This window comes from Martes martes, assembly GCF_963455335.1.
Source record: "Martes martes genome assembly, chromosome: 1".
NCBI lineage: Eukaryota > Metazoa > Chordata > Mammalia > Carnivora > Mustelidae > Martes > Martes martes.
The window spans coordinates 216,489,019-216,755,000 of NC_137888.1; the positions used below are offsets into that span (position 1 = coordinate 216,489,019).

The 265,982-nt window shown below is 64.8% G+C and overlaps 17 protein-coding genes and 1 long non-coding RNA gene across 52 annotated transcripts; 8 read left to right on the top strand and 10 right to left on the bottom strand.

Moving 5' to 3' along the window:
• Positions 1-5,606: 5,606 nt before the first annotated feature.
• On the top strand, positions 5,607-8,080 carry UQCR11 (ubiquinol-cytochrome c reductase, complex III subunit XI). 2 transcript variants are annotated; one of them, XM_080804990.1, is made up of 3 exons: positions 5,607-5,827; positions 7,150-7,294; positions 7,866-8,080. In XM_080804990.1, the coding sequence occupies exons 1-2, from the start codon at positions 5,778-5,780 to the stop codon at positions 7,268-7,270; spliced, it is 171 nt and encodes a 56-aa protein (XP_080661116.1). In that variant the 5' UTR covers positions 5,607-5,777; the 3' UTR covers positions 7,271-7,294; positions 7,866-8,080. The 2 variants fall into 2 exon arrangements, with proteins under 2 accessions (XP_080661116.1, XP_080661117.1); XM_080804991.1 differs by having other exon boundaries at positions 5,654-5,827; positions 7,914-8,080.
• Positions 8,081-13,743: 5,663 nt separating this feature from the next.
• Positions 13,744-24,225, top strand: MBD3 (methyl-CpG binding domain protein 3). Of its 5 annotated transcripts, none has more exons than XM_080797005.1 (7): positions 13,744-13,879; positions 18,288-18,447; positions 19,547-19,684; positions 20,317-20,407; positions 20,803-20,980; positions 22,452-22,655; positions 22,760-24,225. In XM_080797005.1, exons 1-6 carry the CDS (start codon positions 13,866-13,868, stop codon positions 22,648-22,650), a joined length of 780 nt encoding a protein of 259 aa, XP_080653131.1. In that variant the 5' UTR covers positions 13,744-13,865; the 3' UTR covers positions 22,651-22,655; positions 22,760-24,225. The 5 variants fall into 5 exon arrangements, with proteins under 5 accessions (XP_080653131.1, XP_080653130.1, XP_080653129.1 ...); XM_080797004.1 differs by having other exon boundaries at positions 13,755-13,975; positions 22,970-24,225; XM_080797003.1 differs by having other exon boundaries at positions 13,759-13,975.
• An 8,383-nt stretch (positions 24,226-32,608) lies between these two features.
• MEX3D (mex-3 RNA binding family member D) lies at positions 32,609-41,174 on the top strand (the record flags this gene model as incomplete). Its single annotated transcript, XM_080822061.1, has 2 exons — positions 32,609-33,179; positions 38,966-41,174. The coding sequence occupies 2 exons, from the start codon at positions 32,609-32,611 to the stop codon at positions 40,366-40,368; spliced, it is 1,974 nt and encodes a 657-aa protein (XP_080678187.1). The 3' UTR covers positions 40,369-41,174.
• A 9,851-nt stretch (positions 41,175-51,025) lies between these two features.
• Positions 51,026-58,146, bottom strand: PLK5 (polo like kinase 5 (inactive); the record flags this gene model as incomplete). The annotated part of the gene is made up of 15 exons (XM_080826008.1): positions 51,026-51,372; positions 52,054-52,164; positions 52,262-52,391; positions 53,251-53,407; positions 54,510-54,587; positions 54,862-54,946; positions 55,086-55,162; positions 55,349-55,475; positions 55,585-55,783; positions 56,066-56,161; positions 56,262-56,349; positions 56,484-56,613; positions 57,044-57,160; positions 57,297-57,410; positions 58,039-58,146. 15 exons carry the CDS (start codon positions 58,144-58,146, stop codon positions 51,187-51,189), a joined length of 1,803 nt encoding a protein of 600 aa, XP_080682134.1. The 3' UTR covers positions 51,026-51,186.
• A 9,189-nt stretch (positions 58,147-67,335) lies between these two features.
• On the top strand, positions 67,336-73,934 carry ADAMTSL5 (ADAMTS like 5; the record flags this gene model as incomplete). The annotated part of the gene is given in 14 exon segments (XM_080803418.1): positions 67,336-67,401; positions 67,405-67,627; positions 68,504-68,570; positions 69,069-69,264; positions 69,371-69,462; positions 69,695-69,755; positions 69,903-70,011; positions 71,134-71,261; positions 71,514-71,625; positions 71,974-72,060; positions 72,206-72,369; positions 72,519-72,717; positions 72,803-72,874; positions 73,174-73,934. Coding segments are annotated over 14 exon segments (1,878 nt in total). The 3' UTR covers positions 73,476-73,934.
• A 5,810-nt stretch (positions 73,935-79,744) lies between these two features.
• On the bottom strand, positions 79,745-84,813 carry REEP6 (receptor accessory protein 6). Of its 3 annotated transcripts, none has more exons than XM_080802845.1 (6): positions 84,594-84,813; positions 81,618-81,711; positions 81,394-81,532; positions 80,926-81,004; positions 80,685-80,747; positions 79,745-80,486 (listed from the first exon to the last, which is right to left on the bottom strand). In XM_080802845.1, the coding sequence occupies exons 1-6, from the start codon at positions 84,706-84,708 to the stop codon at positions 80,449-80,451; spliced, it is 528 nt and encodes a 175-aa protein (XP_080658971.1). In that variant the 5' UTR covers positions 84,709-84,813; the 3' UTR covers positions 79,745-80,448. The 3 variants fall into 3 exon arrangements, with proteins under 3 accessions (XP_080658971.1, XP_080658969.1, XP_080658970.1); XM_080802843.1 differs by having other exon boundaries at positions 80,926-81,094; positions 84,594-84,810; XM_080802844.1 differs by lacking the exon at positions 80,685-80,747 and having other exon boundaries at positions 80,926-81,094.
• On the top strand, positions 82,977-91,799 carry PCSK4 (proprotein convertase subtilisin/kexin type 4; the record flags this gene model as incomplete). 14 transcript variants are annotated; one of them, XM_080802737.1, is made up of 16 exons in its annotated part: positions 82,977-83,609; positions 84,164-84,277; positions 86,065-86,169; positions 87,565-87,657; positions 87,735-87,863; positions 87,954-88,030; positions 88,132-88,220; positions 88,344-88,516; positions 88,619-88,831; positions 89,262-89,362; positions 89,441-89,544; positions 89,616-89,733; positions 89,915-90,133; positions 90,242-90,424; positions 90,692-90,814; positions 90,952-91,799. In XM_080802737.1, the coding sequence occupies 16 exons, from the start codon at positions 83,520-83,522 to the stop codon at positions 91,412-91,414; spliced, it is 2,394 nt and encodes a 797-aa protein (XP_080658863.1). The 14 variants fall into 14 exon arrangements, with proteins under 14 accessions (XP_080658863.1, XP_080658856.1, XP_080658854.1 ...); XM_080802730.1 differs by having other exon boundaries at positions 89,954-90,133; positions 90,300-90,424; XM_080802728.1 differs by having other exon boundaries at positions 87,735-88,030.
• Positions 91,800-93,344: 1,545 nt separating this feature from the next.
• On the top strand, positions 93,345-96,827 carry LOC308351645 (UPF0449 protein C19orf25). 4 transcript variants are annotated; one of them, XM_080817486.1, is made up of 4 exons: positions 93,345-93,430; positions 93,706-93,837; positions 95,106-95,979; positions 96,056-96,827. In XM_080817486.1, exons 2-3 carry the CDS (start codon positions 93,708-93,710, stop codon positions 95,321-95,323), a joined length of 348 nt encoding a protein of 115 aa, XP_080673612.1. In that variant the 5' UTR covers positions 93,345-93,430; positions 93,706-93,707; the 3' UTR covers positions 95,324-95,979; positions 96,056-96,827. The 4 variants fall into 4 exon arrangements, with proteins under 4 accessions (XP_080673612.1, XP_080673613.1, XP_080673610.1 ...); XM_080817487.1 differs by having other exon boundaries at positions 93,417-93,444; XM_080817484.1 differs by having other exon boundaries at positions 93,419-93,444; positions 95,106-96,827.
• A 2,516-nt stretch (positions 96,828-99,343) lies between these two features.
• Positions 99,344-120,344, bottom strand: APC2 (APC regulator of WNT signaling pathway 2; the record flags this gene model as incomplete). 4 transcript variants are annotated; one of them, XM_080810220.1, is made up of 15 exons in its annotated part: positions 99,344-104,324; positions 105,499-105,713; positions 106,081-106,197; positions 106,387-106,464; positions 106,930-107,069; positions 109,654-109,749; positions 110,169-110,544; positions 111,120-111,218; positions 111,376-111,453; positions 111,973-112,089; positions 112,203-112,311; positions 113,644-113,824; positions 113,955-114,045; positions 114,204-114,353; positions 120,291-120,344. In XM_080810220.1, the coding sequence occupies 15 exons, from the start codon at positions 120,342-120,344 to the stop codon at positions 99,344-99,346; spliced, it is 6,882 nt and encodes a 2,293-aa protein (XP_080666346.1). The 4 variants fall into 4 exon arrangements, with proteins under 4 accessions (XP_080666346.1, XP_080666345.1, XP_080666344.1 ...); XM_080810219.1 differs by having other exon boundaries at positions 111,973-112,086; positions 114,204-114,362; XM_080810218.1 differs by having other exon boundaries at positions 114,204-114,362.
• A 4,129-nt stretch (positions 120,345-124,473) lies between these two features.
• On the bottom strand, positions 124,474-125,586 carry RPS15 (ribosomal protein S15). Its single transcript, XM_080822431.1, has 4 exons — positions 125,499-125,586; positions 125,171-125,256; positions 124,714-124,948; positions 124,474-124,625 (listed from the first exon to the last, which is right to left on the bottom strand). The coding sequence occupies exons 1-4, from the start codon at positions 125,499-125,501 to the stop codon at positions 124,512-124,514; spliced, it is 438 nt and encodes a 145-aa protein (XP_080678557.1). The 5' UTR covers positions 125,502-125,586; the 3' UTR covers positions 124,474-124,511.
• Positions 125,587-128,620: 3,034 nt separating this feature from the next.
• DAZAP1 (DAZ associated protein 1) lies at positions 128,621-153,059 on the bottom strand. 2 transcript variants are annotated; one of them, XM_080801019.1, is made up of 12 exons: positions 152,867-153,059; positions 145,093-145,133; positions 144,276-144,442; positions 143,946-144,011; positions 142,066-142,176; positions 140,819-140,867; positions 137,548-137,630; positions 134,490-134,643; positions 132,772-132,801; positions 132,492-132,632; positions 131,510-131,686; positions 128,621-129,579 (listed from the first exon to the last, which is right to left on the bottom strand). In XM_080801019.1, exons 1-12 carry the CDS (start codon positions 152,893-152,895, stop codon positions 129,407-129,409), a joined length of 1,221 nt encoding a protein of 406 aa, XP_080657145.1. In that variant the 5' UTR covers positions 152,896-153,059; the 3' UTR covers positions 128,621-129,406. The 2 variants fall into 2 exon arrangements, with proteins under 2 accessions (XP_080657145.1, XP_080657146.1); XM_080801020.1 differs by having other exon boundaries at positions 142,066-142,173; positions 152,867-153,038.
• A 4,837-nt stretch (positions 153,060-157,896) lies between these two features.
• Positions 157,897-160,931, top strand: GAMT (guanidinoacetate N-methyltransferase). Its single transcript, XM_080817174.1, has 6 exons — positions 157,897-158,150; positions 159,112-159,257; positions 159,398-159,461; positions 159,709-159,776; positions 159,936-160,046; positions 160,576-160,931. The coding sequence occupies exons 1-6, from the start codon at positions 157,970-157,972 to the stop codon at positions 160,714-160,716; spliced, it is 711 nt and encodes a 236-aa protein (XP_080673300.1). The 5' UTR covers positions 157,897-157,969; the 3' UTR covers positions 160,717-160,931.
• Positions 160,932-161,439: 508 nt separating this feature from the next.
• NDUFS7 (NADH:ubiquinone oxidoreductase core subunit S7) lies at positions 161,440-167,979 on the bottom strand. Its single transcript, XM_080827725.1, has 8 exons — positions 167,722-167,979; positions 166,967-167,000; positions 166,041-166,109; positions 165,435-165,552; positions 164,179-164,358; positions 164,046-164,092; positions 163,283-163,371; positions 161,440-161,603 (listed from the first exon to the last, which is right to left on the bottom strand). Exons 1-8 carry the CDS (start codon positions 167,735-167,737, stop codon positions 161,506-161,508), a joined length of 651 nt encoding a protein of 216 aa, XP_080683851.1. The 5' UTR covers positions 167,738-167,979; the 3' UTR covers positions 161,440-161,505.
• A 3,827-nt stretch (positions 167,980-171,806) lies between these two features.
• Positions 171,807-188,863, bottom strand: PWWP3A (PWWP domain containing 3A, DNA repair factor; the record flags this gene model as incomplete). Of its 4 annotated transcripts, none has more annotated exons than XM_080820342.1 (14): positions 188,699-188,834; positions 188,172-188,277; positions 187,773-187,858; positions 186,445-186,515; positions 184,313-185,119; positions 183,090-183,191; positions 180,998-181,068; positions 179,489-179,565; positions 178,809-178,869; positions 176,913-176,988; positions 176,441-176,491; positions 175,531-175,967; positions 173,961-174,049; positions 171,807-172,130 (listed from the first exon to the last, which is right to left on the bottom strand). In XM_080820342.1, the coding sequence occupies exons 2-14, from the start codon at positions 188,226-188,228 to the stop codon at positions 172,076-172,078; spliced, it is 2,040 nt and encodes a 679-aa protein (XP_080676468.1). In that variant the 5' UTR covers positions 188,229-188,277; positions 188,699-188,834. The 4 variants fall into 4 exon arrangements, with proteins under 4 accessions (XP_080676468.1, XP_080676466.1, XP_080676467.1 ...); XM_080820340.1 differs by having other exon boundaries at positions 171,808-172,130; positions 186,382-186,515; positions 188,819-188,863; XM_080820341.1 differs by lacking the exon at positions 188,699-188,834 and having other exon boundaries at positions 171,808-172,130; positions 186,382-186,515; positions 188,172-188,284.
• A 162-nt stretch (positions 188,864-189,025) lies between these two features.
• Positions 189,026-197,223, top strand: LOC308345231. Its single transcript, XR_013967044.1, has 3 exons — positions 189,026-189,282; positions 196,168-196,623; positions 196,887-197,223. It is a non-coding gene; the product is annotated as an uncharacterized lncRNA (long non-coding RNA).
• Positions 197,224-233,508: 36,285 nt separating this feature from the next.
• Positions 233,509-247,252, bottom strand: EFNA2 (ephrin A2). Its single transcript, XM_080801495.1, has 4 exons — positions 247,050-247,252; positions 237,882-238,195; positions 235,352-235,417; positions 233,509-234,791 (listed from the first exon to the last, which is right to left on the bottom strand). Exons 1-4 carry the CDS (start codon positions 247,190-247,192, stop codon positions 234,670-234,672), a joined length of 645 nt encoding a protein of 214 aa, XP_080657621.1. The 5' UTR covers positions 247,193-247,252; the 3' UTR covers positions 233,509-234,669.
• Positions 247,253-252,298: 5,046 nt separating this feature from the next.
• Positions 252,299-254,525, bottom strand: FAM174C (family with sequence similarity 174 member C). 2 transcript variants are annotated; one of them, XM_080798377.1, is made up of 3 exons: positions 254,115-254,525; positions 253,382-253,498; positions 252,299-252,678 (listed from the first exon to the last, which is right to left on the bottom strand). In XM_080798377.1, coding segments are annotated over exons 1-3 (405 nt in total). In that variant the 5' UTR covers positions 254,402-254,525; the 3' UTR covers positions 252,299-252,677. The 2 variants fall into 2 exon arrangements, with proteins under 2 accessions (XP_080654503.1, XP_080654502.1); XM_080798376.1 differs by having other exon boundaries at positions 252,305-252,727.
• A 722-nt stretch (positions 254,526-255,247) lies between these two features.
• Positions 255,248-259,962, bottom strand: CIRBP (cold inducible RNA binding protein). 4 transcript variants are annotated; one of them, XM_080798398.1, is made up of 8 exons: positions 259,885-259,962; positions 258,774-258,882; positions 258,593-258,699; positions 258,366-258,504; positions 258,189-258,270; positions 258,009-258,079; positions 255,573-255,705; positions 255,248-255,313 (listed from the first exon to the last, which is right to left on the bottom strand). In XM_080798398.1, exons 2-7 carry the CDS (start codon positions 258,874-258,876, stop codon positions 255,701-255,703), a joined length of 507 nt encoding a protein of 168 aa, XP_080654524.1. In that variant the 5' UTR covers positions 258,877-258,882; positions 259,885-259,962; the 3' UTR covers positions 255,248-255,313; positions 255,573-255,700. The 4 variants fall into 4 exon arrangements, with proteins under 4 accessions (XP_080654524.1, XP_080654522.1, XP_080654523.1 ...); XM_080798396.1 differs by having other exon boundaries at positions 255,262-255,411; XM_080798397.1 differs by having other exon boundaries at positions 255,263-255,408.
• Between the last annotated feature and the right edge of the window lie 6,020 nt (positions 259,963-265,982).

Genomic DNA, 265,982 nt, shown 5'->3' on the forward strand with positions numbered 1-265,982 from the left:
GGGCACAAGGACCATATGACGGGAGCTTAATGGGGGATGGGGGGCGTCCCCAGGCTTCACATCCTTCCTTCCTTTGACCTGGGGCCCCGGGCTGTTCTCTGATCTCTGGCAGAGGGCCTGCAGATGACTCTGGGCCAGCACACCAACCCCCACCCCAAGTGACTGACCCCAAACTCCGAAATGCTCCAGGCTTTGGCCCTGATCACCTGCAAGACCAGAAGGGTGTGGGCCACATCCAGGCCCGGCTCCCAGGCCTCCCCACGTCCCCCGCCTGCAGGGGGAACCAGCTCCACGCAGGCTCCTTCAGGCCGAAACCAAAGGTCCCTGCAGTTGCTGGGACACCCGGACAGCTGCTCCTCTGTGTATCCCCCAGGTGCAGGGTCAGGCCTACGGGGCTCCGGGCTCCTTCCTGTAACCGCCTGGCCCCCACCACCACAAATGCATGCATGCACGTGTGTGCGTGTGCACACGCACACGCTTTCTGAACCCCAGGTGGCCGCGTTCACTCCCCCCCACCCTCCCCCACCGCGCTCCCAGAACAGTGGGGCTATCTGATGCCCTCACACCCTGTGACTGGCACTCCCTGAGGCCAGGAGTGGACACCCCAAGGGAAGCTCCAGGCAGGATGTGGGCTGCCTCCCAAGCCCTGAGGTCACCTGGGTCCTCCCACGGATGCTGCCCCCCCCCCCAGACGGTTCTGGGGGCAGCGAGGAGTCATTGGCAAGGGGCCCTCCTTGGTGCCTCCCCTGGTCTGTGGGTCTGGTGGTTCTTGCTTCAGTGTTCCTTGGTCTGCACGGAGCCACTGCCCCCCCCAACTGCTGCCGGATTGTTCTGTACCCATAAGTGGCCCTTGGGAATGGGAAGAGACACAAGTAAGGGAAAACCGTGCTGAGTGCCTTAAGATAACCGGTTTCCAAACAAAACTTTAAGAAAAATAATTGTATACAAGTGTCAACACGGCTGGCTGGATTCTTTGGGATGTGTCCAGGGCTCCTCTCTCGGGGGGTTCTGGAGACCTGTCCTGTGTAGCACAGCGCCGCGGCAGTAAGTGGGGCGTCGTGTGTCCCCACGGCTGTCCCCTGGTTCTTCGAGCTGCTGTGTGGTTCCAGCCGGGGGGGGGGGGCAGGCGGACAGGGCCGCCACGCCAGGTAGGGGGCACGGCGCTCTGCAGCACAGGCGGGCGCTGAGGCCTCTGCCCTGCGTGTGATCCCCTGGGGGCAGCTGTAGCCGTCACAGAGCCCCACACGGGGACAGGGCCTGAAACCACCGGGACTGATTCTCCTGTGCTGGGGCCAGGCCCCCCAGATCCTGGTGTGGCGGGGCCGTGCTCCTTGGGATCCAGAGGAGGGTCCCTCCTGCCTCTCCCAGGTCCAGGGGCTCCAGGCATCCCTGTGCGTGCGGCCACATCACTTGGTGCCTGTCCCGGGCACACATGGCTACCTCCCTGTGCATCTATCACGAGGACACACCAGTCACTGACTGCCTCGAGGCCTCCCCCTTCCTGTACGACCTCACCTGAACTGACTGTACGTGCAGAGATCCTGTATCCAAATAAGGTCCCGTTCCCAGGACCCAGGGGACAGGCACCACGAGGGTCTGATTGGGGCCAGGGTGACCAAAGCCAGCAAAGCCAGAGTGACGGGAGGGGCCCATGACAATTCCACGTTTTAGAACCAAAGCACCTTGGGTCAGGCGGGGAATCTGTACTTGTAATAAGAGGTTCTGGGATCTGGACGTGGGACCGGCTCCTGGGGAAAGCCACTCCCTGAGAGGCTGCCTGTTAATTTTTATAATTAATGTAATATGCCAAAGCCCACTGAATTATGCACATTAAGTCTGTAAATGGGATGGTGTGTGAACACCATCAAAAAAGTTGTTTATGGGCCCCTGGGTGGCTCAGGCAGTTGAGCTGCTGTCCTCTGCTCAAGTCATGATCCCAGCGTCCTGCTCAGTGGGAAGCCTGCTTGTCCCTCTGCCCCTCCCCTGCTTGTGCAAATAAATAAAATCTTTAAAGGTGTTTGGTTTTTTTTTTATGATTTTAGTTTTACGTCTTCTCCACACCCAGCATGGGGCTCCAACTCATAACCCTGAGGTCGAGTCACATGTTCTTCCCACTGTGCCAGCTCAGCAAGGCTGGGGAGCGAGCACGAAGGTGCTAACACCCTTCAGTGAGGCATCCCGCCCCCGTCCCAGCAAGGATTTGCTCCATGGAAATTTCTGGAAGGAGCATCTTGGCCCGGCTCAGGGAGCTGCAGGGAGCAAGGGATGGAGAAAAACTCGGTGCAAGGGACGCACCCGTGTCTCAGCAGCAGCAGTGGCGTCTTGGACGTGTCCGAAGGTGCAGGTCACTGTGCTTGTCCCAGACCTTCAGCCGGCCCCCGCCAGCCCTCTGAGCCCCCCTGCTCTCGGGAAGACGACACAGCTTAGGCCCGACATGAACGCCAGGCACCCTCCACCCCGGCCAGCCCCTCGGACACCACGCTGCGCTGCGGCTTCTGAACACAGACCCCCATGCCTGACCCTGGAACTGGGGATGCGCGGGAAAGGGCCTTTACCAGTGGAACTCCGATCCTGAGATGAGCTCGTCCTGGTGTAGGACGGGCCCCAAGTCAGTGACAAGTACCCTGATGAGAGAAGCCGCATGACATAGATGGCAATCACGGAGGCAGAGGTGGGAGGGACAGTGGGTGTGCGGCCCTGTGACACCTGCATGGGGGGCTTATGGCCTCCAAGGCGGGCAGAGCGTGAAACCCTGTGGTTCCCAGTTGCCCAGTGCACAGCTGTCACCATGACCATGGGGAACATGGAGCCTGTGTGTCCTTTCTGAAGTGTTGCAATGCCCCAATACAGTGGGAGCCCCATGTCTCACTGGCGGGGACAGCAACAGGCGCGACTACTCCAGAACGGTTTGCAGGCGGACACAGGGGGCCTGGACACTGACCCGACCGTCCACAGCAGTGACACCTCAGTGTGAAAAAACGGGAAGCTTGGCAGTTTCGTCCGCGGCTCAACACAGGGGCCCTGCTGCAAGCCGGCCGGCCCCCAGCATCCTCTCCAGGGGGATAAAGACACATCCACTCAAAGACCTGGACAGGACCACTCATGGGCCACAGCTGTGATGGCGAAACCCGGAAACAGGCAGAATGCCCTCCAGCAGGTGAGCGGTCTGCACACACGTTCGCCCTCCGCAGCTCTGGACTCAGCAGCAGAGAAGAGGCACCAGACACCAAGGGGGACACACCGCGTGCCCCTGGTCGAAGAGTCTGGAAAGTGCAGGTGAACCGACAGGAGACAGATGAGTGCTTGCGGGGGCCGGGAGGGGGGCGGCAAGGGGCCAGAGGGGCAGGAGGGAGGCCAGCAGGCGCCCGCAGTCCTGGTGGTGGGCACACACACGCGTCCAAACACCAAGTTGTACGTGTTCAGTCCATGAGTTTTTGCGTGTCCAATATTCCTCGGTAAGTTGTAAAGATTAAAAAAAAAAAAAAAGACTCCATCAACGGGTGAACGGATAAACACAACACCCCCCCCACCCACGCAGGGGAGCCTCCTTTGGCCGCAAGCAGGAGCGAGGCCCCCACGTGCTGCCCCAGGGATGGGCCCCGAGCCTACAACGCTCAGGGAGGGAACCAGACACAGAAGGCCACAAGGGGCGGGAGTCCACATGTGTGACGTGCCCAGACCAGACTCCTCCATGGACGGGAGGGGGGCTCGTGGGGGCCAGGGATGGGGAGAGGCTGAGGGAGGAGGAGGAGGAGGGACTTATGGGGCTTCTTTTGGAAGTGATGAAAATTTTCTGCAACTAGACAGGGTGGTGGTTGCAACAACTTTTGTGAACGCACTCAACTCCACTAAAATATTCACTTTACAATGGTTAAGGATATGAATTTCACAGCATAAAGAAAGAAAAGGAGCTGAGTTTCCCATAAGGGCTGGAGAGGAGTATCACGGGGAATCCGAGGTCCTGCTTATCCACCACCACTTTGGATATCAGGATCCTGACTACTCCCTTTTGGGGATCCTCCCCTCCCCTAGTTTCAGTCCATGTCCTCTTATGAGCATAGCGACCTCTGCCCCGTTTCCACAGCAGGCCCAGGAGAACCAGCCTCGGGGCATTTTCCACAACGGCAAAGAGGTGCCATCTTCCTTCAAGGGCTGCTGGAATGTTGACCTAGAGTTTCCACATGCCACTGCTCAGAGAGAGCTCACAAGAGGGCAAGGACAACAGAGGGAAGAAGAGCTGAGAAATGCAGAGAGAGATTCGTAATAATATTACTATGCTCCTGGATCCAGCCGTGCCTGAAGCCATCCAACATGCCATAAAACTCCTTTTCTCTTAGACTGGTTTTCGTATATTATGGCTTCGAAGAAAACATTCTGCCTTATGAGCTTAAGTACATTAAGCAGAAGGAGCAATGAGGCAGGGCATCAGGAACTGCTGGATCCAGGACCTGCAGCCCTCAGGCCTCTATGCCCATCTCTACTTTTTTTTTTTTTTAGATTTTATCCATTTGACAGACAGAGATCACAAGTAGGCAGAGAGGCAGACAGAGAGAGGAGGAAGCAGGCTCCATGCTGAGCAGAGAGCCCGATGCGGCGCTCGATCCCAGGACCCTGAGATGATGACCCGAGCCGAAGGCGGAGGCTTTAACCCACTGAGCCACCCAGGCGCCCCTCTACTTATTTTTTAAAAGATTTTTATTTATTTCTTCGAGGCACGGGGTTGGTGCGGGGGCGGGGAGCATGAGCGGAGGGAGGGGCAGAGGGAGAAAGCATCTCAAGCCAACTCTGCGCGGAGCCACGAGCCCAGCCTGGGTCTCGATCTCGCGACCCTGGGATCAGGACCGGAGCTGCAACCACGAGTCCTGCGCTTGACTGACGGGGCCAGCCAGGCGCCCCCTCCCACTCCTCAGAGGGCGTCACTCCGCCTCCCTCCTCTCGGCCGCCTCCTCGACGGCTCCGCAGCCCATTTCAGGCTTCCGCCCAGACTCCCTCCGACCGCAGGCTCACGCCCCCGGGCCGCCCGCGAAGGCCGAGAAACAACGTCCCGTCCAGCCACAAGCCGCTCCGGGGCTCCGGGCGCGGGCTCTCGCCGTCGGGGCCAGCACCCCCGGCAGCTCCACACCCCCGCCGCGGGGTCAGCCGCCCCGCGGGAGGCGCAGGGGCCCCGACAGCGCGGCGGGAGCGGAGCCCGCGCCGGCCGCCCTTCCCCCGGGCCTGCTCCCGATGCTGCGGCCCCAGACGCGGTGACCGCGGCCGGCCAGGCCCCGCCCGCGCCGGGGGTCGGTCCGCTGGCCGAGCCGGGCTGCGAGCGACCGCTCCAGGGGAGCCCAGGGAGGCGGGGGGGGGGCGCGGCCAGTCGCCCCGACGCGGCTCCCTCCGTGCGGCTCCGGCCAAGGTGCTGCCCCGCGGGGCCTCAGTTTCCCCGACGGCAAATAAAGCCTCGGCTCGCGGTAAGGACCCAAAACCACCAGCCACGTGCGGCGGCTGTGACCGCCGGCGAGGGGACGCCACCGGCGCCGCGCGATCCCGCGCTGCGCGGGACACTCCCCGCCCCAGGCCCGCCCCCTCGCGGCCGCGTTCATCGACTTCCGACCCTGCCCGGAAATGACTGCAAGGTCTTCCGGGTCTGCGCGCGCAGCAACCGCCGACGCCTGTCGCCCAGCGGGCTGCTCGCCTCGGGCGGAGCCTCCCCAGGCGCCTGCGCGCTGCGGCCGCCGCGCCTGCGTAGTGCAGCGGGGCGGCAGTCGGGGTCACCCTGAGCTGCGGACGGTGCGGCGATGCTGAGCAGGTTCCTGGGCCCGCGCTACCGCGAGCTGGCCAGATACTGGTGAGCACGTGCCCCCGGCCCCCGCTGTCCCGGTCGGCACCCGTTATGCTGCCGCGTCCCAGATGGGACGGGAGAGCGGCGGGGCGGACGTCCGAGGCCGCTCCTCACCCCTACCTGGACCGGCGCCGCCCGCTGTCTGTCCAGCGCTCTCGGCTCGGACTCCCCGGGGGCCGACCAGGACGGCGGGAAGGCTCCTGGGATGTTACCGACCTTCGGAGCTGCGGCGCGGTGGCTGGGGAGGTCCCTCCGGAAGCGTGGCGTCCGCCCAGGCGTCAGGTCGGGGGGCGGCGGCCGCGGCTGCCCCTGGGGAGGCAGGTGGGAGGCGTGCTGGTGGTTCGTGCCCTCTGGAAGTGGCGCTGGCCACCCTCCCGCTGCAGCGTGCCAGGCACGTGGCTGACCGGGATCCGGCCGCACTCCGCCGGCCGCGGCCCCTGTAGTGGTCAGCCGTGGCTGCGGGACGGGCGGCCCCGCACAGCTTCAGACCGCAGACACGTATTCCCTCGCGGTGTGGGTGGTCAGGACCGCGGGCACGCCCGAGCTGGGCCCGCCACACCGACTCAGGAGGCCGCAGTCTCCTCCAAAGGCTCTGCCTGGGGTGGGGGGTCTTTCCAAGCGCGAGCCCGCGATTGCTGGCAGACCCCCTGTGGGGCCGCTCAGGGGGCAGCCGGCTTCCCGCAGGGGAGAGGCTAGCCCGGGCACGCGCCCTGGAAGCCGAGGCTCCTGAGCTCGCCTCTGCGAGCTTCGCTTATTAGGGACCAGAGACTGGGTCCCGCTGGCACTGCGAGGGAGGGGTGCACGGGGCTGGGAGCGTCGGAAGGGGCTGTTGGAGCCGCTGTGAACGCCGACCAGTCACAGGGCGTAAGTGAGGGGTAGCGGTCCTGGGTGAGAGGGAGACTCAGCCCCTACGCTGCGCCGTAGCCCCGTGTCCTTGGGGAGGTGGCCTGTTCCTCTGTGTCGTGTGCTCCCTACGAGACCCAGACCCTGCCACCTCCCTCAAGCCAGTAGCTGTCCTGGGTCAGCAGTGAACTGCACAGCTGGTGTTGTGAATGGGTTATAATGAGCTTGGGTTGTTTAAAAAAATTTTCTTGAGCAAATCCCACCAAAAATTCTCCGGAAGATCCCAGTGTGAAAGCAGGTGGAGGTGAAGTCGCCTCCGGGGCCCCGGCTTTGTGCCCACCCTGTGGTGTCATCAGGGGGTGTGTCCACACACTGGGCAGGAGGGTCGGGTGTGCGGTGGAAGCTGGGCATGGGGCGGAGAGACCCAGAGATGTATCTGGAAGGGTGACCTCCAGTGGGATCTGACCGCAGCTGTTCTCTGGCAGGATGCCCACGGCAGGCATGTGGGGTGCTGTGGGCACCGTGGGGCTTGTGTGGGCCACGGACTGGCGGCTGATTCTGGACTGGGTGCCCTACATCAACGGCAAGTTTAAGAAGGACGATTAAACCGGCCCCCCTCGGACCCCTCGGGTAAGTTTAGGCTCCTCTTAGCAGGTGAATCCTGGGATTCCCGCGTGGCTGAGGACTGGGGCTTCCATGAGGCTAGTTCTCTTCACCCCCAGGGCTGGAGAGGCAGGTCTGGGAGGCTCACCTGGCCTGTTCCCTGGGAGAATCCTGCCTGTCGACACAGAGCGGCCAGCCAGCATCCCTGGTTTGTGGGCCTGGGGAAGGGGCAGTGCCCCGGGGTGCTCCATCCTGGAGGCTGACTATAGCCCCACTCGGCGCCTGTCATCCCAGTCTGCCCAGCCCTGGGTGTGGTTGGAGGGGTGCCCCATTTTACAGATGGGGACAGTGGAGGATGGACTGCAGCTGCCAGCATCCCTGGGAACGCAGCTTGAGCCTCGCAGCCCCTTGGATTCTTCCATTCTTCTCCCACGGGGCTGTCCACTGGGCCAACCACATGATAGGCCGGGGTGCACGTGCCTCCTGCCTCCATTCTGCAGCTGAACCCCAGGCCATGCGGCCATGAGCGGCCTAGCTAGACTTGATTTTGGAGCCTGGCTGCAGCTGTACAGGTCCTCATCAGCACCTCCCTTCCCAGGAGAGCAGGAGCCGGGAGTGGTGCTCACCCTGCCTTGTCCCCCTCCAGCCGTCTGCTACCGCTGCCTCCTTCCCTGGGAGCCCCTGCCGTGCCCGGACCAGCCCACGCCCTCAGCACGGGCCTTGAGGAAAGTGACAGCATGACTGAGGGCTGTGTTTCTGACGGTAGCTTTCGTGTTTGAATGCACACAGCATTAAACTTGCTCTGAAACCTGGCCCACCTGGACGTGGTCGTGTAGGGACTTGGCAATCCTGACTGCCGCCGCGGTGGCGTGAGTGACTCGGGGCCCGTGGCTGGGCAGAATCCCGTCACTTACGGTGTTTGATGCGTAATACCTGTGCAGTGTGTAATCACCACCTCGAGAAGTTACCGCACACCCGGGGGGTGTAAAACAGCAAACACCTCTCGATTTCTGTGGGTAAGAATTCGGGAGAGACTCGGCTGTGCGGTCCTGGCCCCGGCTCCCTCAGGAGGACACGGGCAGGGTGTCAGCCGGGGCTGTCCCATCAGAACGCTAGCCCGGGGCCACGCTGGCTGGGAGGGGCCGGTCATGCTCCTGCCAGCGCAACCCCCACACTGCGGGGGCCTCTCCGGGGCGCTCCTGGAGCCGCCTTGCGTCTTGTGTCTTGCGACCTTCCCCAGAAGCCACCCTGTTACATCCCCACGTGTAGCCCACCCTTGGGGATGAGAACGCGGCTCTGGTTTGAAAGGAGGACTATCAGAACTCGTAGAAAAGTGAAGCCATCCCATGAGTGGCACAACAGTGAGCAGGTACACGGGGGGGGGGGAGGGTGTCTGTGGCTCCCAGTTCCCTGTCCCCTGTCCCCAGCCCCTGTCCCCAGCCCCTGCCCGGGGGGAGTGTGTGTGTGTGTGTGTGTGTGTGTGTGCGCGCGCACGCGCGCACGTGCAGATTTGTGAAAGCAGCTGCCGTGTTGGTTCTGCCGTCGGGAGACCCCACGGACCGGGCGGCTCGCGCAGCAGGACTGGATCTCCTCAGTTGTGCTGGCTGGGAGTCGGGATCGGGGTTCTCACGGGGTTTGCTTCTGGTGAGTTCCCATATCCCGCCTCCTGGCCGCGTCTTCACCTGGCTGCCCTCCCCAGCACACGGCACAGGGAGGAGGCGGCAGTGTGTGCTCAGTGTCCCCGGACCCTGATCCTGTGGGGACAGGGCCTCCCCTCCCATGCTTCGGTCCCGAGGCCCGGGCTCCTGCAGCCACGCTAGGGATTAGGGCGTCAGTACAGAACGGAGGCACAGGCAGGGGAAGACAGGCTGGGAACAGTCTCCGTCTTTAACATCAGCAGTGGCTTCCGTGACTCCCCTTCCTGCGCGTCATTCTCTTACTGAAGGCGTCTTTCCTGGGGGCCGCACCACCTGGGAAGGGCCCTCCGCTTTGACATGGCTTAAGAATTCCCATCCTGGTGCAGGGCTGGGCAGCCCCGCAGCCCCGCAGCCCCCGGGGCCGTGTGGGGCCATGTGGCCCTCCTCCCACGGTTTTATGTGATTTTATAACGTTTAACGGTTTCAGTGAAAATACAACTGAGCCTGCATCCATAAAAGTCAGAAAAGTAAAATTCTAAATCAGATGCTGTTACAAATAAAATATTGAGGCTTAAACCATTGTGAGTTTTAACACAGCTTTTCAGTATTTTAGTACTTTTCCAACCACTTTAAGTTCTGGCGGTGGGGGGGGGGAGTTAACCATTAAAAACCACATAAAAACACGTAAAAGAATCATGTCTCTTTTGTCTTGGGGTTCCAAATGGCTCGGCACCACACCAAGAAACCCTTTGTTTAAAAACTTGATACTTCAGAGTCACCTGGCTGACTCCTCCAGGAGAGCATGAGACTGTAGACCTCAGGGTTCAAGCCCACGTGGGGTGTAAGATTACAGAAAAAGTAAACCTTAAAATAAGGGACGTCTGGGTGACTCAGTCTTGGGTCGTGATCTCCGGGTTTTGGAACAAAAACCCGCATCAGACGCCCTGCTCAGCGGGGAGCCTGTTTCTCCCCCTCCCTGCCACTCACCCTGCTCGTGCTCTCCCTGTCAATGAATAGAATCTTAAAAAAATAAATAGAAAAATATACAAGCTTGGGAGCACCTGGATAGCTTAGTCGGTTAAGCATTTGACTTTTTTAGAGGATTTTATTTATTTATTTGACAGAGAATGACACAGCGAGAGAGGGGGAGCACAGCAGAGGAGTGGGAGAGGGAGAAGCAGGGAGGAAGCCCAGTGCGGGGCTTGGTCCCAGGACCCTGGGATCATGATCTGAGCCGAAGGCAGATGCTCAACGACGGAGCCACCCAGGCGCCCTGCATTTGACTCCCAATTTCAGCTGAGGTCATGATCTCAGGGTTGTGGAATCAAGCCCCACGTTGGCTTGGAGTCTGCTTAAGATTCTCTCTCCGGGGCGCCGGGGTGGCTCAGTTGGTTACGTGCCTGCCTTCGGCTTGGGTGGTGGTCTCGCGGTGCTGCGGTCAAGCCCCGTATTGGGCTCCGCTCAGCACGGAGCCTGCTTCTCCCTCTGCCCGTTCCGCTGCTTGTGTTCTCTCTCTCTCTCTCACACACACACACACACACAAATAAATTTTTTTTTAATTTCTTTTTAAGGATTTTATTTATTTATTTGACAGAGATCACAAGTAGGTAAAGAGGCAGGCAGAGAGAATGAGAGGGAAGCAGGCTCCCTGCCGAGCAGAGAGCCCCATGCGGGGCTCGATCCCAGGACCCCAAGATCATGACCTGAGCCGAAGGCAGTGGCTTAACCCACTGAGCCACCCAGGCGCCCCCACAAATAAATTTTTAAAAATCTAAAAGAAGATTCTCTCTCTCTCTCCCTTTGCACACCCCCCACCAGCTCACCCTGCCTCTAAATAAAATCTTTTTTTTATAACAAATTTAAAACATTTTTTATTTTAAAAGATTTATTTATTGGACAGAGAACAAGCAGAGGGAGAAGCAGACTCCTGCTGAGCAGGGAGCCCGATGCAGGACTTGAACCCAGGACCCTGAGCCACCCAGGTGCCACCAAGAACACAAATTTGACATTCTGTCATGGATCTTTTACATTAATCTTAAATTGTTACACCGTTGTGTTAAATGCCGTTCACTTTGATGACTGAGGTCTTTGTCTGCGGTGCCCCGCATATTTGTGCCCCAGTGGAGTGCTGTGCTTGCCTCGTATTAACTCGGACTGCTGTCTGGGGATGTCTGTGGTCAAGACTGGGGGAGTCCTGGGAGGGAGTGAGCAGGGTCGGAGTTGATCCTCAGTCCCCCGTAGTGCCCAGGATGCCCTCAGAGGATGCCCTCAGATGGTCACGCAGCCACTCACAGTGGCTCCTCTCATCACCTGATTTCATTTCTATTTCTTTTTTTTTTTAATAAATTTTTTTTTAAGATTATCCATTTATTTGACAGAGATCACAAGTCGGCAGAGAGGCAGGCAGAGAGAGAGGGGGAAGCAGGCTCCCTCCTGAGCAGAGAGCCTGATCGGGATCATGACCTGAGCCGAAGGCAGAGGCTTTAACCCACTGAGCCCCCCAGGCGCCCCTCATTTCTATTTCTTAACCTTATGCAGATGGCAGGAGAGGGTGTCTTCTGGGCTCCAAGACAGCCAGTCCAGGAAAGGGAGCTTCTAAGTGTCAGCAAACCAGCGGGGGTGGGGTGGGGTGGGCAACGACTGCCCCACCCCTCCCAGGGCTCCCAGCCTCTCATCTCCGCTGGCGTCCTCATCACGTCCACCTGGACCAGCCCCCAGGGGACCAGCCCCCGGGGTTACCCCAGGTGGTGCTCAAAGGCTGGCTGGCTGCGCACCGGAGGCAGCCGGGGCCCAAGAGGGTCCAACGCCCCCAGGAGCAAGTGAGGGCCAGCAGGCTGGATGCCCGAGAATGGTGAGGGGCCCCTAGGGTGCGTTTTTGCTGGTGGTTCCTAAGGTCAGCTCTTGGGGCCCAGCACCACGCACCCACCGGTGTGGAGCTAGTGGGAACCAGGAGAGGCAAATGTTGGCCAAGAAGTGGCGAAACTGCAGCCTTCCCCCAGCCCCGTCCTCTTCCCCCCCCCAGAGACCAGCTGGCTTCCGTGGTCCCTCCCCTCGCTGGCCCAGGGCAGGTGCTCCAGAGAAGATGCCGGAAGGAGGGATGGAGCTGTGGCCGGCGCCAGGAGGAGGCCGGCGGACCTCTTCACCACCGGCAGGAACGTGAAATGGGGCAGGTGTCACGCGGGAAAACCGTCTGGCAGTTCTAAGAACTGAACAGAGCGCGCGCCTGGGTGGCTCAGTGCGTGAAGCGCCTGCCTTCGGCTAAGGTCACAATCCTGCCGTCCTAGGATCAGGTCCCGAGTCAGGCTCCCTGCTCAGCGGGAGGTCCGTTTCTCCCTCTGCCCCTCCCCCTGCTCGCACTCAATAGATAAATAAGATCTTTTAAAAATTTGAACATAAAAGAAATAGATTAAAAAAATAAAAATTTGAACATAGAATTCCCACGTGACCCAGTAATTCCACTTCGGGGTATACCCAGACTTGAAAGCAGGAGCCGAGAGTGGTCCTTGGGGATCTGAGCTGAGGCGGTTAACACCTTCTTCCTGTAGGTCTTCGCGTGGCTTCGCTGACTGCAATAAACATATCTTTGTAACTATGGTTTTTTAATTTCTAATTTTTCGTTAACATAATGTGTTACTAGCCCCAGGGATACAGCTCTGTGAATCGCCAGGTTTACACACGTCATAGCACATACCTTCCCCAATGTCCATATGTAACTAAGCTTTTAAATTAAATAAAATCATACAAGCTGGGAAAAGACAAGCCCGGTAGTGACCAGGATCGCCTTGCGTAAAGGTCAGGGTCCTGAAGTCGTGGGCTCTGGCCTGAGCCGCCCAGAGAGGAATCTAGTGCCCCAGCCCCGCTTTGTGTGGTTGGGGTCAGGGGCCCGCCTGCCCGCTGTCCCCTTGATCCGTGAGACTGCGGGAGCGGCGCCCTGGGCCTGCAGCCATTGCAACGAGTTACACCCGCGCTCCCGGCGGCGGCTTTGGGGGGCCCGGCTAGCGCCCGCCTCCGAGGACCCGCCTCCCACCGCCGCTGGGGAGACCCCTGCAGGGGGCCGTCTCCGCCTCCCGCGGAGCCTGCCCCCGCCACCGCGTGCTCCCCGGCCGCCCGGGACCCGACGCCAGGACAGGCCGCTCAGGGGGTCCGGCCGACTTCCGGCACCGGCCGCAGCCCCCTCAGCTCGCCCCGCCGTCGTCTCCCGAGCACCCCGCCTGCGCCGGCGAGGGCAGGGGCCGACGGGGGTGTGGCCGTGTCCGGCTGGGAGCGGCGTGTCTGGGGAAGGTCCTGGAGCCCAGGGCCGGAAGGCGGCCGGACTGCGGCGGCGCGGAGGGGTCGCCCCTCATTCCCGGGCTTCGGGGGGGATCTGGGGCGCGCACGGCGGCGGGTGACCACGCCCGAAGGCTGGGAGACGGGGCCCGGAGCTGGCCGGGTGGGTGAAGGCCCGGCACTGGGCGGGCAACCCGAGATCCGAACGGGGACCCGGGGCCAACGGGACGGGAGGCCGGACCCCGGCAGCACCACGCGGCAGCGAGCCCTGCGCCAGACCGGCAGCTCGCGACCCGCCGGGCCCCGGGCCCAGGGCGCAGGCGCGAGGCGGGCCGGCAGGCGGGCCGCGCGCTGCCACCAGCCCCGCCCCTAGCCGCACGCTGATTGGGGCCGCCGCCGCGGGGCGGGGCCGCCGCCCACGGGGAGGGGCCCGCGCGGCGCCTGCGCAGCACGGGGCCCCGCGCGCGGGCGGGTGGGCGGAGCGGGCCCCCCGAGCGGGGGCTGGCGAGCGCGGGGAGGGGGCCGAAAGGGCGGCAAAGCCGGCGCGTGCCCGGCTGGGGGCGGAGGGCGGGGGCCCGCGGGCCGGAACAGCCGCGGCAAGTGGCGGCGGCGGCGGAGGCAGCTGAGGCGGCGGCGGCGGCGAGCGGGGGTCCGGGCGGCGGCGGCGGCGGCGGCGGGCCGAGGAGCCGGGCGCGATGGAGCGGAAGAGGTGGGAGTGCCCGGCGCTCCCGCAGGGCTGGGAGAGGGAAGAAGTGCCCAGAAGGTCGGGGCTGTCGGCCGGCCACAGGGATGTCTTTTACTATAGGTGAATGAACGTGCCGGCCGGGCAGGGCCCCAACGGGCGCCTCCCAGCGGCCTCTGCGGCGGCCCGGGCGCCTCGACCCGGGCTGCGGCCTGGGCCCCGCGCGTGCGTCGTGCGTGCGTGCGTGCGTGCCGGCGCGCGGCGGCCCCGGGCCAGTGCGCGTGCGTGCCGCGGCCCCGGGCCAGTGCGCGTGCGTGCCCTCCCCTCCCCCGCGGCCGCGTGGAGTGCGGGGCGGCGCGGGCCGGGCGGCGGCCTTTGTTCGGCGGCCGCGGCACACCGGCCGGCGGGGCGAGGGGCGCTCGGCGCGGGCCAGACGCCGCTGGGAGGCGGGGGTGGGGGCTGGGCTGTCCCTTGGATCACGCGGGGCGCGCGCGCAGCCCGCGGCGGGGGCGCCGGGAGCGGGGCGGGGGGACCGCGGGACCGTGAGCGCCCCTCCCGCGGGCTCGTCGGTGGGACGAAGAGCTGGTGGGCGGCGGCGGGCCGGCCCCGGACAGTCGGCCACCTGCTGTCTGCCCTCCCCCTCCTCTTCCCTTCCTGAGCGCGGCCGGACGCTTTGTGTCCGAGCCCCTGCTGCAGCGGCCTGGGGCGCGCTCAGGTCGCGGACACCCGCCACGTGTTGAAGGGCCCAGAAACCGCCCGGGCGAGGCCGAGGCGGGGCGGGACTACTGTCCCGCCCACTTCGCGCTCGGGTCCCTCCGGGGCCTTTGCTGGTCCCCTGGGGGAAGGAGCGAGGCCGGCGCCTCGGCCACGACCCTGGTGCGGGTTCTGGTCCCCGGAAGATCGGGGACCCCGTAACGTCAGGCACTGCAGCAGCGGCTCTCGCGGACGCCGTCCTTCGCTGCTGGCCGTCGTGTCCCAGCCGTGCTGGCCGCTGTGGTTCTGTGCTGCTGGGTCCGTGAGGAGCCCCCTCTGATCCCGCGCGTGCCCGCGCGTCTGTGTCCCTGTCAGAGCGCAGGGCTGAGGCAGGTCTCTCTGGCTGCAGCCTTTAGCTGCGCCTGCTTGGGGGTCTGGCCCAGGTCCTGGCTGTGCCGCTGGGAGTCAGACCCGCGCCTTCCTCTCCTGGGCGGCGGCAGCAGCTGCCCATGGCTCCCATGGTTGCGGGCGATGACATCCGCTGAGAAGTGCAGGGCTCTGCGAGGGCCAGCCATGGGGTGCTGGGTGAGGCTGGGGCCGGTCAGGGAGGGCTTCTCGGCGGAGGTGGCCGTGGAGCTGGGAGGGGCTGTCCTGGCAGCAGGCGTGCTGTGCAGAGGCCCCGGGAGGCTGAGCCAAGGGCAGCGGAGTGGAAGCACCTTGAGAACGTTGCTCTGCCTCCCGTCCCCTCCTGTGTGCCGTCTCTTAGGGCCTCAGCCCAGTGGGGTCTTCCTCTGATGCCCTGGACCTGAGCATGGCGGTCTGGCAAGGGGGGAAAGCCCCAGACGGGGGGACAGATACACTGCTAGGTTTCCCATGACACTGAGCGGGAGGAAGTGTCGGGAGGGTCCCCTCCCATTCCCAAGTCTTTGAGCTGGATGACCCACCAGGCAGGTGGGTGTCACCTTCACTCCCGCTGGGTGAGAGGTTTCAGGGTGCGATCTGGAACCCGTGGTGTTTTCTGGATCGTGGGTCTCGGGCCTCTCCGCCTACCGGAGCTCCGGCTGAGTGAGGCCGCTGGGGAGGTGCATGGATGGATTCTCCTCGTTCTCTCAGTGCAGAGGGGAGGGAGGGCACGAGGCCTTGAGTCCAGCAGCCCTGGCGTGGGGTCCAAGCCTTGTCCCTAGGAACACGTGGGCCTCGATTTCCTTGTTCATAGAGCGAGTGGGAGAAGGGAGTGTGTTCTTGGCAAGACTGTCATGCAGGAGAGGTGGAACGACCCCACACATTGTTTCCGGGGGGCTGGAACATCGGTCTGCAGCCGTGTATTTTCTTTGTGAAAGTCGTGTCTGATGTCTTCTGTCCAGCAGGAGGTTGAGGGGCTGTGGCAGGTCAGTACCCTGACCTCGGGGATAGCTCTTTGGACGGGTACGGAGTAGGGCCGGCTTCTCCAGGGGACCTCACGTTAGAAGTGGAACCATACTCAGGAAAAGCAGGAGGGACTGAGCATAGTGGCCCCCTTCCTTGGGGCAGCAGGCTGGGGTTGTACCTTGCTGCTGGGGTGTCGTGGGTGCCCGCGCACTGCTCCTGGTGACACTCGCAGCAGCCCTTCCTGCGATGGGAGGCCAGGCTGCGTGTCAGTCCTGCGGCCATCTCCAGGGCTGGGGCTCACGGCTGGGGCGCGGCTCCTCTCGCCTCAACCGGCCACCTGACGGGCCAGCTGCAGCCCTGCGTCCCCCCGCGTCTGGCTGCTGGTGTGTACCCGCCAGCTTCGGCCCCGCGCCCGGAGAGGCCACGGTGCTCTTATTTCCACACGTGCGCTTTCAGAGCAGCGCGCAGTGGTGGTTCTCGATGAACCAGCAGCGACGTTTTCCCGGCGTCAGAGCTGGTCCACGGAACCGCTTTCGCAAGTTGAGTTACTTAGAGTACTGTTTTTAGTACACCCACAAAATTGTGCAGCCATGACATCTGTCTAGCTCCAGAACATTCCATCACCCTTAAATGAGCCCTTTGTCCATTAGCATCACTGCCCCAGCCCCCGGGAGCTAATCTCTCTCTCTTGAACAGCTTCATTGAGATAACGATTCATGTGTGGACAGTTCTCCCGTTTGAAGTGCACAACTGAGCGATTTCTAGCACGTTCACAGATGGGTGTGGCCACCTCCACATTTCCCTCACCCCGAAAACCCCAGAACCTTAACCGCCAGTGCCCTGTACCCACGGTCTCTTACCTGTGCTCTGTGTCCATTTGCTGTTCTCATGTGGCATTGTAGAGGGGAGTGACTGGAGGCAGAGAAAGGCTGGCGCATTCTGGGGGGTCCTCTCCTTCCTCTGTGGCCATATCTGACCCCGGTGCCTTCCTGCTCTCCTGGGCGCACATAGGCTTGGTGTACCCGCGAGCCAGCCCGGGGTGATGGAGCGGTCAGTCCCGAAGCCAGGAGTCTGAGGCCCTGTGTGCTGGGCTCCTGGTCCTCGCAGAGGTGCCTGGGCCCCAGGGAATTGCCCAGCCTGCAGCCTCGGCCCTGCTTGTCCAGAGGCCCTGGCTGGGGTGCCAGAGCCGAGTGCAGCCGGCCACCACGTGGGTCCTGATGCTGGAGGGGAGGGGGTTTCTTTCTGCTGCGCATCCACGCTGCTGTCCATGGTCCCTGGGAGGCTCGGGGGTGGGGGGCAGACGTGCTATTGCCTGGATTAGAGGCACCGGGCCTGCCGGGCCCCGCACGAGTGCTTTCTCCGACAGCTCGGCGGAGATGCACCCCGCGTGCTGCGGTTTACCCGCTGGAAGTGTGCAAGTCGGCCGAGCCTTGTGTCACAGTCGTGCAGTCATCACCAGGGCTAACCTTAAGACATTCCCTCTCCCCAGGTGGGGCCCCGTCCCCATTAGCGGTGACCACCCGCCTCCCCAGCCCCTGGCCCCCACGAGCCCCCTTCCTGTCCGTGGATATGTCACGCACGTGGACTCACACCCTGCGTGGCCTGTGTCTGGTTCCCTCCCTGTGCGTTGTGGGCCCGGGGTCCATCCTCGCTCCCGCACGCGGCCAGGGACGCTCCTGTGCGTGGGGGACCGTGTGTGTACCTGTTTCCCCCTCCCAGTGCACGTTTCGGCCGTTATCGCCTCACGCCCTCACTGAGTCCCGCTGCTCTAAACACCGGGTGTCTGTTCCGTCAGGTCGCTGGGCGAGTGGGGCTGCCGTGCCGTCCGTGTCCCGAGCGGCAGGTGGCGCGCCCAGCGGTTACTGACGCCCGCCGCTGCTGTTGGTGCGTTGGGCAGGGCACCGGAGGGGGTCGGCGCTCGTCTCCCTAGAGACGGGCCCACGCCGTCGGTGAGCTGAGCGGGGTCGCGAGTGTCCGCGCTTCAGAACACCTGGTGTTGGACTTCCCAGCAGGTCCCGGCTGAGCAGCTCTTGGGGTCCTGGCCCAGAAGCCTAACCTGGGACTTGACCGCACCCCCAGGATGCCCTAGTTTCTCCGTGGTACTCACGGGGAGGAGACTGTGGTTAGGGGTTGTCCCTCAGCCACCTGCGATCCTGGGGTCTTTCACAAGAACATGGCCTAGCTGTGTTTCTGGCATGTTCTGAACTGTGAGCCAGGCTCCTGGGACTGGGCCCCACCCTTCTGCACCAGGGTGTGGAGCCCCGCTCTCGGTGTTGAGGTCTGCTGGAGGCTCCGGCTGGGAGGCAGCCCTGGGGACAGGGCAGGGGTCGGCCCAGCGCGCCCTGCCCGCCGCTGACCGCCTGTCCATCCGCAGCCCCAGTGGGAAGAAGTTCCGGAGCAAACCCCAGCTGGCGCGGTACCTGGGGGGCTCCATGGACCTGAGCACCTTCGACTTCCGGACGGGCAAGATGCTGATGAGCAAGATGAACCGGAGCCGGCAGAGGGTCCGCTACGACTCGGCCAGCCAGGCCAAGGTGAGCTGCGGGGGCGCAGGGCGGCTGGCTGGCTCGGCCAGGGCGCGGCCCTCCTCACGGGCTCACGCGCTCAGGCCCGCGTTGGGGCGCACGGGTCGCTTTAACAAACAATCCGCGAATGAAGGCGCCTGGGGGGCTCCGTCGGTGGAGAGTCCGACTCTTGGTTTCGGCTCAGGTCGTGATCCTGGGGTTCTGGGATCGGGTACTGACACAGGCTCTGTGCTTAGTGTGGGAATCTGCTTCTCCCTCTCCCCCTGCCCAGGCTCTCCCTCGTAAATCAGTAGATGTTTGGGGCACCTGGGTGGCTTAGTGGTTGGTTGTCTGCCTCCGGCTCAGGTGGTGACCCCAGGGTCCTGGGATGGAGTCCCGCATCGGGCTCCCTGCTCGGTGGGGAGCCTGCTTCCCCCTCTCCCTCTGCTTCTCCCTCCTGCTCTCACTTGCATGAGCTTTCAAGTGAATAAATTTAAAATCTTTTAGAAAAAAGTCTTTAAAAAAAAAAAAGCCACTCTACTCTTGGGTGGAGAGAGAGGTTTCCACAATTCAGTTTGTTGTGGTACTAAAGTCCTCTTTGTCTGCTGAGAGGAATTTGGAAGCTACAGAAAAGTAGAAGGAAGGAGAGAATCCATCTTCACTCTGTCCTTGGGAGAGGCCACAGGTCCGCAGCCCCTGGCCATCCCCGGTGTGCCTGTCCCTCTGTTCCCCCAACCTGGCCGTGCTGGCGTCCCTGCAGGGACTGGAGGGCAGCCTGTCTTCAGTGGCTGGTGGGCCGCACACAGGTGGCCGGGGATCCTGGGTCTCTGATGGGCGTGTATGCTGCAGGACAGTCGCGCCAGGGCCGCCTCTCCTCTGTGCTCCGGGGAGAACATGGTATAGGAGGCCGGGTGGGTCCACCTGGAGCCCCAGCACACCCTCACTGCGGGCAGCGAGGAGACTGGGCTGGGGTTGCTGTCACCCCTGGCTCTGGGGACGCTGCGGCGTATGCTGGTGACTGAGGGGCACGGGGTCTGTTCACCAAAGCCCACAGGGAGGGGTCTCCCCACTGCCTGGGAGAGCCTGCTGAGGCCCCGGGGCCGCCGTGCCAGCGTCCGTGTCTCCATAGGGCAAGCCGGACCTGAACACAGCCCTCCCCGTCAGACAGACGGCGTCCATCTTCAAGCAGCCAGTGACCAAGATCACCAACCACCCCAGCAACAAGGTGAAGAGTGACCCGCAGAAGGCCGTGGAGCAGCCTCGGCAGGTGAACCCCCAGGCCCCACGCATGGCCCCAGGCCGGGTCCTCGTGGGCAGCGGGGTGGCGAGGTCCCGTGTCATTCGTGTCCCCCCCCCCGGGGGATATCGCCACCTAAGTGACCAGTCAGAGCCATGTGTCTGCCCCCACGCTTTGGACCGTGCCTCTCCGCACGCTGTCCCCAGAGTCCCGCGGTGCCGTCTGTGGGTGTGAGCTCCTCGCTCTGTGGGGCCGCGGGGTTCTCTGCCTCACAGGCGGTGCCGGGCCACGGTGAGGTCTCTGGGGGGCCTCGCAGCTCAGCCCTGGGTGGACAGTGGACTGAGAAGTGAGGTTTTAGGCTGAAGGGGTTTCTGCCTCCCTGGGGTTGCCCTGTGGTTTGGGAACTGTAGATGGTCGGCATCGACGGCAGGGCTGACACCCCGGGTCGCAGTTTCTCTGGCCTCGGAGGACGGGCCTGGCGGGAAATCCTGCGGGTCCCACCGCACCCTCGCTCCCAGGCAGGTGGCTCTGGCATGTGGGGGTCGAAGGTCGTGCTGAGACCGCTGTCCCGCCTGTGGAGGGCCTCCGCTCTCTTCGGGACTGGCCAGGGCTGCCACTTGTGGGGACACGCCCCTCAGCTTTGTGTCTATGTCTGGTGACAGCTTTTCTGGGAGAAGAAGCTGAGTGGTCTCAATGCCTTCGACATCGCCGAGGAGCTTGTCAAGACCATGGACCTCCCCAAGGGCCTGCAGGGTAACCATAGGGGGCGAGGGTGCCAGGCGCAAGTGCTCCTGTGGGAGGGGGGTGGGGGGCCCGGTGTCTAGCCCCGCAGGGGTGAGGCTCCCCTCCGTCCAGGACGGGGCCGGTTCGGGCCCTGGGCCCCTGATCCTGGCAGCCAGCTGGTGGGCCTGCCGCAGCACAGGTGGGAGGCGGCTCACGGGCTTTGGGAGGGGCAGCCAGCAAAGACACAGCGCATGTGGTTTTGCTTCTGCACCGTGGAAACACTGCCGCACCGTCACGGGCGGGCGCGACTCTGCTTCAGTCGCGGGGGGCCTGAGCGTCTGTAAGTGCAGATTGGGGTCAAGACCCGAGGCTCTGGGAGGGGGGCCTCAGGTGCCTGGTGGTGACCACCCCACTGCGCCCGGCAGGCGTGGGGCCAGGCTGCACGGACGAGACCCTGCTGTCGGCCATCGCCAGCGCCCTGCACACCAGCACCATGCCCATCACCGGGCAGCTCTCCGCCGCCGTGGAGAAGAACCCTGGGGTGTGGCTGAATACGGCCCAGCCCCTCTGCAAGGCCTTCATGGTGACCGACGAGGACATCAGGTACCGTTGTGCACACGCCCCCCGGCCAGTGTGCGCGCCCCCGTCTCCCGCAGTCACGTGTCTGTGCTGGCGCGCTCCAGGGCTCGGGCGGACGTGGCCACGGCGAGGGCACGTTTGAAAAGCACCAGCAGGAGCTTTCCCGCGAGTCTTGAATTCGGGGCAGGCCAGAGGCAAGGTGGCCTGCAGAGGGGAATGGGAAGCGTGTGTGTTCTCTCGGGACGTTCTTGGGAAGAGGAAGTGGTTGTTGAGCTGTGCGGACAGGCTCACGGCGTGACCTAACCATCCTTGGGCTCGTGAGGCCTTGCACGTGCCTGCTGGGCGGGCTCCGGGCAGCAGTGGGGAGAGGGGTGCCACCAGACACGCCACAGGCCCCGAATGCCAGCCCGGGTTTAGGCTGGACCCTGCAGCTGCTGGGCCTCGGAGGGGCTTCCCAGCCAAGCCTGGTGCAGGTGGGCTCTGGGCAGGAGGCCCCCATGTGCCGGAGCCATCTGGGAAGGCGTCCTGGGGAGGAGATAGTTTAAGTTGGTAGCGGGGCCAGAAACCTCTAGAAACTCCAGGCGAGAGGGACTTGTGTTCTTGCAACTAAAGTGTCAACACGCCGCTGAGTTCAGAACAAGTTCATGGCTCTCTGGAGCCCACGCACAGATGGGCTGTGCGCGCCGGCGCCGTGGCCAGGAGTGGCTCACAGCTGGGGTCGTAGGTGAATGTGCCTCCCGTGTCCGTGTGGGAGGACACGGAGTCACCCACCAGCCCGTAGAGGAGCTCGTCTCCAGGGAATGGAAAGTGTAAGAAAAGAACACGACCGTCTGCAAAGACGAGCGGGTTTTTAAAGCGAAGCAGAATGTCTGGAAATAGGAAAAGGCACAGGAAGGGGAACGTGGCGTCGTGGGTTAGGTGGGGGGTCTGGGCCCATCTGGAGAGGAGGTGGGGGGCAGCCAGAGGACGGAGCCCGCGTCGGCCTGGCCTGGCGCGACAGCGTGCTGGCTCCTATTCTGCTGAGGGTCTCGGCCACAGGGAGGGAACGCGGAGGGTCTCTTGGCCTAGGCTGGCGGCCTTCTAGACAGCCGTAACAAGGCAAAAGACCCAAGAAAGTCGTTCTCCATCTAGAATTCTCCAGCAAAATTCTGCCACTCACTGGACGAGTGGCCCTGGCTAGCCGCGGTGATCGAGCACCGGTGTCCCTTTTCTCTTTGCAAACCGCGCTCGAGCGACAGTGAGGGGAGTCACGCGCGCCCGTGCGCTGGGCCCCGGGTGGGAGGCAGACGGGCGTGCCCGGGCAGCCGCTGCCTGCGGGGCGTGCCGGTGGGGGGCAGCCACGGAAGGGAGCCGGGTGGGGGGACCCCTGCCCCGGTGTAAGCCAGAGGGCTGCGGGCCGTGCGCAGGCCGTTGTGCAGCCAGAATGAGGGAGCGAGGGCGGAGGACGCTCCCGGGGTGGCGCGTGTCCTGGCCAGCGCAGCCCGTGTGTCCCCAGGAAGCAGGAGGAGCTGGTGCAGCAGGTGCGCAAGCGGCTCGAGGAGGCGCTGATGGCCGACATGCTGGCCCACGTGGAGGAGCTGGCCCGGGACGGCGAGGCGCCGCTGGACAAGGCCGGCGCCGACGAGGACGACGACGAGGACGACGACGAGGACGAGGACGAGCCCGACCAGGACCAGGAGATGGAGCGCGTGTGAAGCAGGTGCCGGCTGCCGCTCGGACGGGGCCACGGGGAGGAAGGACGTGCCCGCGCGGGGGGCGGCTCCCAGCTAGGGTGCTGACGGCGCCCCCTCCCCGTCTTTCCAGAGGCCCTGTGGAGCTCTGCGTGTGGGGAGCCCCCTGCAGACTCCGCTGTCTCTACACTCGGACCAGGCTCTGGGGCCCGGCCCTGCGGGCCAGTGATGATGGCAGCCCCTCCTAGGCCTTCCCAGGCGTGTCCCCTCCCTGGGTCCACGGGGGCACGGCTGGAGGACAGTTCCTGCCTGACGGGCCCCCCACGTTTGCTCTCCTCTGAAGGGTCTGGGTCCAGAAGCGCCCGTCGCCCCTGGGCCTGGCTGCAGGGGGCCCTCCTTGGAGCCCTCCCTCCGCCCTGGACTTGGGGCCGGCCGCGTCCCCACGGCCACATCACACAGGACAGCTGCCGCGGGGCGGCCTGCGAGGGTCCCCAAGGGGCTGGAGAAATATTTTTTGGAACAGTCTTGCTCCTCGCTCCCGGCGTGTGAGGGTCGCTGCTTCAGGGTCTGCGCGTCAGCCCTCCAGGAAGGGGGTGCGGGACGGCTGCCCTGCGCGCCCGCAGGTGGGCGAGGCCGTGACTGCTCCAAGCCCGTCTGGAGGAGACGCACAGCCCAGACGTTTTCCCTCAAGAGACGCGTGTACAGACGAGGCTGCACGTCCGCCCGCCTGCTCAGCCCGTGTGTCTGGTGCACGTGGAGGCGAACTTCGCCTTTGCGTCGGGGGAGCTCACCGTCGACAGCGCGGCCGACCCTGCCCGCGGTCAGCCAGCCACCGGCGCCAGCCAACTCCCGGCCGACGTCCCTGGCCAGGGCTCCGAGGCAGCTGTGCCACCACCGGCCAGGGTTCCGCGTCCCCCTCCCCCTGTGGCAGGGACGGTGACGCCCGGCGCTCGGGGCCAGAGCTGGTGCTGGGGCCACGGCCTCTCCGGGGTCCTGTCCTGGGCTGGGCTCTGCGGGCCCAGCGTTTCCAGCACCCGGTGCCCAGAGCAGTGGTCTCGGAGGAGCTCGGGGTGCGGAGGCCGTTGGAACCGTGTCTCTCCGCACGCCGCCTCCTAGCCGGAGTGCCTTGGGTGAGGGGAGCCCTCCTGTCCCCGCTCAGCCCTGGCCCACAGCCCGAGACTGTTGGGCGGGACCTGGGCTGTTGCGTGGGTGGCTGTCACCCTGGCTGATGCGGAGGGCCGGGGAGGTGGTGGGAGGCACCTGGCGGTCCGAGGACGCTGGCCCAGCTCGGCACGCAGAAGCATTGTGCCCGGCCCATCAAAGCACAAATCCTCCGGGACCAGCACGGGAGCGCGTGCAGGCCCGCAGGGGAGCCCGGGCCACCACCGGCCCCCAGGAGGGCCCCTCCCCTGCGGCCACGTGGCCTCCTGCCCTCCAGAGGCCACAGCTGCTGAGGGAGCTCTGTCTGGGGCTGGCCCCTGCGTGGGCCTGAGGTCCAGGTGCTCGGGGCCGCTGCCCAGCGGGGGGGACTGCGGGGCCGGGAGGCGCCGTGTCCTGTGGGCGACTGTTGAATAAAGCCGTCTCGGTGAGTGTGGTTCGGAGCTTTCACTGTGCAGACCTGCAGCGCTGTGTCCGGGGAGATGGACCCCAGGCCAGGCTTCCGGCGCCCGGTTTCATGTCGGTCACCTTATCGTAAGCTGGACCACACAAGGGGACCCGGGGGATCGCTTGGCCCTTTCCAGGGAGGACGGGGTTCAGCTCCCAGCACCGGGCTCAGAGCCCCCAGGGCGCGCGTGCGCTCCATCCCGAGTCTGCAGTGGGGGTCCCCGGGGCTGGTACTGGCAGGATGACCGGGAAGGGCGCCCGTAGGGCAGTGACCCTACCGGCCCCAGTGCCTGGCCGCCGCCTGCCCCTGCACAGGCAGCAGGGGGCCTTCCTGCAGGTCTTCTGTCCCCGTCTCACAGCCAGTCAGCGTCTGGGCCTGCAGCCCCTGCCACCCCAAAGTCCGCCCAGGCTTGGGCTCTGCCCTGCCGTCGGCCCCACCCTCCTGGAGGGGGCCCAGCTCCCAGAAGGGAAACAGGCTCAGGGTACCAGGCTTGCCCAGGGGCCCCAGCTGGAGGGACCATCCTGGCTGAGAACTTAGGTCTTCCTGAGTCCCCAAGTCCAGACCCAGAGAGGCCTTGAGGGGCCACGAGTCCCGGGAACCTCAGAAGCTAGCACGGGCCCGGGGTCCCAGCCCAAGGGTCCAGCCACACAGCGGACAGGACAGTGGTCTGGCGTCCCTACCCCCACAACAGGGCCCTCCTCACCCCGGAGCCCATGCTGACCCTGAGCTGAGGCCCCCACACAAACTCTCTTCCCAGAGAGACCTCCGGCAGCAAGGGCCCAGGAGGGGACTCCCAGGCAGCCTGGTCCCCTGCTGCGTCCAGCTTCAGCGTCTGCCAGTGCCGCATGCTGGGGGCCGGGACCACAGACCGGAACCACCCCTGGTCTCCACCCGGTCCGCCCAGCCTCCCCCACTCCCAGGGCAGGCACAGAGCTCTCGAGGCCACGTTTCCCCCGGCCCGATGCCGCTCGAGGGTCCCAGGACACCTCACCTGTGCGAGCCTCCCATGGCTGCGGCGACAGGTTTCCAGCAACTTGGCCACTTGAAACCACACGGGTGGATTCTCACAGTTCCGGGCTCAGAAGTCCTAGTGGCGCAGGCAGGGCTGGTCGCCCCCACCCTGGCCCCTGGGAGACCCGGCTCCTGCCCTTCCCTAGCCCGCAGCCCCCTCCATTCTCCCCGCCGGCAGCGCGGGGTCTGCTGGTCTCTGGGACCCCCGCCCTCTGCCTCCCTCTCATGAGGACCTGGTGAGGACGCCGGGTGCCCCTGGAACCCAGGGTCGCCCCCACAGTGACAAGGTTCCCTCTACCACAGGAGGGGACATGTCCTGGGTCCTGGGTCCCGGGTCCCGGGTCCTGGGACCAGGACAGGGACGTGTCTGGGGGACAACTATAGTTGTCCAACCACATTACCCTGAAGATGAAATTCCTTATCTCTTGAGGCAGCCTGTGGCCTGGCATGGTCCCCGCAGCCCCAGCCTTGACCATCTCTCCCTCCCTTCCCAGCTCCCTCTAGCTCCAGCCTCTGTCCGCGCTGGCCCCTCGAGGGCGTGAGCACTTGCTTCAGAAGCCCAGGAACCGTCAGCTCAGGATCCACCAAGTTTGAGGAGGAAGGGACCCTAGAGGTGACAGGAGGCAGTGACATGAACAGAGCAGGCTGGGAGTTTACTGGTCCAGACCTGGCCAGACGGGCTGGAGCAGAGGGACCAGCTTGCTCCGATTTCTAGAATAGTCCAACAGGATGGCCACCAGCCACCGAGGACTCAGTTTCAATTGGTTACAACCAAAACACCCCACTCCTCCCACCCAGCGCTGGCAGCTCCGAGACTGGACACAGCATCTGGAGAACATTCCATCATCTGGAAAGTTCTATTGCCCAGTACTGTTCTAGACCAGGGACTCTCAGCCTTGGCTGGGGCTGGGAGGTGGGGGTGTTGCTCAGACGCTGCCTGAAAGATCCCGTAGGGCTTGGTCCAGATTCAGGCCCTCAGAACACGGAAACAACCCCAGGGTCTATCAACAAACAAACGGAAACTCGCTGCCCCGGGGGTGGACCCCAAGCCCACGACGCCTGCGGAGGGAACCAGACACAGAAGCCCACCGTGATTTCTTTTTTCCAGTGTGGTGTTAATTTTATGTCACTTGCCGAGACTGAGGGACACCCAGACAGCTGGTGAACGTGAGTTCTGTGGGTACCCGCAGCTGTTTCTGGAAAGGATGAGCATTTCTTTTTTTTTCTGTTTCTTTATTTTTTTTAAAGATTTTATTTATTTGACAGAGATCACAAGCAGGCAGAGAGGCAGGCAGAGAGAGAGGGGGAAGCAGGCTCCCCGCTGAGCAGAGAGCCCGACGCGGGGCTTGATCCCAGGACCCTGAGATCAGGACCTGAGCCGAAGGCAGAGCCTTTAACCCACTGAGCCACGCAGCGCCCAAGAGATGAGCGTTTCTTCAGCAGACGGAGAGCAGACCTCCCCGGTCCGCGCGGGCACCCATTCCAGCCACCCGGAGCCTGAACGCAACCCGAGGCGGAGGGAGGGCGGACTGCTTCCCGCTCCCCGAGCCGAGCCGGACGCCTGCTCCTGCCCCGGACGGCCCCGGCCATGGACGAGGACTGATCACGCCTCAGACCCTCTCCGGTCTCCAGCGTGACTCCATAACCGGGGGAGCCAGTGTCCTCGTCTCCCCTTGGAGATCTCGCCTTCGAGTCTACTGCTGTTTCCCCGGGGTCGCCCCGACCCCGTGCGTGAGAGGTCCGGACGGGTCAATCCACCGAGCCAGAAAGCCGGTTCGCGGGCACCGGGGCTCAGGGGTTAGGAGGGGGGCGCTGCCCATGGGGACGGGGTTTCTTGTTTGCATAACGATAATGTTCTAAAGTCAACAGTCTGATGATCACACGAGTTCTCCAATTTACTAAAAAGTGAATTCAACTGTCTACTTAAATAAAGGCCAACCTGTGATGCACACGAATTCTCTCTCAATTCTAGCGACAGGAAGACGTCAGGGTCTCGGGAGCCTGAAGCGTGTGCAGAGACCCCAGCCGCTTAGGAAGGAGACGGAGGGTCCCCCGCCACGGCGGCAGGGGAGCTAGCGGCCCGCAGCGCGGATACACGGCTGCCTGGCCAGGGATCTTTAAAAAAGGACAAAAATTAACTTAGGCTGAGTTCAAGAAACGTCCCGACCGTGCCCCAGGAGGCCCCGCAGAGCCAGCCCGTCACCGCGAAGCCCCAGGAGGAGGCCAACCTGGTCCCCAGGGGGCCGACAGAACCGTCCAGGCTGTCGAGCGGGGAGAGGAGCTGGTCACTCAGTAAAAACAGGTGTGTTTTCTGGAACGAATACAACACTGTTGACGAACTGGAATTCAGACACACACTTGGAACGAGAAGACAGAGCGGCTTCTTTGCGTGCGGACCGTCTCAGCAGCACCTGGTCCGCCAGGCTGAGCTCGCGTCCGCCCCACACGGCCCCCAGCACGCGCTCCGGTCAGCGGCGAGGCTCAAAATAGACACCGTCCAGGGAAGACAGCTCTGTGGTTTTATATTCTTCGGTGATTTTTTCTCCCCTTGACTGTTTCTTATTCTTTCAGAATGTGCCCACGGAGGAGGAGGGCGCTGCTGACCCCCTGCCCCCCCCAGCTCGGGCAGCATGGGCACAAGCCTGGGCTCCCCCTGCGGGCATCCTGGAGCTGGGGGCCCAACCACGGCATTTCCCCAACAACGTTTGAAGACTGTTTGAAAAAAAAAGTTGGGGCGCCTGGGTGGCTCAGTGGGTTAAAGCCTCTGCCTTCAGCTCAGGTCATGATCCCAGGGTCCTGGGATCGAGCCCCGCATCGGGCTCTCTGCTCGGTGGGGAGCCTGCTTCCTCCTCTCTCTCTGCCTGCCTCTCTGCCTCCTTGTGATCTCTGTCTGTCAAATAAATAAATAGAATCTTTAAAAAAGAAAAAAAGTTAAAAACGAAGAGGCCAACTCTGACTAAAACCCTCCTGGGGAAAACAACCATGCCCAGCCCCAGGCCCCCCAAAGCAGACCCCCTGTTGCTGTTTGGGTGGTATGTTTCGGCATTCTCCTTCACGCTGCTTTTTATCCTTGTTCCCCACCCCTGGCCCCCGCGAGCCCCCTTCCCGTCCATGGAGGGGCCTGGTCTGGGCATGTCACACGTGTGGATTCACACCCTGCGTGGCCGTCTGTGTCTGGTCCCCTCCCTACACGCCGTGGGCTCGGGGTGCATCCCTGGGGCAGTGCGTGGGGGCCTCACTCCTGCTGGTGGCTGGGGACGCTCCCACGCGTGGGGGACGCGTGTGTGTCTGGGGACCCGCGGACGGATGCCTGGGTCGTCTACACCTTCCAGCCGCGGTGAACACAGGGGTGTGCCAGCTTCAGTCCGTTCTCCGTTCTGTGGGCTCGTGGCGGGCAGAGCGGCTCTGACATCCTGCCCCCGCCAGGGTCTGTCACCAGCCCCAGGGCAGCCCCAGCGGGGGTCCTGTCGCCCAGTTCCCACACGTTCACCAGCGCCTCCCTCGTGCAGGACAAGGTAGAGAGAAGGGGTGCCCACCCCACCTCACTCGGCTTTCTCGCTGTTCTCATTTACAGACACTTGCAAACGCATCTCTCAAAGGACACTTTTTAAAACTTAAAAATATGTATCTTCTTCTTTTTTCTTTTTTTTTGGTCATGGAAGGTTCTGAAATACAGCAAACAGACAGGTGCAGCCCAGGGGCCGACACCCGGGCTGGTGGAGGCCGCCCAGGGCCCGCGCCACCTCCCAGTTCCACCCCTGCTCCCACATTGTCCCAGTCCTCTGCCAGAGGGGTCTCGGATGCAGAGCAGCGTTAGCAGGATCTGACCGTGACCTTCATCTGCACCACCTGCCCTGGCCGCACACGGGCTGGCACAGAAGGGTAAGTGGTCCTCAGCCGCAGCGACTGTGTGCCCAGGGACTCTGTCCCAGGACGGTTTGGGTCGTCCTGCCCTGGAGGTGCTGTGGGCTGCACTGTGTCTCCCCAGTGAACACTGTTCCTGTCCCAACCCCTCAACCTGCAAATGGGAGCTTCCATGGAAACAGGGTCTTGGCAGATGTCATTGGGTAAACAGGTCCCGCTGGGGCAGAGCAGTCCCGAATCCTCATGAGACAGAGACGGGGACACAAACGCACCGGGAGAAGCCACATGACCACGGAGGCAAACCGGGGCGATGTGTCCACAGCCAGGGGACGCTAAGGAGGGCCGGCCACGCAGGAGCCGGGAGAGGCAGGAAGGACCCTCCTAGAGCCTTCAGACACCGGATGGTCCTGCCACACCTTGACCTGGGACTTCTTGGCCCCAGGACTTGGAGAGAATACACGGGTGTTTAAAGCCATCCTGTTTGGGGTAATTTGCTAAGACCACAGGAAAGTCACGTGCAGGAGGTGGCGCTGGTGGCTCCGGGAATCACGGAGGGGGTCTGGGGATGCTGGTGGACACACACGGTGCCCAGCACAGCCCCCCACCCGAGAATGACCCACGGCAGTGTCGGCAGTGCCGGGCAGAGCGCCTGTCCCCGCTGACCGCCCACTTCGCTGTGGCGTCGCCTCAGCCCATCCCCCACCCCACCGTTTCTGCTGTTTCAAACCATACCACAGACACCACCCTCTGCCTCCCAAGTACCTCAGCCTGCAAACTGCTCACCGGTCAACGGTTTACAGATTGTTTTTTATGATTTTATTTATTTGACAGAGAGAGAGCAAGCGAGTGCACACAAGGAGAAGCAGGCTCCCCACCGAGCAGAGAGCCCGGTACGGGACTCGATCCCAGGACCCTGAGATCACGACCTGAGCCAAAGGCAGACCCTGAACCGACTGAGCCCCCCAGGCGTCCCTAACACGTGCCACCACTGGGCCATTCCTGCCCAATCCCTACGGACACCGAACTGGCCAGCACTTGCCCTTCCTGACCATGTGGAGCGCCGTTTCCCCTCTCCTCCTCTGACTCCTAATCTCCTTGTCCAACGGCCTCCTTTGGAATTGGCCAAAATCTCTGCTCCTGATGGCTGGCGGTCCACAGCTGAGCACGTGACGGCACCCCAACCCCATGTGCCAGTGCCCCTCTGCACACCGCCTGGCACCATTCCCTTCCACTCGCCTTCCCGAGGCACCATTCACTTCCTCCCTCGTTTTGCCGGAGTGCATCCTGTAGGATGCTGAGCGGACTGGTGAAGCCCTCGCCGGCCCGAAGCAGCTCGCTTCAGCCGTCCCTTTCCCCTGTCGTTCGGAATAGGGCCTGGGAGCACTCGGGAGTCCCAGTTCCACTAACTCGCCTCCGCAGGACAAGCTGCAGGGTCCTGGCTATCCCCTTCTATGATTTCCAACTTCCCTCCATTTCCCCCCTGCTCTCTCTGGGATTCTTGGACTGAATCTCTCCCTCCCTCCTCCTCCAGTTCCCACTTGTCTTTTTGCCTTTCTAGATTTCTCCAACTGAAATCTTCCAACTTCCAGTTGAACGACCTACTGTGCTAACTGCCAAGCTCTCTTGTTCTGTCCTCCTCCGTCACCTTCCCGTTGGCTGGATGCCCGCAGTGTGAGCTGAGCCCGCCCACCTGCCCCCCAAGGACACTGGTGTCTCCAGGGAGGGGGGGCTGGGAGCTTGGGGCAGGGTCCCTCAGGCCACTGTTCTTGTTTCTCCCCCATCAGTAGATGCTGCCTCCCCTCTCAAGACCCCCAGAGGCAGGCACATGTGTATGGGGCCCAGGAGCAGAAACGGGAAAGCAGAAAGGCACCCAGCTCGTCTGAAGACCTCCCCACGGGGACTGCTGGGGTCAGGGGGTGCTCTAAGGAACATGTATGTGGGTGCGTGACCTCCAGAGTGCATCCTGGAGCAGACCATGCTGTCACCACCCCATTCTCCCTTCACGTCTGACTTCTCCCCACCCCACCCCACCCCTGCTCCCTCCTGAGCCCCCTTCTCAGCACTTACCCCCTTGCTTCCTTCTGTTTCTCCCTCTCTGTCCAGCTCACCAAAAGGGCAGCCCACCAGCTTCCGCCCTGGCTGGGACCCCAGGAAGGGCCAAGGCCTGGCCCTGAGAAAAGGCACTGATAGCGAGTGCTGGGGGTAGCGGGGAAGAGGGAGCTGAGGCTGGCTGGCTGGGCCCGAGCCAGCTGGGCCCTGTTTCTCAGAGACAGGGACAAGGTCTGTGGCTGGGAAATGAGCAGGAGCCCAGGTGCCAACCGATCACAGGAGCACGCAGACCTTCAGGTCCCTCCGGGTCCTCCTGGAACTCGGTCCCATGGGGAGGGACGGGACATGTTATTATGAAATAATTAAGATTCATGAGTGTTTAAGTGCCCAAAAGAGAAGTCTGGGACCCCAAGAGAGGAACTTGGGTTGGGTATGACTTGGGGGTCCAGGATAGGGCGGGGAAGGGTTCCAGGCACAGGCAAGGAAGGAGGCAGGAAGGCGCGAGGGCCAGTCTGAGCGGGTGGGGAAAATTCGCACCGTGGCTCAGGCGTGACTGCCACGGGGCAGGGGATGGGGACCCCCGGCCAGGGGGAGAGCCGCCGGCAGGCAGAAGGGGCAGGCCGCTCCCGCTCCCACCTGGGGAGCTGGTGTCCTCCGCCCCGGGCTCCCCAGACAGGCCCGGGGTCCGCCGGGAGGCTGCGCCCAGCCCGGCGACCGGGAGAGCACGCCCAGGGAGAAGCCGGGGCGCTCCTTCCCCCACCGCGGGCCGCTGGAGGGAGGGCCGCCGGGCAGGCTGGCGCCGGCGCCGGGCACGCAGGGCAGGGGGCGTCCCGGGAGCGGGAGGGTCCTCCGGCCGCCGGAAACCAGCCCCCGCCGGGGAGCACCGCCGCCCACGTGGCGGAGGCTCCGGCTCGGGCCGCCTCCTCCCCGGGGCGCCCACCGGGAGCCGGGCGCGCGCGCGCTGGGGGGCGCTCGGGCCGCCGGAGGGGTCGCGCGCCGAGGTTGGGGCGGGGGGCGCGCCGGGGGCCCCGCGGGCACCTACCTGCGGCCGCGCCCGCGCCCCGCGCCCCGCCACGTGACCGCGCCCCGCCCCGCGCGCGCGTGCGCCCTGCCGGCGCCCCATTGTTGGCCGCGCGCGCGTCACGGGGCGGGGCGGGGCGGCCGGAGGAGGGCGGCGGGCGGGCGGGCGGGAGGGAAGGAGCGTCCGCGCCGCCGCCGCCGCCGCCGCCGCCGAGCCCCCGCCGCCGAGGAGCAAGCAGAGTCGCGCCGCCGCCCCGCCGCCCGCGGCCCGAGCAGCCCCGCGCCGCCGCCCCGCCCCGCCGCGCCCGCCCCGCCGCTGGATGCCGGCGGCCGGCGGCCCAGCTCTCAGAGGCGGAGCGCGGCGGCGCGGGCGGCGGCGCGGGCGGCCGGCGGCCGAGAGGCGGGGGCGCGGGCCCGAGCGCTAGCGCCGCCATGCCCGGCTCCACCGGCCAGCCCGACGGCGGCGGCGGCGACCCCAGCCCGCGCCCCCCGCCCCCGCCGCCGCCGCCGCCGCCGCCCCTGCCCGAGGGCGCAGAGGAGGAGGCCGCGCCCGACGACGCGGCCGCCGCCGCCGCGCTGCGCCTGGCGCTGGACCAGCTCTCGGGGCTGGGGCTGGGGGGCGCGGGCGGCCCGGACGAGGAGGGGGCGGCCGCGGGCGGCGGGGACGGCGCGGTGGCGGCGGCGGCGGGCGGCGCGGACGGCGGGGCGGCGGCGGAGTCCGCGCCCCCCGACGGGCCGGAGGCGGGCGCGCCCGCGGTGGCCGAGGCCGTGGCGCCGGGCTCGCTGGCGCTGCTGGAGCCCGACGTGAGCCCGCCGCCACCGCCCCGGCAGTCGCCGCCCGACGTGTTCGCCGGCTTCGCCCCCCACCCCGCGGCCCTGGGCCCCCCGACGCTGCTGGCCGAGCAGATGAGCGTGATCGGCAGCCGCAAGAAGAGCGTGAACATGACCGAGTGCGTGCCCGTGCCCAGCTCCGAGCACGTCGCCGAGATCGTGGGTCGCCAGGGTGAGTGGCCGCCGTCTGGGGCGCCGCCCCCGGGGTCCCCGCGCCGCGCGCCCTGGGGAGGGGGACGCCGCAGCCCAGCCCTGTCCAGCCCTGTCCGCGGCCGGACGCCAGACCCTGGCCACGCCCCGCGTGGGCCCGGGCCTCAGTGGCCGCCTGTGCGCCTTTGTCCTGCCGCGGGCCGCGCGAGAAAGTTAGGCGCAGCCCGCGCTCCTCCCCTGCACGCTCCGGCCCCCCGCTGCCTTTGTCTGGGCGCCTCCGGCCGGGCCAGGCCCTTCTGTGCGGCGCCTCTGCCCAGGCCCTGGGCCGCCTGCGGTGGGATCCCAAGAACCAGGGGGCCCGGCTGGGCGGTGGGCGCTCCACACCCCAAGCAGGCACGGGGCGGGGCTCGCTAGGGCTTGGGGGTGGCTCCGGGGCGGGGCAGGGGGGGTGCTCAGGCAGGTCAAGAGGGAAGTTTGGCGTACAGTGAGGGTGCTCATCTCCACTTGCCAGCCTGGGGGCCCTGCCGGGGGGTGGGGGGAGCACAGGATGAGGGAGGATCCCCACCCCGTTCGAGGATTTGGGGACATGCTTTGCTTAAGCACCAGCTGGGACAGCCGTCCGGAGGTCCAGACTCCTAGCCGTCCCCCTGGCAGGCCCAGGGCGGCAGCCCCGGGGTGTGAGGGTCCCGGCAGCAGCATTGTCAAGAGTCCCTGTGGCCGCCCCATTGTTCTCTTTGTTAGAGAGCCAGTCTGAGATTTGCAGGGTGACATCAGGCCGGCCGCTGCTCATTGGCCCTGGAGCTGGAGCGGCGGGGCGGGCTGGCTAAGGGTGGTGGGCAGTGCTCCTCGGGACACACGCCCACCCACCCTTTTAGTCACCGGCCCCCAGCCCCAACTTTCTCCTGCCTTCTGCCTGTAGCTCCCCGTGCCCCACTCCCTGCTAGTAGGCTAGGTTCTAGAACTTGGGGTGGGGTCTGGGCGGGGTTTGAGGTGGAGCTCCAGGACACTGGGGCTGGCCTTTGGGGGTTGGCCTTTGGGGGCTCGGTAACAGTAGCTGGAGACGGGTGGGGGGGATTGAATTGCAAGGTGGCTTGTCTCCCTTGCCACCGGGGTCAGAGGACCGCTGGGAGGCTCTGGACACTGTCCTCTCCGAGTTCCGAATGGGAGGGGGTGGTTTGGCCAGTGAGTTCTCTGGCTTTGGGTGCAGGTGCAGCCGATCACGTGTCATCCCCCCTATCTGGACACCAAGAGGGCCAGGTGTGGTGCTGGGCTAAGGAACTAGGGCTTGGGACCGGGGGAGGGGGACAGGTGGTCCTGGGAGCCCTGTCAGCTGCCTCCCTCGAGCCAGCACAGCAGGACTGCAGGCCTGACCGCTCCCCTCCACCGCCCCGCCTCGGGCCCCTTCCCTGCCCTGGTCACCCGCACCTGCGCCGGGCTGTGTGCGGACCGTCCAGGCACCGGCGAGGACAGGGGGACGGCCGTGGAACCCAGCCTGGGAGCTGTTGTCCGGAGTCTCTAGGCCGATTTGCCAGCCGGGGGAGCATGGGGTGGGGGGGGGCATGTTCCCTGTGAACTCGAGTGTTCTGGTGCGCCCCAGGGTCCTCCAGGGAGGCTGAGTCTGCCCCAGCGGAGGCAGGAGCCACGCAGGGGCCTCCGCACCTCTGCCTGGGGCTGGGGAATTGCGCCCCCCCCCGCAACCTCCCAGGTGTGCACTTCGGTGCTCGATTACTGGGTGCTGGCCTGGGGTCTTGCTGAGAGAGGAAGCAGGCCCCGGGGGGGCGCAGACAGGGCTGGCTCTGTGTCCCTGGGCAGATGAGCTCTCCTCTCCGTGATAGGGGGACAGCATCTCCCTCCGTGGTTTTTGTGAGGATCCTCCAGTAAGAGGGTCCTAATCCCAGCCCCGGGCTGCTGTATAGTGGCCCCCGCTGAGCAGGGTGCAGGGTCCGGGGGAGGGAGCACCAGTGCCAGGACGCGGTGGCCCCTTTGCCAGCCCTTGACTCTCCCCGCTCTAGGACCATCTGTGGCTTCCATCTTCTCCCACCCAGGTGTCAAGCACAGCCTCGAAGAGTCTTTGTGACCCAATCCTGACCCCTCCCTTCCTCCAGTCACCCGTCCAGACTCCCCCTTGGGGGTCCCTGGGCACGAAGCCCATCCAGTCTCCCCGTCCTGGCTCTCACTGGGCCAGAAGGTCGTCCTCCTCTCTCAAACCCCGGGTCCGCGGCCACTCCATCCCCTAGGGGGGAGGCCTGAGTCACCCAGACCTGGGGTCTTCCCTTTCTGGGACGCTCAGTTGCTCTTCTCCGAGCTGGTTTTTCCATCCTGGAAGGGTCCCTTCGGCCCCTGGGAACAGGATAGGTGATCACAGCCCCTGAGAGTTCTCTCCTCCCTGAGGCTGAGCGGCCCAGAAGGTGCCCCGCATGGGAACCTCAACCCGCCCCTCCTCACGGAGCCTCAAGAGACCCCCCCAGAGAAGACCCTCCGTAGCTCGCGGTCACAGGAGGCAGCGATGCGGGCCGCGCCGGGCCCGCCGGGCCGGCCGGGCTGGGATTTGAGCCTCAATGGCTCTGGCCCTGTGCGCCCTCCAGGGAACAGAGGAGGCGGGGAGAGGATCTTCTCCCTCCCAAGACTCTGGGCCGGTGGGGGGGCTGCGGCGGGGAACGGCCCCATTTTATAGACAGGGAAAACGGAGACTGAAAAGAGTCCGCAGCGGCCACCTGGGAGGCTGGCGCCCACCTGCCCCCGGTGGGGCTTTGGGCCGGTCTTCCCGAGAGCGTCCACTCGGGCTCGGTGCGCCCAGCGGGCGTGTGTGCGAGCGGGGCAGGGCCGGGTCGGGAGCACCCTGTCTCTTGCCCGGAGGGCTGGGTCAGGAGTGAGTGAGGGAGAGATGCCCGTGGGGGGCCCGTGCCGGCAGTCCCCAGGGTGCTCCCGTGTCTGCTGCTGTCAGGTGGGGGCCGCGCACTTGGACTGGCCCCACTCGGCTGGAGAAAGCCGGCGGCACTCGGGGCTTTCCCTCGCTGACCCCCGTGCCTGGCCCCCCTCCCGCGGGTCTGGGGTGCTCTTTCTGGAGGCTGGGGACGGCACAGGGCTGTCAGCGGGCCGCCGTGCGTCTGGCTTGGGGGCCCCTTGTGTTGGCAGGCGTAGACCTTCCTTGCGTCTGGGGGGCCCCCTGGGCTCCGGCTCCCCCCACGGACCCACCCTGCCGTGATTGGGGCCGGCGGCCCGCGGGGTTTGGGGCGCCGGTCATTGTGAGGTTTTGTCTCCACCCTGTCCTTCCAGACCTCTGCCTTGGCTGGTAGCCCTCCGCTGGTGCGCATCCTTCCAGGGGGGAGCCCTTCTGCTCCCCCTCACGGCCTTGAGGTTTCATTGATAAGTGTAGCCTGTGGTTACCGCGCGGGGTCCCCCAGGCAGCGCCTGGAGCACTGAGTTCCTCAACACCCAGCATGCGGCGGGTCGGGACCCCAGAATGAGGTCACATGAGTGATGGGACCAGGCTCCACGTGCGGACCCGAGGCGCCCTGTTTGAAGGCAGGGGCCCCACTGCAGTGAGGAGGGAGTTGACTGAATGGGGCAGTCACCCCCATTCCCAGGCACACCTGCTTGTGTTGGTGGCCAGGCCCAGGGGTCTGGCTTTCAGCCTGTCGAAGCGATCCGTGGTAGCCGCAGGGTCCCTGTGGGGCTTGGCCGCTGAGCTCGCCTGCTGTCGCTCGCCTGCTGTCGCCCGTCCGGCTCGTCCCTGCCAGGGCAGGTGTGGGTCCGGTCCGCTCTCGCTGCCCCAATTTCTCGGACCTGGCAGTCCCCCCTGCCCCCCAAACTCTGCCACTTCTTAGGGTCATGGCGTGGCTGGGGCTTGGGTCGGTGGGCGTCACAGCCGAAATGCAGCCAGTGAACTGGTGTCCTCTGGGCCCCCGAAGGCTCCAGTCGGGGCCACCCTCTGGGAGGGGCAGGACGGGGCCAGTTCGTGCGCCCGGGGACAAAGCCTGCTTCTCTGCGCGGAGGCCGTCCCGCACACGCCTGGCTTCACCCCCCGCCCTCTCTCCTGGCCTTGCCTCCCTGTCGCCCACATGGACCGGGGAGTGGACGCTTGGCCTGAGGCTAGGGTCCCCCTCCAGCCACCTTTAAGGCTCATGAAGGCCAGGTATCTGCCTGGGGTGCTGGGTCTGGGCCCTTCTCTTCCTGGGGAGGGAGGAAATGGAGGCACAGGATAGCCCTTCGAGGGGCCGGTGTCATCCCAGTGCCAAGGCCCTGCCTTACGGCCCTCCAGCCTGGGGGAGTTCGGAAAGCCACACAGGAAGAAGCGAGAAGCGTGTGCTGGGGCCCCGGTGTGGGCCGCGTGGGCTTCTTGGAGGAAGGGGCGCTGGGCTGTGACTTGGTGCAGAGAAGGGGCGCAGGCACTGTTGCGGGTGGGAAAGGTCATGGGGGGCACCCAGGGCTGGGGAGCGGCAGGAGAGGGAAGGACTGCGGTGTGGGGTTTGAAAGCCTTCCCCGCTCCCCGCCGCCAGCTACCAAGTGGGGAGGAAACCGCCCGGACACGAAGTGGAGGCAGCTCCGGGTCAGGGGGGGTTTGGGGGTTGCCGGTGAGGAGACGCTGCCCATGAGAGGGAGGAGCCCGGACGGCGGGGGCGGGCAGTGGCTCGGGACCCCGGAGACCGGACGGAAGCCGGCGCGCCCCACGGCTCACCCTCCCTGGGGGATTTCTCACCCGCTCACTTGGCTCTGCTTTGGCTCAAAGCCCTGGATGGGGCTGCTGTCTGTGGGCTCAGGGTGAGGCCGCCCCCCACCCCCAGATGCCCGCTCTCGTCTCCCAGTGCTCCCTGAGGCCCATCGGCCGGGCTGGGCCCACTAACTTTGTATCTTCTGCTCTGGGAAAAGTTAGCAACACTGTTCTCTCTGTGCGGCCTCTGTGTTGAAACAATGTCCCTGTGTCCCTCCAGCCGCCCCAGAGCCCGGAGGGGGTCTTCCAGACTCGTAGGCCGGGACTCGAGATGTCTCAAAGGCCCGGGTGGTGGGAGTATCAGACGCCCCAGCCTGCACGCAGACACCCCTGCACCCCCTCGGGTCAGGCCCCCAGCCTGAGCAGTGACAAAGCACAGTGCTGTGTCCGCGAGCGTCCCCTCAGAAGCTGGGTCCGTTGGTCAGGAGAAAATCCTGGGTGGTTTCCATAGTCTGACCCTGGGCTGTCCCATCCGTCGGCCTGGGAGCTGGTGTCCCGGGCGTGCATTTGTGTCCTCGGACTGAGCGGCCACAGCGGACGGCTGCGAGCGACAGGAACGAGTGTTCAGTGCGTTCTGGGGGCAGCAGTACAAAATCTGGGTGTCGGCGGGCCACCTCCCTCCAGCGGCTCCAGACACCACCTGGGCCGTCTCGCTCTCCCAGCTTCTGGTGGCCGCTGGCAGACCTGGTGTCCCTAGGCTTGTGGCTGCCTCGTGCCGACCTCTGTCCCCGTCCTCCCAGTGTTCCCCATCTTCTCTGTGTCTTTGTGTCCCCCCCATAAGGACACCTGTCGCTGGGTTCAGGGTGACCCTATTGCAGTACAACCTTGCGTTAACCTATTACACCTGCGAGACATTTCCGAGTGAGGTCCTGTCCACAAGTGCCAGGGGCCGTGAGCTCGGGGGAGACACCCTTCAGTCCTCAGTGGGGTCCTCATTGTCTCTTGCCTTTCTGCCAAGCCCACCACCACCTTCAGGTCTGGGACCGGAAGGGAAACGGGGAGCTGAGTGTGTGCGGAGGCCGAGTGGGGCGGGCCCTGGGGAGGGGCTGCGCGTCCTCACTGTGTCCCCCGTGTCCCCCCCCCCGCCCCTGCCCCAGGGTGCAAAATCAAGGCCCTGCGCGCCAAGACGAACACCTACATCAAGACGCCGGTGCGCGGCGAGGAGCCGGTGTTTATCGTGACCGGCCGCAAGGAGGACGTGGAGATGGCCAAGCGGGAGATCCTGTCCGCCGCCGAGCACTTCTCCGTGATCCGCGCCACGCGCAGCAAGGCCGGCGGGCTGCCGGGCGCCGCGCAGGGGCCGCCCAACCTGCCGGGACAGACCACCATCCAGGTGCGCGTGCCCTACCGCGTGGTGGGGCTGGTGGTGGGGCCCAAGGGCGCCACGATCAAGCGCATCCAGCAGCGGACGCACACGTATATCGTGACGCCCGGGCGCGACAAGGAGCCGGTGTTCGCCGTGACGGGCATGCCCGAGAACGTGGACCGCGCGCGCGAGGAGATCGAGGCGCACATCACGCTGCGCACCGGCGCCTTCACAGACGCGGGCCCCGACAGTGACTTCCACGCCAACGGCACCGACGTCTGTCTGGACCTGCTCGGAACGGCCGCCGGCCTCTGGGCCAAGGCCCCCAACCCCGGGCGGCGGCCCCCTGCGCCCGCAGCCGGCCTGCGCGGGGACGGGGCCCTGGGTGCCTCCGGCGGCCCCGAGGCCTTCTACGCGGGCGGCCGCGGGGGGCCGCCGGTGCCCGATGCGGGCCCCGCCAGCCCCTACGGAGGCTCGGGCAACGGGGGCTTCACCTTCGGCGGGGACGGCCCGGGGGCCCCTTCGGGGCCCCCCGCCCCCGAGGACTGTGACTTTGGCTTCGACTTCCTGGCGCTGGACCTGACCGTGCCCGCCGCCACCACCATCTGGGCGCCCTTCGAGCGGGCCGCGCCGCTGCCCGCCTTCAGCAGCTGCTCGGCCGTCAACGGGGCCCACGGGGCCCCCGCGCCCCCCGTCCCCGGCGCCCGGCGCAGCAGCGGGGCCGGTACGCCGCGCCACTCGCCCACGCTGCCCGAGCCCGGGGGCCTGGCCCTGGAGCTCCCGCTGGCCCGCCGCGGCGCGCCCGACCCGGTGGGCACCCTGGCCTGGCGGCCGGCGCAGGGCGCGCTGTCGTCCTTCTCCGGCGGCGGCGCCGGCTTCCCCGCGGCCACCTCGCTGCCCAGCGGCTCCGCGGCCTCTGCGTGCCCCGCCCTGGACTCCGGCGCCCCCGAGGGCGGCCGCAAGCCCCCCGCGGCCGCGCCGTCGGCCGCCCCAACACCGACCCCGGCCGCGCCCGCCCCGGCCTTGGCGCGGGAGTGCGTGGTTTGCGCCGAGGGCGAGGTGATGGCCGCGCTGGTCCCCTGCGGCCACAACCTCTTCTGCATGGACTGCGCCGTCCGCATCTGCGGCAAGAGCGAGCCCGAGTGCCCGGCCTGCCGCACGCCCGCCACCCAGGCCATTCATATCTTTTCGTAGCGGTCCTGCTGGCCGCCGCGGGTCCGGGGGGCGGCGCGGAGGGGGCGGCGGGGGCGGCGGGCGCGGGGGGCCAGCGATCACAGACCAGCTTTAACTCAGTCCCAGGCGTGGAGACGGCTGCCCGGCGGCATCTCAGTTCCTAACAAATAAACAGTATTGAATCGACAGGTTAAAATAAAACAGAGAGAAAAGGTCTGTTTGCACTTTTTATTTAAGACTCCCCGCCCGCCAGGGTGATCTTTTTAAGGGGTAAAAAATATATATAGATAGATAGGATTTTTACAACTCTGGTTGTCCGTCTTTGGGACCTGGGTTTCTGACTCGACGGCGCTGGCTTCGGAGGCCGCCGCAGCCTCTGCGAATCCCCTCGAGGAGAAGGGCCACGTTTTTACTCCCTCTGCGGGCTGACCGGCTGCCCTTGCGAGTGTCGGCAGGGGACAGGCTGGAGGGGGCGGGGTGGGGGGCGGGGGCCCGACCAGAAATTTCTAACTTTGTGTTTTTAATTATTAATCTCCTCCTTCTGTGGTTTCTGTTGTCAGTTTTTAAATTTTTTTAAATTGTGTTTTTTTTAAGCTTTTACTTTTTACCTCTGTGTATATGTAGGGAATTTATAGGGAAATATGTACTTTATGGAATAAATTTTAAGAACTAAAAATATATTTTATTTTAAATAAAGTAACGGACCTTTAATCTTACACAGCTAAATTACTGATTATATATTTGCTGAGCTGACTTAAGGGTTCAGAAAATTGTATCAAGAGTTTTATTTTTTGACTTCAAAGCCTTCTTAATAAAGTCTTTTTACTACACGTGAGCCCTTGGCATGGTGTGGGGTGGGTGGGCTCGGGAAAGGGAGGATCGGGGGTGCTCAGAGCCAGCCCCCTCGTCCCCTAGTCTCGCAGATAAGGGAATCTGGACTCAGGATATGCCGCATGTCCAAACCCAGGCGCTTCTGAAAGCCCAGCACTGTGCCTGGTTCCAGATGAGGGCGCTGGGTCTGGAGGGGAAGGCGCTACAGCCTGGCCCCTCTCTTCCTGAGAGCCAGCCATGGGGCCGGTAGTGGCCACCGTGGAGAGAGGGGTGCCGGGCTCCGTGGTGTGTGTGTGGCGGGGGGGGGGGGCGCGACTCTCAGTCCTGTTGTGCAGAATGGGAAACTGAGGTCTGGAAATCCCACTCCCAGAATGAGTTCTAACACCTCCCGGTTCCCAAAGGACATCTGAGTGATGACCACACGTGCCATCCCTCGCTCACCAGGTCTAGTTGGGAGCAGAAGACCATGCCCGTGGGGCTACTGGACAACTCGGGGTGGGGCTGACCCCAGACTCAAGGCTATGGGATTTGTGGGTCGAACCGCTGCAGCCCGTGGCTGCCACCAGAGTGAGCGGAGGGTGGCTCTGAGGCACAGAACTGCTCCAGGGACAACCTGGGGGCCTGGGGGCTGCTGGCGTGAGTGGGCATGGGGGAGGGGTGTGCAGAACAGCCTGCTGGGGAAGCTGGGAAGGCGTGGTGGCGCGACCTGGAGGGCCTCCAAGAGGAGGCGAGGGGCTCAGGAAGACAGGTCAGGTGGGGCAACAGGAGGGCGCCCCACGGGCCTCGTCTCCAGTGAATGGGGGCCACAGCAGCCCCCCCAGCTGAGGGTCAGCCCCTGGAGGCTGCAGGACCTGGGGTCGGTCTTTAAGAGCCACGCGCACCCGGGGGTTCCAACCCGCTCTGACTGGAGTGTCCCCATCTGTGAAGTGGGGACGCTCCACGCTCCCAACACTGGTGGGGATTGCGGGTGACGCATGGGCTCGGGACCCGTGAACGGACCTTATTCACAAAAAGGGTCTTTGCAGATAGAATGAAGGACCTTGAGGTGAGCTCCCCCAAATGAGGGCGGGCCCGAAGTCTAATGATGAGTGTTGTTAGAAAGGACATACAGAGGGGGAGTCAAGGCTCAGACACAGAAGCCATGCGAAGACGGAGGCGAGCCCAGGGGCGCCTGGAGCCCCCAGAAGCTGGAAGGCGCAGGGAGGACCTTCTCCCAGAGCCCCCAGAGGAAGCCAACAGTGAGGGGACAGATGCCTATTGTTGGAAGCCGCCAACTTCGCAGCGATGCGTTACAGCCGCCACGGGAACCGGGACGGGAGAGTGGGCAACCCGGAGCCTGGGGTCTGGCCCACACTTCAGCGGGGTGGTTGGCCACGGCTAGTGTGGCACCTGGTGAGCCGGGGTGAAGTCAGACCACAGCCACCACCCTGCAGGAGGCCAGGGAGGCCAAGGGAGGCGAGAGTGCGGAGACCACTCCCCCTGACGTTTTGGACACAAAGAGAAAACAAGCAGCCCTTCAAGGGGCTGAGGGGTGGAGGGAAAGACAGGACATCAGGGGGCTTGAGAGTCAGTCCTTGGAAAGGAGGTGGGGGCTGGAGCCCAAGCAAGGGGTTTTTGAAAGATGCAATGGGGGAGGGCCTGATCTGAGGACATTCTGTCCTAAAACTGTCCAGAGATGTCGGAGGGCTGTGCTCGCTCCCTACTGAGGGGTTGTGAAGCTGATCACTGGGAGGCCAGAGTCACTGCGGCCCTTAGGGAAAGCTGAGAGATGGCCAGAGGTGGATGCTTGAGCTCGCGGTTTGAGGCCCTGGATCCAGCTGTGCCTGAAGGCAGCCCATCCTGACCTCTCAGTTAGGAGTGCCAGTAAAGTCTCCTGCTTTGCTCAAGCCATGTAAGCTGGAGTAACTCAAACTCAAAACCACCTACAGGGGCCATATTCCTGCCCGGAAAGCTGGGGAGCATTTCCTGGGGTGAGGGGTACTCGGCCAAAGCAAAGCAAACACACTGTGCATTCAGCTTCTGCACCAACGGACACACTCAGGGAAGCCAAAGTGTGAGTTAAGCTTCCATTGCCCTTGTCACTCATCTCTCTTGGTTCAAGGGCTCTGCATATCGAGGTGACCCTTGTCCAGTGTCTTCTGAGAAGGCCTCTCTTCTGGGTCTTACCAGATTTCAGGGAGACGATGAAGGATAAGCCTGTGGGTCTCCCCATCTGTGAGACTGAGCCATCTACAAAGTGGGCTCAGTGTGGAAATGATATGTCACCTGCATAACCATCTGTGTCCCTGGCACGTCCCTGGGACAGGAATCATGTCACCCCGTGCCCACCACATGTAGGGAAAAACAGAAGCTCTAGAGACGGACATCTGAGTCCCACCCTGGCCTACCACTGTCCTGCTTCCTGCCCCTGGGCACATTATCTCTCTGCCCTCGGTTTTCTTATCTGTAAAATGGGGGCTTAATCCCCTGCAGCTGAGTACAAAGCCTGGCAGACGTTAAATGTGGGTCTGCAGCAGTCCCCAGCTGACATCTCTGCCCTCACGTGAACACATTGTGGGGGGATCAGTTCAGACATAACCCCCCGAGGCCGGGAGCCGCTGCACAAACGCAACGGGAGAAGAGCAGGCAGTGCCTGAAACTGGGAGGCGCTCGGTACTCGCTGGGCGGTTGGATGAGTAGATGGGTGGTGGGTGACTGGAGGGAGGGAACGGATGGTTGGTGGACAGACGGACAGACGGACAGACGGACAGATGGAAGGGTGGGTGGTGGGCGGATTGGATGTTTGATGTGTGGATACGTCGGCACCTCCGAGGAGGACAGAAGAGTACTGCTTGGGAATCCGGGGGAGGCTAGATAGAGCGGTTTGCTGGTCGGGGGGAGACGTGCGGCAGAGGCTTGGAAGTGGTACGGGGTCGCTGGTCACCTTCAGGGAACAGAGTCGTCCGGGACAAGGTGGAAATGTTTACCTGGAACATGGCCTTGGGGCTCCTTCCGTCTCATCCACCCCAGCCAGGCCTTCCCGGGCGGCCCCCACTTTTCCCGCAGCCCCCCTCACCCCTGGAGCCTCCCTGTTACAAGGACAGCGCTGCACCAGCCCACGCTGGGCGTCAGCGTGAACGGCTCCAGTGCGGCTGATGCCTCGCACACCGGGCAGCGCCGGTCCAGAATGTTCCAGTCCAGCATCGTCTAATGATGGGACCACGATGAGAATGTTCTAGATCTGTGCTCTCCCTCACGAGAGACACCGGCCGCACCGAGTGACTGAACATCGGAAATGTGGCCCCGGCAATTCAGAAAACAAACCTTTGCTTTTGTTTTAATTCAATTTATTTTTTTATTATTATTTTAAAAAGATTTTATTTATTTGACAGACAGAAATCACAAGTAGGCAGAGAGGGAGGAAAGGAAGCAGCCTCCCCGCTGAGCAGAGCGCCCCACGCAGGGCTGGATCCCAGGCCCCTGAGACCATGACCTGAGCCGAAGGCAGAGGCTTTAACCCACGGAGCCACCCAGGCGCCGCGTTTTAATTCAATTTAAATAGCCACAGACGAAACAGGGAAAGCATCTGGGGAAAGCACTTTGCTGTGCAGATTTTGAAATACTTTTAATCCGGGGAAGCAGGAAGGCGGGAAGGCCTGGAGGCCACCGGCCGGCCCGCGACGCAGAGGTCCTGATCAGAGTGTCTCTAACACAACCAAGGCCACAGTGGTGGGGTGACCCTGCGTTCCCAGGGGCCGGCGTCCTCACCAGGTCCTCACGAGAGGGCAGCAGAGGGCGGGGGTCCCGGAGACGGGCGGACCCCGCGCTGCCGCGGGGAGGACCGAGCGGGGCTGCGGGCCAGGAAGAGTCAGGAGCCGGGTCTCCTTGGGGCGCCGGGGACCAGCCCTGCCCGCGCCAGGGTTTTGGGACTTGGAGCCCCGAACTGCCTGAGGGTCGGTGTGAGCCGAGCTCGCCGTGAGTCGGGAGGTGGCCCCAGGAGCCTCGCGCAGCCGGGGCAGAGTCACCCCGAAGCACTCCGGACCCGGCTGAGCCCGCGGCCTGCGCAGGGCAAGCACACAAGGCGCCCCACCCCTCGGGAGCTCAGGAAGCAAGGACACGCGCAAGAAGCCCCCAGGCCAGGGGCGCCCCGGGGCGGCGGCTGAGCGCCGCGCGGAAGGGAAGGGACGCTCAGGGGCCGCGGCTGCAGCAAGTGCCCCGAAGGCGCAGGGCCCCGGCGAGCGCGGGCCTCGGGCGCGCAGCGCGGTCGGACGCGCCGCCGCACCTTCGCGGGACACGCTTCCCGCGGACACGGGCGGCGGCTGTCGCGACGGCTGGTCCTGGGCTGGAATCAGCTCGAACCGGACGAACGTGCGTTTGCTGAATTCGGCGCGGGGCGCGGCGGCCGGAGGGCCCGATCCCCGGACTCGCAGGGACGCCCCGCGCCGCGGAGCGCCCGCCGGTGCCTCGGGAGCTCCGCCCGGTGAGGCGAGGCCGCCGGGCCGCGGGCCGCGCAGCCTGACCCAGAACCAGAGGCGCGCTTCCCGGATACGCGCCGAGGCCCGTCTCTCGCCGTAACCAGCAGCGGGTGGGCGCGAAGCCGACCCCCGGCGCGCTCGCCCCCGGGCCCCTGCACCTGCCCCGCAGACCCCGCCCACGAGCCGGCGGGAGCGCGGCCGCCCGTCCTCTGTCGCCGCCGCGCGGCCGGGGCCGCACATGACGCCCGGCCCTCGCGCGGAGCGGGGCGCGCGGCGGTCGGCGAGTGGACACTCCGGCCCGCCCGCCCCGGGCTGCGGGCCCCCGCGGGGCTCAGACAGGCCCACCTCGCTCACCCTTCGCCACTGACCGGCCCCGGCCCAGCAGCTCAGCCCTGCCACACGGCAGGCGGGCCCTGCGTGTTTGTTGATCGACTCAACGACAGGGCGCCGCCGAGCGCCGTTTTCCCTTTGCTCACACCAGATCTGGCCGCGTTCAGGGCTGGAGGGGTGACTCAGGGCAACCCCAACACCCCTGTCCGCGGAGAACTTTAACATCGTTCCCAGCAGCAGAAAGGATTCCAGGTCGTTGGCTTCCCCCCCCCCCGCATTAAATGGCATTTTTCTTCTCAGTGGTGGGGAGCGTCCTGAATATCGTGGAGGCTGGGCGGGGGGAGGCAGGCGATCAGGTGAGGAGGCAGAACGAGGTCCCATGCTGAAGGACGCAGGGGGCCAGGTCCCCGAAGTTCTGGACGCCAGGCGATACAGTGCATGTCTGATCCTAAAAGTGCATCTCATTGGGGCGCCTGGGGGCTCAGGCGTGAAGCGTCTGCCTTTGGTTCTGGTCATGACCTCGGGGTCCTGGGATGGAGCCCCGAGCTGGGCTCCCTGCGCAGTGGGGACTCAGCTTCTCCTCTTGCTCCTCCCTCTTGTTCATATTCTGTCTCTCCGTCAAATAAACAAATAAAATATTTAGAAAAATACATCTCATGATTCTCCAATCTGGAAAGAGAACTTGAGATTTGTCAGTGGAGAAAATCGCACCTATTTACGTGGATGGAGAGCTGGAAAACCATTTTCTACCGCCTCAAGCAGCAGATGAAGGTCAACCCGTTTGTTTTGTTTCTTAAATTCCACATATGAGTGAAATCACATAATTCTGATTGACTTACTTCACTCAGCAGAGTACCCCCTAGTTCCGTCCGTGCTGTTATAAATGGCAAGTTTTCATTCTTTTTGATGGCCGAGTAATATTCCACTGTATATATGACCCACATCTTTTTTTTTTTAAGAGTTTATTTATTTAACAGAGAGAGAGAGAGAGAGAGATCACAAGCAGGCAGAGACGCAGGCAGAGAGGAAGGGAAGCAGGCTCCCCGCTGAGCAGAGAGCCCGACGTGGGGCTCGATCCCAGACCCTGAGTGAGACCTTGACCCGAGCCGAAGGCAGAGGCCCAACCCACTGAGCCACCCAGGCATCCCTCTCCGGCGATTTTTAAGTTTAAACTTTAGTGTCGCTGACGTAACCGAGCAGCTCCGGCGCGCAGGCGCACTAGGAAGCGCCCTCCACGGCGAGCGCGGCGCGCGTTATGGCCCCGTCGCGGCCCTTCCCGCGCGGGCCTCGCCCTCCTGTCACCGGTGCCCCCGGACGTTTGCGCCGCGACCCCGCGCTCCAAGTCGCGCGGAGCACCGGTTCCCACTCCCGCCCGGCGCGGGGCTCGAACCCACCGCCCCGAACCCCGGAGCCGCCGGCCCGCCCGACCCGGGCTCACGTGGGTCGGTTCGCTCGCGCCGCGGTGCGTGCTGCATCGCCGGGGCCGCCGCGGCGTGGAAACGCGCGCCCCCCGCTCCCGCGCGCGCGCCCCCGCTCCCCCGCCCGCTCCCCCGCGCGCCCCCCCGCTCCCGCTCCCGCGCGCGCGCCCCCGCTCCCCCGCCCGCCCCCCCCGCTCCCGCGCGCGCGCCCCCCGCTCCCCCGCGCGCCCCCCCGCTCCCGCTCCCCCGCGCGCGCCCCCCCCGCTCCGCGCGCGCGCCCCCCGCTCCCCCGCCTGCCCCCCCGCTCCCGCGCGCGCGCCCCCCGCTCCCCCGCCTGCCCCCCCGCTCCCGCCCGCGCGCCCCCCGCTCCCGCCCGCGCGTCTCGGGGTGCGCGTGGCCGCGGCGCCCGCCCGTGTCGGCGTCCGCTCGGGCGTGCCCGGGACTCGCGGGGGGCCGCGTGCCCCTGCCGAGGGCCGCGCTTTCCTTCCCGCAGCTACACGTGCCGCGGGGTCCTCGTCGGTCACGCGCGGAGACCGGACGGCGAGCGGACGGGACCCGGACCCCGCCCCTCTTTGTGACGTCACACTCGGTTGCCGCGGCCGCAGCCAACCAGGCCCGCGCGGCTGGGCCGCCTGGCCCCGCCCTGCTTGCTGGTGATTGGAGGAGGCGTTGCACCACGCGCCCACACACACCAATGGGGACGTGGCCGCGACGCGGGGCGCGGACGCTGCCGAGTGCCCCGAGTGCCCGAGTGCCCCGCATCCCGCCGCCCGCTCCGGTGGGCCGGGCTCTCCGCGGCTCGCTCTGAGAAAGCAGGCGGCTCCGGCCTGCTGCGCGTCGGCTGCCGTTTCCTGAAGCTCCGTCCTTTGCAAACACGCACAAGTGGGCGGTTAATGATTTTATTTCTTGAGGTGCACAGTTGCCCTGAAGAAGATTCCAGAAACTCGCAGCCGGGCAGTGTGAGCACCTCGCCCCCTCCTGAAGTTCTCACCCTCAAATAAGAGCTGGCCTGGGAGGTCACCCAGTTACTACATTCTGTGGGCGGGTTATTGCTCCGGCGCCGCTGGCTGCTCGGTGCCTGCAGGCAGGCGGGTACGGGTGCTGCGGGTGGGCACTGCGCAAGCGGGCAGGTACACATGCTGAGGGCGCTCGGTCGTTTCCCCCGGAAACAACCGTCTGGGTAGAAATGGGGCGGGTCCTCTGCCTGTCTGGCAAGTGTACTAGCTAGCCCTTGCTGGGTGGTCACGAAGCAGCCCGAACCAACAGACTCAAAGCAGCAGTTCACACTTGTCTTTTTTGTTCATCGTTTCTGCAGGTTAGGAGTTCAGAAGCGGTTGGGCTGCCTGGTTCTGGCTCAGGGTCTCTCATGGGGTTCCGGTCCACACATGGGCCAGCTGGGGTGGCCTGCTCTGAAGGCTCAGGGGGGCTGGAGGACCCACTCGTAGGCGCCCACAGAGGCTGTTGGCTGGAGGCTCAGGCCCTCGCCCCATGGACCCCTGCCCGGTACTACCTGAGCACCAGCAGGAGACAGCAATGCGAACCGACCCCCCCAGCCTGCAACCCCGAAGACCGCCAGGCAGAAACCTACAGCTTTTATGACGGAGTTTCTGAAGCCACAGACTGTCACTGTTGAAATCCTACTGGTTACACCAGCCAGCCCTAGTCCCTGTAGAGGGTCTACACAGGGGTTTGACTACCAGGACAGGGGGACTGCTGGGGGCCCTCTCGGAGGCTGCCCACAGAAGACCATCTGTTGAGAGGAAGCACAGCAGGGCAAAGCAACGTGACCACGGGACATCAGCTTCCCCGCCCTCTTCCGGGACCCACTCTCTCCTTCGAGGTGACTCAGCTGCCAGGTGGAGGTCATGGAGCCCAGGCCAGGCCAATAGGGACTTTTGGCAGCACTAACGGAGAGTTTGGCCGTTCCTTTCACCCTAGTTTGCTGAGCTGGTACTCCAGCCTATGCCAGGGGTCACCTTGTCACCAAGCCACAAGAGCCCGCTAATGAGTGAAGCCCTAACCACAGATGGTAGCACAAAAGATGGAGAGAGTGGAAGAGAGGGGCCGAGGGAGACCCTAGCCTTCACCTGAGCCCCACATCCAGCCTCGCCTGCAAGCGGCTCTCCTCACCACTTCAGGATTAGAGACCCGACCTTCACGTCGCGCCTGACAGTTAGGAGGGGTTTCTGTCCTTTGTCACACGATGTCATCAACGGATGAAGGGCACATTCACAACATGTCCACCCGCACACGGGAGCATCCCCAGCCCCAGCAGGAGTGAGGTGCCCCCACCCGCTGCCTGGGGGATGGACCCGAGCCCACGACGTTCAGGGAGGGAACCAGACACAGGAGGCCACACAGGGTGTGAGTCCACGCGTGTGACACGCCCAGACCAGGCTCCTCCCCGGACGGGAAGGGGCTCGTGGGGGCCAGGGGTGGGGGAGGGGATGGCTGCGAGGGACAGGGTTGTCTGGGGGCGATGGAATGTTCTGGAACTAGAGTGATGGTTGCACAACATCGTGAATACACTCAGTGCCCCAAGTCGTGCAGTTTAAAGACGGCCAACTGCATAGTATGTGAATCGCACATCAACAGTGATGACAACAAACAACAGTAGAAGGATGGGAAGACCAGGGCACGCGCGCCAGTGTTTGCTCCTCCCTCTGCCGGCCTGTCTCCCACCCACACCCCTTCCTCTCACATTCTCCAAGGGCTCCAAGGGTTCCTGCCTCTTCTACACAAAACAATCTCTCGTCCCGTCAGGCCACACCAAAGCGTGCGACCTCCCTGGCCCATCCCGGGCTCCCTCTGCTGCCCGGCCCCGACCTTCACGCCGTCCTTGCACCAGAAGCCCCGAGGCCGACCTTTACACACCAGCGGAAACACACCCAGGCTGAGGGGAAAAGCAAGGTCACCGGGCGGCGCCCTCGCTCTCCAGGGAAGCACAAGCGTAAACAGAAAAGAGCCGGGTGACCCTGTGACCTTCCCACGCGGGTCGTGGCTCTGTCCACGTGTGGTTTGTCGCCAACAGAGCTCGTCCACACTTTACTTTTGGAATTGGTAGTAAGTCGGCGAAGAGGAAAAGCCCTGTTTGGAGGGCCTCCAGGGCCCGAGTTCCGGTTCCGGCCCGAGGTGGTCACATCCCACTGCCAGCTTCCCCCTCCCCGCCGGCCGCAGGTGCGCCCACGGGACGTGCGGTCCTCAGGGGGCGGCGCGTCGCCGCGTGGTACTGCGGCTCTGTCCGAGCGCCTCCCCTCCCCCCACCGTGCGGGGCCTGTCTCCTGACGGACACGGCGTGGGCCCCAGCACAGGGACAACGACACGGTCAGTTATGGTCACACTGTGTGTGAGGCCCTGCGCGGGCACCGGATACCCCGCTTCTCCCCAAACTGTCCGTTTGCATCTTTGTCGCCTTTTTCCCGGATTATAAAGGAAACGTGCTTTGAGAAACGTAGCCTCAGGCCTGTAAATTCTTCGGTTTCTCTCTCTGAAGCAGGGCCTCTCTCCAGCCCTGCAGACATCGGGGTACCCCGGGCACTGGCCGAGATCTGGCTCACGAGGGGCGGCGGGCTCAGAGCCTGCCGGTCCGAAGGGTCACCTCTCCGAAGCGTGTCAGACCCCGCCACAGAGGCAGACAGCAGGAGAGACAGTCCACTTCTCTTTAATGATAAAAGAACAAAGCCAAACAGAAGTCTGGGTTGCATAGTCACCACCCGAGGCAAGGACCCTCACCTCCCACGGTCCCGGGCCGGCCGCCAGGGGCTCCGGGGTTGGAGCCAAGGGGCCGGTCCCCTTGCTGGGGGATCCTAGACGCTCTGCAGCATGTGCAGGGCGTGCACAAGGAGCGGCCGGGCAGACAGGGTGGGGCTGGGGCTCTGCAGGGCGCCCGGGGGGTCAGGGGCGCCGGGCCGGATGCCTTCCCAGACCGTGAGCCGCAGCTCGTCGCCGCAGCCACCGAGCACCAGGTGAGTCCGGTCGCCACTGCCACTTATCTGCCAGGGGTGAGGCAGCGGGGTCAGGGAGAGGGGCCCCCACACCCACCCCCAGCCCTGGCGCTCCAGGGAGGACAGGCAGACCCCCTGACCTGGGTCTCAGCGCTGCCCCAACCCCAGGAGCTCAGGGAGCCGGGGCTGAGGGCTCTCCTGTACCCACGGAGAAAGGGGGCTCAGACGGGGCCTCCCCTGCCCAGGGCCACCCCAAATCCTGCGGCCTGGGTAACCCAGCTTCCCCGGCGGACGTCCTCTCCAGCTGAGACCCAGTCCGGCTCAGGGCAAGGATGCTAGCCACTAGCTCTGCTCTAATCTGGAGCCAGAGGGAGGTTTTACTGTAACAGAGTAATAGTGTTTTGGGGTAACAAAGAACGCTTCGTACACCACTGCTTCTGAAGTCTGGATCAGGCCTGGCTGTGCTCGGTCAGCGATCTCCAGCACCGCCCGGGCAAACCTCAGTCTAGACACGACTGTCCTCCGAAATGACGTTTGGGCGGCTGCGAAGGGCCGCCCCGTGAGGACGGCCCGGGGGACGTTCTGCCGGGACCGAAACCTTTCCGATTCTGCATATTTTGTACTTAGAGGTCCCTACCCCCAGCGCCACCGAAGCCGGCTGTTTGTGGCCCCCCACGCCGCCGCAGAGGGGCCGGCACAGGCCCGAGGACGCAGGCGCCCCGCGCTCACCTGCAGCGTCCCGTCGCTGAACAGCAGCAGCAAAGCCCGCTCCGAGGCCAGGAAGCGCAGCAGGCAGAGGCCGGGGGCCGCGGGCGGGGCGGGCGTGGGCCGGCCCCCCTCCTGCGGACAGACCCAGCCCCGCGGCAGCTCTGGCGCTCCCGGCCGGCCGGGGCCGTCCCCACTTGCCCGGCCCCGCCCGGCCCCGCCCGGCCCTTACCTCTCCCAGCCGCTGCTGCATACAGCGGGCAAACAGCCGGAGGACAGCCAGCTTGGCGCCCAGCGGGCTGGGCACGTCCCTGGGGGCGAACGTTTCCAGCTTCCCCCGGCCAGGCACATGGCACACTCGGCTGGGGGGTGGGATACAGGGCGGTGCCGCTGTCGCAGCCTCTACCCGGGGCACTTGGGGCCCCAGGACGCCTTCCCGCCAGCCATGCCCCTGGGATGGGGGTTTGGGGACCAGCTCCGCACGGACCCACCTCTGTCCTTACCTCTAGCCCCGGCCCCTCCCCAGAACTCCAGCCCCTTGGAGCCATGTCCGACCTGAGATCCCGGCCTGCCCCAAACCCATCCCCTTGCCACCTTCCCATCTGGCCCGGTGGCTGCTCCGACCTTCCTGCCGGCAACGGAAGTCCAGATTCCGACCCCGTGGCGTTCCTCCGAGGCCACCACCCCCGGCCACGGCCACTCCCTGCCTGACTAGTGCAACCACCCACCTGCTGGCTCCCTGGGTCTCTCCTGCCCACCAGGTCACGCGGAAAGTGTGGCCTGGACCCGTCCTTCCTGTTCCGACCGCCACAGCAGCTTTCCAGGCCGCTGACTTCACATCCTCCCTGTGTCCCCTCGTCACTCGGTTCCTCACACCCACCAGGCTGGGTCCCATGTCCGAAGCTTTGCACATGCTGTTCCCTGTGCCTCCCGTGCTGTTCCTGATGGCTCCTTCTCACCCTTCGCGTCTCGCCCGAATGTCACCTCCTCGGAAAGGCCCTCCACAGCCCTTACCCTGCAGCCCCCGAGTCCGTCACCTCACCCAGTCCATCTGCTCCAGAAAACTGCCTCCTGGAATCACCTGAGTCACTGGCGTAGCATTGTTTCTGCCTCTAGCAGGCAGCGAGTGCCCACGGGCGTGTACGACAGGCGCTACTTTAATAAATACCCGAGGAATGATTGAAGAAAGATGGGGCGGTGGGCAGGAGGCCCGTGACTTACTCCCCTGGGGGGCGCAGGGCCATGTGTGTGCCGTCCCGAAGCAGGACACCGCTGCCCCCGTCCGACAGGTGGTAGCCGAAGCCGTACTTGCTGAAATGATCCACCCACTTGGGGGCCCAGAGGGTGGGCCGCTGCTCCCCTGGGGGGTCCTGCGTGGCTGGGCATAAAAATGAAGCGAACTGAGCAAGGGGTCCGGGAGGCCTGGGGAAGGAACAGTGGAGACGCGGAAGATGGAGCGCCAAGCCCAGGGGCAGGGAGCCCAGCCTTGCCTTACAGGGGGAGGGACAAGGGGCTGGGGAGCCCCAGTCGCCTCTGGAGAGGAGCCCTTCAGAACCACGTGGAACGCTCCCACCCCGCAGGCTTTGCTAGATTGCGTTTAAAAAAAAGTGTGTTAAAAGCGAGTCGATCAGACTCGGGTCATGATCCCAGGGTCCTGGGATCCAGCCCCACATCGGGCTCTCTGCTCCGCAGGGAGCCTGCTTCCTCCTCTCTCTCTGCCTACTTGTGATCTCTGTCTGCCAAATAAATAAATAAAATCTTTAAAAAAAATAGGTATTTGAAAAGCAAATCGATCAGTGGCCTCTGGAATCCTGGGTCGGATCCTGGGAGAGCAAAGGGGCACTGGCGGAAGAAACGGGCAACCCAGCGGCCAGGGAAGCTGTGGGAGCGGCAGGCAGAACTCTCGGGCGGCCTTCGCTGTAAATCTCAAGTGTCCTTCACTGTTTCTTTAACATTTCTGAGTAATTCAGCGTTGGCTCCAGCTGAGGAATGAGCCTCAGTGTCCAGGGTCTTTCTGGGCCACAGGAACAGAAGAGTAAGAAGAACCTGCGCCCTACCAGAAAGGAGAGGCTCAGGGCGCCCGGGGGGCTCGGGGGGTTAAGCCTCTGCCTTCGGCTCAGGCATCCCAGGGTCCTGGGATCGAGGCCCGCATGCGGCTCTCCGGTCAGCGGGGAGCCTGCTTCCCCCTCTCTCTCTGCCTGCCTCTCTGTCTGCTTGTGATCATTCTCTCTGTCAAATAAGTAAATAAATAAATCTTTAAAAAAAAAAAAAAAAAGGAAAGGCTCCTGGGACAGTGACCCAGGAGGGGCAGGACATGGGGGGCTGGGATGCAGGATGGGTGTCCCTGTGCCCTGGAGCCTCCCTCAGCTCTACCCCCCAGGGGAGCCCCAGAAATACCCAGGGACCCCTGGGCAGAGTCGGGCACTTTTCTTGGGATGTTAAGGGACAGGTGGTCCCTATGGGCCAGGCTGGGTTCCTACCTGGGAGGCCGTGGTCCAGGCAGAGTAACAGGTTTCTGATGGCCACCTCGACCTCCTGCCTCTGCCTCCTCTTGGGCCCTGAGGAGACAGATCTCTGCAGGGGCAGACCTGTCTGTCGCCCACCGCGAGGAGCCCCTCCCACCAGCTCTGGCCCAAACTACAGAATCTGGGAACATCTTATTTAAAACCCAGAAGCATTCTGGCCATCGTCCCCATTTCACAGGTGGGAAAGTTGAAGCCAGGAGAGGGGTCCCCACCCGGGCAAGGCCCAGCGGTTGCCCCGACCTCCATACTCTCACTCCCCCCCGGCACGCGGGGTCTGGGAAGGGCCTGGGATGGAGTGTCCGCTCACCCGCTGGGTCACTCCTGAGGGTCCCTTGGGTGAGTAGGCGGACGGGGACCTCGGGGCGGAGAGCCCCTCTGTCCAACAGGGAGGCCTGGGGAAGAAGCAGCCGGGGTGAGGGGAGGCCTAAGGCGGGTGAGGGTCTCCGCGCTCCTCACCCGAGGACCGTGCCCCCCGCTCTTCCCTCTGCCCAGTCTGCCTGCCTCCCCACGTCTCCTGCCCGGAGCCCTCACCTCGCTGCCGCCCCCCACGGAGTCCGGATCTGAAGCACCTCCTTCCGGACCCGACGCCTCGCTGGGAGTGAATGGGCCTGAGGGAAGCATAAGGAGTTTCGGGGGGCAGAGCCTGGGCCCACGCAGCAGAAGGCATCTGCCTCCCACGTCCACCCCGCCGCAGGTGCGGAGGAGCAGAGCAGGTGGGCAGCAGGACAGGTGTGTGAGATACGAGCCAGCCCAGCAGGCGGGGGCGGGGAGGGCTGGGCAGGGGCGCTACTCACGGGGCGGCCGGCACCGGGTCGGCAGCAGCCGGCCCACCTTCCGGAAGAGCCTGCCCAGAGGCTGGGGCACGGTGAAGATGGGTGGACTGTGGCAGGAGTGGGCCGGCAGCCGGTCTGGAGTGAAGCCCTTCAGAGCGGGGCGCCGCGGGTCAGTGCGGGCCACCCGGCTCCCGGGCCTCGCCGCCCGCCCCCCCACCCCCGACCCCAGGCGGGCCCCGCTGGGGAACAGCACACACCTGTGTGAAGAAGTCGTCCTGCAGCAGGTGGTCCAGACTGGGCCGCTCTGCCGGGTTGGGCGCCAGCAGGCGGGTGATGAGGCGGCGGGCGTTGGGTGACAGGTGGGCCGGCTCGGGGTAGTGGCCGTCCCGGATGTTCTGGTACATCTCCGACAGGGGAGCCCCCGTGAAGGGAGGGGTACCGGTCAGCGCTGTGTACCTGACCCGGGGGGTGGGGGAGGCAGGAAGCTGAGTGCCCGCGTGGATCTGATCTGTGGGTCCGAGGTTGGCGCACCCCGACCTGTGCACACCTGGCCATCCCTGCCCAAACTCCCCGCCTCTGGACAGGCTCTGCGTCCACCTTCCCATATGCGCCCTACAGCTGACACACCTGTCCACACCTGTCCACGGCTCACACCTGCCCGTCCCCCATCCGGCCTCCTGTCTCTATGCGCCCTCCTGCCCCTCTCCCCAGGCCCAGGGGCTCCCCACACCCACTCACATGACGCAGCCAAGAGCCCAGATGTCTGACTGGCAGGAGTGCCCATTCCTGGCGATGACCTCTGGAGCCAGAAAGTTTGGGGTCCCACAGAGCACTCTGCAAGGGGATAATGGCCGGCTCAGGAAGGCTGGGGCCCCGTGCCAAGCGGGTCCCACTTGTGCCTCCGCAGAGGGGCCGTTCAGAGCCTCTCACTTACCGGTGGCAGTGGCCCCCTGGCCCCACCCTGGCAGCCAGCCCCAGGTCTCCAATCTTTACCACCATGTTCTTGTTGAGGAAGAAGTTACCTGCCAGAGGGGGCCGGGCCCGCAGTCTGTGAGGGCGGACGCCCCGCCCCCAGCTCCCCGGCCCCGCCCCCGGCCTCCCCCCGGCCTCCCCCCGGCCTCCCCCCGGCCTCCCCGCTACGCCCGTCCCGGCTCACTGGGCTTCAGGTCGCGGTGCACGATCCGCCGCTGGTGCAGGTAGCGCAGGCCGCTGACCAGGCCCCGCAGGTAGTAGCGCACCTCCGGCTCCGTCAGAGTCCGCCGCGCCTCCAGGACGTGCGCCAGCGACTGCGGGTGCCCGCGGGCGGCCGCGGCAGCGCCAGGGACACAGGTAATACAGGTGAGCTCGGATGAGCCCCGCAGAAGTACAGGAGGTGGGCCCAGGCGGCCGCGGGGAAGTCTGAGCGGGCCCGGAGGCTCCGAGGGGAACCCACAGTGGATACATGCTGGGCACAGGTGACCCCCGGTGTGCTCAGGAGGGCTAAGGTGGGCCCGATGGGGGCAAGGCGGTCCCCGTGGCCACAGATGAAGAGGAGATGGGCACGGGTGTGTATGGATGAGCACAGAAGGGCCTGGTGCGGACCCGCGCGGGGACAGGTAAGTACGGAGAGACAGGGGCGGCCACAGATGAGCACAGCAGAGGGGGGGGCGCTCCCTGTCCCGTGAGCACAGCAGACCCGGGGAGGGGGGGCTCCCTCTCGCCCAGCCCCTGGGGCACCTGGCGGCCACAGTACTCCAGCACCAGGTACACGTGCTCTCGGTCAGCGAAGTGTCCGTGGAGGGCTACGATGTTCCGGTGTCTCAGGCGGCTGTGCAGGGCGATCTCCCGTTCCACCTGCGGCCGTGGGCCCACGTGTCCACGCCCCGTCGAGCTCCGGCCCGGGGCATAACCCCATCCCCCCAGGGCAGGGACCTCTCTGGGGACCCCCTGCGAAGTGTGGAGCCCCGGGGCATGGAAGCACCGGGCCTACCTTGCCGTGGGGGCGCAGTCGCCCGGCCGTGCCCCCGGCACGAGGCACCACCTTGAGGGCAAACACGGCGCCGGTGGACATGTCCACCAGCTTGTAGCAGCGGCTGAAGGCACCCTGCGCGGAGGGGGATGCGCCCGCTCAGCTGCCGCGTGGGCACAGGGGCGCAGACGGGTAGCCCGGCCTCGTCATACACACACACACGAGATGCACGGACACACAGCTCACACCCTCACACCCGCAGACGTAACCACATGAACATAGGGAAAACGCAGGCGCGCGCACACAGACGTATCCGTCTCCCGGCACATCCAGCCGCCGCACCACAACACAGCAAGTGCGTGGACACACGACGCAGTTCCACTCCCAGACCCGGCAAGCGCGGAGGTGGAGAGCACGTTCCGACACGGACCTGGAGACAGCCCGACAGAGTTTCTACGAAGGTCGGATACCTGTAACACGCGAGTGCGCGTCCACGCCCCTGGACGCACAACCCACGGGCACAGCACAGGGCGCCAAAGACCGGCTCCCGCCGCACAAGGTACACTGTGCGACGGGCACTACACAGACCCGGGCGCCCGACCGCGCCAGCAGACGCCAGACCCCAAAGTCGCGCCGACACACACGGGCACGCAGAAGTCCAGCCTGGGGGCGCACACTGCTCGCCGGGGCTCGAGATCGCGCGCGCACGCCCCTCCCCGCCGCCGGAGACCCTCCCGCGGACTCGCGGAGCCGGGGTCCGCACCTCGCCGATCAGCTTCCCGCGCCTGTAGACGCGCCCCGAGCTCGGGTCGCGCAGGAAGGCGGAGACCGGCGGGCGGCAAGTGCGCCGCCGCCGCGGCCCGGGCTCCATGCCGCCGGGGACCCCGCGGGCGCTCTGCGCCGGGACTGGCGCAGCCTCCAGCCGACCCCCGCGCCGCGGCTCTGGGGGTTGCGCGCCGCTGGGGCGCGTCTTATTGGCTGAGGGGGCGGGGCGGGGCGGGGCCTGGCGCTGGGGGCGGGGCCAGACGCTGGAGGGGGCAGGTGTGAGGGGAGGGCGGGTGGCGGGCGTGGGCGTGCAGGGACACCCGGCTGGCAGGTGTTCCAGTGACAGCGGAGCTCGCCCCCCCCGCGCGCCGGCCCTGCGCCAACGCAGCGCGCCGGGCCTGCTCTTCCGATCCTGCGCCTCCTGCCCTGAAGTGTCAACGTGCCCATTTCCCCGAGAGGGAAACTGAGGTCAGAGAGCTTGTCTCCTTCTCTCAGAGGCCTCCGAGGGAGGGGTGAGTAGGAGCGGGGGCCTGACAGGGCTCTCGTGGCACTGGGGAGTCGTGGCCGGATCCAGGGGACAGACAAAGAAGACCGGTACCTCTAGCGCCGGGGCTGCTTGGGAAAGGAGTGAGGCCCGGCACAGGGAGGGAGGAGGGGCACGGCTGGGGTTTGGGGGTATCATATATGCAGGCGCTGGGCCGCGAGAAGTAGCAGAATGTGGGGACCGCAGGGCAGAGGTGGGTGTGTGATCTCTGGCCTGCACGCCAAGGAGAGGCGGTGGGCTGTCCTGGACCCTCCTGGGAGCCAAGGCCCAGACTCAGTTCCAGGCTCCTGGTGTTCTCTCAGGCCACCCTGACATCAGTTCTGGGACACAGGGACTGGCCTCGTCCCCATTTTACAGGTGAGCACACTGAGGCCTAGGGAGACCGTGGCTTCCGCAGCCAGGAAGGGTCCGTGCTGGATTTGAATCCCGGCAGCGGCTTCTGGGTGTCACAGTATTAATCCCTGAATGTTACATAACATGAGGAGTGGGGAGGGATTAGCCGGGCTCCCTGGGGCTGGAATCAGGCCTTGGAATTTTCCAGAGACCAGATTTCGGAATCTGGCCCGGTCATGCTGCCAGGGACGGGAAACACCTTCTGAGTGGTCACATGTCCAGCTGGTGTGTCAAGCAGGGGCACCCAGGGCATGGGGGCCTCTCGGGGCCCCCAGTGCAGGGCAGAGAACAAGACTCTGGTACCTTTGTGGGGGACTGGCCTCAGCAACAGGGTCACGGATTCCGGGGCACCCGTGGGGGCAGCTGGCTGCAGCCGGGAGCCCAAGTTCCCTGCTAATGGGGACCAGGAGCTCTGTGGTCGGAGGTGGGGGGGGTCATGGGCCTGGGCCATCATATCACTGTCACCCCGCCATCTTCTGGCTCTCAGTCACACCCCTCCCTCTGTGCGTTAACTTAAGCATCACTATCAGCGTGTGGGACCTGCACTGGGCCCTGCACGCCCAAGACAGACGCTTCCGGCCCCCCTGGAATGACCACCAGGAGATCACCGGACTGAACCACAGCCGTGCGTCTGGGCAGCCTCCAGCAGCCTATCCCTGGGTGGGCGCTGTTCTCAGCCCCATTTTACAGATGGGAAAACTGAGACTCAGGAAGGCATATTGAAGCCGGGGGTCGCTGGACTGCAAGTGGCTGAGTCCCACCCGGAGTCCAGAGCCGCTGTCCACACCCCCTTATCACCCCCCTGGGCTTCTGGACCCTTCTTCCCAGGAGCCCTGGGAGCTCTGACAGGGGCAGGTGGGGGGGCCCAGGGGACCCCTATAAGGTCCTGGCCGGGGGCCTCACAGCTGGCCTGTCAGCGGCACAGACCCCTGCTCTGCCCACTCTCCCGGCCGCCCGTTGTGTTTTCCTGGCTGAGCCTCTACCACAGGGCCAGGGAGACCTCCCGTTCTCAGCCTGCCCCTCAGTGAGGACCCTCTCCCTAACCACTCTAGAATGAAAAAAACCTTCCAATAGAACAAAAAACACAATGTCCACAGCAGCATAGTTCACAACAGCCAAAAAGTGGACGGACACCCCGTGTGCACTGACATACAATGGGCACATCACACGGCGTGGTCCGTCCCCACGCGGAAACACGGTCCAGCCTCAGGAACGGGGGGACCCTGAGCTCTGCCATGACGCAGAGGGACCCGGAGGCCACCGGGCTCAGGGAGAGGAGCCAGACCCAGAAGGCCCCATCCCGCAGGACCCCACTCCCAGGAGGGCCCCAGAGGGGTCCCATCCGCACGGACAGAGAGGGTGGGAGCGGGGGCCGGGGCAGGGGACGGGGAGTCCGAGCTTCGTGGGGACAGAGTCTCTGTGTGGGGAGATGGAAGGTTCTGGAGACGGAGGGTGGGGGTGGCGGCGGGACGGGGCAGCGTGCTTCCCGCCGCGGAGCCGTGCGCTCAGAGACGGCTGAGGTCGTGAATTTGTGCTCCGCTTACTAGAACAACAACAGATGAAGGACGTGTCAGCTTCCCCGCCCTCCCCCAAAAGAAATCACAGCGTTAGGAGCTTAACAATTCCTCCAGCTTTCCAGATGGGCAAACTGAGGCCGTTTGCCTGGCAAGCCAAGGGCGGCGGTATCGCAAAGGGGCTCGGCGAGCTGCCTGACGCTCCCGCACCGACCCGTGCCCGGGTTCCAGAGCCGGGGGTGGTCTCTCGGGCTGGCACCTGGCCTGGCCGCCCACCGCATGCCGCCCGGAGCCCCGCCCGGAGCCCCAGGCTCCAGGCCACGGGCTCGCGTTCCCTCCGCCTCGTCCTTCACTGACCTGAGATAACTCCCCAGACTCAGCACATTTCCTGGGAGAAATGCCGGGAAGCTTCTCTCAAAATACCTGTGCAGGTGGAGGGGTGGCGGCTGAGCCTGGCCCCAGCGGGGACACTCCAGGAGGCCTCCCTGGGTAGGCCCGAGGGGCCGCGCGTGGGGCTCGCCTGTGGGCATGCAGATGGCACAATCGCCCCTTCGGGAAGGACCTGGAGCGGGAGCGGGAGGCTCTGGGCCCCTTCCCGGCCTCCCGGCCTCTGGAACGCCGCGGACTCCTTCATACCTGTGTTGGTGACCCGTCACCCCACCTGGCAGCTCCCTGGGGACAGCTGGGAACGGAGCAGCCACCATACTCCGGAAACCCCGTGACTGCGGCCACACGCTGCCTCCAGACCAGCTCAGCATTGTCGGGGAGGCTAGACTTGTCTCCCCGTCACCCCAGGACCAAACTTGGCCCTTGCCTCTCCCAGCCCTGTGTCCTCCGCTGTCCTTCCAGACGCCGCTCTGCAGGCTCCTCCCCGCCCTTCCTTCAACCTCTTCAGCACCCTTTGTGGCTGTTCTTCCTTCTCCCACTGCTCCCAGGGCCAGCAGCGTGGGGCTCAGACCCATGTCCCTTATCTTCACTCCCTCTTGGTGACATGGTGCAGACCAGCAGGACACTGAAGTGGGAGGCTTCTCTCTCCACCCATATCTCTATCTGAGCTCTGCCAAAAACAGAGCCTGAAGCAAGGGTTTGGTGCAGAGCAGGAGTGAGGGCTGCGAAGGAAGGGGCATGGGGCAGGGTGGGCCCAGGGAACCCCTGTGGGTCCAAGAGGAACTGTGCACAACATTCCTCAGGACTATCTACCCAAGAGGAGGATAAAGGGAGCGTCAACCCCCTGGCTAGGTCAGGGGACATAGAGTGCTTGGGCCCTTGGAGACTCATACAACCAGGGGGTGGCTGGGAGCTGGGGACCCAGGGGCAGGAAGTTCAAGAAGACTTCCAGAACCAAATCACACTCAAACAAAGGTATGCTGATTCGCTCCCGTGGCCACCCACCCCGACCTGCTCACTCACCCCAGTCCAGCCACCCTGGCCTCTCTGCTGGTCCAAGATCCCATACCAACCTCAGGGCCTTTGCACATGCCCTTCTCGCTGCTCATGATGCTCCCCATCCCCGAGTCTCCTCCCAGCCTTCCTTTCTCCTCTTCAAGGACCTAGGCAAGGGCCATCCTTGTCCAGGAGGCCACCTCCACTCTGCGATCGCCTCTGCTGTCCCTCACAACCTGAAATTATGTCGTTCCCTTGCAGGTCTGCTGGTTTCCATCCCACCAGACTGGGCACGCCACATGCAGACACAGGTCTGTGCTTGTCCCTGCTATGTTTCCCATAGGTGCTGACTTGCTGGGTGGCCTCACATAACCCTGCCTGCAGAGGGGACCTCCTCAGCGTCCCGAGTGGGTGCCGCCACTCCAGGCTGGGCCCCTACTCTGACTCCTCTGCAGGGACACCGACTGATGCTGGCTGTGTGCACAGGGCAGCGTGAGCATCAACCCGGCCAAATTTCCATATGACTAATCTGCATTTCATCTGCTTGGGTCTTTTTAACCAATTGTGAGAAAAATAGCTCAATGTCATGGGAGATCCTGAAACAGAAACAAGGAAATTAGCTAAAAACACACGGTAAAATCCATATAAAACTCGGAGTTCAGGGGCACCTTGGGGGCTCAGTGGGTTAAGCCTCTGCCTTCGGCTCAGGTTATGGTCTCAGGGTCCTGGGATCGAGCCCCGCATTGGGCTCTCTGCTCAGCGGGGAGCCTGCTTCTCCCCCTCTCTCTGCCTGCCTCTCCGCCTACTTGTGATCTCTCTCTCTCTCTGTCAAATTTAAAAAACAAAACAAAACAAAACTTGGAGTTTGGTTGCTATTACTATAGTAATTGCTAATATTATTAATTAGTAATAGTAATATGCCACTATCAATTCCTGAATTGTGAAAAAAGTATTTGTTTCCGGGGTGCCTGGGTGGCTCAGTGGGTTAAAGCCTCTGCTTTCGGCTCGGGTCATGATCCCGGGGTCCTGGGATCGAGCCCCACATCGGGCTCTCTGCTCAGCGGGGAGCCTGCTTCTCCCTCGCTCTGTCTCTGCCTGCCTCTCTGCCTACTTGTGATCTCTCTCTCTGTGTCAAATAAATAAATAAAAATATTTAAAAAAAAAAGTATTTGTTTCCTAGGGCTATTGTAACAAATCACCACAAATTTTGGTATATTAAAAAAAAAAAATCACCCATTTATCAACCTAATGTTGTGAAGTCAGGAGTCCTAAAACCCCGGTGTGGGCAGGGCTGGTCACCCCGGGAGCCCCAGAGAGACCCGGCTCCCGCCCTTTCCTGGCCCGCAGCCCCCCCATCCTCCCCGCCGGCAGCGTGGGGTCTGCCCGTCTCCGGGACCCCCGCCCTCTGCCTCCCTCTCGTGAGGACTGGTGAGGACGCCAGGCGCCCCGGGAACCCAGGGTCACCCCCAGCTCGGGGCCCTGACAAGGCCCCCTCCGCCGCGGGAGGGGACACGTCCCAGCTCCCAGGACAAGGATCTGGACGTCTTGGTGGGGCGCAGATTATACCACTAATGACAAAGGGTAGACAGAAACTCTCTAAGATCTTTGCAACTTTTTGTAAATCTAAAATTATTCCACAATAAACATTTTCTTTAAAAAATCAGAATTAGAAGGTCATTACAAGAAATTCACATAGAGGGGCGCCTGGGTGGCTCAGTGGGTTAAAGCCTCTGCCTTCGGCTCAGGTCATGGTCTCAGGGTCCTGGGATCAAGCCCCACATCGGGCTCTCTGCTCAGCAGGGATCCTGCTTCCCTCTCTCTCTCTGCCTGCCTCTCTGCCTGCTTGTGATCTCTGTCTGTCAGATAAATAAATAAAATCTTTAAAAAAAGAGAGAAAAAAAATTCACATAGAACCTCTAAGGCAGTCAGTCAGTCACCCCAGGACCCTCGTGGGCAACACGAGGGGTGTCCCCTCCACTTCCCGTCTGACTTTACAGAACACACATCCGTCTCTCTATAAATGGCACCGTGTCACACGGAACTTTCTTGACGTTTCCACCTAACCGTGTATCGGAGATGACTGCCGTGTGCAGGGAGCCCCCCAGCTCCCGCCCCGTCCGCCTCCCAGCCGCCCCCCTTTCTCCCTCCGCCCCTGCCCCGTCCCGTCCTCACCTGGGCCTCCAGCCACCTGGCCTTTGCCCGTGCTGTGCCCCCTGCCCCCCTTCTGAGAAGGCCCTCTCCCTCGCACCCCCTCCTCGCCGCTCCCCTCCTCCTCCAGGTCCTGCCTGGAGCGTCCCCAGGCGCCCCCCCCCACCTCCCACCACAAAGGTACTCAGGACGGCCATTCAGATGTGGGGGAGAAGCCTTCCCAGGCCCTCTGGGTCCTGGGGGTCCTCAGTGTCCCTATGAATTGGGAGTGAGGATTCCTCTCTGGGCAGCTCCGGAGACCCCGGGTTCTGGGGCTGGGGGTCGAAGCGTCAGAGCCCCCCACCCCAATCCGGTCTCCTCAGGAGGCTGAAGTATCCCGGGGACCACCCCGGTGTGGGCAGGGCTGGTCACCCCGGGAGCCCCAGAGAGACCCGGGCCTGAGGCCAGGGTCTGAGGCCTGAGGCCAGGCCTGAGGCATCACAGGAGCCCGCAGGGAGTTGGGGGTTGGGGGGACACGCGGAGGCCACGGGATCTCCTCGTGGGTGTTCCCTGAGCCCCAAGGCCGCGAGACGACAGAGGCCGCAGGAACCCAGCTGACAGCGCATCCGCAGGGACCGCGTGGACGGATGCCCCCTCAGGGACGGTCCGGGCCAGAGCTCTAAGCCACGGCCCGGGAGGGTGGGGGACGGGCCGAGATGCTGCCACACTTGCAGAGGGACCCTCCTGCGCGCACCCTCCACCTGCGCGAGGTCTCCGAGCTGAGCGCTCGGCCTCCTTCTCCGCGAGTCCGCTGAGTCCAGCTCGGCTGCGGCCAGAGGACAGGGGACAGGGCAGGAGACGGGGGCCCGAGGGAAAAGGGGTGGGGGGGCAGGGCCCAGGACACCAGACCTTCCCCCCAGTCCCATCTGTCACGACAAGCTCTGTCCCCACAGGCGCTAGGACCCCATGCAGACCCCAGCACCTGCTGTCCCCTCCCTGCAGGCCACAGTGCCTGCTGGATGCACTTTCTACAGCACTCGTGCCTGCTCTAGTTTACTCACTGCACTGTACAGTGCCTGCTGTATGCACTCCCTGCAGGCCACAGCACCTGCTGCATACCCTCCTGGCAGCGTGCAGTGACTCTGTATACGCTGCAGACCACAGTGCCTGCTGGATGCTCTCCTTGGAAGGCTCAGACGACTACATGCGGTCCCTGCAGGGTGCGGTGCCTGTGTACACTCCCTGCAGAGGCAGGCGTCTGCTGAATGCATCTGTATAGGACGCAGCGCCGGCTGTGTGCACACCCTGCAGAGCTCTTTGGACTGGGACTCGGGAGTGAGCCCCAGCTGAGAGAAGGACACTGTCCACTTGGTGGCACCCCTGAGCCGAGCCTGATTTCTTTCTGATGCCCCCCCCCCCCAGACCCCAGGGCCCCCGCCAGTACGCAGTTGGTGCTCCGCAGCGGGTGCCTGCCCTTGCTGCCCCCCCCCCTCCTGCTGCCCTTTCTCAGCCCCTGTCCGGCCAGGCTGAACCTCATCAAGGTCCCAGACCGCCTCTGGCAATGCTGCCCCACTGGTCCGCTCTCCCTCCTCCACGAAGCCCAACCTCCCTAGGCCTCTGGAACCCCACCCCCGCCACTGGTGCTGGGTCTCCACTCCCTCCACACTCACACCACACTCTGAACACCCCCGTGTGTCAGGACACCCACCCGCCTCTCTCCACCAGACACGGGCCCTGCTCTCCCCGCCTCTCCCTGCCGGCCCACAGACGTCTCACCGCAGACCCCCCCAGCAGCGGCCCGTGGACGTGCCCTCCCATGCCAGGGCCCCTGCCTCCCTCCCAGCAGCTCGGGCCGCACAGCTGCCTCCTACCACACAGGCCCAAGGCCACACCCTCCACGGAGGTCCTATGTGCTCTGCTCCCCAACAGCGGGGAGCCGCCCGGGGCTCCTCACCCCCCACCCTCGACGCCAGCAGCTCTCGCCCCAGGATGCTGCCGCCTCTTTGCTGCGGCTTTCCCAAGACGAGAACCACCTCCCATGGCTTCCGTTCCTCGGCCTGTCCCCGCTCTGACCCCAACTCTGCCCCCGACCCTGACCCCCTGACTGTCTCTTACCCTCGCCTCTGGGGCTTTGCCCTCCTCCTGGTGGCGATCGCCTCTTCGGCGAGGGCCTTGCTGACCCCCAGCCCCATCTGCGGTGGGCCCGGGCTACTGCCTTTGAGTGTCCCCGTCGAAAGGGCCTCTACCCTCCCAGGGCCGCCTCCCCCAGCCTGGTGAGCTTCTTCGCCGCTGTCCTTGCACACAGTAGGTGCTCAGTGAAGTCTGCACGCCTCAGTGGCATTGAGGGGCCTTCCCAGAGCCGCTCCGGGCGGGAAGGCAGACAGAGCTGGACTGGTAACCCTCTCCCCGTGGTCGGGGCTGGACACCCCTCAGCGGGCTTCCAGGAGGATCGGGCCATCCGCTGACCTAGTGACCAGAGGAGCAGTCCACTCCTCGTCCCCTTGTGTCCCCATCCCTTCAGCCCGACCGTCAGGGAGCCATCACAGTGGGCAGCAAGGCGCCGGGCGCGGGGTGGGGAGAGCAGAAGGTGCCTCCTGCTTGCCTGCGTGGGCTGGGGCGGGCGGCTCAGGAGCCAAGCTGGGAAAGGCGGGTTGGTGGGGAGCCCTGGGGAACTCCCTCTTTGCCGGCCCTCAGAAGAGCTGAGGTCCACTTGGGGGCGTCTCGGTGAAGAACCCTGCCCACCCCACTGCCTGGGCGGGAAAACTGACATCCCGGGGAGAGGGCGACTGCCGCGGAGAGAGGGACCCTCTGGGCCCCCGTCTGGCTGCAAAGCCGCTGCTCGCAGCCCGCGGCCAGGCAGGGAGGGTGGAAGGCAGGGCGGGGCGCGGCCTCTGGTGACAGCAGCGCCCCGGAATGCTCCTGGCAGGGGTGGAAGGGGGGGTCTCTGCCCCCCACGCCGGGCCTGCGGAGCTGAGCCTCTCCCAGTGCGCTGGGGCCCTGCTCCGGGGGTGGCGGGGACCTGGAGGGGGAGCCCCAGGGCTACGACCCAGGCGAGAGGGGTTCCTCAGTAGGATGACCTTGAGGGAGGGCTGGGGGGAGGACCAGGGGAGAGGGGTACTGGCCGGGAAAGGGGACCGTCGCGGGGAGGCTATCTGGGCGTCGGTGGAAAGGAGGCAGCGGCCCGGACTCCCGGAACCATGGCAGGGCCACCTCGGTTCTCGCACATTCCCTGGCCCTGAGCGCGGAGCCCGGAATAGCAGCCCCGGGGTGGGGGGTAGGGGCGGCCAGTTCCCGCACGGCTCCCCCGCCCTGGGCTTTCCAAGGTCACCGGGATATGGACGCTGGAACACCAGGCCGCGGCTCCGGGGGACCGGGCCCCGCGCGGGGCAGTCCCCTGCCGTAGACCCGCGCCGAGGCGCGCAACGGCCGCGCGAGGGCGCGCGGGGCTACGGTCCCCGCGGACCCCGGCCTGGGCGCGCCCTGGGAGGCCGGGTGGGAGGGGCTGCCCCTGGCTCCCCCCCCCCCGCCCCTGGCTCCCCCCGCCCCTCCCCGCGGGCCCCGCCGCTTCCGCTCTTCCTGGGGCCGCCCGGGGAACCAGGACGTGCCGCCTGGGCTCTACGTAGCCGGTAAGTCCCTCTGCCTATCCTCCCACTATCCCGGCCCGAGTCTCCTCCCCGTCCCAGGGCCCGGTCCGGCTAGGGGCCGGCCTGGCAGCAGCCCCCAGGGTGGGAGAAAGCTCCTCACCACTTCCTCCTGGGGAAACTGAGGCCTAAGAGGCGTGGCTCGCCCTGGGATCACACTTGCCGTCAGGAGTGCCGCCAGAACGAGGTGCGATTGCCCGTCCGGAGGGTCTCTGGGGAGTGGAAGGATGGTGCTTCTAGCCCCTCAGTTCCCCCCGCCCAGACCCCCACCCCTCAAGCCAGCGCAGAGTGTGTGGGGGGAAGAGGGGGTGTCGGAAGGCAAAGCCCTCTCGCCCTCCAGCCAGCTTCTTCCCAGCCAGCTAGGGCTCTGGGTTCAGAGAGGGGCAGAGACGCAGCTGGCTGCACAGCTCTGGGCAGAGAAGGGGACCCGCCCAGTGGTCCCCAAGGTTCTCAGCTCCTGGAGCCACCGTGGACCCCAGTCCCTGATGTCCCAGGCAGGACTGTCAGAGCCAGGGCCCGAGAACCAGGGAAACTGGGGCTCCAGGGGGCCCAAAGGCTCTGCTGGTACAGGACCCATGCCCAGGACCTCGGGGCTGGAGACCTCCAGCTTGTCCTTCGCGTCCTCTGGGCTCTGCTGACCACCAGGCAGCCTGGCTGTGGCCTGAGAAAGGACTCACAAGGTGGCCACTTCCCTCCCCCTTTGTCCGGCAATGTCACGGTCATGAGGGTACAGACGGCAAGTGATTTCATCCTTCCCCGGACAGATGGGGAAACTGAGGCCCGGGGGGGCAAAGTCTGCCCCCCCAGACGCCTCCCTCTTTTCCTGCGCCATCCTCATCAGCGGCCCCTTTCCCTCTGCAGGCCGCCCTTGGTGGGGCCCACAGCGTCTGCACATGAGGTCACGAGTCGGCGACTGGACTGGGGCCAGGTCACCCCCCTTGTTATCCCTCAATCCAGGGGCTCCCTGCTGCTGTGGGTCTGGGAGCTGAGGTGGCCCTGGAGGCCCAGGTCCAGCTTCTGCCAGGGGCTCAGGCCCTGACCCGGTCCCCACCAGCCGCACCTCTGCAAAGTCCCTCCTAGAGCCCTGGACTAAGTCCAGCTGGTCCCCCTGGCACAGATGGGGACACTGAGGCCCAGGGAAGTGGAGTGGCTGGCCCTTGGCCACACAGGGAGGTAGAAACAATGATGGTGGGGTGAGCAGTGATGGGGCCCTGACCCTGGAGACACCCATGCACTGTCCTGGAATGATCGGACACAGATTGAGCACCTACTGTGTACATTAAGAGACGACACAGTCAGTAAGAATGAAAGATGATATTCTCTGAGCTCGGCCTCTCCGCTACCAGGCTCTGTGCCTCCCGTCTTTCTTCCCCGGTTCCCTGAAACTTTTCTGTAACGGGGGCTCTGTTATTACCCTACTTTTCAGAGACGAGAACAGAGGCCCAGAGAGGCTAAATTATTGCCCCAAATCACACAGCCAGTTGGGGCAGAGCTGGGGTTCAGACCCCGGCCTGCTGGCGCCCCCACGGCAGCGCCCCCGGTGCCCCCTCGCGCCCCGCCCCCTCCAGAACCTCCTTCTGCTGTGGACCTTCCTGAACTGTGGTCTGGGCGGCGGCGCTCAGGTAAGCGGGGGCGCTCCCGGCAGCCAGTGGACTTAGAGACCTGGCCGTGGTCTGGGGGCCGCCAGGCTCCTCTCCAGGCTGATGGTGCCTCTCCCTCCCCAAGTAGGGTCCAGGTGAGTGGACCCCGTGGGCTTCCTGGAGTCGCTGTTCCAGCTCCTGTGGGCGGGGTCTCTCCGTGCGCAGCAGGCGCTGCGTCTGGTGAGCGCCCAGCTGGGGTTTGGCCGGTGGGGTGGGGTGAGAGGGGGGTGTCCCGCCCCACTCCTGGCCGCACCCTCAGCCTGCCCACACATGCTGTGCCTTTTAATCCCACTGATCCAACTGGAATGTGGGTGGGGTTGGCCAGGCCAAAGTGGGGGGGGGGGTCAGGCCAGCTCTGGAGAGAAGGTTACTGGGGGTCCTGAGCACACTCTGGCCATCTTGCTCCTTGTAGGTTCCCTGGGGAAGAGCCGTGCTGGGGAGACTCCCACGAGTACCGACTCTGCCGTTTGCCAGTGAGTGGTGTCCGCCTCCCAGACCCTTAGCTGGGCCTCGAAGACCCTCCGTCTCCCGGGTTGGGCCCCCAGATACACTTGCCACCCTGCCAGGTTCTCTAGGCTCCCCTGGGGCTCTCCCAGCCTCGGACCACTGTTTGTCCTCAGGACTGTCCCCTAGGGGCCATTCCCTTCCGAGACCTCCAGTGTGCCGTCTACAATGGCCACCCTGTCCTTGGCAGCCAGAAGACTTACCAGTGGGTGCCCTTCTATGGTGGTGAGTCGCCTTCCCTCCTGTTGGCCCAGAAGAGGCAGGGAGAGGGGCAGGGAGAAGGGGCTGCTAAGAAAGCAAGAGGCCTGGAGGACTGCAGGAAGAGAACATGAGCGCTGGGGCTTTGAAGGGCGTGTAGGAGTTCAAGCGGTGCGGGGGTGCGGGGACCAACGTGACCTGTGAAACAGGAGGGGGGGAGGCAAGGCCTGTCCTGCTCGGGGTTGAGCGCCAGGCTGAGGATTCACTTGGAGCTGTATCCAGAGGCCAGGAGTTCTCAAACTTATCCCGGTAGCAGGAAATGTTACTGCATTTAGCTGAAGGCAGCAAGTTACATAACTGTGTGCCCGGGGCAGCGTGCCTCCAGATTTAAGGGAAACAGGCAGCTTTAGACATAGTGGAAGCAGACACAGATATGGAGAACATTCCATCTGTCGAACTCTGGGTTGTTTTTTTTTTTTGAGGGGGGTGGGTTTTTCCCCCCTAAGAATTAGAGGAAATTTGCCGTGATCCCACCGCCACAGAGGCCTGCCAAGGCCAGTTCGGGCTCTGTCCTAGGCAGGGTCTGCCAGCCAGGCTCAGGGCGGGGCAGGAGGCCAGGAGGAGCAGGGGTCAGGGCGGCCCATTCGGCCCCACTGCCAGGCAGAGGGGGAAACTGAGTCCTGGGGAGGCCAGCGACACACCCAGGCTACACAGAAATCGGTCCGCACTGAATGCTTTCTGTTGGGCACATGCTGGGTGCAGGACCCAGTGCTGAGTGGCCTCTGCCCACGGCTGTACGCCAGAGCCTGGAACAGTGCTGGGAAGGTCGTAGGTGCTCTGTGAGTGTTTGTGGAACTAAAGAATGAATGAAGAATGGGTAAGGGTGTTAGCAGTGGACAACGTGTAGGGACCCCCTAACCCGAGGGCTTCACCTGAATGAATGAGCGTGCGCGGGACGTCAGAATGCTTGTCCGGGACGGCCCGCGGGGGCTGGGGGCGGAATGCCTAGATTCGCGCCCTGGCTCTGCCTCAGCCTCCGTGTGCGGCTTTGGCTGAGTCTCTGGGCCTCATCCGCCTGAGGAGGAGGAGGCCGGGACTCCGACCGCGGTCCGCGGTGCTCCACGGCCCCCGCATTCCTCCCGCCCCCAGCGCCCAACCAGTGCGACCTCAACTGCCTGGCGGAGGGCCACGCCTTCTACCACAGCTTCGGCCGCGTCCTGGACGGCACGCCCTGCAGCCCGGGGACGCAGGGGCTCTGCGTGGCTGGCCGCTGCCTCGTAAGGCCTCGCGGGACCCCGCAAAGCCCCGGCCTCTCACACCCCAGCCCTGACCTCGACCCCATCACGTTCAGCCCCAGGTCCCTCCCTCTTCCCTAATCCCCGCCCCCTCCCCAGGTCCCGCCCACCCTAGGCTCCAGACCCCGCCCCTTTACCCACGGACCCCGCCCCCAGGGCGGACTCCGCGCCCCCAGGGCGGACGGGGTCAGGGGGCTCTGGATGAAGCCGCGCTCGTCGTCTCCGTCCCTGTAGAGCGCCGGCTGTGACGGTTTGCTGGGCTCGGACGCCCGCGAAGACCACTGCGGCCGCTGCGGCGGCGCCAACGAGTCGTGCCTTCTGGTGCAGCGCGTGTTCCGAGACTCCGGTGACCGCCCGCTCCGTCCTCCCCGCTAACCAGAGCGGTCCCTTTAACGAGCCTCGGGCCGGAAGCGAAGTCCCGAGCTGATTGGGCAGTCTGTGGCCCAGCCCCCTCTCGCTCTTCATTCTGATTGGCTATTCCCAGATGGCCCCGCCCTTCCCGGAGCAGATGGCGTTCTAACTCTTTCCCTTCTGTACTTAAGCGAGAATAACCCTAACTCCAAAAGTTAACCCATCGTTTGGGATTATCAGGACCCCCTGGTACCTTCTTACCGCAGTATCTCATTTAATCCTCAAATCGTCCCTCAAATACGCTCCCACCTGCGCCCCAACCCCCTCCTTTCCTCCCACCCAGGTGCCTTCGCAGGGTACTGGAACGTGACCCTGATCCCCGAGGGTGCCAGACACATCCGTGTAGCCCACCGGAGCCGCAACCACCTGGGTATCGCGGGGTCCAAGGGGGGAAGCCCCCTGCTGGCCGCCTGGGAGCAGCGGGGATAGCCTGAGGCCGGGGGGCGGAGGACGCCGGGGTCGGGAGGCGGCCGGCCGGGCAGGTCCGGGAGCCCGGGCTGACCTTTCCCTTGCAGCGCTGATGGGGGGCGACGGGCGCTACGTGCTCAACGGGAACTGGGCGGTCAGCCCGCCCGGGACCTACGAGGCGGCGGGCACCCGTGTGGTCTACACCCGCGAGGCAGGGCCAGAGGAGATGCTGAGCGCGGCTGGGCCCACCTCCCAAGACCTTCTCCTGCAGGTGCGGGCCAACTTCCGCGGGGCGGGGGGCGGGGGGGGGGAGATGTAGGGGATGGTTGGGTTACAGGAGTGGGGCGCGGGGCGGGGGGCGGAGAGGGGAAGCCCAGCCGCCAAGTCTGAGCTCGGCTCCCTAGTGTGACACCCCTCCAGGTCCTCCTGCAGGAGCCCAACCCCGGCATCGAGTTCGAGTTCTGGCTCCCTCGGGAGCGCTACAGCCCCTTCCAGGCCCAGGCGCAGGCCTTGGGTTGGTCTCTGCGGCAGCAGCAGCCTCGGGAGGTGGACGGGCAGCCCTCCGAGCTCCCAGCAGCCCCAGCTACCATTGTCCCACGGATCCCCACCCCCACCCCAGGTAAGGCAGCACGGGGGGGGGTGGGGGAGTGGGGGGGACAAGCAGGGAGGGGAGGCCTGTGCCCCTTACTGTACCACCCCCGCAGACCCCTGCGCACCCTGCCCTGACACCCGAGGTCGCGCCCACCGGCTGCTACACTATTGTGGGAGTGACTTTGGTGAGAGACTCCTAACCCCAACCCTCACCTGCCTCCTAATTGACCCGAACTTGACCCGTCCTGCTGACCCTTGACTGCTATCTGACTTTACCCTTGACTCCCTGACCTGACTCCAACCTGACTCCTTCTGACCCTTTGCCCTAATCTGCCCTTTGACTTCTCATTGATCCCTGACCTCACCTGACCCCAGCCCCCCAGTGCCCCATCCGACCCCAGCTCCTTTCTCTGGCAGTGGGGTGTGGGTGGATGGGCGCCCAGGGTAGAGCGTCCTGCCAGCCTCCGCATGGCCCTGCCCGCAGTGTTCAGGGCCCGAGTGCTGAGCCGCCGGCATCAGGCCCAGGAGACCCGCTATGAGGTTCAAGTGCAGCTCATCTACAAGAACCGCTCGCCGCTGCGAGCCCTCGAGTACGTGTGGGCCCTGGGTCGCTGCCCCTGCCCCCGGCTGGACCTCCACCGCGAGTACCTGCTGGCTGCCCAGCGCCTCATCAGCCCAGACGGCACTCAGGACCGACTACTGCTGCCCCACACGGGCTATGCCCGGGCCTGGAGCCCCGCGGAGGACAGCCGTGTGCGCCTGGCCGCGCGCCACTGCCCCAGCTGAGCCCCTCGAAAGGCCCCTGCCACGTGCGGCAAGAAAGACACGCCGGACCAGGAAGCCAGGAGATAGCTTACACCTCGAAACTGTGTGTCTGCTTTGATTCCTTTTGCCTCACACTCACGTTCTTAGAGACACTGTCACAAACAAACAAGGCCCAAAGGAAGATGTTGTAATACGTGTTTCCCCTCCTGCCCTTGCTACCAGGAAGCTCGCTGCTGGTTAGCGACCTGACGCCCTGTGCTTTCTCTTCTCACGGACACACATAGGCTGCGTGTAGTCAAAGACGCTCTAACAAACAGGCCCACTCCCCAGAAGACATGCCTGACGAAACTAGAACGTCCCTGCTTCCCACTTTCCTGGCTACCAGCAAGTCCAGAGATAATCTTAAGGGCCTTAGTAGTTCTGGCTGGGCTGCTCTCTCTCCTTCCCTCTTTCTCTCTTAAAGCTTTAATTTTATTTTTTAAGCTTTATTTATTTATTTTTAAAAATGATTTTATTTGATAGAGAGAAAGCACAAGCAGGCAGAGAGGCAGGCAGAGGTAGAGGGGGAAGCAGGCTCCCCGCCGAGCAGAGAGCCCGATGCGGGGCTCGATCCCAGGACCCTGAGACCATGACCTGAGCCGAAGGCAGAGGCTCAACCCACGGAGCCCCCCCAGGCGCCCCAAGCTTTTTTTTTTTTCAGTAGCCTCTACACCCAGCGTGGGGTTCGAACCCACAGCCGGGAGATCAAGAGCTGCACGCTCCACAGACTGAGCCGGCCGGGGACCCCTGGCTGGGTTCCTTTCAGGCAACACCGCTATCCGTCCCGCTTGTTTGTATTTAATTTTTCAAGGCACCCTGGTTAAGCATACCGGGCTGCAGACACCCCAGGATGTCCTAGTACCCAGACCCCCAGTCGCACTGTCCCTGTGTGTACCCCAGCCCCGTCCTTCTCCCGGTCCAGTGCACCCTCCCACGCCCCCTTGGGGGCCATGCTCTCCTCACGCGCCATCCAGGGCCGCTCCCCAGGAGAGGAGGCAGGTCACAGCTCTCAGCCTGTCCCCTACCCTCACGTGTCCTCCTGGAGATCTGCTACTCCGATATTCTTCTAGGGCCAGGAGGGCGGACCTTGGTCATGTGTGCATTGGGGGTACCTGAGGGGTGTCACTCAGCAAACCTTCTCCTTGGGGCTCCCTGGAAGGGCCCCCCTTTTACCTTCCCTCCCTGCTGGGACGGCTCCCACGCTGCCATTTGGGGCAGTCTAACTCCTGTACCGTCCATGGTTGTGTTTTCCTCTGGGACAAGGGCTGCTTAAGTGGGAGGTCTCAGGTTCAGCACCCCCGACCTTGCAGGTGACCTGCGGCCAACCCTGGCCCCTCTCTGGGCCTCAGTTTCCCCATCTGAGCGTACCTTTCCAGCCCCTCGCGGCTCTGAGCATGGGCACCATGCTCTTCGGGCTCCGCCCGGGTCCCTGCACCCCCGACCTCTCCGTCCAGGCCTGGCCCCGGTGCTGAAGGTGGGGCGCCCCTCCAGTCCCTCCACAGAAAAGTGGGGCGCAGTTCTGGAGGCGGCGCGGTGCCCGGGCGCCCCCTGGTGTCAAGATGGGACAGGACGGGATCCAAGGCTCCCGGAACTACCTGCAGCCCCCAAGGGCCCCACACCTGCCGTCCACCGGCGCCCACGTCTCTCCTGGGTGCTTGCCTTCCTCAGAACACCTCCTCCCACACGCCAGCCTCCCACACGGCGCCCACGCCCAGGGTGCCTCTGTGCCTGTCGCGCCAGCCAGCACCTCCGCCCTTAGCCCGCGGCTGCCCCCGTGCCGCACTGCTGTGCCGCGGGTGTGCTGGGGAGTGGGGTCCGCGGGGCAGCCCTGCCACGAGCTCCCAAACCAGCCGGCCTGGCCGGTGAGGAAAGGCCAGTGTGGGGCGCAGGCGGGATGGCCTGTGGGCCCCCTCCTCACCGCCCCCTCCTCGGCCCGGCAGCATTGTTTCCAGGGACGGTCAGGGACACCCGCAGCAGACACCCCCCCTGCTTCCTGGATGCTCCAGCTTTAAAACCGACACTACAACAAGGAGAAGAGAGAAGACGTTGCAATGCTGAAGGCGGTCAAGTCCACACCCGGAGCAGTCACGTCCCGCACAGGCATTAAAGCCACAGGTGGGTCAGGCAGAGCCACGGAAGCGGCCGCCCGAGCTCTGCGTCTTCCTCTACCATCGCCGGCTCTTGGCTCTCACTAGTTACCGTGTCCCCCGGGAATACGCAGTGCCCGTCCGGGTAAGGCTGAAACGGCGCCCGAGGGGGCCCAGGGGGGCACAGTCCGGAAGGTCTGCCTGCAGCCAGCTCCCTTGGCCGAGGCCTGGTGGCTCACAGCTGCGAATTCTCTGAACCCACTTCCCACAGGAGGCCATGCTTCGTCAAGGAGAAAGAACAAAATCAGGCATGTTTGGGGGCGCGGGGGTGGCTCAGTTGGTTAAGCGACTGCCTTCGGCTCAGGTCGTGATCCTGGAGTCCTGGGATCGAGTCCCACATCGGACTCCTTGCTCGGCGGGGAGCCTGCTTCTCCCTCTGCCTCTGCCTGCCTGTGCTCGCTCTCTCAATCTCTCTCTTTCTGACAAGTAAATAAATAAAATATTTAAAAAAATCAGGCACGTTTGGAACACATCCTATTAATAAAAGGATGAAAACAGCAACAATGATCAGTGCCCCCCGGAAGGGTTCTCCCCGCAGCCCCGCAGGAGGCTGGCTCTGGGGTTCCCGTGCGTTTCTTACTATTTTTTAACTCTCTGCAGCCAGCATCCCCACCTACCCGGGCCTGTTCTCCCTTCCTTCTGACCCGGAACTAGAACTCGGCCCCAACGGCTGCTGAGAGTCCCCAGGGGCCCCACAGCCCCCCGGGGTTCCATGCGGCCCATGCCAGGAACTAGTATAGCCACCGGGGGGCACAGCTTGGCCGCGTCTGCTCCAGGTGAAGGGGTCCTCCCGTGACAGGCTGAACCCCCACCCAAGTCCTAGTCTCCAGACCTGTGAATGGGAGCTTGTTTGGAAAAAAAAGTCTTTGCCGAAGCAGTTAAGAGTCTCAAGATGAGATCACCCTGGATTGTCCAAGCGGGCCCTAAACCCAGTGACAGGTATCCTCGTCAGACAGAGGAGACAGCTGCGAGGCCACGGAGGCGGCACCGGAGGGACACGGCCACAAGCGCAAGGATGCCTGGAACCACCCAGCGCCGAACAGGTGGAAAGGACCTTTCCCTGGAGCCTCCCGAGGGAGCTTGGTCCTGCCACGACCTGACCTCCGCTCCGGCTCGGGCCTCCGGAACACGGGAGAACGAATCTCTAGCTGGAAGTCTCCCGGTGTGTGGTTATTTGCGTCTGGCTCCCCAGGACACTGGAGCGCTCACCCTGCAATCTCCGACAGGTGTGTGCCCCAGGAAACAAGAGCTCCGGTCACCAAAGGCCGGTTCTAGAATGTTCCTAGCAGCTTTCATCGCAATAACCACACACGGGAAACCAGTCCAACAACAGAGGAATGGTGTAGCTACACCGAATGAAATACTGTCCTCACCACTCAGGACGAAAGTGTGGCTCACTCCTGCCGCGGGGGGCGAATCTGACAGCCGCGGCTCCGAGTCACACCGGCGAGGCCCGGACACCGCGACGTAAGTGACACGCAGGGACAAAGTAAACACAGGATGGGGGCCTCCCCTGGGGGTGGCAAGTGACTGGGAGGGACTGGCCGTGTTGCCCCGCTAGCTCTGAGTTTCTGGTTACACTCCTCTGTATGTTTAAATTAAAAACAAAACCGGGGCACCTCGGTGGCCCAGTCGGTTGAGCCTTTGGCTCAGGTCATGATCTCAGGGTCCTGGGATCGAGTCCCTGCTCCGCGGGGGAGCCTGCTTCCCCCACACTCGTGCTCTCTCTTGCTCTGCCATCTCTTTCTCTCAAATAAATAAATAAAATCTTAAAAAAAAAAAAAAAAACCAGGTCTGAGGGGCTAGAGGTCATTGTTTCCACCTGGTAAGACAGGTGTGTCCTCCCACCTGTGCTCCCTGGCAAGCTGATCCCTGGGGGTCCAGCGATCTTTGAGGGGACACAGCTAGAGGCTATTTTGCTGCCCCTTGGCTGGGTCAGTGCCAGGTGCAGAGCGAGCCTGGTGCCTCCTTCTCCCACCCTGGACGATGGCCCCACCATGTTCTTCAAATAGCTGGGCCAGTGATAAGCAGATTCCGAGATCCCTGTCCCCCACACTCGTGTGGGCTTCTCAGCATGCGGCGGGAGGCAGGGGAGGCTCAGCCCCTCCCTCACTCCCAGCAAAGCCCGCATCCCCAAGCAAAGGCAAAGTCCTCACCACACCTTCCAGGTATCTGCGAGGTCAGCCTCACCCACTCACCTCCTCTCTCCCCTTCACTCATTCAGCTCCAGCCCACGGCACTCTTCCTCTAACCTGCCAGGCATAGTCCTGCCCCAGGACCTTTGCATGTGCTTTTCTCTCTGCCCAACCATGTCTGCCCTGGCTTTCATGAGACCCATGCCCCCCGACCTGACTTTCCTGTCTCCTTCATGCCTCTACTCAAATGCCACTTCTGCAGACGGGTCTTTCTCGGACTGCTTATGCCATGGCCGCCACCACCTCCCAACTCTGCACCGTATTCCCCACCCCCAACACTCACCTTCCTCTGACATATATATGTTTTATGCTGTTGTCGCCTACCCGAGTCCTCGGGAGCAGGGATTTTTCTCTCTCTGGGCCATTACTGTACCGTTGACTGTTGCAGCAGGGCCTGGCATACAGCGGGCGCTCAATATTTGTTGAATGAGCTACTGAATGCATTGGACCACTGGCAGCTCTCAGTGCTCCCTCCTCCTTCACTGGCATCCTCAAGGGTGAGGACACAGGCAAGGGGACAGGTGGCCACCACCAGCCGCAGACAAGCCGGGCCTGTCCTGGCAGGAACAGGGAGGACGTGTCCGTGGACCTCGGGAGGGAGCACGGACACCGACAGTGTCTTCGAATGCCGTCCAGCGTCCCTGGGACGAGGTTATTCCCGGTTGAGAACCACGGAGTTACAGCCTTGCCAGCGCCCTGCTAACGCTCCCCCGTGTGTTTCCACCAGAAGCTGTGATGGGGTCGCCCGCGGGCTCCATCGGTTAAGTGTCCGAATCCTGATTTGGGCTCAGGCCATGATCTCAGGGTGGCGCTCAGCAGGGAGTCTGCCTGAGACTCTCTCCCTCTCCCTCTGCCCCTCCCCCTGCTCATGCGCAACCTCTCTCTCTAGGAAAGAAATGGATCTTTAAAACGAAGAAGTGACGATCACGCGGAGTCTTGGAGAAGCAGCCCTTGTGTGGGAGGGGCAGACTGTGGCGGACACTTCGGGGCCCCTGGTCCTTCCTCGCTGTGACTGCAGATGTCCGGCTAGGGACTTGTCTCTGGGCGATGGGAGGTGCCCCAGGGTTACAGACCCTCTTGGGGGGTGCTGAGACTCGGGACTGGCAGAGGCAGGGGACCAGCCACAGGGCCCCCTGCGGGTCCCGCGCTCCAGGTCCTGCCCCCCAGCTGAGACCACCTCCCTGCTCAGCTCCTCCCACACCCCCGCCAGCCGCTTCCTGGCTCTGCCTCCAGGAACCTGACCCCAAATAGGGGGTGTTCTATCAGGCCACTGGGCTGAGTTTGCTCTTTTCGCATCTGTATCCTTGCAGCGGGGCTTGGCACCGTCCTTGGGTGTTGGCCTGGTTTTATGACTAGGACCATGCTGGTGTCAAAGCAGAGACCAACTGTGGGCCATCAGTGACACCCGTCCCCCTCCTCCCCACCACCCTGATGGCAACCGCCAGCAGCCCCCTCTACCGAAGGCTTCCTCCACCCCGGGCCCCACACCGCTTGCAGGGGGCACAGGCTGGAACGAATGGCCACGGCCACCCCCGGAACCAGCCGGGAAGGTGGGCGGGAGAGGTCTCCGGTGCGCAGAGGACACTGGCTCCCAGAGGTCCCTTGGGATGGGGCGCCAGGCGCCCGCGGCGGCTACGGGCTTGGCGAGTCCCTTCCTTCGTCTCCCCCTGGTGCACCCCCAGCCCTGACTGGAGTTCTCCCAGATCCGCGCCCCAAGCAAGGGCTTGTCCGCCCATCCTCTCACCGGTTGTCCTCTGGGAGGCTCCTGGGCCACACGCAGGTGGGCGTGGCTGTCCCACCTCCGGTTCCTCAAGCGGAGCAGGGCCGGGCCACCCGCATCCGCTCCGCCCCGGCCCTGGGCTCCACCCGCCCCAACGGCGCCCGCGGCGGGACCAATGGCCAGACCGGCTCGGTCCCGGGGAGCTTTATTGAGTCCTCGCTAGCAGGCTAGGTGTCTCAGCCGCCAGCAATGTTGCAGGCACCGCAGCGGGTGCCCGGGGTGGGTCCAGTGGCAGGGGACCTCCGTGCTGGACTCGGAGGTGGGCTCCAGAGAGGACTCAGATGGGCCGGAGACGGGCAGCTCAGTGTCCGAGCTGCTGCTGTTGGACTGCGCCGAGGGCCCCTTCTCCTGCTGTCCGCCGGACTGGGAGGCCTCGGGGGCCGGGTCCCCGGGCCCATCCGAGGTTTTGTTGGGGGGCTGCGTGGGGACAGTGGCGCCGCTGGGGGACTGCACGACGGCGGGGGCCTGGCTGGAGGAGGCGCTGGGGCGCAGCACGGTGGAGCCTGAGGCCTCGGGGGCCGGCTGGGGGTGGCCCGAGGAGGTGACAGGTGGCCGGGGCTGCTGCTGGCCGGCAGCCTGGGGTTGCTGGCTGGAGGAGCTGGCCCGTGACCGAGGCTGGCCCCGGGACTTGCCAGGCGGCCGGGAGGCGCTGGCCCGGGAGCGCCGCGGGGACGGGCCGAAGGTGGCGCGTGAGGGGGCCGGCTTGCTCTCGGACGAGGGGCTGGCGGAGGACCCCACCGGGGAGTGCGCCGAGGAATCCGCGGACGACTTGGGCTGCCGCGCGCCCCCCAGCTCGCCAGCCGGCAGCCGTGTGGACGCGCCGGGCGAGGCCCTCACTCGTCCTTCCGGAGCAGACTCACGCTTGCTTTGGCTGCGGAGAGACCGGCCCGGGGGTGAGGCGGGCCCGGCTGCACCGGCAGGCCCGGGGCGGGGGCGGGGGCGGGGCGGCAGGCACGGGGGGCCGCAGGGACGGAGGCTGTCCCCCCATCTTCCACAGGGCCGGCTGGCTACACTGCAGGCCACGTGGCACAAGCACAGGCCCAACCTCCCGGGGGTGGCGGCTACGTACGGTCAGCTCCCAGGGCAGCTGTGGGGGTGACGAGAGCCCGGCCGCGGGCCAGGGTCTGCAGGACTGGTTCCCGAAAGCGAAGGAGAGAGAGGCTGACAGTGAGGGGCCGGAGCCGGAGGGAGGCCGGTCAGGGCGAGGACAGAGGGGGGGCAGGAGTGAGAACGAGCAGGGGCCGGCAGGCTGGGACACAGGCAGACGGGGCTGGGAGAGACGGACGGCCCTGCGCCCAGCGAGTACACACCGTCCCGGGTTACTCCCGCTGCCACGTCCAGAGCTCGCCCGCTGAAGTCTCTCACGATGCTGTCCACGGCCTCGTGATGCTTTAGAAAGAGTGGACGAATGGCGCGATGATACAGCATGTGCGCCCCGTTCCAAGGCCCGGGGATCATGCAGAACAACAGGAAGGCGCACTGTGGGCGCAGGGCGAGAGTTACACTCTGTGACCCTCAGGCACAGGCCCGGGCCTCCCCCATCAGACACCCCTCAGGGACGGCCTGGGCCTCCCCCATCAGACACCCCTTGGGGACGGCCCGGGCCTCCCCCATCAGACACCCCTCGGGGACGGCCCGGACCTCCCCCATCAGACACCCCTTGGGCAGGGGCCTGGACCTCTCCCATCAGACGGGCCTACTTCCTCAGACAGGGGGCTGAGTCTCCCCCTCGCATCCCAGGAGGCGGCACAGTCCTGTGTGTGTCCGGGGCCCCCCACCTTGCCCGCGTAGTAGAAAGGGAACCAGGACAGGAGTAGATCGCTGAAGAACTCGGCCAGCCCGAACAGGCCGTACACCACCCAGTAGGTGAGCCACACAGTGTCGTCTTCTTTGCTTGGGCTCTCGATTGCTTTGATTCTGGGGGAGGCGGGCAGAGTCAGGGGCCGCCCACAGCCCCCAGATGCGCCCCCTCCCCTGCACCGGACAGCCAGCAGGCACTCACGAAGCATATGCTGGGTACACAAAGCCGATTACATTGCACAGTAGAGATGCCCCGAAGCCGAAGAGAAGATACAGGCTTAGGAGAGTGGCGGCTCCTGCGGAAGAGAGGGTGTGGGCGGACGGCACCTCTGAGCTGGGCCGTGGTGCCCCTAGCCACCTCCTGGCCCCACAGACCCAGTCTGCAACGACGCCGCCCCCGGAAGCCTCAGGGGCCCCTCCAGGATGTGTCTGCTGCCCCTGCAGCCCCCGGACAACCCCCACCACGCCCTGAGCCCCATGTTCTGTGTCTGTAACCAGTTATCCGGTCAGTCTGTCCCCAACCTCTGGACTGTGAGCTCCCCAAGGGCAGGCAGGGACCTTGGCCCTGACAGGTAGAATGGCCGCCCAGTAAGCGTTTGTTGAATGAATGAGTGACCATCTGCAAGTGTAGCTGCTTCCTCCAGGTCCTGGGACGGGTGGGCATAAGGGCCAAGCATGCGAATGTAGGGATGGGAGGAAGACCTAAAAGAAAGGCCGCTCTGCTGGTAAGGCTTGATTCCCAGGGAGCAGAGATAGGCAACATTCGTGACTCTGCTCTCAACGGAGCTTCTCACCCTCACCCCTGCAGACAATCCGGGCGGGATCAACTTCTGTGGGGGCATCCTGGGCGTTGGGGGGCTGAGCAACATCCCTGGCCCCACCCCATCGGTGCCAGGAGCACCCCAGTCGTGACAACCACCCATGTCATGTCCCCAGACAGCGCCCAGTGTCCTGAGGGGGACAGCTCGGCCCTGTGTGAGGACCCTTTTCTGAGTACAAGACAGCTAAGCACAGCAGAGTGCCCCAGACCCTGGAGAGCCCTCTGCTTTTCCACCTACCACGTGACACCAAGCAAGTCTCATGAGGCCTGGAGCCTCAGTTTCTCCATCTGTCAAAGGGGCAGTAATGGCCCTGCCTCCCAAGGTTGCCATGGGGATAGCTAAATACCATTCCACAGAGGGGAGGCACCTGTCTACACGTTTACTGAGCGCCTCTAGGCACACAAGCACGTTCCCAGCAATGAGGGCTTCAAGAAAACACTGTTAGGGGAGCGGGGGGCCAGGAGTGCGACCTACTCTGAAAGCAGTAATGGCACATACTGCGCTTATTAAGTGATTCGTGGGGCGGGTCCCGGCAGTTCCCAGCTGTGGCTCATGGGCCAGAACAACATGGGAAGCTGGGAAGTGAGGCCCAAGGTCACTCACAGAGCCTGCCCACCCCCCGGCTGTTATCTGCAGAGACAGAGGTCACTTGGGTACCAAAGGCCAGAGTCCCCCCCACCCCCCCGCCTTCCCTCCACCTGCATTAGTCTTTATCCCCAGGGCCTGGGGTCAGGAGCGGGAGGGGAGCCTCCCCAATTGAGTCACTGGTCACTGCCTCCTCTGGGTTTCCTCCTTTGTGATCTGGGCTGGGGATTTGATCCTTTGGGGCGGCTGGGGTTCAAGAGTTCCCACAACTGGGTGAGGGGAAATGGCCAGGTGGGGAGGAGCGGCTCTCCTAGGGCACCTCTCCCCGCGATCCCTATTCCTGCAGCCTCAGCAACGGGCAGGTGACCTTGGACACGGGGGAGGGCACAGCCCCAGAGTTCAGCAACAGATGGGGCTTGGGGGTGGGGCGGTTAGGGAGGGCTGGATGCTCCAGATGGGGCAGGTGGCAGAGGCAGCCTCCGGCAAAGCCTCGGCAAAGCCTCGAATCCTCTCGGCCTCAGTTTCCTCCCTGTGACTCCCAGCCTCCCCACGGGCCCCTCCCTGGTGCTCTATGACCTAAATTTCCTGCCCACGGGTACCAAGGGTGTGCAAAGTCGGCACAGAAGTCAGGGCCTGCTCCCAGGGTCAGGTTCCTGGCTGCGCCAACAAGGTTGGGAACAGGAGGCCTGGGGCGGTAAATGTGGACCCTTCCCCGGCTGCCGGGCACAGGAATACCCCCGCTGAGGGAAACGGAAGGAAAGAGGCCTCCGCGGATCTGCGCACATAAGGTGCCCAAAATATATACCCCTGTCCCGTGCTCAAAATATATGCCCCCTGCCAGGTCTGGACAAAGGGTCCCTGTGGCCCATTCCAGGGGGCTTCCTGGAAGAGGTGGCAGCACTGATGGGCCTGGAACACGGAAAAAGAGGGGAGGAAGGCCCTTAAGGAGTGCTTGCTAGACAGTCTGGGAGCCTGCCAGGGGCCACCCAAGGTCACTGAGGAAGAAAGGAAGACGTTTTACTGGGCTGGAGAAGCTGGACCATCAGCTAGGCTACTCCATCCCAGGATGGTCCCTTGCAGGCCGGAGCAGCCGGACCTCGTCTCTAGGGTCCCCCCTCCAGTATTTCTCCACCCCCGCAAACAGCCCAGCTCAGCTATTCACGCACAGTGGGCCAAAGCCGTTGGGGAGGAGAGGCAGAGGGCAGGCAAGGGAGGGTACTGGCCGGAAAAGGATGGAGGGGGGAGAGATGGGAGTGACCCCTCCCCTCCCGGCCTGGAGCAGCAGCCTTCTCGAAAAAACGAAAAAGCGAAAAAGCGGTAAGATCTCTACTCGTGCTTCCAGGCGGGGCTCCACAGGGACCGGGTGTGGCAAGGCTCCCGAGCACCGGCCGCCCCGGGGCATACAGAGCGACTGGAAGAACCGGACTCTGGCCTGGCGGTCACCCAGGGCCACCAGGTAAGGGGCAGCGACGGCCTCCAGACCTGAGGACGGGCGTGGAGGTAATTCAGGGGCCGAGAGAGGGGGTGACACTCTCCCGAGGTCGCACCGCGGGGCAGGGGAGAGGCCGCAGGCAGACGCGAAGGGGTCCACGACCCCTCCCCAGGATCTCCGTCTCCCTGCGGGGACAGTGGGGAGCGCCCCGCCGTCGGAGCCCGGACCCCGCGGAAGGCGCCGGCCGGAAAGGGTCAGGTCCGGGACCCAGGTGCCCCAGGACCTCGATGTGCCCGATGGCGAAACGGGGCAACGGCCCCCAGCGCCCCGGACGGCTCACCCGCGGCCAAGTACCGCTTGTCGACACCTGTCTTGGCTTCGAGAGCCCCTAGCGCTTCGGTGGCCAAGTTCCTCTGTTCCAGAAGGCGCTCGAAGCGCTGGCGCAGGCCGTCCATGGCACCGGCGGGCCCGGGGCTGGCAGCCCGAGCTCGACCGCTGCCCCGCGCACCCGCCCCGCAGCGCGCGTGCCGCCTTCCCCAGGCGCGAGCAGCTCGGCTCCGCCCCCGGGCTGGTCTCCGCCCCCGAGGTGGTCTCCGCCCCCTGCCCCCCGCTCTGGCCAATGGGAGGGCAGGGCGGACAAAGGAGGTGGGGCCTGCCCCGTCTCCCCTGCCGCATTGCCCTCTGGCGGGCCGCGGCCGCGGCAGCCGCGACTCGGGGAGAAGGGGGCGGGGCGCGGAGGCAGAGGGTGCCGATTGGCGGAGCGGGGGCGGGACGTAGAGGATTGGAGGGGCGGGGTCATGGCCGGGGATTATTGGCTGAGCCGGTGTGGGGGCGGAGCCGGTGGGAGGGCCCAGAGAAAGACCAGAGCTGATTGGCGAGAACAGAGGAGGGGCGGGGCTGATCATAAAGGAGGAGGAACAGAATCTCAGGGCAGGGGGATGGGACGGAGCTAAATTCAGGAGGCGGGACTTACTGGGAAGAACAAGTCCGGTTGGACGGGGCAGGAGGCAGGGCTGATTCAAGAGGGAGGGGTTTGCAAGAAAGTGGGCGGGGCCAAGGAAAGGGGCGGGGCCAAGGCTAGCAACGGGGAAGCAGTTCCTCTTGGTCGGAAGATTTGGTCGCTGTCCAAATCGGGGAGACTGAGGCTCCAGAGGATTTGGGTCTGCGGGAGACCGGGGCGGGCGTAGGTCCCCCCCGACCTCGGCCGGACCTTCGCGCTCCTCAAGGGAGAGCCGCAAGGCCCTCTGGGAGTTGAAGCCTTCCAGGGGTTGCTATGGCCTCGGGGGCGGGGCGGGCGCCTGGGCCGACTCGGCGGTTTGGCCAGGGGGAGGGGCTTTTGGAGGCCCCGGCCCGGCCCCGCCCCCGCCGCCATGCGGCCCGCCCGGACTGCGCTCTGGCTGCGCCTCGCAGTGGCCCTGGGCCTGGCCCTCGTTGGCCCCCTGCCTGTGAGGTGGTCCTCGGCCCGGGCCCCCATCTATGTCAGCAGCTGGGCCGTGCGGGTGTCCCAGGGTTACCGGGAGGCCGAGCGCCTGGCGCGCAAATTCGGCTTCGTCAACCTGGGGCAGGTGGGTAGGACCCCACAGGAGAGGAGGGCCGGGGGCTGGACCACCCTGGAGCCCGGAGACGGGAGGGCTACCCAAGAGGTCAAGAACCCGCCCAGCCCACCCTCGCCTGGACCAGCTTTAGATCCTGGGACCTCCGGAGGGCACCTGGCCGGGGGAGGGCGCAAGCAAGAGGTGTGGGCCACTGTCCTGGGGGGCTCCCTCTCGGAGCCAGGTGCCATGGTTGCGGATGCTTCCCCACGTTCCCAGATCTTTCCTGACGGGCAGTACTACCACCTGCGGCACCGGGGCGTGGTCCAGCAGTCCCTGACCCCACACTGGGGCCATCGCCTGCGCCTAAAGAAAGACCCCAAGGTGAGCCTGGCCTGGGGGCCTTGGCCACCTCCTGTTATTCAAGTCACCTGCTCTCTCTGAGTCTGGGTTTCCACTTGGTGTCCCCTTCCCCCCGTCTGTGGAGAGCAACAGTTCCCCAGGGGTGCTGCGCTCACCTCAGGGCCTGGCCTGCTGTCCACATTCCTTGTTGCCCCCCCCCCACTCCCCTCCTCTATGTCACCCCGAAAGATCAAGATTCCTCTGTACTCCATAAAGACGGCGGGTACCATGGGAAGGGAAGTGGCCCTTTTTAGGGCAGAAGCAACGGCTCCAGAATAGGAATCCCGCCTGAAGTCACCCAGCGAGACTGTGAGAGGCTCAGAGGGGTGCCAGGCTGGGGAGTTGGGGGTTGAGGCTGAGTCTTCAAGGCCTCAGGAGGCTTGCTGGGGTGCGGGCTAGGCCCCGGGGCTGATCGGCAGGGAGGCAAGAGGCTCCGTACTTGAAACCACTGGGAGCACCGGGGACAGAAGTTGCTGTTTCAGATGGAGTTTGCCAAGGCACTGGATTTGGGGGACAGAGAGAAATCAGGGTTAGCTTCCAAGTCTGAAGCTGGGCAGACGGGGAGACGATTGCCCCCTTCCTGAGATGGGGGTGAGGGCACGTGAACTGGTTTTCGGGGGTGGGAGAGCAACAAGGTGGAAGGAAAGACAGAGGTCTGAGGAAGAACAATCTGGGTCAGGCAGAACAGCATGTGCAAAGGTCCCGGGGTGAGGGAGCCACTGTGGCTGTAGCAGAGGGAAGCTGGTGAGGGCCAGATAAAGCAGAGCTTTGTGGCCCCTGGAGAGGGGGGCAGCATGGGAGGGTCTCAGCAGGGGGTGATGCTACAGTGTTGTAGAGAGGGATGAGGGCAGAGGGGGAACCAGGGAGGAGGCAGGTATGGTCATCCAGGGATGTCTTGCAAGGGGTGGGGAGGAGTAGTAGAAATGGCCACTACAGGGGTGGGGGGAGATGGGCTGGTCTTGGTCAGAAGGATCTAGAACAGGGACTAGGAAAGGGGCAGGCTTGGACTTAAAGAGCAGTAGCCACATGTCAGTGGGCCCAGGGGACTGGTGATCTGAGGACCTTGGTCCCCTCTGCAGGCAGAGCCCCAGGCACACGGGGACCCCAGAGAGTAGCCTCAGCAGACACAAGGTCCCAGGTCCTGTCCCACACCACGAGGGACCAGGACAGGCGGTGGACAACTGGGACACATCCCCCCAAGCTGTGGCCCCACCAGCGATCTCCCCTTGGAGGACCTGGGGGCGAGGGCCGTGCACCGTAGAAGCAGCCCCAGGCCCTCTGGCCGGGAATCGGTGGGACAGACGGGGAGGGGCAGGGCCCTGGAGGGTGGCTGGCTTTTGGGGTCCAGCAGCCCCTGCAGTGTGCATCCGCCTCCAGGTGCAGTGGTTCGAGCAGCAGACGCTGCGGCGGCGGGTGAAGCGCTCGGTGGTGGTACCCACGGACCCCTGGTTCCCCAAGCAGTGGTACATGGTGAGGCGGCTGGGCTGGGGGGACTGGGCGGGGTGGGGCCAGAGCGCCCCTGACCCCAGCGCACCCGCCTCGCACAGAACAACAAGGTGCAGCCGGACCTGAACGTCCTGCAGGCCTGGAGCCAGGGGCTGTCGGGCCAGGGCGTTGTGGTCTCTGTCCTGGATGATGGCATCGAGAAGGACCACCCGGACCTCTGGGCCAACTACGTGAGGCTGTGGGGTCCGGTGTGCAGGGGTGGAGGCTGCCCCAGGTCCCACAGCCGGCCCCCATCCCTCACGTCCCCACTGCGCCCCCAGGACCCCCTGGCCAGCTACGACTTCAACGACTATGACCCAGACCCCCAGCCGCGATACACGCCCAGTGATGAGAACCGGTGAGCCTGGCACCTTCCGGGGTGTGAGGGCAGGCAGCCCCCAGTGCCTGGCGGGAGCCGGAGGGGAGCTGTAACGGGCTCCCGTCTCGCCTTGGCACCAGGCACGGGACCCGCTGTGCTGGGGAGGTGGCAGCCATAGCAAACAACGGGTTCTGCGGCGCGGGCGTCGCCTACAATGCCCGCATCGGAGGTACGCGGGGTCTGGCTCGTGCACCCTGGGGAGGCACCTCTGGGGGATACAGGCCCGCAGGGGTGGGGGTGCGGTGGGACCGTCCCCGAGGCCTGACGCCCCCTCCCACCGCCTCCCGCGCAGGCGTGCGCATGCTGGACGGCACCATCACGGATGTTATTGAGGCCCAGTCGCTGAGCCTGCAGCCGCAGCACATCCACATCTACAGTGCCAGCTGGGGCCCTGAGGATGACGGCCGCACCGTGGACGGCCCGGGCATCCTCACCAGGGAGGCCTTCAGGCGCGGCGTGACCAAGGTGAGCGCACCCCGGGGCCTCGGGGCCTCGGCGGGCCTGGGCGGGCCTGGGCCTGCTCTCCAGGCCGACGCCCCCAGCCCGGTCCCCCGTCCCTGTGTGCAGGGCCGTGGTGGGCTGGGCACGCTCTTCGTCTGGGCGTCGGGCAACGGCGGCCTGCACTATGACAACTGCAACTGTGACGGCTACACCAACAGCATCCACACGCTCTCGGTGGGCAGCACCACCCGGCACGGCCGCGTGCCCTGGTACAGTGAGGCCTGCGCCTCCACGCTTACCACCACCTACAGCAGTGGTGTGGCCGCCGACCCACAGATCGTGAGTGCCCTGCTGGGTCTCCTCCCTCCCTGCCTGTCCCCTGCCCCTTCCCGACTGTCCCCTGCCCTCTTCCCGCCTGTCCCCTGCCCCTTCCCACCTGTCCCCTGTCCCCTCCCCACCTGTCCCCTGCCTATCCCCTGCCCCCTCCCCAACTATGCTCTCCTCCTCCCTGCATGTTTTTCTCTCCTCCCATTTTACCCGTGCCCTCTCCCCACCTTCCCTCCTGCCCCCCACTTCCCCTCCTCCCAGGGCTGCCCCGTGACAGTGCCTCACACGCTCTCCTGTCTTCCAGGCAGGGCCAGCTCCCCCGGTGTGTGACCTGGGGGGCCCTCAGGGCCCTATTCTTGGCGGGATCTCCGTGGTACCTTCTCGAACCCAGCCTGGGTTTTCATGTGTACCAGGCCCCCCAAGTGCCCCTGTCTGCCCCTAGGTCACCACAGACCTGCACCACCAGTGCACGGACAAACACACGGGCACCTCGGCCTCGGCCCCGCTGGCTGCGGGCATGATCGCCCTGGCTCTGGAGGCCAAGTAGGTGACGGAGGGGCGCCCGCTTCCCGCGCGCTCCCCCCACGCGGCCCCAGCTCACCTGCCCTCGCCTGCCCCCAGCCCGTTCTTGACCTGGAGGGACATGCAGCACCTGGTGGTCCGGGCGTCCAGGCCAGCACAGCTCCAGGCTGAGGACTGGAGGACCAACGGCGTAGGGCGCCAAGGTGAGGCGGGGCCGGCTGGAGGGGACGGGACGCCATGCCGTGGAGAGAGTGATGACCGCCCCTCCGCGCAGTGAGCCACCACTACGGCTACGGGCTGCTGGACGCCAGGCTGCTGGTGGACATGGCTCGGACGTGGCTGCCCACGCGGCCCCAGCAGAAGTGCGCCATCCGGATCGTACACACCCCCACGTGAGCGCCCTCCTCAGCTGCCCCCGCGCCCCAGGCTCGCCCGTCACCTCCCCGCACCTGTCATTGCCGTGGGGGGGGAGGGCTGGTCCCGAGGCCTCCGCTTCCCCATCTATCAGAGGAGAGGGTGGGCCCCTCGAACTGAGCCCAGACCCCGCCTGCTGGCTGCCCATCCCCCCAGCAGACCCACAGGAGGGGCCCTCACCCCCCACGCCGCCCCTAGCCCCATCCTGCCGCTCATGCGAGTGAGGAAGAATGTGTCAGCCTGCGCGGGCCGTGCCAACTACATCCGCTCCCTGGAGCACGTGCAGGTGCAGCTGTCGCTGTCCTATAGCCGCCGGGGGGACCTGGAGATCTCGCTCACCAGCCCCATGGGCACCCGCTCCACGCTCGTGGCCATCAGGTACCGGGCCGGGCGAGTGGCGAGTGTGCACCGCGGGGTCAGGCCGGGTCTGGGTGGGTCTGCACTGGCTGGACGCGGGGCTCACCACCGCTCCCCTCACGGTGGGAGCCCTCTCAGCCACCAGCACGTGGCCCGCCTCCACCCCACACCCTGCCGTCTGTCCCAGACCCTTGGATGTCAGCGGCCAAGGCTACAACAACTGGATCTTCATGTCCACCCACTTCTGGGACGAGGACCCGCAGGGCTTGTGGACTCTGGGCCTGGAAAACAAGGGCTACTATTTCAACACAGGTGAGAGCTACAGGCAGGCTGGGGCCTCGGGCTCTGGGGCCTCCCGGGCACCCCGCTGCCGAGGGGCTCCTGGCAGTCTCCCTGGGAGACCGGGCGGGTGCATCTAGCGCCGAGTGCACCCAGTCAGTGGTACTCAGCCCGGGCGCCGTCGGGGTCGGGGACTCCAGCTCGGGGTCGGGGGGCCGGGGAGAGGGGCCCAAAAGGACAGGACCAGGTGGCCAATAGCCTCTCCCCCTCTTCCCCGTGCCCACCGCAACCCCTGCCCAGGGACGCTGTACCGCTACACGCTGCTGCTCTACGGGACGGCCGAGGACATGACCGCGCGGCCCTCCGGCCCCCAGGTGACCAGCAGCGCGTGTGTGCAGCGGGACACGGAGGGGCTGTGCCAGGGTGAGTGCCTGGCGGGGCCCGGCCTGCCTGCTGGGAGGCGGCAGCAGCGGGCAGTGTGCGTGTGCAGCCTGGGGCGGGACGGCAGCCGGGGCGATGGGCCTCGGCCTCACGCCCCCGTGTATGTGTCCCCCGTACAGAATGCCACAGCCCCGCCTACATCCTGGGCCACCTCTGCCTGGCCTACTGCCCTCCAAGGTACTTCAGCCACACCCAGCAGGCAGTGACCCCAGGGCCTGGGCACGCGGCGACGCCCACCCTGCGCATCTGCTCCAGCTGCCACGCTTCCTGCTACACCTGCCGCGGGGGGTCCCCGCGCAACTGCACCACCTGCCCCCCGTCGTACACGCTGGACGAGCTTCGGGGCTCCTGCTCAGGACCTGTCCCTCCCAACAGCACCCCCCAGCCCACCGCAGTGGCCCAGCCCAGCTGCCACGGTGGCCAAGCCCGGGCTGCGGTGCTGGCCTTGTTGGCCATGGCCTGGGGGAGCCCCTTCCTCTGCAGCGTCCTGTCTGGAGGCTGCCTGCCGCCATGTGGGGGCCTCCTCCGTGCCGGGCCCCCCTCCCATCGCCACCCCAGGGCCGGCTGCTGGCGGGAACCTAGAGCCATCTGACTAGGGGCAGACGCAGGCCTGGGCAGGCACCGCTGTCCCGCTCCTTTGCTTCGGACTGGAACCCGGGCTGGGGATGCGAGCGCCTACCCCGAGAAGGCCCTGGGTGACCACCGAGGCCTCGGGCCAGGGGCGGCCTGCACAGAATCCGGGACCCGAAATAAGCAGGTCCAGGCGAAAGAGAGAGAAAAGTCTAGTTACACAGTTTGGGGGGTGGGGTGGGGTGGGGTGGGGCCGAGGTCGGGCTGTGACCACCCTCCCTTCCCAGCCCCAGCAGTGGGTGGGAGGGGCGAGGGGATCCAGTGACGCCATCCGGAGTCTCAGGCACCACATCCGGCGACGTCAGAGTTTGCAAATAAAGGTTGAATAGGAGGTACCAAGTCTGCCGTCTCCTTTGGGGCAGGGGCAGGGCCCCTGTCCCCATGGCAGGGCCCGGGTTTCCTCTGTGCCCGCGGGGAAACTGTCTTCTCCCAGACGTCAGGCCCCGGAGGACCCTGCGGTCCGCAGAGGCAAGGGGGTGAGCCCCGCTCGCGGACGGCCAGCTGTGGCGGACCCCACGGGCGGCCCCCGCCTCCCTAGCTCCGCCGGGCGCCCTCCGTCCTGCGGGTCGGGCTGCTCTTTAACGCCGAGAACTCGCCGAAGCGGGCTCTTCAGGGACCGTCCCACCGAAGATATTATCCTCCTCTTCCGCTCCCCGAGGGTCGTGCGGAGGCTGGGGGAGTTGGCGGCTGGAGGTATGTTGCTTTCGCTCACCCCAAGCTGGACTTCCCTGCTCCCTGTCCGTGCAGGAGCCTGGTCTGGCCGTGTCACACGCGTGGACTCCCACGGCGTGGTGCCTTCTGGGTCCACTTCCCTCCCTGAGCGTCGTGGACTCGGGGTCCATCCCCGGGACGGTGCGTGGCGCCTCGCTCGTGTTCTGGGCCGAGTGGACGGAGGTATTGGGCTGATCCGTCCATCCGTGGAGGCGTGTCGGGGCTGTGTCGTGACGCCCGCCACTCTGAGCGCATGTCCGGGAGTGCTGGGCTCGTCCTCGGAGCCCTGGTGGCGTCACCTACACAGCAGCCCTAAGCCTAGCACCTGCTTCACCGAACGTGAGAGCAAGAGAGGGAGTTTTCCCCCGGGGCACACGGTAAGTGCCCAAAATGTGCCCGCCTGGGGCAGCCGCCCTGGGAATGAAGCAGTTCTGTAAGCCACGGCAGTTGCCACATGACCCAGCAATTCTGCTTCCAGCCTGCGCCCCACCGAGCCACACGAGCTTCACGAGGCCCTTCTCGGCGGCAGGATTCAGGTGGGGACGACCCGAGTGCTCATTAGCTTGTGGGTGGCCCGACAGGACATGGTCCACGCTCACGCACAAGCACTACTCGGCCATGAGCGAGGGGGCGAGGCCCCCACGCGTGGCCCCGGGGACGGACCTGAGCCCATGACGCACAGGGAGGGGACCAGACACAGAAGGGCACGCGGGGTGTGAGTCCACGCGTGTGACACGCCCAGACCAGGCTCCTCTGTGGACGGGAAGGGGGCTCGCGGGGGCCGGCGGGAGGCAGGGCATGACCACTGATGGGGATGTGGCTTCTTTTTGGGGTGACGGAATGTTCTGGAACTAGACTGTGGTGATGGTTGTACGTCTCTCTCTCTCAAAACCACGACTGTACACTTCAAACGGTGGACTGTATGGTACGTAGATGACCACGTCCAATAAAGCTGTCAACAGGCACAGACCCCCCTCTGATCTGAGCTTGTCTTCCCGGGACAGGACCCCACGCCCACCCCATGTTCTCCCAGGACCCGCGAGCCGGTGAGCCGGGGAGGCTGAGGTCACGAACTCCTCGGTCCGGTAGGACAGGACGAAGGCCCTCTCGTGCGCTCTCCCTTTAAGAGGGGGCGTGGCCTCGCGGCGAGGGGCGGCCAGGAGCCGGAGGAGGCAGGAAGTGCGCGGCGGGAGCCCGGAGGCGGGGCCGCGCTGCGACCGGAAGCGGAAGTGTCTTTTCCGCGGCGCGGGCCGCTCGGTGGGTGCGCCGGGGTGAGGCGGTAGCGGCGCTCGAAGCTTTCGCAGGGAAACTGAGGCAGCGAGGGAGCCGGGAGCTGAGAGCCCTGGCCCCATGTTGTCGGTCGTTGAGAGGGCCAGAGGCGAAGGGAGTCCGAAGGGGCGGGGCGGGGCGGGGCGGGTCCCCCGGGAACGGGGCTCCGGCGGGTGTGTAGGAGTTCGCTGGGCGGGAGGAAGGGCCCGGGAGAAGGCGGAGAGGCGGACGTCCCCGTCATCGCCCTCTTCTCTCGCCTCCAGGGATGGGTTCCAAGGCCAAGAAGCGAGTGGTGCTGCCCACGCGCCCGGCGCCCCCCACGGTGGAGCAGATCCTGGAGGACGTGCAGGGGGCGCCCTCCGACGACCCGGTTTTCACCGCGCTGGCCCCGGAAGGTACGGGGAGGGGAGGGACGCCCCCGAGACCCCGGCGCAGGGGCAGGGGCGGCGCGGCCCAGCTGCGGCCCAGCTGCAGCCCGAGCCGCAGCTCCACCCCCGCGCCCCCGGCCAGATCAGGCTCGCCACGTCGTACCGCCCGGCAGCCCACCCCGGCGGGCTCGGGGGTGGGGGGCTGGGGGGGGCGGCGCCGGCTCTGGATCCCGCGCGTCGCGTGGCCGTTCGAGGGAAAAGAGAGGATTTTCCTTTTTCACCTGCGGGGCCGAGAATGCGTGGTGACAAGGGACAAGGCAGGACGTTGGGGTCTCAGGGCCACGAGGGCGAGTGGGCACAGAGCCGGCGGCCACCGCGGAGGCGTGCGGGAGGGGCATGGGGCGGCCAGCCCGGCAGCCCAGATGTCTCCCCCGGCTTCACGCGGCCCTGTCTCGGGGCGACCCTGGCTCGGACCGCAGTGAGCTTTGTGTTCTGCCCCGTGGCATTCCTTGGTGAAACCGTCCCGGAGCCCGTGTTCTGCTCGCCCGGGGCTAAGCCAGCCGTGGCCGGGGTGCCCTCGCCTTCCTCTGCCGGAGACTGTCCTCACGGGTTTGGGAAACCACAGACGGGGAGAAATGCTTCGGGAGCTGAAACAGGACAACAGTGTGATAGGAAAGACGGGCTGCTTTGCTCCGCGCGGTGGTGCTTCGTGTGCACGAGGCACCCACCGCCGGGGCTGGCTCTGGCTCGGACCATCTGAGTGTTCTGTCGAGGCAGGCAGCCCGGGGCTGCGCGAGGGCCCTCGGAGGGGCAGCTTGCTTGCAGCCGTGTGTGTGGTGTGGCCCTAGTCCCGACGCAGGTGGTGAAGTGACTTGGTCAAATCCCGGTGTCCGTGTCTGTCCCCAGACCCGGGCGCCAGGCTGGTGGAGGGCATCTCGGCGTGTCTCTGGGGGGCCTGCAGCCCTCGCCACGTGTGCGCTGCCCACCGGGCCTGTGCTCCTCTTGGAAGCAGTGGGGTGGGAAATGCGCCGCCTCCCCGACTGTGGGGTTTCACAAGGTTGCTGGCTGGGGAGGAGGTTTGGGGGGCGCGACATGGCGTCTGGCTTCCAGACCAGGTTGGGAGCCAGCCTGCTCTTTGGTTCTCTTGTGCAGGAGTGGAGGATGATACCCGGGCAGGGCCTCCGCGCACGCACCAGGCTTGTTCTGTGATCGGTTCCCTCCAGTGGCTTCGCTGAGGGGATGAGCTGTGCCCTCTTCCTGCCCCTCCCTGATCTGTGCGCATGTCCCATCCCCAGACGCCGCAGGGAGGGTGGAGGACCCGGAGGCCCGGCAGGAGCAGCTCTACCAGCAGAGCCAGGCCTACGTGGCCATGAATCAGCGGCTGCAGCAGGCGGGCGACGGGCTGAAGCGGAAGTGCGAGGAGCTGCGGCGAGCGGGGGAGGAGCTGGAGCGCGAGGTCGGCCAGGTGAAGCAGGTGGCGCTGCCCGGAGCCGTGGCTGCCTCCTTGGGCTGAGTGGTCCACCCGCTTGCCCAAGCACCTGCACCCTGGGCAGGGCGCCCCCCGGCTCCCCGTGACTCCTGACCTGCCACAGCTTAGACCCCCGGCTCCCGTGGTCTGGGCGTGCCCCGGTACCCAGAGAGCCCCGGGGACACAGCTGGGCATGGGCCCCTCCCCGGGGGTCAGGCCTGGGACCGTGAGGATGCCGCTCACCTGGGGCCACGGAGCCCAGACTGGACTTCGCATGGGGTCCCCCGCACCCAAGGCCAGGCCGTCCACCCTCCTCTCCTTCCGTCTGGGGTCCCAGCTCCCTGTAGACTGAGCCGGTGGGACCCGCTCTGCTGCCTCTGCCATCTCCACCTGAGCCGCAGGGCCCCCCGGATTCTGGAAGAGGCCGGGGTTCGGGTTCTGTCCCGTCCAGCACAGTGGCCGCGGCTGTGCGCGGAGCCCTTGCCCGGCAGGGCCCAGATGTGAGGTGGAGCCTCTGCTGGGCGCCGGCCCCGAGGACCCTGAGCTAAGGGGTGGGCGCTCCCACGGGGCAGGGTCCCGGTCAGGGTGCGGGACCGGCCTGGGAGCTGCGGGACTGCATCACACGGGGCTTCTGGCCTGGGCCCCGTGAGGACAAGCTGGCCCGTCTCCCATGCGAGCCCTCGATGTCTGCTTCCGTCCTGGTAAGCTTTGCCTGTGGGTGGGTGCGGGGGCCGTGGAGCAGAAGCAGATCTTGAAAAGGGCTTTTCACCCCAAAAGATAGACTTTCGGGAGACCAGAGCAGCAGTGGCTGTACGAGGCATCACAGAAGCCATCCGCTTGTGGGTGTCTCCCCAGAGCCCCCTGGTGCGGTCCGCTCTGCCTGGCCCCCTGCACAGGTCCTCCGGGAGCAGCCACGCTCCTGGGGTCTACGGGAGCTCGGGAGCAGCACAGCGGGCCCTGAGACCGTGACCCTGAGTGTCCCAGAGGGGTTTCTCTTTCCCTGAAGAAGGGGAGCCTGCTTAAGCCCAAGAGTCCCCCAAAACTGGAAACCAGAACGTACGTCTGGGGGCACAGGTGTACAGAGAACCCGGGCATGGCTCCAGCGTCGGCAGTGGACATCGTGACCGCCCAGCCCAGGGCCCCTTGCCCTTCGACACCCTTCTGCAGCTGCTAACAGCCCACCTGCTCGGCCCTGGTCTCCAGCCGCTGCCTGACTCCGGGATCCTGTCTGCTCTGCGGAGCCCCCTCTGGGGTCAGGCCGGGGCATGTGCACTGACCTCCCTGTGCTGCCGTCCTGGGGCCCGGGCCACACTCCAGCTCTGCCTCCAGGGACCTGTCCAGGGAGGACTTCTGAAAGCTTGTCGTCGTCTGCTGGCTCCTGATGGAGTCCGTTGGGCAGTCCCTACACTGACCCCGGGTGGAGGCCCCCCCCACCCCCCCATCCGCTTGCCTTTGGGAAGGGAGCCGGAGGCCATGGGTGCGGTTCAACAGCTTTGTTTTATTAAAGGTGCGTGTGAGCCGCCTGGTTCCACGGCTTCCTCCTGCCAGACGACGGCTGTGTGGTTAGTGGATTCGTGGGGGCAGACAGGGCTGTATTTACACGGGTCCTGTACGCTGCGCAGACCGGGCAGAGACGCAAGGGGCAGACCCAGACAGCCAGGCTTGGGCTGGAGTGGGTGGCCGCCAGCTGGGTGATGAGAGGGGGCAGCAGGGGTGAGGTAATGCCGCGCCAGCAGGTGTCCCCGAATTCAGCACCCAGCTAGCAGTGGTGTCCATCTGGCCCCGGGGCCTGAGGTCACAGGCTGGGGGTCTCAGGTGTTCCCCTCGGGCTCGCCCCAGGAGTGCTGAAGAGGCACACGGGTCCTTCGCGGTCCCCCCGGCCGGTGGCTGGGTTGGTCCTTCGGGTCCTGAGACCTTAGGCCTTCAGCTCCCGACTCAGGTTGATTGTCGGTGACTGCCACCTGCTGCCACCTCCAGGAAGCATGTACCAGGTCGCCCGCTACCTGCCCAGGCCGGATGCTGAGGTGTGGCTGTGTCCCCGTGCAGGGGTGGGGTGGGTGGGGGGAAGGCAAAACGGCTGCCAGGCATGGGCGACCGCAGGCTCCCCAGGTGCCGGCCGAGAGGCAGGCAGAGGGCGGCAGCGAGGGGGGTCCCGAAGCACGGGTCTCCCCCAGGCATGGTGGGCTCTCCACTCGCCCAAGAGGTAGCTCCGGGAGTTCTCCCCACGGCCCACGTGGGGAAACAGGCACAGAGCGGCGGAAGCGCTGCCCTGGGTCTCACAGTGCACAGGCGCTCAAAGCTGTGGGCCCTTGTGGCCGGACGAGCTGGTGGCGGGTCCACTGCCGCGTCTTCCCACCAGGCCGTCGCAGGGAGCACCTGTCTTACGGAGACGCAAGCGTGATGTCTGGCAGTACCCGGGTCCAGAAGGGAACGCGGAAGACCGTCAGTCCCAGCCCTTCAGGGTACAGTGGGGACAGGGACTGGCAGTTTCTGAAAAGAGTCCTAGACACACCGTGTGTCCCCAGGGGCAGGCTGTGGCTGTTTGCAGCTGGCTCAGCCACCATCGCCATCTCCACTGCGTGCCGTCCTGACTCCTGTCGCACAGGACTGGGTGCTTGGCGGGGCGTGATGCGGTATGACGGCAGCAGGACACCCGTGGGGTCTGGAATCAGCACGGCTCACAGGGTTCCCTTCGAGGACGGTGACCCACAGGAAACTTCCGGGTGATGGGGAGGGACCGTGGTGTCTGCGGGCGGGGCCTCGCCGGTGTGCTCCCCCTTCGGAGAAGGGACTGATGCGCGCAGAGGCTCACAGCATCTGCTCCGGGCGGGCAGTGGCGCCCTGGTGAGGCGGCTGCCACAGCAGATCTGCGAGCCGGGAGCAGCTTCTCCCCAGAGCCTCCGTGTGCAGGAAGGAGGTCGCTGGCTCTTTGGGCAAGGAGGCGCCCTTGGAGCGGACACCAAGCCCAGGCGCACATGGTCCCTGGGCGGGCTGGCAGGGGAGGGGGAAGAAGTGAGGCCCCAGGCTCGCTGTCCCTCGGTCTGTCTGCCTCCAGGGCACCGACACTCTAGCGCCCAGCGGCTGGCGTCCTCCAGTGGCCGAGCCCGGCTCCCGCCGCCGCTGTGCTGTCCCGAGGAGAAGACAGTGCACCTGGCGCGGAGCCGGAGGACGCCAGAGCTTCGTGTGTCGTAAAGGATGGAATTGAAAAGCGGGGCTGCCGCAGGGACGTCCCTCCACGCGCCCAGCTCCCCCACGCCCTCCCGGACGGTCGCCTGGGTCTCCTTTCCACTGCTCCGAGCCCACCTCCAGGGGCCCCCCTCCCCCCAACCAGGGTCCTGTCTAAGCCCGAGACAGCTCCCGCCTTTGCTGTCCGCGCAGCGGCCTCTCCCGGTCCTTCCAGGCTGCTCCATGCACCACCCCTGGGGCGCTCCTGACTCCCTAGGCGGCAATGTCCGGGGCGGGGCGGGGGCTTTGAGTTGGGCTCAGCCGCTCCCTGCCCCCACACTCCCCAGCTGGGGCTGAGAAGGCAAACAAACCCACAGAGCCGTCATTAACCAATTACCGGGCCTCCCAAAATTATAGGCTTCATCCCAGTGTAGGCTGGGACGGATGCCGAGGCCCCCAGCTGGCAGGCGCTGGCTTGATGGGGCCACCCTCCCCAGCCCTGCCCCCCACCTCGGGCGGACTCCGTCACCTCCCTGCGGCTCCTGACATGGGGACGGTCTTGCTGAGGCTTGGCCCGGCAGAGCAGGGGGCCCTGGAGCGTTGCTGCTGAGGGCAGCCCGGGCTGGGAGGGTGGTCCCCGCGTGGAGGCCAGCCTGGGGCCAGACCGCCTCACTGTGCTCGCTCCAGGCTGGGAGGAGAGATGGCGCCGGCGGCCTGTTCCCTCCAGAGCCCCCGCAGCACGAAGCAAGCGTCTGTGCGTGAGATGTGAGGCCAGTTCAGGCTGCAGTGGGGCTCCAAGGGCAGAGGCTCTGATGGGTAGATGGACCTTAGGACCACCCTCCAGGCAGCCAGACCGGCCCTTGGCCAGGAGAGGATGTTCTAGAAGGCCAGCGCTGGCCACTATTCCAGGAGGCTGGTGGGGGCAGCGGTGGGGGCTTTCTCTGTGGCCAAGTCAGTGGTGGCTGCCACCATGGGGCTGGGCACATAGTTGAAGGGGGGGACACGGGCCGAGCGGCTGGGGGAGCCATGCCGGCTGGCGGGAAAGCCGCCTGCAGCCACCCCCAGGCCCTCATGGACAAAGGGAGCAGAGGTGGGCGCTTTGGTGGGGCCAAGCCCGTCCACGTCGCTGCCAGTGAGTGTGGTGGGGCCGCTGACTGGGGCCTGGGGGGGCCCCCTGCTTTCCAGACTCGGAGACGTGCTGGAGTTGGTCTTAGTGGCAGCAAAGTCCTCCGTCTGGACCACGGCGTCGCTGGTCTTGCGCTGTGGGGGGCCGCTGGGGCCCTCCTCGGACGGGGCGCCCATCAGTGGCAGGGCAGTGGCAGGCAGCGTGCTCCGTAGGATGTGTGGAACGTCCTCGTCCCGGATGCGACGCCACGTGGTGCCTGGTGCCGCCACCCTCGGCAGCGGCCGGGCCTCTCCATCGCTGCTGCGGCGGGCAGCGTCGGCGCTGGGCCCCGGGGCGGCCCCGTCGGGCCTGCGGGCCACGCTAATGTGCGGCAGGGAGGCGTACCGCTTGACCGCCTCGGGTGGGGCGGTGGGGGTGCGGACAGGCAGGCGGGACGGGCTCTCGGAGCTGGGGCGCCGGGCGGGCCGCTCGCTGGGACTGGGCCTGGCCGCCGGGGCTCGCTGGGGGACTGGAACCTGCCTGGGGCCTGCCCGGAGCTCGTCGCAGCGCGAGGAGCAGAGGAAGACGGCGGGCAGCGCAGGTCGACTGCGGCGGGGTGAGCCGCCCTGGGAGGCGGGGGGCGCAGCCTCTGGAGTGGACAGTTCTGAACGGCGGCGACGCAGGAGGCCCGGGGACTCCTTGATAAAGGTCAGCTGCCGCCGGAAACCGGAGCGGTCGGACGACTCGCTGCCGCTGGAGCGGGCAGAGGCCACGCGCACGAGGCCCAGGCGGCCCCCTCGGGCGCCAGGGCTTCCCTCCGCTGCCGCCCGACCCCGGGGACCCGGCTCCGGGGCTGCCCTGGCCAGGGCTGGCGGCCCCCGCCTGGCTGGCCTCTGCATGAAGGGGATCCGCACAGGTGACTTCTGCGTCTTGTGCTGCTTAGACAGCAGGGCCCGCGTGGGTGTTTGGGGCACCAGAGATGCCCCGGGGCCGGGGAGGGTCCCCGCGGCCTGGGCGCCTGGGGGCGGCCTCCTTGTAGGGGGCTGGGAGGCCGGAGAGGCGGGGGAGGACCCCGAGGAGGGGGCCTTGGCCAGGCGGGCGGGCGGTGTGGCGCTCCTCTGGGGAGGGCTCAGCGCCGCCAGCTCCGAGATCTTGCCGGGCCGGTGCAGGCTTCGAGACCGCTGCTGCCCGGGGCTGGGGGTCTTGGCGGGGGCTCCTGGCTGCGCAGGGCTCGGGGGTCCCATCTTCCTCGGTGCCACGCGGGTGCCGGAGTGGCCTTTGGGTTGGGCCCGGGGGGCCGGGCTGGGCACGTAGATCACGGTCCTTCCCCGGAGCACGGCCGGCACCCTGCACGTGGTCTTCGGAGCCCCGCGTGGTTTCTCGGGGCCACTGGTGCTGTGCTGGGCCAGGGCCGAGTCCCGTTTCTCCGGCCTCGCGGTGCTACCCACCTGGCCCCCCACCTGCAGCCGCCGCCCCTTCCTGTGTAGTGTGGATTGCAGGGTGGAGCTCCCCGACAGCCCTGACCCGGACAGGATGGAGTCAGACCCAGACGAGGCCTCGTGGGTGGCCGCCGCCGCCGCCTGGTGCAGCCACGTGACAATGGAGTTGGCGCCCTCCTGGATAGCACGCCACTCGACGCTGTCGAGGTCTGAGGCGTGGTCGGAGCTGGCCGCCTCGTCCCCACGCTCCCGGGGCCCCTCTGCGGGCCGCTTGTCTGGCTGGGCGGCTTGGGGCTTGCGGCGCCGAGGGCCCGACGCTTGGAACCGGCGCCTGGGCACCGTGGAGTTGACACCGCGCCGGAGCAGCCCTGTCTCCACCCGCGGGCTCGGGGGGCCATGACGACCCCCTGCAGCACCTGGTCCCTTGTTGACAGCTGGCTCGAGAGCCTGGGGCCGGCCTGCCGGGTGCTCAGGGGGGTCAGGCTCACTAAGGGAGCTGGCGGAGGAGCTCAGGGAGTAGCACGGAGGCGTCTCATCGGCGATGAGGCTGGGCTGGGCACGGGCAGCTTGCGTGGCCTTGGGCGTGGCCTTGGGCGTAGCCTTGGGTGCGGCGTGCACCTCCTTCCTGCCAGTCGGGCGCTCTCTCTTTACCGCCCGGGGGATGGCAGATGCCCGCCGCGGGGGCACCACCACCTCGGAGGGCTCCTCGTCTGAGTCGTTGTCGTAGAAGCAGTACACGGCTTCCTCGGTGGGCGTCGTGAGGCACAGGGACTGCAGCGCCCCGTCCCCGCGGCCCGGGCTGGGGCGGGAGACGTCCTGGTTCTTGCAGGCGCTCGAGGGCCGGCGGAGGGGAAGCTCCAGCCCCTCCCTGCTCCTGCCCACGCCCCGGGCCTGCTCTGTGCTCCGGCCCGCACCCCACGCCCTGTGCCTGTGCCCTGTGGCCTGCCTGGCCGGGGCCTCGCGACCCGCAGGCTTCTGCCTGTCCGAGTGCCCGCTGGGCGGGTCCCTGGGAGGTCCCTGCAGTGTCTCGTCACTGAGCGAGGTGGCACTAGAGAAGGTGACGGGCGTGCCGTCAGTGGAGTTGGCGCAGGAGTCGTCCCCCCGGGCGGGGGCCGGCACCAGCATGTAGACGGGCACGGGCAGTGCGCGGCGACCAGGCACCAGCGCTGAGGCCACCTTGCGGAGCCGGGCGGGGACCGCCGCCCCCAGGCACTCGCGCAGCAGCTCCAGCTCCTGGTCAGCGGCTGCCGGGCCCTCGAGGCAGCCACCAGCCTCATCCCGCCGGCGGTGCCCTGCAAAGTGCAGGCCAGGGCCGCCGCCGCCGCTGCTGCCGCCGCCGCCGCCGCCACGCTCAGGGCAGGCTGGGGGCAGCAGCCGCAGCTCCACGTCCTTCTGCACATAGTGCTCGTGCAGGGCCAGCGCGCTGAGGCTGGAAGCGCAGGAGAAGTTCTCGTCCGGCTTCTCCACAGTGAAGCGCACGCTGCCCGCGTCCAGCTCCGACGGAAGCCGGCAGCGCTCGCGGCGGTCGGCGATGTCCAGGAAGCGCTTCACGTAGCTCTCCCACTGCAGGCTGAACTGGGTGCTCTCCCTCTCGCCGGGAGGTGCGGGGGCCGGCGGGGGCGTCTTGCTGCGGCTGGGTGGCATGGTCTGCCCAGGGCTGTCGGGCAGCTCGCTGGGGCTGACCGTGCCGCTGCCCAGCCCACTGCACGGGTCACTGGGGACGGAGCTGGCGATGGACGGGCTCTCGAAGCTGCTCAGGGAGCTCACCGAACTGCAGCGGCTGAGCACCAGCGGTGTCTCCTGCACGCAGTTCTCCGAGGAGCTGGACGGGGTGGTGTCCTCCACCCCCAGACCCCGGCCCCGCTGGGGAGCCGGGATGGCCACGGGCAGGGAGGCGGCCCCAGGCCCGAGCCAGGCCCCGTCCAGGTCAGCCTTGCTGGGTCCTGCCTCCTCCAGCCCTTCCAGGGATGAGTCACTGTCCAGGTCCCCGGCCTCACTAGGGCCTGGGCGGCCAGCCGAGGACAGCGAGGACAGGGAGCTGCAGCGCGACAGGCACAGTGGCACGGTCTCTGCCACCAGCTTCTCCGGCACCTTGCTCAGGCCGTCCATGGGCAGCCAGGCCTGCTTCCGGGCTCCGGAGGCCAGGGACCCCATGCCCGCCCTGGGGTTGCCCTCAAAGAGTGGTACGTGCTGGTAGGTGGGCGACAGCTTGATGGTGCGTACACAGGCGTCGGCGGCAGAGCCGTCCCGGGACGCCGGCTCCTGGCTGCCCGGCAGGTGGAGGTCAAGCCGGCTGGGCCGCACCTGGCTGCTTGGGGACCCCTCGAGGTGCTCGGCCAGCACGGCCAGTGGGCAGGACCGTGTGTGCTCGCGGGGACAGCGCCCATCACCAGTGCTGCCGCTGTTGAGACTGTCATTGGAGAGGCTGGCGTGGGCAGCCTTGAGCCGCAGCAGTGGGTGGGCCCGACTGCCAGCCTCTGGCCGCCTGCCCTCCGGCCGCCGGCAAGGAGAGCAGGACTGGGCCCGGCCTTCACGCGGCGCTTCCTGCCCAGGGTCCCCAGAGCTGAGGCTGAAGCTGTCGTCCGACGAGGTGTGCAGGGCGGAGATGTCCTCCACCAGCCTGTCAATTCGCGCCACCGCCAGTGCCAGCTTGGCCTTGGCCCTGGCCGCCACGGCCACCTCCCCGCCAGCCTCCTTCTCTGCCTCTGGGCCACTGCGGCGGGCCGGGGGGGCCCGGGCCAGCGCCTGCCCCTGCAGGAAGGGGCTCCCCAGGAAGAGCGACAGCACCGCGGGGCTGGCAGGCTCTGCGGTGGCGGCTGCGGCAGCCAGGGAGGGCGCCTCATCGTCGTCGAAGCAGCCCGAGTCCGAGGCGTAGTCCCGGGCCAGCCCGTCCAGGTGCCGCAGGGGCGGCAGGGGCTTCTTGGAGGCTGCGTCGGCCTCCGCCTCCGGCAGGCCCTGCTTCTCCAGGTGGTCGAGCGCCTGCGCCAGGTGCCGCGTGTCCAGCTCGGCCTCCAGCGCCCGCTGCTTCCGCACGTACAGGCTGGGAGCACATGCGCCGGGGGAGACGGCCGTGGCCGTGGTCTGGTACTTGGCAGGGCGGTGGGCCAGCAGGTTGCGCAGGGCGGCGGCGCTGCCCATGGCGATCATCTTGTGCTTGGAGTGCACCAGGTTGCGCAGCATGCCCACGGCCCCCAGGTCCCACAGGAGCTCTTGGTCACGCGGACTGCGGGCGGACAGGTTCCAGAGCGTGCCGCAGGCGTTGCTCACGATGGTCAGGCTGTGCGACGTCAGGTGCTGGAGCAGCGTCTGCAGGCAGTTGTGGTCCCGCAGCACCTGCCTGCGGGCGGGGCGGGGGCGGGGCGGGGGCGGGGCGAGGGAAGCGTCAGGCCCGCGCGGCCCCGCCCCCCGGCTGCGCCCCGCCCATCGCCGCGCTCCACCCACGGCTCGCCCCGCCCCTCCCCGTGAAGGGCGTACCCCCCGCCCCGCCCCTTCCCCCCAGACCCCGCCCCTCCCCTCGCCCCACTGCGCCCCACTCTGCCCTGCCCTGCCGGGATGGGAGGGCAGCGGGGGAGCCAGTTTTAGCAAACGCTGAGTAAGGTAACTGAATTTCAGAAAACGGACTAAATGTTTACTAAAATGTATATATTAGAGGTGCCTGGGTGGCTCAGAGGGTTAAAGCCTCTGCCTTCGGCTCGGGTCATGATCCCAGGGTCCTGGGATGGAGCCCCCCCGTTGGGCTCTCTGCTCAGCGGGGAGCCTGCTTCCCCCCCATCTCTGCCTGCCTCTCTGCCTGCTTGTGATCTCTGTCAAATAAATAAATAAGATCTTTAAAAAAAAATAAAATAAAATCTTTAGCACAAGTATAGCCTATGCCATATTTGGGATATTCTTATACTAAACATAACTATTACTTATTTTCCTACGTCAGAAACATTAGTGATTATTGCCTCATAAATAATACTTTATTTTGATAAGGGATGAATATTTCTTTTTTTTTTTAATTTACCATTTTTTAAAAGACTTTATTTATTTGACAGAGATCACAAGTAGGCAGAGAAGCAGGCAGAAATGGAGGGGAAGCAGGCTCCCCGCTGAGCAGAAAGCCCGATGCGGGGCTCGATCCCAGGACCCTGAGACCATGACCTGAGCCGAAGGCAGAGGCTTCACCCACTGAGCCACCCAGGCACCCCAGGGATGAATATTTCTTCATAGTATTTATAAAATTTTCAGTAAAGAACAAGTATTTGTTAATATTTATAAAGTAATACATATTTTTATTTTAATAAATTAGTTTAAAATTTAGTATAAGTATACCACACACAAGATTTGAGATATACTTACACTAAAAAATGTAGTCCCTGGGGACCAGTTGGGACCGTCCATTCTCAGTACAGAACAAAGCTTGTCCTTGGTTCCCAGCCAAGCCCAAACTGCGCGGGGACGACCCCCTTCCCCCAGCGCACCGGCCCCACGCCCTCCCCCCCGGTGGCCGCGGGCTGGGGGGGGCCGACCTGTAGTCCTCCCGGGTGGCGATGAGGCTGGACACGTTGCGCAGGATGCCGCCGCCGCTCTCGATGACGGCCAGGGAGTTGCTCTGGCACTTGTGGGTCAGTGTGCTCACCAGGAAGCCCAGGGCACCGTCCACCTGGCAGATGGCCGCCTTGTTCTCCGTGCTGTGTGCCGACAGGTTCCACAGGGCACTGAGCACACTCTTCAGGGTGGACTCCTGGACGCAGATCGGGTAAGGAGGGGGTCAGCGCGGGGGCGGGGAGCAGGGACCAGGCCAGCCCCGCCCACTCGGCTGTTTCCGTCAAGGTGTGGACAAAAGGCTGGGAGGAAAGGCACCCAAATACGTTTTCCCATATAAGTCACAGTGAAAGGATCTTGAGATACAGGGTTGGAAGCCCCAGGTGTGGACCAGCTGCTCTCCAGTGCACTATTTGTCTTGATTTCCCCCAGAGATGGGGAACTCACCCCCTCTCGCAGGTCTCCCTGCGCCGTGGCTGGCATTAAACAGCCCTGGCTGGTCCCTCTTCCTGAGGCTTGGGGTGAGGTCTCCCTGTCCCCAGCCCCCCTCTCCAGCTGGTGCCCACCTTGGAGGCTCGCAGAACACACTGCATCAGGGCAGTCATGCTGCCGACCTCCCTCAGCACCTTCTTGCTGTTGATGTCAGCCCGCCAGGACAGGTTGCGCAGGATGCTGGACACCACCTGGGCCGGGGCAGAGAAGGGGCAATGTGGACCTAAGGCCACCCAAGCCTCCACCCTTGTGCCAGGCGGGGCTGAGCAGAGACTGGAGGGGATGCCCCATACCCAGGGGAGAGGGAGCCCGGCCAGCAGAAAGGCCTCAGGCAGTGGGACACCCCGCACGGCGCGCCTGGGGCCACACTGCCCAGGTACCTGGTGGAGCTCCTCGCTCTCAGAAGCCAGCTGGGCCACGATGGCCTCCATGCAGCCCCGGCGGGCACACAGCGTGGCCTGTTGGTGTGAAGAGGGAAGTCGCGCCATGCCGGGCAGGGCAGGGGGCATGAAGTAGACCCACCCCCACCTTCAGGTTCCCTCCTCTGCTCACTGAGCACCTACTGTGTGCTAGAGCTTGAGCCCAGCCCCCATCCTCACTGCTGCGGGGGAGGGACGGCCCTTACCCTGTTGCTCCAATGAGGAAACTGAGGCCCAGACCAGCACGGACACCCAGCCCCCTAGTCCAGAGGCCCCATTCTCGGCAGAGCTGGCCCCAGAGCAGCCAGCAGGATGGTGGCCTGGTTGATCGCATGCAGACACCAGCCTTCTTGGCCCACCAGCCCTCTCTGGGCCTCAGTCTACCCGCCTGCAAATTGGGGACAACTGTCTCCACCTCTCAGGGCTGTTTCGAAGCTGTGGTGAGGTTGAGGGCTCTGATCTGGAGAGCGCTGACCCCGCCCAGCCTCCGGCTGCCCCACGCACCTTGTTGGCGACGTCCCCAAAGGTGAGGTTGGTGAGGGTCATGCCGGCATAGCGGCGAAGGGCAAGGTTGAGTGGGTCCCGCGTCATCTTGTGCATCTCGTAGTCAACCTGCAGCAAATCCGCGACGGCCTGCAGCCCACCTGCAGGGGCGCAAGGAAGGGCATGGTGCACCTGCGGGGTGCCCGCCCACGGCCGGACACCCCACACCACCCACCTGCCTTCTTCTCGGCCTCAGATGCCCTCTGCTCCCTCCCACCCCACACCTGCCCCGCTCAGGTCCCCCTCCCCAGCCCCCAGGGCTACTCCCCAGCCTCTGGGTCTTTGCACAGCTGTTCCCTCTGCCTGCAGTGCTCTTCCCTGCTGTTTGCCCAGGTTACGGGCTCTGCTCCCAGCTCCAGTCACTTTCTCAGGGAAGCCCCCCAACATCCCCCACGAGAATTCTCTCCACACGTTAGACCACGAGCCACGGAGGGCAGGCTATGGATGGCCCGTGCTCAGGAGCTACTATGGGGAAAACGAATCAGGGGATGTGGTCGGTATGGAGCAAGGGAAAGCAGCAGCGCGAGCATGAGAAGCCCCATGTCCGTCTCCCCGGGGCAGAGATGATGGGGGCAACTGCCAGTGTCCCTGGGGCAGGAAGTGACCAGGGCGCATCTAAAAACCTCCAACGTGGGGCGTCTGGGTGGCTCGGTGGGTTGCGCCTCTACCTTCGGCTCAGGTCATGATCTCGGGGTCCTGGGATGGAGCCCCGCGTCGGGCTCTCTGCCCAGCAGGGAGTCTGCTTCCCCCTCTCTCTCTGCCTGCCTCTCTGCCTGCTTGTGATCGCTCTCTCTTGTGTATCAAATAAATAAAATCTTAAAAAAAAAAAAAGCATAGTGCCGGCCGTGTAGTAAGTGGTTAAGTCACTGTTATAAAAACCTCCAGTGCAAGCCTGCGACGTGTTCACAGCAGCCGAGGGGGACACAACCCAAATGTCCATCAGCGGACGTGGACGGATGGGTGGACACAGCGTGTCTGTCCACAACGCAGCATTCCTCAGCCACAGAAAGGCGGGACGCTGACACCTGCTACTGCATGGGCAGACCCCAAAGACGTTCTGCTCGAGGGTATTTATATCAAAAAAGCCAGACCCAGAAGGACCTGCAGGACGCCACTCCCAGGAGGGCCCCAGCGGAGTCCCGTCCACACAGAGAGGAGAGGGTGGGAGCTGGGGCTGGGGCAGGGGTGGGGAGTCCGTGCTTCACGGGGACAGAGTCTCTGTGTGGAGAGATGGAAAGTTCTGGAGATGGAGGGCAGGGGTGTGAGTGCTTCCCGCCGCGGAGCTGTGTGCTCAGAGACGGTTACGATAGCAGATCTTACGTGTATTCTACCAAAAGTTGATTTTTTTAAGTAGGCTCCAGGCCCGACGTGGGACCGGAACTCACAACACTCAAACAACTGTCACCCGACGTGGGACCGGAACTCACAACACTCAAACAACTGTCACCAGGAGCCTCCAGCAACTTTAATGCGTGATTATAAGTTATTTCGGGGGACGCTTCCAAGGCTCTTCACCCTCCTGAATGTGGAAACCCACAGGAAGGATGCGGACAGAACAGGCAGCAAGTGCTGTGAACTCAGCTGCGGGTGGGCTGCCCGGCTAGGGGCTCCTGGCAGACACCGGTGGCATGCAAGTGTTTTGCCCTCAGGACCCCTGTATCCTCCGAACGTTTGTGAGGTGTGTGACCCCAAAGAGATTCTGTGCCTGTGGGCGACAGCTGTGCATACGCACTGCTGAAAACGAAAATGAAGCCTCTTAGCCCTTGGAATGTGCAGCCCAGCGGTCCTCAGAGGGAAACGCCGGGAGAAGACAGGGTGGGAGAGGCAGATCACATCTTCGTGTCCTTATCAAAACAACTGTGACCTTGGGGACCTCATAGGAGGGCGTCCTGGGCCACACTCAGAACCAGTTCCATATGACAGTCTACATGTTCCTAGTCCAAGTGTTCAAGGGCAGAGGGGATGCGGTGCCAATGGAAGTTCTTTGTTCTGGCCTCGCGCCAGTGGGTGGGAAGCGCGGCCGGGGCCCTCTGGCCTCCTGTGTTTAGACTACGTTCTGGGGCACACCCGTGCAGGTGTCTTGTGCACGGAGCGGACTGGACCACCTCCTCTGCCCCCTATGACAGGGGACTGCAGAGGAAGGGTAGGACACCTGCCTGCGGCCGACGCCTACCTGGAGGGCACACAAGGCTTCCAGGTTTGGGGTTTTCTCTGGGTTCCCTGCTTCCTTGTTTTCCTGTGTCTTCCTTTGTAAATCCAGCGCATCGGGGTGGGGGGGAGCCCTCCCCCAGGGCTGGGCGCGTGCCTCCCACGCAGCCAACCCGCTCGGGGTCTACCCTTTGCGCGCTTTGACCCCCTCCTAGGCGGGAAGCGGCATCTCCGGACAGTGAAATTGAGCATATATGGGTGTGATGTTTGAGCTTTGCTATTTGTTTTTCCCGGGTTTCGAGGACTTGTATATGGAAAGAGACATAACACTTGTAATGCTCGCAAACCTAGGATTTCACAAGGTCGACCCCCACCGCCCCCGCCACGCTCCCTGAGCAGAGACGCTTCCCTGCTCTCTGAGCCGCAGCGTCCTGGTGGCTACCAAGCCGGCCCTGGCCAGAACAGGCCCAGCAGCCCCCCCCCCCCAGCCAGTCAGGAGATGGCCGTGGAGTCCTGGAGGAAGCCAGGGGCACTCACCCAGCTCGTTCATGGCGCGGCGGTACTCCTCATCAAAGGACAGCTTCATCACGGCACAGGTGGCCTGGCAGATCTGAGGCTCTATGGGGACGGGGGCTGCGGGCGAGGGGCGGGGTCAGGGCCGTCCTGCCGCCGGTGCGTCCCGTCCCTGCCCTTCCCTGCCTTCTCCACCCCACAGGCCTGCAGGGACCCCAGAGCTCTTCAAACCGCTGTTCGCGGGCGCATGGCGGGGGGGGGGGTGCTCCAGAGCAGGGCGGCCTTACGACGCCTGTCTAAAGGCAAGACGCAGGGTGCTGCCCACGCCCCTGCATCGCAAAGGCCGATGAGGTAGTGCCTGGTGCTAAGGACCTTTTGGCAGTGTTTTTGCCATATATTAACTTTGCAAAGACCTGCAAACACTAGGGGTCCCAGACTGCACCCTGCTTGCAAAGGTCACGGGCTCTAGCCAGAGACCGCGGGAGGCCTGGACGGCTCTCCCGGCTCACCCCACCACACCGAAGCTCCCAAGTGCTCACCGCCGCCGTTGCCGCCTCCGTCGGCGCCGTCCCTGCCCTGCAGCCAGTCCCAGCAGGTCTCGCAGTAGGCTCGGATCTGCTCCAACACATGCAGGACGCGCATCTCCTTGCGCGCCAGGCCCTGGTCCGGCTGCGAGAAGACTATGTTGTGCAGCGCCGCGTTGGCGCGCATGCGTGCATCCTTGGCTCCGGGCGCCCCGGCGCTCCCGCCGCCCGCCTCGGCGCCGTGCAGGATCTGCAGCAGCAGCGGCAGACACCCCGAGCGGCGCATCGCCACGCAGCTCTCCGGGGAGCTGGACATCGCCAGCAGGGTGCGGGCTGTGTCTTCCTGGTCCCGTGTCGCCAGCATGGACAGCAACCAGAAGACCACCTCCACCTGGAAGGGCAGGGGATGGAGTCAAGGTGGGGAACCCCGCCCAGCTCACCCGGCCCCAGCCAGGGCTAGCCGCGGCCCTCCAGGGCGCCACCCAAACACAGCGAGAGTCCTGTGACTCCAGCCCCGGAGAATCGCTGGCTCACCCTGACCCCTCCTGCCCTGCATCCTCCTGGGGGCCGGCGTACACACCTGGGGAGGGGATGGGAGGCATCAGCCAGCACCGAGTACCCCCAGTTCTGGGGGGCCAAAAGTCCACCCTGCAGTCCCTCACTGGGTACTCCAGTGGGTGACCTCCTACGTCTGAGACTAGGTTGAACGCCCCCAGGACAGCTATCCCCCACCCACCTTCCCAACCCCAGAGCACATGCTGGCCCTGCCAGCATCACCGCACCCCCCCACCCCAGGTGGCCCTTCCACACCTGAGGACACTTTATGGAGACAGAGGAGAGAGGGTCCCCCACGTCTGACAGCGACGCGGGACCTACCTCACCATGCACCTCAACCCAGCCGGCCGCCCTCACCCCTTGCAGCTCAGGCCAGCTGCCGGGCCCCCCACGAACCTGGATACCCCTCACCTTGCTGTTGCCCGGCTGAGGGACACCGTCGTCAGGGTGCGTGGGGACCTCAGTCTCCGGGTCCTCCTCTACCGGCACTGACTTCACCGCCAGCAGGGCCTGTGCGGAGAACGCCGGGCCTGGGGGTTCGGTTGGGGAGCACCCCACAAAGCGCCCAGACTGCGAATGCCGGCCGCAGCCCCATGACGATGGGGGTGGGGGCTGCGGGCCCGTTCCTGCGCCCCGGGCAGGGCCCTGGCTCCACCCCTCCCGGTACCTGGGGCTCGGTCTGCGGCACGCGGTCCTGCGCGGACAGCAGCTCCTGATCGATCTGCTCCAGGCGCGAAGCGCGGATCTGAGCGCAGAGAAAGGCGCTCGCCAGGGCTGACCCCGCCCCGGACCTGGCCCCGCCCCCGCGCTGCCCCCGCCCCGCGCTGGCCCCGCCCCGCGCTGGCCCCGCCCGCTCCCGGCTAGGACCCCACCCGCGGCCCGAACCGCTCTTCGACGTCCCACTCGCCCACTCCCTGGCCCCGCCCCTGGCTCGGATCCCACCTGCTCCTCTACCCGGCCCCACCCGCTCTGAGCCCCGCCCCGCTGCCTGACTCTGCCCACAGCCCGGCCCCACCCACGGCCCAACCCCAACCCGGACGGACTCCACCCACTCCCTGATCGGGTCCCGCCCAAGCACCCGGGCCCCGGGCCTGCCACGCTCGGCTCCGCCCACCGCCCGCCCCCTGCCCCCCGCCGTTCTCGGGCTCCGCCCCCCCGGGCCCGGCTCGGCCCTCAGCCCCCTCCGGCCCCACCCACAAAGGGCCCCGGCCCCGCCCCCCGAGCCAGACCCCGCCCCCCGCGGTCCCGGCCAGGCCCGCCTCACCTGCGCGCGCTGCACCATCTCGTCCGAGGTGCCGAAGCGCTCCTCCATCAGCGAGCGGATGTGCTGGGCCTCGAACTCCAGCTGCTGCCGGATCAGGTCCATCTGCATCGAGAACTGCTGGGAGGGGCGGGCGGCGGCGGTGAGGGCGCGCCCCGGCCCGAGCCCCCGGCCCGAGCCCCCGGCCCGAGCCCCCCGCCCGCCCCCGCGCGCCCCGCGCCGCGGCCGCTCACCGTCTCCACGTGCGGGAGCTCGTCCAGGCGCTTGGACAGGCCCTGCAGCTGCGAGTAGTACCAGAGCTTCTCCTTCTCCTCCTTCTCGATCTCGTTCAACAGGAAGCACCTGAGGGGGGAGTCGGTGGGCGCGGGCTGCGGACGGGGGGCCGTCGAGGCCCCGGCGCGGGCCCGGCTCCCTGCAAGCCTCGCTTCCCAGCAGGGCACCAGCCTCGGTGCTCGCGGGGCTGCGTGGGGCGGAGCGTTCACGCAAAGGAGAGAGGCGACTCCTTGTAAGGTCTGGTCCCCGGAGACAGGCTCCGAGGGGGCTGCTGTGCCCCCGACGCCTCTCCGCCCCGGCTAGACTCCCTCTAGCCTGCGAAGACCACGTCAGGCTCGGGTTGATCCAGGCCCAACAGCCTTCCTCGGAACAACGCTGTGGGGACGCCCTGCTGTTCCCATTGTACAGAGCTCCGTGTTTAGGCTCTTTTCTTTAAACAAAAACTTATTGCCTGGGGCACCTGGGGGGCTCAGTGGGTTAAAGCCTCTGCCTTCGGCTCAGGTCATGATCTCGGGGACCGGGGATCGAGCCCCGCATCGGGCTCTCTGCTCGGCGGGGAGCCTGCTTCCCCCACTCTCTCTGCCTGCCTCTCTGCCTGCTTGTGATCTCTGTCAAACAAATAAATCAAAAATCTTTAAAAAAAAATGCTTACTAAATAAATAAATAAAATCTTTTAAAAAATGCTTACTAACTTTATTTTATTTTATTATTTTTTAGAAGATTTTATTTATTTATTTGACAGGGATCACAAGTAGGCAGAGAGGCAGGCAGAGAGAGAGGAGGAAGCAGGCTCCCTGCTGAGCAGAGAGCCCAATGCGGGGTTCGATCCCAGGGCCCTGAGATCATGACCTGAGCCCCCCAGGGGCCTCAAAAATTTATTGACTTCGAATAATTTGGCCTATGTTCCATATAATTACAGGGCAGAAGTCTGAAGCTGGGCGGAGTTAGGAGACTAGCTTGAGGTCCCAGAGCAGGGCACGGACATGACTCCAAACCGCTCCTGAACTGCCCCGTCGGACCCCACACAACCCAGCTGAGCCGAGCTGGGCGTCCGGACGCTGCTTTCCTCTGCTGGCCATGGGCCCGGGTTTCCTGGGCCACAGGCCCTCTCTCCACAAAGGCTGCCTTGAGCCCTTCTGGCTCCAGTCCTGACCCTGGCAGTGGACACAGCCCTGTCCTTGGGGAGGCCTGCATGCAGGGGACCCCTGAGGAATCTCCCAGGAGCCCTCCTCTTTGTGCTCCAGAGGTCCTCGGGACCGAGAAAGGGGGAAGACGAGCCACTGCGAGCCGGGTCCACTCAGGAGGTGGGTGGGGCACTTGCCCGTGGGCCAATCAGGGGTCAGGGATAGCTGGGGCGGAGCTGGCTGGGGGTGGGGCTTCCCGCCACGTGCTGTCTCTCACCGTTCCCGGTCCAGCTCCTCCAGCAGCCGGACGGTAGCCCTGCTCATCTCCCCAAAACTGTCCTTAGAGGCCCCAGAGCCGTGGACGGGACTTTCTTCGGGGGTGCGCACCGCGGGCTCGGGGCTTAGGGCTGGGGGTTGGAACTTGAGGTTGTACAGGCTGGTGATGTCCATCTGCAGGGCTGCATGGACACGGAAGAGAGGGAGAGGTCAGTGCCCCTTCCTGCCCCTCCTCCTCCTCCTCCCAGCTCCCTCTGGAGGAAGGCTGGAGATTGCCCCAGTGTGCAGAGGGACCCCCCGCAGGGCCCTCACCTTTCAGCTGCTCCAGCACTTCTGTCTGCCCCAAGGACACTAGCACTCCGGCCTCCTGCTCCAGCTTGCCCTGTAAGTGCTTCAGGACCTCCTACGGTGGGGGCCGGAGAGAGCGCCAGCAGCATAAGCCGGCTGTCCTGGGCTCCCCTGAGCCATCCCCTCCACAAGATGCCCCAGCCTGGCCTGCCAGCCTCTTGGTCCAGCACCCCGGTGTTTGAGCCTCCGACCTCCGCCCAGCCCCACCCGCACCTTCATGCCGGACGTCTCCGTCTCTAGCTTGGACAGGTGGCTGGAATTGTCTCGCAGCTCCTGCCTCAGATGACTGTTCTCGGCCTTCAAGGCCTCCACCTGCCGCACCAGCTGCTCGTAGGGTGCCACGGAGCTCGCCATCTTCAGCTCCTGGAGCGCCTGGGGCCACAGGTCAGAAGGTTCACCCAAGGGTCTCGGGAGGGGTGGCCCCTGACCGAAGTCCCAGCCCTCCCATCCAGTCCTTGGGGTGAGTCCCCACAGGAGTGCCTGGTGTGGACCGCTGCAGGGCTGGCCCCGAGGACACACAGCATGGCCAGCAGAGCGACAGACATTGACAGATGTGGACAGAGTCATGGGATGGACGTCGAGACACACAACCCAAACGAGCACCTGACCAGCAGACACCAGTGCCTGTCTGTCCTCACTGCTGGGTTCCCAGACACACCTGCTGATGGCCACGGGCCTCCCCCAGAGAGAGCAGCCGCCCAGAGGTGAGGGGAAGAGACCACCGACTGGCCCAGCCAAGGGGTGAGAACAAGGCCCTGCCCGCCAACAAAAAGCAGCGCGGAGAGCGACGGCCAGGCCGATGTGGCGACCCCCTCAACTGGACAGACCCAAGCCCATCGCAGTCACCCTGGGGGTCTAAAATCTGGATGCCCCGCCACCCAGCCCCCTTCACCAACAGCTGGAGCCCCAGCAGCTGCCTGCCCAGCCTGACTCCCCTCTGGTCAGCCCCCCGTCGGCCCCGGCAGCCCCATGCCCCATCTCCTGGGCTCTGCCACTGCCACCCACTTCTTTGTGTGTGGCGGCCCTTTCTCACTGTGGCCCAGCCTCCGTCCTCTGTCCAGCTGGCCGGCGGCCCCTCCTCTCTGGCTAGGCCCTCCCCGGAGCTGTCCCACCTCCTCCCCACCCCTCCCCTTCCCTCTTTGTTCCCTTCCCATCAGCACTCGCCCCCTCCCTCCGCCTTTGTCTGAGGCGCACCAATGGCAGCCCAGCCTCTTCTCCACCTCCTTCCTGGGAGCCCCCTCCCCAGACCAGCCCGCCTTCCCCTTGCCCACAGGGAGGTGTTTACCACCACCACCACCACCACCACCACCCCCCCCCCCCGCCACTGCCCCGACCGGGCCACCTGCACTCATTCGCTTATCCACCCTTGTCCCTCTGCTCCTACCCACAGAACCCTCCCCACCCCACCCACCCCGGGGGTCACCAAGGGCATGCTGCGCCTGTTGTAAAGGTGCAGAGATGAGATCAGGCCATCCGAACCCACCGGGAAGACCTACTGTATGCCTGACCCTGTCTTCTGAGTTCCCGGTCACAGTCCTGAGCCTCAGGGACCACCAACAGGCTAGGCTCAGAGGAAGAAAGTGAGGCCAGGGGGGCAGACAAAGCATGACGGGAACCCGGTCCTGGAAGGACTCAGGAGTCCAGGTGGTGCGCTCTGGCCTCGGTTTGCCCATCTGAGCCATGGGAAGGCGGTATGCCTGGCCCATCCTGCAGGCTGGTGAGAGGGTCAGGCACGGCAGTGGTCATGGAGCAAACCAGAGACCGCAGGGCAGCCGGGGGAGTTGGAATGGGAGACAGTGTGCCAAGCAGGGAAGGCCAGCCGCCTGGGGACCACAGCCTTCGCCTCCCACCCCAAGAGTGGTCCCAACCAGGCTCAGTCAGGGGTCGCAGAGCTGGGACCTAGGCCTGGGCTTGCGGCAAATTCCCTGGGCTGGAGTTGTGTCCTGGCTGAGGCTCCCAGGCCCTGCCCCACCAGGAGGAAGCACTAGGCCAGGCGCGACACCGCCTGCACACCCCTCCACTCCCTCGACCAACCTAGGCCCCCTCCCTGAGCCCCACCCAGGGCAGCCCCCCAGCTCCCGTTTCCCTCATGGGTGTCTGCGTGGATGTTCCAGGCCGAGCCTGGGACACCTTTGCTCCCCCGGCATCCTCGTCAGCCTGAACTTGGCAGTAGGGCCCCCACCAGACCCCCCCTTTTCCAGCCTGAGTCCCCAGCTCCACATTCCCACCAGTCCCTCAAGCTTTGCCCAGCTGGACCCTCTCTCACCCAACTCCCCACAGCCCTCCCACCAGGGCAGCCTCGCTGGCCTCCCACAGTCCACTCCTCATGCACAGCCAGAAGGAAGCCCTGAGAGTCACTGGTTGGACTCCTTCCCTTGCTCCAGTACTTCCCATGGCTGCCCAGTGCCCTTGAGATGAGACCCGACTCCTCCACATCCCCTGGTGCCGCACAGCTGTGCTCTTCCGCCACGCCTCTGCGTGTGCGGTTTTCCACCTGGAGCACCTTTCCCAAACCCTGCCATCCCTCAAGGTGCAACTTCCTCTAGGAAGCCCTCCTGCCTGCCGCTCCAGGTTGCGCCAGGGGACTCGCAGGAACCTCCCTGGGAGATCTCCATTGCAGAAGGGAAAGCACCAGCGGCAGGGGCTGGTCTGGTTGAGCAGGGAGGGGGGCACGACGTGGCCCAAAGACGCCCCTCTCGTCCCTTCAATCCAGGCCCCACTTCACAGAGAGGGAGACTGATGTCCAGAGAGGTGAGGCCCTACCCCAAGCACACACAGGCCTGCAGACTGTGGGAGGTCCGAGCGGTGAGCCCCGTGAGTGGGTGTGTGCGTGGGGATAGCAGCAGCGGCGCGGGCGCCCACCTTCCCGGGGCTCAGTTTCCCTTCTGGCTCCAGCCTGGAGAAGCGGAGGCTCCGGAGAGTGTGCCCAGAGCTGAAGCAGAGACAAGGGGACGGAGACCCCCAGCAGAGGCGGAGGACGCGCCCCCTGCCCTCCACCCAGGGAAGCGCGCCGCTTACTTTATCTCACTCGGGCTGGGCTGGCGGGGGCGCCGCGGGGCGAGGGCTCCGGGTCTCCGGGGTCTCGGCGGCGCAGGCAGAGGGTTCCGGGGCGGACAAAGCCCGGTCCCGGCCCGGCCAGGCGGCGCCGCCGCTCCTGGGGCTGGGCGAGACCACCGCGAGCGGGGGAGGATGCGGGATGCGGGATGCAGCCGCCGCGGCCAATCGGGGCGCGGGAAGAAGGCCTGGTTCCATGGCAACAGCCAATGGCGGCCCCAGGGCGGGGACCAGCGGCGGCAGCGGGACGTCGCGCCTCCGGGCGGGTTCAGGGACTGCGTGTGCAGAGAAGGGGGGTGAACCCCCTCCACGGGGCCGCCCCGCCCCGCCCCATGGTCTGGGGCTCCGTGTCCCCCGCACGTTCCGGAGTAAAGCGGCCTTAAGAACCTCCGGCGGCTGGATCCGGAGAATTGGGGAATGAAACATCCAGTCCTGGATGTTACATCAGAATTTGGGGGGCGGGGGGCAGGAGCCAGGTCAGCCCCTCCCCACGGATCCAGCCAGGCCTTGTGCAGATGGGTGAGAGCGGGGCAGGGCCGAGGACCCAGGCTGGACCCCCCAGCCCCTGCCAGCAGGGAGGGCCGTGGCTGGCACGAGGGACTGAGCATGGGGGATGGGCGGGCATGGTGAGAAGCACTTGCGACCCTGGCATTTCTGTCTCCCTGGCAGAGCTCCTCCGTGGGCATCTGCCGTGACTCCTGTCCTCCCGCATGTCGCTCGGTCTCTTTCATCTCTGTCTCCCTGTGTCTCTGTCTCTCGTCACACTTCTATTTCACCCCCACAGAAGGGGAGGCCGAAGAGGGAGGGGCCTGGGGTCCCAGCTTTCTCAGTTCCTCCCTGGGTCCCCAGAGCCACTTGAGGGTTTAAAACCCAGAGCCAGGATCTCGCAGCTGCGGCCAGTGCTTCCCGCCTCAGACACACGCATGCACGAGGACAAAGGGGGCTCTGGGCCAGGAGACGGGGTTTAGGGGGGCTGCCTCTGTCTTTCCTGGCTGGGACGCCGGGGCAAATCGTTTGCCCTGAGAACCTGATTCCCCCTGGGTAAAATGGGGGAGGCGGCTGCAGCCTCAGTTAGGGCTGGTGCAGGGAACGACGGGACAACAGGGAGCCAAGGGCACGGGGGCCACACTGTTTTCTGTTGGGTTTGCTGCAGGAGACCCCCGTGCCCGTCCTGCGCTGGCAACGCCGGGGGCCCTGAGAGGACCCTCGAGAGCCAGACACAGCAGTCCCCAGCCCGTGGGGCTTGAGGACAGGGTGCAGTGGGCAAGGGGGCTCTTTCTGGAAGCTGGGAAGGGTGCTCAGAGAAAGGGACACGGTGCTTGGCCTCTTCAGGATGAAGAAGAGCTGGTCATGGAAGCAAGGAGGGGAACAGCATTCCAGGCTACAAGAACAGCGTGTGCAGTTTCTGGAGCTGGAATCAGTGCCCTCTCGGGGGAAGTGGGTTTGGGCCTGGGTCAGGTCCTTATGACGGGTTTGGAGCAGGGGCAGTCCCCTGGAGGGGTCATGGGCTGAACTGGCCACAGAGCAGGGCAGAGGGGGTGGGGAAGGGACAGGGCTCAGGGCTCCAGCATTAGCTCTACCTTGATTCCCCGGCATGACCTTGGGCCTCTCTCTCTCTGACCTCGGGTTTCTTGTTTTGTTGACTAGGAGGTGGGTTGGAGAATCCTTGCCCGCACAGAACTGTCTTACCTCCCCCACCCAGTCTCAGAGGTCACTGGCCCCCAGGTCCCTCTCAGCCAAAAATCTTAGAGCGGCCTAAAGGCCAGCCATGTCCTCATACGTATGGGGACACTGAGGCTTAAGCCGGGGAGTGCCCTGCTGGAGTTCACTCATGAGCTTCAGCAGCCCTGGGTCCTGGAAGGCTGAGGGCACCTGGGACTGAGACCCCCAGGTGCTCTTGTCCCCAAGCCTCTGGAACATTGTATCTCTGAAGCCTCTGCTCCTCCACCTCCTCGAGAATCCCTGACCCTGTAAATTCTTGAGCCACAGACTCAGGCATCACTGGAAATTCGAGAACCACAGAACCTTGGGAAATACAGCACCCCGGGACCCCAGTCCCAGTCTTGGGGGAATGAAAGAGACCTCCCCCCAATGTACAGCACCCAGGCCTAGCGTGGGGACCCTTCCCAGGGAGCCTCCTGGGATCCTCTGCGCTCCCTACCGCTGCGGTGGAACCATGGGGTTTGCTCAGCCGCACCCTCACCCGGAGACCGGTCCCTCCCCCTCCACCGCCATCCCGGCATCTGGCCCCCACGCAACAGGGTCACTCAGAGTGTCTGAGTCTTCCGATCCTGACCTCAGTGCCAATTCCCACTTGATGCCCCGCCCTTTTTCGCTGACCCTCCGCAGTGCCAGGGGCGGGGGGTAGGACCCGGGTGCCCCTCCCCCCGCCCGCCACTCAGCTGGGGTGGGGCTGAAGGAAGCAGGAAGGCACCAGGTTGGTCATGCGACCAGAGATGGGACCCCGGCCCGGTGATGGAGCAGGGCCCCGACGGGTGAGGAAGGACGGGCCCCGGAGATGGGGGACTGGTGAGGCCGCGCCCCTGAAACCCGATCGGGGTGGGTCGCCTGACAGGGCTCTGGGCCTCAGTTTCCCCCGGCGGGGAGGGGGCAAGCGAGCATCCCGTCAGCACCGCGGACAGCTCCCCCGTCGGCCTCCGAGCCGGGTCCTCCGCCGACGCCTCCGCCCGACGCTCTGGCCCCAGCCCTGCCGAGGCCGTGACCTTGGGCTCCCCGCTGCGCCCCCAGCCTCAGATTCCTCTTCAGTTGGGGATGTTAGAGCCGCAGGGTTCCGGACGATTAGAGGCCCGCAAAGCGCTCGGGCCTCAGTGGGATACATTTTAGGAACCTCAGCCTCGGCGAAACGCGGAGTAGGCCCTCCGCCGGGAGCCCAGAGGGGAAACCGAGGCTGGAAAAGGTGCAGGGCGTGGCCCGGCCTCTACGCTCCTGTATGGGACGGACCCTTCGCAGGGCGGTCCCCCGTCGCGGTCCCGCCGCCCCAGGTGCTCTCTGTGCCGGCGCAGAGGGGAGGGGTCGGGGGGGGTCTCCCTCGGAGACCGGGAGCTGGGCCCGGCGAGGCCGCGCTTGCGCAGACCCGGGGTGGGGGGGTTCGCTGCGACGCGGGGGGAGGGGCTCCCAGCCAGGCGAGCAGCCTGAGGCAGTTTCCCTGGCAACGGTCTCCGCGGCGACGGCGCGAGACCCCAGACCCGTCAAGCCTCGTGCGCGTGGAGCGCCCCCACGCCCTACCTGGTCCCCGAAGAAGGCCGAGTGTAGCAGGCTCAGCAGCCCCCAGAGCCCCATGGAGTCGCGGCCGCCCCGGACCAGCCCGCGCCCCGCCCTCGGCCGCTCGGGTGCGGGGGGGCGGGGGGGAGGCACCGCCGAGACTCCCTGCGCCTGCGCGGAGGGACTGCGGGGAGGGCTCGCTTGGCGGGGCGGGGGCGGGGACTCCTGGGGAGGGGGGCGACCCACGAGCGGGTCTGAGGGACTTCGCAGGAGCGGGGGGAGGGAACCTCGCGGGACTGAGGACTCGGAAGCAGAAGGTGGGAGCCTGGAGAGGGGTAGGTCGGAGGAAGAGCGGGCTGGGAACCCGGGGCGCGACGGGTCCGGAGGAGAGTGGCGCTGCCCGGCGGCCGCCGCCGGCTGCCCGCTGGGACCGGGGGCCCGCAGCGGCCGGGCTCGAGCCGCGCGCTCAGTCCACTAGTCATTCGGCAAACGTGCGCCGCGCGCCTCCTGTTTGCGGGACTCCGAGCTGGGCGCTGCGTACGGACGGGGCTTGCTGGCCCACACCACACGGAAACACGTCCGGCCACGTAACCAACATCCACGCTGTGTGCAGCCAACAGTCAAGCCCCTGCTCGTGGGAAACGGGCACCCTGGGAGGGGGGGGAAGGACAGTAAGTCGGCTCGCCGTGAGCGCGGGCAACAGCCCGGAGGTGGGGGCGTGCGAGGCCGCGGGAAGGGCACTCAGTACACCCCACGAAGAGCGTCCCGGCACAAGGGGCAGCCAGCGCCAAGGGAGGAGGCACACGGGGACGAAGTGTGTGGGGGTAGGTGTCGGCAGGGTCCCGTGGACGCGGGAGGACTGGGTCCCTTACCCCGTGGGGAGCCCGGAGGGCCGCGGGCAGACTCTGTGCTCGCCGGCCCCCTCTGGCCGCAGCGGAGAGAACAGGGCGGAGGGCACCGTACCGGGCTGCCAGGTGGGAGGTGGAGGGGAGTCACGGAGGGGTTGTCATTAGGAACTGTGCTAAGTCCTGGAAAAGCAAGGAACAAGCAGCAAGAAGAGAAGGGCGCTTCGTGGGCCTCCGCAAGCAGGTGCCGTGAACCCGTGGCAGGGTCCTCGCGCAGAGGGCACAGCCCCGGCAAAGGCTGGGAAGTGAGAACTAGCGGCGAGAGCAGAGGGCTGCAGGCCGGCGCCGACCCGGAGCCCGCGGAAGTGAGGGGGTGAACACCTGCTTATTTAGGTTGACGAGCAGGTGAGAAATGGCAGAGAAGGAGCCAGATCTAGAACAGGCTCTGACGCAGCTGGCCAAGGGGCCTGGGACACCAGGTGGAGCCGCGGGGTGGGGGCTGCCTCCGGAGGGGATGGTGGCGATGGCGGGCACGGAGTGAGCGCTGGGTCCGGATGTGGGGTTGCGGCCCGGTGGAGCTGGACCAGAGGCAGGAACGGAGCCGCAGGCCAACGGAGGGGCCGGGGAGTGAGAAAGCCCCGATGCCGCCCGGTCCCGCTCCAGAGCTGAGCTCAGTTGGGTACTTCCTGGCCCAGAGTACCACAGGCTGGCCGGGCCGGGGGCCGGGCTGTCTCCGTAGGACACAATTCCTTTCGCTTGTAACGCTAGCAGGCACTGTCACACCGTGCCCCGCGGGGGCCCCCCCCCCCCGTGTCATACCTAATTAGCTGATAGAAATTCAAACTGCGGAAGATTAACCATGTGACCGCTGACCCCTCTCACCCTGAGCCCACTCAGGTGGCCTATGGTGGCCATTCAGGAAGCTTCCAGTGAGGGTTAAAGGCCCTAAAGGGGGCACAGGTGACCCCAACGCTGCTGTCACGAGGAGGGTCGTCCTTATTTTTATAGAACACACGAGACGGAGAAACAAGGTCCAGCGGTGTGAAAAGCGCAGGCGGCAGGCCCTGCAGTCTCAGGGCTGGCCTGCCCACCCCCTCGAGCTGAGCGGGCACACCCCTGGGCTAGTGTTCACTGCCATTCCCACGCCTCTCAGGCTGAGGCCTCAGGCATCAGTCTGCACGTGCCTTTTCTCGTGCAACACGGACTTGATGGCCTAAGAACTGTCCATTTGTACGTTTTCATGCTCAGAGTCAAGAATCACTTCCCAGTGAAGGCACATGTTCGCCCTGAGCAGTCCCCCCCCAACACCCCCGCCAATCTTCCTCTGAGAACACTACTTCTACTCAAGTTCATTTAATTATGAAAATCCCAAAAAGGCAGGGCACCTGGGTAGCTCAGCGGGTTAAGTCTCTGCCTTTGGCTCAGGTCATGGTTCCAGGGCCCTGGGATTGAGTCCTGCACTGGGCTCTCTTCTCAGTGGGGAGCCTGCTTCTCCCCTCTCTCCCTACTTGTGATCTGTGAAATAAAATCTTTAAAAGAAAAAAAAAAATCCAAAAAGGGACACCTGGGGGGCTCAGTGGGTTGAGTATCTGCCTTCAGCTCAGGTCACGATCTCGGGGTCCTGGGATCGAACCCCACATCAGGATCTCTGCTCCGCGGGGAACCTGCTTCCCCCCTCTCTCTGCCTGCTTGTGATCTCTGTCAAATAAATAAAATCTTAAAAAAAAAATCCAAGAATAAGGAAAAATAAGCTAAGATGGAAACAGGGAAGCAGAAACACTTAGCTCTAGGAACAGGGTTGGGGGGGATGGGCACATGATGGAAGGAACACTGGGTGTCACATATAATGGCGGGTCACGAAATTCTACCCCTGGAACTAGTACCCCCCAGTGAGCCCTCATCTTCCTCTTGGTGTGGCACGTGAGTCTGAGACCACACAAGGCTTCTGCGGTTCCCAGTGGCGGGAGTACAGATGGCAGGGACCTGTCCCCACAGCCGGCAGCTCAGACCATGGCTTTGCAGCCCCGTGTTCCGGGGCACGTCCCATCTCACACGGCCAGAATCCGGGGCACAGACTCCCAGTTGCCAGCCAGCCTCTCCGCAATCGGACCAAGATCAGGGGACCGTCCCCAAGGCCCCCAGCGCCTCACCTTTGCCATTCCGAAGTCCCCCTGGGAGCTCCAGGCCTCTCCTACCGGCCGGCACAGTCTTCCCTGGCCTCCCTTCCCACCCGGCCCGGAACCAAGCACTTCTGCATGGCACCTCCGGGGGCTTTAGAAAGGGAAGTTGAGCCCGAGTGTCGTGAGCTTGCCTGTTCCCACACGCGGCCCCATTCTGCCTGGGCTGTCAGAGTGCGGGTCGCAGGGAAAGTGCTGGACGGGCTGCAGGTCCACTTGGAGGCTGTCTGGTCTCCACACTGCCTCCGGTTCAGCAGAGGGCCCTGTGCCATCCTGCCACACCCCTGGCTGGCTGCTTTCCCCGCCTTCTACAAGTGACACACGGTTCGGCCAACCGCAACGGGAGAGTTAAGAGCACGGGCCCATCATGCTGCCATCCGGAGCCGCAGCAGCCCGAGGGGGCAGGAGGCTCCTCCTCGTTCCACGGCCTCCGCTCACTTCCCCTCCTCGCTCTGGATGCCAGCTCTGCGCCCCGCCAGCCTCCCCTCAGCAGACGGACCCCTTACCACTGCTGGACACCCAGTAAGCACCCATCCCTGCTGTCCCCAAGGCTGCTTCCTCAGGCCAAAGCCAGGATACTGCCTCGCCTCCCCCCACATAGGGTCCCTGTCAGTGAGTCAACAGAAACCGCTGCCCAAGGACACCCGGTCTCCTGGGGCACCCGCCAACGGGGTCCGTGTCTCTTTCCTGTGGTGAAGGAGACCAACTGGTGCAGAACCACGTGAGGGAGCAGGGCTGAGACCCTTCAGATCCTGAGGGGGTGCCGGGTGAGCCTAGCCACGGGGCGTCCCGGGAGACCCAGGGGACTGGAGAGACGCAGGCAGCGGTGTGAGGGACCCGGGGCAGGTGTGTGCAGCCGCAGGGACGGGAGAGGCCCGAGGTGTGCAAAGCCTCCTGTGATGGCGGCGCCCAGCTGTGGAGCCCACCCCCAGGACGAAGACTGCGGGAGGAGCAGCCCCGCAAGGGCAGGGCAGCTCCGCCCTGAGTGGAGCCCGGGGCTGGAGGGTCCACAGGCAGCGGAGACCCCGCCGGAGCCCCGAGTTGGCTCGGGGTGCTAACCATCTGAGCCACGCGCGGCCACGGCCATGCCCACAGCAGGAAACCGGGGCCACAACGGGCACACGCTGGAGGACGCGAGGCCGCGGGTCCCGGACGCCAGCGGGGAAGGAAGGAAGGACACTCGACTGCAGAGGAGGCGGGTCCGCGCCTTTATTGTGCGGCGGCTACTTGAGAGGGATGAAGCGGGACGAGTGCGTGGCCCCGATGCCCGGCCGGCCGTGCTTCACCGGCTTGTAGGTGATGGAGAACTCGCCCAGGTAGTGGCCGATCATCTCGGGCTGCGGGGGGCGGCGGGGCAGGGCGTCAGCGACCGCGCGGACGGCACCCGGCCCCGGACGGCACCCCGCGCGCCCAGCCCGCACGAACCTTGATTTCCACCTGGTTGAAGGTCTTGCCGTTGTAGACGCCCACCATGCTGCCCACCATCTCGGGCAGGATGATCATGTCGCGCAGGTGCGTCTTCACCACCTCCGGCTTCTCCATCGGCGGCGCCTCCTTCTTGGCCTTGCGCAGCCGCTTGAGCAGCGAGTGCTGCTTCCTCCGCAGGCCGCGGTTCAGCCGGCGCCGCTGCCGCGCGCTGTACAGCTGCATCAGCTGCTCGCTGCGGGGCGGGCGCGGGGCTGAGCGCGGAGGGACCCCCCGCCCCCGGCCCCGGCTCAGACGCGCCCCGGCCCCGCCGCCCCGGCCGCCCTCCCCGGGCTCAGACCCCCCACCCGGCCCCGCCGCCCGCCTTCCCCGGCCCCCGGGCTCAGACCTCCCCCTCCGGCCCCGGCCGCCCTCCCCCGGCTCAGACTCCCCCTCCCCGCCCCCGGCCGCCCCTTACTAGGACATGTCCAGCAGCTGGTCCAGGTCCACGCCGCGGTAAGTGAACTTGCGGAACGTGCGCTTCTTCTTCTGCTCCACTTCCGCCTGCGCGGGCCGGGGCGCGGGTCAGCTGGGCCCGAGGGCCGGTCTCCCAGCCGCCGCGGAGCTCACCCGGCCCGGCCGTCCCGCGCCATCCCGACACCCACCGGGCCCACCCCGCGCCCCCATATCCGCCGGCCCCGGAGGCTGCCGCAGCCGAGCCGCCTAACCCCGGCCGTCACGGCGCGGTCAAACCGCGGATGGCGTCGGATGGGCCGGGAACAGTCGCGCCAACCCACGGCACTCACCATCTTGTCAGCTCTTCGGAAAAGACCGCCCTTTCGGCGCCTGCGCAGTTATCACGAGGGCGCCCGCGCGCCCCGCCCCCCGGCCGTCGGCGCGCAAGCACTTCCGCTTTCTGTTTAGAGGAGTGCGCCCTCTGCTGGCCGGAGGGCCGAACGCGGGCTGCGCAGACCGAAGGGACTGCCGTTCTTCTTTGGTGCCCTGACCCCGGGGGCCAGGGCTGGGCCGGCCGCCTCGTGTTTGGGGGACGTGGAGCACATCGTTGCCCCTTTCGAAACCTCATATTCCTGCAACGCTATTGCAGCCTAGGTGTGGGGTTCAGCCCCAGCACCGCGCGGGAGCTAGCGCTCCAGTGGGGCGGCGGTCAGTCGGGGGCGAGGAAAGCCCGGGGAGGCTGGGGAATGGGATGCGGGCTCTGCAGGGTGCCCCAGAAGGCGCCCTTGACGGGGACCAGCTAGCCTTCAGCCCGAGAAGTCACGTAACCGCTGTGCCCGCCTAGGTTTCTGTGCGGGTCTAACAGGGACAGCACCCAGGGGACAAGGGGGTGGAGCTGTCACCCCAAGGACCTCAGACGCACTGTGCACAGCGGCCAGAAGGGGAGGCGCCCCAGTGTCTATCCATGGATGAAGGACACACGCGGTGCGGTCCTTCCCCACACGGGAACAAGGTCCAGCCTCAGGAAGGGAGGGACCCTCACCCTGCCACCAAGCGGAGGGACCCTGAGGACACGCAGCTCGGTGAGAGCGGCCGTCCCGCAGGACCCCACTCCCAGGAAGGCCCCAGAGGAGTCCCGTCGAGGAGAGGGTGGGGGCCGGGACTGGGGTGGGGATGGGGACAGAGACTCCCTCTGTGTGGGGGGGATGGAAGGTTCTGGAGTCGGAGGGTGGGGGTGTGAGTGTGCTTCATGCCGCCGAGCTGTGTGCTTAGAGACGGTTATGATGGCAAATCTTAATGTTTTGTCGGAATAAAAAACAACACAACCAAAGATACGGTTGTCGCTAGAGCAACCTCTAAGAAAATAACTCAAAAAATGTGAAAAAAAATCATTAAAAGAATTACAATGGTACACTAGGAAATACTCATTTAATCCAAAAACATGCACAGAAGCGTACAGAACCAGGAAGCAGACACACAGCGGACAGAAAACAGGTGGGAGGGCAGTGGCAAGCCCAAGCTCGGGCACCGACTGAGCAGCTGGGATGAAGAGGAGCCCGGCTGGGCGAGACCCATCAGGAGCCGCCGGCGGGGACCCCGCGCGAGACGGGCCAGGTGCCTCAGCCCCGCCCAGCGGCCCCCCGGGGCCCGTTTCCCTGCGGGAGCAGCAGCCACGGAGCCTGGGACCCTTCCTAGCCTCAGGCCAGGGTCTGGCTGAGACGGGTGGCTTTGGGGGGGGGGGGGCTGGCCTGGCGGGAACCGGAAGCCGCCTCAGCCACTGCCACAACCCCGTGGGTAGAGCCCCTTCAGCTACCAAATTAGGAGACGTCCCTTCTTGTCCCCCGTGGAGCACAAGCACAAGCACAGGTTTGGGGACCTGAGGGTGTGCCCTTCGGGACAGGAGGGGTATGCCCCTGCTCACCAGAGCGAGGTGGGTTCCCTGGAGCTGGAAATCCCTGCACGGTTTGCATGATGCCCTTTTGCCAGGGAAACTTAACCTTTGCAGAGGATTAATTTCACAAAAGAAAGGAGCTAAGGGGGGCACCTGAGAGGCTCACGTCTTTTAGCATCTGCCTTCAGCTCAGGTCATGATCCCAGGACCCTGGGATCAAGCCCCACGTTGGGATCCCTACTCAGCAGGGAGCCTGAGCCTGGTTCTCCCTCTCCCTCTCCCCCTGCTTGTGCTCTGTTGCTATTTCGGTCACAGTCTCTCTCTAGCAAATAAATAAAATTAAAAAAAAAATTTAAAAAAACTCTTGATAGTGGTCTTTAGAATAATAATGGCCTCTAAAGACCGGGATTTGGGACGTGTCCCCTCCCTCGGCAGAGGGGACCATGTTAGGGCCCCGAGCTGGGGGTGACCCTGGTTCCCGGGGGGGACCCAGCATCCTCACCAGGTCCTCACGAGAGGGAGGCAGAGGGCGGGGGTCCCAGAAACAGGCCGACCCCACGCTGCCGGCAGGGAGGATGGAGGGGGCCTCGGGCCAGGAAAGGGCGGGAGCCGGGTCTCCCTGGGGCCCGGGGGACCAGCCCTGCCCGCGCCGGGGTTTTAGGACTTGGAGCCCTGAACCATCAGAGAATCAGTAAGTGGTTTAAACCCTAAGCTGGTGGCGGGCTGTGACAGTGGCCCTCAGGCCCCCACACACTAGGAAGGGAAGCTTCACCCATTTTGTTCCTCGCTGATTGCCAGAGCAGCCTCCCCCGAACGCCTGAGTCCCTCCCACTCTCACAGAGAGGCCAGCCCAAAGCCGAAGTCCTGTGTGCAGTGAACTCTGACTCCCCTCCCTTGTCGCTGGCAGTCACAGCCCCTTCTGTCTGGGGAGAGGGGCAGTCGGGAGGTTGGACGGGGACAGAACGTCCCGAGCATGGCTGGAAAGGCAAAGCAGACACTTTGCCAGCCAGGCCCTTGTATAGGCAGCGGGGTGGCCGCTGTGGGATGCTGGAGCTCGTCCCACCCACCTCCTGCCCCCAGCTGCGGGTTCTAGCTAGGATGGCCAGGCTCCACCAGGTGCCCCCGGGCGTCCACCTTCAATTCTAGGGGCTCAGGCCCCCATGTTGCCTCCTGACGGCCCTCAACTGGGTGTCCCGACACCCAAAACCGTCCACGTCAAAGCCCGTTTTGTGGAAAGGCGAGTGGCCTACCCAAGGCCACAATCCAGGTGTCACTTCCATGGGACAGGGGAGGCCTGGCCAGTCCCCACCCAGATCTGTCCAGGCACCCTTCTCCTGGCACCCAGAAAGCGGCCACTGAGTCCGGGAACCCGGGCCCCCTTCACACTGGATCTGTAGCCCTAGGCCATCCTAAATCCACACCGGCCCCGAGACCGAGACCCTGGGCGCCCGAGATCGGGCCCCAGGCTCCCCACTCGAGCCGCACATGCCTGAGACCACTGCTGAGGCCGAGGGCCAGCGCAGGTCCTCCCGTGGGGACGCACGGCCGAGAGCAGGAGGGAACAGACAGACACAACGTGGGTTTCTAATCCAAACGCACTCGTCTTTATTCAAACCAGGGTCCAACCGGTCAGTGGGGACGCCCTGACACCACGTGCGCGCGAGAGCGGCTGACAAGGCCTCCCTGTCCCTGGTGCAGGGGCGGGCGCGGGGTGGGCGCCTGCAGAGGCTGGGCGGGCGCGGCCCCCACAGCGCACCGGCCAACGGCGCGGGCAGGTCAGTCGACAAAAGCAAGGAATAAACAAAAGAACAAAACACGCTCAGTAGACTTCTTCTGTAAGCTCCCAGAGTTTCTGGACCAATGAGCCCCCACCCTCAAAGCCCGGAGGGAGGGGCTGAGAACGCCCCTCACCGCCACCAGTGCCGGCGGAAACCCTGCTTTTTAAATTAAAAAATAAGCCAGTATACATCGTAGAAAATTTCTCTTAAAAATCTCACAATTTGTAAATGTATATTTTTTTCTTTAACATAAAGTTTACAATATACGGTAAAACAAAAGGCTCAGGAAAATAATCTCAAAAAAAAGGAAGAAAAAGAAAACCTGAAGTTTTGAATTAAAGCTGGAGACTTCTGTTTTTTTAGACCCTGTTGTCGAACCAGTGACTTTTTTTTATTGTGCTGACGGGTTAGAGAAAGAAATATGTTTAAAAACTTCAGTCCAGACACCCACCGCCGCCTCCAAACGCCTCTCGCCCCCCTCCCCCCACCGTCGAGTCGCTATTTTTCTGCCAAGTTTGTGATTGTCACGAGTTCACAAGTTCTAAATCCTGGGTCTCAGCCGCCCTGACGTCCGCAAGGTACCGGCCAGCTAGCGTCGGTACGGGTGGAACCCTTGCACGTTGTGGTTCTGACCTCGTCCAAAGCCACTGCCGCCGGCGGGGGGGCCCCCCGAGCCTGGCACCGAGGGGCCCCCGTAGGAGGGGGGCTGCTGGCTGGGGTCTGAGAAGCCCTGTCCGAAGCCAGCCAAGTCCTGTCCGTAACCTGCAGGGAAAGAGCCTGGTGAGCCGGAGCCGGACGGCAGCTCTGAGCCCACGGCTGAGGAGGGGTCCGCACCTGCACAGCCCCGCCTGCTCCCCCACAGGACCCCGACCGTCCCCGCACAGAAGGAAAAGCAGCTCAGAGAACCCGAGGACCCCCTGGTCTGTCCCATCCGTCTCCGGCCTCGCCTCCCCACCTGTTCCCCAGGACCCGCGGGCTGGGCCCTGGCGGCCCATCTCAGCCCCTGCAAACCTCTGAGCTTGGAGACAGAAGAGCACCTGGCCTGGCTCGGGGGCCGGAGGGCTTCTAGGAAGTTTACTTTTGAGTGGAATGCACGGGAAACGGACACAGCCCCCAGAACCTAAGACAATGTCAGACTAGCGCCAGGCCTCCCCCGTCCCCCGCCAGACCCGAGACAGTCCTCCCCGCAGAGTTGACCAGAGCCGGCAGCGCCGGCAGAACCGGCGGGGGCGGGCAGAGTGCCCGACGGCGGACAGGAGTGCCCCGCGGGGAACATGCGGGCAGAGACTGCCAGGGCCGGGCAGGTCCCCCCCACTCCCCCCAAACAGGACCTAGACCTTGCACTGCTGACCTCAAAAGGCACGGGAGGTGCTTCCGGAAAGGGGACCGGCACCAGACTGCCCATCGGGATGCAAGAGTGTCCCGGGGCCCCGGGGTCCCAGTGTCCCAGCAGAGGGTGCGCGAAGGCACGGGGTGCCTGGGGCCGTGGGGCTGTGGCCAGTCAAGAGCCTCGCCCCGGCAAGGGCCCCAACCCGAGGGCACCGCCGGGTCCACCCCCACCCGGGGCGGCCGCTGCCTGGGCGCAGGCCGAGTGGGGGCCGTGGAGGAGGTGCCACCTACCTAGGCCACATCACTGCTCAGCCTGACCATAAGAGTGTAAACAAAGTATGGGCCCGAAGCCCGACGGGTCTGGAGAATAGGTACCCAGGCCTGGCAAGAGACGAGACCAGGGTGACTACCCCAGGGCAGCCTCGGCAGAGGGGCGGGGCCACGCTGGTGGGCGGCACACCCCCACCCAGAGCTGCTCAAGCCCGACACATCCTGCTTCAGGGATGGGGGGTGGGGGTGGGACGGGGGGGGCAGGAGACGACTAAGGTGCTTGGGGACCGTGGCCAGCCCCAGTACCAGGGGGACAAGCCTGCATGACGCTGGGCAGCCGGGAGCAGCCAGCCAGGGACTCCATCCAACCTGCAGACACTGCGGCCTGGGGCGAAAACGGTCTGAGCGGTGACATGGGACGGGCAGAGCCCCAGACGAGGAACCGTGGGCTAAGGCTGTGGCTCTTGCAGGAGCCGTGGGAGGCCTGGCGACAGGCAGTCCCACCCGTGTGGCCCAGCAGAGAGAGCAGGAGACCCCCAGACACCTGGCCCAACCCTGTCCTCACGTGAGCTCCTCCCACACAGGCCACAGGTCGCCACCCTGCAGACCCCAGGCTCAGAAGCACCTCCTCTGTGACCAGCCGCTCGCTCGAGTGAGGCCCACAGTAACACCCCAGGCAGTGCCTGCCGCCGACCAGAGCCACGAACCCAGGGGGCCCACAGGTGCCCGCCCCGCACTCTGCACTCGGAAGTAAACAAGACAACCAAGGAACGGGGGGTGCCCCGAGAGGCCCCGTGCCATCCTCCTAGGGGCCCTGTCACAGCTTCGGGTTCCCAAACCCACGGGCCATGGAACACTGGCTGCACGACCCATGTCTTCCTAAGACCGGTTCCCTAGCCCAAACCCGAGAAACCCAAACCTCGTGTTCACTCCGCTTGACCCTGCGCAGCAAGGCCCTGCCGAGTGGGGTCCCCCGCCACATTCGCGCTGGCGGGGAGGGAGGCCGGAGGTGGGGGGGGCGGGGGGAGGAAGGCCAGAGGGGGCGGGGCCAGGCCGCGGGGCCCCAGGCCTCGCCTGCAGGTCTCCTACTCACCGTACTGACTATAGGGGAAGTCCGGCTGGGCCGTCGGAGGCTTGCTCATGTCTGGGGCGGCCTGAGACGGAGGCGGAGGGAAAGCCAGAGGTGCTGCCCCTGGGGTAGCAGGTGGAGGAGGGACCCCCGGCGGGGCGAACTGATCAGGCGGGGGAGGTGGAGGCCCGTAGCCGAAGCCTGTGAACAAACAGGAGAGACAGACAGACACAGCGCACGACGACAGCCCAGCCTACCGCCGCTGCCCACGCTACCTCCTGCCGAGACCCACTGAGCGGCCAGGCCTTGAGGATGTCCCTAGGGTGGGCCTGGGGCGGCCTGTCGACCCCCTAACAGCCAGTGTTAGGCAGGGACCCCACGGGCAGTGGTGTGAAGAGGACAAAACCCGCCTGCCAGACACGGCGCCGGCTCCCACACGTCAAGCCTTCCACTCTGTCCTGCGGCTCGACAGCCCGTTTCTATCCACCCGCCTTCTGGTTAGAACCAGACGTGGTCCAGGCCAGCGAGAGACACACCTCTTCCACGAGGGGCCACACGGCCGTCCTGTGGCCTGACCCAAGCCAGGGCGCACTCTGACAGAACCCGCACTCCTAAGCCCTCCCCAGCAAGACTGTGGGACCAGCGAGGGCGGCCGCGTGGCGCACAGCAATGACAGCCATCAGCCACGGCGCACAGGCGAAGGCCTCCCGTCACTGCCGAGGACCCAAACGCCAGGCGGGTGCCCCAGCACGGAGCTGAGCACAGACCAGAGCTCCTGACGCGCTCAAGCCCCTCTCCGCAGAGTCACAACATCAGGTCCAGATGCCCCAGCAAGGGGGCACACTTCCCTCTCCCAACAGTTGTGCCACCCACATGACCCTCCGAGCAAAGGGACCAGGACAGGCAGCAGCCCAACCACGTGCCCCAAGCAAGCGCCAGGCACAGGCCGCAAGGGTGCATCTCTGGGGGGGCCCCCAGCCCGGCTCCAGGGGCCCGCAGAACTTACTGAACTGTGGGGGGGCACCATAGCCCTGTGGGAAGCCCTGAGGAGGGGGGAACCCTCCGGGAGGGGTGGACACGATGTAAGAGGTGAATGGTGGGGGCGGCGGGGGAGCTCCTCTCCCTGCAGGCGGCGGTCCATAGCCTCCTGGAACACAGGACGCAGAAGGGAGTGAGGGGAAGGGCACGGCGCACAGCTCCCGGCTGCCCAGGCTGCCCAGGCCCCCCGGGGGCCCACCTCCTGCTGCAGATTCCGCTCTCTCCGGGGCCCACAGATAAGGACTTACCAATTGCCTGTCCTGCTGGAACCCACATTCCTAAACAGGAAAACAAAGAGGGTGGTGGGTGTCCTGTCCACAACCCAGACGAGCAGCTGACCCACCCCCAGCGGCACTCGCTCTGCTGGCAAAGCCCTCCCGGAAACACCCTCCAGGGGCCTGGCATCCTGCCATACTGCGGGCACAGGAGGACGTCCCAGCCTCGAGGAAGGTATCCGGGGAGACACCTGGGGAAAGGGCTGCTACTCGCATCCTGCTTCTCCAAGGGAAGGCTCTCCCGGACAGCCCTGGTCTGTCGGTCAGGCGGCCCCGGCTCTTCAACAGAGCCCGTCAGAAAGGGTGAAGGGGATACCCACAGACTAGGGGCTCCGAAGCACGGGTGGGACGTCAGGCTGGGTGGTGGGAGCCCCAGGCCGGCTACCAGCCAAGTGCTAGTGGGCAAGAGCTTCTGGTCTCAGTAACTGGTCTCCTATGGCTGTATCTGGGTCCCCCCCCACCAACAAAGACTTTATTTGATAGCAAGCGAGCACAGGCAGGGGGAGCGTCAGAGGCAGAGGGAGAAGCAGGCTTCCCGCTGAGCAGGGAGCCCAACGTGGGACTCGATTCCAGGGCCCCAGGATCATGACCTGAGCTGAAGGCAGACACTTAACCGACTGAGCCACCCAGGCGCCCCTGGCTGTCTCTTATTTTGGGGAAAAAAAAAAAAAAGTTTTTAAAAGACAATCTGCAAGTTTTGGCTGGTGCAGGGTTAGGGGGCGGGCCAGGTACCTCTGGGTGCAGACAGACCCACCTAGCCTCCTTCGGTCCCTCCCTGGACACCGTTTCTAAAGGAGGCGGAGGCTATCAGATCCTGTCCTGGGGGCCCTGGGAACCTCAACCCTTCTGCCAGGCTGACCTTAAACCATCCTGCTGACCCTTCACAGAAGCCCTGACGGCCCAGCTAGCTTCAGCCCAGAGCCCAGGGAGCAGGAAGAGATTCAGAGGGTCCAAGAGGCGGGACCCTGTGCTTGCTTCCAGCCAGGCCAAAGCCTCAGTCTCCCTCAAAGCATCTTATCTGAGCCTCTGAGACGGCCAGGCCAGGCCCACCTCCCACTCTATCCTCACCGAGAACAGTTTGCCATCGGCCACTGTTGGGGCAGAGATGGCTGCCGTGGTGTGGCAGCTGCTGGGGGCAGCGGCGGCAGGGACGGACTCCCTGAGCCACCAAGGCCTCTCACCGCCCCCGCAGACCTGTGCAGCCCTCCTCCACGGCATGGCCCGTGAAGCAAAGACGCTCACACAGCCTAGCGGGTCCCAGCAAGAGAAAGCCATCTGCCCAAACCACAGGTGGGGAACCTGGCTGTGACCCAAGCACACTGCCGAGGGTCACAGCACGCTCAAGGCGGACCAGGTGAGGACACGGAAGCTGGCCCCTTCCTCATCGGTGAGCAGGCTGGGCAGTGCCCCTCTGGGGCTGGCCGGAGGGTCTGAGTGCTAACAGGTACCCAGCACGGACCCTGCGTGTGGCCCCTGGGACAAGCACGGAGCTCTGTGCGTCGGCCCTGGGGCCGGGCGGGGGGGCCCCACCTCTGCCCTCACGCTGTCCCTCGGAGGCTCGTGCACCTGTCAGCACGTCCCACCTCTGCGGAGAGTCTGCTACCCCTCCGGCTCAGGACCCTGGCCTGCACGCAGGTCTCCCGGAAGGGGCCGCCTGGGGGCATGACCCGGTCTAGGTGCCGGAGCCTTACCTTGCGGGCCGTATCCTTGCTGCCACGTGGGTGGGGGCTGGCCTGCCCAGCCATTGGCAGCACTGGGCACGACCCGACTGCCCCACTGGCTGGCACCTGGCTGTCCCGGCGCTTGGCTTTTGCTGTCCCGTGGCTCAGCCCGTTTAACTTCCACCTAGACAAATGAAGCTCTGGTTTAGGGAGATGCCAAGGGTCCTGGACCCCCTTCCCTTCAGACACACCCTCAAATAACTTACGACTACACTTAGCATATTATGACTTAAAACTAAATACTTAACTATAAACCTTATTTAGGCCAGTATTTTTTTCTTTAAAAATTTATAGTTTTTCTTTTTTTTTCTCTTTTTTTTTTTGCTTAAAACATGTTTCTCAGGTACGACAGGTGCAACCGTAAGCCGCGTAAGCCCTGCCCGCTGCAGAGCGCGGGCCGAGGGCCAAGGAGCCTCAGAGCTTTGTGGGACAAGGGTCTTTCAGTCAAGGTGGAAGGACAACTTTCTCCTTCGATGGCCTCATCACCCCAGGGACACAGAGCCCAGGACGGACGGAACCATCACAGCCTCTTCCCAGGCCTCTCCAGGGCCCCAGCGTGGCCGGAGCCGGACGCTATCCGAGCTCCGCGGGGGAGGACGGACCTCGGCCGGGAGGAGCCAGGCCGACAGACTCACGGGTCCCTCCAGAGTCCCCCCACCCCGCCTGGGCTTTAAGCTCATACCTGAGAAACACAGTTGGTTTACTTAGGTTTTTTATTTAAAATGTCTAATGGAAGATAAAGACTTACCTTCCCCAGGCTAACGCTTAAAGAATCTCAATTAACTCAAAATAATGTCAGAGGGAATGGATGTGATAAAGAGAATCTTACATTACATCTAACAAAAAAAGTAAACAAACATGCAATAAAATGGACATTTGAATCAGTAAGCAATCTTCATACTGTGTTAGGTCGGCAGCCCTGGACCCTTCCTCTTTTGGACGCTGTCGGGAGCCGCAGCCCCGGGGACGGGCGCAGCGGGAGCGAGCGTGCGCGCCCCACTGGCACTGAGCGCTGTGGCCACCAGCAGCAGCAGCCCCCCCCCCACAGGGTTTAGATGCGGGCAGACGGACAGTCTGAGGTCCCCCAATTACAGGGCTGCCTCAGCATCTGCATCTCCAATTTTCCTTCTTTAGTGATAAATTTTAACGAGAAGGAAGAGACAATAAAGCCACTCGGAGTCCTCCTTGGGGTCCCACAGGCTGGTGCGCTAAGCGTTATGTATTCCGAATTCCATCAGATCTGCTCGGGGCCCCTTCCTGCTGGAGGACAAACAGAGATGGGACGGAGGCACAAAGACCCCACCTTCCCGATGCCCCAAGGACACCCCATGGACAGGAACAAGATCCCCATTAGCTCAAGGCCATGTGGCAGCAGGACCAAGGAGCCCTCAAAGAACTCAAATGAATGAGTCCACACGCTCTCCTTAAGGGAATCTGGTTTCCGCTTACAAAGCAAAGCAAGGCCGCCCTTGCACGTCTCCCCCCCTAATTTTTACCCTCTTCCTATCAGAACGGGGATGCAGCCACTGGCACTCTGGTTTTAATGGGAAGTGGGACCCAGGCCCCTTGGGGAGGTGAACCCCCACTGAGGGCCCGAGGGGCTGCTGTGCCTCGCCCGCCAGTGAAGGTCAGGCAGCGGGAAGAGGGCGAGGCCGGGCACCGCCGCCGGACGCCGGGCTCCCACGCGCGTGCGCCTTGCTTTAGAAGCTGAGCCCCACACCGAGGAGCTATCTCGGTCCCCACGCTGTGCTCCGTGCGGCCCAGACTCAGACACCGATGCGTCCTACATACCGGGGCGGGGCCGGCCGCCTGCAGACGGGAGCAGGTCCGTGGGCTTAGCAGCCTCTCTGCCCCTAGGGCAGGACCAGGCCTCCTCCAGGTTTTCAATGTCACAGTACCTTAAAGTATTGAACGTGGACTCCTTTGAACTGGCGTCCGTAACTGGCGTGCGTCCCTGAAATCCGCACGCTAATTTTAAACTAAAAGCTTCAACGAACGTCGGAGCGAGATTTGTGTGTGCTGCTTCATCAGGTTCAAACGCAGTTAATTAAGCCTGCAACCAAACCTCAGGCACTTCTACGTAAAAATAGCTCCACGCGGCTGTGTTTACCGCGTGCAGGGAGCGGGCTGTGGGGCTGGGCCGGGAGCAGCGGACAGGCAGGAAGCTCATGGTGCCTCAGCCCCTCCACGGGACCGCAACCCACAAACACGGCCGCTCTCGTCCCAGGGGCAGGGTAGGGCAGCGGGAACAAGGACATGCCTGCTGCCCGCGAGGCGACCATGGGGACCGCTGGGGAGGGTGGGGCTGTACAAGGGCAGAGACAGGAATCCTGCACAAACGGGGGCCCGAAGCCTCTCGCTAACTCTGAGACCCCACACTGCAGACCCTCTCCCAGCGATCTGTTTTAGAGGGGACTCCCCCCGAGCCCCGGGGGCCCCGGGAGAGGAGGAGCGGGCGCGGGCTGAGCCTGCCCGCCGCCGCGGCGGCAACACAGTATGAAGATGAAACCAGAGGTCACTTGACCGCACGGAGTTAAGTACTACCGAGAGCATGTGGCTGCGGCCGGAGTTCCACAGTAAGTGACCCAAGTAAAGGAAAACCAATCCTTCAGGATGTTTACGTCTCTTTCAGTTTGACACGGACCCTGTTGTCACAGGTCCACTGCCCACCGCGTGGCACGGGGTGGCAGGAGGCAATTGGAATGCGGGACAGACATCTGAAGGAGTGGTCACTGAAACCAAGCCTGAGGCAACCTGCAATTTCACTGGAGGCCAGCCCAGGGGGCCCCCGCGGACCGTGCCCCTCGGCCGGGGGGCCACCGCCACCCCCCCTGCCAAACCAGTCCCGGTGGATCCAGAGCGAGGAGCTCCGGGAGCAGCGCCGGCGAGACGGGAGACGCCATGCCGCGGGCAGGAGCCCTATGTCCCAGGCCCTTTTTCTGCTCAGGAATTGTCGTTTCCAGTGAAATCCCTAAGTTGCCTAAAACTTGGTTTGGTCTTAAGGTAAAATAAAACTACAACTACACACTTTTTTGCCCATGATGTCGTGAAAATGCATGTTGACAGCCTGGTCCACTGATTGTTCGTCCTCGAAAGTAATAAATCCAAAACCTAGCCAACGACGAAGAGTGAATCAAGGTAGCAGGGCGTTGTGACACAAAACAGGGTGATGAACAGTATCGGGGCCGGGCCGAGGGGGCACCCAAGGGTTTCAGGGAAGCTGAGTGTGTGCGGCTGCAGGGCGGGGCCTGAGCCGGTGGTGGAGCCGGGGCTCCCCGTGGAGACACGCTGGGAACCCCCCCCCGGGGGGGGGGCGCGGCTGGCCTCTGAGGGAGGCGCAGCCCTGGGCAGGAGAGAGGCCCAGTGCGAGGAGCGCACCGGAGCGCTCTGGAGGGGGCCGCGGCGCACCCCTGCGAGCAGGGCAGCGGCCGCGAGCTCCGCCTCGGCGAGACGGGGTATGTGCCGTGGGTGTGCGGCTGCTCTTCTGAAACCCGAGAGTCTCCCCCTCGGCTTGCAATTCGCTTTGCGACTAGGTCTGACGGCAGCCGCATTCCTGGTTCTAGCGCGCCGACCAGAGTGCGGTGTCTACAGTTAGTGCCTCGCTAAGCTTAGCCAACGCTGTTGGATAAGCCCAAGGAGTCCCGTCCGAGTCACACACGTATGCATACAGGTGTCTACCTCACGGACCTACGCACAAGGTACACAGAGATACAGGCCACAACGGGTTCCAGCAGGTCAAACTCTGCTGGCAGCAGCGAGAGCAAGAGGCACTATGTCGTCAGAAAGAGAATTTTCAAGGGAAAAAAATTTAGCGTTTCCCAAACACAAGGAAGTGGCAGTATAAACGAAGTTTGGTCGGTCCGGGTGAGAGTGGCCGCCCGGCTACCGTGGCGTGTCTGGTCCTCAGTCGGCTGCACTGTCTCCCCGGGGCCCGGCTGACTAAGCGCGAGAGGCGGCGCGCGGCAGGCAGCTGCCGGCAGAGCCGGGGGGCGAGGACGGCCGCGGGGAAGGGCCGAAGGGGGCACGGGGTGCTGGCGGGGGCAGCGCAGCGGACCCTCCCCGGCCGACGGCCGGAGCCCGGGTCGGGCCTGCGCCCGCCAGGGCCTCCAAGGGCTGTGGGGCTGGAGCGGGCAGGGAGGGGGCATCCATCGGGAAGGGGCGGCCAAGCCCAAGGCCTCTCAGCCGCGGGACAGGGATGCTGGGGCTGCAGCAACCGGGCCGTGGGGGGGGGGGGGGGACAGGGGACGAGGGGAGGGGAAACAGCTCAGAAACCGGGGGATGCCAGACTAGCAGGGAGGGACACCTGGGACTCTGGAGGCTTGACGTGTCCCTGCACGCGCGTGCGTCTGAGCGTGACTATGCACACGCTCACACGAGAATCTGCACACGGCACGAGGGCAGGGGTGGGATCACGCTGCAGAACGATGACGGCAAGACACACGGAAGGAGACAGCGGGAGCCGGGGAGGGGGCGCCGAAGAGGAAGGTGGGAGGAGAGCAAAGACAGTGGCCAGGGCGAGGGGCGGGGTCAGGGCTTCACTGTCCCCAGCAAGACACACGCAGAACCCTCGGGACAAGGACAGGGACGCTGTCTCTGGTCAGCCGAGAGGGAGGAGGGAGGCGGAGGCCTGGAAAAGACCTGGGAAGGGGCGAAAGCAGGATGACCTCTCTGGGACACCCCTCTAGCCCACGGGGGGTTCCTGCCATCACTCCCCCCCCTCTGCTGGCCTCGTGCTCGCGGGGACCCTCAGAGCCCGATGTGGAGGACACTGTGAGCTCCCACGGGAACATGGGCCCCAAGGTCAAGCCCAAAGCACTCTCCCCGCCAGCTCCTCCTGCCTGCACCCCAGCCCACGGCGGCTCGGCGTGCTCCCCGGGCCCAGGGCAAGGCCTCAGGGTGCCGACCGGGTGGGTGTGAGTCTAAGAGCGGCCCTCAGGACTCCCACGCCCTGAAGTTTCACGAGACCGGAGGCGAATGGTGGAACACGACATGGGTAATGAACAGCACGTTAGAAAGTTAACATTTTCTCCAAGTGCAGGAGTGAGTGTCTGCAGCCACAGGGCTCGCGCGGTCCGTTACAGCGCGAGAGGCGGTGAGTCTCGGGTGGGGAGCCCCGGGGCGGGGCGTCTAGGGACGCATCTGTCTGTCAAGAGACGACATCACCACTGAGGGAGCGGCCAGAAACACACTGAAACTTCGTTTACACCCCACTGGAGCGAAGCCCGCTCCCTCCTCTGACTGCGGGACTGGCCTGTACCTGTGTGACATAATTTAGCACCTGGAGAAGAGAAATCTAAAGAGATATCGTTAATCACAAACAATTCACAGAGAGAAAAGGAAAAACAACTTACTTAACATTACTGTACTTTACTACGAGACACTTAAGTACGTCACTAAGCATGTATGTCTACGTTAAAGTTAAGCTAAGACTTAACAGCTTAATCGACATGGAGTGCGGATACGTCACTTATCATGGAGGGAGAGAAGGATGAAGTTCAAATGGCAAACTATTCTCCAGCATGGCGGGCGCACGCGGCGGCGGCGCCGGCTCTGCGCGCGGGGGCCTCCGACGGGGCTGGGGCAGAGGCTGCGCGGCGCCCGGACGCCAGGCCGGCTCGCGCAGCCGGTCCCCAAGCGGCGGATGAACCCAAACAGACGGGCGGGCACAAGCAGCAGCAGCCACAAAAATAAAATTGCAAAAATAATAATAATAAACAATAATAATAAAAAAGGGCACGGAAATCGGGTGCCTCCTGTCCCAGCCCCACAAACCAGCTGGGACGTGCGGGCACGGGCAGCTCCCGGAAGCTCCCAGGGACGCCTGAGGCGGCTCCTCACTCTCCTCCCGCTGCCCCACGGTCTTAGGGGAACAAGAAACAAGAAAAACAGGAAAAAAGCATGGGATGGATAAGAAAGTCCACGTTCAAGCCGAGCTGGGGCAGACCTAGCCTGACGCCACGGAATGAGACCTGCCTGGGCAGGGGCTCCAAGTGGGACACGGCCCTGAGTGTCAAGGGCACCGTTTGAGAAAAGCAGCGATCTCTCAGTACGCGTTTAAAAACAGAAACCATATTGAAATTCATGTCAGGTTGTAAAAACTTCAAAAGAACGAGCCAAAAACACCCGGGGACGCCTGACCTTGGGAAGCAGACAGGCTGGAGCCGCCCAGAAGGGCCTACGTTTGAATCGTGTCTCCGAATCACCCTTCTCTGCGGCAAGCTCGCTACCACCACCACCTAATTGTGAAATAGTTTGCCATCTGAAGGGGGAGGGTCAAGGACAAACTCCGTCTCTTTTACCTCGAGGCCTCTGCTTCTCTGCGTCGTAGATCATTACCACTTCTGTGACCTGCAAGAGAGACGGGTGTTCGAGAACCCGGGCGCCACGGGCAGGCACGAGCACATCCGGCTGCCACAAGACTCCCGAGGCAAAGGACCGCCGGGGACGTCTCCAGACGTTCCCCAGGGAAGCCCCGAGGCATAAGGCCGGACTCCTGGGGTTTGATGCCTGAGACTCAGGGGACCCAAAGGAGGCCAAGGGGCGGCCAGGGGACCCGAAGGAGGCTGCTTCTGCCCCGAGTGCTCACGGGGAGGCACATGGACACCTGAGGCCCCAGCCCCACACTCCAGCCGCAGGACCGCAGCGCGCCCTTCCATTCTCAGACAAAATCCAAGGCCTGGGTGGCGGGACAGGACCCAGAGCTCTGGTGCTCGGCCGCACGCTCCGAGACCATCCAGCTGCCCAGCACTTGGCCGGGCACTCCCCGACAGGGGTCCGCCCGGCCAGCAGCCCTCTCCCCGGGGCCCCTGGCTCACGGAGCGCCCTTCAGCACGCGCTCTGGCCCAGGTCCTCAGCATACTCGGGCACCACCCCCGCCCCCCCCCCCCCGACAAGCAGGTGGCAGTGACGCAACAGGGCTGTCCCACCATCGGGGGTGTGGCCCCGTGGGAGCCTGGGGAGACCCTGTGCCTTTGCCTCAGATGACTGGACGGCCCCCCCTATGAACCTGCTTGCTAGGCCCGTCTTCTGCCTGCCCTACTAGAACTGAGTCTCCTGGAGGAGCCCAGGTAACTCTACACCCCCGTAAGATTCTGAAAGACTTCAGCCTTTTCCAGAAACAACCAGCCTTGGGAGAAGGTCTGCTGTCACTGAGGAAATGCTGAGCAAGTGACAGACACCTAGCCAGGGAGTGCCAGGCCAGCTCCCTTCAGGCCGCTGGGCCTGGGACACTCCTCACCTTCCCGTCCGCACCCCCCCACCCCACAAGACACAGCAGGCTGGTTCCCACAGCCAAGCCAAACCCTGCTTCTCCCTGACACTATGGAGCGCTCCCCACCGTGACGCTCACAACCTATGAGAGGCCCTTCCAGATCGGCCTGGCAAGCTTCCATTGACCCGAAAAAGCAGTGAATGCTCCCCCGGGCTCTGGCTTGTTCTGGGGGAGACACAGGCCCAGAGGACAGAGCTGCCAGGTTCCACCTCCAGGGACACCGGGCTCCACCGCTCCCGCCCGGACCCTCTGTGCTCTGGGGCAGGGACAACTCACCACTCCGAATTTCTTGAAGTATTCCCTGAGCTCTGTCTCACCACAATTGTGAGGAATCCCACCGACAAATATTTTATTTGATTTACTGTTATCGCTCCTGGGTCCTTTCTGCTGTTTTAAGAAGGAAACGATGGTTAGTCGGTGTGGGGAACCCTCACGATGCTCCCCACAGTGAGGCTGTGACGCGCGCCGCACTGGTCTCAAGACCCAGCCCGAAGCCAGCCCGAAGCCCTCCAAAAACCAGCCAAAGAGAATCAGCGAAGTGTCCTAACCCCTCTTCCGCCTTCCTCCAGGACCCGCGGCGACAGGGGTCCGGCACGGCCACCCGAACGCATGCACGGAGCGAGTGGTGGGTCCTGTGGCAAGTTCCGAGTCACAACAGCGAGAGCAGGAAGCTCTACCGTCCCCGAGGAAGGGCTGAGCGGGGTGGCTGGCATGATGGAGACCAGCAGTTTTCTGGGACTAACCGAAGAGGACCACGGGCGGTTCCCCCACACCTCGCGTGACCCCACCCTCTGCGGGGAGGGCCTCGCACCTTGGAGGCAAATACTTGACCGAGCTCATCCCTTGTGGATAGAGAAGGCCCAGAACCTCGGCTCCTGGTCCCAGGAAGCCGCCTCCCCCTGACCCCTCGCACCGTCTTTCCTGTCCAGGGCGCCCGGGTGCAGTAGTCCCAACAGCCCTGGACCAACACCATGGGAGTCCAGGGCCGGGCAAGGGTCTCCCAGGTACACTTAGGGCTCAAACTCCATCAAGTGTCTGCTTCGTCTCAGCAAGGCTGCCGAGAGACTAAAGGACACGAGGAACCAAAGAGAATCTGAATGCGGCCGCGATTCCAGTCTGAAGAGGAGCAGAGCCACGGAAGCCGCTGAGAATGACCCCAGAGCTGCAAGGGCCCCCGTGTGGACACAGCAGGCGCCAGGAGCCGCTGCCCACACTCCCGCTGCGGGGACAGGCCTCGAGGGCGAGCACGTGGGTTTAGAAGATACCCGCTCCGGTGCTCATGAGTGGCAGATCCACACAGAGATGGGACAGAACAGAGATGACTAGAAAATGCTAACAACTGATGGGTCTAGGCCATGTGTTTAGGTATTTGATATACTACTTTATTGATTTTTCTAAACTTCCCAAAAAGTTTCCCAATAGAAAATTGGGAAAATATAAACTTTTTTCAAGGGTCTGAAGCCCCTGTCTACCAGCAGCGGCTGGATCTTGCTAGAAATGCAGGTTCTCGGGTCCTGGCCCGGACACGCCGACCAGACGTCTGCCCTGCCTGCAGCCCAGCTCTGGCCAGGCCCCTCTGCCAGGACAATGGAATCCTGGATGACGGTCTTCTCCAAGATCTACTGGGTTGGGGAAGGGGAGGGACAGATGATGGTGGGCACAGGAAGGGTCTGCTCCAACAGGCCCAGCATCGGGGGTCACACAGCTCCCAGAGAGCCCCTGCAGAGAGCCCCCACACCAGCTGTTCCAAGCAGCAGGCTCTCAGACACGGCCGACTGGGCCCTGGCCCCGAGCCGCAGTGCCCGGATGGGAGTGGCCAGCAAGCAAAAAGGAGTGGGGGACCAGGGGGTGCGCTGGCACTGCCCCCCTCCCAGGGCAGGGTGGGAGCCACCAGGGAGGAGAAAATGGAACTCCTGATCACAAACAGGTGTGGGAGGCCTTTTTCTTGTTTCCAAGGTAGACTAGGAAGAATATTCTTGGCTACAAAGTAAAACACACACCCACTGGATAGTCAAGCAACCGTGTGCCGCTCCAGCAGCAAAGCGCCCTGCTGCCCTCGAGGGCCACGGGCAGAACACCAGGCGGGGGGGCGCGCGTCCCCTCCTGTGGGGCCAGGACCCCGGTGCAGAGGCCGCCCCACCCAGCCCAGCCCTTACCCATCCTTCCTTGGGCCGCGTCCTCTCCGGCTGCATCCCTCGAGGCGTGCATGGCTTCGGGTCGATCTGCAGAAGTTTCAAAGGAGTCAGCTGTGACTACGAAGCCACTTTCTCTAGAAGAGGCGTCCGCACAGCAAACAAGCCCATGCTCCCTATCACTGCACCCCAAATCCAGGCCCTACTGCCCCCTCCGGCCTCAGCCCAGAGCTCCAACCCTCTGAGCCAACCCCGCTAACCCGCCCTCTCACGGGCACACCCGCCAGGCCCAGCCGCAGAGGCAGGCTGACGGGGCAGGGCGGAGGGACGCAGACTCCAGGGAGGGCCACTTACGTTTCGGCCGTCTAGTGTGTGTGGTCTGCTGGCCAGCACCGTCCCCACACAGTTTGGGTCTTTAAATTTGACAAACCCAAAGCCTCGAGACTGGTTGGTGGTTTTATCTTTCATGATCACACAGTCTACAACTTCTCCATATTGGGAAAAGTAGCTGCGTAGAGTCTCTGCTCGGAGATTGGGACAAAAACACAAACACATACAATGGAGTGTTAAGCGCTGGCCCCCCGCTGGTGCGCCAAGCACACAGGCACACACGCTCCCAGTTCTGCAGCCTGACCTGGAAAGTGTGGAACCAGCCCCTTGTCGACTGGCTCAGCAGATGACTGGGGGGGAGGGGGAAGGGGAAGACGGCCCAGGACAGGAGACCCACGGGAAAGGACGGGGTTCCGGACACGGACGCACCATGTCTTCCCACGGAGCAGAACGGGTGCAAGTGACCACGGCAGTGGCCGAAGGCATCAGGAGAAGTGAAGTGTGAGGGACTGCTCAGTGACCACCGGGAATGCCAGTTCCCACGAGCTGCTTCCTCATGAGCCTGAGCTCAGGGACGGCGCCAACAAGCCCCCAGGCCTCCACACCCCGCACAGCAGCAGTCCCCCGCCCTCCATAGCCCCCCCCAACTCCGCGGACACATGAGGATGGCTCCGGGTCAGGTGCCCCACCCTCCTCCCAGGATCCAAGACAACAGTAAGTCAAGAATCAAAGAAAACAAGCAAAAACCCAAAATAACAGCGAGACGCATTCACACGACTTGAAGACCAAGGTCATCAGCCTGTCTGCGGTGCCTGGCGCGCAGCCGGTCCCCGCCACCTACCTTGGGTGGTGCTCCAGTCGAGGCCGCCCACGAAGAGCTTCCTGCAATCCGACAAGAAAACGTTCAGGGTCAAGACAGTTCTCACCTCCACCACGCCAGCCGTCTGCCCCGTCCTAAGGCGGGACTCCTGCCCCCCCCCCCCCCGGCCCCTGCCAAAGCTGAGGCAGAGATGCTGCCCTGTGTCAAGGTCACGGCAATGACATACGTCCGCCTCAACCATCGCCAGGCCTCGTCAGCTACAGACACAAAAACCGACACCAAAATTTGCCAGGATGGTGGCGAGTGAATGTTACAACACGTAAGCAAAGACGACATGCCAGGGCGCCCGGGCGGCTCAGCTGGTTGAGCGACTGCCTTCGGCTCACGTCATGATCCCGGACTTCCAGGATCGAGTCCCGCATCGGGTCCCAGCTCCTTGGGGAGTCTGCTTCTCCCTCTGACTTTCTCCTCTCTCATGCTCTCTCTCACTCATTCTCTCTCAAATAAATAAAGAAATAAATAAATCTTAAAAAAAGGAAAAAAAGAACGACATGTCAGAGCCACACATGCTCGCTGGGCAAACCAGTGAGAAAACAAGACTTGGTGAAATGGACCAACAGGAGCCCCCAACCACAGGGGCCTCTGGGCGGGGTCACAGGGTGCACCGCCCCAGCGCTCTCGCAAATCCTGTGGACTTAGAAATTAAGGTCTAAAGGCACCTGCGACAAAGACTGACCAGGGGGGCAGGATGCTCTAGGGTAAAGCGTCAGGTACCTTCCACATGGTCACAAGTAAGGACCCACTAATCACTGGACGGTCCCTGGAGCCCCAGGCTCAGCACCAGAGCCCTGTCTCACATCTCCCACCCCAGGGGCAGCTGGGGCTGTCCTTTCAGGCAGACACACAAGAACTTTCCGGGGGACCCCCACTGTTGTCCCAGCTGCCAGCACGCCTCTCTTCTGCATGGACACCTCTCGGGCAGCTCCAGACACGCAGAGCCCTTCCACTTCCCCCTGCCCCCGAGGAGGGGCTCCACACCCACAGGCCACAGGGCAGCATCCACCTGCCACCCGCCCCTGGACTGGCTGGGCCTGAAGTGAACCGAGGCCCCCGCGCAGGTCCGGAGACGGCCCGTATGCTGGGGCTAGTCCAGCCCTCACCGCGGCCAAGCTCACTTGCATCTCTAAGAGGCACAGGCCCCTCAGACATCACTCAGGCCACCCACAACCTGAGAGGTGGCAGTGACAGCAGAGGTGGCGGAGGGGCTACGAGCACTGTCACACGCAAAGGCGGACCCGGATGCTAACCGGCAAGGGCTTCAGACGCCAGCACGCGGCCGAGGCTCCGTCCCCGTCTGAGACTTAGGGTCCCGCGGTCCCCTTGTCTGGAGCCGACCACACCAAACTCAGCCCAAAGACAAAAAGACCCCCGCAAGCCGCCGAGGAACAGGGGGACCCTGTCCTCCACCCCGGGACAAACCCCTTCGAGGTAGCCGGCGCACCCGTCACCCCCGCTGCACCCGGGACTCGAGCTTCAGCGTGCCAGCCCCTGGCAGGAGGCCTCCCCCAGGCAGCAGGACCGCCAGGGCCTCGCTCCCACCCCGGCCTCCTCTCTGAGCAGGGCCTTCCGCATTCAGCGTGTGAACAACACCGGCCCCACCACCAGAGACAGCCACGGCCACCCTCACAAGGGCCACAGACAGGCCACGGCATGGTGGGCCGGGCCGAGGAGGGGTGGGGACAGGTACCCCTGGCCGAGGCCACACTCATGGGGCTGTGCGGGCCGCAGAGGCCGCTCTGTGAGGACAGGCTCCCGGAACGTGCTGATCAGGCAGCAGAGGGAAGCTTACGTTTGGGGCTCATTAGCTGAAACTCGCGTCTCCTACGCACCCCTCAAAATCAGGCCAGGCTTCCTCCGGCCTGCAAACAATCCCAGGGGAGAGGGGCCCCCGTGGCCAGCCAGGGCGCTGCCCCAGCACGCTGGGCCTCAGGCCCTGCCCGCCCTCGCAGGGCCGGGCACCCAGTGGAGGTGCAGGCAGCAGGTGATTGAAGGCCCCAGGGCCGGCGCCGCGAGGAGCCGCCTGTTTGCCCACTCCTCGCCCACGGGAAAGAACGCGGGTTTGCCATGGAAAAGCAGATTCGTGCAGGAAAAAGACATCCATCCTTCTCAAGCACCGAAACCTGATTCGCTGAGACAAACGCCAGCGCCCGTCTAGCGTGCACCCAACCGAACAGAAGGCCGCACACAGGTGCCCTCCCAAGCAACCCAGTCCTCCAGTCCCCGCCCACCTACGGACAAAGGAACTCGTCCGACCAGTCCAGGTTCCACCCCTCACAGAAATGCCAAAATCTGGCACCAAGGAGAAAAGACCAGACACACCACCATCCACACGAGTGACAAGGCCGAACTCTGCCCCACGGACCGGGCAGTGAGAAGCCAACAGCACTGCGTCCTCCTTTCTCCGTTGTGCTGCACTGACTTCAGAGAAGGCTCCAGGTCTCAGAAGAGAGCGCACACCCAAGCGTCCGCCTGCAGGCTCCCGGGGCTCCCGTCACTCCCCGCTACATCCTACGAGGGGCACCCAGCACACGGGAGGGGCGCCCGCCACAGGGGGATGTCAGTGCTGAGCTGGGGGAAAGAGAACCTGGCTTCGCCGGTCACTACTTCGCTCCGTCCCGCAAGTCTGAAGTTACAGAAAGTCCTCGGCTATGAGAGAGCTTCATGACCGAGGAGCAACAGGTTCTCCCTGGCCCCTGGGCTCTCTGAGCTGCACACCCGGGGCATCTTCGCCGCGGCTCCCCCGTCTGTCGGGGAAGAGCGAGTGCCCCAAGCCCCCAGGCTGCACCCGACTAGGTGCTGTACCTGTTCCCAGCTCCTCTGCTCCCCCTCCGAGGGCGGACTTCTCCCAGGGCCACACACAGGAGCCACAAGGTTCCCGAGGTCCTGGGAGACCACCTCTGAGCCCCAGCACGGAGCCCCAACTCTGAGCCCCAGAGACTATGGGGCCTCCAACAGGGCTAGCCAGGAGCAGCTCCACCGCGACCCAGGCAGCAAAACGGCGGGCAGTCACGGCAGACGCGTGGGCAAGCCTGGCACAGGGCGGGGGACTGCACGGACCAGACGGACCTGCGGGGCGCCGCACGCATCTCAGGCCTGGACGGGACTCTGCGGACTAAGGACCCAGCTGACCGCGTGCACCCCACCCCCAGCCCTTCCCCGCTCTTGAGGGGACAAGTCATGACTCAGCTGAAGCTGAGAATCACGGGCCCCCCCACGGTTCCCAAACCCCACAAACCACCAAGGGGACCTTCTTGCTCCATCAGGCCCTGCCAGGTGACTCAGAGTCAGGTTCCTGAGGAGGAATGGGCAATGCCACGACCAGGAGGGCCCGGGAGAGGTGGCTCCCAGGGCCCACGCCGACGGCAGCTGCTGGTGACTCCCTCTTGGAAGGGGCTCTGCCCAAGCGCCCGGCGGCACCAGCTCTGCTTAACCCTCCCGCCCCCCACCCGCCAGGCTGGAAACCCCCGTGGAGGACGGTGCCGCTCCCGCTCCGCGCACCTCAGGGCAGCCCCGCGGTGCTCGGGCCAGGAAGCAGACCTTCAGCGGCCTCCCTGGCCCCGGCCAGCCACTGCGGCTCTACCCCCTCCCGGCGTGCAGGCAGGCTTCAGAAAGTGCCACCTCGCCCGGGAGGCAGCGGCAGGGCACGGCTTGGCTCTGGAGGCCAAGAAGCCGAGGGCCTGGGCCGAGTGCGGCCGCTCCGCGGACGGCTCTTCTGCCTGAAGTGCACAGCGCAGAGCCTAGTCTGCACCGTCCTGCCCCTCTGGGGAGGTCGCCCCGGGACCGGGTCTCCCTAAGTCCGTGCTTGTCTGCCTGCAGAGAAGGAAGCAGCTCCAGAGCGAGGGACACAGCACGGGCCGGCAGCTGCCCCACCGCAGCAGACGCCAAGTCCTGGGGCTCAGGCCCTGCCTGCAGCAGCTCAGGCTGCCCTCCGGACAGCGAGGGGAGCTCGGCCCCTCCCAGACCACTGTGGGGGGGGGGGACGGTCAAGTGACGCCTGCAAGAGAAAACCCCAGGACGCCCTGGTGCCTGGCATGAACCCCCGACACCCTCCGCCTCCCCCCGTGAGGCCCTCCAGCTGCCCTCCCCCAGGCAGGACCAGTGTCCCCCGGCAGCACTCCCTGGGCAAAAGCCTCAGTCAAACGAGGGAGGGGCAGCTGCCAGCAGAGCGGGCGCGTCACCCGGGGAAAGTGTTCGACCCACGGCCAGCACTGGAGACAGAAGTAGTCGCCCAGAGCACCTCCCAATGCCACGGTCAACATTACAGGCGCCAAACTCGTTCCCACTACAGCAAACAAACCCTAAACCGCGGGAGCAAGCGGCAGGGATGCCTGGAGACCCGGGCTGAAAAGAGCAGATGTGCCCGAACAGGTGTCTCATCTGCCAGAGGGTACCGGGGAGTGGCTGGGGACACAACTGGGGGTGCTCCTACCACCGAATGGGCGGGCCTCAGGGATGCTGCTCAGCCCCCACAGTTCCCAGGACGCCCCAAACGTCAACTCTGCTGGGGAGAGACTGTCCAGGCTGCAGAAGAGCAGCATCTCTACCTTCCAGCCCCGGCAGCTTCCATCACCCTCTCCGCGGCAAGAAGACAGCCTCCTCTGCAGTCAGGACCTCCCTGAACCCAACCATCAGGACCCCTTCCACCTCCCGGACACTCAGAGAAAACAGACATTTACCTAGTCCCCACTCCTCCAGGCCCCGGCCTCTGGCCTCACCCTGCTAGCACCCCAGCCGAGGCGGCTGGGCTGCTGGGCCGGGGGGGGGGGGAGGGGGGGAAGGGGGGGCAGGCTGCCAGCTTTCCAAGCTTCCAGCTCCAGCAGCCATGGGTTCCCGCCATCTCCCAGCACCTGCTCTCACAGGGACGCGCGTGCTGCTGCTTTCTCTCCACGGAGCCCATCCTTCCCCCGGGACTCTTCCCTTGACGGAGTCCGGCTGGCCTTGCCTTACCAGCAGCACACACACCCGATAACACCTTCCCGAGCCTCTCTCAGTTCCTCAACACACGCCAGCGGCCCCCGAGGCAGGTGGCACAGGACGCCTGGGGCCTAACGGGAACCACCCCCCCCCCCCGCAGCACTGTGCACACCCACAAGAGTCCCACCCAGAGACCAGGGGTCTGGACCTCTGTGGGGCTTGTGCCGGCGCCAGCTCCTGAGCCGGAATTGAGACCCTTCCGAGTCGCCCTTCCAAGATCATGGCACAGGAAAGAGGACAGAATGCCCTCCCCCCTCCCCCCAAGCAAGGTGAGTGCCCGTGCCCCCTGGTCTCTGGCCCCAAGGGAGGTTATCAGCATGTCACACATCTGCCACATGGGGCCCCACGTGACCCTGCGGCTCCTATCAGCCCTCTGCCCTCCAGACCCAGCCCTCCCTCTGCTCCGGCTGATTTGTGACAATCGGAACGATGGAAACGCTAACTAAAACCACCGGTCTCGGCCAACTTCCTCTCTCCCGCCAGACTTCCCGGGGACCGCTGAGCCGGCTTTGGTACAGCCCAGACTCGGTGACGCTCTTCCCTGGAAGGCTCAAACGCAGAAGGACAACCCCCCACTGGACAGTGCCCCACGCGTCCACGCACTTCCTGAGGCCCTGCCCCTGCACCCACACACGCGGTTCCTGCTAGAGAAAGAGCAGCAGCCCTTCCCGCCTGTGAAACGCTCCCTCGGGAGTCACTCGGACAAAGCTGACCACAGACCTAACAAGGGAGACCGGAGATGAAGGGGCACGTCGTCAGAGATCACTCAGACCTGTCACGGCCCGCTAACATCTCCCATCACCTGGATCGGAGCACCACACTCGCTCCCACGTGGTAGCCACCCACAGTCGGCAACCGCGTTCTGCTCACAGGAAACGGAGCCCAGCGGGGTCACCGTACTGTCCGAGGACAGCCAAGCAGAGCATGGAGATCAAAGTGGACCCTGGACTCCCACATCAATGGACCAGAAACAAGGATCCTGTATAAAACAGAAACTGGTCAATAGTTTTTAGCAACAGATTTCTACCTGCAAAGCAATTCAAAGTTTCTGAACACCTGACATTTACCACTCTGGCGATCCGGGCAGATGTGCAAGCGTGGGAAGGGGAACGTGGCCCGCCAGGGTACGCAACCCGCTACTAGCTCCACGGCGGCCCCAGGCTGCCTCTGCAGACCCAGGCTTGGATCCCTGCAGCACACCTCGGGGGTCTCCAGGCCCCCTTCCCTCCTGAGCTTCGTCTGCTCTCCCTGCTGAGAGAAAGGCGGTGCAACGCGGGAAGATCCCCCAGCCCTGGGCTGCGCTCTGGAGGCCAGCACCGAGGGGACGCAGCAGGCCCGCGAACTCACCAACAGGCTCTGCCCCACTTCTGGAGCACTTTCTCCTTATACCCCGGTTTCCCGTCAGAAGTGCTGCAACTCTTCACCCACGTAACACAAAGAACACCGTCTCCCAGTCCCCGGACACGCTCTTTACAGCGAGCCAGGCCAGGAGTTCCAGGTCCTGCTCCTGGTGTACTACGGTGTAAGGTATGGAAAGGGGGAGCCCACGGAAGGCATTTTATGTGCACGGCCGTAACCGAGAGCTGGGAGGCCAGTCATCCCCCACCAGCCACCAAGCACCTGAACGCAGGCAGAAGCATACACAAGGCCACAGAACCCCAGCCCCAAACCGCACGGAAAAACGGAACCATAAAGCCCCGCCGACAGCACAGGGCCACGCTCCGCAAAGAAAACCAGACCACGCCCCTCAACCAGGGCAGAAACGGATTTCCGAGCCCCTCCGGGACCCCCGCTCACACCTCGGGCTCCTCCGGCGCCGACGCAGCGAGAACTCCGCTGTGGTCAAGGGGCGAGCCCTCGCCAGGTCCGCCAGGAGGTACCTTCCCCCTTTCTTTCCAATCCGTCTGCTGGGGGCCGGCGGGCGCTGGGCCGGAAGGGGCTCCAGCTGCAGACCCCCGGCAGATGGTCGGGGCGCCCAGCGCTCGGCTGCGGCCCGGGGGCCGGGCCCACGTGACGGCGGCCCTGGCCCCGGGTCCGCGCACCTTCCTTGTTCTTCGCACCCCGGGAGGGGCTCAGAGCGGCCGCGGGGCGAGCCGCCGCCCGCGGGGAAGAAGTTGCGCGGCGGCACAGCCGGCAGGGCCGAGGCCGGGACCGCCACGTGCGCCGCCCCGCCAAGTTGGTGCGCGGGCTGGGGGGAGTCCCGGGGGCCCCGGTGAAGCCCGGCACCCGGGCGGCCGGGACGCCCCACGACCCCTGCTTGCCGTTCCAGATCCACCCCTCCGCGGGAAGTCCACTCGCCGAGGGGCACACGGCGTCCCAGAGCCCCCCGGCTCCCTTTCCGGGTCCTCCTCGCGCAGGAGGCGGCGGCGGTCCCCCCGGACCCTCCCAGGCTCCGCTCGGGGTTCCCCCACCACAAACCCGGGCGCGGGGGCGGACAACACGGCCGGGCCGCCAGGCTCCCCGCTGCCCCGACGGGAGAGCCGGGCGCGGCGGCGACGGGGACGCCCTGACTGCCCCCCCCACGGTCCGGCTCCCGGGCCGGCCCCCCCCCCCGCCGGGCCCTCCCAGAGCCGCCCCGGCCAGGAAGCGGCGGGACGCCGCACTCCCGGGCTCCCTCCCGCTCGCCGCCCCCGGCCCCGGCGGTCCCGGCGGCGGTCCCCGGCCCCCCAGGCCGCCGGCCCCAGCGCGGCCCGCCGGCGTGACCTTGACGGGGGCCGGGGCGGCGTCTGGGCGGCGGCGGCGCAGGCCGGCGCGTCCTCACCCGATCTCGTCGGCGCCCGAGTTGTTCATGGCGGCGGCGCTCGGCGTCCCGGGCCCCCTGGCTCGCTCCCGCCTCCGGAAGGTCACCGGCCCCGGCGCCCTCCCCACAGCCGCGGCCCGGATCTGCGCAACGGCGGCGGCCGCGCTGCCTCCTCCCCTCAGCGCCAACGGTCACCGCGCGCCCCCGCGCCCGCGCCGCCGCCCTGCGCACGCCCGGGCGCGCTCCCGCACGGGGCCTCCGGGGGCGGGGCCAGGGGTGCGCCCGCCGGAGTGCGTGCCTGCGTGCGCGCCTGCGTGCGGTGCCGCCGCTCGGCGGCCTGGCTCCTGCGCGGCGAGTGGCGTCGCCGCGGAGCACGCTGGGAAGTGGAGTCCCGCGCGCCGGTCCCCCACCCCGCCCCACCCCCGGTGGAGGGGAGCGCACGGCCGAATGGCGTGCGTGCGTGCGTGCGCGCGCGCGCGTGCGCGGGCCGTCCGAGCCAGGCACCGCGGGGCGCAGGCGCGGCTGGGCTTCCTTGTCTGCGCTCAGGTCGGAAGTGGCACGCGGGGTCAACGGCGGGCGGAGGCCACGCCCACTGCGGGGTCACGCGAGGCGGCGGTGCCCCTCTCCCGGGCGGCGTCTCGGCCGCGACCGCGGAGCCCGTCTGACGGGACGAGAGGGCGGCGGCGGCCGGAGAGGCGTCCCCGCCGCGCGCCCCCGTCCCCCGCAGAGGCGGGTCTGGCCCCGCTGCAGACGGCCCCGCAGCCCGGAGCAGCCCGCCGGGACCGGTGCCCTGCGGTCAGGCGGCGCCGCGGGCTGCGTCGCTCTCCGCCGGCGGCAAGTGCATGTACTCCTCAGGGTCAGCCCGAAGCGGCGGGCGGCCGAGGGGCCGGGTCCCAGGCGGGCGGCGCGAGCCCCTGGGCGCTTGGAGTTGGCCGAGCACGCGGGCCTCGTGTCACTTAGAGCGGTCGCCGGGGCGCAGGCCGTCCTTCGGCCCCTCCGCAGGGCGGGCGGGCAGCGAGCGGTCCGGGGCGGGTCGCGGCGGGCAGGCGGTCCGTCCGCGCCCCGGGAACCGCCCTCGTGCACGGCTCCGGCGCTCTGCAGGTCGGAGGAGTCCGGAGGGTGGCAGGCACTGGTGCCCCACGGGGGCCCGCGGCGCTGGAAGGACATGCCCAAGGCATGCGGAGAAGAAAGCGCCGGGGCCAGGCTTAGCCGCGTTCCCTGATGGGGGGAGCAAGCAGGAGGGAGCTCAGCCGCTCGTCCGGGAATGTATCCCCCAAATGCTGGCCCCGCTGTGAGCACAGAGACGTCCCAGGATGCTCACAGCTATTAGAGGAGCCGGATATGGGACGGAACCCACACGTCCATCCACGGGCATCCGCGCGAGTAAACCACAGAGGGCCCGGTGAAGTACACAGGATGTGGTCAAGTGACGGAAGCCAGACACAAACTGTTCAAAATAATATATTCTTGAAAAGACAGACGCTGGGGTGCCTGGCTGGCTCAGTCAGTACATCATGCGATTCTTTTTTTTTTTTTTTTAAGATTTTATTTATTTATTTGACAGACAGAGATCACAAGTAGGCAGAGAGGCAGGCAGAGATGGGGGGGAAGCAGGCTCCCCGCCGAGCAGAGAGCCCGATGCCAGACTCGATTCCAGGACCCTGAGAGCATGACTTGAGCCAAAGGCAGAGGCTTAACCCACTGAGCCACCCAGGCGCCAATACATCACGTGATTCTTGATGTCGCGGTCATGAGTTCAAGCCCTGCGATGGGCGTACAGCCTACTTAGAAGGTACACTAACGGTGCAGGCGGGGTGCCGGGTAGAAGAGCGGAGTCCTGCACCTGCCATGGGGGCAGACATGTTAGGGCTTTGTACGTTTACTCTATCTTTTTTTAAAATGTCATTTATTTATTTGAGGGAGAGAGAGGGAAAGAGCATGAGGGGGGAGAAGCTCAGAGGGAGCAGCAGTCTCCCAGCCAAGCCGGGAGCCCAATGCGGGCCTCGATCCCAGGACTCCAGGATTATGACCTGAGCGGAAGACAGTGGCTTAACCAGCTGAGCCCCCCCAGGCACCCCTACTCCATATCTTTTTTTTTTTTTCCTCCGTATCTTTTTTAAAAAAAGATAAACTACCCAGTTGGTTTTTCCCTCCTTCCTGACTCATTTCCTACCTCCTGCCCCAGAGCGAGTGCTGTGACAATGACGGGTACGTGGACACTTCTGAGTTTACTTCTAATATGGAGACATGCATACCTAGTCCACAAAATATAGCTTTGGTCTCTTTTCAAATGTTGGACAATAAACATAAAATTCAAAATCGGGGGCGCCTGGGTGGCTCAGTGGGTTAGGCCTCTGCCTTCAGCTCGAGTCATGATCTCAGGGTCCTGGAATCGAGTCCCACATCGGGCTCTCTGCTCAGCGGGGAGCCTGCTTCCTCCTCTCTCTCTGCCTGCCTCTCTGCCTACTTGTGATCTCTGTCTGTGAAATAAATAAATAAAATCTTAAAAAAAAATCAAAATCATAACCATCTCTAAGTGCACCACTCAGCGGTGTGAAGCACACTCACACCCCCACCCTCCATCTCCAGAACTGTCCATGCCCCCACACAGAGACTGTCCCCACGAACCACGGACTCCCCACCCCTGCCCCAGCCCCTGCTCCCACCCTTTCCTCTCTGTATGGACAGGACTCCTCTGGGGCCCTCCTGGGAGTGGGGACCTGCGGGACGGGTCCTTCTGGGTCTGGCTCCTCTCGCTGAGCCCCGTGTCCTCAGGGTCCCTCCACGTCGTGGCAGGAGACAGGGTCCCTTCCTTCTTGGGCTGAATGATATTTCAGTGTGTGGATGGATGGACAGGTTGTGTTTATCCTCCATCTACTGACCGACATGTGGGTGGTTTCCACCTTCTGGCCGCTGTAAACACAATGTACAAATATCTGCCCAATCCCTCTTAATTTAAAAGTTTTATCTTTAAAAAAAGAAGGGGGGGCGCCTGGGTGGCTCAGTGGGTTAAGCCTCTGCCTTCGGCTCAGGTCATGACCTCAGGGTCCTGGGATTGAGCCCCACATCAGGCTCTCTGCTCAGCAGGGAGCCCGCTTACGCCCCCCCCCCCCGCCACGTCTCTGCCTACTTGTGATCTCTGTCTGTCAAATAAATAAATAAAATCTTAAAAAAAAAGAAATCAAAAGTTATAATTTTGTATACTACATTCATACACATACATATGGTAACATGGATATTGGCAGGTAAAGCAGAGGCACTGCACAGGAACCACAGGACTGTGTTCTGTCATGGTTGCCATGTGGCTAGTAATTATCTCATTCACTTACTGTTTTACTTTTTTTAATTTTTAATTTTTTTAAGTAGGCGCCACGCGCAGTGTGGGGCTTGAACTCACGACCCTGACACCTAGAGCTGCACACTCCACAGATGGGGTCAGCCAGGTGCCCCACTTATCACTTATTCTTGTTCATTCCCCTCCCAAGTAGGCTCTGAGCTCCAGGGGAGTCCGGATGGAACCTCCAAATTAAGGTACTCATGTGTCTGATGAATGAGTGCGCGTTACTTCCCACGACCCACTGCTGCACGGCAGGGCTGGCACACTTTTTCTGCACAGAGCAAAGCAGTAAATATTTTTGGTTTTGTTGGGCGCGAGGTTTCACGGCCACGACTCACCTGGACCGTTACAGCCGGACAACACCAGCGTAAGTGGAGCCGGCTCCGTGCCGATGCAACTTGATTTGCCCCCGCACAAAGGTGACGTCATGTAACTTCCACATGTTGTAAAATAGTCTTTTGGGGTTTCCCCCCCAGCTATTTAAAAATGTAAAAACCATCCTAAGCCCTACCAAAAGCCGTACAAAAGGGACGGGCTCTGCAGGCTGATGCCGACTCTGTAACACGTGAGCGCTCCGACCGAACGGGTCCCCTTTGTGATCAGGAGTACATGTTACGTGTGTATATGTGTGACACGGGTCTGCGTAACCTGGTAAGACTGGATCGGACGCATCCCGCCTCGCATCTGCCCAGCCTTGCTGTGGCCCGTCACAGACATCACTTGCCGTCTCGGACTCGAGGCTGTGAAGTGCAGACAGTCGCAGCACACACTAGGGTCTCTCACAAGGAGGGGACACAAGGAGTGACCTCGTGTCGTTCCTTTGCCAACATGAGCAGGAACGAGTGTGGCCCATCTGAGAGAAGAGAAGACGAAGCTGGAACAAACCGTCTGGCCAGGTTGCGAGTCAGACTGTACTGTGCCATCGCTGCTTTTTGGGATGGAGTCCAAGTTGCATGGAGATGACCACCGGGAGGTCCCTTATCTCGGGGGACAATGAAGCCACAGGGGAGGCTCTGAGCTGACCGCCCCCTCCCCGCTTTCGCTCAGGCTCTGTTTGGGCAGCAGCCTCTGAGAGTTCCCCAGCGACCCCAGCTTCCTGCTCTTCCGGGGCCTGTGCGATCCCTACCCTCCTGTGCCCGGCCAGGGGGACGGGGTCACTTCTGTGGTTAGACTCCGGACAGCTCTGACGTTGCAGATTCTCCTGCTGGCTCTGATGAAGCACGTGGTCAGCCTGCGGAGGCCCACGCGGCGGGGGACTGCGGCCCTCCCGCCACCCACAGCCAGTGCCCCGGGCTCGGAAGCGGGCCCTTCCCTAGAGGCGGCCTCGGGGGCGCCCCCACAACTGGCTGGCCCCTGCTCGCTGCATTCCGACAGGGTGAGGGACAGGGGACCCAGCTAAGGGATGATAAAGGGGCGCTGCTGGAAGTGGCCACGTCCGGGGTAACCTGCTACACAGCCACGGCCAACCGGTCCGAGCGGCCTTCTGTCTCAGGCAGGGCGTCCCGGGCCATCGCTTCAAGTCCGCGACATTTAGCGAGCGCGCCAGCTGTTTACGGAGCGGGCCCAGGGCGCCTTCCGCGCGGTGGCCGCCGCAGGCCCTGGGTCCACCGCAGGCCCTGGGTCCACCGCGCAGGCCGCGCCCGGGCCGGCCCCCGGCCTGCGGCCCCGCCCCCGGCCTGCGGCCCCGCCCCCGCCCCGCCCCCGGCCCCGCCCCCGGCCCACAAGCCCTCGCCGCGACCAGGCCCGCGCGTCCCGAGCCGAGACCCGCTGCGCGCCCCGCCGCAAGCATGAGCGCCCCCGCCGCGCCCCCCATCTTCGCCCCCGGCGAGAACTGCAGCCCCGCGTGGCAGGCGGCGCCCGCGGCCTACGACGCGGCGGACACGCAGCTGCAGATCCTCGGCAAGCCGGTGATGGAGCGCTGGGAGACCCCCTACATGCACGCGCTGGCGGCCGCCGCCACCTCCAAAGGTAGCCGGGCGCGCAGGGGTAAACTGAGGCCGGAGGCCGCCCGGATCCGGGGTCCAGCCTGCTCTCCCGCCGAGGTGCATTCGAGCCCCTCGGTGCCCCCGTCTTCCCGCCCGCGAAATGAGGCTAGCGGGGGGCAACGGGGAAGTAAAGGGGGTGCTGCAGGCACGGGCTTGCACACAGCAGGCGCCTCCTAAGTACCGGAACCTCCCATCCCGGGGTAATGGGCCCCCACCCCGCAGACGGGGACAGGCTGGGTCGGAGAATGGGCCCGACGACGACGACCTCCTCGGCCGGAGCTCAGCCGTGTTCCCCGCGTGAGGTGGGGGTGGGGGTTATGTGGAGGTCGGGGGGGGGGCGGGGGCGCTGCCCAGGCACCTGCGGGGAATGTTCCGCCCCGGAGTCCCCAGAAGCCCCGCGCGTGCTAAGAATAGCTGGGGGGAAAGCGGAGGCTGGGAAGCAGCTGTAGGGGTGGCCCTGTGCCCGGGTGGAGGTCTGAGGGGTCCCCAGGGGCAGGGCCTGGGTCCCCTGGCACCTGTGCTTCCGCCTGGCGAATGAGCATGCCCAGCGTCCCTGCGTGGGTCGGGTGTTCCCCTGGCCCGTCTTTGGGCCAATGGGGACCCATCTCCCCCCCAGTTGTTGCAGGTCTGAGGCCTCAGACCCGCACCCCCTTATCGTAGCAAGCAAGGGTAGGAGGTAGAGAAAAGTAACCAACTGGAGAGATAAGGGCCAGAGGGGCTCAAAGTCCAGGGTCTGACCTCCCCCCCCAACCCCAGCCACCGGGGCCATGCCTAAACTCGGCCGCCCACACCTCCCTGGCCCCCCGCCAGAGCCCTCGCCGTGCCCGCTCAGGGCTACTGTGTTCCAAACCTCCACCCCACTTGTGCGCTGCTGGCTTTGTGCCCCCTCGTCCAGGCAGCTGCCCAGCCGCCTGGCGAGTGATGCGGGCTCTTTGTGTGACCAGGGGGCCGGGTGCTGGAGGTGGGCTTCGGCATGGCCATCGCAGCTTCCCAGGTGCAGGAGGCCCCCATCGAGGAGCACTGGATCATCGAGTGCAACGACGGCGTCTTCCAGCGGCTCCAGGACTGGGCCCAGCGGCAGCCACACAAGGTGCCCACGTCTGCCTGCCCCGGAGGGCATGGGGGCCTGGGTCGCTGCTGCGGACAGAGGAAGTGGCGTTCTCCCCCCGGGAACTCCTCTGCCGGACACCAGAGACCCTCAGTCTTCTCTTTTTGTCTCCCCGACCCCAGGTGGTTCCCTTGAAAGGCCTGTGGGAGGATGTGGCACCTACCCTGCCCGACGGCCACTTTGATGGTAATGGGGGAGGGGTCTGGGGGGTGCTGCCTGAATTTCCGCTCCCAGTCCCGCTCTGTGGCTCGGGGACGGACCTTGTCAGGAACGGGCATGCTAGTGTCGCCTGGGGGGTGCGTGGCACCTGCGAGAGACGCGGTCCCCAGGGTGGCGGCGGGCCGGGAGCTCCGGGCACAGCCAGACCCTCTGCACACACCCCTGCCGGGGCCACTGCCCAGCCCTGAGCTCTGGCCCCCCACTGCCTGCGTAGGGATCCTGTATGACACCTACCCGCTGTCCGAGGAGACCTGGCACACACACCAGTTCAAGTTCATTAGGGTAGGGCCTGCGTGGGGAGACAGTCACCTCGGGGGCGAGTGCGGGTGGGTGCTATTCACAGCTCCATTTCTCTGACCAGCTGGGAGGTGGGAGGCCCCCGGGGAAGTGGCTTCTGTCCACACCCCCCGACCTCCCTCCTGACCACTGTCCCCTGCCCAGGACCATGCCTTTCGCTTGCTGAAGCCCGGGGGCCTCCTGACCTACTGCAACCTCACCTCCTGGGGGGAGCTGATGAAGTCCCAGTACTCAGACATCATCACCATGTTCGAGGTGCGGCAGCCCCGGAGCTCCGCTGGGGGTGGGAGGGGGTCCCTGCCCCAGCCCCAAGCCAGGCAGCAGCCTGTGACCTGGGTGGGGGTGGGGGTGGGGTCCCTGGCCTCAGGGGCTGGTCTCCTGGGTGGACTGTGAGCCTCCACTTAGAAGTCAGGTAAGGTCTCAGCTCAGCGGCCTTCCGCGGCTCCCCGGTGCCTTCAGGACACAGGGATACAGCCCAGGCTCCCCACACCGGCATCACCCCTCACTCTGCCCCCCTCCAGCCACTGCGACTTTACAGGGTTGGGCAGGCTGTCCCTGCCGTGTGGGCGACGTGCGGAGGGCAGCCTGCTGATGCCCCACAGTGGGGCATTGCTCCCTGAGCTTAGACGCCTGGAGGGGGCCCTCACAGCCGTGGGCTCTCCTGGTTCTGTGGGCCAGCAGCCAGGCTGCCGAGCCTGGCTCCCAGGGGCCTCGGCAACTGTGCTGCCGTCCTGGGAAGAGTGGGCCCCATGGCCCCGCGAGTGACACCCCCCACCCCCACCAGGAGACGCAGGTGCCCGCCTTGCTGGAGGCGGGCTTCAGGCGGGAGAACATCAGCGTGGAGCTGGTGGAGCTGGCCCCACCGGCCGAGTGCCGCTACTACGCCTTCCCGCGGATGATCGTGCCCCTGGTCCGCAAGCACTGAGCCCGCCGGGCCTCGGGCTCAGCCTCCCGGGGGGGCTTCAGTCCTGTCCCGGTGCCCCCACTCAGTGCCTTCACAGCCAGGAGTGCAGGCTCTGGGCTCTCAGTCCTGGGTTCGAGTGCAGACACACCAGCAGTGGGACAAGCTTCCCTGACCGTGTCCTCAAGGACCCAATAAATGCCAGCCCTGGGCTTGCCCGACCGGCAGGACGGTGCGAACATGTGCTTGTGGTGACTTCTCCTGCCCCTCCAAACAGTACACGTACAGAACATCGTCATCTGTTAATGGACCTCCAGGGAGACAGGGTGGGGGGGGCACTCTGCCCCCAGCACGTGAGCTTCCCTATGCCCACGACAGACCTACAGGACCACTGGGTCATAGCAGACGGACACTCGTCAACCCGTCCCCCAGCCGGCCGCTGAAGCAGAGCGGGCGGCGCTCGTCGGGGCCCCGCAGCCCCACCCCATCAGGTCAGGCGGAGGACCTTAAACAAAGCAAAACCTCGAAGCCCAGGACCCTCGCCTCACCCCTCCACGGGCGCCGAGCGCGCCCGCCGCTGCCCCCGGGGCTACCCGCTCTCGCGTCCGCAGGCTCTCGGCCCGTCCAGCGCCCTCCTGCAGGGCCTCAGTGGCTCCGTGCACAGAAGGACTAGGCCTGCCTGGCACAGTGCCCCCCTCTCCCACTCCCAGAGCGCCCACGGCCGCCTGTCACACAGGGAGGGGCACACACGGAGCTCTGTCTGTTTATTGGCCGGAGTGGGGGGGGGCGGGGCGGGCCGGAGTGGGGGCCGCGCTACCGGCGGTACCAAATGCTCAGCTTTTTCTCGCGCTTGATCTTCTTCTGCAGCTGCAGGATGCCGTACAGCAGCGCCTCGGCCGTGGGTGGGCAGCCTGCGGGTGGGGCTGTGCCTCAGTCTTCCTGCCCACCGCGGGTGGCGGGATCCCGCCCTGCGGGGCCCCCCCGCGCCCCAACTGGTGACGGAACACCGGGAACTGTGCCCATCGCCCCCGCCGGGGCCACTGATGGAGCCCCTGCTGCTTGGCAAAGGGCGCCTCCCTGGGGATGGTCAAAGAGGGAGGCTGGGCACAGCAGCCGGAGGCCAGATGGGCCCTGGGACCAGAAGGGGGCAGCAGAACCATGTCTGGGGAGGGGTCTGAGGGGGCCAGGGCACCGTCTCCAGCACCGCCTCTAGCCTGTACTGCCCAGGCTGGGGGTTCGACCCATCACAGGGAAGGAGCCGCCGAGTTCCTGACCCTGGCAGTCAAGCCACGGGCAGTGAGGACGATCGGGCTGCCCGTTCTGGGCCCAGCTGCCCTGTCCGCTAGCCCGATGACCTGGCCTGGGGCCTCTGGGAGGACACGCACAGGTAGCCCGCTGACCCTGGGTCACGCTAGCCCCTGGTGGTAGTGCGCCCTTGGAAAGCAGGGAGGGATGGGGGAGTCTGGGGGCAGGACAGCCAGGCCGGGCAGGGAGGCCCACACGGCCCACAGGAGGGGAAGCCCTGGGCCCCCATCCCCACCACTCCACCAGAAGCGGAGGGACAGGCCACCCCCCGGGGGGAGGGGCCCGGAAGGACAACCACAGGCACGGCTGGGCTTCGGCCCGGCATCCAGCACTGCTGTCCCCAGAGCCCGCCTGGCAGAGGGGGTTGGGCTCGGAGGGAAGACCTGCCCTCGGTCACACACAGGGCAGCTGGGCAGGGCCTGGCCTCTATCCGCAGGGCGGATTCCCCCATGCCCACCCCCCCAGACGGGCCCCGGCCTCCCACAATGGGGGAAGCCCTGGGGGCTGGCGTGGCCAAGGCGCTCAGCAAATGTCTCCAGAACGCTAATCACCACCACCCACCATCCCTCTGAAGGGCACCAGAGCATGACCTAACCCTTCCTGGGCAGCCCGGAGTCGGGGCCTCAAGTGTCCTCTACTCGCCTCACCGGGGCTCAGGTTGGGCTTCCCGTGGGGGCACCGAGAACCCAGAAACACAGGGTCTCCGTCTGCAGGCTGAGCACCACCGGCGGAACCCCGACCTCCGACACGGGGAGGGCGGAGGCCCCGGGCCCAAGCGCAGCCAGACACAGGCTTCACGCAGACACGCGGTCCTTTTCCGGGGACACGGATCACAGACGCTCCTCGCTTTCCCAGCGCACGTGGCTGCGCCGGGCGTTTCCATCCGTGCCATCCGGCCACCCCGGCGACCTGGGCTCCAAGGCAGCCCTGCCCTCCTTTATGAGAGCGAGACCCCGTGCACCCGGCCCTGACCCCCGGAACCATTTTCTAACCGTGTCCCTCTGGGCTCGTGTCTGTCACGTGGAACCACGCAGAGTGCGTCTGAAGACGGCCGAGGAGCCGCCCTCACCCAGCTCAGGCTCAGGCTCCCTTCGGCACCGGCCTGGGCCCCCGGCTGGGTGAGACCCAAGACTCTGCGGTGGGGGAGACCTTCAGGGAACCAGCGAGGAGGCGGCTGGGGCTTCACTTTTCTGCTTGGGCCTACACCTGTTTGCCTGGGAAGGGTGGGAGCCCGCAGCCTCTGCGGGGGTGTGGGGACCCTGTGACATGGGCGGGGTGGGCTCACCTGGGACGTAGATGTCCACGGGCACGATGCGGTCACAGCCCCTCACGACAGAGTACGAGTAGTGATAGTAACCTCCTCCGTTGGCGCAGCTGGAGGGGGGTGGCACGGTGAGTGGCATGCTGGCCGCCGGCCCCGCCCCCCCACCGACACCTGCCTCCAGGTGCAAACAGGAACCAGGAATGGGCAGGATGGGGACGCGCAGTCCCTGAAGAGAGGACTGGCCACCAAGGCCTTCTGTGGGACCAGGGAGAGTGAAGCAAGTGGACGGACCCGAGCCCACGGTGCACAGGGAGGGGACCCGACACAGGAGGCCCCACGGGGTGTGAGTCCACGCGTGTGACATGCCCAGGCAAAGCCCCTCCATGGATGGGGAGGGGGATCTCGGAGGCTGGGGTCTGGGAGAGGGGTCGGGGGGATGAGTGACGGGAACGTTTCCTTGGAGGATGATGGAATGTTCTGGAACTAGGGGCTACAGCTGACGCCCCGTGAGTACGTGGCTCAGCACGGGACTGTGCACTCGGACAGATGCACTCCACGGCCCCAGCTCTACCTCCCAGAACAGTGAGGCGAGGAAGGAGCCGCTGGCAGTGTGGGGAAGGGACTGGAGAGGGCGGCAGGCGGCAGGGCGAGGGGCAAGCAGACGGCCCACGGAGCGCCGCCATTTACGTGCGTGCCGCAGGGCCAGGGCCGCGAGGTGTCCCGAGGTGACCGCGGCAGGGGGAGCGGAGACAGGCAGGGGTGCCGCTGCGAGGCGGACACTCACCTCCCCATGGACACGACGTAGCGCGGCTCGGGCATCTGGTCGTACACCTGCAAGAGACGGCGGGGTCTGGCTGTGGCTCGAGGCGGGGGCGCAGGTGGCCGGCCTCGGGGCCGGGCCTCGGGGCCGGGCCTACCTTGCGGAGCGCGGGGGCCATCTTGTTGGTGAGCGTCCCGGCCACGATCATCACGTCGGACTGGCGCGGGCTGGCGCGGAAGACCACGCCGAAGCGGTCCATGTCGTAGCGCGGCGCGGCCATGTGCATCATCTCCACCGCGCAGCAGGCCAGGCCGAAGGTCATGGGCCACAGGGAGCTCTGCGGGGGCAGGGTGCTCAGCCAGGGGACGGTGCTGCCCGCCCGCCCCAGCTCAGGGCCCGGCAACCAGGCCTCCCCACGGCCACCACGCCACCGCCGGGCCCCAAAGGGTCACCGGCCCCGGGCGGTAACGGCAAGGGAAAACAAACTACATCCGTGGGCCGGCACCTTCCGGCGGCCACGTTCCCAAAGAACTCGAGCCCAGGTGAAATGAGTGCGAACCAGGGAGTTCACCAGGTGACCCAGCATGTCCTCGATCCGTGCTTTCCGCACAGCTCGCGCGGCTCTAAGTGCCCGGAAAGCCGCACGGCGCACAGTCGAGACCCTGGGGCTCAGCCCGTGCAACTGACTCATTTGTAACACTTCCTAGGGTTCAAGGACTCCAAATGCCTATTCCTCCAGGAAGGCCTCCTGGCTGCCCTTGGCCGCCCTCTGACCATCTGCTCCATCCATTCGGTGCCTGCCTCCCTCCTGCTGTATCCTCTGCTTGAGCCTTCCCTGCCGTCCCGCCCGCCCCACTCTGCTAACGCGGGCACCCCGGTGTGGGCTACACAAGGAGGCGACCCGGACAGCACTCAGGTGTGCATAGTTAGGACGACACTGCAGCGGCCACGTCCGTGCTGGAGCCACAGACCCTGGCAGGGCGCTCCCCACGGCCGCAGAGACACACGCACACAGGAACTGACCCCGGGCACCCCCAGCAGAGCGAGAGGCGCTCCTGTGAGTCAGGGGGAGACACAGATGTGCACACAACACACACACTGTCCAGGCTGAGTACTGGGGGCCTGGGGGCGGGCTGTTTTCAGGTTTTTCCCAGGAAGGAACCCCTGTTCTAGACACGCTCTTGTTTCCCGGTTAAAATGACTTCTACGTTGAAGGAGAAGAAAGAAGAAGAAACAGAAACAGGAAAACGGCAGAAGGGAGGCGGTCACGTTCCCGGGGGCAGAGCGAGAGACCAGATCGGGGCAGGGGCACAAAGGGGACAGCAGGGCCCGCAGCGGACAGGCGCCGTGTGCATGTGGGAGCACGTGGGAGCAGGCGGCGGGAGGCCAAGGGCACGGGGCGTCGGGGCTCACCCGGCGGGCCCAGTTGACGAGGTCATCCAGCTTGGCCACCACATACTCGCCCCGGCTGCTGGGAAGGGCGGTGGATTTGGGGAGCACGGCTCCAGCCGTGGACGCAGCAGGCTGGGTGCTGGATAGGAACACATGGCGGGGTGGGGTGGACATTAGCCAGGCAGGCACCCCAACACCCCCACACCTTGGTCGGGCCTGGAGCAGCCTCTCGGAGGGCAGCAGCAAGCCGGCACCACAGCCTGGTCTGGGGTAGCTCCAGGAGGAGCTGGGCCGCCAGGGTCAGGCACTCAGGGTTGGGCACTCGGGCCCAGGGCAGGACGCACATGCTGAATGACAGCATGAATGACGGCTGCCGGCTGTGGCCCCAGTGGGCCTGTGTCCCCAGGGGAACTTGGTGTCCCCGAGCTCTGCTGACGCACTATCAACGGCCCTGCTGGTCTGGGGTCGCACAGCCATTGTCTCGGACGTGCAGGAGGGGGCTGGGCAGGGCTCCGAGGGCAGGGATCCATGCTGCCTTACCCTGATGGTGGAGGGAGGGCCCTGGTGTCACCCAGCGCTGCTGTGAGGGTTTTAGCGTGTGCAGGGTCCCAGGAGGCCTGGCCTTACCTGCTGGGGCTGTCAGCGGCCACACTCGAGTGGACACCACGCACCTGCGCAGCCACGCCCACACCGGAGCTGCAGGGAGAGGGGGTGCACATGAAGAGGAGCCTGGGGTGCCCCGAGGCACTGTGACAGGTGCTGTGCTGGAGCAGGGATGGGGACGCTTCTCCCAGGGGCCAAATCTGGCCTCCGCCTGTTTTTGTCAATAAAGTTTTATTGACGCACCACCACGTCCACCCATTTCTGCCTGTCGGACCTGTTTTCACAAAGGCAGAGCGGAGCAGTCTGCACAGAGCCCATCTGGCCCTTCATGGAAAGTCTGCTGAGCCTGTCTAAAAGGGGTCTGCTCTTCGTTTCCTAGTTCTCTCATTTTCCCCTTTATTTTACAGCGGATGCAAGTGATTCCTGGAAAAATGGTCTTATGGAAACAAGGCAAAGTCAGCCCGAAGCCACATGCTCCTTCACGCCTCCCACCTCCCCCCATCAGGAGAGGCTCTCCCGAGATCCGCCAAGTCCCTGCCCCAGGACGCCGGAGATTCCATTTCTGGGCTCTGTCCACCCAGAGAGGGCACGCGACTGCCTGCCTCCCTGACCTGGGGAGGCCTACCGGAGGCAGCCACCTGAGCGGAAGCACCAAACCCCTTCCTGCGACAGCTAACAGGTGCGCCGTGAGTGGACGTGGGTGTGAATGCAGGCTTTGCCACCACCTGGACTGTCCCCACGGAGGGGCCTGACCACCACCTGCCGGAGGAGACTGCCCGTCCCGTTGCTGCCTGACTCACCACGTGACCTTCCGCAGGTGGGCACCCCTCCCTGCCCCGGGCTGCCTGATGCTGCTGGAGGGCCCTCCCAGCCCCCCCGACCGAGCCCCCCGACCCCCGGCGGAGCCTGCCCTGGCAGGGCCTTGTGGCTGGGGACACGCAGACACTCACCGCAGAGCCAGGATCCGGCGGAGCAAGGCCGGAGCTGCGGAGAGAACCACGGGGTGCAGGCAGTGAGGGGGAGGCAGCAGCAAAGAGGCGCGGCCTCCAGGAGGTCGCACGGGAGCCGCAGGCCTGGCACACCCTTCCTCTTACCCTTGGTCTATCTAAATGCCACGTAGCAAACGTTCGGTAGAGAGGGGTCCTTCCGAATGGGACCCACACGGAGACCCTCCCCTGCCCGGGAGGAAAGGCCACCTGAGACCCGGGCCAGCCTCCCTTTCCTCCGCACGTCAGTGTCGCTCCTGCCTCAGGGCCTTTGCACTAGCCGGTCCCTCCGCCTGGAGCTCCCTGCCCCAGGCGGACACACGCCGGCCCTTCCTAACGGGCGGGTTTCAGGCCCTTCCGTCCCCCGGGGTCGATCGGGCACCCGCTGTACCCCCATCTGTGTTGTGGGGCGCCTGGTTCTCTCCCATGACGCCAGGACGCCAGGGCCTCCCCGGGCTCCGCGGGGTCTCCCGGCTGGGCCTGACGACCGAGCCGCCCAGCGGCGCTCCGGGGCCCCAGCGGCCTCGGGCGCAGACTCAGGGCCGGGGCCGCGCCGTCCCCCCGGGGCCCGCGGGATCGCGCCCCCGGGACGCGGACCACCGCCGGCCGCGCAAGCCCGGCCCCGGTGCCGGTGCAGGCCGCGCCGCGCGCCCCAGGCCGCAGGTCCCCCAGCTCCCGAGCGCGCGGCCGCCGCAGCCCCGCGGCCCCGACCCGCTCACCCGCCAGCGCCGCCATGTCCGCCGCGGCCTTCAAACAACCTCTGCGGTCCGTCCGCGCCGGCGCTCCGGGTCCCCGGGGCCGCCTGCCAAAGCGGCTCGGCTGCTGCGCGGAAGCCGGGCCCCGGCGCCGGGACGTTCCGCCTCCGCGGACGGCCCCTGCCGCGCGCCCCGGACGCCCACCCGGGACGCGCGGGCCTGGCGGGGGCGCGGGGGGCGTCGCGGCAAAAGCGGGGCGGCCGCTCGCCTTCTCCTTCCCTCGGGAACAAAAGGCGAAGACCGCGTCCCTGGGTGGGCTCGAACCACCAACCTTTCGGTTAACAGCCGAACGCGCTAACCGATTGCGCCACAGAGACGGCGCTGCGGCCCGCCGCCCCCTGGGCGTCTATGAGGCGCGCGCTCCCGGGAGGCCGCGCGCGGGCGGCGGCGGCGCGCGGGCTGCGCGGCGCGAGCCGGACTCCGAGCCACGGCGACCCCTGCCGCTCAGCCGAAATAGCTCAGTTGGGAGAGCGTTAGACTGAAGATCTAAAGGTCCCTGGTTCGATCCCGGGTTTCGGCAGCTGTTTTGGCGCCGCGGCTCCTGCCTTTCCTTCCCCCGAGTGTAACCCGTTCTGCAGACGAGGGGCAGGGCCGCTGGCCCCGGCCCACGGGGGGACGGAACAGGGCCCCCAAACCCCTGTGTCCGCCCTCAAGACCATGATTCCAGCCCGAACGCGGACTCCACCCCAATTCCCAATACTCCTTAAGGGGTAGGAGTAAAAGGCGCTTCTCCTTGCGAACACTCAGGCCGGTGAAATCCTTGCAATCCTGCTGGATTTTACCCTTGGGGGAAACTGAGGCTCCCACGGGCAAGCGCAGGCCAGCGGCAGGCAGGCCTCCTGGCAGGAGCCTTCCAGGCCCTCGAACCCCTGCACAGCCCACCTGGTCTCCCTTGCAGGGGAGCTCCAAGTCCAGGTGGGAGGTGAGGGACCTCCCCCCTCCTTCCTGCGCCCGGCTAGCCCACGGAGCTGGACTTCCCAACTTACATAAACTTTGCATTTTAGGCTCCTTTGAGTCACAGAAAAGTTGCCCACGGAGTGGGGTTCCTGTGCACCCAACACCCAGTCCCCCCCCATTGTTAGCCGCTGACACCGCCAGACACATTTGCTGCAATTCATGAACCAAAGTGCATGTTGCTGAAGTCGGGGCTTCCTGCAAGTTTCGTTTTCCCACAACATCCCTGCCCCGTGAGGGAGGAACCCTGGGGACCAAGCGCCCAGCCCCAGCTGAACTTCCCGATGACACAGCCCTGGGGACGCCTGACCGCCGCCTCAAGAGACCAGAGAGTCACCCAGCCAAGCTGCTCAGTGAATTGCCAACCCCACAGGAACCAAGGCAGAGCCTTTTCCGGCTGCTAGGGGCCGTGGGCATGGTCAAGGCTGCCTGACCGAGGCAGGGAGGGGGACAGGGAGGTCAGAGCCAGGCTTGGGGGGAGGGCCCCGCCATGGGAGGCCTGCTGGGGAGTGAGCTGGGTGAGCAGGCAGAGGGGGAGGGTCTGGGGAAGGGAGCAGAGACCCGAGGAGGGACAGCACACACCAGGGGCCAGGCGCAGGGAACCTGGGCAGTAGGGGCCCTGAATCAGGGACAGGGATGCGAGGGGACAGACTATTTCTTGGGCCACTGTGCCTCCCTGAGGTTTTGGATTCTTACCCTGTAGAGAGTAATTTTTTTACAGATTTTATTTATTTGAGAGAGAGAGAGCACTCGTGTGTGGGCATGAGCAGGGGTGGGGGGCGCAGAGGGAGAAGCAGACTCCACACTGAGCAGGGAGCCTGAGTGGTGACTCCATCCCCGGACCCCAAGATCATGACCTGGGCCAAAGGCAGACGCCCAACCGAGTAACCCACGCATCCTGTGAATTAGTTGTTTTTTTCTTTAAAGATTTTGCTTTCTTTTCCCTCCAGTTGCTCTTTTCTTTCTTTCTTTTTTTTTTTTAATTTAAAGACTTTATTTATTTGACAGAGATCACAAGCAGGCAGAGAGGCAGGCAGAGAGAGAGGAGGAGGAAGCAGGCTCCCCACGGAGCAGAGAGCCCGATGCGGGGCTCGATCCCATGATCCTGAGAGCATGACCTGAGCCGAAGGCAGAGGCTTTAACCCACAGAGCCCCCCAGGTGCTCCTGAAGACTTCACTTTTTAAAGATTTTATTTGGCAGAGAGCGAGCAAGGGCGCACAAGCACCCCAACGCGGAACTCGATCCCAGGACCCTGGCATCATGACCAAAGCCGAAGGTAGATGCTTCGCTGACTGAGCCACCCAGGCGCTCCTAAAGGTCGTAAGTAATTCTGTGCCCAGCACCGGGCTCTAAATTACAACCCCAAGATCAAGAGTCAAATGCTCCACCAGCTGAGCTGGCCAGGCACCACCCCCGCCCCACCGCACCCCAGTGACTTTCTAAAAATCAGTTTTTAGATAAAACAAGAGACTCGAAGAGGGGCCAAGGTATGTCCAATGAAAATGCCCGTCTCAGAAAGTGGGAGTGAGCACGGGTGCGCGGGCTGGGACCGCGGCTGCAGTGAGAAAAGCAAGCGGACTTTAGCAGGAGCTTCTGCAGGGCCTTGGGGTCCGGACGGGAAGCAGTTCGGAGGAGGGGTAGGCTGGGGGCAGGGGGGAGGGGGGAGGCAGGGGGGAGGGGGGAGGCAGGGGGCCCGCACAGAGGCCAGCGAGCCGGAGCGCAGAGGGAAGGGGCAGAGGTGTGGGCGGGGGAAGGAGGCAAGTCTGCCCCGGTTTGTCGTGAGGGGGCTCCCGGTGCTGGGCCGCGCGGGTGCAGGACGCTCGGCCCCGCGGCACCCGGACGGCCACTGGAGGATGACCCGGCCTGAGAGTGGGAGGAGGAGCCAGGGGCCAGGCGTTGGCCGCCTGCGGGAAGTCCGTCCCAGCTGTGCCTGCTTCTCCAGGGGCCCCCATTAGGCCACCGGCCGCCAGGCCTGCGCCCCCCACGCCTGCCCCAGCGGCCTTAGGACCAGCACCCTCAGGGTCCCGGGTCCAGGAGCACAGGGACGGAGCCGCCAGGCTCTCCCAGAAAGGGGCGAGGCCCGCTTTGGAGACAATGGGGGGCTGCTCCAGCGGAGGGACTGAGCGACCAGGCCGCCTGGCTCCGGGCTCCGTGGTAGACAGGAACCACCCACCCTCTGTGCTTCTCCCCCCCCAGCTTGCGGCAGGGTGGCCCAGGGACCCTGGAGGGCACGTGCCCCCCAGCCCCGCCCTCCCAGGCCAGACTTTCCTACCGCACGTGGGGAGGTTCGGGAGCTGCAGCCTCTCCCCCTGCCCAGCCGGCCTGGGGTTCTCTGTGAGGCCGGGCCTCTGCCTGCTCAGAGAACGCCTTGGCCTTCTCGGGCCAAGCACACCTGCCCCCCCCCCCATAGGCTGTAAGTGGCTGCTGTGGGGAGAGGGGCCCTGGGAGGGGAGAGGAGGGGGAGTCTGCCACGTTCAGACACAGCAGTCCATCACCGGCTGGGGCGCTGCCGCCAGCCGGGGGGCTCCTGATGAAACCCCCCACCGTGTGCTGACTATGCCGTCTCCCAGCAGCTTCGAATAGAGTTCATTTGAGCGACGGGCCACAGAATTTCTGTGACTGTGTGAGGACAGGCCACGCAGGTCTCTGCAGGCCAGGGCCTGGGCTGGGGATCCTCGGGCACCAGGGTGACCCACCAGCTGCCCCCTTTCCGGGGCCTGGGCAGGAACGTGAGCCTCCAGACAAAGGCCTTGCTTCCGCAGGAGCCGCCGGCACAGACCCTCCCGTCCCCGCACCGTGACCCCGGCCACACACACAGGGAAGGCGACTGGAAGGCTTGGGAGGTCCCAGGCCTCGGGACACAGATGCCAGGACCTGGCTGGAGGAGCTGGACCAGAGGCGGCCACGCGGGAAAATCCGCATGGACAGGGCAGGGCCAGGGGGGCTCGCACCGCGCTCAGTGCCCACACGGGACTCGGGGGAAGTGGCCGCCGAGCCCCGCCACCCGCGTTCTCCGGAACAGGGAACCAGGGCCTGCCTCGAGAGGAGGGAAACTCGGAAACGCGCGCGCGTTCTGAAGGAATCGTTCACATCAGGCTGTTTCTTAAAACTCCTGTTTAATATTGGATACAGTGCTTTTTAACATAAAAAAACAGATGTGCACCTCACGTTAAACAATACAGTCAGAAGTACTGACGTCCAGTAAAATAAAACACTTTTGTTCCAAACACCTTTCAGAAACTCTACCTTCCAAGAAAGCCAGGAAAAGCACACCCACAGATGAGAAGTGCGCACAGCCCGCGCCCCGGTCCAGCAGACCCCGCTCGCGCCCCGGCCACGGGACCCGCAGCGGCCCCTCCGGCGTCAGCACCGCTGACTCCTTTCTTCTAGGAGCTGGTTATCAAATATTTCTTTTTCCCTTCAGAAAATAAAAGGAGAGAACCCCATTTTAATAATTTATCTTGTCTCAGAATATGAAACAGATGAGTCCGTGCTTCAGGGGGGCAGAGTCTCAAGTCTGGGGCGATGGAAAGCTCTGGAGACAGAGGCTGGGGGTGTTTGCACGATGGCGAGGGTGCTTCACGCCGCTGAGCTGTGCACTTAGAAATGGTTATGATGGAACATTTTACATCATGTGCATTTAACAATTAAAAAAAGAATTTTTTAGAGGCGCCTGGGTGGCTCCGTGGTTAGGCATCTGCCTTCAGCTCAGGTCATGGTCCCGGGGTCCTGGGATCGACCCCTGTGTCGGGCTCTCTGCTCAGCGGGAAGCCTGCTTCTCCCTTTCCCACTCCCCCTGCTTGTGCTCCCTCTCTCGCTGTGTCTGTCAAATAAATAAATAAACTTGTAAAAAAAAAAAAAAAAGAAAAAGAAAAAGAACTTTTTAAGGAGTATGAACCATCAAACGGCCCTCATCAACTCTCTGGTTAAGAATGACACTAGCAGGTTTTTGGGGCACCCCCAGCCAGGGCTGGCGACAGCCACAAAGCACACGGATTCTGACAGTGGGCAAGTCCACGCGACTGTGCGGCTCAGGCAGAACACGAGGCCTGGTGGGCACCCCCCGTGCATCACCACAAGCTGCGGGGGAAGGAGCCAGACGGCTGTGGGGCGGGAGCGGCCAAGCGCCCGCGGCTGGAGGCCACGTCCCCGGAATCTGGAGAAGGTAGCCTCTGCCATCGGCATGGCCAACGTCATTTCCATGCCACACCCAGCACGCCCACAGCAGGTCAAGGGCAGTGGCAGGGCGTGCAGATGGACAGTCCTCCTCACAGGCACTACAGCCAGTCCCTCGGACGTAGAGGACGAGAGCGCCGCGCCGGGGGGCGTGTGTGGGCTCCGACCCTGCTCCCCCAAGAACGCTGTTCTGTATCTGTGAGTCGACGGCCCCGCGCCGGACCACCGAGTCTCCCCGCAGCCCGGGGTCCTCGTGTTCCTGACTCACCCAGGTCATCGTTCCCGCACACAGACGGGTTCTTCCAGGTCGGCCCCGCAGGCAGCCTCCCCACCCACCGGGCGTTGTGGCCCGCGGCACGCAGCAGGGCCCTCCCCAGGAAAGAGCGTGGCGTCCCGGGGGCTGTCTTTGCTGCCCGGCACCCGTGGCAGTGGGCCCGGTCGGCCCCGGACAGAGACCCCGGCTTGTGACTCCGGTTGAGTCCTCAAGCCTGTTCTCAGCGAGGCCTGGCAGCGAGCCCAGAGACGGGATTAGGGGCTCTGGGGGCCAAAAATCCCAGGGCGGCTAACCGCACCGGCGGAAGAGAAACATCTTGATCACGACATTCTTCGGACCCGCTAGGAGCGGCCCAGGGCGACTGCGGCCGTGTGGTCTTACTGTGTTTTCTCAAACGGCCGGGGCCCTGGGCAAGGCGGAGAAAGCTCGGAACGCCAACAGGAGCCCCTGCAAGACGCGATTAGGCACAGCAGGCCCGGCACGCGCCCGGGAGCGGCCCCGGAGGACTGCCTGCGGGCCGTGGCGCAGGCCGGGCCGGGGTCCAGCTCCGCCTGCTCTGAGCAGCTCGGGGACGCGCCCGAGGACGGCGCACCTACACGCTGGCTTCCCTGGGTCCCTCTGACAACTCCCGGCCAAGGGCTTCTGCGCATGTTCAGCCGTGGGCGGTTTGTTCAGCCAGGGCACCTGGACCGGGCTGTCGGCCGGAGGGTCCCCGAGCCCCGGCGCCCGGCATGAGGGAACGCGAGCCCTTCCGGACACACTGCCGCTCGTTTGGCAGCGGTGCCCCGAGCAGCCTACCGGTAGCTGAGGGACGGTCCTCTGAGGTACTTCTCCTCGGCCGTCTTGTAATCCACAGCGTCCACTGCCGCGATGGCGCAGATGATGGCCTGCAAGGGGGCAGAGGGCGCTCAGCCGCGGCCGGCGGGCCCGTGCTGCCCGAGGCGCTCGAGGGGCGCGCGTGGGGCCCGGCGCAGCGTCCGAGTGGCCTCCACAGACGCGCACGGGTCCGGGAGGTCTCTGCTTGCAGGGACACTTCGGTGTGGCACGAAACACGCGCTCTTATAGACAAGACCCGAAGGTTCATGTCACTAAAAGCAGAGAACGAGGCAGGACCCAAACCAACAAGCCCAAGTGTGACAGTTTTGAAGTTTACTATTCAAACAACAGGAAAATCAGAAGAGTGATCACCCCTGCACGTGGCAAGTCTGACGCTGAAAATCCTCGTTTGAGTTCTCAGAAAAAAATAGAAAAACTCTGGTTACTAAAAATGTTATTTTTTTTTTTTAAGATTTATTTATTTGACAGAGAAAGACAGTGAGCGAGGGAACACAAGCAGGGAGAGCGGGAGAGGGAGAAGCAGGTTCCCACCGAGCAGGGAGCCTGACGCGGGGCTCGATCCCAGGACCCTGAGATCCTGAGCTCAGCTGGAGACAGATGCCCCATGGCTGAGCCCCCAGGCCCTCCACGAAGTGTTTCTAAAGAGCCTGTGTGGGGCGTGTGGCGGCTCGGTTGGGAGAGCCTGCGACTCTCGGTCCCAGGGTCGAGGGCTCTGGCCCCACGTGGAGCATATAGGTCACTTAAGAATAAAATCCTAAAAATCAAACCGAGCTATTCTGGTCTAGAACACGGCACCGCGTCAGCTCTGGGCACTGCTGACACAGGGCGGGGTGTCCCAAGCACTGTGGGGTTCGGCAACATCTTGCCCCCACCCAGTGAGAACCTCAGCCGTCCCCACACAGAACCCAGTGTCCCTGGGGCAGAACCATCCCTTCCTTTAAGACACACACCGGAGCACTTAGACGTAAGAAAGATGGGGAGGGTGGCGGGGTGGCGGCCGGAGCTACCAGCGGAGTGAGGCCGCTCTTGCAACGGGGTGTGGCACACAGGCTCCCGGCCACAGCCGGCTTCCCTCCGAACGTATTCGAAAGCTTTCAGTTACGAAGGTGACGGGTAACTTTCCCCACACACGCTCACAGTGCCCAGTGAGCCCCCTCTGACCTTCAAAACCACCAGGGGGAGAAAAGAAAAAAAAGCCCCCAAACCCCCAGGGGAGCGCCGTGTGCGCTGCTGCCCAGCCGAATGCCGGCGAGCGCGTGCAGGAGAACCGCAGCAGCGTCTCCCGAAACGTGTCCGCGTGCACACGGGGACGGGGCGTGCGCCTCTCGTCCCCCAGCACTGGCCACGGCGTCTACACTGCCAGGCCCTGTCCCCCTGCCCGCGGAACGGCCGGGGCGGGCACCACGCTCGGCGCGGCCGCGGCCTCCCGGGCCGACTTCGGGAGGACGCTGGCCCAGTGCCAATCCCAGCCCCGGGGCCCCGGCCGCCGACCCCCACCCGGCCCCGCACCGCAGCCCCGCCGCGCACTCACTTCCGGCAGAAGAACGTCCAGGATGAAGCGGATCCCGTCGCCGCTGGCCCGCGCCGCCGCCCGGCCACCCGCCTCCTGGTACAGGCCCTGCAGGTACTTCACCACCAGGTCCAGCTGCTCCTCGTCCTCCAGGTACGTCTCCACGCAGGTCACGTACTGGCCCGACGTCAGGAACGTCGTCAGCCACCGGGACGGCTTCCTGTTCCTCAGGATGGCCCGCAGGTGGCCCTCGGCGCCCCTCGCTTTCACGATGTACTCCACCAGCTTCTGGTTGGCCCGGTCCCGGGCAGCCCGGGACCGGTCGGGGAGGACCTTCCTAAAGGGCCGCTTCCTCCCCTGGGGGCTCCCCGCCACAGGCTCCTCGGGGTCCCCCTTGCTCAGCTGCGGGAACCTGGTCCCCAAGACGTCCTGCTGGATGGACTTGCGGACAGGATAACCTGCAGACGAGCGACACGGCCGTGAGCCCGCTGGCCTGTGTGGGAGGATCCCTCTTCCCTTTGCCACGCTGCCTGGGGGCTCTGTGGGAGAGCCGCCCCCCGCCCCCAGGTACAACCGCCAGGGTCCTAAGGGCTCCTCCTCTGAGGGGCCCCACGTCTGTCCGCAGCTCAGCCTCACCCCAGTGCAGCCCCCCGAGGAAGCACGGACCCCTCCGCCTCCACCCCGTGTGACCAGGGACAGCGGCGGACGGCAGGCGGGACTATCCGTTCGCCCACAACCCAAGCCGCAGGGACGACAGCTGCAGAGCGCCGCCGCGCACACGTTTTGGAGAAGAAGCCGGGTGCCCGCCGGGCAGCGGGGGCAGGCGGCAGTCAGGCTCGGGACGGGCCCGGCCTCACCCAGACACCTCCCCTTCCGAACCTCCGACACAGAAGGCAGCCGCCTCACGCCGCGAACGAGCCAGCAGACTTACTTATGTCAGCAGCGTAGTATTCTAGGAAGGAGCCGGCGAAGGAACCGCAGCCTGCGGGGAGGCAGGAGAGGACAGCCACGTCCCGCCGTCAGAGGCGGCGCTCGGGAACGGCCCGAGGGACGCGGGGGCAGCGTGCCGGCCTCACGTCAGCCCCATCCGGACCCCTTCCCGAGAGGGCCGACGGGACACCAACACTGCTGTCGGGGTGCTAGCCGCCCCCGGGGGCACCCAGAAAAACTACCGTCTGAAGATTCCCAACAGTCGGACTCGGGGCAGACGGAAGCCAACCCTGCTCCAAAGCGAACTCCGCCTCCATTAAAACCCAGCATCTCCGTCTTTCCCCGGGCGCAAGCCCACCTGCCCCTGTCGGGCACAAGACTGCCACGGGCCCAGGCCTGGAGGCCAAGGGAAACAGGCCTGCACTCCGCCCCCAGCCCGATCCCTTGGTCCGAGGGCGCGCAAGACCACGTACCAAGCCGGACCCTGTAGTCCGTGATCAGGGAGACGCACCAGCCGATGGCCTGGTCGAAGTCCTCCTTGGCCTCGTTCTGCACCAAGAGCGAGACAGCAACTGTCAGCAAGGGGCCACGCGCTCCCCTGATCCTGTCGGCAACCTCAGCCCCTGCGTCCAGACCACAGCGCCGGCAGGTGCCCTTGTGCGGGGCTGCCGAGGACACACGGGGAATGCGCAGAGGCCCGGCTCTGGGGCCAGGGCTGCTCACGAAGTGGGTCCCGGGGGGTGGAGAGCTCTGCGACGGGAGAGCCAGAGCCTCTCAAGCAGAGGAAGGAGCCCGGCATCCCACGTGCGGCCGAGGCCCCTAACGAGGTTCGGAAGTCCTAAAGAGCACATTCTTCTAAGAGTTGGGCCTGCGCCCCTGGCTTAGAATGGTGTTGGCTGAGTTGTGCCCTGTGGGGGTGCCCACCTAGACCTCAAGGTCCTCACCTGCAAAGCAAGGACCACGCCCCCTCCCCACCCGCCGCAAGGACCCCCGAGCTGGGACAATGTCCCACCACCTGAGACCCCCTTCCTATGTGGCCGCCACCCCCTCCTGGCCCTCTTCCCGTGGCCACCCCACGTGGTAGGCGTGGGACAGGGAGGGCCAGCAGGTAGTGCTGCTCTATGCCCGGGAAAGCAGAACTCAAAACCGTGACCGTGACACCAGGGCCGGTCCATCAACACAGCCTGGGACAATCCAGTGGCTCCAGGAGGCAGTGCTCCTGCCACTCCAACAGCCCCCCAGTGACCTCATGCATCCCACTTCCCGGGGGGCCTGGTTTTTCTCAGGAACAGGATGACAAGCGACGGGCACCATCTCAGCATCTGGATTACGTGAGGCCACACGTCATCTTTGTCACAGCACACAGTTCTGAGTTTGGGACGCACAGATCTCAAAGCCAGATTCCTGCTGTCCCTTCTGACACCCCCCCCCCTTTGGGAAGGCTATCCGGATCCCCGAGAGTGGCCATGGGGTTGGGGCCAGCCCCTGGCCTGGAAGGGTGGGCGACCAGCTCCCCACGCTCGTGGGCTTATGCTTCAAGAACACGGAAGCCCCTGAGGCCACGGCCGGCCCTCTTCCAGAACCCGCCAACGGGCACACCGGGCGCCCAGAGCAGGCTGTGGCTCACAAGCCACACTGAACGCTCTTACCACGGATGGACGGAAGCAGGACCACGTCACGGGGCACGCACATCAGTGGAAGAGAAGGCTGGGGCCCGGTGTGGGGGCCAACCTTCCCAGTCCCTGCCCACGCCGCAGCCCGCGCCTGCTGCGTTCAGGAAGACAGCCGCTGGGCAGGAGGCTCCCCGCAGGGCCTCTGCCCTTGAGCTCCCAGGCAGTCCACGTGCACAGAAGACAGTGACACGAAGCCAGGAACCCACTCACTGGGCTGGGACAAGATCCGCACGGTGGGGGGGGGAGGCTAACTGACCCTTCCCCTCGGCTGGGTCCGCGTGGGAAAGCCAGCGTCACACACAGCACCTCAGGGCCGCACAGACAGCGTGTGAAACGGACAAGCGCCTCATAGCTCACGGGCTCGGAGCGCGATCAAGAGCGGACGAGAGCACCTCAGGGGCTCAGCAGCCGGCAAGTCCAGGAAGCCCCCCGTGGGGTGTCCACCAAGCACTCCGCCCCGCCCTGCGCAGCCAGCCGTGTCCACGGCACCATGCGCCGTGTCCACGGCACCATGCAGGGACACCCTCTGAACAATCACCAGCGTCAAGACGCCGGCCCTGCACCCAAGCACCCCGTCCTCTGCACCGGCGACCTCCCGGGGCGGTGGTGGTCCCCACCAGGGCTGGCCGGAGCCGGGCCCGCAGACCAGCCCCGCGGCGGCGCACCTCTCCCGGGCGCGACCCACGCTGCACGTACCAGCAGAGCCTGTTTCTCTTTGCAGTCGAAGTGCTTCAGTCTCCTGAGAGACACCGTGATACTGGGAAGAAGGGGTGAAGGTTAACGGGGACTCCGTCTCGAGAGTCGGGATGAGTTTCCTCCGATGGATCTAGTGCGACCCGTGGGGGCCTCTGCCGGCAACCAGCCGCGCGAGGAAGCCCGGGAGACAGGCCCTAGGGGACATGGCTGGGGCCACCACGTGGGACACGCACACCCCTGGCCACCCGTGGGAGGTGGAGGCAGCACCCGGGGCCCAGAGGGTCCAAAACGTGTTTGCAAAGCGCCCTCCGAGCAGGCATTTTCATCCAGGGATTACGGCCCGGCGGCAGATGACCAAACAGCTAAGCAAACAACAAAACCGGTGGCGGCGGGGCTGCTGCTCACAGCACCCGCGATGACCGGGGTGGAGTACAGTTTGCAGGAACAGGTGGGAGCCACTGAGCGTCTAACAAGGCAAATAAAGCTTGGGAAATTGGACTGTCTGAGCGGACCCTTTCAACACAGCCTCTGGATTCCTCTTCCGGGGGAGCTGGATCGCAGGGGGCACGTGAGACCATCCCGGCCCTGGGCCCAGGCCCCCTCCCCACCATCCCAGCACCCCCAAGCTGGCAGGCCTTCACCCGCCAAGTGTTTCCCGAGAGCACAGACAGCTGGGTTACCCTCTCCCTTTTGGGTCCATGTGCCCCTCGATAAAGAGCACACTGGCTTTCTTCTCTCTTCGCCGGACACTCTTGACCTGTTGGGAAACCCAAGAAAATAAAGCCATCAGGAACCCAAAAGAGGCCGGGACTTTGAGCTTCCTGACCTTTCTCCACCGCACAGGCTGGCACGTGGCCGGCACGGGACAAGGAATGCTGCTAGCCGAGGGGGGTGGGGGAAGACAACGGCACAGGACGACACCGAGGCCAACCCCCGGGTCGGAGGCTCAGATACTGCCCCATCTGCCGCAGGCACACTCAGTGCTCACACGCGAGCAGGACCAGGCAGCACTCTGCTCTGTTCCCTCTCGGAACAGAAAGACCCAACCTTGTGCCACCTGCCGTCTCGGCACTCGACCGTGCGACTGTCTCCTCCTGACTCTGCAGGATGGGCTCACTCCCGTTTTTGGGATGAGCAAAGTGAGCTCAGGCAGGTAGGACCAACCGAGGACACAGAGGCGGCAGTGCTGGACTCAGCCCAGCCTCCTCCCTGCCCAATGCCCCCGTGTCCCCGGCTTAGCTGTAGAGAGCGGGCCCCAGGAACCTGTGACTTTGGAGATCCGTTCCCCAGCAGGTCCCCAGGGAACTGGTGAAACTGAGGAAGAGAGGTCCAGGAAAAAGGTGCCAGCCGCAGGGGGGACACGAGCATCTGCCACAAAGCAAGCTGAAGGGAGGCCAGGGGACCCCGATCAAGGCCCCCCCAACAATGGTGCGGAGACGCCGCACAGACCCCCACTTCATCTGCACGTCTGTTGAAGCTGCCCTTCTGCCCAGCGAACGAGGCGCGGACGCCAACCCTGCTGTCTCTACAGCCAGTCGGCCCCAATCAAGGCCATGCTGCCCACCGGAGGTCAGCCTCACGGCAACGGCAGTGTCTCCCGCTCCTGCAAACAGCTCTCCAAGTTCAACGTCACCATCTCTCACTACAAACTAAGCCCTAGAGCAGGAACTGTCGGAATGCCGTCTACCGGGGTGGCGGGGGGTTGGACACCAGATGAAGGGTGGGAAGCTGGCACGCTGCCTTGGCCTAGGAAGTGTCTGGACAGCCTGCACTGGCCGGGTGCACGGAGAAAGCAGAGCTGGAAAATGTCAACGCGCTGAGGCCCACCACCACGGCCACACAACCGGTCCCCGCCCTGGAGTCGGAGCAACGTCAAAGCTCCTGCGGGAGAAGCTCCCGCAGGACAAAGCCTCAAGCGCACGACATTAGACACCAGCAAGTTGCAGACACTTTCTAGGCGGAGCTCCCTGAGCTGCTCGGTCTAGATCAGCTCTAGGACCCTCACGCTCGACTGTGCCAAAACGACCGAACCCCCCTCACTCAGGCAACCGTCTCCAGAAACCCCGCTTAGAATCACAAGGCTGTTGGTTTCTCCCAGGAAAGAACTCCCCCGGGGTCCAGCTGACATGAAGGGGACGAGAGCGGGCGCGCGGGGCCTTGAGCGGGTGCCCGAGACTGCCGGAGCTTACCACTGCTGGCCAGAAGGGGTATTTCTGGTGCTTAAGCCAGACGAGCATTCCCACTTCAAACGAGCGTGGCTCTGGAATTAAAGAGGACAAAAACGTAAACAGTAAGTCAGATCCACATCACTCACCAAATGCAACAACTGGAAAAAACATAGTAAGAGCGTGCTCAGACCGGACACTCTAAGCCTGGGCAGAGGTCCCACGGCTGCAAGGCGGTCTCCCAACAACGCTGGCGCCTGAGTGTGGGGGACACGCGTGCTGCTGAGTGGGGACAAGCCAGGGTCGACTCTGTACTGCCTTGGTCACTACTCTACAATCGCAAATAATTCCAGGTTCGTATTTTTAAAAAGAGTGAAGCACATAAACCCCAACAAAAGAAGCAAATTCCAGGGCACCTGGGGGCTCAGTCAGTGAAGCAGCTGCCTTTGGCTCAGGTCGTGATCCCGGGGTCCTGGGATGGAGCCTGCACCGGGGTGGGGGTCGGGGAGTGTCCCTGCTCGGTGGGGAGCCTGCTTCTTCCTCTCCCTCTGAACGCTCCCCCACCTGTGCACTCTCTCAAATAAATAAAATCTTTGAAAAAAAAAAAAGCAAATTCCTAGGAAGCTCGTCAGTCTGAAAGGCTGGGATTTATCTTCAAAAATAAAATTATTTCAAAAAATATCTCTTATTTCAAAAAGAGGAAAAAAAACGAATTACCAAAATCATCATCCAGTGACTAGCCAATTACAACCGAACAAAACCCAACAAGACTTCCAACCAAACACAAAACTCCAGAACAAGTAATTTGAATGTTGAACAATGAGGTAACGAGAGCAGACACGAAAGGCTGCTTTCCCAAGCAGAGACGAATTGAACCCCGTTCCCGCAGCGCCCCGGCCACCAGCAGGGCCGCAGGCAAGGTCTGCAGACGGGCGAACACGCGCGGCTAACGTGCAAAGGGCCGCATCCATCCGGTGAGAAACGTTTGGTTTTTAAGAGACCCGTCAGGGCCCCACGAAGACAAACAGGTCACGGGACACCCAGACAGACGTCAGGCTGTCAGGGGCATGGGGGCAAGACGAAATCAAACGGAAGCAGAAAGCAGAGGGTTTCTCGGGGCTGTGGTGACCTGCCCTCTCGCCGAAGACAAAGGCACCATGTCCCTTCTCGGGCCAAGTAAGTCCCGCTCCGGGGAGCTGAGCCAGTGGAGCCCCGCAGGCATGGAAGCATCTAGCACCTGACGGTCGGGGAGGGCTCAGGGAGGAACAAGCGCCGGCCGCCAAGCGTAATCGGAAGACCACAGGCCAGTGCGCCGCGGGTCGAGCTACCCTCAGGGACGGTAAGGAAACGCAGGCGCGTGGGCGCAAAACCAGAGGCGGAAGCAGTGCGGGCCACGGGAGCCGAGGCACAAGGGCGCGCCCTGCCCTCCGGCCTGCCCTCCGGCCCGCCCTTGGAGGGGAGGCCCCCCGGCTTCCACCTATTATCTCGTAACATCTCACGGATCCGTAATCATCCCATAACGAGAGGCTAAAATGCACGAGGGTGTGTTGCAACAAGCAGTGGGCAAGTCTGAAAGCGGAACTCATTCCAAATCACCCCCTCCAGGGAAGAGACTAAGTCGCCACGGGTCGCTGGTTCGGGATCTTGGGTCTTCATCTCTGGTCCTTCTACAAAGAGGGCCGGGGGAGTGCGCCGGCGCACGTGGGCTCTGGTGCGGACAGAACGTGCGTGTGGGAGGGGGTCCTGGGGCCCCGCTGCCTCAGGCCGGAGACCCTGCGTCTCTGGACAGACACGCACCAGACACCCCCAAAGGTCTGGAGGCAGGGCCAGGCCATCCCCGAAGGGAGGCGACCGGACCCAGCACTCTGCTCGGCTGTCCTTCCCTCCCACGGAGACACAACGACCCCGTACAGGGAGCAGCGTGCTGGCAGGGAGGGCCAGCCGGTCTCCTTCGGGGGAGGCCCTCTTCCCTCTGAGCGCTTCCCCTTATGACGGAGGGCAGAGAACCCGGCGCCTCTGAGGCTGTGGGTGCGGCAGCAGAACAGAGCGGCAGGAAGGCCAGCTGCCTCTGCCCAGGGAAGCCACGCGTGGAAACGCACTGCTTCTCCGCACTTACCGTGGTAAAGGAGGATTCTGGGTGGCTCCTCGTCGTCCTCATCTTCCTCCAAGACGGAATGAATGGGATTAAACTCCACGGACTCTCCGGAAGACTGACGGTCTGCCAATGATGTCAGATTCAACCTTCACTGTCACCGTCTCAGGGACTCAGCCCAAGAAACACATTTCGTGACACGCGACCATCCACGCAAACGGAAAAGATCGCCTGTCACAGACTCCAGCACCGCCCGATACGAGGTGGCTGCCCTCCGACCCAGGTGCGCTTACAGGAGAAATACACCGGAGTCGAAGAGGACCGGGGGAGGCCGCCGCGTCTCCTTAAGGGGCAGGCGCACAGGCGGCAGTCTAGGCAGAGCGAGGGCAGGGCCGGGGCAACTGGGGAGGGGACGCGGGGACAGGCTGCGGCTCATCTCCCTGCCGCCTCCGTATGTGCCAGGATGAGTGTAAACACACGACATTTAAATTCAAGGCAGAAAACCGAGCGCGTGTAGCCAGTGGGCCTGGAGGCACGGAAGCCGAGAGAAACGGACCGTTCTCAGCAGCGCAAAGACACGAGGGACACTGCCACGTTCAAACGAAGGGAGCCCCTGCGCGCCGCCGGCCACCGCTCACGAGTACGCCTCTGCAGGAGTCGTGAGAAAGTCGGGAGACCCAGACTAGTCTGCATCTAACTCCGCTCACAAGTGAGTCGATCACTTCTGAGATTCCTGCCCCACCAGAGGGAGCAGACCGCGAGGCTGCCCGAGCCCAGCCCCCCGGGAGCAGCCTTCAGTGCCCCCCCCCCCAGCCTGTTCAGAACAAAAAAAAACAAGGATTTGCGACTAATCCTAATTACAATCCCGTGGGAGACAGACAGAAAGTAAGCGGGCAACCTCTGCCTGGCCTCTATTTTGACACGACCTCGTTAAGATCAGGTGAAAAATCACGCGAGTGGGAGCACCTGGGGGGCTCAGTCTTAAGTGTCCGCCTTCAGCTCAGGTCACGATCCCAACGTCCTGGGATCGAGCCTCCCATCAGGCTCCCTGCTTAGCGGGAAGCCTGCCTCTCTCTCTCCCACTCCCCCTGCTTGTGCACTCCCTCTCCCACTGTGTGTCTGTCAAATAAATAAGTAAAATCTTAAAAAAAAAAAAAACCAAACCCGCGAGTGCCCGACCCACGTCAGCCCCGGGAGAAGCCAGACCCGCCCTCCGCCAGCGGCACTTCCGGGCCACAGACCTTTACCTTCCTCCACCAGGACGTGAAGGTCTCTCGTCTCCTCTGCGGCAGCGTCGGGGGCGGGCGGACTGAGTTTGCCAGTGCTGCGCAGCATCCTGCAGCCCCTGGGCCCCTGCCTGGGCACCGCCCCCGGCTCCAGCTGCGGGACGGGCAGCCTCTGGCTGCCATCTGGGCACAGCCGCTTGGCGGGGCGCCGCAGGGTTGGGAGGCCATCGGGGCCGCGCAGAGGCAAACCCGGGTCTCGCCCTTTGGCCCACAGACCCTCCTCCCTGACGCCGGGAGGTGAGCCGGGGGCTGGTGGGCTGCTCTCTTTTCCACCATCTCCCTCCGAGAGCGCCAGTGCCCTCTCACCCAGGCGAGGCTCCTGCGCTAACTTCCTCCCCCTCAGACTCGGGGCTGTCCGCCTTCCGCAGCGCGCTCTCGATCCACTGCCGTCCCGAGAGGCAGCTCTGGCTGGGGGGGCCGCCACGGCTCGCAGGCTCTCGCTTTTCCCGAGCTCCTCCTTGTGGGCCACTCGGCACCTGGAGTCCTTCCTACAAGTGGGTGAAGCCGCCAGCCTTGGGTGTACGCGTTCCCGCCTCCGAAGTCTAGAACTGCTCGGCACGGCTTCCTGGAGACCGGAAGAGCCGGAGTCACGGAGCGAGGAGGACAGATCCACGGGCTTCCCTCCGGAGGACAGAGCCGCTCTTTCTTCCCTCGAAGAGCTCTCTCGAGGCAACGCGGCTCTCTGGTTGAGAACGTCCAGAGCCACTCGAAGCGAGCGTCTGTAGGCCAGCTCCTCCAGGGGCTCAGCAGGAACCTCATCCTGGGAGGCTGCAGGGTGAGAAGCACACAGAGCCTGGGGACGGGCGGGCGCTGGCACAGCGGCCAGACCGTGGCCGCCTAGCGCTGACGCGGGCCGTCACACCTGAAGGGAGGACGGACCCGTCTCGGCTCCCTGTCCTCCCGGGGCGGGACGAGGCCACAGAACCACGGCTACTGTTCTCTGTTCGGGCCGCCGGTCGTGCTTTCCAAAAACAAACTGACCGATCCCAACCTGATTGGGTTCCAGGATAAATTCCCCCAGGTCACAGGAAAACACCGCCAGCAAACGTACTCTGACGCCTCCCAAGTCCTCCCAGCCTCGCAGTTTCAACTTCCGTCAGCCTCAGACCCTTGCCAGCTCCGTAAAGACCTGGCCTGGCAGCGTGTTCTTGGGCGGCGGAGCCGGTGGGGGCCGGCGGATGAAAGGGGCCCACGGGGGGCTGGTGGACTGTCCGTACTCCTGGGGGAGGGCGTTTCCAGGCCAGAGAGGAGCATCAGAGCCTGGACCTTTCATCCTGACGCCCTCGCCGCTACAGATGCTTCGACTCCCCCCACCCCACACGCGTGGCGCGGTTTACGGGGTCGAGGTGCTGGGTGCAAGGGCACAACTCTGCGGGCACATGCCCTCCGCAGCCTCCTCCCGGGCTTCTTGTCCAGACCCTCCCAGGCCCCCAGCCCTCGTACAACCCCGGGCGAACCAAGAGGAGTGGCTCGGAGGTGGAGGCTGACGCCCCCTGGGGTGCGCCCGGTGGATGCCGCTTCGAACAAAAGCCATCTTTCGGAACGCAGAGGAAAACGGACCCTGTCTTATACACACCACTGGAAGGGCTCCTGGTCCGTCTTTCCAGGACATTCCCAGCGCTCGGGACGGGGGGTGTGCACCCCCGGTCGAGGTGGCAGAAAACCTGTCTGTGTAGGCCGGCGGAGCCCCCCGCAGGCGCGCCCAGCACCGCGGAAAGGCAAAGGGGGTGGGCGTGGGCGAGGAGAGCCCCGGCAGGCCGTGGGCACCAACATCGATGCTGGTCACACAGTCCTTCCCCCAGGGCTCAGCTGTGGAATTTAAACACATGAGCCCTGCTCCGGGATGGCGGTGGCGGGGAAGGAAGCGGCTCCCCATCCCCTCATGGAGGCAAATGCACCCTGGAGGCCGGGGACCCCAGTGCTTGTGGCTGGCTGCGCCGGGACTCAAGAACAGGACCGGCTCTGGGGCAAATTCTAGAAGGGTTAAGGACAGAGACCCCTTTTCTTCCCCTCCTTCAGCTCAGGGTTACCTGGGACCAGGGTCTTTCCTTTCTCCCACTCGGTCTCTTTGTTACGTAGAGACGCGCTCTTACCCAGGGAGGAGGCTATCCGTTCGATGTGCGCCGTCTTCAGGGTTTCCACGTCTGTGCTCCTCACCTCAATCCTGCATGGACAGAAACACCAGTTATCCGCTACCAGCCAAGGCCACGAGGACGTTCTCAAACAGGTTTTTCTCTAGACGACAAAAGAATTAGATTCCTTTCTCCCTTCTCGTCTTTCCACTTAAGCCAAGTCACAGCCACCAGGAATTCACACGCCTGAAGTCAGAGGCAGCAGGGACCCGGGTGAGTTTTTTTTCTTTTAAGACAGAAAAGGCTGGCTGGACTTAAGAGTGAAAATGAATTCAAATTGTGACTTTTCTGAGGCAAATTCTACTTTCAACTGCAGGAGTAACTCCTTTGTGAGGTTTTCAGAGTAGATGATAATGTCACTATAAGCTATTTACAGCCCAGCAGGTATGTCCCAGCTTAAAAGGACGCACTTTCCTTTTAAACTTGAGTATTCAATTACCTTCCCGGCTGCAGGGAAAGTGCGGGCTGGGGACTAGGCGCCTGAGGAGCCCCCCCCCCCCCAAGCTCCAGCTGGAGCCGCGAGGTTTTGTTCTTTCTGAGCTGGGAATTCTACCGTCAGACACAGCGATACCACGATCCTACGGGATCTGCGCATTTTAATCCACCTGGGTGATGTCACAGTCTTCCATCTCCAGGTGATCGAGAGCAAAAGACCTATGCACCCCCCGAGCGCCCACCGGCCGCCCCCGTTAGATAGACGGGCCGAAACATCAAACATTTCAAGAGGGACGGGCCGTCTCCCGCGTTTCTGAGGAAAAGACACACATCTGCGGGAAGGAACCACCCACCCGCACGTGAACCCCAACAAGGGTCCCCCCCGCCCCAAGTGTGTAATTCACGTTTATTCGATTTCTGTACTGACCCCACAGAGCACCTCACCGGGATCTTCAATTTCCAAACGGACATTTAAACAAACAAACAAACAAAAACCCCCGCCCCCATATTTTCCTCCTAAGACTGTTATGAGCACGTTACTAGAGTCTGTGGCAACAAATGAAAAGTTACTAAACCCGGAGGAACGGACTTCACTTTTGGGGCAGGTGCAGCATGAAAAATCCCATTCGGAACACTAAAAAATCCCCACAACAGTTGGGGTGCCTGGGTGGCTTGGTGGGCTGGGTGTCTGCCCTCAGCTCAGGTCATGACGCAGGGCCCTGGGGGCTGCAGAGGGCACGATCCGGCCCTGGCATCCAGCCTCGCGTGGGGCTCCTCCGCCCCCGCCCCCAAACTCGAACTCGCTCTCTCAGGAAATACAGTCCTAAAAAGAAACCGAGCCCGCACCACTTAACTTTTCATCTAGGGAAAGTATCTGCACACTCAGAAAAAGCTCCTTTTTCCTCTTATTTCCGGTGGACGTCTCCGTTCTGGCCAGCACCTGGGGAAGCGGGAAACAGGACCAACGGCCGTTGCGGGGAAGCCAGGACGCCCAACACCAAGGACCGCCGGCGGCCCGGCGGCGCGGCGGGGCGCGGGGGCTCTCCCGGGCTCCCGCCGCCGCGCCGGCCTCCCCGAGGCGGCCCCCGCTTCTCCCGAGTGCGCGGCCGGGCCTTCCGGCGTCGTGCGCCCGTCGGGCGGGCAGTGAGGCCGCGGCCGCCCGCTCGGGCTCCGCCGACCCCGCGTCTCTCCGGGCGGACACCGGCCCCCCGAGTTCCCCGCGAGCCCCGGGCCCGCCGCCCGACGGGGGTCACCTGGGCCGGCCACAGCCGCTCCTCCCATCGGCACAGGACATACTGGGCGTCCGTCATGACTCGGACTCATGGGGCCCGCGGGGACGACGGGCACGGACCGGGCGCCCTGCAACACAAGCGGCACAGCGGCGTCGGGGCCGCCCGGACGCGCAAACCGCCGCGCAACAGCCCGGCCCCGCGCCCGCGCCCCGCCGCGCGGACCCAACCGAGCAGCCCGCGGACGGCGCCGGCCGCGGTGGGGCCCCTCGGGGGACGGGACAGCTGCGCGGCGTCCTCCCGGGCCGGCCGCCCACGGGCACCGCCGCGGCGGGGGCCGGGCCGGGGTCGGGAAGGGGCGCACGCGGCGGGGGCCGGGCCGGGGTCGGGAAGGGGCGCACGCGGCGGGGGCCGGGCCGGGGTCGGGAAGGGGCGCACGCGCCGGGGGTCGGCTCGCGCCCCCGGGGCCCTCCGCTCGGGGCCCGCCCCTCCCCCCAGGCCCGCCGCGGCCCCCGCCGGCCGACCCGCGGGACGCAGCCCGCAGGCCTCACCGGGCGCGCGGCCTCCGCAGCGCGGCGTCCCCGAGCCCGGCGCGGAGGACGAGGAGGCCGCGGGGGCCCAACGGCATCGGCACCCGCGCCTTCCCAGCCGCCTCCCGGGCCCGCGCTCACCGCCTCAGCCGCCGCCGCCGCCGCCCCCCCCCGCGGGCTGAGGGCGGGGACAGCCTCGCGGCGCCGCCAGGCCCTACCCGTGCCGCCAGCCAATGGGACGCCCGTATCCGCCCCGGGACCCGCCCCTTCCGCCCGGGCGGGCGTGCGCGCGGTTGACTGACGGGCGCTGGGCGGGCGCGCGGGCGCGCGCGCGGTTGACTGACGGGCGCTGGGCGGGCGGGTGCGAAGCCGAGGGGTGCGGAGCGGGCGGCGACGGCGGGCGGCCTCCGCCCGGGCCGGCCCCGCTCCCTTTGGGAACCCGCCTCCGGGCCCCGCGGCGTGCGGAAGGCGCCCCGTTCCCTCCCCGCCCGCACCACACGGCCCGAGAGAACCTTCCAGAGCCTTCCAGAGCCTTCACGTCCCTGAGGCGCCACGTGCGGCCGCGGTGCCCCCGACGGAGCCGCTGAGCGCAGCCCGGGAAGCAGGTACCGGTGGGCCGGGCGCCGGGGTCGCGCCGCCTCTTTTCAGCTTGAGCCCCCGCACCCCCCCCGGGGTCGGCCCGGCGTGGCCCTCAGCACGGCGCGGACCCCACGCCCTGCCGCGGGCGCAGGGAGGCGACGGGAGGGGACATGGGGCAACTTGGGGGGCGACGGCCGGGGACACGGGGAACTGGGGCGGGGAGGAGGGCGCGGGGGCGCAGCGGCGGGCGTTGACCCCTGGGGCCGGGAGTTGAGGCCTGGAAGGGGGCGGGGGGAAGGGGGCGGAGCCGACGCCCGGGGCCAGGCGGGCAGGAAGGCGCGGCGGCCCCGGCGACCCGCTCGGCACGGGAGAGCGGGCGCGGCGGCTGTTTCCGCCTGCGGGTGTAGACGGCGCCCGCGGCTCTGATGCCCGGGCTCGTGCCCGCCGAGCTCCCTCGGGGCCCTAACCGGGGAGTGGGATGGGTCAGACGGCGGCGGAGGCGGGGTCCGGGGGCGGGTCTGCCGGATGCAGGCTCAGCTGCGGTTCGGGCCGGCTCGCCCTCGGGGTGCGGACGTTGCTTGCAGTCGCCGCGGGTCGGGGGGGAGGTCAACGCCCGAGGCCGCCGCCCGCAGGTGTCCGCGGGCTAACGGCGGTGGAAGCAGCCCCGCCTGGTCCTCCGCTCGCGGACGGCAGCTCGACTTGTGCGCCCCGGGTCTTCAGGCGGTCGGACCCCAGCCCCGCAGGCTCCCCGTGTCAGTCCCCGAGTGGCAGCCCCGCACACCGGGTTGGCTGAAGTCCGGCGGAGCCCCTTGCGGGTGCGCTGGCCGGACGGAGGTGTGGGCGCCCGGCCCCGGCTCCCGAAGCGCCCGGGGAAGGCCGTTCTCGTGGCGGTTCTCCCGGTCCTTCGCGCTCTAGTGGGGGAGCCTCTCCCGCAGCGCGGCGTCTGGAGCTGTGGGATACTCCGCCCCCATTTCGGGGACTGCCTGGTGGCCCGGCCTGGGCGCGCCTTGCGGGGGAAGGTGGCACCCGGGGAGCTCGGCCTGCTGGAGACGACAGGGGAGGAAGTAGGGACAGCAGCGTCCGCGCGCCTTACCGGGAGCAGCAGCCGCGGGAGGCCCGGCCCTCACGACCCCATTCTTCGGCTTCGCAGCAGCGCGGAGCCAGTTGGCAGAACCCGTCTGCTTCCTCGTTCTCAGCCGGGCGGGCGTCGGCGCTGGGTGCTTCTGCGCGCTCCCAGCGGGCTCGTGCGTGCCTGGACTCCGCGACGCGGGCCTGGTGCCGCAGCCTGTGGCCTCCCTGGGGTCGCTGCCCGGCTTCTGACCTGGCCCTGAAGGTTCCCAAGAGCACAACTCACTTCACGGACAAGGAAACCCAGAGTGAAGCTGTTGACACGTTGGTCCAAGGCAGAGCGGAGACTCTGCTTTTCTGAGATTTTCTATTTGCTCCAGAAACACCGCAGGAGCCCGGGGAGGGGCAGAGGGACAGGGAGTAGCAGCCTGCGGGCTGAACAGGGAGCCGTGTGTGGGGATGATGGCCTGAGCTGAGGGCGGGAGCCCCGGAACTGAGATTTCAAACTGGAAATCTAGCTCCAAAGCCCATACTGTCGGTCAGCGCGCCGTTGAGTACGTGCGGGTCCTGCCAAAGCCGGTACCGCAGGAGTTGAAGAAACCGAGAGAGTAGCAGTGTTGTTCGCGGCCGGGGCTTCAGGGCTGGAGGGATCGTGGAAATGACATTTTGGCCTGAAAACTCGATGTCTGAATGGCCTGGGGACTGGGGAAGCGTTTTCAGAGCTCAGGGGCCGTGCAAAGGCCATGGGGTGGTGGAAGGCCCTACTTGTCAGAGAAAGTGAGCGATGTCTGCTGAGGCCGGGAGCAAGGGTCAGGGAAAGCAGAGGGAGTCCCGTCCAGGCTTAGGTGTGCCCGAGGAGGGTTTTTTTTCTTTTTAAGATTTTGTTTATTTATTTGAGAGAGAGAAAGCATGAAAGGAGAGGGGTCAGTGGGAGAGGCAGACGCCCTAGTGAGTAGGGAGCCTGAGGTGGGACTCGATCCCGGGACTCCAGGATCATGACCTGAGCCAAAGGCAGTCGCTTAGCCAACTGAGCCACCCAGACACCCCCTAGGAGCTTTTTTTAAATTTTTGTTTCTAATTTATTCTCTTAGGATGACTACACATTCACAGAAGTTTGCAAAAGTAGTCTAGAAAAGAACCGCGTGCGTGTCACCCCCCCTTCCTGCCGTGGTTCTGTTTGCGCGTCTGTGACACAGTATCACAGCCAGGACCCTGACCTGATGCGGTGGCGGGCAGAGCTCTGAGCCGTCGTGTGGCACGTGTGGATTTGTGCACTCGCCACCCTAGCCAAGACGTGGGCATTCCCACAGCCGCAGAGCGCTCCCTCCAGCCGCCCCTGGTAGACCCACCCTGCTCATCCTGGGGCGCCACCGAGCTGTTCTCCATCTCCCTCCTTCCCCGGGTGCAGCCTTACAGCACCCAGCCTCTGGAGGCCGGCTCTTGCCGCTTGGCGCGGTGCCCCGGAGAAACATGCAAATCCTCACGTGTGTCAGGCGTTTTTCCTTTTTGTGAGTGCTGTTCTGTGCCGTGCGTGTGCCCGATAATCTCCCTATTTTAAGGCCCCTGACATCAGTCCGGTGCATGCATAGTTTCCCGGGTGAGAGTACAGGCCTCTCTGGGACCCATCTGTCCCACGCAGGAGACGAGGGAGGGGTGGCGGCCGTGGTCTAGGCGCTGGCCTGCCCCGTCTGCCCTGCATTCCCAGGTCCGAGCGCACCCGCACAGCTGCAGCCGGCTGCGGACAGGAAAGCTCTCTCATTCCAGCCGCTTGCCCAGTCGCAAGGGAGCTTCTGCTCCTCGGAGGACAGCTAGCACACCCTTCATCAGAGCCTGTCCGGACCCCACCCCAGCGGCGGCTGAGAGGACTCACCAGCCCCTTCCTGTACGTGTCTTGTAGGTTACCCGGCACCCCAGACCAAAGATGTGCTCCTTGGCCATGTTGCCTCTGCGTCAGTCCACCCAGTGTGTACTAGGGGAGACCGTATTGGGTATCTCCCCTGTGATCCTGCTGCCTCTTACCTGTAGTCCCAGTGAGAGAGAAGGGTGGCCTGTCTGTCCCCGACCCAGCCTAGGGGGGAAGCCTGGCCTTCCCTCCAGCGTCTGTGGGGTCTGGAGCCTTGGGGCAGAGTCCAGGAGAGACCAGACTAAGTGGCTGAGTGAGGGATCAGGTGGGCAGATGCCTCCCCGTGGTGCTACCCAGTGGACAGTGCCAGAAACCCTGTGTAGACCAGAGCAGAGTCTGTGGTCTCAGAACACTTATCCCCGTAGCATGTAACATAGAAGGAAGGCTGCTGCTGTGACTCTGGGGGGCTGAGAAGAAGCCCCAAAGAGAAAGGCACCCACACATCCTACATCTGTCCTGCCAAGACTTCGGGTGCCACCAGCCACGCCACCGGCTCTTCTTCCTGCTTCCTACGGGCTAGTCCTGGCCCAGGCGCTGCCCTGCTCTGTGTCTCTGACGGTGCGGCAGGCAGAACACTAGGACGGTCCCCAGTGCCTCACGACCTTGTGTAAGCCCCTCCTCATGAGCGTGAGTAGACTTTGCAATGGGATAGGTGTCACGTCTCTGATTATGTGATACGTGGCAAAGGTGGAAGGATTTTCTGGATGGAATTAAGGTCCTTAATCAGTTTAATTTTAGGGGCATCTAGGGGCTCAGTTGTTAAGCATCTGCCTCCGGCTCAGGTCGTGGTCTCAGGGTCATGGGATCGAGCCCCATGTCAGGCTCCCTGCTTGGCAGGGAGCCTACTTCTCCCTCTCCGACTCCCACTGATTGTGTTTCCTCTTTCACTGTCTCTTTCAGTGTCAAATAAATTTTTAAAATTCTTAAAAAAAAAAAAAAAGAAAAGAAAAGAAAACCCCGTCTTGCTTAGGGGAGGCCACTAATTTATTTTTTAAAAAATTAAAAGTCAGTTGATCTTTAGTTAATGTAAAAGGAAATTGTTTTGATGGGTCTGACCTTATTAGGCGAGCCCTTTAGAAGAGGGACTGGAGGTGCTCCTGAGGTCACAGGGACTCTTCCGTGGCCACAGAGAAGCAGGGCACCGCAAAGCATGCAGCTGCCCCGAGAGGAATTGTGCCAACATCCTTGTGAGCTTGGAAGGGGCCCCCGCGTCAGGCCGCACAGCCCAGCCGGCGCCTGGATGCCGCCGCAGGGACCCTGAGCAGAGCACCCAGCCGCGTGTCCCCCAGGCTCCTGACCCGCAGAAGCGTTCAGACGAGCGTTGTCTTAAGCTTCTGAGTTTGTGGTCACTTACTGCCTTACAGCAGGAAACTCGTGGGCCCCTGCCCCCTCCGCAGGAGTGGGGTTTCCGAGCTCCCTCTGCCGCCTTCCTCGATTCTTGTTTCTGTGGTCTCCCCGGCCGCCTTGCCTTCCGGAGGCCCAGGTCAAGGTTCAGCTGCTTCAGGGACCCATCCCTGGGGGCCCACAGCTGGGCTGCACCTCTGGCGTGGTGAGCCCTGGTGGGGTCACTGTCTGTCCTCCCTCCTGACGGCGCAGGGCAGCCGGCACTTCCTGCCCCTGTCACCGCAGGCGTGGCTGTGGCACGGCTGCTGCGGAAGAAACGAGGGCCGAGCGCTGTGGCCAGCACGCGTCCACCCCCCTCCCCTTTCTGCCCCCATCCCCGCCAGGCCCAAGAACGAGGAGGAGGGGGACGGAGTGGAGCCTCACCAACCATCGTGGGTGACCGGCGGAACAAAACTCTGTCCCTGGCCCTAAAGCAATCCGGAATCACCCCCCCGTGCTTCCGGAGAAGTCGGCTTCCTCCAGGGGCTCTGAGGGAGCGGCTGTCCAGCCTCTGTGGGCTCTGGCCGTCCTTGGCTTGTGGACACATCCCTCCCCTGTGCTGGGTCCTGTGTCCTCATCTCGTAAGGACACCAGTCACTGGACTTAGAGCACGCCGTCCTCCATTACAGTCTCTTCTGAATTGTCAGCAAAGACCCCGCTTTGCTAGGTTCTGAGGTTCCCGGTGGACGTGAATGTGGGGGGACACTGCTGCGTGCAGCCCCTGGGGCGTGTGAGGGGAGTGGAGGTTTGTTGTTCGCTGACGCTGAGCTGCAGCGTGTCTGTGACCTTGTGCAGCATCGCCGGTTCACACTGTCACGTAATGACCCGTCTTCGTGCTTGTCTTCACGGACACGGACCTCCTGCCAGGGGGAGATGGCGCGTCACCCCTGACTGCGTCGCACGGGACCTGGGGGTGGGGGTTGGGGAGCTTGTCCGACCAGCTGCCGCCGCGCACATCCTAGCGACGGAAGCGGGCTTGTGTAGGAAAATAGTTAATTCGCACCCGGAGCGGTCGGGGCGGCCCTCGGCGTGAGCTGGAAGGAGCGCAGAGAGGCCGCCAGGCTCCTCGGCAGGAGAGGGAGAGGAGCCACGAGAGGAGGGGCCGCCTGGGGTCGTGGAGAAGGCAGAGCAGGTGGGCGTCACGGCCCCCAGCAGCACCGCGTTCGGGGGGCCCTGGGCTGCAGACCAGGGCTGGAGCCTCCCCGAGTGGGGGCTGCTCGGCTGAAGCAGGGGACAGGCTGCCGGCCAGCCACACGGGCGAGCCAGGCCCCACAGAGAGCCCCAAAGGACGTGGGGACTGGAAGGCACCGGCCACGTGCGAGGAGGCGAGGAGACGGCACCCTGGGTCAGAGCAACCCTCGCGCTCCTCGGGCTGCCAAGGCCCCCAGTGTTGACCCGGCCTCAGGCCCATGCTGACCCTGGCCACCTGGAGGAGGCGGTGGCCGGGATTCCGTCACGGGCCCGAGCTTTGCTCAGTTATCTTGTTCGGTTACCGTTTTAGAAAGGTGACCAAAGGGGCGCCTGGGTGGCTCAGTGGGTTAAGCCTCTGCCTTCGGCTCAGGTCATGATCCCGGGGTCCTGGGATCGAGCCCCACATTGGGCTCTCTGCTCGGCAGGGAGCCTGCTTCTCCCTCTCTCTTTGCCTGCCTCTCTCCCTACTCGTGATCTCTGTCTGCCAAATAAATAAATAAAATATTAAAAAAGAAAAAAATGTGACCAAAACAGTAAAATATTCTAAAACCACCTACCTTACGCTTCCCTGATCTGGGACAGGCTCCCTTGAGGCCGCTGAGCTATCTGCTCTATGCCTGTTGGCCCCCTTCCCAGCAGGCTGCCCCTGGGGGTCTGGCCCCGACTCGGCCTGCTGCTGGCTGTGAAGAAGCCGCGCGCCCCCTTCTCAGCACCGATCCCGGTCGGGCCCCTAACTGGCTGCCATGCCACAGCCTCTCCCCAGCAGTGCTGCCGGGCGTGGGCTCCCTGGGCCCCGTGGGGGGCGATTAGCACCCCTAGTCGCCCCCCACGTGCTGCCAGGAGCGCCCCCAGGCGTGTCAACCACAGCCGTCCTGGAGGCAGGACCCCCCCGGGTGAGGCCTGTGGCCGTAGACTAATAGCACCCCTGCTGTCGTCCCCGGAGGTAGCCTCGAGGGGGTCAGCTTGTACCTTGGGGTGTCCGCGGGACAAGCTTGGGCCGTGCACCCAGCATGGGCTCCCCGCGTGGTGTGTGAAGAGTAAAAGAGAAGACAGCCGTCCCGGCAGGCGGCTCTGCTCCAGACTGTCCCGCTGCCCGTCAGCACTTCTGTCTGGGTGGTGGGCCACTGCCGGGGCAGGGGGGCCCCATCTTTCTCCTTCACCATCTCCTGACTGATTCTGGCCGTTTGCACTTAGCACGTCCAAGGTTATTCCTCCAAGGGCTTGTGACTTGGTACGGTCCACGGGGGACTGACCTCTGGGATACGCGCAGGATTAACAAATCTAGGCGAAGTATGAACGGGGCAGCCCGGGCTGCCTGGCCGGACTTCCGCACAGAGCGTAGGTCGCAGCTGTGGTACTCTTCTAGGGCTGTTGTAACGAAGAACCGCAGACAGAAACCCACCACCTCCTGGTCAGGGAGCCAGAAAACCCGGACTGAAGGAGTCGCAGGGCCACGCTCCCTCTGGGGGCTCCCGGCAGGGCCCGTCCTGCCTCTCGGGGCCCTGGAGCCTCTTGGCTAATGACGCGCTTTTCTCTGTGCGTCTGTGTCCGGATGCCCGTCATCTTACCAGCTCACTGCTCACCGGATCGAGGCTGACCTCATCTTAACTACTAACTTACATCCGCCAAGACTCAATTTCCAAGGAAGCCCCCGCTCGCGGGTTCCTGGCGGTCGAGACTTCAGCATAACCTCCGGGAGCGGCATTCCACCCGCAAAGACCTCACAGCCGGCAGCCTCCGCCCCATGCCCCCCGCGGGTCCGGGCGTTAGCAGCGATCTCACGCACGGCGGTCTGCCCGGTAGAAGACAGCTGAATTGCTAGGTACGTCTTGGGTCCGTGTTAGACACGTAGTGAACGCTCGTCAGGCGTGTTACTGACGTACAGTTAATCATTCAGGCTGAGCACTCGAGCTATTACAGCCTGCAAATGTGCCTGTTTTACACACAAACTTCAGTGGTAACCAGGTGTGCTTTTATTCGGCAAATCTGGCAACCCTGTTCAGTAATGGGATTTGTAGACTTTTCTCCAAAGGGGCGAGTGGAACTTCCAGGAACATTATGCTGATTTCTCTCTTTCTGCAACAGGCTTTGGTATGTGCCGGTCGGAGTCTCGTCTTGGTTAACAGCTTTCAACGATGTGCGAGTGAGTGTGTGCATGAAGCCTCCAGAAACTGAAGAAAATTGGTTATGAGATACATATTTTAAAACAGGATGGGGCAGGCCCCTAGGTGGCTCAGTCGGTCAAGCATTCGACCCTTGATTTTGACTCCGATCTTGATCTCAGGGTCCTGAGAGGGAGCCCAGTGTGGGGCTCCCTGCCGGGTGGGGAGTCTGCTTGGGACTCTCTCCCTCTCTGCCCCTCCCCCCAATGCGTGCTCTCACTCTGTTTCTCAAAACAAATAAATATTTTTTTTAAATGTTGGCTGTTCTTTTTGTTTGTTTTGTTTTTAATTTTATTTATTTATTTGACAGAGATCACAAGCAGGCAGAGAGGCAGGCGGGGCGGGGGGGGGGGTGCGAGCAGGCTCCCTGCTGAGCAGAGAGACCGATGCAGAGTTCGATCTCAGGACCCTGAGATCATGACCTGAGCTGAAGGCAGAGGCTTAACCCATTGAGCCACCCAGGTGCCCCTTGGCTGCTCTTTTTGATCAAACATATAAAACTAATTTTATCGTAGGTTTATGCTGATAAATTTGCATGCAATACAACTTGCCATGTAAAGTGTGCAATTCAGGAGGGCGCCTGTGTGGCTCAGAAGCATCTGCCTTCGGCTCGGGTCATGACGCCGGGGTCCTGGGATCGAGCCCCGCATCAGGTTCCCTGCGCAGCGGGGAGCCTGCCTCTGTCTCCTGCTCCCCCTGCTTGTGCACTGCCAAATAAATAAACCGTATCTTCTAAAAAATAAATAAAATAAAGTGGCAATTCAGTGATATTTATTCACAACGTTGTGCAACCGATAGCTCTGGATTGTTCCAGAACATTTCATCACCCAAAAGGAGCCCCGTCCCTGTCCCCATTAGCATTCACCACCACCTCAACCGGTTCCCCGGCCCCCACGAGCCCCCTTCCCGTCCGTGGAGGAGCCTGGTCTGGACATGTCACATGCGTGGACTCACACCCATGTGGCGTGTGTCTGGATCCCTCCCTGCGTGTTGTGGGCTTGGGGGTCCGTGCCTGGGGCAGCACGTGTCATGTGCTCCACTGCTTCTCATAGCCCAGTAAGGACTTCGGGAGCGGTGTGATAAGCTAAAGTGGCCACGGAAAGACATCCATACCCTGATTCCTGGAGCCTGTGAAATGTCTAGCAGAAAAGGAATTTTTAGACGTGATTAAGTTAGGGATCTTGATGGGAGATGATACAGGATTATCTGAGTCCTGGTGTCATCGCAGGGGCCCTGATCAGAAGGAGGCCGCAGCGGGGATTTGACGCTCACATAAAGGAGAAACCATGTGAGGCTGGAGGCAGAGACTGGAGCGTCGCCGCCACAGGGACACACCGTGGGGACCCCAGGAGCCAGAAGAGGCAGGAAGGAGCCGCCCTGGGGCCTCCGGAGGGAGTGTGACCCGGCGACTGTGACCCAGTAACCATGACTGAGGCCTTCTGACCTCCAGAGCTGTGAGGTATAGATCTAGGTTTTAACCGCCCAGCGTGCGTGCAGGTAACTGGTTTCCGCCTCTCTTCCGGCTGAGCTGTGTCCTCTGCAAACTCGTCTGTTGACGTTCTGAGCCTCGGGACGTGACCGTGTGGATACGGGGTCTTTAAAGAGGTCATTAAGTCAGAGCCAGGCCACGAGGGCGGACACGGGCGGAAGATGGCCGTCCACACGCCCAGCGGAGAGGCCTCGGGAGGGACCAGCCTGCCTGCACCTTGATCTCAGACTTCTGGTCTCCAGATCTGAGAGAGAGGAGGCGTCTGGCTCCCCGAGTGTGGTATTTCATGACCAGGCTGAGCAGACGGAGACAGCAGCCGTGGGTAACTGATACCCCTTCCATTTGTGCCCCCCCGCCACCACAAGGACTCCGTGCCCGGCCTCCCTGCGCGTGCTGTGCCCGTCCTGGCTTACCCCCCGCCGGACCTGGCTTCCGGCTGAGCTGTGGGTGTGGAGGGAGAGTGGGGCGGCTGCTGTGGAGACTCAGCTGGCCGCTCCCCAACACGTTCAAAATAGAAGGACCGCACGACCGGGCGGTCCCACTCTGGGTTTGTACCCGAAAACACCGAAAGCCTTGAATATCAAACACAATCCGCACCTGTGCCCACAGCAGCACTGTTTACCGCAGATGGTCGGGGCCGCGCCCAGCGTCCGTCCGCAGATGGAGGACACACACGGCGCGGTCCGTCCCCACACAGGGAACACGCAGGAAGGGGGGGACCCTGACCCCTGCCATGACGCCGAGGGACCCCGAGGACACGGGGCTCAGTGAGAGGAGCCGGACCCGGAAGGACCCGTCCCGCAGGTCCCCACTCCCAGGAGGGCCCCAGAGGAGTCCCGTCCACACAGAGAGGAGGGGGTGGGAGCCGGGGCTGGGGCAGGGGTGGGGAGTCCGTGCTCCGTGTGGGGAGATGGAAGGTTCTGGAGATGGAGGGTGGGGGGGTGAGTGTGCTTCCTGCTGCTGAACTGTGCTCTCAGAGATGGTTACGATCTTGAATTTTATGTGCCTTGTACAACAACATTAAGAAAAAAAAAATTTAAACCCCATTCCTACAAGGCAGGATTTCCTCCCCCATGTGGGGTGTTCTTGACGTGTTCCATGTTGGGGTCAGAGGGCAGCAGACACCCGGTTAGTAACATGACCCCAGCGCCACCCCCTTTCAGTCCCGGCTCCTCCGGTGAGACACCTGCCCTCCCAGACCAGGACAGGGCGGGGTGCTGCAGATCTCAACCAGGACTCGAGGATTAGGCCCCTGTTGAGTTCCCATCCTGTTTGCCTTTGATTTTTTTAAAAAGCCTTTCATTTCCACTCTGAGGCATTTCAGGCAGGCTGCACCGCTGTCCTCTGCATTTCAAACAAGTGCGCTGGGAGATTGGCTTCCTCCCTCTTTCCTGTCTCTTCTCCTCCCAGACCGGCTCTGCCTCGACTCTTACTTGGTTTCCGCAGGGTCCTCCAGCGTGCTGTCTCGCGCTGTGCCCAGCCGGTCACGGGGACACAGCCGCCAGCCCCCGCCCAGCCCTGCCCAACGTCCGCGCTGCCCCTCGGACACCCGGACCCCGGATTCCTCAGGGTCACGCTGCTCTGTAAAACTTCCACCCAAGACCCTGAGTGGAATCGAGGATTTCCCCGTGTGTGTGTGTGTGTGTGTGTGTGTGACTGGATCAGAGCTGGCGTGGGGCGTGATGGCTGCTGCAGGCGGATGGCACGTGGTTGGACAAGTCCGCGGCTGCAGCTGGGCTCGCCCCGCTCCGGGAGTCGGGCCCCCTCGGTGCCCCAGAGCCTGGGCTTCCGCTCACAGCCCGCAGCTCCGTGAAGCGTCCCTAGAGCGCGGACTGGCCCCGGGCTGGACCTGATGGCTTTGACCGGAGCCTCCGTCCCGCCAGCAGGTGCGCTCCGGTCTGCACATTGAGCTCAGAGTGGGCACCGAGGAATCTGGTGGGTTTCCTGGTCTTTGTCACATGGGGCGACTTCTAAAGATGGTGGCAAAATACGTATTAATGTAGGGGTACCTGGGGACTCAGTCGTTGAGCGTCCGCCTTCGGCTCAGGTCATGGCCCTGGGGTCCTGGGATCAAGCCTGCGTCGGGCTTCCTGCTCAGCAGGGGCCTGCTGCCCCCTCTGCCTCTCCCTCTGCTTATGTTCCCTCTCCCATGGTGTGTCTGTGTCAGATAAATAAAAATCTGAAAACAAATATGTGTAACGCGAAATGTCCCATCAATTGGGACTGTCTGTAAGCACGGCGTGAGGCACACTCACACTGCCCTGCGAGCGTGCCGCCCTCCGGCTCCAGAACGTTCCATCTCCCGGACTGAGCGCTCAGACGCATCCCCCCGGCCGCAGGGGCCGTTTGGAGACCTGCTCTCTACTTCCTACGACTTGGGCTGTCGCCCGTGCGCAGCGATGGGCCGGGGATTAAAACTGCAACGCTTCCTTGCGCTGAGTCCTTGTGACGCAGACTCGAGCGTGGTCAGGCTTTTTAGTTCTTTTACTCAAGACCGGACGAGTTCATGCCACGCTCTCCCTAGATGAAGTGGGACACGTGGTCAGGCAGTGTCGGTCTCCTGATGATCCAGAATTTCGTTGTCGGGACGTGAAACGGATTGATAAAAACATTTGAAAACCGTAACTTCAGGGACGCCTGGGTGGCACAGGGTCGAGCCCCCGACTCTTGATTTTGGCTCAGGTCCTGACCTCGGGGGTCCTGGGATCCAGCCCCTGTCAGGCTCTGCGCTCAGCGGGGAGTCTGCTTGTCCCGCTGCCTCTGCCCCCCTGCCCCCACCCCGCTCGTGCGCGTGTGCACATGCTGTGTCTCTCTCTCTCCAAAAAAACCAGTAAAACCCCATAACTGCACCAGAGCGATAGAAGGTGAAGAAAGTGAAATTTCCAAAAGGACCACGAGAACGGCAGGAGGACGAAGGGTGTGCCTGCACCGCCGGTGTGCAGTGGGCACGGCCGCCGTGGGCTCTGAACGTCCATCCCGTCCTTTGGGGTCCGCCATCCGTGTTAGGATGTTGGATGCCAGCGCGGGCGCTCTGGCCAGCTGCCGAGTTACCTGCTTGTCACCACCGCTCCCCGGCTCACGTTCTCTCTTCTGGTCCCACCGGCCATGTTTCCGTGCACACTCCCTTTCTTTCTTGGTTGTGAGAAAACCCTCAACTCTGACACCGGCTCCCAGCAGCACCATACATCCAAATAGAAGGGAGCCAGGGAAACACCAGAAGAAGTAGTGAAAGGAAACCTCTCTGGGGACACAGCGTAGTTTGCTCCCTCCCCAGGTCGTAGATGAGCTGGTTCCGGAATTTGCCTTCTCCCCCTCGGCAGCGGCAGCGCGGAGGCAGTTCCCAAGTGTCTCACGATGAAGGGAGGGTTTCCTGGGGAGGGGGCATCCCGCGACCGGAACGGATGGGGTGCTGGAGTGGCGTGGAGACGTGGGCATTTGTGAGCGTGTCACACTAGTGCATCTGGACGGTCTGCGTGGGCAAGCCGTGTCCGGGGCCTGGGTTTGTGTCAGCGCTCTGGGTGCTGGACATACGAGATGGAACGGGGGGCGGGGGTCCTGTTGCGCCGGACCACCCCGTACGTTTCTCTGTGCCTTTCAGTAACTGTTTCAAAATAAAAAACTTAAAGATGATAAGAGACGTGTTCTAGAAATCTGTTCCCTCCCCAAACGGGCAGGGCTGGGGGACCGGGGAGGGCTTGGAGCAGACTGGTCACTCCACCAGAGGCCTCTCCCAGCCAAACGGTTCCCAGAACGTCGGCCTCTGCCCAGACACGCAGGCCACAAGCTCAGAGGACTCAGGCTGTGGTTCACGGATGGGGCCCCTGCTCAAAAGGGACAGAAACCTTGCAACATGTTTAAAAACCCCACAGAAGGGCACCTGGCTGGCTTCATCGGGGTGGGGGAGGGGGGTGCAACTCTTGAACTCAGGGTTGTGAGTTCAACCCCCACCTTGAGTGTACAGATTACTAAAAAATAAAATAAGATTAAATAAACTCAAAAAGCGTAAACCCACAGAACATTGTATTTCTGCAAACCCGTGTCAAGGCCGGAGTCCTCCCCACGGGAAACAGACTCCCTGTGTCCACGTCAGCAAGGAGGAGGGTGTGAATATTCCACTGGACAACGACGGTTCCGGAAGCATCGGGAGAGCGCGGTTCTGAAACGCAGACTCGATGGAACCCAGTCCTCCGGGTGAGGGGAGGCGACCGCTGAGAGGGGCCGGGGCTTAAGACGAGGGCTGCCTGCGCTCGCGGCACCCACACACCACACTCACTGGGGGGCCTGGGAACCGCAGTGTCAGGCAGCAGCGGGGTGGCTCCCTGAAGGAGCCGGCTCTGGCCTCGGTCGGGGGGGGTTGCGGCGGGGACAAGACGGGCAGCAGGCACGAGGCCTGCCGGGTCACAGTAGGACGGTGCCCTTGGAGAACTCCGGGTCCTTCCTGGCTCCCAACACAGTATGGTTCCGGGACTGGAGCTGTTGAGTGGGAAGGAAGCCTTTCAGCTCTGTTCCTCCTCCTGAAGCGAGGGGTCCCCACCCAGAGGTGCACCAGGAGACGGGCCTGGGCTCTGAGAGACCTGGACACGGAGGACGCGCCGGGCTCCGGCGCGGGGCTGGCCGCACCCAGAGAAGGCGGGTTGGGGGCTCCAGCTGGGACCTCCGAGTTTATGGGCTGGACTCCTAGACCTCAGGGTGGGACTTTATTGGGGAATAGAGTCACTGCAGGTATAATTAGCTCAGATGAAGTCCCACGGGGAGGGAGGCAATCCAATGACAGTATTTTTATGAAAAGGGGAAATCTGAGTGGCCCCCAGCCCTCGGGGTCTCGATGACCACAGCCGTCCCAGATGCCACCGGCTGTCCCCGCGGCAAGACTGCTGGCGGAGCGTCGCCGCTGTGGGCACGTCTCCTAAGGGGTCTCGGCGAATGTCCTGCCCTTTTCAGCTAAAAAGAACATCTAGTTTCTTTTAAAAAAATAGTCCTTGAGAGAAGGCACCGGCTCTAAAAGTATTCGCTTCTGAAATTCCAGAAAGGGCGCACGTTTGAAAGTGTATTTATGAATGACCAGGACATTCGAGTGTTTTTTTAAGGACACAAAGATGTTACTTTTTGTTTTCAGATTCTGGGATCTGAGGTTTTCCTTTGTTTTTTCAGAGAATGATTCCTTTTATTTGAAGTTGGAAACCAGGGCAGAGTAGACATTTCATTTAGGATTGCAGACTCGGGCGGTATCCTTTAATTTTTAAAGGTCATAAATAGGAGTAAAGCCCAAAACTCCAGAACTGAGTAACTTTAGAAAACCAAAGAGCCTCCCGCACCAACAACGCCAGCTACAGGGAAGGGCCGGGTGTGTCGTCGCACCCTCCCCGCCCCCAGGACCTACCTCCCCCAGAGCAGGTTGGGGTCCCTGAGAAGTTCCCAGAAGAATCCACAGAAACAGCTGTGGACCAAGGACTCCCCCTGAAGCCCCCATGCCAGTGTGCCCACGAGGGGCAGAGAGGCATGCCCCCCGCGCGGCGGCGGCCCAGGGCACCAAAATCAGGAAAGGCCCACGGACAGTCCCAGCCAGCAGCGTCCGCGTTTGGGGACTGAGCACCACTCTCCACTGGGGGACTCCCAGAGCCGACGGGGAGATGCGACCACCGAGTGTCGCATGGGATTCCAGACGGGGTCCCGGGACAGAGGAGGGCAGGAGAGGAACCAGGACACCTGAGTTAATAACGGACCATCCATACCGATGCGTCAACCGTGACAAGCGCTCCAGGCTACTCCCAGGCCTCAGGAGCAGGGAGACGGGGCGTGGGGGACACGGCAGCGCGCGCTCCTGCCCTCGCGGTCTCCCCGTCCGCAGAGAACCCCTCTACATCCAACACTGACCACAAAGCTACAAGAGAAGCCAATGCGGCTGTGAGGAAGGGCTCCGGAGGGGCGGGGCCGGGGGCCGGGGGGAAGCGCGGGGAAGTGAGCGCGACAGGCCTTGAGCCGGCTGCCGCGCGTCCAGCCACACCGGGCCACCTCTGCGAGCGGTCAGGGGCGGGGTGACCTCGGCCCCCTAAGAGAGGCTGGGCTCTCGGAGCTGAGCACCATTCTCCCGCGCGGAGCCTGTCAGGCCGGTGCACGGTATCGCACAGGGGCCAGCGGCCTCGCGCCCTCCCGCGGGGTCTGTGGACGGTCCTGCCCCGCCCGCGCTGCCTTGCTGGAATGTTCTTCCCGCAGCTCCTGTGAGGGACCTTCTGCCCACGCTGCAGAGGGCCAGGCCGCGGGCAGGGACGCTGCGCAGAGGATGCTCGGGGCGGCTCCCGGGCCCACGGTGCCGTCCCCGCCCCCTCCGGGAGCCCCTGTGCCCCGGGGAGACTGTGTCCCAGGAGCAGGGGTGTCTTCTACGAGACTGACGACCATCAGTGACCGGGGCTGCTTAGCCAAGGCAGCTGCAACAGGGTAGGCCCGGCAGCCGGAATGGCAGTCCCGCATCCCCTCCCGGCTCCCGCTCCGAAGCCCGAAGCCCAAGGAGGTGTCGCAGGGCTGGTTCCTGCTGAGCGAGAGCCTGTCCCAGGCTCCGCCAGCTCCCCGGGGGGAGGGGGCATCACCCGCAACCACAACCCCACAGCCTCAAATATCTGCCCAAATCCCGGGGGGGAGGCTGCACTGCTGACGGGCCGTGGGGCCGGGCTGGACGCCCTGAGACACCGCGGGCTGAAACGCCCGCCCCGACCCGCACAGTCCACGACGGTTCCTAAAAAGCGATAGCGCGTCCTAGAAACGTCGTATGATATCTGAATTACACCTCAGGAAGGATGTTTCTTAGAAAAAATATATTATTATGATATAGTCTTAATTTTCTAACCTTTCTGAAGACGCGTGTGCAGGGGCGCCTGCTGCCTCGGCTGGTGGTGTCCGACTCATGGTTTCAGCTTAGGTCCTGATCTCAGGGTTGTGAGGTCGAGCCCCGTCTCTGCGCTCAGCCGGGCGCCTGCCTGAGAGTCTCCCTCCCTCCCTCCCTCCCGTCCCCTGCTCCTCGTGCTTTCTCTCTCTAAAGTAAACAAATTTTTAAATATATATGTATGCAGGAAATATCTCTGTATGTGTTATGTATGTACATATGTTTACTGTCTTTTCTGAGTTCTCTCAAAATTTTCCACCATTTAAGAATTCTGTAATTTGAAAAATGCTTTACAGACCCTTGATAGGGATGATGTGTTGATCTTCGTCCCCAAACCCATGACCCAGCCCGACCGTGAGAGGAACACAGACCCCGGGAGAGGGAGAAGGGCTCCGTAAGCCCGCCGAGCGGCCTCCTCCAAACTGCAGCTCGCGAAACCCACGGCAGCTCTAAGAAACCCTCTCAGCCCCGAGGGGCCTACGGGGACATCGCCCGGGATCCTGACGGGTCCTGGGACAGAGGGGGACACCAGCGGAGACTGAGGACGTGCGCGTCCGGTCGGGAATCTCGTTCCCGTAACACACCAGCGCCCGTCGCCTGCCGTGTCCGCGGGGCCAGCACGGGCCTGCGGCTGGGCCCGGGGCTCTGCGTTCACAGAAGGTAAGAGTGTCCTCACGATGAGACCCTAACAACAGGACTTATCCCAGAAGACCAGGGAACGCTTCGAAGGCCGGCCACTCCTTGGGCTGTGAGGCAGGGGACCGCTGACAGTCACTTGGGCCTGTGCTGTGGTCGCAGAGTGGAGGGCTCGCAGGGACAGAGGGTCCCCCGCAACCACGGGCCACCTGCCTCTCCTCGCCCTGACTGCAGGTGACCAGAGGCCACGCCGGCTGTGGGGGGTGTGACCCCAGGCCCGCACCGGGAGGTGTGGAACCGCCCCACGTCCCAGGCGACAGGGACCCGTCCCAGGCCTGGCGGCGCACGGGTGTCTCTACCCCTGTCGTCCCCGCGATCTCGAGACCACTGACGTTTTCACCTCCGGGCAAATGATGTGTTTCACTCAGCATCTGACCTGGGAAGCAGGTTCCTCTGATGCCCCTTGCGCAGCCGGGGCCATCCTGGGCGGCCGGGAGCCTGGTTGTTGGAGGCGGGTGTGCGTGCTTTGTGGACCCAGAGATCTCTGAGCCGGAGCACCCTCTGCGGCCCGCCTCCCACAGCCCAGGGTGGCCGCGCGGAGACCAGGCCCCGGGGCATAGACTCTGGCCGGGAGGGCCCACAGGTGCAGGGAGCCCTAGCCTTGGGGCAGGCCTGCGCGTCGTGGTGGGGAGCCCGGGACACCCAGCAGGCCAGCGAGGAATCACGTTGAGCATGTGCTGTGCGGTATTTGGGACCTACTTATGCCAGGAAACGGCTCGCGAGCACTGAGTGTGCGAGTCCACCGATGGGAAATGTCTGGAACAGGCCGGTCTGCAGGGACGGAAACTGGGTCAGTGGGAGCCGCGGGCTGCGGGGGAGGGGAGTGGCTGCTAATGTGGACGGGCATCCTGTTGGGGTGGTGGAATGTTCTGGAACTAGAGAGAGGTGGGGGGGCAGGCACAGCCTCGTGGGTGTACTACATGACGCTAGGTTGTTCACGTTAGAAGGACTGTTTTGTGAATTTCACCTGGATTTGGAAAAACTTGAGGGACCACTTTATTTTTTTTAGAGAGTGAGCACAAGCAGGGGGAGGGGCAGAGGGGGAAGCAGGCCCCCCGCCCAGCAGGGAGCCCGACGCCGGGCTCGATCCCAGGACCCTGAGACCATGACCCGAGCCGAACCACCTGAGCCCCCCAGACGCACCTTCAGGGGCCGCTTCAGAGGGGAATTCGTCCCAGGAGCCGCGGCGTCCGACAGGACTGGGACGCCAGCCACCCCCCCGGGCCCCGTTTCGCCAGGCTGGATGATGTCCTCCCAGCAGGGTGATCGGGGGCCCAGGACTCCCACCAGGACTTTGCAGCTGATGGGGACCACGCCGGGGTGAGCACAGCCCCTCTCAGGCACCACCATCACCGCTCAGCCCAGAAATCCACGGTGTTGGCGGGCGGGGCCCACGCACCCGGTGTCTCTCCTGCCAACCCGCGTGCCGCTTGGGTGACGGAGGCGGCAGCCCCAAGGCAGAGGGACATGGCCCAGCCCGCGGGGGGCACCGGCCACCAGGCCCCTAATGGACACATCAGAGCCCCCCCCAGTGAGGGTGGGCAGGAGGTGCGGGGCACACGCATCGCTGACAGCTGGGGCGCGGCAGCGGTGGGCGCTCACGGTTTTGCTTGGGTGACACATTCGCTGGAGGAGAGGAAACGCCGGTGTGGGGCCTCGTGTTTTATTCATGGGTCGGGCTCCGTGCGACTCTTACAGGGTTTCAGCAGGAAGCCTCCACCGCCACCAGCAGCTGAAAAGTCCTGGCCGCTGTGGTCAGTGCGCTTCCCGGCCTCTCCTAGAGGCCAGGGAGGGACGGCCCAAGGCACCGCTCCGACGTCCGCCCGCGGTGCTGCCCCCCACACCAACACTGGCTGGAAACTGGCCAGCCCCAGTGCTTTCCCGAACTGGCTGGCGGGGGCAGGGGGCCACTGCTTCTGTCGGTGAGGTACTCGTCTAGCTCACTGCCGCCTGGTAACCGTTCCCCGGGACCGGCCCGGCCCTGCGTCCACCAGTCGGCGGACTGCTGCATTTCCCTCATTTTGATTCCCGGAGCTCCCGGATCCCCTGAGCTGGGCCATGGGCTGCGCATTCCCAAGCCATCTCCCGGCGGCCCCGCACCACGGCCCTGCTCCGGGCAGCTGGGCCGCGGCTCGTGGACTCTTGCCGTTGTCTCCGCCCCTCCCCCCCCAGCCCGAGAGCATCTCCTGCCTCCAGCCGCGCCCGCAGCGGGTCACTAGGCATTGAAGGAGAGCCCGTGGCCCCACGGGGAAGCAGACACCAATCACCATTCAGGATTCCGCTGGGCAGGACACCCAGAACGGGCTGGGGAGCCCACGAGGGAATGCCGCGGGTGCGAGGATGGGAACCAGCCCCCCCTTCTCCCCAGAGAGCCCTCAAGTGCCTGATGCCATTGGCCAAGAGCTGCTGCCCGGCCCTGTCCAGAGGGTGGAAAGAAAAGTGTCCCCTATTGTCTCCCCAGAGGGACACAAAACACAGGGACAAAGGCAGCCTTCCTGGAAGGGCGTTCTGCTTTGCACAGTGGCGCCGGGGACGCAGACGACAGGGCAGGGGCAGCAGAAAACGTGGGACGACAGCCGGCTTTGTGCACCGTCCCCTCGCCGCGAGAGAGGCCGGGGCCTTCTGCAGCCGTGTCCATCCAATTTCAGGAGAACCGGAACCGTGGGAGGGTTCAGCGGGCCCATTGTGCCCTGCCTTACCACCCCCCGCACCCCCCAGGCTTCCTGGGGCCCAGCAGCCCCGCGGGCAGTCAGCACGGCATTGTGGGAGAAGGCCCCGCTTGGACAGGGTCAGGGCTGCGGCCCGAGCAGCTCAGGGTACAGGAGGGGCCCCGCTGTGAGCACCCGGGTCGCTCACCAGCCACCTGCATCGGGTTGTCCCTTCCCACCCTCCTGACATTAACCCACTCACCCCAGCAGGGCGGCTGCGCCCATCAGCACGGGCACGGGGAGGACCCGCCTGCTCCTGCTGGGGCCGTGTGCAGGGTTCCAGGCTCTAAGACTTTAGTATATTTGGCAGGGGAAGTTTCTAGAAGGCCAGAGAAAGCAAGATTTTGTTTGGAGCCAAAGGGAAAAAACCTCAGAACAAGACGCGGTATTTCCTGCCTGTAGGAGCGGGCAAGCAGCTCTCTGGCCCGGGTGGGGTGGGCTGCCAAGGCGCCTACCCCCGGCCGCCTGTCCCCTCCACGTCCAGCGCAGGCTGTCTCTGCCCCCCAGTGCCCAGGGCAATCCAAGGGCCCAGGAAAGTGCTGCCCCACGACCCTGCGAAGGCTGCGTGTGGGCCCCAGGCCTCCGGCGCCCCGAACCTCACCACACGCACTGCAGGACGTCCTCGCAGGACGAGAGAGCCCCAGCCGGCCCGACAGACGGGACACAAAGGGCCCGGGCGGGAAGGCGGCACAGCCCAGGCGGGCAGCAGGCGACAGCAAGACACAGGGACCACTGAGCACCTGGGAGGGGACCGAGCTCCGCGTGAGGATCACTGGCCACGCAGAGTCGTAGCCCGCCTTTGGGGACTTGGAAATCGGCCCCAGTGGAGAACGCATCACCCCAGGCCTTGCCAAGCGCACGGCTCCATTTCCCCCGTACCCCATGCACCACTCCCAGGAGCGGCCGTGGGGTGACATCTGTCCGGAGCTCGCCCCGGGGGGCGGCCAACGCAAACCACCGTCTGTCTGGGAGGAGGACCGCCTGCCCCGGGTGAAAAGGTGTGACGGGCCCCGGGCCCAGTGGCAACGGGGTGCACGTGAGCACGCCCAAGGCCACTGTTGGGGCAGAGGGAAGTGGATGTGCGCCCACGTCACTCATGCTGGTGGGTCCTTGGCGCCAGGGAGGGCTTGGAGAGAAGACCGGCCACTTTTCTGTGGTTGTCACGTTTCCTGGGACGCTCGAGGTGCGGTCTGCGAGGAGCGGCCAGAAACCCGGGGCTGGTGGCCGGCCACCGGCTCGTGGAGGCGGCAGGACGGGTGTCCCGGAGCCTGTGCCTGCCCCGGCCGACTCGGACACTAATTCCCTGTCCGAGCAGGGTTAGTGCTGCCCTTCTGTGACCCTCGTCTGAGGAATGGTGACAACTGTGAAATCACGGGCTGTCAGGTCCGGGGGCCGCAGCGAACGACGCAGCCGGTCATCCATTCAGCGCGGGGAGACCCGACTGTCTTCCAAAACAATGGCCTATGTTCTCCAAAAACGTTCAACTGGGTTTTTTTTGTATTGTAAAAATATGTCCTCTACACAAATTTTTTTAAAATTATTTTAAGTCCTCTCTCTGCCCAACGCGGGGCTCAAACTCACGACCCTGAGATCAAATGTCACCCACTGCTCCTGAGCGGAGGGGGCTGGACGCCCTGAAGGACACTGGGTTTAGCTCAGGGAGTGGACAGAGGACAAAGGAAAAAAGGTCAGGGACCCGGTCAGCACCCCACGGACATCCTCAGGGAGCTGGTGTTTTTATACAAACGCATCTTTTTGGTTTTTTTATGCTTCTTAAGTTTTCTTTAATTTCACTCTTTGTTTAGAAATAGTGACAGGTTCACAGGAACTCGTAAAGCTGGGACCCGGAAGCCGCGGTGCCGACCCCCCCGCCCCGTCCCCGTCGGTCTGTGCGTCCCAGCAGGGCGTCGGGTCAGCACACAGAGCTCCCTCCAGTGACCCGCGGACCCGCACCTCTGCAGGCCCGCACCCCTGCCATCCGTCATCCGCACAGACCGCCATCCGTCCTGAAAGTCCGCAGCGTGAGAATGTTCTCTCCGTGTCTTTGGAGAGCGGCCCCATGCCCGAGGGGCCCGCCAGGGTGCCCCTGCCCTAGCGTCTTCCTTTGTTTTGCCCAGTAATGTTGTGCAGTGTGCGGACCGCCGGTGTCCTGACGGGCTCGCGGGCAGGGCCCTGTTTGGGGCTGTTGCGGGTCAAGCTGCCGGGCATGTCCGTGCTCGGGTTCCGGGGGGACACGAGTCTTCCTCTCTAGAAGGAAGGCCGGGGACAAACCCGGCAAGGCTTGCGTCCCGGTGTGTCCCACGCTGCCTGCCGGGCTGGTTCCCGGCCCTCGTTGCCGGATGTGGATGCACGTCGCCTGTTGTGGTGGCTTCTCGGGGTTCCTCCGGGCAGGAGGTGAGAGGCGCGTGGCTCTCACGGTGGCTGCGGGAGGGGATGTGGCGCCCGGCACATGGCGCACGCTTGGATGTGGCTCCCCTCGGACCACGAGTTTCTAGAAGTGAAGTAACAGGGTGCCAGGCCGCGGGGAGCACAGGTGTCCCACGCGCATGGCCACTGCTCTCTGGCATTTCTTCGAGTGACCTTTCTCTGCAAATTGAGACGATCGACCTATCGCACGGTGCTCGTTCCAGGCGGGAACGCGGAGTCGGCGTTTGCAGACGTTGTAAAGGGACCTGGGCAGGTCGGTCAGGGCTCCCCACCGCGCGCCGGCACCCTCCGGCGGGGAGGGCTCGCGGGACGCCCACGCTTAGCCCGGCACTGTCAGCGGCAGCGCCCCACAGCCTGGCGCGGCTTCCTGTCACCGGTCGGTTGCTCCTCGGACACCCCCCTGCGCCCCCGCCTTTGGGAGCTGCCGCTCCGTCCTCTGGACCCACGAGCTGGACTGCTGGCGCGGACTCCACGTGGGTCGAGGTCACGCGTGTTTGCCGGTCTGCCTGGCTCGCTTCGCACCACCGACACTGCTGGTAAGGTCGCTCGTCTCCATCCGTGTGTGTCTCCCAGATGCTCGGCACGAGGGCCGCGCACCCACGGCAGGCCCGCGGCCCCTGCTTCCCCGAAACAGCCCCGGCTCGCGGCCGGTGACGCCGCTGCTCCCCAGGGCCGCAGGTCGCCCCACCCGACGCATCGCACCTGCCAAGGGCCGTGTTTTCACTGGCTCGGTCCCTGCTCTGTCTGGGGCCGGTGGCCTTTGTTGGCCCACAAGAGGAACCGTTCGGGGAGGACGTTCGCTGTGCGTCCCTGCGCGGGATGTTTTGGATTCCCAGCGCTCGGATCTCGCACGCGTCCTTTCTTTGCGGTTGCTGGCCTCCGGAGCGTGCCGAGAAAGCACGCTTGCTTTAAAAAATATTTTTGAAATTTTTAAATTAAAAAAAATTTAAATTAAAAAAATACATGTTTAAAAATATTTTAAAAATTGATTTAAAAAATAGATTTATTCGGGGAACCTGGGGGGCTCAGTCGTTAAGCGTCTGCCTTCGGCTCAGGTCATGATCCCAGGGTCCCGGGATAGAGCCCCGGAGTGCGCTCCCTGCTCGGCGGGAAGCCCGCGTCTCCCTCTGCCCCTCCCCCAGCTTACGTTCCCTCTCTCCCTGTCAAATAGATAAATAAATAAAAAATTTTAAATCTTAAAAAAAATACGTGGAATTTCGTCTGGGACTTTACGGATCAAGAGCGACTCCGGAGGGGCGCCTGGGGGGCTCCGTGGGTTAAAGCCTCTGCCTTCAACTCAGGTCATGATCCCAGGGTCCTGGGATCGAGCCCCGCATCGGGCTCTCTGCTTGGCGGGGAGCCTGCTTCCGCCTCTCTCTCCGCCTGCCTCTCTGCCTGCTTGTGATCTCTGTCTGTCAAATAGATAAGTGAAACCTTAGAAAAAAAAAAAAAAGCGACTCTGGAACATACGTCTTCACTGAACTCTTTATTTTGTGATGATCTGTGCTTTACAGGAAAGTTGGGTTCACATACACCCAGGCCCCCACACCCCATGTCCACATCTGACCTTCCCCCCAAGAAACGGGCACGGGCCTGACTGGTCGGTGAGATGAGGGCCCTGAGGGGGCTCGGGCGTAGGGAGGCCCGGTCCCGTGGGCTCTGTACCCGTCTGCATCCGAGGGACCCGAAGCTCCCTCTCCACAAGGGGCCGGAGGTTCGTCAGCCCCCGAGCTTCCGCCCGGGCCCCCCACACCCTGGACGGCATCTAAACAGAACCGGATCCCAAGCGTGTTCCAGGACGACGGGGCAACAAACCTGGGCCCCACAGACGCCCACACCCCTACCCTCGCTGATTCGTGGAGTAACATCTGTCATTCCCAGACACCCGCCTCGGGTCAGACCCTTTCCTGGACTTGCCAAGAACACGGACCCGGACCCCCTTCCAGGGTAAACCGCCACCGCCAAGCCAGGGTGAGCGCCCCCTTTAACGGGTCTCGCAGACGCTCCCGTCCATCCCTCTGGCTTTCGCTTCTGGCTCACGCTGAATGTCCACCTCTGGAAGCCAGGGACCCACTCGGCTGGTCCTGCGGGGCCCCTTCTGGGTCCCTGGACTCAGCCCACCTCATACAGAAATCCCAGCCTTTTGGGAACGGATTTCACCTGTTTTCCCAGTAACGTCTTGTTTGTTCCCAGATCCCACCCAGGATTTGCCATTTCATCCACCTGTCGTGTGTCCCCAGGCTCCTCTGGCCAGATCGTACTGTCCTGTAAGATCTGCCGGGGAGGGGCGCCTGGCTGGCTCGGCCAGTGAAGCCTGTGCTCCGGCTCGGGTCACGGTCTCGGGGCCTGGGGGGGCCCTGCATCAGGCTCCCTGCACAGTCTCTGCCTCCGCTGCTTCTACTCACCTTCTCTCTCTCTGACAAATAAATAAAATCTAAAAAAAAAAAGAAGAATCTGCTGGATTTTTCTCTCCCGTTGGTGTTTACATGAATTATTTCTAATCTCTAGGAGGTGGTTTTACTCATCACTCAGTGTCTGCGTCCCCCAAAAGATGGGTCCCCCCGTGTCCCAACGCCCAGAACGCATGAATGGGGCCTTATCTGAAAATGGAGTCTGTGCAGATGTCATTCGTTAAGATGAGGTCCCCCTGGAGTGGGACATTCCTGAATCCAGCACTGCTGTCCTCACGAGAGGAGAGGGGTGGGTCAGAGACGCGCAGAGGAGAAGCCATGTGTCCACGGAGTTGCAGACTGGAGAGACGGAGGAGCTACCGGCCAAGGGATGCCACGACCGCCAGCAAGCCGCCGGCCGCTGGGAGAGCCTCAGAGCCCCGGCCCCCGTGGGCTTCGCAGGGAGGGCAGCTCCGTGACACCTTGGTGCTGAACTTCTGGCCTCCAGAGCCGGGAGGGAATACATTCTGTGTTTTTTTGTTTGTTTGTTTTGTTTTTTTAAAAGATCTTATTTATTTATTTGACAGACAGAGATCACAAGTAGGCAGAGAGGCAGGCAGAGAGAGGGGGGAAGCAGGCTCCCCGCCGAGCAGAGAGCCCGATGCGGGGCTCAATCCCAGGACCCTGAGACCATGACCTGAGCCGAAGGCAGAGGCTTAAACCACGGAGCCACCCAGGCGCCCCTACATTCTGTGTTTTGAGACCATCCTGCATACGGTCATTGCTTTCCCAGGGAGCGCGTGCGCCCTGTGGCTCCGAGCAGAACCGGGTGCAGAGCTCTGGGAAGGCCACGGGGTCAGGGACCCCGGCCCGCTGCATCATTCAGGAGGAGCCTCCAAAACGCCGCCTTAGAGCTCTGGCTGGCAAGGAGCCCCCGTGCAGGTGTCCCTCCCACTGGGCTCTCCTGCAGACGGAGACCCCACTGCGGACCAGGGCCCCACATCCTCGTTTACTGGGAGAATCATCGACACAGGCTCAGCATCCAAACACAGCGTCCCTTCAACAAGCCGTGGCAGTGGGGCTCCGTGCCTCTCCCACTCTGCCTGGCGAGCCCCCAAAACACTCGTCCACCCTGGAAACTGAGTTCGAGCTTACTCATAGAAAGGGTTTTTGCGGGCATTATGAAGGATCTCAAGGTGAGATCGTCCCGAATAGGGTGGGTCCTAAGTCCAATGACAAGTGTCGTTTCCAGAGACGGGAGGAGATCGCCACGTGACCACAGACACAGAGACTGGAGGGACACGACCACAGGCTGAGAACCGGCGGCCCCTGGAGCTGGGAGAGGTCCCTGGAGCCTCGGATGGATCTCGGACCCACCGACCCGATTTCCAGGACCCGAGCACGAGGTCAGCACGTAGCAGCAGCTCAGTAAACACCTGAAAACCAGCTGCACATCTCTCCAAAACCACCTGCAACCCACAAGCCCCGCCATGGCCAGCCTGGGGCAGTGACCCAGACACCTGCGGCCGCGGACACCACGGGCTGGGGCTCTCCGCTGCCTGGGACGTCCGACCCACCCAGGTGGTGAGTCCCGTCAGCCTTCAGGGCCCTGACCCAACACAAGCTTTCACAGAAGCCCCACTTCTGGGCACCTGGGGGTCTCACTCAGATAAGCATCCGAGTCTTTTCTTTTTTTTTTAATTTTATTTATTTATTTGACAGAGAGAAATCATGAGTAGGCAGAGAGGCAGGCAGAGAGAGAGGGGGATGCAGGCTCCCCGCGGAGCAGAGAGCCCGATGCGGGACTCGATCCCAGGACCCTGAGATCATGACCTGAGCTGAAGGCAGAGGCTTAACCCACTGAGCTACCCAGGCGCCCTGATTCTGTATTTTTTTAATTATGTATTTATTTTTATTTATTTTTAAAGATTTTATTTATTTATTTGAGAGAAGGAGAGAGAGAGAGAGCACGCGTGCGAGACAGAGAGCAAAAGATCACCAGCAGGGGGAGAGGGAGAAGCGGATGCCCCATTGAGCAGGGAGCCTGACAGGGGACTCGATCCCAGGACCCCCAGGATCATGACCTGAGCCGAAGGCAGAGGCTTAACCCACTGAGCCACCCAGGCGCCCCAGCATCTGATTCTTGATTTCAGCTTAGGTCAAGATCTCTGGGCTGCAGGATCGAGCCCCGCTTCAGGCTCCCTGCTCAGTGGGGGGCCTGCTTCTCCCCCTGCCCCTGCCCCTGCTCCTGCTCTCCCTCTTCTGACAAATAAATAAATAAAATGTAAAAAAAATAAAAAGTTACCTTTCTATAACTATGCCTGGGAATGTCCCTCAGCCCCCATGAGCTGCCCAGGGACGGACCCCGAGGCCACGATACTCAGGGAGGGGACCAGACACAGGAGGCCACATGGGGTGTGAGTCCACGCGTGTGACAGACCAGGCTCCTCCACCGACGGGAAGAGGCTCACGGGGGTCGGGGGCTGGGGGAGGGGAAGGTGACTATTCTCTTGAGGTGACAGAACGTTCCAGAATCGGATAAAGCTGGTGGCCGCGGGACTCTGAGTATACCGAACTGCTCGCCTGAAAATGATTAACTGTGTGTTGTGTGAATCTCGTCTCCATGAAGAAGTTGCCTCCCTCATTCTGTTCTTCACGGGGACGGGGACACGTGGTCAGTGTCAGCCACCGCGGGAGTAGATGCTGTGGTCTGTGGGGACAAGGGAGCTGGCGTTCCGATCGCCCTCCAGGGAGAGAGGCGCAGACGGCCGGTCCTCAGGAACCTCGGGAAAGCCATGTGAGCAAAGGCCCGTGCTGCCCAGGGCTGGTGCCGCTCGCCTCCAGCCTCCCACCCGCCGAGAAGGTCCCGGAGCCCGCAGCAGGACCGGTGGCCGCCAGCCAGGGTCTTGGGCCCATGCGGTCCCTCCCGGCGCTTCTCTGTCGGGATCGCTCCCCCACGTCTGCAAATCTGAGCCTCCGCTCTGGTTTGGACCCACAGGGGCCGCTGGGTCCGTGCCCCGGGCTCCAGGAAGGGGCGTGGAGGACGCCGGCCTCTTGTGCACTGCCCAGAGGTGCTGCGGGCGGTCAGATGGAGGGATTCGGGCGGAACCCCGGCTCCTCCCTGCCCAGACTGCTCTTCCCCCAGCGAGGACCCAGGGCTCTGCAGGTAACCCCAACACCAGACCAGCCAGGGGGTCCCTGCCTCCGTGTGGACGCTGTTCCCATTCCACAACCGGCGACACCGGGGCTCAAAATGGCCACAGCTGGGCTCCAGATCCAGGCAGGGCAGGACCAAGATCTGTCCCCTCCCCCAAGACCCCGAACCCAGGCCCAGGCCCCTCGCGTGGGCAGGGGAGGGGAACCTCTATTCTCCTTAAGCCTCCATCTTCAAGCCCACTGTTGCCTTGGCAACGGTCTGCAGCTGACCTTTGTGCAGAAAAAAGGGTGACCTTCCCAGTGCAGTCCCTCGCCCCATCGCTGTTCGTCTCCCCCCTCCCCCCCGCCCGGCCCCCCACCCACCGAGCGGTTTAAAGGCATCTGTCTAAACAATGCATTATGGATTTCCCCGCGGCCTGGCGCAGCCGGAGAATTTCAATCCAGACAGCTCAGGCTTTCCTAAACTTGAGAAAAGGAGAGCGTCCTCGTCCTCGTCCTCGAGTGGGGTTAGAAACGCATATTCCAGGCCTGGGGGGTGTCCGATGGCAGCCCTGCTGTCCCCAGGCTCGGCTTCCCGTCTGCCAGGTGGAGCACCGCGAGGGCCCGGCTGGGGCCAGAGCCCCTGCCGCTCCGCTGTGGGGACCGCACCCCACTCTCCTGCCCTGGGATGCCAAGGAGTGACGGGGGGGGGGCCTGCCAAGGCTGCTCCACACAGCTGGACGCTTGTCCAGGCCCCAGCTCACCCCAGTGCCCGGGCTGCAGGAGGGAAAAGGCGGTTGGCTCTGCTGGGTCGGTCCCCACCAGGAGATGGGCTGTGGGGCCCAGGACCCTTGCCGCCAGCAGTCTGTCCTCCGAGTCCTCGCCCTCGCGTGTCCAACCAGGTGGAGACGGGAAAGGACCAGAGGAGAACTGAATTCCTCCCAGAACGTCCCCCGGCGGGATTTCTAGTCTGAGCCCCTTCCCCTGCCTCTAGGCTGTCCTGCCCGCGCCAGCCTTCTGAAGGCCACTGCCTGACCAGGTCCCTCCCCTGCTGTGGCTCCCGGTGCCCCTGGGAGAAAAGCCATACTCCTCCCCCACCTCCTTTCACTAGGCTACCCTGGCACTCACCAGCCTCAGGGCCTTTGCACATGCTGTTCCTGCTGCCTAGACGCTCACCCCCCCAGGAGTCCGGCTCTCTTTAGGTCTCAGCGCCAGTGACACCTCCTCTGAGAAGCCCTCCCATCCCTTCCCTTAGTATTTGTCAACTCAGAGAGAGAGGACAGAGACAGGCCACTTCCCCGAGCTCACTGACCACCAGCTTCTGGAGGACGGGCACCAGCTCTCCCTCCACGTCTTATTTTCCCTTTTGGGATTCCACGTCACCTTCAGACACAACGTGTTTATCTCGTGCCACGCGCTGTCCCGGGCACCTTACACGTATGGATTCATTGGACCCATGACCACCTGTTACCCGGACGTGCAGAAGTGGAAACCGAGGCCAAGCGAGCCGGTCTGCTTTGCTGCTGCGCGTCGTCACACCGCGGTGGTATGTCCTGGTGCGTGTATCTGTCACGCACACACGTGTTACGTGTCATACTCTGGGGCACGGGACCAGAGCCCACCCGAATGACCTCGAGTTAACCCAACCACATCTCCAGGGACTGTTTCCAGGTCAGGTCCCACTCGAGGGTCAGGACTCGGACACAGTCCACCAGCAGCAGCGTGTCCGTGAGTCTGCGCCCTCCCCCTCTGTCCCCTGTGCTGAGACCCTTGGCTCTCATCGGCCCCCACAGGTTCCCGGGAGATGTCGTCGCACCCCGAGGACAGTGACTCAGGTCCCCCTCCTGGGGTCCTGGGGCGCTCAGCTGGGGTAGACCCCCCGGGGGCCTGACCCCCTTCCCAGGTCCCTGCAGCCACACGCGTACACAGCGGTCGTTTTCCGATGGGACTGCCCCAGACCTTCAGGATGCCAGAAGCGGCGTGACGCAGCCAGCCCCTGGGCCCTAGGAACCTGACCTGGGCTTACGTCACCCTCGAGCCCGGAAGGCCACCGAGCAGACCGCGGTCAGCATGGACACTGGGGTTTGGGGAGGCCAGAAGCACCAGGACTGAGGCCGCTGGCCCTGTGACCTCGTACCCGGCCCTTGGCCAGCCTCCTCCGCACGGGTCTGCGTCTGTCTCCGACCCGCCGCACGACCTTCGCCTTCCTGTGTCCACTGGAGGGACACGGGTCACTAGGGACCGGGGAGAGTCAGAGGAGGGCAGTCTCCAGGGCGAGGTCTTGCCCCTGCCACTTGCCTCGCCCCCAGGGCCGGTGGACAAGGGGGCCTTCGAACCACCCGTGCAGCGGCAGCCCCCCAGCCCGTCATCCCTCCCGTGCCCCTGCACGGCCCCCTGCAGCACTGGCGTGGTGGGAAGTCTTTGGGGACCATGGGTGGGGAGTGGCCTCCTGCGGGTCTGGTTGGACGCAGCCCTCCTCCATGCCTGGCTTGCCGGCCATGCCCAGCGGAGGAGCGACCCGTCTGTGGTAGGCGGGGCGCAGGCCTGTCTGCGGTCAGGTAGGTGGGTGCGGGGGGCCCGGGGAGACGTTCTGGCCAGTGGAGACGCGGCTGCCAGCCCAAGCTCCCTGCGGTGGGACCGGCAGCCCTCACCACCAAGCCCGCGAGGCTTCTCTCCACTTCCCCCCCGCACCGCCCCCGAGCCCTGCACGGACTCGCACTTTGCTCTTGGCCTTGGCGGGTCCTGACCTTGTATGAGGGTTTAACACTGAGGACAAGGGCAGATGGCAGCGTTTTCAGGAACAGCCTCCCCTTCCTACCTGCCAAATAGGGACATACCCACCTGCCCGCCAATGGGGCATGGACATACATCGCGTCCCCCACGCGCAGGAACGTCCCCCGGCCACGAGCTGGATCGAGGCGCCCCCACGCGCTCCCCCGGGGACGGACCCCGAGCCCACGATGCTCAGGGAGGGAACCCGACGCAGGAGGCCCCACGGGGTGTGAGTGCACACGTGCGACACGTCCGCGGAGCGGAAGGGGGCCCGTGGGGGCCAGGGGTGGGGCTGGGGGGTGACAGCTGAAGGGACAGGGTTTCCTTTTGGGGAAGAGGCAAGTATTCCAGAATCAGTAGTGCTGTTGGATATATACCTCTGTGAATGTACTAGAACAAAAGAATTGTACAGTTTAAGTGAACGAACTAGAAGGTACGTGGCCCTCCGTAAAGCTGTTTAGAAACGTGAGCCGCCTTCCTGCCCAGTGTCACCTTCCTCCCTGGCTCTGGAAGTCCACTCCCAGGTAAGGTGCAACTTCACCTTCACCTGGCGCCACAGGCAAGGCAGGCTTGTCCGGGAGCCTTGTAAGGCAGTGAGGCTCCCGTCCCCAGAGGCATGCGGGCAGATTGCAGCAAGCCATGGGCAGGGGTCCCTGCCCTGGCCTCTGCTAAAACTGCCCGCATCTCGAGCCCTCCTGCCAGGCGAGCACACATGTGTTCGCATGCACCCGTGCAACTGGGGATTTTTCCCCTTTTCTTCCAGGAAAGGGCCCTGTCATGGTCGCGGGACATCGGTGACATCGCGGATTTCATGGTGCTTTCATCACCGCCCGCCTGGCGCACAAAGGCGCCTCTAAGCCCTTCTCCCCACATTCTCTACGTGGGAGCCACCCGCTTCCTAGTGACTTCAAACGTCCCGATCCGATTATGGTGGGGGGTGGGGAAACAGCAGAGCGGAGGAGGTGGCCTTTATCCCCTGACCCGGGCTGGGCAGGTCCCCTGGGGACTCTCGGCAGGTTCCTGACATTCCTGCGGGTCTCCGAGGGTCCCTGACAACGTCCCACCCCACCTCGCTGCCAGTCGGAGGGCCGCGGAGGGCCGGCTGGGCGTCCTCACGGGCTCTCTGCTCCCAGGCAGGAATGCCAAGCACACGGCCGGGTGTGGGCACCGAGGGGTCCCCCTGACATGGCTCCACGGAGCTGAGAACACGTCTCACTGGAGCCCCCACTTCGATCTTGTTCCCTGAGCTGGAGCTCCCGCACCCAGGAAATGGGGCCGATCCTACCTCTCATCTCCCAGCTCTCGGCAGCCCCCCGCCCTGGTGGAAGGAAACCTCCCACCTTCCTCGCCACGCTGGGACCCTCCTGAGAATGCCCCGGCCCTGCCGTGAGGCCAGCAGGCTGTCGGGTCACGCCCTGGAACTCTGACTAACATCGAGGGCCACAGGGAGCCACGGGGGGATTTAGGCAGGGGATGGTCATGGTCTGATCTTGGTTGTTGAAAAGTCCTTGGTGCCCTGAGAGGGAGGGAGCTGGGGGCAGCCCCTGGGATGAGGGCGGTGGGCCCCGTGTTGCTCAGCGTGGGACAGACGGGGAGTGGGGAGGAGCCGGATCCCAGGGGACCCGAACTCCGGGGTGCCGGCCCAGAGGGAGGAAGGCTCAGACCCAGCTGCCTGTGAGAGGCGTTCACACTTGAATCTCATCAGGACCCTGGCCAACGTGGAGAAGAGACAAAAACTGGGAGCCCCCACACACCGGAGGGCCCCGGGCCATGAGCAGGGCGAGGCCCCCACGCGCTGCCCCGGGGCGGAGCCCGAGCCCACGACACGCAGGGAGGGAACCAGACACAGGAGGCCGTGCGGGGTGTGAGTCCACGCGTGTGACACGCCCAGACCAGGCCCCTCCACGGACGGGAAGGGGCTCGTGGGGGCCGGGGATGGGGAGGGGGGAAGGCTGATGGGGGTGAGGCTGCTCTCTTGGGCATTGGAATGTTCTGGAATTACGCCAAGGTGACGGTCACACATTTGCTAAAAACAACCGGCCTGCTCGCTTCAAACAGGTGAGCTCCACCTGAACTGCCCCCAGCTCAGGAGACAAGAGTCACCGGCTCTTCCGGGTAAGGCCTGATCCACTCCCTCCGTCAGTGTGCGCCGCATGGTTTGTAAACCCGTTTGCGTCTTGTACTTGTGACGTTCTAGAAGCCAGGGACCGTGCACCAGTCTGGAAGCGTGGTCCCTGACCCCTTTCTAAGAGATATTGAAAGTGGGCATCCGCAGGTGTGGGAGGGCCCACCTGGGCACAGGGGGGTGGCTGGTTGGGGTGGGGGTGCTGCTCTTGGCTTGGCTGGCCAAGGCTGGACAACGCATTGCAGCCTGTGCAAAGGCCCCAAGGCAGGGACAAGATCGGTTTATTCCGAAGATGGAGCAGGTGTGCGGGTCTGCGGCAACAAGGGGGCGGGGCGGGCCAAGGGGCACGGGTGCTCCTGTGGGGCGGGGTGAGGGCCTGGGCCTGGCTCCCTGCTGCACTGACCTCACGTCGAAGGAGCGGCCGGGGACACGGTACAAGCAGGACGGCTCAGCGGTGTCGGGCCCTCCAGCCCCGGGCTGTCCCCTGCCTCCCAGAGCCTCAGGTCGGATCCAATCCTGGACCGAAAGCCATGCCTGTTCTTTCCCCACAGTGACCACAGGTGGAGTGGACGGGGTTAAGGGCTTCTTCCCGCAAGGAACACGGGAATGGGGTCTAGAGTGAGGTGGCCTTTCTGGGGCCCAGGGACGGAAAGTGGCCCCCACGTGTGCTCGTGACCCCAAAGGGGGACCCCAGACATGCCGTTACGCAGAAGGCCTTCCCAGACGTGCTAATCACACAGCAAGGGGTGAGGGGCCCGGACGCACTGTGAACGGCCAGACCGTCTGTGCCTCAGCTGCCTCCGGTGGGAACGGGCCTACCGAGAGAATTAAGCCAGAAGCCGCTCATCAGATGGTAGGGGAGGGGCTGGCAGAGGCAGGAGGGGTCCCAGAGCAGTCCCGGGGCTTCAGCTGGGGGCCGGTCCAACCCCGAGGCTCTGGGAGGCAGAGAACAGCTTGAAGACGCCCACTCAGGCCATCCTCGTCTCTGAGATCCCCGCCCAGGCCCCACCTGGCCACCCCCCAACCTCTCCCTGCCCCTCCCCGGCCTCCACTCCAGCCTAAGCAGCCCGTCCCCAGGCAGCCCCCGGGCGCTGTGAGATAGTCATGTAGCCGGCACCCCTCTCCCACCTCACCCACCGTGGCTCCCCAGTGCTGTCCACATAAACTCAAGTCCCCCCACAGTCCACACAGACTAGCCTGGCCCCCCACGGCTGGATCCAGCTCCCGCACGTGCAGGGCCCCCCGGGCACTGGCGAGACCGTCTCTCCGTGCAGAGCGCCCACCCCGCCCGCGCGGCGCAGACCTCGAATTTCCGCTGAGGCGTCACCTCCTCAGGAAAGCCCACGAGGCCTGCACGATGCACAGTCCTGGCCCCCGTCCTGAGGACCCTGAGGAGGCTCACCCGGCCTCCACCTTCCCTCCCGCAGGACCGTGCTCGCAGCCCCCACCCACAGGCTGAGCACCCAGCCTCGGTTTCCCCGGCTGCCCGACCGGCGGGCTCCTGCCTGCGACAGGTGGCTCAGGGATCGGGACTCAAGGCTGGGCCCCAGGGTGGGTCCTCGCCGTGCCCTGGACACTGTCCCCCAACCCCGCCGTCCAGCCCAGACAGATCTGTCGCATTCCTTACGGCCGCTGCCTGCAGGACACCGGCCCAAGCGTGACAGCTTTGCGCCCCCCCACAGCCCGCCCAGGCCCGCCTCTCCCCCGCCTCGGCAGCTCGCTCCCAAGCCTCCGGGGCCGCGCCCGTCTCCACCAGCCTCCTCGCTCCACCTAGTGGCGGCCAGAGCCCGGAGCCACGACGGCCCCCAGAGGGCTCCCAGGGCACACAGCAGGGAAAAGTTTCCCGGGGGACGGGGTGCCGGGCCATGACTGCGGTGCCTCACCCCTGCCCCCAGCTCGCCTTGGTCAGAGAGAAGAGTCACCCACATCTCTCCTGACAAGGCCGGGAAACTGAGGCCCAGAGGGACAGGCCGGTGTGCCCCCCAGGTCACACAGAAGGGCTGGTGAGTTCCAGTCAAACTCCAGGGACGTGGGACCCCACTTATGTCCCTCCCCGTCTCCCAAGAAATGCAAAGAGGCCTGGAGTCAGGACCTGCCGTTGGAGGAGGACGGGGTGCAGGCAGCGGGCCGCGGCTAAGGGGTCTACTGTGGGGGAAGGGGCAGTCCACACCGCTGTGCTACTTCAGACTCCGGGAGTCCAAACCCCAGCGCCCACCCCGTGTCCTTGGCCAGCAGCCTCTTTGCCGGGCTCACTGTTTCTTCATATATAAAATGGGTGCGATTACAGGGTCCTTGTGAGGTTCCAGGGAGGTGAGGCCAGTAAAGCCCATAGGTCAATGTTGGGTATCCAGTCGGTGCTCAATAAATGTTGGCTGTTCATGCTCATTGGGTCGTATTGCTACCAAGCCTCATCCACCCTCCCCCCTGCTCCTCTCTTCTCACTGCCTTCCACCGCACAGGCCTCCTTGTGTCCTTCCCAGCCCCGTGCTCCTTGCTGCCTCAGGGCCTTTGCACATGCTATTCTCCCTGCCAGGAAAGCCCCACATGCCCTTTACCCTGATTAATTCAAATTTTTCCATTTTGGTTCCCACTGTGTCTCTGGCATTCAACACGGGACGGAGGGCACAGCCGGCCCTCCTGAAATGCATGAGGTTGGATGAAAATGGGGCCGCCCCCAGCCAGCCCTTCCCCACCATCTCAGTCCATCATTTTGGGGAAACCGAGGCCCGGAAAAGGGCAGCAACAGCGGAGCCCTCTCATCAGCAGACGGGCTCCGGGATGTAGTAGGGTAGGCTGAGGAAACCGCCGCCTCCCCCTCCCCAACCCTAGCCCCCAAGGAGGGTCGGGCTGCAGAGGCAGAGCCCAGGCCAAATTGAAATTGATTGTGGGGAACAGCTCAGCAGGGTGGAACAGACGCATGGCCGCCGGGGAGCGCAGGGGCGCCCGAGCGTGCGAATGCATTCCGACCGGCGAGGGAGAACGCTTTAGTCTTCCGTGGAAGCTTCTAGCAACAGCCTCCGGGAGCTGGAAGGTGAGGGGCTAAGTTGCGGCAGCGGGCAGAAGCAAGGGCATCCCCCTCCCTCCACTCGCTGCTTGCCCCTCTGTCCCGGGAGCACCCTTGTGGCGACACGGTGCACCAGCCCAACTCTCCTCTCAGCTCCTCTCCGGCCAGCCCTGTGGGGTCGGTGGACACGGAGAGAGCTGCAGCCCAGCTCTGCCCTCGCGTGCATCTTTAAGTGCCTGCTGTATGTCTGGCTCTCTGGCTGGGCTCAGCATGGTTAATGTGGCTCCCTGTGGCTCTTCCTGGATCCTTTCTGTGCACTGGGGAGCCCCAGAGAGGACAGAGCTCGCCCAAGGAAGGCAAGTGGAGACGTGAGCCCAGGCCGCGAAGCTCGGGGGACAAAGCTGCCAGCATTTCCCCAGCCCTTGTCAGGGTGGGGAAAATGGTCTTGAAGACAGTGGGAGCTACAGAGGAATCTAGAGCAGGGAGGGTTTCCTGGGGCCTTCTTAGGGGGACCTCTAGGCCATGGACCCCCATAGCCACCCCCTATCGCAGAATGTCCCACCGAGGCACAGAAACCAGGTACCTTCCCGGTTAGGCCACACTTCCCAGGAACTTCCGGTTTTGAGGCTCAGAGAGGGCAGCTGCTGGCCCATGGCTGCCCAGCCTAGAGGGAGCGCGACCCGCCTTCCCTCCGTTTCTCCCGCGAGCCTCCTCGGGGTGGTGACCAGACACGTGGCCCACAGGGCAGCTGTGTTCCTCTGAAGCCTGTGTTCCCTGACCCGGAAGCCCCCCTTGGCGATGGGGCCGGGGGTCACACCCTGACCGGGCTCTCGGGCCCCCCCCATAGGGGCCTCAGCCCAGGATTAGGGGGCCGGGGTCGGGGGTCAACGGTATTTCCCTCGGCTCCTTTCAGGCCGCAAGCGCATCCGTTCTCCCTGCCACCTCCGATTTCCGGACAAAGGCTCGGGGGAGGGCCTGGGGGGATGGGTGGCCAAGCGCCCCTGGGAAAGTCCTGGGAGGGCCTCCACACCCCTGGCCGCCTCTGCCCTCGCAGCCCCCACTGAGGCTCGGCAGACGCACCCATGCCGCAGACAGGGACACTGAGCCCAGGAGAGGGGCTCAGCCGGGCCACCGCGCAGGAGGCCCCTGGGCTCAGGGTCCCCAGGGGTTCTGTGAGGCTGTGGCCGGCAGGGGGCCTGCGGCTCAGCGGTGGGAGGGGGGCGAGTGGGGGTGGCGGGCGGCAGACAAAGGAGAGCAGGCTGGGCCCGCAGGGGCGCATTCCGCTCGGCAGCCGTGGTTCCACTTGAGTCCATCCTGGACAGGCTGGATAATCCCTCCCCCACCACTGCTGGGCCGTGACGACTTGAAGGGGCCTGCAGGCCTGACTGATGGCTGGGGGGGGGGGGGCTGGAGCTCCCCCAACATTTCCCCCCAGCCGCTGGGAATAGCTTCAAGCTATCCCCAGTGGTGACGATGGAGAAACCAAGTCATGGAGGGGCACACACAGCCCCTCACACCACACAGTGAGGCCGGGACAGCCCAGTGGAGCCCAGACCCTGGGTCGGCTTGCTGGGACCCTCCCACCCCCACACAACCTCACCGGGACCCTGGAGGGACTCAGGGGCCTGGGCCCAGGAATCACTCACTCACCTCCTGTTCATTCCCCAGCACCTGGGCAGCAGGTACACACAGGCGGCTGGACCAGAGCCAGACCAGGGGCCCGGGAAGGCCCCAGAAATGGCTGCGTCTGACCGTCCACCGGACCTGACCCTGCTGGATGGACCACCCGGTCTCACCTGGCCCTCTGCCCCTCACACCTGGGTGCCCGGAAGGGTCTCCACGGGTGGGGGCTGGCATCCCAGGAGGGTGGACTCATAGATCCTGAGTGTGGGGTGGGACTGGGGGCCTGTGGGAGCTGAGCTGGGGAAACTGAGGTCCTAGGGACCTGGGGCAGTGTTCCCACAGCAGATCCTGGGAGGGAGGTCAAGGCCACTGGGGCTAAAGCCTGCCAGGCCTCCCTTCCGCCCTCTCTGCCACACCCCCCACGGCCCCGGGCTCCTCTGTGGGATCCTCCGCCCGGCCACGCAGCCGGGCATCCACCCGAGCTCCCAGACGGCGGAGCGAAGGTGTGGGCCTGTCCACGGTGACTTCAGCCGGGTCCAGGGACCCTGAAATCCTCGCCCTGGGATCCTACGGCCAGGGCGGGGCTCACCAGCAGTTTGGGCCGGCCGAAGCCCCCCTGCTGTGGGCCCCCGTCTTTTGTACCATCAAGGCCACCTTCGGAGAGGCCCCGGCAGGTGTGCTGGGTCTGGGCCTATCCTGGCCCGTTTCCTCCGGTATAAAACGGGCGCTGGCTGCGGCCGAAGACCTCCGCCTCCGCCTCAACTCCCGGGCACTGCTCCCCACAGCCCTCAAGAGACCGCGCCCCCCTGTTAATCCACCCGCCGGCCCTCGCCTCGGTTTCCCCTCCTGGTGGCCTAATCCCTGGCTTGTCAGAGGCTGGTTTTACAGACATTGAGAGGCTTTTCGTAATAGCTTTACGGGGTCTTGCCGCCTGGTGATTAGTGGCTCCTTAATTGAAAACTCCCTTCCCACCCCTCCGCCCCGTGGGCCAGGCTCTGGAGGAGGGAGGGGGCCTGGGAGGACCACGCAGCCGTGCGGGCCTCCAGGGGGCCTCCCACATGCTCCAGTGGGGTCTCCCTGGCATCCAGCAGACGGGGTGGGGGGACACTGCGAGGCTGACCCCAGCCCACGAGGGGCCAGGCCAGGACTCAGAACTGTCTGTCCCACGCCCAGCCCCCAGGGCCACCACCCCACCCCACCCCACCCTGGCACACAGTGTCCTGGGTTCAAATGGGGGCACGTGACTTGCGCAGGGACCACCCCCCCCCAGCTGAGGAGCTGGCCTCCCCCCAGCCCCGGGGCCTACGGACCCCTGGGCTCCTACTCCGTGCTCAAGAATGTGGGTGTCAGACTCCTCATCTCGCTTCCTGATCCCCTGAGTGTCTCCCCAGTGTCCAGCAGGCTACAGGGTTCAGGGAGTGACAACAGAGAGCCAGTGACGGGTCCCCACCCCTCCATCCACCCTTGCCATCGCTGCCGGGTCCCCAACCAGGTGACTTAATCCCGCTTGTCCCCAGGATGCCGGCCGGGTTATTTATGTGGTGTATATATGTATTTTAATTTAAAGGTCTGCCAGCCAGCATAGTGGACTCCCGCAGTGTCCTGCTGCGCCCCTCATCCGAGCGAGGCCGTTCCCCACCAACGTCCCCCATACGGGTACTCCCTAAGGAGAGAATAATGGAGAAAGAGGCCAGCACCCCCAGCCTCGCCCGGTTGGTGACAAAGAGCACTTGATTTGGAGTCCATGCACAAAACACACGAGCCTGGTCATTCCACACACATTCGGCAAGGGGCACCTACTGTGCCAGCCACTGGGGCCATGCAGGGAGGGGAACCAAAGGCCCTGGTCATGTGCGGACGCTTCTCCAGCTCATCGAGAACCCGGGCTCCGAAGCCCCACTCTGGGCCACCACAGCCCCATTTTCCAGGAGAGCAAACTGGGTGCCGCGCCGGAACCCAGACCTGCCTGACGCCTGGAGCTGTGCCCTCTGCCGCCTGCGGCGAGGGACTGCTCCGTGCCTCAGTTTCCCCTCCTGGCCACAGTGCCATCTAGAAGTGGAGCGTGGGGGTGAGCGTGAGGAGTGATGCCAGCCATACCCAGGCCATGAGGACTCACGAACACTCGCCAGGGAGGGGAGCCGAGATACTGGAAACCGTAACTCTGGCGTCTGGCAGGGGCGGGCCGCGTCAAGGCGCAGACTGGGGCCGGTGGGCGTTCGTTCCCACGCAGGCCCCGCGGAGAGCCCCTCCGGGGGTGCCCCCCAGCAGGAAAACAGCAGGCTGCCATTGTGGCAGCTCAGGGCCCAGGAACCCCACCTCGGGGGCCTGCTCAGGCGCCCCCTCCCCGCCCCCCCAACAGGCCCGCACTGAATCCACCTTACAAGGAAAAGTGTGTTGGCTTCCCGGGGCTGTGGGGGGGAGGCGCGGCCCTCCCCACTGGCTGGGGTGAGCACAGTCAGGTCCTCCCCCATCCCACCCGCATCCCTGCTAAAGGGGGCCCCGCTCAGCCACTGACAGCGGGCTGCCAGCTGGGGGGCGGGGGCTGGACGCGCCCCCCGCCCCGGTTCTGGCCTCGGCTTTGCCACCTGTAAACTGGGTCTCGGGTGGGTTTGGTCCGCGTGCAGATGCAGCACATCACGCAAGTGGGGAAACCAAGTCCTCCCGGGAACGGGGCGCAGAGCGGGGCGGGGGCGGGGCCTCGCGGAGGGGCGGGGCCTGGCCCGGGGCTGGGGCCGGGGAGGGGTGGGGGGAGCGGCCTTTCCTGGGCGCTGGCCGGGCTCCCGGCGGCCGAGCCGCGGCCTCTCGCCTCCTCTTCCCCCCAGGACCGCTCTCGCGGCGGGGGCGGTGCGCCTGACCCGTGCCTCGGTTTCCCGCTCGGCTGGCCGGGCCGCCCTCGAGGGCTCGGTAACCGATGGTTCTGGCCGTCGCGGGAGCCGGGGGCGGCGTCGTGGCGGGGGTGGGGGCGGGGGCTCCGGAAGCGCCGTCCAGGAGGCCCCTCACCCCCGTGCTCCAGCCGTGCGCCCTGGGGGCTGGCGCTGGAGGGGGCGGAGGGTGGAGGGTCCTGGGAAATGGCTCTCGTGCGTCAGTGCAGGAAGCTTCTCCCACGCCCACCCCGGGAGTCGGGCCAGCGCCCCCGCGCCCAGAGCGAAAGGCCGCCCCGCCTAGGGTGGGGGGTCTGGACTCGAACCCACAGCAGACCTCCGGGGCTCCCAAACCCAAGCCGGTACAGCAGAGTTTCAGGGAGACGGCGGCCCCAGGGGACCCCAACAGGGTCCGACCCAAACAGGGGTCTCCGGCGGGGACCCAACAAATGTTCCCTGGCTGCTGGGGCAGCGGGGGGTCGGGACCTGGTCCATTCCCTGGGCTGCCCTAGTCCCCCATGAAGATCTGAGTCCTGATCCCACAGAGGCCTGGGGCTCACCCTGGACGGATCCGAGCACAAGTGGGGCCTGGTGGGGACTCTGTCCTCGCCCGCTAGGAGAGGAGCCTGCCCCAGCACCCAGTGTCCCCCCCAGACTGCACTGTCCATGAGGGCGCCTGGACCCATGGCCCTGGGCCTCTGCGCCTCCGTTTCTGGATCGGGTGGGGTAAGGGGCTAGCAGGGAAGCGGCAGCCCCCCGCCCCCCAAGAGTTTCTCCCAATCTCTGGCCTCAGAGGGAGGGGGCTCACCCCAAACATTGGGGTCTCCACAACTGAGCAGGCAAGCCCTGTGTTCCTGTAAGTGTGCAGAGGGCCCTCGGGGGCCACAGGCAGGGGCTCTGCTCGGCCCGGTGACCCACAGGGAGGGAGGCACCGAGGTGTCCCTGGAGACCACCCAGGTCTCATCACCCCAGTCCGCTCCTCCTTGGCTCCCAGTGCTGCCCCAGAGCCTCCCGCGGCTCCCCCAGCTCCTCTGCATACCCCTGAGCGCCCCCCCACCCTCGGCCTCCATAAAGACTGGGCCAAGGCTCGCCTGGCTCGCCCTTCAGTCTGGCGGCTGCGGCTGTGCCACCTGCCCTAGGTGGGGCATGCAGGCCCCTCCCCCCGCCACACCCTGCCAGCCGCTGGGGAGGAGGACTAGGCGGGGACAGGGCGGGGACAGGAGCCCCTCCCACGGCAGTCTGCCCCGCGGGCCACGCCGGCCCAGCTGCGGACACTTAATTTCCGGCTTGCGCATCGTCTTGCTCTGATTTATGGTTCCTTGGGGGCTCCTGGGCTGTGACCTTGCTTTTTAATTGTCCATCTGTGGCCTCCTGGCCACCTGCAACCTGGACCAGGGGCCCCAACACTGTGGCCTCCTTCCGTGGCCCCTAAGTGCCCCCAGTATTGGGCCCAGAGGCCACAAGGGCCCGCAGACCAGGGAAGGGCCCGGCACTGACCGCATACAGGAGAGGGGCCAGAAGTGCCCGCTCGGGGCGCTGACCTGGGTGGGAGCGACTCATCCGTCACGTTCTCTCCTTTCTGGTTCCACAGCTTCCGCGCTCCGTCGCCCCGTTCACGGTGTTTATGCAGCGCCTGCTGTGTACCAGGTGTGCTCCAGGCCCCGACGACATGGCAGGGACCAGAGAGACAGGGAGGCACAGGGCTGAGACCTGCAACGGTCCCATGGCCTTCACTTGCTGTGGAAAGCAGGGGCGAGGGGGCTTCTGGCGGTGGGACTGGAATCGAGGGCCCCCAGAGGTCCCCTGAAGTCAGCGTGGTCCCCGATAGCCCTGAGGGTGAGGGATGCTGGGCCTTGGGGCTCTTTCTCCAGCGGAGATGGAGAGGGCCCGCCGGGGCCGAGTCTAGGGACAGAGGCCTGACCCCGCTCCCAAGCCAAGACGACGGCTGCAGACCTGACCAGCTCCGCCCCGGACGCCCTCCCCGTAGCGGGGCACTGAGGCAGCCTTGGAGCTGGTTTGCGTCAGACCTGCGTACCGATGGCTGCCGGGGGGCCTGCGGGGTGGTGCCCGTCGTCCGGCTGAGGCTGGGGTGTGGTCCCCAGGGGCCTCACTGTGCTCGGTGCAGCCTTGGGAGTGAGCGGCCACGCCGCGTGGTGACCGTGGTCCCCAAGGCAGTGGCCCGTGGCTGGCGATGGACGGGTGGCTCCCGAGAGACCCAGGGCCCGCATGCAAGCCCGGGCAGTATGGGGTAGCGTTGCCGTGGGGCTCCTCCGCACATGCGCGAACTTGACTCTGCACGCAGCCGGTGACAGGTGCAAGGGGCGTGTCCCCACTGTGGGCACTGGGTCCCGGTGCTGACCAAGCAGGCCTGGCCCTGCTCCCCCGGGGTCTCCCAGCCTGCAGGGGAGAGCAGACAAGAACCAGATTCCACTCGAGGGGGGTGGGCTGAGGGGCCCGGTGGCCAGGGAGGCTGAGAGAGGACATCTGACCAGTCTGAAGGGTCCAGGGAAGACAGCCAGTTAGTGACCCATGGGAACTGCAGACCAGGCAGCGGGAACAGCCTATGCCAAGACCCTGAGGTGGGAACACAGCTATTTTCGTATTTATCCACCTGATGTCACATTTTATGTTAAAACTTTGTCTTAAAGGAGTGCCTGGGTGGCTCAGTCGGTTGGGTGTCTACCTTCAACTCAGGTCAGGGTCCTGGGATCAAGCCCCGCATGGAGCTCCCTGCTCAGTGGGGAGCCTGCTTCTCCCTCTGCCTCTGCCCTTTCCTCCATTCCTGCTCCTTTCCTCTGAAATAAGTAGATAAAATCTTTTTAAAAAGTCCCGGGCACCTGGGTGGCTCAGTGGGTTAAAGCCTCTGCCTTCGGCTCAGGTCATGGTCTCAGGGTCCTGGGATCAAGCCCCGCATCGGGCTCTCTGCTCAGTGGGGAGCCTGCTTCCCCCTCTCTCTCTGCCTGCCTCTCTGCCTACTTGTGATCTCCGTCTGTCAAATAAATAAATAAAATCTTAAAAAAAAATCCTTATAATAGCTAGCTGGAAACACCTTAAATGTCCATAAATTGGTGAAAGGATAACCAAAATGTGATACAGCCCCACGCTGGGACATCACTCGGCCACAAGCAGGAGCGAGGCCCCCACGCACTGCCCTGGGGACAGACCCCGAGCCCACGACGCGTGGGGAGGGGACCAGACACAGGATGCCATACAGGGTGTGAGTCCATGCGTGTGACACATCCAGACCAGGGTCATCCACAGACGGGAAGGGGGCTCGTGGGGGTCGGGGGCTGGGATCTGACAGATGATGGGGAGGGGGTTGCCCTAGAAAGCAGAGAGAATTCTGGAATCAGATGGGGCGCCGGCTGCGCAACTTGTGGTTGTACTAATGTTTACATGGACGGACAGTGTGCTACGGGAGTTATATCTCAACAACTTTTTTTAGTAAGAAAATTAAAGTCAGTGCTAGGGTCCCACCACGGTCCCGGCGCCGTGTCCTTCGGGTCCCCTCCCCTGCGGCAAGGGGAGGCCTCCTCCCTCTCTGAGCCTCGGGGTCCTCACCATGGATTGGGGGGTCCTTAGGGTCTCCCTCCACGGTGCTCAGCACAGGTGTCCCTCGGCCACCCTGCGACACTGGGCACGGCAGGTGGGGCGCACACAGGGGTCTTTGTGCGGCTCAGTGAGTTCATTAAGAGGCAGGCCCCGTCGCTGGGCTCAGCTCGGCTGAATTAATCAGCTGAGAGCCTTCCCTCCCTGCTAATTGTGCCCAGGAAGCTGAGGTCCTAGTGGGTGGCCCCAAGGGACAAGCCTCTGAGACGATCCCGCCCGCTGGCCCTGCTGGGGCGAGGCTAGGGTGAAGGCCACTGGGCCCCCACAGCTCCCAAGACCTGCCTTTTGCAAAGCCAGAAAGGGATTGAGAGGCAACAGACTGACCCCTACCTTGGCCTGGGCAGTTAGGGAAACTGAGCACAAGCAGCAGAGCTTGGTGACATAGAGGTCAGAGAAGGCGGCTGAATTCTAAAGGAGCCGAGATGAAATCGGGGTTCGCCAATCCCCCTGCCCCGGCATGGAGCAGGGAGCCGGACGCCTGGACCGGCCCTGGGGTCCCGGCTTCCCCTGTGCTCCTGCTGCCGCCACGGTCTCTTCCCTCCCTCCTCCCAGCTGCCCCAGGGCGCGGGGCGGGGGGGTAGGGGGCTCATTCCCATTTCTCGGCCGTGGGGGCGACTGAGGCCCCCGGAGGGCAATGGACAGCCGCCCGTCGAGGCTCATCCCAGCGCCTGGCCCCCGAGCCCACCGAGCCCCCCCGAGCCCCGGCTATGATGGGCCCCAGACGTTCCTCGAAGACACCCCTCCCCGGCCCACGCCAGACGTGACCCCACACTGTGCTCCCCCTGCCCCCCGGCCAGGGTCGGTGGCCCCAAACACACAGGCACACCCTTGAGGTTTATGCTCGTTTTATTATAAAAAAATACAGAATCCAAAGTTGATCGTATCGGAAGGGGAAGCCTGCGCCGCCCGCAGAAGCGGGGTCGCCTCCGGGCGCCGCGCTGTGTACGTACATATGATATCTAGAAAACACAGATCAGGAAAGGCGGGTAGAAATATGAAATCCGTATAAATGCCGTTTGCTTCTTGAAAGGGTCGGGAGTCTTTTTCTGGGTGTGGCCCCCGCATTCTGCGTTGTCCTGTTTTCTCTTATAAACGGAGTTCCTAGAGCAGGGGGAGGGGCTCCGACAGACAATCGCGCTTACTGCGAAGGCGGCTTCTACTCTAAAAGGTCCCCCCACCCCTCGCCAAACAGAAGCGCCCCCTCCCAGGAAGGGGTAAGAGAGGAAGAAACTTTCCAGGCCGTCCTCAGGAACACAGTAAAAATAAGTCACAGTATAGTTGCTCTATTTACAGAAATGTCATGTCGTCTCGGCCTGGGGTGGGGGGGCGATCGGTGAGGCTGGGGGGGTGCGGGGGGAGGGGGCCCAAGCGGTTTTAAGCCTCGGCTGTGACTCTGAAGAGGCCCCCAGTGGCACATCCCAGATTTCCACTCTGGGCAGGGGTCACCAGGAGCGAGGAGTGTGGGGCAGGGGACGGGGGTCTGAGGCGCTGGTCTGATTCCTGGACCAGGGCCTGCCGGCGGTCGTCACTCACCCCTGCGGCCTCAGACCGGCCTGTTCCAGGGCTCGTGGGTGGTCCAGGGTGGGCTCCAGCCCGGACCCAACAGATGGAGTGACCAGACCAGGGGTCTCCAGACACCTATGCCCCAGGGGGCCAGGGACCACCCCAACCCCCGTGCACTGTTTCCTTCCCAAAGTCACCGGCAACAGCAAGGAATAAATTAAATTAGAAACTCAAGTCTTTCGGATTCCACCATAAAAGAAAAGCACTGCTGAGAGGTTCTTGGCTTCTCCGGGACTCTAGAAGAGCCCGCCTGGCCAGGCACCGGCCAGCCACCGGGCCTCTCGGGCCTCGGGGTCTTTAGCCACACACCCCCGGGGCTGGTCGTGGGGCGGCGGACAACCCCCCAGCCTGGCAGGGGCAGCACCAGTCGTGGGAGAATCGGAGTCTGTCTCTGGTCTTTAGGCGGGGCCGTCCAGGCGGGCCGGGACTAGGAGCCCAGGAGGGTCCACAGCACCGGCACGGCGCCGAGGACGAGCCGGCAGCTCCCCAAGCCGCTGCAGGAGTTGTTGCTGGTGAAGATAGGCTCAGGGGCCTCGTACAGGGTCTCGTCTGGAGGAACACGGAGGCAGAACGGTCATCAGGTGGCCTCGCCGCCCCCGTCCCCCTCCCTAACCTAACCACACCAGGGCTGATCAGCCTCAGCTGCACCCGCCCCGCCCCCCAGCCGGGGCGCTTCTGACCGTCTTCACTGGGCAGAGCACAGCAAACAGCAGGTGCCAAATGTGTGTCCAGCACCTGGGCGACGTCACGAGGGGCTGTGGAGACCCCCTCCTCTTTGGATGTGGCTCTGATGGTTCCAGAGTTCAGGACATGGGCCCTTTAGGTCTATCTCAGGAAACTCCACTGATGCTCACTCTTGGGGGAAGGGGGCTCTGGCCTCAGCACAGAGCCAGGTCCTGACCTGTACTCCTGAGGGTCTGAAAGGCTGTCCTCATTTACAGGTGGGGAAACGGAGGCTTGGGCAGGGGCTGGCGCAGCCATCGCTGAGGTCACGGGACTCCCAGGGCTGTGCTCGGAGCACTCTGGCCCTGCTGACCACAGAGTGGGTTCTGTGGATTCGGGACACAAGGGTGGGGGACTGAACCCCACACGGTGCCCTGAGGACTTACTAGTCGGCCGGACATAAACCTTCAGCCTCAGGCAGGGCCGGTCCACAGCATTGGGAGGCGTGGCAGCTGCAAGAGAGGGAGAGAGGGAGAGGGGGATTGGTGGAGTAGGGGACCTGCTGGGGCCATGTCTCATTTCCCACACTGGCGGCTCAACCCTCCCCCCCAAGGCTACAGGAGGCGCCCCCCATAAAACTCCTGACCATACATCAAAGCCCCAGACGCGATGCCCTCTATTTCCCAGAAGTCCTCCTGCGCACTCCCCCTGCCCCTCCCTTTGCTGAACCCGGACCCCAGAGAATGGAGGTGTCTGTCTGGTTCCATGTCACCCCACGGCAGCACAGGGAAAGGTTCAAAGGTGATGAACAAAAATGCGTTTGTTTTGAACGGGTCAGCAAAAAAAAAAATCAGTATAACCAAATGATTGATCTGGGATCAGATACCTGTTCTCTGGCGCCCGTGGGCAAGTCACCCCCTATCTGGGCCTCATCTGTCACACAGTACGTGCTTTGGAAATGATGGCCTCCATCCGGGAGCCAACAGAAGCCGGTAACCCCTGGGACAGAGGCTGCACTCGCACCTCCCCCCGAGAGGGACCCACACTGCTGGGGGTCACGTGGAGGCAGAAGCGTGGTCGGGCCTCGTGCCTAAAATCCCACGTTTGCTCCCTGCTTCTTGGCCCACATGCGAGTGCCCTGCAGGGGTCGGGGGTAGTACGTGGCATCAGCAGAGTCACAACGGAGGGGGACTTGGGGCCCAGGACAGGGAGAGGGAAGGAGGCCCAAAGGCCAGTGAGGGTCAGTGGGGTTCACACGTGGGAAGTCTGTTCACGCACTCGGACAGCCAGGCCCGCCGCCTGTCCTGGTGGCTGCCTCCGCCGCCCTCCTCCCAAGAAGCCCCTTGTGCCGGGAGATGAAGATAAAAAAGCACGTAATAAAAATAACATTCGTCATAGAGATAGAACGAATAATTACAATAATTATCTTTATGAAACTCCTGTCCTGGAAAGAAAAATGTAATTTTTCTTATATTATGAGGACTTAATTTAAACACCTTCTTCCCCCTTCCTCCACCCGCTTTTTCCTTGAACTAAAAGGAAAAAATCCAAATAGAGCAGAAAGGAAGAATGGGGCTGGTACAGTTTAATTTGACGCAGCGGGAACCAGGGCGGCGAGGGGCGGCCTCCCCTCACAGCCTGTGGGCAGAGCCCTGCTCCCCACCTGGCTCCCCAGAGGACCCAAGATGCTGAGCAATGGGGACCCCCATGACACCTTGGTGCTTCAGTGCCTGCCCAGAGGCATCAGCCAGGTGACAAGGTGGGCACCCAGAGGCCCCCCTGTTGGTGGGGCGCGATGCCCAGACCCCAGGATCCTGGCTAAGGTTCATGGAGAAGACCACAGCACGATCTGGACCCAAATCCAGGCCCAGCTCTGCTGTGTTCCCGCCTCCCCAGGCCCCGCCATTCGGACTTTATGGGGAAGCACACAGAGGCCCCCGGGACCGCCCCCAAGGGCAGCAGAGCCAGGGGCAGCCCACCTCTGGCCCAGGGTGGGGCTGCGTGCCTGAGGGTCCCAAGCCTTGAAAAGCAGCTTCCAAGGTCCTGGGGGAATCTTGGGCCAGGTAGGCCAGAAGTGGGGAGACTGGGTGGCAGGGGGAAAGCTGGGGGAGCACCTGGGAAATATCTGCCCAAGCCAGGAAGACGGGCAGAACACAGACTCTGTCCCCCAACTGGCTTTTTTCTTTTCTTTTCTTTTCTTTTTTTTTTAAAGATTTTATTTATTTATCTGACAGGCAGAGATCACAAGCAGGCAGAGAGGCAGGCAGAGAGAGAGGAGAAAGCCCGCTCTCTGTTGAGCAGAGAGCCCGATGCGGGGCTCGATCCCAGGACCCCGCGAGATCATGACCTGAGCTGAGGGCAGAGGCTTTAACCCGTGGAGCCACCCAGGCGCCCGCCCCCGCTGGCTTTGACCATGCTCCCCTGCCCCACCAGATTCCCTGTGCCTGTGTCCCTCCTCACTACAATGGCAGGAAGCACCCCTGCTCTCAGTATTGGACAAGCCCATAGTGGCCTGGTCCAGAGACTGAGGTCCCAGAAGGGAAGCTGTGGGTTTGGACTCTCAAGGCCCCTCTGAGCCTCAGTTTCCCCATCTGCAAAATGGGGACTCTTGACAGGCCTCTGGGGCTTGCTGGAAGGATACCATTCAAGAGCTTGAGCCCAGGGAGACAAAGGCCAGGGTGGGAGGAGGGGCCCAAGAGGACAGTCCAGCCCGACCCCATCTCCCTGGGACGGGCGTCTGCCCCAGCGCGCGCTCACACGCTCTGCGCCCCCCACGCGCCCGCCCGGCACTGACTCAGGCCCCCGCCCCGCCCCCCCTGCGGCCCGCCCCGCCCCGCCCCCCTGCGGCCCGCCCCGCCCCGCCCCGCCCCCCTGCGGCCCGCCCCGCCCCGCCCCGCCCCCCTGCGGCCCGCCCCGCCCCGCCCCCCCCTGCGGCCCGCCCCGCCCCGCCCCGCCCCCCGCCCGCCCCGCACTCACAGATGTAGTAGTACTCGTGGCCCGGCCGGAACTCGAAGCCCAGCGAGAAGGGCGTGAAGAGCTGGAACTTCTCCGAGAACTTGAGCGGCCCCCCGGGCGCCGCCGGCCGGTTGCACTCCCAGCGCTTGAAGCCGCGCTGCCGGTGGTCGCAGGACGCGTGGCCCTCGCCGTTGACCATGTACAGCACGTAGTGCTCCATGCGCTCGGCCGGCGGCAGCGGCGCCCCGTAGTGCGGGCAGTAGATGTCCAGGTAGTCGTTGATGCTCACCTCCACCGTGTAGCCGCCGCCGTCGTCCGCCGCGCCCGCGTGGAACCTGCGGCCCCGCGGTCCGCGCGGCGGGGCCGGGAGGGGGAGGGGGGGCCGGAGGGGGGCGGGGTCAGCGCGGGGGGGTGGGGCGGGGGGGCCGGGGGCGCGGGGACGAGTTCCGGGGCTCGAGCCCACGCGCCCACCCCCACCCCCAGGCCACCGCGGGCGCCCTGGGGTCCGGGCTCGCCCTGGCCTCCCGCCCACCTGCTTGGGGGGGAGGGGCGGTCGCCGGGCCTGCGGGGTAACCGCGCCGCCGGGACCCCCTCTCCCGTCCCCCCCACCCCCCGCCCGCCACCGCCGGTCCTCTGGGCCGGTCTGTGGCAAGCGGGGCTGGTGCGAGTTGTTTCCCCCATCATGAAATCCGTCTCCAGAAAAACGCTATTGCCTGACCCCACGCCTCCTCCTCCAGGAAGCTCCCCACACTGCCCCCCACAAGCAGCCCCCTTAGTTTCCCTCTGCAGATCTGGCTGCCAAGAAGGTACCGGGTGGGGGACGCCTGGGGGGCTCAGTGGGTTGAGCCTCTGCCTTGGGCTCGGGTCATGAGGTCATGATCTCAGGGTCTTGGGATCGAACCCCCGCATGGGGGGCTCCGCGGGGAGCCTGCCTCCCCCCCACCTCTCTCTGCCTACTTGTGGTGTCTGTCTGTCAAATAAATAAGTAAAATCTTTAAAAAGGAAGAAGAGAAGGTGGTACAGGGTGGTTTGGGGACACAGGGTGGTATAGGGACACGGGGCAGTGTGGGGACACAGGCTGGGTGTTCTGGGGCCCCGGGGGCTAGTTCTGACCCCTCTCCTAGCCTCAGTGCCCCGTGAAGGATGCCTCCTCCCAGCTCAGATGTGCTCGGGTCGGACCCCCAGCCCCAACTCCTTCAGTCCCTTGTGACCCTAGCAAGTCCAAGATCCTCCCTCCAGAGCCCCTAGAATTTGGCCACTGTCCCCTCCGACATCTTGGTCATAGCAGCGGCTTCCCCCACCCCTGACACCTCTGCCCCCCAGCCCTACTTGCCAGCCTTTGCCCTGGAGGTCCCCCCGTCATGCAGCCTGCACCCCTTCCTTGGGGAGGCCCCCCAGAGCCGGTCAGCTGAGAGAGGAACAGGAAGGCTCCTCACACCATCACTGCCTCAGGGTGCAGAGCCCGGAGCCCTTAGATCTCCCTGCTGTGGTCCCCTGGGTCCCCGTCATGTGAGGTGGGACAAGGGGGCCTCCGGAGAGGAGATTAGCACATAAAAGGCCCAAGCAGGGGAGGGTTGGGGCTGCCCCTTCTCCCTCTAGGCACAGGCTTGGACGCTGAGCCCCAGTGAGGTCCATGGCAGGGATGGCCTGGTGGCCTGGACTCCAGCTCTGCCGTGCCGGCCGCCCCAGTGCGGGGGACGGGGGAGCAGCGGTGTGGCCCCCATGCCGGGCGTGCCGATCGGCACAGCGGGCCCCTGAGGGGGTGGCTGGATTATCAGAGGACCCTGCCGTCCCTGAGACTCTGCACCGGGTCGGGGAGAGGGCTCCAAGGGCTCCAGCGGTGGGAGGGAGGCAAGCAGGAGACCTTGCTCGCTTGTGCCTCAGTTTCCCAGTCTGCACAAGTGTCTCATGGTGATTTCAAGTCTGTGGCTGAGACGGAGGCTCCAAGAATTCCTGGTCAGAGCGTCAGAGGGAGCAGGCTCGTCACCAACCCCTTCCCTGCTCTTGGGGATGTCCAGCAATGGGGAGCTCCGCTCCCCCCCGACAGAGGTGGGCTGCCGTTTACAGGCTCAGGGCATAGAGCAGGGAGACTCAGGAAGTGGGGTCTGGTGGGGGCGGCAGAGCTCTGATCAGGCACAAGCCGGCACCCAGCTAGGTCTTGTGGTTCCTTCTCAAAGCCTCAGTTTCCAACTCTGTGCAGTGGGGACGGTCTTTGAGGCTGATGGGGGAACCCCAGGCATGTCCACTGTGGGCCCTGCACAGAGGGGGAGCCGCCCTGGGTCAGGGTCAGGCCAGGGCAGGGTGGGCCCGGGGCAGGGCCAGGCAGGACTGCCCCCAGCCGGTCAAGCACGGGTGTCTCGCCGATTGGGTCTGCTCTCCAGTTGCTTGGGTAAGACCGACGCAGGAGCCCCCGTGGGCTTTTTCAGACCTCATTGCTGCTCCTTCCCAGCCCATCGAAAGCCCCACCGATCCGCCAGTCAATGAGGGCCAAGCGCCTGGTGGGACTGCCCGTGCCCAGCCCCGCAGGGGAGGTGGAGATCCAGAAAGCACAGTGCGGGGGGCGGGGGGGTGCCCGGTGGGGCGTGTCGGGCCGAGCTGCCGTGCTGCCGTCCTGGCCCCGGCCCGGCCCCCTCTGGGCCTCAGTTTCCCCTCTCCTCCTTGGCATCAGGCAGGGATTACACACTCAGCCTGGAGAGGACAGCTTAGCTCTCTGCGGGGCCCTTCTCAGGAGGTAGGGCTGCCCAAGCCTCAGCAGCTCTCCCCACTCTGCCCCTGCCCGTGCTTCTCCCACAACGTCCGCCTTCCTCCCCTGCACTGGACCAACATCCTTCCCCCGCTCCCGTTTCATCTTCCAAAAAACGTCCGAAGCCGAGGCTGCTTCGCTGGTTCAGAGGCTGGATGCGTGGGCCCCACCAGGCAGGCCGGGATCCTGGCCTCCCAAAATCCAGGGCTCGCTCTTCCGAATGTAAATCAGACCCTGTGATCCACTGGCTCACAGCTCCGCATCGCTCAGAATAAACCCACAGTCCTCCCAGGTCACGAGGTCCAAAGGCCCCGCTGTTCCCACCCTGGTTGCCCTGCGACTGCTCCCAGCTCACTCCCTTCTAGCCACACCCGCCTTCCGGCTGGCCCTGTCCTGACCCCAGGGCCTTTGCACACGCTGTCCCCACAGCCTGTGCCTTCCACCTCGTCACATATCCCATTTCAAGTCATCACACTTTTCACCGTCACGCAGACTGCGGTCGCCCTCCTGGGCCGGGGGGGTCAGCCTCCTCCTCCACCCCTCCCTTCCGTGCCAGCACAGGCCCTGTACACAGCATCTTGACCCACGTTTGCTGACCAAACAAAGGCCCAAGACTCAAAGTTTTTGAGGGGCTGGAGTCGTAGGAAGCAGACCCAGAGGGGCGACGACCCCAGGCCGGTGGGTCCCAGAACCACCCCCACCTGGCCTCTGGCTGTCTAAGTGGCCCATTTGTTTCCACCCCCTCCCCCTCGGCTCTAAAATAGCGACGGCCTTGCTGCGTTGGCATTCCGGGTTCCAAGTTGGCGGGCAAACCAGGGGCGGGCGCCTGGCCCCTGCTCAGGGTGGCGCCTGGGCGGGGGAGGGGCCCAACCCCCAAACCAAGCCGGTGAGAACAAGACAAAGCTTTCATTTTCTCCATTAGTGCAGACGCATGATGGGCAAGTGGTCCGCGGGAACAGCCCATCAAGACGGCCGTTCTCACTAAGGGGTTAATGACTGCCGAGGGATGGGTTCCCAGACAGAGGGCTCCTGAGGCTTTCAGACCTACACCCAACCCCCGCCCCGGCCGCACCCTCACCGGCTCCTGTTCAGCCTGCCGGCTCCACCAGCACCAGCGGGCACTCCTCCAGGCAGCCCTCCCAGCCCCTGGTGGGCCCAACCCCGCCCCCCCCACCCTGCCAACCTCGGGCCTGCAGCTAATTAGTTTCAATCGGGCCATTGTCAAGTCATTAGACACTAATAGCAAAGCAACTAATTAGGAGTCTCACCCAAAATGGGAGCGGGGGCGGGGAGGGCTGCACCGCCTCCCCAGACCAGAAATTGAGGCAGGGGTGAGGCGGGCAGGACGGCAAGGTCCTGTGCACCCCTGCTGCACTCGGGACTGTCTCCCTGGTCCGAGCCCAGTCGCAGCTGTCAGCGAAGGACCCGACAGACGCCTGTGTCGAGACCCAGCAAGGGGCGCCCTGAGCGGGCAGCAGGGCCGAGGCCCAGGCTGGGGCAGGGCCAGCCCCTCTCCCGACTCCCAGCGGGGCCCAAGACCTCAGCACCCACCCCTAGCTTTCGGAGGGTCAGAAAGACATCTCCCCCATCTGAGACCTGGCCACCTTCCTCCTAGAGCGGGGGTGCTGGGCGGGGCCTCCGAGAGACTGGGGCCCCGAGGGGACGCAGGGTCCGCCCACGGAAGGCTGAGTACGGCCTCCTCTGTGTGCCGGGACCCCCCGAAGCGAGAGGTAGAAACAGTGAGGCCGGGTGGGCACGAGACGTGGGGGCGGGGAGGACGCGGCCGGCCCCACCTCTGGGCCTGGGTCTCAAGCAGGCCGCGGCCCGGGGGAAGCCGGTCTTGGACACCACCTGCTCCAGATACGCCTGCCTCTAGGAAGGGGGTCATCCGACGGGGCCATGGATGAGTCCCCCCCGCCCCCGGTGCATAACGGGGTGGGCAGGTCACCACGGGGTGCAGGGCTGCGGCGGGGGGGCACTTAAGGGGACAAACAGTCTCACGCAGTGGACGGAGCCCCTCGAAGCCACGGTCCCCAGGTCCCGCTGGAAGACCGAGGCACGGCAGCTGAGCCCTCCGCCCTGCGGGACCAGAGTGCAGGCCTGGGGCCAAGACCCCGGCCGGGGCCGGCCCGCCAGAGTTCAAAGTCTGGCCAAGGTTAAGACCCCGCCAGAGTCTGTGCTGAGGCGCACCTGGCTTTCCACTGTGTGGGGGCAGGAAGGTGGCTCTGCCCTTCCCCTGGCACGGCGGCTGGCGTCGAGGGGCAGGGGGACCCGGCCAAGCCTTGCTTTGGATCCAGCTCCAAAAGAGAAAATCCCCCCAAGCCACACCATGGGGCAAGGCTGGCTGTGTCCCCGCTGCCTAAGGATGGGAAGAGGGGTGGGGGGTGTCACGGGGAAAACACGGGTCCAGCTTAGTGGCTGTGGGACGGGCCCTCCGAGACTCGGCCTCCCAGACCGCCGTTAGTGCACCTGCTGTCCCGAGAGCCAGCTCCAGCCATGGTCCTGAGGACCCCGCAGGGACGTCTGCTGGGGCAGACGGAGGCCCCAGGCTGCTGCACATACAGCGTATCCCGGGGCCTCAGCCACCAAGCCTCGTTCTTCATCCGCGATGCTGCCCACGGCGGTCCACCGTGGGGGGGGGGGATGGAGGCAGGGGAGACAGAGGACCCCTCGCCCGTCCCCCGGCAGGTGGGGGCGTCACCGTGCGGGCCGCCCTACGGGGGACCCCGTCGCAGACCCCACCGAGGACCCCGTTGCCGAACTCTCCGCAGACCCCATCGCCGACCCCTTCGCAGACCCCCTGGCGGACCCCGTCCCGCTTTCCCGCTCCTCACCCGCTCTCAGGGCCGCGTCGCTGTCCCTGCGAACGTGGGGCTGAGCCCCAGAGGCCCCCGCGTTTTGCCGGCAGGAGCTGCCTGGGTTTCCCTCTGAGCCCCGGGGTCACGGCCTCGGCCCGCCCAGCCCCTGGGCCCTTCGCCCGCGGGCTGCATGCCGCACCGGCCCGCCCCGCTCCACAGAGGAGACGGGAGGCTCCCCGCAGCCCCGCCTGCCTCCGGCTTCCCGGGATTCCCGACGGCACCCCCAGCCCCACGGGGCCTCGCTCTCCGAGCCCTGAATGCCAGGCACGCTAACCTCCCTCGAACGAAACCGAAAACCCTCCCACGGCGAACCACAGCCTCAGCCAGTGGGAGCCATTCCTCCCTGGGGGCGCGGGGGCCCGGGGACGCCCGACACCCGCACCCCGGAGAAGACACTGGTCCAGTCGCCACGCTCCCGTCCGCAGCCCCCCACGCAGAAGCACCCCGACCCCACTCAGAGGCACACGCAGCCCTCAGTGTGCCCGACCTGCCTGGGGAGGGTGGGCTCGAGCCCCCAGCCCCCAGCCCCGTGGCCACTCGGGAGGCCCGTCTCCGTCAGGTGGGGCCTCTTGGGGGCGGGGGGCGCCCTGCCTGACGCCAGCCCTGGGCCTCCACGGCCCCTCACGGCACAGGCAGCCTGGGGCCCCCAGGACCGACACGTGCACCCACCCTGGGGAAGACACAGCCAGCTCCAGGGGGACAGAGGGGCCGCCGTGGGGACAGCAAGCCGCACCGCCATCGGTGTGGACGGTCAGACCTCTCCATGGAGGCTCCGGGGCAGCCAGGCCAGGCCGCGCACACAGACACACATGTGCAGACATGTGCGCTCCACGCCCAGCCACCCAGACACATGTGTGCGCCCCCCACGGCCCCGCAAGAGATCCACGTGCCCCCAGACACCACATACATCCCACACGCAGACACGCGTGCCAACACGCCGGAGCCGGGCGCCATGCACACGGAGCACGTGCGTCACCCTGCCGCATACGCAGACCTGCCCCTCCTGGGCCCCTGGGACCCTGGCGTGTCCTGGACGAAAACCCGCACCTACACCCAGACGCGCGGCCCAAGACCGGGAGGCGCACGGAAGCTTCTCGGCGCGGCACACCAGCCCCGTGGGAGGGCGGCTGGCCCCAGCGGCCAGCCCAGGGGCGACCAGGAGGGGCCGGCCGGACAGACGGCCGGACAGCCAACCCAGGGGGGTGCCGGGGCCTGGTGACCGGCTGGACCGCAGGGCCCCACCCTACCACGGCCGTGCCGCTGGGTGCGGGGGGCCGTCTGCTGCCGCGGGAACGCAGGGAACGCGCCGCAGGGCAGGAGAATGTCATTTGGGACGCGGAGCCACATCCCTGTACCTTGGTGCGGGGGCGAGGCCCAGCCGGGCGAGGGTGGCCGGCCTCCCCACGGCACTGCCGGTGCCTGCCTCTCCCGCTCCCCTCTGAGCACACCCGTCCCTCCGGCTCCCGCACTGACCGCCCGACCCCCACTCCAGTGTGACCGGCCCCCATTCTCACCCCTTGCTTGCCTGCCTCTTGCGTGCGCCCCTCTCCCTCTCAGGCACGGCCCCCCACCCTGGCCTTACGGGTCCCCAGCTCGACCTGGCACTGCTGCTGGCGACCCAGCCAGGCCCGCGTCTCGCGTCCCTACCCGTGGGGCCGCCTCCCCCTGCAGGCCCTGCTCGCTGACCCTGTAGCTCTGCTCTGGGCCGTGTCCCTGGGACTTGTGCCTTCGGGGAATCTCCATTCCGGGCGCCCTTGGACCCGAGGCCCACCACCACCCCTCCTCCTGCGTGCGACACACGCCCCGTCACTGGCCACGGGTTCCAGGCCAGCCGCCCCCGGACGGCAAGCCTCCTCCTGGGGGGTCCCTAGACCACCGAGGCCTTCGGTCAGCCGGTCGGAGTGGGAGCTGTCAGAGTCGCCACAGACGGTGTCCGCGCGGCCGGAGCCCGGCTCCGGGGGTGGCCTCCATCGCCCCGTGGCAGGTGGGGCAGCGGGCACCCCGAACACTCCCTTCCATCCCCATCCGAGGCTCCTCATGTGTTTGGTGTTTGCTAGAACAAAGGACAGGCTATGCCTGGGACGGAGATTCCAAAGCTGAAACCGAAAACTTGGGCCGGGGAAGCCCTGCCCGCTGGGGTCCCCCCCTGCCCGCTGGGCTCCCCCGCTCGGCCGCAGGGAAGAGCCTTAATCAAACCCACATGTAACCGGCGGGGCAGGCAGCTCAGGGAACCCGCTCCATGGTGGCCTGGCTGTCCCTCTGCAGCCCGGGGTCTCTGCCCTCCGCCCCGGGGCCCAACCCCACAGCTGGACAACTGAGGGGTGTGTCTGGGTGCGCTCCCTGCCCCCCGCGGCAGGACACTGGCTACCCTTGTCCCAGGGTCTGCCTCAAAGACAGCCCTTTATGCAACTTACTGCCCGAGGATGGAGAACGCCAGGGGACAGGACCGGGATGGCAGGGGACAGTGGGCTCTGGAAGGTGTCTGCCGGCACTCAAAGCAGAGGGAAAGTGACCAGTGGCCCAGGGACAGGAAGCAGGGAGGCTGGCCTCCCCGGCTCCTATGCGCAGCCCAGCCAGCCATGGGAACACAGTATAGCCAGGAGTGCTGGGGCTGACCCCAAAGCCGTAGGAGCTCCAAGCCCATCTCCCACGGGACCCCCAGTGCTCTCCAGCCTCTGAGAGCCAGAGATGGCCCAGAGACTTCAGCCGATGTCCAGGACATGGTCAGTCACCAGCAAACTTTTCCCACCCCGACTGACAGGGACTTCTGCTGCCCCCCAAATTGCACTTAGCACTAGACACCGAGGGGGATGTGCAGGCAGGCAGGACACCTCAGCCAGCCACAGCAGGCTGGACACGAGGTCACCTGGGTCCCCACCCCAGCTCGGCTCCCCTCACCGTGACCTTGAGCCAGCCACTGAGCCATTCCGTGCCTCGGTTTCCCCACCAGCACCAGGCGGACGGGAGAGGATGCTGCCGGGTCCGACTCCCAGACTGCGGCCCCGACCCCATCAGCTTCCGTCTCCCCATCTCTACAAAGCTGGGACCAGGGACCCCCTGGAGTGAAGGCAGTTAGGGGCTGGCAGGGAGGAATACATTCACTTCCCCAAGTTCACGTGGGCACCCACGGCCCCCTTGCCCTGGGGGCCACGGTGCGCCATGTGGCACAGTTCACCGACAAGGTTCCCCGGGGCGCTCCTCCAACTATGACGCTCGCAGGGGCCCCCGGAGAGGCCCCAGGAGGGGGGACCCCCGAGTCCGGGGAAGGAACTCGGGGCTGAGCAGCTCCTGAGGGTGCCGGAGGGGGGTGTCCCCCAACTCCGGGGCCAGCGGCGCTCGGGGCGTGCAGGGCGTCCGGTGGGGCGCCGGGGGGGGATGCACGAGGAGCGGGAGTCCCCCGAACTCCGGGGCGCCGGAACTCCCCGGGGGCTGGCGCGCGGGACCCGGCGCCCCCACTCCCGAGGCGGAGCGCGCGGGGGGCCGCCCCGAGTCGGGGCGGGGAGGCCCGGCCGGGGCGGCGGGAGGGTCGGGCGGGGGGCGGGGGGCCCGGGGCGCCGGCGCCGCCTCCCCGCGCGCGGCCGCGCTCACCTGGGGTTGCTGCGGTTCCAGTAGACGGCGTAGCGGTCCGAGTTGGCGCGGGCGGCGTCCTCGGCGCGCGCGAAGGGCGGCGGCGGCGGCAGCGGCAGCAGCAGCAGCAGCAGCGGCAGCAGCGGGCGCTGCGCGGGCGCCATGGCCCCGGTCCGGCCGCCCCGCGCTCGCCTGGCCGCCGCCTGCCAGCCGTCTCCGCCTCCTCCGCCGCCGCCGAGCGGGCGGGCGCGGGGCGGGCGGGAGGAGGGCGCGCCGGCGCTTGGAGATCCCCGGCCGCCCTCGCCGGGGCGCGCGCGACCTCGGGCGCCGAGAAGGCAGGCGGCGGCGGGCGAGGCGCCGGGGTCGCCCCGGGCGCCGGCCCCGGCCGCGCGGACTCTGGCAGCGCGGGCCGCCGCCGCCGCCGCAGCCGCTGGGGAGGGGCCGGGGCTCCGGCCTTTGTCCCGCCCGAGCGCCGGGAGGGCCGCGGGCGCCCCCTCCTGCCGCGCCCGGGCCACGCGGGGGGCTGAGCGCGGGGGTGGGGGGTGCGGGGGCTCCTGCCTCCGGCGCGCCCGCCAGCCTGGCCACACCGTGCCCGGCCGGTCCCCGGTGGGGCTGCCTGCTGCGGGCATCCCCCCGCCCCCCGCCTCCGCCGGGGTCCTGCCCCGGAGACGCCCGACTCGGAGTGGGCCGGCCTCGTGCCCCCCGCCTCCCCATGATCATTCTCACTAGGACCTGGCCGAAGGTCCCCAAGTTCCTGTCCATCGGGCCACCAAGGCAGTCTGCAGAGCCTGGCGGCTGGCCAGGGGCAGGAGGCCCAGGGAGGATTCACCCATCTCCCCTCCGTCATTAAACCCAGACCCCAAATCCTGAAGGAGAGGGAGCTAACTCCCTGCCTCCCTGCTCCCTCAAGGTCTTGCACTGCCAAAGCTACTGCCTCCCTGGGGGGCCCCAGGACCGTCTCTCATCCTCTCTTGGCCTCTGTTTCCTCTTCTGGGAAATGGAACCCGAGTCCCTGCTTCAGCTCCGAAGGGTGCCGGGCAAATACTAGGGCCGGACACAGGCCGTCTAACCGCACCGCCCGGGGTGGGCGCCAGGTAGCCCCGTGCGGGAACCAGGCCAGTGGCAGATTAAGGCAACACACAGGCAAAATCTGTCGGGGGAGGAAGGCGGGAAGGGGACTTGGGCAGAGGGTACAGCGTAAGCAAAGGCCCAGAGTGCCTGGCCTGCTCAGGGGACTCAGAGTCATCGCTCCTGGGGCGCTGGCTGCGGGTGAGGAACTGGGGGCCTGTCCTCAGTCACGCCGCAGCCTTTCTGTCTGTCGAGGTACTCTGTCACCAAGTGCTGGCTGGAAACCGTCCTGGCGTCCGGCCCGGGCCCACCGCCCTGGGTGTGTTTCCTGGGCCCAGGCCCGGTGAGGTACAAGGTCCAGGAGCCAAGAGCGCCTGAACTGGAAGTTCCCACGTGAGGGGTTACCCCAAGTCCGGGGACTGGCAGAGCAAGCGTCACCTCGGCCAGGTGGACGGACCCGTCCCGGCCATGTACCTCCTGCATCGCTGCTGTACCCCACGTGCGTCCCAGCCTGCACTCCAGCTGCACCGTCTCTCAGGGTCCTTCCCTTCCTCTGGCCTTCGGGTTCTGCTCATTCATCAAGGCCTGTCCGTCCCTGCCCCTCGCCGCCCGGCAGGTTCTCAGTCCTCTGCCCTCCGGGGAACTCAGCTGGTCTGTTTTGGGCGTTCTGGCTTCTGGGTTTGTCCTCTTACCTGACCACGGGCACCCAAGTCCTAGGGGTGGCCCCGTGGCTCCAGAGAGCAGGGTGGGAACCTGTCCACAGCCGGTGGCCAGGGCTGGCCAAGCAGGCCCAGAGAAGCCAGAACCGGCTCGGGGTCACCTGGCAGGGCCTTCAAATACAGCCTCTGGACACCGTGGACTGCGGGCCAGGGGCTCCAGCAGCACAGGCCGGCCTCACCCAGGCTGATGGGTCTGGCTCTCCGGAGAGCACAGGGGTGGTCGCTCCCAGTGGGGAGCTCTCCCCAGGCACAGGTATGGCAGTAGGGCCATAAGCCCCGCGGCGGGGGTGGGGGGCATGCCCGGCCCAGTCCAGTGTCCTGCCTGACAAAGAGGAGCCTTCTGGAAGCTCCCTCTGTCCTCTGACTTGATGGGACCTCACAGTTGGGGCTGGGGTCTCTTCCATCAAACCCGGCAGGACTTGGACCCACAGGGCTGTGGGGAGCTGGGCGGGGCACGCCAGGCAGAGGGCCCTGCCTGACAGAGGCCCCGCGACGGCTCTGCTCATTTGCATGCAGGGGCCACCAAGGCAAGAGCCGCTGTCTGAGCGGATTTGAGCTGAAGCTCGGTTTCCTTCTGTTCTTGTCTCTCTCTCAAGGTCAGAGCCAGAGCAGGGACAGGAACAAAGGCGCGCGTCCCCCATTCAGCCTCTCTGCGCCCCCGCGGCAGCTCCTGGAGGAGGGGCCCCGTGGAGGGGAGGGCAGGGCACTCCAAGGCCTGGCCCCAGGCAACGTGGGGGCGGGGGCACAGTGGCTCCTGGGGACTCCTGTCCTGCTGGGGGCCCCTGTGGGCACCTGGAGGCCCTGACCCCGGGGCTGGCGGCCGTCTCGCCTCCGGGTGCTGCCAGCGAGGGGCGGGGGGTGTCAGCTGGGGCCAGGGATCATTCTGGGGTAAGCTTCTTCTGGAGTGAAGAGTCAGAGGTCAGGTTCCCTCTGGGGACGGGGTCAGTGTTGGGTTCAAGGCTCAGGCAAGGTCAAAGGTCATTCGGGGTTGGCCGTCAGCCCCAGGCACAGATCCAGAATAGGTCTCTGATGGGGTACGTCCCTGTCCACCTGGTCTTGGGGGTCTGCCCCAGACTCGGGGAGGGTCTTGTCTAGGCCAGGCCCAGACTGCACCCCTGACCCCCACCCCAATACCCGCCACCTGCTGCCCACAGGGTGAGTTCCCATGGCTTGGGATCAGCGCCCAGTACCCTTACGCCTTCGGAGTCTGCAGCGGCAGGGAGAAAGCCAAGGGCATGCCGGAGAAGCTTCTCGGTAAAGCACAGATCAGACCCAAGCTGCCTTGGCCTTGGCTCTAGCGGTCTGCAGCGGCCCCGGCTCGGCCAGAGGGAGACCCCACCAGAGCCAGCAGAAGAGGCCCCTCAGCTCCTGGGAAGACACCCAGGCACCCCGCCGAGGGCCGTCAGCCCGGTTCAGCCTGGCTGTGAGACATCCCTTCGGGGCCTTGAGTGACCAGATGGGGAGCTGAGGCTGGGGGCGGCTCCTGTCCTCCGTGGGAGCCCGGGACTCAAACCCGGCCCTTGGTCGTGCCCAGCGTGTGTGTCGCTGGCGACAGTGCTGGGGAATTGAGGTGCCGGGAGGGGCCTCCAGGGCTCTGGGCGGCGGATCTGTGCACCCCCTCCCTCCCGGTGCAGGGACACTGGTGTGTGTATCCGCACGCTGGCGCCTGAGTGCCCGAGGCGGAGGGGCGTTCCGAGACCCCCTCCTGCTCGGCCGCGTGCACACATGGGCCCTGGGCAGGGGCTTTCATCTCCAGCTGACAGGCCCGTCTCCTGGCTTTTAGCCGCTGAGAACTTCCTGCTAATAGTGCATTAACCTTGGCGGGGGCCGCCAATCACTCGGCGCCCACTCGGGGCTGTGGGTGCGCAGGGACGCGGCGGCTGACAGGCGTAAGGGCCGGGAAGCCGGGGGGGGCACCCCACCCTGCCCAACTGCGGTGGGCACGAGGCGGCCGGGCCTGGGGGGGACATGCAGTGTGTTCCCAGCTCCGGGTGGCAGAGCGCAGGGTCTCTCCTGACCTCATTAGAGTAATTAATGTGCCTTTTGAAGCTCGAAAAATCGCTCAGAGCTGTGGGAAAGGGGCGCAGATCACAGGACGGGAGAGCTGGGGACGGCGTCTGCGTGCCTGTTAAAAATGTGTCCCAGCGGGTCTGATACACGGGGACGGACGGAAAAGAAGAGCGAGGGGAAGAGATGACGCAGATGGAGAGATACAGACAAGCCGGCGGAGAGTCACAGTCAGAGAAAGCCGCACCAGCACAAAAACACAGAGGCAGAGACCCGTGGTGGGAACAGATGGAGAAAGAGCCAGGGCCAGAGGAGCAGGGGCTGGGACATTTCTGGGCTGCCCAGGGACGCTGGCTGTGCTGCACTTTCCCGCGGGACCCTCCATGCAAGACCTTCCCAAAGAAGAGGATGTGAGGAGCAGTCAGGGAGGACTTCCTGGAGGCAGCAGCTGGCCACCAGAGAAGAAAGGGGAAATGTGAGCCAACTTGGGGTGGGGAGGAGGCCAACTGAGATGCTGAGGGAAGCAGACTAGGGACCATCGCAAGAAACTCCGGCTGAAAGGAGCGGACCAGCTGGCTGTGGTGGCAGCAGGCAGGGAGGGGTCTGGGCTTCGCACGATGGGGAAGGTCAGCCGGCCCGGGAAGTGGACGGTCCCACGGGGCTGGCAGATCCCGAGCAGGCAGCAGGCTCTGCTCATGCCCCCGCGGACATAGGGGCAAGGTGGGGCTCAGGACAAGGCGTGAGAAACGGAGGCCCCAGCTGGCCCTATTTCCCATCTGCACCACAGGCTCTCAGGGGCAAGACAGGCCACACGCCCCCCCAGCAGGCCGGCAGGGAAGAGGCTGCATGGCACAAGGCTGCCACCTGGTGGCAGCGCCTCACAAGGACACGGCTGGGTGGCCACTGGCCAGCCCCTCTCCTGACTCTCTGGCATCAAACCTAGAGGGTGGGAGGTGTCCGGCCAGAACCGGAATCTGCCCAGAAACCGCAGCTCACAAGGAGAACGAGGCCCACGGAGAAACCCACAACCTCCTCGCAGGGGACACTTCCACAGCGCCGCGGGGGAGGGTGCGGCGGGCACGGGGACCCCAGGCCGCAGAACCTGCAGCCCCGGCACCCCCGCCCCAGGGCTCCTCGGGAAACACCCCCAAACGTGCCGGAGGTGCGAGCAGGGCCGGGCGGGGTCCTGGAGAATGGGACTCCGGCTTCAGCGGGCACAGAGAAGGGAGCCCTTGAACAAGGGCTTTGAGCTGAATGGAGGTCTCTCCGGGCCCAGAGACAACGTCCCTGAAGAACCTTGTCCAGGCAGGGGAGGCAGGTCTCCCCCAGCCCGCCGTCAACCCTGGGGGACTCCTCACTGCACCCCCAGGACAGCTGGGGACAGGTCCACAGAAGCCCGGCTCGGTCACAGATGGGCCCCCGGCCACCTGCGCGTTGTCACACAGGGTTGGGCCCGCGCAGAGCAGAGCAGCAGCTACACGTCCACGACGGCCTTTATTGTCCCCAGCCCCGTGGCAAGACGCCCCCAGACACGTTCCTCATCCCACCCCGCCCACCCACCCCGCGTTCGCTGGGGCTGCCCCATCCCCACGGAGCAGGGGGAGGGGCACCAGTCACAGTCCCGCCGTTCTCCGGGGCCTCTGATTTCCACCCAGCATCCGACATAGTCCTGTCTGCGCGAAGGGCCGAGGTGGCTTCGGGCTGAGGCGTGAGCGAGGCAGGACCCACGCGGGCTCTCGGAGTCTGTGTCAAAGCCAGCAGGAGGCTCAGAGCGGTGCACCAGACACTGGGAGCACAGTCCATCTCCTGTCCTCGCCCCGGGGCTCCTGGAAACGCCGCCTCCCTGACCGCAGCGTCTGGAGATGAGGAGCAGATGGTGAGACCCTGCTGCGCCTGGGGTCCATCCTGCAAGGGGTGAGCAGAGCCTGCACCTGTTCGGCCCCTCCACTGTGGTCCACCAAGGTCCACCACAATGACCTGCTGGGCCCTACCAGATGGCCCAGCTCCGAAAGAGGGGCCGCAGCCACAGTGGATCTCAGACCACACCAATGCCTGCCCTTGGGGCCTGAAAAACCTGAAGGGTCTCCTGGTCTCTTGGTCTCTTGGCCTCCACGCCTGCACCTCCCGCCCCAGCACAGTGGGGCTGGGGTTAGGCAGGCCCTCACTCCTGCTTCCGCCCCGTGGTGGGCTCCGTGCCCAGTGGGCCCTGATACTCCGCTGGGGCCTGGGGCCCGACCGAGGCCATCCCTGACCCAGCCCCTCCGCAGCCGCCCGCTGTTCCTTCTCCGCCCCCGACACTGACCCTGGCCTTCGGGCCGCGGCACAGCAAGAGCCCACTGGTGCACGCCCCGCAGCCCAGTGCAGCCCTGGAGAGCGGACTGACTACCGGAAGCCGGGAGCCCGCGAGCCCTGCTCGGGGCCGCACAGCGCGCAGCTGCAAGGCCAGCCCTGGGATCACAGCGAGGCCCCAGCGGCCCTCAGCCCCCGACCCTCCCACCTGGCCCACCCCGCTGCCCTGCGACAGGAGCCCCTGGCGCTGGAGGGGAGGCCCCGCGCTACCATCTCAGATTCCGCGTCTCAAAGACGACCTCCTCGTCGCTGTCCAGCGATGCCGTCTCCGCGGGGTCGTCGCTGCTGGCCAGCAGGCCATACCTCCGCCGCTGCGGCTTCTTCAACCTGCAAGCAGGCCCAGGCAAGTTCGGGGGCCGCGCGCGGGCGCGTCCAGGGCCGGGGTGCTGACACCCCGTCCTGCTTCGCGCCCGCCCCGCGGCCGGACCCCTTCAAGCCGCGCCACGGAGCTGCCTAGTCTGCGCGCTGCCCTCGCGCTCCGCCCGCCATAGGGACTCTCCGTGGCTCCGACGGTCCTCACGGAGGCCCGGCTCGGGGAGGGGCCCCGCTCCCGGCCCTCCCGCCACGCGCAGGAAGGGGACACGGCTCCGCGGTCACCGGAGCCCGGGAAGGGCCTGTCCGGGGGGGTCTGGGCACGCTCGGCGCCGCGGGCAAACGCTCCCCGGAGGACCCCGCCGGCCAACGCGGGGGCGACGCAGCCGAGGTCCACCACGGACGCGCAGCCCGCGGCGCCGCCGCGCAGGCAGCCGCAGAGGGGCGGGGCCCACGCCGCCCCCGCCCCCGCCCCGCCCCGCCCCGCCCCGCCCCGCCCCGCTCCCGTGACGAGCGCGCGCCGCGCCGCCAGTCCGCGCCGAGGGGCGGGGCTTGTCGCAGACACGTGAGGCGCCAGGCACTCAACGACTGGCCGCGGCCGGGCGGCGGGGGCGGGGCGCGGCGCACGCACCTGAACGCCCGGATGAGGAAGTAGAGCGCGGCCAGGCCGCTGAGGCCCGTGAGCACGTAGAAGGAACGCAGCAGCGCTGAGCCCGGCGAGCCCGGCGGCCGCGAGTACGTGCTGTTGTGCGGCGAGCCCGGCTGGCTCCCGTTCGTCACGGCGGGCGTTGGCGACAGCGTGGCTTGCGCGGGGCGCGGCGACGGGGGCGCGGCCTCCTCGGCTCCGCACAGCAACGCCCGCAGCAGCAGCAGCAGCAGCAGCAGCAGGAGCGGCGGCGGCGGCACGCGCGGCCCCATGGCCCGGCGGAAGCGGTGGCTGCGCCCCGCCTCCGCGAGCAGTTGTCACTCAGTGGCGCGGGGGCGGTGCCAGCCAATGGGGCGCGGGGGCGGGGCCTAACACCCGCAGAGACCCGCCCCCACCGCGCGGCTCCCCGGGTACTCCTGGGCGGGGCCCGCAGGGCGCTGTGCTAGGCCTGCTGCGCGCGCACCTCGGGCTCCCCGGCCCCCGGCCCGCCCGCGCCTCCTCCCTGGGGAAGCGCTCTCCGCACGCACAGTGGGATCCAAGCCCATGGCCCGCAACACACGCGTGGGGCAGTGCTCTCCAGGCGCTCGGTCCCGGGACCTGCGGCTGTCCTCACCCTGGGCGGAGGGTGGGGATCCAGCTGGTGAGGGCACCTGGCTCTCACGGGCCGCAGGCTACACTGACCAGGCTCTGCGCTCCCTGCCATCACCCTCCCCACCCCACTGGGAGCTGAGGTGCGCAGCCCACGGCCCACGGCAGCGCCACCAAGGGTCAGCCCCAGTGCTCTGCACCCCAAGACGGGGGCAGGAGGCAACCAGCGCAGAAAGCAAGCTCCGCCCTGCAGGGAACTCAAAATGGGAAGCTCTGGGGGTCCCTATACCAAGACCCCGGGGGTGGGGGGGTGCCTGCCTCAGATGAGGGGAGCTGGGGACCACCACCACCTGGCACCCTGCCTGCTGCCCCTCCGAAGCCACAAGAACCGCCCAAGGAGACAACCGAGTGACCAGGTGGTCATTCCTGCTTGGCCTCAGTTTGGGCCCCGAACAAAGGCCGGAGACGGTTTCTCTGGCAGAGTCCCCGAAGTCCCTCTCCACCCCAGGCTCTGCCAAAGCCTGCCCCAAGCCAAACTCAGATTTCCGTGTGGACACACCAGGCCTTTATTCAAATCCAACGTCCACGTCCCGCTCCTGTCGAGGGAGAGTACTAGCTTCAGTGCACGCTGGCACACACCTGGTCCTCCCGGCCACGTGAACCCAGCACCTCAGCCTCCCCAGGGATGCACCTGCTGGAAAACAAGAAGCAGGGGGGGTAAGGAGGGATCCAGTGGGAAGCCCAACCTCTGGCTGGGGTCACAGTGGGGCAAATCAGGAGAGGAGAACCCACTGGATAGGCCGGGCACAACCAGGACCAAGGGGCCTCGCTCACCCACCCCAGAAGAGCACTTACAGGTACGTGGTCGGAGGTAAGCAGCCATGCCTCTCCGGCTCTTGCTTCCAGGTGACGGCCCTCCTGGGACATCGACCCCAGATCATCACTGCTCTCTGGCCACCCTTCCAAGTCACACTGGCTTCCTTTCAACCTGCCAAAGCAAAGAAGCGTTATGCCCAGTGTCCCCGCTACGGCTCGCATCTGCCCCGCCCCCCCCACCATCCACAGCTCCCAGGAGGGTCTCAAGCTAGTCATCGGGGGCATCCCAGCAGCGGCCCCGTCACAGGCTGGCGTGCCCAGGGTGGGCCTGCGCCTTTCCGATGGGCCAGGCCACGTTCCAGCCCTCAGCAGAGCCAGCTACCCAACTGGGACGGAGCTGCTTAGAGAAGAGCGTGGGCTCTGGGAAAAACTCGTGGCGGCAACAGACATCAGAGAAAGCTAGTTAGGAGCCTGCGTAAGGAGGTCTGGAAAAGACGGTCAATTGATGAACAAAAATTCCAAAAACCAGGGCGTTCGGTGGCCTCCAATCCTGCTTACGGATCGAACCTATTCCTGAGGCGTGACTGCCCGGCCGCGCGCCTGGCTGCAGGTGGGGAAGGGTCAATGGCCAAGGTCTGACTTTAGTGCTAGCTTGATTAAAAAAAAAAAAAAAGGAAAAAGGAAAAAAAATGGAAAAGAAAAAACCGTCCAAGGAGCATTCCCCAGGTACATAACTCTACTTTCAAACGAGCTCTCAACGAGAGGAGGGATGCGGACACGAGCGAAAGGAGTTACCTCGAATTACAGGGCTACTTCCACATATGAGCTAGCCAAGGGAGCAGCTTGCGTCTCAGAGGGTTCTGTTGGGCGCACAACACTTCTGTCCTCCGAGGGGCTGCAGCTTCCATAGGCTAGCGGTGAAAGCTCAGAACTTGTAAAGCGACAGCAGAGCTAGCTAACGAGCCGGTCAGTCTGCGGTCGCCCAGGGACGCTGCCTGCTGCCCGCTCTCTGGCCTGCCTCTGAACTAAGGCGGTCTGGGTCGGCGTCACGTGCCCGAGCGTCCACCGGCCCTGCTAAACTGCTCTCTCCCCGTCACCCACCTCCTCGCTCGCCTACACCGGGACCAATGGCAGTCCGCTGTCACACGGGGCCCGGCAAGCATCCGTCTGTCCTGCCCTCACTGTCTAGCTCTCCAGGGGCCTCAGGCAGGACTGGCAGACCTCCTCCTCAAACTGCTCTCCGCTCCGTTCCAACTGCCTCGACCCGGAGCAGGGAGTGTGTTGTGCAATGAAAGGGAAATTGTCAGAGCAAGGTTCATTTCAGACGGTCTTTTAATCGGCTTCGTAAAGCCAAAGAAAACTGCGTACAAGAATTCCTTAACCACTTCAAATACAACATCGATAAGATATGCATACGTCTTCCAGTAAAAAAGGACATATAAATAAACATTTTCAAGAACCTCTCGAGGGACGTCTGCGATCTACTGCGGGTCATACATAGCATAGAAGGGCCGTTCACGCCAGGCCCAGGGCAGCCGGAGCGCCTCTGTGGCTGCCGCAGGACGGGTCCTACCACGCGACACTCAGAAACGTTACACAGAGTTGGAAAAAGCCACAGCGTGCTCAGCTTCCGACAAAAAGCGGATTCAGAGTCCGTTCAATCTTAAGAGAAGAGACCGGGGCACCCAACTTCAGGGGCCTGACCCCGCTAAAAAGAGGAACAAAAGCGGCAACACAACCCCCAATGATTTCCTAAAAAACTTATGGCTCCTGGTAGAAACAACAAAGGAAAATCTGAAGTGCTTTTCAAAACGTTTTTAAAACCCTTAAAAACGGACAACGCTTCCTTAAAAAGAAAGGTCTAGCAATGAGGCCATCTGGGGGTCAGAAGCAGTCAGGCTGTGTTTGACAAGATCAGAACCGATAAGACTACAAAAGTGGGGTACAAGGAGGTGTGTTCACTACACATCAACGATTCAGCGAAGCTCCCAAAATCTTTAAATATACAGCCATTGGAAGGACGATCTTGAGCAGGAAGGATTTTTACTCGTTGTGTGTAGCTGAGAACAAGAAGCAGGTACAGTGTAAAAGCACTGAAGCGCGCGGCAAGATGCAGCATTCCACTCCCGGGTCGGACCTGGAGGGCTCGGCCCTAGAGCCTCGGGAGTCACCAACCCCCCGACGGCTGAGGGCAGGGCGGCAGGGCCCGGGCGGCCGCACATGCACAGGTGCTGCCCGCTCGGGGTGGGGGGGGGCCCTCACTCTCCCTTTCCTCCTCAGTCAGTCTGGTTTTGCCTTTACGTTTTGGAGTAGAGACGGCGGCTGGCACAGAGACCCAGAAGGCAGTCTTGTCCCTTACGGGCAAGTACAGTGGCAGAGTCTGAGTGTCGCTTGCCCTCAGAGTCTGAGGGCGCCAAGGCTTACTGAGCTCCCACCGCAGGCCCCGCAGGGTGGTGCCCTCGGAGCACGACTTACCGTAACTGTCGTAGCTGTCTCTGTAGGACCCGCCGGAGCTTCGGTCACCATAGCCGCCACCTTGACTCCGGCTGAAAAAAAAGACACTTCAGGCCACTCACGCCACCCGCCTGACCGCCCTGCGCCAGCACCCGGAGGGCAGCCTCGCCCCCCGCCCCGGGGGCAGGACTCAGGCACCACCTGCTGTAGTAGTCTCTGGAGCCTCCGTAGCCCCCACTCCTGGACTCAAACCGGCTCCCCCCGTAGCCTCGGTCCCCTCCTCCTGCAGCCAGGGACAAGGAAGTGGTGAGTCCACTGCCTACCAGCACCAACCCACCAGGCTCCCGAGGGCCCAGGCCCTGAGCATGCAGCACTCACCTCTGGAGAACCCACGGCCCCGGCCTCGGCCCCCTCGGAAGAAGCCCCGGCCCCCCGCGGAGCCACCTCGATACCCACGGGACCGGTTGTCGGACGACTTGCCAGCCTGGTCTACCCGGATCTGTCGCCCGTCCACGGACTGGAAGCGGAGACGGCGCAGTCAGCCTCCACCCACCCCGCCTGCTCTGCACACCCCGACCCGCACCCCCGGGTGCAGCCGCCCTCACCTTCCCGTTCATGGCCATCATGGCGTCCTTGGCGTCGTCGATGTTCTCGAAGGTGACAAAGCCAAACCCTCGCGACCGCTGGGTCTCCCTGTCTTTCACGACCACCACTGTCCGGGAGAGACGCGGGGTCTGCACTCAGCCCTCCCCGGCGGCCCCGCCCGGCCCCCGGCGCCCGCCTCACCTTCGGAGATCTGCCCGTACTTGGAGAAGACCTGCTCCAGCGACTGCTCGTTGGTGTCGAAGCTGAGCCCGCCGACGAAAAGCTTGCCTTCGTCCGATGCCATGGCGGCCTGCGGCAAACGCGGGTGAGACCCCGGGACCGCCGGGGCCGTCACGGGCCCCCAGCCCACTTCGCGCAAACGCCCGTGGCGTGTGGGATGAACGCCGCGACCCTGCCCGCCCGCCTCCGGTGCACGCCGGGACGGCTGGGTTCACAGGGGCCCCGCGCCTGCTCTGCGCACAGCCCCGCCCCCCCCGCCGCGGGCTGCGGGCTCCCCGCGGGCCGGCGCTGCACCGCGGCCGCCCGGGCTGTCCAGGCCGAGGGCCCCAGGGACGGCTACGGCGGGACACCTCAGGAGGGCGTCGGCCTCCATCGTGAGCTGCTGCGCGCAGCCCGGGCTTCCCCTTCGTGAGCAGGACCATGGGGTGGGGAGGGGCAACGTGCTTGGTCCACTGTGGGGCCCTGTGAGGGGCGAGGGGCGGGGGCTGGGCACTGGGCGCGGGGGCCTCCCACGTGGAGCCTGACGTGTGGGGCTGCGGCCCGCTTGGGCCGACTCTTCCCGGCTGGGAGAAACCCCGCCGAGCAGCGCCGGAAGCACCGGCCAGAACGCGCGGCGGGCCGCGCCTCTCGGACCCTAACTCGGGGAACTGGAAGAGCGCCGGGCCTGCGCGGCCCTCGCGCGACTCCAACGGGAAACCGGGAGCGGCGGCCCTGGCCACGCATCGTGGCCCCGCCCACCGCCGCGCGCATGCGCCCCGCGCACGCCCTGCGCCACTCCATCCGGGCACCCGGCACTCCCGCCATTTCGCTGGGTGCAGCCTCGCGCTCACGGCCGCCATTTTGCGGTGGCGTCCCGCTCGCGGAGAGCCGGGCCCGAGGGAAGAACGCTCTCCGGCCACAGCTTGGCCTGGTGTCCCGCTGCCCATCGCCGCCGGCGGGGCGGACTCCACCCCGGGCCCGCCCCGGCGCCGCCCCCGCCCAGGGGCGTGCCGCCGCCGTCCCGCCTCCTCCGGCCGGCCGCAGGCCGCTTGCCGCCCCGGGCCCGCGGAGCCGGTGCCGCCAGGGCCCTCACCACTGAGTCGGGAAGGTCCCTGACGCAGGCGGGAACAAGGCGCAGCACAACGAGCCAAGCCTCCTAACGCGCGACTGAGGGGGGGGCGTCGAGCGCCCGGCCTTAAGTACGCCGCCGCGGGTCCCCGCCCCCCCTGCCCTGCGCCAGCCAATCCGAGGGCTCGGCAGCCGCAGCCGCACCTCATATTCATGAGGCAGGGGCTGGGCTTGTCCCGGCTCCTCCCCCCTCCCGTGCGCGCGGGTTCCGGGCGCGATAATTGGCGAGGACGCGCCTCGCCCGCGACCCGGAGGCGGGCGCGGCGCGCGGCGGGGCGGAGCTGACCCACTACAGCATGCCCGCCCCCACCCCACCTCCCGGTCTTTGGTGGGGAACAAAGAGGTCTCTGGAGGCCAAGGCCCCAAACCTCCGGGGCATCTCCTGGTGTGGCTCGAACTCAGACTTGGCGCTCCGTTCCGGCAGTCGCCGCCAATGCAGCCTTGGCCAAGTCCCTATGCCCACGGAGCCCCAACTGTCAGTTCACCTGAACCCTGACATCATTCTGATATCCACGCCAAATAACCGGATGCCCTGGTACTCCCGGGACCCCACTACTTCATGGAGTGGGCCCCAATGCCACCCCAAACCCCAAGACTGAGACAACCCCACGTGTGTGGATCCCAATACTCACCAAGCTCCCATTTCCTCCTACTTCTCAACTTTGGGGCACCCCGATCGGACGCCACCTGCTTTGCCTACAAACCTCCACCAGCACCCACACCTACTTCCACCCCAACCCTGACGTCTGCTTGGTGCTGTGCCCACACCCCCACACTCACCTAGACAGACACCTCTGTGCAGTGCACCTCCGGATGGGAGGCTGACCCCCTCCTGGGCACCCAGCCCATCACTGGGGCCAGCACTGCACCCAACATTGGTCTCAACCCTTGGCCTCCTCTCCAGCATGCACTCCGGCTTCCTGCCTGCACACGGAACAGACTCATTACCCGTGGTGGGGTGAGCAATGCTCTCTTCCTCTCCTGTCTGGGGGTTCCGAGACCTCTGCTATCAGGAGGACAAGCTTTGCAGGGACCCTCACCTGCAAGATTGCTCTTGGAGAGTCCCAAGGCCACTTTATGGGAGCCCCTGTGTGGCCACCATTTGCCCCCGTGCAGGCTTTGGCTTGTGTTGTCTCTGGTGACCCTGGACGCCTCCATGGGATGGAAAAAACTAGTGCAGAACCCTGCCTGCCTGCCCTGCTCTAGACAGTCTTCAGAGGGTAGACGCCCTGCAGAGGAGTTGGGGTATTTGGGAACAGAGGGCCCCCCTGCTTTGTTGCCCACCGCAGAGAAGTTCCAGCCCTGCTCCAGGCCTCCTCAGACTTGCTGACACCCTCAGGCGGGCCTCGCTGACCAAGGGACACAGGCAAGGACATGGTCCCCTGTGACAAGATCACTGGGACCCCTCCTCCGTCCAGGAGCACCCTCCTGCAGAGAAGCTCCTGACTCATTGCCCCCCCCCCCCCGTCGCTGCCCCGTGCCACAGCCCTCCCCGTCAGAGGCAGCCCGCTGCTGCGTCAGCCTCTCACGCAGGGTGGTTATTAAAAGGAGCAAAAAGAGACGCCAGCTCTCAGCTCCCTCCGCCTCCCAGCCCGCGTGGAGGGGGGCCGGCGGGCTGGGGCCAGGCCAGCCCAACCCGGGAGCACTTGCCCGCCACCCTTTTTGGTGGGCTCCCCTAGCGAAGTCAGGTCAAGGGCTCCTGGCTCCAGCCCAGACCTGGTGTCCCCGCAGCCTTGGCGGCCCAGAATCATTCCGCGGCCTAGGCCCCGCCCCCCTGCTCCGCGGTTCGGAGTCTGCCTTCCCCCGGTTTTGTGAAGCGCTCCGCTCATTCATCCCTTCCTTCCACCAGCACACGGTTATTAAACATTTACTACGAGCCTGTTGCTGCGTCTCCATGTATACCCACGACTGCCCCGGGTTCCCATCTCAGAAAGGACCCATGCCTGGGGACACCTGTGGCCGACTCTGCCCGCTCTGGGCATCGTGCGGGGACTGCGTGCTGGCGTCTCAGGTGTGCGGCCCGTCTCCGTCCCCGCCTGCATCCCTGTGGTTTCCCGCATCTGCTTTTCCGGGGGGGGGGGTGCGTCTCACACCTTCCTCGCCGTCGCGGCCGCTGCGCCACGCTCTCCCCACGGACACGAGGCGGCGCTGCGGCCTCGCGGTCACCGCAGCCGGGGGCTCCGGTCCCGCCGCGTGCTCCAGCGTGGGACGGGGTCCTCGTCCCGCCCAAAGGCCTGACCCCGCGCCTCTGCCAGCGCGCTGGGAGGGGCGGGTGGCGGAGGGGGGTGGGAGGACGGGTCTCAAAATAGCCGCGGGCAGGGGAGAGGCTGCTATTCGCGGCCTGGACGCGCGGTGCTCGCCGCCTGCCCGGCGGGACGGGGATTAGGCCGGGAGGTCCCCGTCGGCGCGTCTACAAATCGCCCCTCCGTGGAGGGGGCGCCCGCCTCCGGGACCACTTCTCCCACCGCGGTCCAGCCGCTCCCCGCCTGGACTCCCCCCCCCACCGCGGACGTCGCCGTGGAGACGAGGGCGGGGCCATCTCGCTCCCGCGGCGCCCCCTCCGCCTTCCCGCCGGGCCGGGCCTCGGGACGCCGGGTCCTCCCCCGACCCTGGCTAATGACCGGGCGGGAGGCGGTAATGAGCGTCTGGGTCCCGGACGGGCGTTGGCCGGGATGAAAGGCGCGTGGGGGGTGGGGGGGGCACGACCCTCGGGCCGCGTAATTATCGCCCCCTCCCGGCCGGCCAGGCGGGGGCCGGGACGGTGCACCTGGCGGCCTCCCGGCGGGGGCGCACAAGCGGGACCGTCCTGGCAGAGACTCGCTGGCCCGCCCGGTCCAAACCCGCAGGGCCCAGAGCCAGGGTGGGGGAAGCGGAGACTGGATGAGTGTGCGCGTTGCCAGGTGTGGTGCACATGTGTGCCGGTGAGCTGGGAGTCGTGGGTAAACAGACACAAGGATGGCAGGGGACCGTGCCCGTGTGGATGCAAAAGCGGGCCTGTGTGTGCCCGGGGCCGGAAGTGTGTGGACAGCGCTCTGTGCGAAGACACGAGGGGGCGTACACGGACTCCGGAGCGTGTGCATAAGGGACACGGACGTGGGATCAGTCATGGACAGGCCTGCGTGTGCGCGACTCCCGGGCAGGCCTCACAGAGAGGTGGGCACCCCCGTGGTTGGGGGCGTGACTCTTGCCCCTGGGGTGGGCCGTTGTGCTTTGTGTCAGCAGCGGCCAGGGTCTGGCAGGGCAGAGGACAGCTGCAGGAGGCCCGAAGCCCGGCAGAGTCAAACTGTCCCCCCCCACCCCCCCACCCCACTCTGGCTCCTACCTGCAGGAGGTGTGGGCCCTCCCCCGTCTCTGAGGCCCCAGGTGGCCGCTGACTGTGGCCGCAGGAAGCTCAGCCCTTGCCGCCCTGCAGCGCTAGAAGGGGCTGCCCCTGGCCTCAGTTTCCCTCCTGCTCCGAGGAAGGGGTCTCCGCAGTGGAGAATGTGCACGACAGAGGATGGGGGGAGGCACCCAGGGGAGCCCCCTGTGAGTGAAGGCCCAGGACCACAGAGGCTGGCACCGCCCTGCTCCCGCCCTGGCTCCCACCCCAGGGTTTTGAGGGCCGGGCACCGGATGGTTTGTGGCCATCAGCACAGACTGTGGGGTGGGGCCTAGAGGGGCCACAGAGACACAAGGCCTCTGGATGTCACACTCCGGACCCTCGGGTTTGCGCGTTTGCTCTTTTTTGTACTCCGGATGCCCCAGAGGCCCAGACAGTGACCCTGTCCTTTCTGCAGAGGGTCCCGGAGGTGCGTGTCTGGTGGACAAACACCCAAGTACATCAAACATGTGCCAGATGCCTGAGAAACGCCAGGCCTTGCGCACAAAGACCCCTCTGTGTGCTCATGAAAACCCTGAGGCTTGCCTTGGTGGGGGCCGGGGCCACAGCCCGCTGGATTTTGAGGCTGGGGAGGGGCTCAGGTTCACACCACCCCACCCCCCGCAGGTAGGAGGAGCTGTCCCCCGCAAGTGTGCTATCCACTCACTTGACCTTGGCCCCACACTCAAGATGTCACCCACACACAGCCTCCCTGTGGGCACAAGGAGGGGCAGAAGGACCCCTTCCGGGGGCTCGTGGCTCCATGGCAACACCCGAGCAGCCCGAGGGAGACAGAGTGCCCCCGTCCTGTGGCAGCTGCCAGGGGCTCAGGGAAGACAGTTGTGTCCGTGTGGCTGGGCAGCCCCAAGCGTCCGCAGCACGAGTGCTGGTGTCCCACAACTGTCTAGCTCTTCCTTGAAGGTCAGTGAGGGCCGGGTGCCCTGCTGGGCAGGCTGGTGTGGCCAGGCCCCTCTCAGGGCCTCAGCTGCCCACGTGAGACGTGGGTGCAGCGGCAGGGATTCCTGGGGTCCGCGAGGGTGAACAGCGACAAGAGCCCCCCAGGAGGCACTTGGGGTTTTCTGCCCTTTCTTCTGTCACAGGCACACGGGAAATGGTCTGACGCTCATGCCCCTTCGTCCAGGTCCCAGCAGGGATGGAGTGAGTGAGGGCGCGCACCGCACCTGTCCCCAGCCCAGCTCAGCAGCTCTCTGCCTCTCTCGCAGGCCTACAGCCACGGAGGGTATGGTGGGCCGGAGTGTGCGGCTGGAGGGTGGGCCGTGTTCTGGGAGCTGTGGGTGACAAGTCTCTGAGGCTCTGAGTGCCTGCCCTGCCGGGTGTGACTTTCAATTCTGCGGTTTTCTTAAGGGAGGTCTTGGTCCAGGGTGAGAATGGGCGGGGGGGGGGGCATTGTTTTGAAAATCATAGTGTCGAGGGACTTTATGGTGGCATCAAAGTGTGAGTGGGGCTGTGTGGGGGGGGGCCCAGGAGCCTGGCACTCAGGTGGGAATCGGTATCGGGCCCCTAACTGTTGGAGGGTGCACTTCTCCAGAGCGTGGGCGAGAGGGCGGGTTGGCGGCGGGGGGTGGGGGGGCGTGTGTGGGAGGTGGGCCCGTGGGCAGTGTCTGGGGGGTGCGGCGCGGGCGGTCTGCTCGCAGCCAGCTGTCTAGACCCCTGCTCCCCCTGCCTGCGGGCAGCCCCGCCCACATTCCGGAGGAGGGGGGGTGCCCCCTACAGCCCCTGCCGGCACCCCAACCTCTGACCCAGCCCTAGCCCACTCCCTCCAGCAGCAGCTGGCTCCAGGGAGGGGCAGCCAGGCGGGGGTGGAGGCTGGAATGTGTGCCGGGGGTGATGGAGGGCTCACCCCTCCGGGGAGGGGGCGGAAGTGGGGGAGGAGTCGGCGGGACAGGGACCCAGATACCAACAGAGACAGACGGAGACACTGAGGGAGGCCAGCAGAGGAGAGGACAACCCGCCGCCCGCAGGACTGGCAGAGAAGGAAGTAGATAGGGGGCAGAACTAGAGGGGACAAGGAGAGGCGGCAAGCCAGAGACAGGGACCTGGAGGGAGGGCCGTCACAGGGCAGGGCCCCAGGTGACAGCAGCCCCGCCCCCACACTGGGGCTGGGCTGCTCCCCCGTCCCGGGTCACACCAGAGGCTGCCTGTCCCCTGCCCTCCTAGGGCTGGGTAGCCGTGGGTGGGGCTGGAGTCAAGACTCCTGGGTTGGGCCCCAGCACCCCTGGCTGTGGCTTGGTAACTCCCAGTCCCCAGGCGCCCAGAGAAGCAGGTCCCACTGGGCCTGGTGGGGGCGGCTGTGCCCAGGGCACGGTGCTGGGGCTGCGGGAGCTGGCCCCGACGGGATGCCGCTCACTCCTGTCTCCCCACATGGCTCCTTGCCAGAGGCTGGCTCCTCCCCAAGCCAGGCCCTGACCCTGGCCTTTGGCATTTCAAAACCGTGGAGCCAACCCCAATTATCCATTTGGCCACCCCCAGGGGACTCTGGCCTGGAGCAGAAAGCAGCGACCCCAGTGACCTTCTCCTGCTTGCCCACGGCGGCCGCATCCACTAGGAGTGCTGTCCACCGGGACCCAAGCCTCCAGTCCAGACTCCACAGCTTGGCAGCCACACCAGTCCACCCGGCCCGACCCTCGACGGAGTCTTGCGCCTGCCCAGCGGGGGGCTACCCCGGACCAGAAGTTCCCCACCCG

Excerpts from the sequence above, each read along its gene's own strand:
- REEP6 (XM_080802843.1), bottom strand. The coding sequence starts at position 84,708 with ATGGACGGCCTGCGCCAGCGCTTCGAGCGCCTTCTGGAACAGAGGAAC. Across the intron at positions 81,712-84,593 it reads CAAGCGGTACTTGGCCGCGG|GAGCCGCCACTCTCCTAAGC; the intron begins GTGAGCCGTCCG and ends TCTCTTCCGCAG. Across the intron at positions 81,533-81,617 it reads GTGTACCCAGCATATGCTTC|AATCAAAGCAATCGAGAGCC; the intron begins GTGAGTGCCTGC and ends CGCCTCCCCCAG.
- MBD3 (XM_080797004.1), top strand. The coding sequence starts at position 13,866 with ATGGAGCGGAAGAGGTGGGAGTGCCCGGCGCTCCCGCAGGGCTGGGAG. Across the intron at positions 13,976-18,287 it reads AGGGATGTCTTTTACTATAG|CCCCAGTGGGAAGAAGTTCC; the intron begins GTGAATGAACGT and ends GTCCATCCGCAG. Across the intron at positions 19,685-20,316 it reads CCGTGGAGCAGCCTCGGCAG|CTTTTCTGGGAGAAGAAGCT; the intron begins GTGAACCCCCAG and ends GTCTGGTGACAG.
- CIRBP (XM_080798395.1), bottom strand. The coding sequence starts at position 258,876 with ATGGCATCGGACGAAGGCAAGCTTTTCGTCGGCGGGCTCAGCTTCGAC. Across the intron at positions 258,505-258,592 it reads TGATGGCCATGAACGGGAAG|TCCGTGGACGGGCGACAGAT; the intron begins GTGAGGGCGGCT and ends CTCCGCTTCCAG. Across the intron at positions 258,080-258,188 it reads TCCAGAGACTACTACAGCAG|CCGGAGTCAAGGTGGCGGCT; the intron begins GTGGTGCCTGAG and ends CTTTTTTTTCAG.
- DAZAP1 (XM_080801019.1), bottom strand. The coding sequence starts at position 152,895 with ATGAACAACTCGGGCGCCGACGAGATCGG. Across the intron at positions 142,177-143,945 it reads CGCGGCCCAAGGAAGGATGG|CAGAAAGGACCCAGGAGCGA; the intron begins GTAAGGGCTGGG and ends TTCTTAAAACAG. Across the intron at positions 132,633-132,771 it reads TCCAGCAGGACAGGCAATTG|GAGGCTATGGACCGCCGCCT; the intron begins GTAAGTCCTTAT and ends CCTGTGTTCCAG.
- LOC308351645 (XM_080817486.1), top strand. The coding sequence starts at position 93,708 with ATGGGTTCCAAGGCCAAGAAGCGAGTGGTGCTGCCCACGCGCCCGGCG. Across the intron at positions 93,838-95,105 it reads CACCGCGCTGGCCCCGGAAG|ACGCCGCAGGGAGGGTGGAG; the intron begins GTACGGGGAGGG and ends TCCCATCCCCAG.
- NDUFS7 (XM_080827725.1), bottom strand. Across the intron at positions 165,553-166,040 it reads GCCGCTGACAGCCCCAGCAG|CACCCAGCCTGCTGCGTCCA; the intron begins GTAAGGCCAGGC and ends GTTCCTATCCAG. Across the intron at positions 164,359-165,434 it reads TCGTCAACTGGGCCCGCCGG|AGCTCCCTGTGGCCCATGAC; the intron begins GTGAGCCCCGAC and ends CTGCCCCCGCAG.
- UQCR11 (XM_080804990.1), top strand. The coding sequence starts at position 5,778 with ATGCTGAGCAGGTTCCTGGGCCCGCGCTACCGCGAGCTGGCCAGATAC. Across the intron at positions 5,828-7,149 it reads CGCGAGCTGGCCAGATACTG|GATGCCCACGGCAGGCATGT; the intron begins GTGAGCACGTGC and ends GTTCTCTGGCAG.
- EFNA2 (XM_080801495.1), bottom strand. The coding sequence starts at position 247,192 with ATGGCGCCCGCGCAGCGCCCGCTGCTGCCGCTGCTGCTGCTGCTGCTG. Across the intron at positions 235,418-237,881 it reads CCACGAGTACTACTACATCT|CTGCCACGCCTCCCAATGCT; the intron begins GTGAGTGCGGGG and ends CCTCTCTTGCAG. Across the intron at positions 234,792-235,351 it reads GGTTTATGTCCGGCCGACTA|ACGAGACCCTGTACGAGGCC; the intron begins GTAAGTCCTCAG and ends GTGTTCCTCCAG.
- GAMT (XM_080817174.1), top strand. The coding sequence starts at position 157,970 with ATGAGCGCCCCCGCCGCGCCCCCCATCTTCGCCCCCGGCGAGAACTGC. Across the intron at positions 158,151-159,111 it reads GGCCGCCGCCACCTCCAAAG|GGGGCCGGGTGCTGGAGGTG; the intron begins GTAGCCGGGCGC and ends TTGTGTGACCAG. Across the intron at positions 160,047-160,575 it reads ACATCATCACCATGTTCGAG|GAGACGCAGGTGCCCGCCTT; the intron begins GTGCGGCAGCCC and ends CACCCCCACCAG.
- FAM174C (XM_080798376.1), bottom strand. The coding sequence starts at position 254,401 with ATGGGGCCGCGCGTGCCGCCGCCGCCGCTCCTGCTGCTGCTGCTGCTG. Across the intron at positions 253,499-254,114 it reads TTCCTCATCCGGGCGTTCAG|GTTGAAGAAGCCGCAGCGGC; the intron begins GTGCGTGCGCCG and ends GCCTGCTTGCAG. Across the intron at positions 252,728-253,381 it reads GAGACGCGGAATCTGAGATG|GATGGACCCCAGGCGCAGCA; the intron begins GTAGCGCGGGGC and ends CACCCCTTGCAG.
- RPS15 (XM_080822431.1), bottom strand. Across the intron at positions 124,949-125,170 it reads CAGCTGCTGGACATGTCCTA|CGAGCAGCTGATGCAGCTGT; the intron begins GTAAGGGGCGGC and ends CCCGCCCCGCAG. Across the intron at positions 124,626-124,713 it reads TCAACCAGGTGGAAATCAAG|CCCGAGATGATCGGCCACTA; the intron begins GTTCGTGCGGGC and ends CGCCCCCCGCAG.